General features: G+C 43.3%; 1 protein-coding gene and 1 pseudogene across 1 annotated transcript; both read right to left on the reverse strand.

Annotated features, from left to right (window-relative positions):
• Window positions 1–4,096: 4,096 nt before the first annotated feature.
• LOC124594461 lies at window positions 4,097–148,019 on the reverse strand. The gene is made up of 4 exons (XM_047132837.1): window positions 147,957–148,019; window positions 39,188–39,399; window positions 24,707–24,938; window positions 4,097–4,425 (listed from the first exon to the last, which is right to left on the reverse strand). Exons 2-4 carry the CDS (start codon window positions 39,302–39,304, stop codon window positions 4,097–4,099), a joined length of 678 nt encoding a protein of 225 aa, XP_046988793.1. The 5' UTR covers window positions 39,305–39,399; window positions 147,957–148,019.
• Window positions 82,753–82,870, reverse strand: LOC124597707 (annotated as a pseudogene).
• Window positions 148,020–288,358: the final 140,339 nt, after the last annotated feature.

A 288,358-nucleotide genomic window follows, 5' to 3' on the forward strand; every position in this document is an offset into this window, starting at 1 on the left:
TTCAATTTGTGACATGACAGTTATGTTTGTTACTGCCACAGACTTCCACTTTAATGCTTCTTCATTAATATGCTTCATACTGTACTCGATATGCGCACGTGTATATCTCGCTAGGTGGAAGTATAAAATCGTGTTCTCGTATCGCTTGTCAAACTTAGTTCGTTAGATGTTTAACGCAGATAGCGGTAACTTTATTGAATGTCATACCATCTACAAGTTAACTACACCTTTTAAGTGTCGATACTTCCATCCCTTCCCCATTTCACGCAAGAAAGACGATGTACACTGTTGCACTAGATCCAATTTACATATGCTCTTTATTCCAGAGAGTTTTTATAACACTCACGAAGGAAATTTTCTCTGGCAAGATGAGCAGAACACAAGCAGCAACTGAACCATACGATATGCGAAGTGAAGAGTCATTAAAATGTTGATGAGTCACAAAAATACTGCTGCTTTAAAGCGCAGGTCTGAAACTCGAACAAGATTCTGTCTATGAGTAAGAACGCAATATGTAGCTCTAAGCATGGAACACTTGCTATGTTTCAATTTGTTGAGTTGTATTGCAGCTAACATTGGCAAAAACGCTATGCCCTTAGGAGGGTGCAGGTTTTTTTTTTTTTTTTTTTTTTTTTTCTTGTAAAGTTCTCACGAGTTTGGCTCTCAAAAGATTAAGGATTCAAATACGTAAAGTGCTTCAAGCGGCATCTGGAACGCTGTAACATGATCGGTTGGGTAAATGAGAAGAGGAAATGCCTGATCAAGGGAGCTACGTTGATGTAGGGGTCAGTAAGTAGGTTACAGGAGGAAGCGCTTGGAGAGGTAGTTGGCGCAGGATTTTCGGGAGGGGAGAACTTTACGTCTCTCTCTCCTCTCTCTCTCTCTCTCTCTCTCTCTCTCTCTCTCTCTCTCTCTGTGTGTGTGTGTGTGTGTGTGTGTGGAGGGAAAGGATTACAGTGTGTGTCCTCACTGGCACCTGACGCTGAGTTGTAGCGGGAGGGGGGTGGGACAGCTACATAGATAGACAGGAGACAGAAAAAAAGAGAGAACCTAACAGAAACAACCCTTCTCGCCTTCGCAGAAGACGACTGTTGTCCTTGTTCTATATGACTGTGCCCTTTGTGAGCACCAATGAAACTACGTCTGTGCGATATAGCGAGTCAGGGGACTTGTAACGTACTTGGTGTTTGTCCTTTGACATCCGCGCGGTCTCCTGCAACCACGACGGACTATTACGAAACTGTTTTGTAAATAAATAACACGAAAAACAAAGACTATCGATATCGTGTCCTAACCTAAGCAGAATCGAAACTTACAGACTATACAAGAAGCAAGCTCCATGTACGACCCTACAACAAACCACACGTAAGTACAGACACAAATAACAGCGAATATTACTGACTGCCGGAAAAAAAATTAACACCGCAAATAGAAAGTGTATATATTTCGTATAGACAGCTAGAAGAACAGTGAGCGAAAATGCGAGTTAGTTTTTGCAATATATGACCCTAATATTTGACTCTCTAGACCTAAAACTTAAGTTAGTTCTCAGTAATAAATAGTAGACCAGAAGTTCTGATATGTATTAACTTTAAGAAATAGCGAATTTTATGACATGATTCACACATAAATATACAAATGAGCTAAATGACAAGGAGAATGTTACATATTTACATATTTAAAACATTTTTTTAATTGATGTACTCGTGTCTATTTTTCGCCATACACAAAAATACGCTATAGACATTGGTAAGCTCCTTCATTTGTAGAGTTCTAAGACGCGGGATGTACAAAATAATGCGCACGACCTCGAAATTCGTTAAGGCACCTTAATCCGGCTGCCCTCGTCCAGTTATTTCGCTCTTAAGCTTCAGCATCCATCGGTAGCGAATGAGGCAATTGTCTTTGTTATGCAAGTGCTATATTCCTAGAAAGAGGTTGCGGATGGTAAAATATAGACCTAAATCGTGTGAAACATACGAGGCGCCCAAGCTGACGAATAGTGTCTTTGTCATTGGGAACTTCGTTGCGGAAGAGATATCAATCGCCTGGACCGATGAGCTCGTTGCAAATATCGAACGGTTCAAATTTAGTATTCCCCTGTTTTTAAGTAGGCCTTCATAGTCATGCCCTTCCGTCGACGTACGAGCGCAATAACCATTCACTTAAGTCACACATAAAACAATCTACGTATATGTATAGATGTACGATAAGAATGTAAACTTTTCACGTCGGCAGTACTATTTCCAGATAAGTATAATACTGAACGTCACTCTTCCACTGTTCCTAAGTTATTTCAATGCTCGACATTGTCTCTGAGATTATATGACAATCATACAGGAAATTTAAGTCATATGAAAGCCGATAACTAAAGGAGGGATTAGTTCAGTTACGTTCATTTAATGATATGGCATCTATTTCATCTGGGAATTTAAAAAAAAAATCGCTGGTACAATCAGGACCAGTGTCAACATTAACTACTGAGACGGAAAACGCCTGAACATGTTTACAGAGTACTGTTGCGAATTGTTTGTTTTGTTCTCGGAATGGGTGACTTGGTTACCTACTGGTACACAGTAATATATGGTATGTCAGTGCTTTGCGTGAAATTGCTGCAGGGGGGAAATGACCAGCGAAGCGAAGTGTGCACCTAAAAGAACAGCACTGCTGTCCGAAATCACATGAGGTACAATATGTCCAGCACGTCTGACGTCTGTTTTTAGTATTCTATGCAGTATCTTATCCAGAATCGGAAAAGTAAGTAAAAAGGAAAAAAAGCTTAGGTGACTGTTCTATGCCGACCAGCTGCACAACTGCTGCTTCATTCTCTACCCTAGAGCTACACTGGGCGTCGCAATCGATAGTATGTGGGTAGCAAATTGCTTTGTTTACACTTAAGGGTGGCTTTATAAATCGAAGAAGATATTTATTTTACGAGTAGCCTATTATTCTTCCTAAAGAGGCAACGTGATATCTGTATCGTTACCCGTGGAAAAATATTTGGTGGTACAGCGAAATCGAATCCGATTGTATATCTGGAAGTCCTTCGGGTTCATCGCTCAGCAGGAATTTCGTGTAGAGGATAATAATACGGGATGTTAAGGATTGCACTTTCATTTCTTTATTTTACAGGAGCGAAATAGTTGCTCCCATTAACCTACGAAATGCAAGACGGAACAGTAGAATCCAAGCTGCAGAAATGAAATTTCTAAGAGGAATTAAGGGCTGTGCAAGATAAGCTAGACTAAGAAACGTAAAAGCAGATAGCTTGGTACATGTGCTAGAAATGAGAAGAGCAAGTCTAATCGACAAAGCTGGCTAGAACATCTGCAAAGAGTGCCAGATTCAAGAGTACCAAAACAAGCCTTAAATTTCAGGCCATTAGGTACAAGATCCGTAGGGAAACCAAGAAAAAGATGGGTGTATACTTAGAAGACGGAAAGGCCATTGGCCTAGACTATGATGAAAAACAGTACAAGAGGGATGCAGCAGTGTTTTAGGTATCATTTTCGTCTTTTTGATCTTTACGTAGACAGCTGTTTGGTGTATTTTGTAGGTTCTAGATGCTTTGTCTTCTATTTTAGTTTGTTAACAGTGTGAAGACGACCAGTGAAGACGACCACTGACTGATCGAAAAAGTAAATAAAAGAGCACTGTGAAATGCATTGGTTACCGTAACGTAAAAAAATAAGAATATATACGTGTAGGAGACGGTACAGTGCTGCCTTCGTTGTCAGGCACACACTCTACCTAGTCAAGGGTTATTACCTGAACATTGGAAAAATATTCGAAATGTAGCGTCTTTGGAAACGAGCTATTTACAGAAGGCACAAAACTACGTCATCATACGTTGTCTCCAGGTACTCGATGGAATAAACGTTTTGACGTTCCTGGAAGGATGACGTGTTTTTCTTAAGGACCAGGAGCTCGACAGTTTCACATTTCGGTGAAATTAACAGCACTCGTTCGTTTCCGCTTCGCCGCTCAGAGCAGTTCCTGAAGTACACGTAATGCCACACGTTCGGGTAGCATCTGCGGTGGCGGCCATTGAGACGTCGCCGCTAGCAGACCCGCGCCGTCAGAGTTGGTCGGCGTCCTAGGACGGACCCCCACGGCCGAGCAACAGGCGAACGACGGCGGCGAGCGCCCCGACGGCTATCAGCGCGGGCGAGTGGGTGACGGCGGCGGCGGCGCCCGGGCAGGTGCTCTTCACCAGACCCATGTACAGCTCGCGGAAGCGTATCATGTTGTTGATGCTGTCGATGTCGTCGCCGGGCATGCGCTGCGCCCGCGACAGCACCAGCGTGTAGGGCGAGCGCTCCGGGTTGCGGTCGCAGAACGTCAGCACCATGTGGTCCTCCACGGCCTTCAGCACCAGCACCACACCGTCGAAGTGCTGGTAGTTCTCCCGCCGCGTCATCGACCCTGCCGAATGGAAACCATCAGGCATTATTACTAGACCGAATTTCCACTCTGGAGCGGATTTGAAGCTTCTTACAGGTTAAAACAATGTGCCGGTCTAGGACTCGAACCTGGGGCCTTTGCCTATCGCTGTCAACTGCTCTAGCGATTGAGCTACCCAGGAAGTTGTGTGACAAATTGGCGGAGGGAAAGCTGTCTGGATCGGTCGCGAGTTGTGCTTGCATAGCTCAGTCGGTAGAGTACTTGCTCGCGAAAGGCAAACATCTCAATTTCGAGTCCGGTCCGACAAACAGTTTTAATCTGCCAGGAAGTTTCGATCAAGATTACTGTCTTCCACAAAGTACTGACGAGGCTAAGAAACTCTGTTGATCCATCGTTGATACGGGCATGCGGCCAGTCAGGCATTATCAAAGAAAAATCACCAAATAGCCGTATGTTTTCAGAAGTTGCTGTTTTACATTGAAGCGCCAAAGAAACTGGTATAGGTATGCGCATTCAAATAGAGAGATGTATTATATAAACAGGCATAATACGTCGCTACTGTCGCCAACGAGTATATAAGACAACAAGTGTCTGGCTCAGTTATCAGATCGGTTACTGCTGCTACAATGGCAGGTTATCAAGATTTAAGTGAGTTTGGACGTGATGTTATAGTAGCACACGAGCGACGGGACACAGCATCTCCGAGGTAGCGATGAAGTGGGGATTTTCCCGTACGACCATTTCACTAGTGACACGTGAATATCGGTAATCCGGCAAAACATAAAATCTTCGACGTCGCTGCAGCCGGGAAAAGATTCTGCAAGGACGGGACAAACGACGACTGAAGAGAATCGTTCAGCGTGACAGAAGTGCAACCCTCACGCAAATTGCTGCAGATTTCAGTGTTGGGTCATCAACTAGGGTCAGCGTGCGAACCATTCGACGAAACACCATCGATATGAGTTTTCGAAGCCGAACGCCCACTCGCGTAGCCGTGACGTCTGCACGACACAAAGCTTTACGCCTCGCCTGGGCCCGTCGAATCGACATTGTACTGTTAATGGCTGGAAACATGTTGCCTGGTCGGACGAGTCTCGTTTCGAATTGTATCGAGCAGATAGATATGTTCGCGTATGGAGACAACCTCACGAATCCATGGACCCTGCATGTCAGCAGCGGACTGTTCAAGCTGGTGGAGGCCCTATAATGGTGTGGGGCATATGCAGTTGGAATGATATGGGACCCCTGATACGTCAAGATACGACTCTGACATGTGACGCGTACGTAAGCATCCTGTCTGATCACCTGCAGGCATTCATGTCCATTGTGCATTCCGACGGACTTGGGAAATTCCAGCAGGACAATGCGACACCTCACACGTTCAGAATTACTACAGAGTGGCTCCAGGAACACTCTTCTGACTTTAAACACTTCCACTGGCCACAAAACTCTCCAGAAATGAACATTATTGAACATTTCTGGGGTGCTTTGCAACGTACTGTTCGGAAGAGATCTTCACCCCTCGTACTCTTACGGATTTATGGATAGCCTTGCAGGATTCATGGATCAATTCCCTCCACCACTACTTCAGACATTACCCGGGTCCATGCCACGCCGTGTTGCTGCACCTGTGTGCTCACGGAGGCCCTATACCGTATTAGGCAGGTGCACCAGTTTCTTTGGCTCGTCAGTTTATTTAAACGACCAATTACGGCATCTCATTGATGCCATCTTCAGGCCCTTAAGCACTTCATGTACACAGAATCCGATTGACCTATGCATGCATAACCGGGGCCATAAATACATGGATTCTCTGAGTTTTTGTGGAGTGTATACTTTGAAGATTTGAAATGTTGTCAAGTCTTTGAAGTACAAACTTCACAAAAACTCATGGAATCCAGATATTGATGGCTCCGTTTATGCATACATCGATGTAGCCGATTCTCAATACGTGAAGTGCATGGGAGCCTGAAGATGGCATTAACGATATGCTGAAACTGGCAGTGTAAATAAAATAACAACTTCTGAAAACATACGGCTCTCTGGTCATATTTCTTTGGTAAATGCTAAGAAACTGTCAACTAAAGCCTAGGTACCACAAGGTATCTCCGCGTACATTTGACTGGCTCGAGAAATATTTGATTAATAGAACGCATGACTCTGTATTGGAGGACGTATGTTCCACAAAAACGAAAGTAACACTGGGCGTGCCCAAATAAATTCTAATATTAATATCTTTATTTATATGCTGACATCGAATTTTGACCTGCTGCATTTTTATCTGATGGCGCATGTACGAGGGCTGTTAGAAAAGTAAGGACCGATTGCGTGCGAAATGGAAACCTTAGTGAAAATTCGATGAAGCTTCGAACAGATGTATTGGGCATTGTCTCTAGTAAGCCCGTCGATCGCATCACGTCGCTCTTTTCAGTTCTGAGCACACAGTGAGCACGTAAAGATGCTTAGAACAACAGTGTCTTCCGCCATGTAAAAGCGCTCGGGGCAGCACTCCGCAGGGACAACGAAGATGCTCGTGCAGCGTTTTTGATGAGAAGTGTTTGATTACCCACCATAAAGCCCGTAATTGGCTCCCCCTGAGTTTCATCTTTGCTCACACGAACCGCTGGCTGTGAAGACAACATTTTGTCACAGCAACGAGCTGTAGAGCAGCGTAGATTGGTGGAAACCACAAGCGGCTGCTAAGTATGACGAGGATATTGGAAAGTTGGTACAACGCTACGACAAACGTCTAAATCGGAGCGGTACTACTTACGGAAGTACCTGGGAGGTGTAGCTAACTGTTGCAAATCAAAATTTTTTTTTACTTTCAAAGTGATTTCCATTTCGCCACTGATCGGACCTTACTTGTTCCCTCTACAAGATAAGAACAACAATCGAACCATGTTATGTTGCTGTCCTAGTAAATTAAAATTTCGTTTGTTATGGTAATATATCATTGTGTTAGTATGTTATAAGTAGTGCTGCGCTCTATCAAAACTACAGTGCAGTAGTTTTAGTACAGTACGTAAATGACGTAGTGAATGGTAGGATTACCTGCAGTATTGGAAGCATTGGAAAGGAAGAATCATAAATGAATGTGTGAGAGAGGAACTTCTAGTCGACGTCTTTTACTTATCTATTTATTTATTTACTTGGTACGTAATTACAACAGCCATCTTTCAACGTTTGTCTATTATGCATTTTATTTCCTTGCAGAATATAAACTGCTTTAAAAAGTAATAAAAATTAGTTGATTACATAACTTCAGCGCTTTAATGTAACAAAAGCAATTAATTTTGGTGCAACCAGAGTATACATGCACAAACGTAAAAAAATCTATATAACTTGTAAGTAGGTTGTTTAGGTTTTTATGTTGGTAATGCCACGTAGCGCTCCGTATGAAAATCACTGACTGTGCTGTGTGCAGTCTGTGGCTGGTTTGCATTGTCGGAATTTTTGCTATTGTTGTGTTGGGCAGTTGGCTGTTAACAGCGTGTAGCGTTGCACAGTTGGAGGTGAGCTGCCAGCAGTGGTGGATGTGGGGAGAGAGATGGCAGAATTTTGAGAGCGGACGATCTGGACGTGTGTCCATCAGAGAGAGTAAATTTGTAAGACTGGATGTCATGAACTGAGATATATATATATATATATATATATATATATATATATATATATATATATATATATCAGTTCATGGCATCCAGTCTTACAAATATATATATATATTGTGGTGTCACCGCCAGACACCACACTTGCTAGGTGGTAGCCTTTAAATCGGCCGCGGTCCGGTAGTATATGTCGGAACCGTAATGTCGCCACTGTCAGTGATTGCAGACCGAGCGCCACCACACGGCAGGTCTAGTGAGACGTCCTAGCACTCGCCCCAGTTGTACAGTCGACGTTGCTAGGAATGGTTCACTGACAATTACGCTCTCATTTGCCGAGACGATAATTAGCATAGCCTTCAGCTACGTCATTTGCTATGACCTAGCAAGGCGCCATTACCAGTTAATATTGAGATTGTAAAACATGTACCGTCAAGAGCGATGTACACCAATTATGGATTAAAGTTAAGTATTCCAGCAGCAACGTACCTTATTGGCTATATTAATTACATTGTCCTGTTCCAGTCCTCACGCCAGTTTGCATGAGCTTAAACGCGTGCATTTCGGCCTCCTCTAGCTACACGGTGTTGGCTCTTCCGCCAACACATCACATGGCGCCGAGGATTCTGCGTTCCTAACTATATTACCGTAATTTACTTGTGTCATGGCTTCGCCACAATCTCCAGATGTACTGTCCCAATTTTATCGCTTGCAGAATCAGCAGACGCAGGCCGTATTGGATGCCCCTGGACAGCTCGTTCAGGGTCAACGTGCAATGCAAAACGATGCGGCGGCCGCCGCTTCACCGCTCTCGCAGCCACAACACGCTGTTGCACCACCTTTTCGTCCTTTTGATGCGGCACTGGAAAGCTGGACGGAGTGGTCACGCCAAGCTATTTGCTTTTTCTGTAATAAAAAAGGCAATGTTCAAAGTGTTTGCCAGAAAAAGCTCAGAACGGACACTCGCAACCATTCCAGGCCCTTTGCTTCGCGCTGGAATCGGAATCGAACCAAGAATACTCAGGCTCGTGAACCTTCGCCCATGGACATTCATGTAGTTAATTCCACTCCGCCCAGCGCCACTCTCTCTAACGGTGACTGTGTTCGTCCCACAAATAGTGTGCGTCGACATCGACGGAAATCCCGTCAAGTCGCAAGTGCTTCTGTACCAGTGTCTGTTCACGTTGCACGAGACAGTCGCTCTTGTCGTCAGCAGGACAATAAACTTTTTGTAGACTTGGACATTAATGGCAACGTGAACCCCTTCCAGCTCGATACCGGAGCTGCAGTTTCCTTGATCTATACAGACACGTACAAACAACTGGACACACCTCCGTTGCGAATGTTAAGTTAAATAATTATTCGGGACAAGCTATCCCAGGGTTAGGACAGTGCAGCCTTCTTGCAGCATACAAGGGACAAACAAAACTTGTGTCATTTTACGTTCTTCGTTCTTCTTATGCTGTGAACTTGTTTGGTTTAGATTTATTTCAGTTGTTTAACTTGTCTATAGTCAATCAGGTCCTATCAGTGAACCAGACTGTGCCTTCAGTCAGTGTTTCTCGTCTATGTGAAGAATTTGCAGACATTTTCGCACCGGGCCTTGGTTGCGCTAAGAACTATAAAGCACATTTGGAACTGAAAGTAAACACGCAACCGCAATTTTTCAGAGCGCGCAATGTTCCCCACGCATTGCGTGATAAGGTCGCAAAAACGTCACACGATTTGGAATCACAAGGTGTAATTGGACGTGTGCAGGCTTCTCTCTGGGCATCACCCTTAGTAATTTTGCCAAAACCTTCCGGAAAATTGAGACTTTGTGAGGACTTCAAGGCAACGGTGAATCCACAATTAGTGATTGCAACTTATCCTTTACCCCGCCTGGATGATCTTTTTGATAAACTGTGCCCGGGTAAATATTTTTCGAAATTGGACCTAGCAGATGCGTACTTGCAAATACCGGTGGACGAAGAATCCCAGCGCGTATTGGTGGTTAACACGCATCTTGGTTCGTACCGATTCAAACGACTGCCATTCGGGTGTGCATCCACCCCTGCATTGTTTCAGCAATATCTGCAAACTGTTTGTGCCTCGGTCCTTACTGCAGCAAACTATCTGTACGATATTGTGGTCTCCGGAAAGACGGAAGAAGAACATTTAGCCCATCTCAGAACATTATTTCAGGTCTTGCGACGTTTGTCTTCGCTTGCGGAAGGACAAATGTGTGTTTTTTGCTCGGGATTTACCCTACCTGGGCCATGTACTCAATGCCCAAGGCATACATCCGAGTCCAGAGCACCTCCGTGCCATACAGGACTTGCCTTCGCCACAGAATTTGAAGCAGCTACGGAGTGTCCTGGAAAAATCACTTACTACCATAAATATGTGCGCCACGCCTCTTCCATTTCAGCTCCGCTTCATCGCATACGTCGTAAGGGTGTTCCGTTCGTCTGGACGACGGAATGCGGACACGCCTTTCGCCAGTTGAAATCGGCGTTGCTTTGCAATACTTGCCTTACGCCATTCGATCCCCAGAAACCCCTTTTGTTGATGGTGGATGCCTAAGATTTCGGGATCGGTGCTGTGCTTGCGCACAAAGATGGATCGCATGATCGCCCTATTGCCTTTGCGTCCAAATTGCTCTCGTCTGCGCAAAGAAATTATTCACAGATAGAGAAAGAAGCTTTGGCTCTCGTATTTGGTGTTACTAAGTTTCATGATTTCTTGTATGGTCGTCACTTTACCATCATCACAGACCACAAACCTTTGACATCGCTTTTTCATCCGAACAAGCCTGTACCTCCACGTACAGCGCAGAAATTCATTCGCTGGTCTATTTTCCTCTCGCAGTACCGCTACGATATCTTGTATCGGTCCACTGCTAAGCACGGAAACGCCGATGCGTTGTCCCGTTTGCCTGTTGCTGAGGATAGAGCATTCGACTCTTCCGAACTTGCTTGCATGTTCATTGATGCGGAAACCGATGACGTGGTCGAATCGTTTCCGATTGATTTTCGTCGTGTGGCTACAGCCACAGCTGCCGACCCTGTCCTTGCTACCGTTCTGCGTTTTGTTGCTACGCAATGGCCCTTGTAAGTCACGGATCGAGGATCCGTTGGTTCGCCGATTTTTTGCTCACAAGGAGAGACTTTTTGTTCGACGTGGTGTTTTGCTGTTGCGTTCTGATAATGATCAGTCCCGGGTCGTGGTCTCACGTTCGTTACAGTCCTCTGTCTTACGGCTTCTCCACCAAGGACATTAGGGTATAGTGCGAACGAAACAACTTGCTCGTCAGCACTGTACTTGGTTCGGAATCGATGCTGCGATTACGAATATGTGCTCTTCTTGCATGGCGTGTGCCGAACAACAATCCGCACCGCCGCGGAAAGTCTTTGCATGGCCAAAAGCCACTTCCCCTTGGCAACGCTTACACATCGATTTTGCTGGTCCATTCTGGAATGCTCGATGGTTGGTTGTGGTAGATTCATTCAGTAATTTTCCTTTTGTTGTCAGGATGTCTTCCACGACGTCATCTGCCACCATTCAAGCGTTATCCGCTATCTTTTGTATTGAAGGTCTTCCACAGACTATTGTTTCCGACAATGGCCCACAATTCATGTCCGCAGAATTTCAGTCATTCTGCAAGGCCAATGGTATTCAACATCTGACATCCGCACCGTTTTCGCCTCAGTCAAACGGTGCCGCTGTACGATTGGTCCGGACTTTCAAGTCACAGATGTTGAAGTTGAAAGAGTCGCATTCTCGGGAGGACGCGTTATTGCTCTTCTTGTCCTCGTATCGCTCTCAGCCCCGAGATGGTCACTCGCCGGCTGAGTTGCTCCACGGTCGTCCTCATCGAACCTTGATGTCTTTGCTGCGTCCGCCGCATCAGGTTCCTGTGCAGCGGCAGACGCCTGCTTTTGTTCCAGGCGACGTTGTATACTATCGCAACTATCGAGGTTCACGGCGTTGGCTCGCAGGGCGCATTCTTCGCTGCCTCGGCCGCGCTATGTATCTGGTTTTGGGGGCCTCTGGTGAGATGCGTCGGCGTCTCAATCAGCTATGCCTCTGTCGTCGCACGGGTGCTGCCGCTCCCCGTCTGCTTCAGCGACGGTGCCGTCCGGTCAGCGCCCTGGGGACCCATCTACTGGCTCGCCTCATCCCCAGGTGTTACCGACGCTGCCTTCCATTTTGCCCCATGACGACGCGCCGCCGCCGCCGCCGCCTCCTGTTCTCCCGCCGGCGACGCCCGAAGTGGACGCTCCGCTGCAGCCGCCAAGCGCCTCCCTGGGTCCCGCGCCGCCGATCGCTTCCCGTGACCAGCTGTCCTCCGACATGGAACTCTTGCCCGCCCCGGACCAGATGTCGTCTTCTCCCGTCGGGTGCCCCGTTCTGATGGAGGTCGACCCTTCGGCCCCTCCTGTCTCTCTCCGGGCGCATACATCGCATGTTGGCGTGCACCCTGGACTAGGTTTTCAGGCGTTTCCTATCTCCCTTCGGGCCGAATGGCAGGGTGCGGGTGGCACAGCCTCGCCTGTTGTTAGGCTCCCCACCTCGTCGCATACGTCAACATGGGGTCCTCCCCACGGCGGGCGGAAGCCTTATAACACAACCGTACGCCGATTTGCGGGGGAGGAATGTGGTGTCACCGCCAGACACCACACTTGCTAGGTGGTAGCCTTTAAATCGGCCGCGGTCCGGTAGTATACGTCGGACCCGTGTGTCACCACTGTCAGTGATTGCAGACCGAGCGCCACCACACGGCAGGTCTATTGAGACGTCCTAGCACTCGCCCCAATTGTACAGCCGAAGTTGCTGGGAATGGTTCACTGGCAATTACGCTCTCATTTGCCGAGACGATAGTTAGCATAGCCTTCAGCTACGTCATTTGCTACGACCTAGCAAGGCGCCATTACCAGTTAATATTGAGATTGTAAAACATGTACCGTCAAGAGCGATGTACACCAATTATGGATTAAAGTTAAGTATTCCAGCAGCAACGTACCTTATTGGCTATATTGATTACATTGTCCTGTTCCAGACCTCACGCCAGGTTGCGTGAGCTTAAACGCGTGCATTTCGGCCTCCTCTAACTACACGATGTTGGCTCTTCTGCCAACACATCATATATATATATATATATATATATATATATATATATATATATATATATATATATATATAAAATGACTTTTGAACACTATTAAGGTAAATACATTGTTTGTTCTCTATCAAAATCTTTCATTTGCTAACTATGCCTATCAGTAGTTAGTGCCTTCAGTAGTTTGAATCTTTTATTTAGCTGGCATTAGTGGCGCTCGCTGTATTGTAGTAGTTCGAGTAACGAAGATTTTTGTGCGGTGAGTGATTCATGAAAGGTATAGGTTATTGTTAGTCAGGGCCATTCTTTTGTAGGGATTATTGAAAGTCAGATTGCGTTGCGCTAAAAATATTGTGTGTCAGTTTAGTGTTGATCAGAATAAGTAAAGATTGAAATGTCTGAGTACGTTCAATTCTGCTCAGCTGTTTGAACATCAAATAACGTCTACATCTACATCTACATCCATACTCCGCAAGCCACCTGACGGTGTGTGGCGGAGGGTACCCTGAGTACCTCTATCGGTTCTCCCATCTATTCCAGTCTCGTATTGTTCGTGGAAAAAAGGATTGTCGGTATGCTTCTGTGTGGGCTCTAATCTCTCTGATTTTATCCTCATGGTCTCTTCGCGAGATATACGTAGGAGGGAGCAATATACTGCTTGACTCTTCGGTGAAGGTATGTTCTCGAAACTTTAACAAAAGCCCGTACCGAGCTACTGAGCGTCTCTCCTACAGAGTCTTCCACTGGAATTTATCTATCATCTCCGTAACGCTTTCGCGATTACTAAATGATTCTGTAACGAAGCGCGCTGCTCTCCGTTGGATCTTCTCTGTCTCTTCTATTAACCCTATCTGGTACGGATTCCACACTGCTGAGCAGTATTCTAGCAGTGTGCGAACAAGCGTACTGTAACCTACTTCCTTTGTTTTCGGATTGCATTTCCTTAGGATTCTTCCAATGAATCTCAGTCTGGCATCTGCTTTACCGACGATTAACTTTATATGATCATTCCATTTTAAATCACTCCTAATGCGTAATCCCAGATAATTTATGGAATTAACTGCTTCCAGTTTGTGACCTGCTATTTTGTAGCGAAATGATAAGGGAATTATCTTTCTATGTATTCGCAGCACATTAGACTTGTCTACATTGAGCTTCAATTGCCATTCCCCGCACCATGCGTCAATTCGCTGCAGATCCTCCTGCAATTCAGTACAATTTTCCATTGTTACAACATCTCGATACACCACAGCATCATCTGCTGCGGCACACCTGAAATCACTCTTACTTCGAAGACTTCTCTCCATTGAGGATGACATGCTGCGTTCTGTTATCTAGGAACTCCTCAATCCAATCACACAATTGGTCTGATAGTCCATATGCTCTTACTTTGTTCATTAAAAGACTGTGGGGAACTGTATCGAACGCCTTGCGGAAGTCAAGAAACACGGCATCTACCTGTGAACTCGTGTCTATGGCCGTCTGAGTCTCGTGAACGAATAGCGCGAGCTGGGTTTCACATGATCGTCTTTTTCGAAACCCATGCTGATTCCTACAGAGTAGATTTCTAGTCCCCAGAAAAGTCATTATACTCGAACATAATACGTGTTCCAAAATTCTACAACTGATCGACGTTAGAGATATATGTCTATAGTTCTGCACATCTGTTCGACGTCCCTTCTTGAAAACGGGGATGACCTGCGCCCTTTTCCAATCCTTTGGAACGCTACGCTCTTCTAGAGACCTACGGTACACCTCTGCAAGAAGGGGGGCAAGTTCCTTCGCGTACTCTGTGCAAAATCGAACTGGTATCCCATCAGGTCCAGCGGCCTTTCCTCTTTTGAGCGATTTTAATTGTTTCTCTATCCCTCTGTCGTCTATTTCGATATCTACCATTTTGTCATATGTGCGACAATCTAGAGAAGGAACTACAGTGCAGTCTTCCTCTGCGAAACAGCTTTGGAAAAAGACATTTAGTATTTCGGCCTTTAGTCTGTCATCCTCTGTTTCAGTACCATTTTGGTCACAGAGTGCCTGGACATTTCGTTTTGATCCACCTACCGCTTTTATATACGACCAAAATTTCTTAGGATTTTCTGCCAAGTCAGTACATAGAACCTTACTTTCGAATTCACAGAACGCCTCTCGCATAGCCCTCCTCACACTACATTTCGGCCGGCCAGTGTGGCCACGCGGTTAAAGGCGCTTCAGTCTGGAACCGCGCGACCGCTACGGTCGCAGGTTCGAATCCTGCCTCGGGCATGGATGTGTGTGATGTCCTTAGGTTAGTTAGGTTTAAGTAGTTCTAAGTTCTAGGGGACTCATGACCTCAGATGTTAAGTCCCATAGTGCTCAGATCCAGCCAACTACATTTCGCTTCGCGTAATTTTTGTTTGTCTGCAAGGCTCTGGCTATGTTTATGTTTGCTGTGAAGATCCCTTTGCTTCCGCAGCAGTTTTCTAACTCGGTTGTTGTACCACGGTGGCTCTTTTCCATCTCTTACGATCTTACTTGGCACATACTCATCTAACGCATATTGTACGATGGTTTTGAACTTTGTCCACTGATCCTCAACACTATCTGTACTTGAGACAAAACTTTTGTGTTGAGCCGTCAGGTAAGAGGTATATCAGCGCAGTAATTCATTAATTTTTCTAAGCGGATGTTTCAAACTAGTGTTGCTACTTTGCGCTCAATAGAATGTTCTTCATCATGATCGAAGGCAAGAATCTCCTGTTATTATTGATATGTGAGAAAGTTGTTTATGAATAAGAGTAGATAGATGTTTTGCAGAAGGTCGAAGATGTATTGAAACAATGTTTGTAAAAATTTTGCTTTGCAGTTTTTTTAAATTCTGCCTTATTTTTATGAGGAAATCGCATAACTTTGTATTTTCCTATTTTTACTACAACATCCCTCCGTTTCACTTTACAAGTCAATAGTTTTCGAATAAAACCTGAACTAAGCATTGACATTCCGAAGACTCCCGACACGTTGACGCTAATAGTAATAGGACTCCTCCTCCAGGTCACGCCATACTCGCCGGCGATGGTCATCCAGGGTAGTGCAGTGCCACGGTTCAGCGCTGAATACAACGCGACGCCGTGCATCAGCAGTCCATGCGTCCAGGACACGGCACCACGGCCATTAGTATTGTGGTGTTAGCGGGAACCTAGGCATGGGGCTGTAGTTGCCCAGTCAGGCGGCAACGATGCAGGGTGACATATGATCAACAGACATCGCACACAAGGTTTCTTGCCTGTTCCGACTCGCTTAGTGACCTACAAGCACTTCACCAAATGTACTCATCCGTGACTCCTTACAGCGGCTCCAACCCCATGGCAAGGAGGTGATCTTTTGCTGGGTACCTGGCCATATCGCGATACAAGGAAATGACATGGCCGACAAAGCAGCCAAGAAAGCTTGTCGGCATGGCGTTTGTTCCATCCCGTTGCATGCCATCATCTCATTTTCCGACAGACGCATCATGCGTCACTGGGAGACTGAATGGTTGCAGGTGACAGAAAAAATTTGCGGTCCCTCAAATCGACGACACAGGCAAGATGGACTTCACTTCAGCCTCACCGCTGGAAGGAGGTTCTGCTTAACAGTCTCTGCTTACCGGACATAGTCCTTTGACACGTGGCATCCTCCTCCGGCCGGAGGATCCACCACTCTGTGAGGTTTGTGGCGTGCCAGTTTCAGTTCCGCATTTTGTGTCAACGTGTGTCCTATATACCGATGTTAGGGCAGTTCTAAGTCTCGATGGAGATCTGCCCACCAACCTCGCCAATACTGATTCCAGTGCTACAAGAGTGGTGAAATTTTAAAAATTGTCAGACCTCATCCATAAACTGATGGGGAAGGCGGGAAGACTTTAATGCATTATCAACTGCTCCGCATGTGGGGACAGCCTTCGTCCCCACCCATGAGATTGGCATGCTGACTTTTCATCTGGGTGCTCGTGAACATGATGTCGAGCGCCCTCCATCTCAAATCATGATCATCGTCATGATGACACTGACTGTTGCAGGGAATCCATTCTTGTTCTCAGACGGCAGGCGCAGACGTGAAATGGTTACGACGTGTTTGGTACACAACACGGCCATGTGTGAGTCGTCCAGCACCTTGACGACGGGCATGCCTGTCATTCCCATGCAGTCTAACATCGGACATCCGAATGCTCCACAAATCTGGATACTGAACGATTTGATCAGTCAGACAAATGGACACCCATAATAAGAATGGACACCCATAATAAGACTCCCTTCAAACTATGCCAAGCGCTGATAACCCTGTTTCACACTAGTATATGGCGTCTCCGTGTCTTTCACAATGACAACTCAAACGTCTAACGCTCTTCAGGTCCCTTATATGTCCTACCAGCCCTGGTAGCAACACTAAACACAAACACCACTAATGTACTCTGGTGGCCGTTCTGCTCCGATGGTGCTTGCATGTACGACGTTGGGTCAACAGCGGAACTATCTTCCGGGTGCTTCACTTTTTTGTCAAGCAGTGTAAACATAGTTAAATTGTCTAGGCTCATTTATGTATGTTTATAACAAAAAATGGTTCAAATGGCTCTGAGCATTATGGGACTTAACATCTGAGGTCATCAGTCCCCTAGAACTTAAAACTACTAAAACCGAACTAACATAAGGACATCACACACATCCATGCCCGAGGCAGGATTCGAACCTGCGACCATAGCGGTTTCGCAGTACCGGACTGAAGTGCCTATAATATTAGATAAATTCTTTAGCATCTATTTTCTAGCATTATTAGACAACATTTCTACGTTTCTGTGGCAACGTCTTCCTCAAGCGAGAGGCGTGAGAAGGTATGCAGATGTTTCTACTTCTCTCACTCAGTTCCAGTCCCTATCCTGGCGACATTCTCTTAGTCTCTCATAGAATCGGAATACGTTGTACTGTTGCACTGGACTGTGTTAGGACGTCTGATGAGGATGGTTACTGTACATTTGCTACAGAGCCAGGAATCTCCATCCACAACCTCTCATCTCGCAGCGTAACGCTTCATTACCAGTTCGCCCTTCATTACCAGTTCGCCCCAAGCTACAACCTATCCAGCCATGGCCTTCTGCTTCGCGACCACAATCCCCGAACATCACTGTCGCCACCATCACGAGTCCCTTTATGTTTTATACCTACGTTTAAGAGATCTGCATAGTCACTATCGTCGTTGGCTGTGTCGCATCCTTAGGTTAGCAAGTATTTTAATTTCTTGCACCGTCGGACGTCTCTGTACACGAAGTATCATTTTGCTCGCGTTGCCATAATGTGTGCGTGCAGTTCCTTTTGCGAGTTAATACCTCCAAGATGCGTCAAAGATTCACACACCTCTCTAGATCATTGCTTCGTACGTCGACACTGGTCGGACAACACACATGCAGCGTTCAGTATCATGATGTGTGCTCCTGAAATGAAGAGTGACGTGCTCCAGAGTTCCAAACTCGCCATACAAAGAGCTGTCATCTTCGTCACACCTAAACCTGTATAAATGTGTGGGGTAGGGGCCATGCTTAGATGAGGTGAATGAGGAATCTGTGGGAATTGTTTCACTCTACTCCGTTTTGGCGGAGATGAATGGACCGTTTTGCCAATAATTGTATTTGTCCAGATACGATCTTATTCTTTGTTTCCTATTCCTGTTATTGTATCTCTCCATTATTGCTCACACGTTGTTCACGTTTCCCCATCGTAGCCAGTAAATGGCTCCATTCTTTCGAAGCTGCAAATCTATGGGGTATATCCCCAAAGTTACTGTTATGGATTCTATTGGCACTATGAGTCGTGAAATTATTCCCCTCTGCATTCTGCTAGTGATTTTCACTAGTCCTCCCTGCCTCAATTTAAGCGCCTAAACGCTGGCTCCGAATGAAACTTCAGCTCTCTAGACAGCTTCATAATACCTTCTCACTGAGTCTGTTGGTATTCTGTACTGAATTACGACGATATCAACAGTCTTGTGCGTAGTTTTTGGTGTTCGTTCTGCTACTGCTTTCACGTGGTCTCTAAAAGTCAATCTTTCGTCTAGATGAAGACAGAGATAACGACAAACCTACTATATTTGGAGTGACATGTCGTTTTGTTCGTCGGATTTTGTCCAAACAACCTACCCCTCAGGCGTATGTACCTTGTTTTATTTACTCCCAAATGTAGTATCTTTCGCGCGCACCAGGTCCGAAGCAGGACTAAACCGTCATTACATTCCTTTTCCATCTGTATTCTAATATGCCCTGAAACAATAAGCAGCTGGCCGTCTGCGTATGCCACAACTGCAGTAACTTCTTGACTTGCTTCCAAAAGATTGGCGCACAGTTGGGTCCCTGTGGTCATCCCTTAGCCATATCTCTTCATACTACTGGCTGGGTCGACCATTCCACCACTCGATTTTTGCACTATTCTAACATGCCCAAATAGGGAAATCTCGGTACTCTCAATTTCGTGAGCCCGGCGAAAAGGGAGGGCCACCGCAAATGATCGAAAGCACCCTGAACATCTATCGTCAGCATAATCGCGAGCCGTTCCAATGCTCTATTTATTCTATCATTGACAGATCTTCCCTTCCTAAAGCTATATTGATTCTATTAGGAACACTGAGTTCTCACTGGGTAAGCAGCCGCTCACGGAGAGTCTTTCTCTGACTTTTCCCAAAGTATTCATATAACATATCGGACGACAAAATTTCACCGAATTGGGTTTCGGTCTTCGCATTTTTTTTTTGAGTATTACTGTATCACCGGTCTTCCATCTGTCAGGCGCGCATTCCTGGATCAGACACTCACTTAAAAATGCTATCATGTATAGGACTAAGCTAATAGCATTCCTAATACTTTCCATATACATCATTTACAAGTTCAGCAGCACTATAAGAATAATAGTGTGTTTCCGGATCTTCAACCGAGCTGTTGTTTCCATTCTGTGCAGAATATTACGACAAACGATTCATCTTCCTCAGGAGCTGCGAGTTGTGCTATTCGGGTACTCGCTGTCACTGGGCATTTCTCAGAATACAATCATGAGATGAAATACGATAAGAGTAGTATCGTGGTGTAAGCGCTAACTTTAAAGGCGGTATGATTAAGGAGTCTATCTATAGTGAGGTGACAGTAGTCATAAGATAGCGATACGCACATATACAGATGGCGGTAGTATCGCATATACAAAGTGTAAAAGAGCAGTGCATTGGCGAGACTGTCATTTGTACTCAGGTGAGTCACGTGAGAAGATTTTAGACTTGATTATGGTCGCACGACGAGAATTAACAGACTTTGACAGCGACGTGGTAATTGGAGCTAGATGCACTGCGTATTCCATTTCGGAAATCGTTAGAGATTTCGATATTCCGCGGTCCACAATGTCAAGAGTGTGCCGAGAATGCCAAATTTCAGACATTACCTTATACCATGGCCAATGCAGTGGCCGACGGCCTTCATTTAACAACCGAGAGCAGCGATGTTTGTGTTAGAGTTATCAGTGCTAACAGACAAGTAACACTGCGTGAAATAACTGCAGAAATCAGTGTGGGACGTACGACGAACGTATCCGTTAGGACAGCGCGGCTCAATTTGGCGTTAGTGGGCTATGGCAACAGACGACCGACGCGAGATGCTTTGCTAACTGCATGACATCGCCTCCAGTGCCTCTCTGGGGGCTCGTAACCATATCAGTTTGACCCTAGACGCGAATGGAAAATCATGGCCTGGTCAGGTGATTCCAGATTTCAGTTGTTAAGAGGTGATGCCAGGGTTCGAGTATGGTGAAGACCCCACGACGCCATGTGCACTGTGCAAGCTGGTGATGGCTCCATAATGGTGTGGGCTGTGTTTCTATGGAACTGAGTGGCTCCTCTGGGCAAACTGAACCGATCATAGACTAAAAATGGTTATGTTCGGCGACTTGGAGACCATTTGCAGCCATTAATGGGAGTTCGTGTTGTGGATGATAATTCGCCATGTCACTGGGCCACAACTGTTGCAATTGGTTTGAAGGACAATGTGGACAGTTCGAGCGAATGATTTGGCCACCCGGATCGCCCGACATGAATCCCATTGAACATCTATGGGACATAATCGAGAGATGAGTTCGTGCACAAAATCCTGCACCGGTGACACTTTCGCAGGCAGCATGGCTCAACATTTCTCCCAGGAACCTCCAACGACTGGACTTGCCGAGACCATGCCACGTCGCGTTGTTGCACTAGGCCGAGCAAAAGGAGGTCCGACAAGATATTAGGAGGTATTCCAAGACTTTTGAAGCTTCAGTGTAAGAAAAGAATTAGGAAAATTTAACGAACTGGGACGGGGGTTTCAATTTAAACAATGCTTGGGGTCAAGCACTCAGTTTATTAACATATCGCCGGCCCTCACATCCACGAGAGCTGGGAAAATTTGAGACAATATGCGTTTTACATTGTTCCTCTGAAAAACGAAGAATATCAAAGGGCGCAGTGGGGTACACGCCGGAGCACAACTTGCGGCATCTGAAGAAGAATGTGTGGAAAGTCGAAATTCTGTGCATAAAGCAGAAATAACGAATCGACTGAACACGCAGAAGCACAACACTAATAAACGATGCCGAGAAAATTTGAGGGATAACAGCACTATACGACTGTTCACTGTCTATGCTGTTGTGTACAGGAAAATATCATCGCTGAACGATCGTAACGAATTGCCGAAAGACTTGGAAAAAATGGCAGCTCTCTTTCAAAGTGCATAAATGTAAGATAAAGTCTACAAGGAGGAGAAAGAACCCGATAGTATGCTGTTATAAGATTAGTCGTTAACGTGTAGAGCACTTGAAATCCTGTAAATTGGAAACCGTTTATTAGAAAGCGTCTGCAGTATCGTTATCTTTACGTGAGCTATAGTTCGCCGAATTTTCCTCTGTAAAGGGGCATTTAAAAACGCGTGGAAATTTAAAGCAAGTGAAAGGAGATGAGTAACTCCAAAAGAAATACTACGGCATGTTTTCAGAAATCATACTTTCATTCTACATCTTTGATATTCACAGGGGTCATAGAAGCATCATTCTCGCTCGTAATGAAATTTAATTCGACCGATTTCCGCGAGTCGCTCTGTCGTAGCACTTCATCAAGATGGCTGGAGGAATTGATGTCCATCTGGAGCAACGTGCCGTAATAGAGTTCTTGGGCTGTGAGGACGAGACAGTGACAAAGATTGCAAGCGACTGAAAAGGGTGTATGGGGGTGGCGTTGTTGATCGCAGTACAGTTAGTCGTTGAACAAGTTGATTATCTGGTTGAAGTGAGCACGCCAATACTAGGGACCTCCTACGCAGTGGCAAAACGAGCACTGCACAGACTCCCAGGAATGTACAGCGTACTGAGAATATTATTTTGGTTGACAAACTTATATCCGTGAACTACTGCCAATCCGAGTAATAGAAGAAAGAGTGTGTAGGATGCTGAGATGTGAAAAAGTTCACTCCAGTTGGGTCCCAAGTGCTGAAGGATGCCCACAGAGAAACACTAAGTCAGTGTGTAGTGAAATTTTGGTAAAGTACGAGAATTAAGAAGATGACTTCCTCGCAAGAATTATGACAAGAGGTGAAATACGTTGCATCACTTTGAACTGCAGATGAAAGGGCAATCGGCGTAATGGCTTAATGCAATCTTTACGAAAAAGAAGAAGAAGAAGAAATTCAAAAGCGCACTTTCTGCAGGAGAAGTGATGGCCGCTGTGTTTTTTGATTCAGGACGATTTTGTGGACATCATGCCAAACGGAACCACCATCAGTTCTGACACGTATGTGGCAACTCATAAAAAACTTCATACTCGAACATGTCACGTGCGGCAACGACGGCAAAAAAAAAAAAAAAAAAAAAAAAAAAAAAAAAATATATATATATATATATATATATATATATATATATATATATATATATATATATATAAATAAAAATAAAAATAAAAAAACGATGTTCTGCTGGTGCACCATAACACTTGGCCACATATCAGTGAGAAAACTACCCTCGGGATCATAAAGCCTTGGAGGACAACCAGAAACACCCAGCCTACGGTCCTACAGGTCTTAGTTCCACGGTGGCGCGAGGCAGTTGAAAGCGTCGGAGATTATGGGGAAAAACGACATTTTGCCTTTCAAGAATGTATGAACGTATTGTAATATCAAATATACGGGAAATAAACTGGAAGTTCAAAACGAGATTGTACATTTACTATACGAATGGAAAAACTGGTAGAAGCCGACCTCGGGGAAGATCAGTTTGGATTCCGTAGAAATGTTGGGACACGTGAGGCAATACTGACCCTACGACTTATCTTAGAAGAAAGATTAAGGAAAGGCAAACCTACGTTTCTAGCATTTGTAGACTTAGATAAACCTTTTGACAATGTTGACTGGAATGCTCTCTTTCAAATTCTGAATGTGGCAGGGGTAAAATACAGGGAGCGAAAGGCTATTTACAATTTGTTCAGAAACCAGATGGTAGTTATAAGAGTCGAGGGACATGAAAGGGAAGCAGTGGTTGGGAAGGGAGTGAGACAGGGTTGTAGCCTCTCCCCGATGCTATTCAATCTGTATATTGAGCAAGCAGTAAAGGAAACAAAAGAAAAATTCGGAGTAGGTATTAAAATCCATGGAGATGAAATGAAAACTTTGAGGTTCGCCGATGACATTGTAATTCTGTCAGAGACAGCAAAGGACTTGGAAGAGTAGATGAACGAAATTGACAGCGTCTTGAAAGGAGGATATAAGATGAACATCAACAAAAGCAAAACGAGGATAATGGAATGTAGCCGAATTAAGTGGGGTGATGCTGAGGGAATTAGATTAGGAAATGAGACAGTTAAAGTAGTAAAGGAGTTTTGCTATTTGGGGAGCAGAATAACTGATGATGGTCGAAGAAGAGAGGATATAAAATGTAGACTGGCAATGGCAAGGAAAGCACTACTGAAGAAGAGAAATTTGTTAACATCGAGTATAGGTTTAAGTGTCAGGAAGTCGTTTCTGAAAGTATTCGTATGGAGTGTAGCCATGTATGGAAGTGAAAAATGGACAATAAATAGTTTGGAGAAGAAGAGAATAGAAGCTTTCGAAATGTGGTGCTACAGAAGAATGCTGAAGATTAGATGGGTAGATCACATAACTAATGAGGAGGTATTGAATAGAATTGGGGAGAAGAGGAGTTTGTGGCACAACTTGACTAGAAGAAGGGATCGGTTGGTAGGACATGTTCTGAGGCATCAAGGGATCAGCAATTTAGTACTGGAGGGCAGCGTGGAGGGTAAAAATAGTAGAGGGAGACCAAGAGATGAATACACTAAGCAGATTCAGAAGGATGTAGGCTGCAGTAGGTACTGGGAGACGAAGAAGCTTACACAGGATAGAGTAGAATGTAGAGCTGCATCAGACCAGTCTCTGGACTGAAGACCACAACAACAACAACAACAACAACATTTATTATCGAGTGAAACTCGTAATATTATTGTAGGTCTGCAGTTGTGTGTTAGGTTCGGTTGTGTATTGGACAAAAAATGTGTGGGTAAAACCGAGACAAGTGAAGTGAGGGGTCGCGTGCCGCATGCTCACCCTCCTGTTTGCCGACGGACTGCCAGCGGCCGAGAGCCCTGCGCATGTCGGTGACGTTGAGGTTGTAGACGACAACATCCCTGCCCTCGGTCCACTTGAGCGTGAGCCAGCTGCCGGTGGAGTTCTGGCGGTGCAGGACCACGATGGGGCACTTGCGCTGCTCGATCATCGACATCTCCAGCACCTTAGGGTCGTGCTCCACGATCTCCACCACATACCACTGACCAGTCACCTGCGAGGCAGAAACCAGCAAACAGATTGTTAAGGCACGCAGCTCTTTGCCATTACTCAGTTCGAGTATAGTTATGTAAACAGACGGATGGCGTTCGATACAGTTACGCACGAGCTACTGAATATATCAGGAAGTCTTAGGAAACGGGTAGCGTGAGTTGTAACCAAGGATCCTGAAGAAGGACTGTTGCTCTTGCGTACGGGAATATCAGACTAGCTTTGTGTTCGAAATGAGGTGTTCCTAGAAAGCAAAACGAAGTGTGTCATTCTTTACAGAGAAAAAATCTTCAGAGGAAAAAGTATCTTTAGGCGCACGCCAATGGAATATCATAAGAGCATTGCTTTTCAGTGTACACACAGGTCTCCAAACCTATGGACAAAAGCAACCTTCGCTTAATGTGTCACTGCCAAATAACATAACTTGGACCATACATAGAAAGAACTGCTGAAGCAGAGCACAGAAAGTAACAAACAGAAATGACACTTGTAGACACATACCCGAACGGAGTGTTATAGGACCATTACATTTCACAGTACGTTAAAATGATCTAGTAGATAAAGTCGGAAGCTCGATGAGGTTGTTTGCGGATGATACTGTTCTACACAGATAAGTCGCAACGCCACAAAACTGCAGCGAAATGCAGGAAAACCTATAGACGGCAGACTCTTAGTGCACTAATTGGCAACTGACTCTCGACATCTTTTAAGTATAAAAATTCAGATTGCGTATATTTGTACCCGCAAAATTCAAAAAACAGTCCGTCGATTGCTTTGAAATTTTGACATAACGCCGCATGGGAATCAGCTCGCTTTTAATTTATCTACTTTTCAAATTTAACTAACATAAGTAACACACAAAGAAATTTGTAGTGTTCAAAGGGGTAAAAGCTCGTGACCGATTTGCTTTACAATTTAAACGAAACTCTATTAAACGATGAAGTGGATGTAGACTATACACTTTTAAACAATAATATACAGGTTGAAAGGTCTCTGTTGGATTCCTTTCATGTTTGATTTCTTAAATCTGTTGTCAGTTATGGAATAAATTCCTCTTCTAAATTTACTGTGGCGTTTCTGACTATCTGGGAGGAGACTGAGTAGTGGAACGTGTTACTTTTACACATAAACAAGAACGATCTGTCACACTACTACACTTTAAAACACATTTTATATGTAATTCATGTCACACAGTCTCATACGGAACCTACATCCGCTTATACGATCCATACTGGCCTGCGGAACTAATTAGGATATGCATCACCAAATTGCCGATGCACTTGCGGCACGTCATTCTTGCGGGACGATGCAAAGAGGACGTGGAAATGTTTAAAACACTTCTCCAAGAGTTGGAATATAATACAGCAGAATGCCCGCCTAATCAGGCACAAAGTTATTACGGGGCACAGCAGCGCGACCGCAGTCGTGGCCGTATTACTAATCAACGGCGTGACTGGTCGTCGCGACGCGAACGGAACAATAATCGGGACCGGCCGTATAGAAACTGGGGTAACAGTCGCGAACACAGGTGGAACAACGGAAATGATCGAGGACGTGGACAATATCGTGAACGCTACAGGTACGGCAACCAGAATCGATACTACGATGAATACGGTGGGAATAGGACTGTAGGGGGAGCACCTCATGATGTTGAAATTCGGCCGGCCAATCCTAGACATAATCCAACAAATGGAAATGAACAAAACCGGCAATGACAAATGATCAGCGCAGAAGGCGCCCAATCATAACAAATGAGCGACATGGCAAATGAGTAGAAAGGACAGTGAGAAGTAGAGAGGACGGTGAGGAGAAAGAATTGATTAGTATAAATTTGTGACGTATGCATTTTGAATAATATGTTGGTAAAAATAATGATAAAGATGTTTCTATGTGATTGATTGAAGTGATGTTTTAATTTTTTTTCTTTCCTTGTGCAATTAGGATTTAGTTTGATTCAAACGTGAAGATAAAAGGTTTCTTTGTGAACGAGTGAAATGCTGTTTTTTTGTGTGTGTAAACTGAAAAGAGCCGCTCCTGAGAGAAGCAAGATCTGTGTTGAATTAATGCAAAACTCACGGGAATATCCGATCTGTGGGTATTATGGGTCTGGCAAACCCAGGTCCCCGGCTGTTAGTAGCCTTGTTTCCGATTTTCTGCTTTCAGTGCTACTATCTATCTATTACTATTCTACAGGGTCCGGCATAAAAAACTCCCCGATTACAAAGTAACGTGCAGCGGACAGTAGAAGGAGCAGAGTGGTGGGGGCCGCGTCGTTAAGTAGCTGCCTACGTGCCGTTTTCAGTGTACGCCATGGCGTGGTCTGGTGAACATCGTGCCTTCGTAGTGGAAGATTTTATTCAAAATGGCGAATCGCCTATTAATACTCAACGTGCTTTTCGCGTTCGCTTTGCGCTCGGACGACGGGACCCTGTTCCCGATAAGAAAACAATTTATTCTTGGGTTACTAACTTTCGTGAGACAGGTTCCGCATTAAAAAGGAAACTACCTGGACGACCACGGACTGCAACAGGCCCCGGAAATGTTGATGCAGTTAGAGCTTCAGTTCAACAATCTCCTCGACGATCCGCTAAAAAGCATGCGGCAGCATTACGGATATCTGATCGAAGTGTGAGAAGAATCTTGCATCGAGATCTTAAAATGCATCCTTACAAACTTGTAACTACGCAGGAACTGAGTGAACGAGACTGTGGTGTCCGTGTAAGTTTGTGCCAAGACCTTCTTCGGAACATTCGTCCCAACGATATTGTGATTTTTTCTGATGAAGCACACTTTCACCTTGCCGGAACAGTGAACAGCCAAAATTGCAGGTACTGGTGTGAACACAATCCCCAAGAACTTCATCAACGACCACTTCATAGCCCTAAAGTAACAGTATGGTGTGCTGTTTACAATTCCGGAGTGATCGGTCCTTACTTTTTCGAAGAAAATGACAGGAATTTAACCGTCAACAGTGAACGCTATTGTGCCATGCTCCGCGACTTTCTCCAACCGCAACTAAAGGAGCTTTTTGGTGAAATAGAGAACGTGTGGTTCCAGCAAGATGGTGCTACAGCCCACACAGCGCGGCAGTCACTGGCATTGGTGAAGGAAATGTTTTCTGGACATGTGATCTCGTTGCGTGGAGACATTGGCTGGCCCCCACGATCGCCGGACTTAACGCCCTGTGATTTCTTTCTTTGGGGCTATTTAAAAGCAAAAGTTTGTGAACAACGTCCACAATCTTTATGAGCCCTGAAAGAAGCAATTACACAAGAGGTTGAAGCTATTCCACCTGAAATGACTCAAAGAGTAATGAATAACTTCAGGGAAAGACTCAATCAGTGTGTCGACAGTGCAGGAAGCCATTTAAGGGATGTTTTATTTAAAAAGTAAGACCATAAGAGTATTTTCTAAAATGGCATAATATGTACTTTTATTTAGTATAAATAAAATTGTTCTACCTTATTTGGTTTTGTTTTTATTAGCTTTCCTTAAAGGGGAGGTTTTTCTGCCAGACCTTGTATATCTGTCAGTATAAATGAGGATCTCTTACTATAGTATGCGTGCTGTATGAATATTTTAAGACAGGAGAACTCTGAGAAAGGAATGAGTAAATCTGGAATCTTGAAAACAGGACGCGATAATACGATTGTTTAACCATTGGCTTTCCAATATGCGATGATATGTTAATATTGATGATATATGTCTTTTTTGTTCTTTATAGCTGAGTACGGAAAGTGCTGTCTGTGGATTTCGTAAGTAGATTGATTCCCTTCAAGGTGAAAGAAGAATTGTGGTTTGTGTAATTTACGTCACCCTGAAATATTATTGTGGCAGTCAAATACGAGCAGTTTTCCAGCAAATGGAGAATGGAACGGAAATGTGGATCCTTTTTGTAGTCTTCACTGATGTTGAGCCAGAGCCTAAAAAATTATTCTGTGTTAATACTTGTCCTAGAAAAGCGACGTTTATGTATTTTTGCTGATGCTGTGAGCATTACAGCTTACCGTTTTCGCTGGTGCGGGATGCACTGCAGCCTATATGATTTGTACTGAGGAAATTTCCCTCTTGAAGGTAGAGGATGATTAAATAATTTTGATTATGGGAACGAAGGAAAGCTTGGTTTAAGGTAATAAGGACGAAGCAAAACATTTGTCATTTAAACTGCAGGAGGATTCGGATCTTTTGTGTCTGTTGTAAGTTCAATATGTTAAGATGATACTGTTTTACAGAATAGAGGTGACCACAATTTTGCCATTCATGAGAAATGAATCCAGAATAACCACCACAGGCGAAATGACTGATTTGGAAGCGAGAGGTAACTTAAAGAAGGAACGAAATCGCAGCAAAATGGGTAAGAAAATGTAGTATAACCTGTATAGTGCAGACATTTTTACCGTTCTCAGAGCCATCTGTGTGATTAATTCTTGTGATAACGTAATTTTAGATGAAATTTTCTTACTGTTTTATGTGTGAATATATGAGTATGATAAATGTATAATTGCGAGTCTCTTTTCAGGTGTGCGAACTGGTATAAATGTTTTGGTGTGTTAATAACCATTGTTCTTTTTACTGTGTATGTTTAAGGAAAGTTTCTCCATATTTATCATGTGACAAGACGTATGCCGCGAGCGTCAAGAAGAGGACGAATTAGAACAATGTTGTAGTGGTATATACACGATGTTGAAATAGCATTGAAGTAGCTTATTGGCTTAACTAGTAGTGGATAGAAGTAGAATATTGAGTAATGCATGTTTATGGGTAGTTAGTTTGTAGAATAGACAACAGGTGTGCATGTATGTGTGTGTAAATAACATGTGAACCCTATGCTGTCCTGACCTATACTTGCACAAGGCATAATCCTATTCATTTTAGTGAATTAATAAGTAGCATTGCTTTATTAAAACGTAAGTGAACCACATTAGTGATGTGGATTTAAATATTATATTGTCAGTTCATTTAATTCTTATTTTTTTTACATTGTAAAGTCATTTCATTTTTATTCTTCTACATTGTCAAGTCATTTAAATTTTATTTTATATTGTCGATTCATCTAATTAAAAAAAAAAATTAAGTCTCACGTTTGTTCTTAAAAATTGTGAAAGACAATACTAAGTGGTATTATGTATGACATTGTGTAATCACATAACTACGATAAAAAAAATTTTCTGTGAATGCAGTTGAGAACGTGAAAGCGAACCGGCTAAACTCTTACGAGACAGCCGGAGCAGCCGGACTAGTTGTAAACTGGCGGGTTTCCCAGCGGGGGACGCTGTCAACCGGGCCACTTCGGGAGCGCGGTCGACCACAAAAGAAGGGCATGCGGCAAACACTTTCCCTTGCACCTGGAGCTAATGGGCGGCCGCCCCGGGCGACCCTTCCTCGAGGCGATGACCTGAGATGGGCGAGCGGTCCACCGCGCGGAAATCCATCTGCTGGCAACGCACCACACGCACGCGACCGTGACGAGACGGCCGCGGAGAAACAACACAAGGGGCGTGGAGCCTTTTGACAGGTACTGTCCAGAGAAACTTGCAGACGTCAACGACGCCTATCGACATTTCCTGACGGATGCCCACTGTCAAGCGACAGTAAATCATGGTTCGATGTTCTCTGGTCGCTAAGGGTGGCACAAAAGAAGAGCCATTAAGTGTCATCCTTGCCCAGGAATATCAAACCGGCGAGTCAATTGAGGATAACTCAAGAATGTAACAACACAAAGGGCGTGGAGCCTTTTGACACATACTGTCCAGAGAAACTTGCAGACGTCAACGACGCCTATCGACATTTCCTGACGGATGCCTACTGTCAAGCGACAGTAAATCATGGTTCGATGTTCTCTGGTCGCTAAGGGTGGCACAAAAGAAGAGCCATTAAGTGTCATCCTTGCCCAGGAATATCAAACCGGCGAGTCAATTGAGGATAACTCAAGAATGTAACAACACAAAGGGCGTGGAGCCTTTTGACACATACTGTCCAGAGAAACTGGCAGACTTCAACGACGCCTATCAACATCTACTGACGGATGCCCACTGTCAAGCGACAGTAAATCGTGGTTCGATGTTCTCTGGTCGCTAAGGGTGGCACAAAAGAAGAGCCATTAAGTGTCATCCTTGCCCAGGAATATCAACCTGGCGTGTCAATCGAGGATACCGCACGAATTTGACAACACAAACATGGAACCAAATCGAGATGTACGTGACACAGACCACCAAGAGAAACTTCATGAGAGGGCAGAGACGGCGGGATTGCACGCAACAGATGGACAAAAAATCCCTACTGACAGCTGCGGCGACGAACCCCCTCCCCCACCTCTTATACTGTGCCTCGGAACAGTGGAACTAGTGAGTGTATCAGTGAACAGTGATTATACGGTTCTTAGTTCAATGCATATACGTGTGTTTCTGTCACAGAAACTTTGACTCGTGTGTTTTGCAGGGATTCGATTTATTGGTGTTTATTAGACTGACTCTTGTATTTTGCAGGTGTTCTATTTTTGTTTTTTTTAGACTTTGACTCTTGTATTTTGCAGGTGTTCTATTTATTATTTTTTTTAGACTTTGACTCTCGTATTTTGCAGGTGTTCTATTCATTGTTCTTTTTAGACTTTGACTCTTGTATTTTGCAAGGTGTTTTATTTATTGGTGTTTTTTTTTAGATGTTGACTAGTGTATTGTTTTATTGATCAATGTTTGTTCTTGTGTGATGTATTAGATTTGTGTTATTTTGTTTCGTAAATTCATTCATGTGGCATTGCATAGTTTATCAGTGAGATTGCTATTCATTCTCATTGGACTGTGATCGATTAGCCTTTGCATGGGGCATATTTATAGTGAGGAACCCCTTAAGGGTAACAATCACATAATTAATTGTATTTTCAGTATAATGACACAGTGCTCATTGTTTGCTAACTAACTGAAATATAGTAGAGTGATTAAATTAATGCCACATAGTTATGTTAATTCTACAAATTATTAGTTTTATAAGATATAGAATTTTTTTTGCGATAACCACTTTGCAAAACATGTTTTTTTTCTTATCAATTTTTGCTTTTGCGGATTGTGCATTGTAATGTTCTGCTTTATAATACTGATGTTATTTCATGTTCTTTTTTAATTGCTGTGGCACCTTTGCTATTTTCATAAATTTTGCTTGTTAATAAACAGTCATAAATTTGCCTGTGATCAGTTGGCTCTTGCAATGAGCAAATACTGGTGAACTCCATAAGGGTAACAACCAGAAATTGTTTTCATATTAATGACACAGGAACCATTGTTTTTACTTGCTGACCGAATTAGGTCTACACTATCTTTTAAATAGGTGTCACAGATTGTGTTTTTTTTCTGTTTGAAATTAGTAGCTTTTAAAGATTTGTTGAAATTATTGTGTTTTAGCAAGTAGCTGGTGACCTTTTGCCTTTTCTTTACACTTTTGGTTTAAGTAGGGTGTGAGAAGCCTGCTTGGGAATGTCCTAGCATGGCCAGAAAATTCCCTGCACAGTCTTTTCCCGGAGCGTTGGGGTTATGAAAGGTCTCTGTTGGATTCCTTTCATGTTTGATTTCTTAAATCTGTTGTCAGCTATGGAATAAATTCCTCTTCTAAATTTACTGTGGCGTTTCTGACTATCTGGGAGGAGACTGAGTAGTGGAACGTGTTACTTTTACACATAAACAAGAACGATCTGTCACACTACTACACTTTAAAACACAGTTTATATGTAATTCATGTCACACAGTTTCATACGGAACCTACATCCGCTTTCTTTTATATACTGTATATGATAAGATACTGTCATTCCCCTTCCCTTCTGTGTGAGAGTATGAATGAGCAAATGTATTTGTAGTTGCATGCTTGAGGGTAGCAGACAAGCCTGTCTGCTAGAGAACAGTAGGACCAACGTCGGAACAGGTAGCTACGCTTCCTAAAAGCAAAGAGGTTTCTATCCTTAGTATGGTTCTGTCCGTCCGTTGTCATGTTGGTATAGGAAGCTGCCCCTCTGGCCACTTCCGTTTGTCTTTGTGAGCCACCCTCAGGAAGCACGCTCGGTAGTGAGGCAGTTGCAGTCTGGCGGTGGCGAGCGTCTGAAGTGGTAAGATCTCCGGCTAAGCGCGTGTCTGCTAAGTCCGTAGGACAATGGATTTCTTAAGTTCAGCCTAACTGAAAACTTAATACCTTGATTTCAGATTTAGCTCTAAAATATCTAATGCTATCTTAAATTGCAGCGGAGTGTAATTCTCGTGTGAAGTTCAGATTATTTTGCGGTAGTTGCTTTGTCATTACTTTGTGAGTAAAGTGGAACCACGTGTTGATCAGTAACTCTAACTAAGTTCATCAATCTTAAATGTGAATGCTTGTGTGATTATAACGTCTCGTCTTGACAATATTTTACAATATAGCAACTTTTCTTTATGCTTTTCTTTATGTTCAACCCACGTGGAGTGTACTTTGCGAGACCAGTACCACGTGCTTATATAACTGTTTGACCCATCAGGTTAATAGTAAGACGTTAGTAACCAGTTCAAGGTTTTTTTTTTTTCAATTGCTTTTCGATCGAATTTATTTTAATTATCAAAATTACTGTGGAGTTATACGCTTTCTGTAAACCAAGTTGACCACGTGGAGCATGTGGTGTAATCATCAAAGTAGCCTTCAGCTATTCTTTTTGGGAAGGTTTCACAAAGAGTTAATATGAATTTAGTATACCAGTGTGTGGTAATTACATGACGGACAGGATTGTGTTACGAACGTAATTTCTTTGGGTGAAAACTGAATCTGTTGGTTGTGGTTAATTTCTTCTAGCTTATGTTTCAACGTTCTTTGGGTGTTGTTTTGTGAATGCAGGGTTGTATGCAGTCTCCCAATCTTGGCTCCATATTTGATGTGTTCCGTAAGATTAAAATCTCACATTTTTACAATCCTTAAACAAGGCACCAGCTCAGTTATAACTCGCGTATAATATGCTGAAATTTCAATGAACAATCTTAAAATAAATTTCCAAATATAAACTGATTTCTTTCTTTTTATTTATATTCTCCTTTTTATATATAGATGTATTACCGGTTGTTGTATGACTGTAAAAGATTATAATCAATGTTAGTCTGATTGGTAATGTGGTAAACCTAGACTAGTTACCTGGTGAAACAGTTGCGCAGTAATGCACTGTTAACTTCTCCCCAGACAGCTCACAGCTTTTAACCCGCTTTTATCCTACTATTAGCACCCGATTTCAGCATAGCAAATTCTTGTAGCAATATTACAAGGTTTTCTAATAATATATATATAGGGTGTTACAAAAATGTACGGCCAAACTTTCAGGAAACATTCCTCACACACAAATAAAGAAAAGATGTTATGTGGACATGTGTCCGGAAACGCTTAATTTCCATGTTAGAGCTCATTTTAGTTTCGTTCTTCCACCTACGCTCAATGGAGCACGTAATCATGATTTCATACGGGATACTCTACCTGTGCTGCTAGAACATGTGCCTTTACAAGTACGACACAACATGTGGTTCATGCACGATGGAGCTTCTGTACATTTCAGTCGAAGTGTTTGTACGCTTGTCAACAACAGATTCGGTGACCGATGGATTGGAAGAGGCGGACCAATTCCATGGCCTCCTCGCTCTCCTGACCTCAACCCTCTTGACTTTCATTTATGGGGGCATTTGAAAGCTCTTGTCTACGCAACCCCGGTACTAAATGGAACCACGTTTGTAGCATTGTAAAATGTTAATTACATCCGGAGATATTGCAACCTAAAGTTGACGCTTGAAACCTCCGACGTTCAGTTGCGTGTTGTAACAAACACGGGCCACGGTCGGCGAGCACCATCTGCAGGGACATGTTTACGACGACGACCGTGTTTACGAGTGTGGCTGTAGTGCACTGTTGTGGTTTGGTCTAGCTGTCGCAGTGTCCGCATGTAGCGCTTGCTGCTATTGTAATTCTGCATTCGTCTCCGCACGCAGACCAACTGTAGTACACCGTGTTACCAGACGCCTGTGATACTGTAGTGTTGTAGGAACTGTGACCACGGTGTATTCGAACTCTATGGCGAGTGTCGACGAAATGCAGCTGAAGCCGGCAGGGTGTATGCAGAACGGTACCCGGACAGAGAGCATCCAACGTGCCGCACATTGCAAAACATCTATCGCCAACTGTATGCAACAGGTATGGTCGTAGCACGCAAACGGGTCCTCCCGTCACAGGAGAAGCGGGTGCAGTTGGTGTGTTAGATGCTGTTGCCATGAACCCACACATGAGTACACGGGACACTGCGAGAGCCGGTGGACTGAGTCAAAGTAGTGTCATGCGCATACTGCATCGTCACCGCTTTCACCCGTTTCATGTGTCGCTACATCAGCAATTACGTGGTGATGACTTTAATCATAGAGTGCAATTCTGTCAATGGGCATTAACAGAGAATGCGTTGCAGTTCTATCTGTTTACCGATGAAGCGGGTTTCACAAACCACGGGGCAGTGAATCTACGGAACATGCATTACTGGTCCGTGGACAATCCTCGCTGGCTCAGACAGGTAGAGCGACAGCGACCGTGGACTGTAAATGTATGGTGCGGAATCATTGGCGACCACCTCGTTGACCCTCACTTAATTGCAGGGGCCCAAACAGCTGCAACATACATCGCGTTTCTACAGAATGATCTGCCAACGTTGCTCGAAAATGTCCCACTGGAAACGCGTCGACGTATGTGGTATCAGCATGATGGTGCACCTGCACATGCCGCAATTAACACTAGGCTGACCCTTGACAGGATGTTCGACGGACGTTTCATAGGACGTGGAGGACGCATAAATTGGCTAGCCCGTTCTCCTGATCTTACACCTCTGGACTTCTTTCTGTGGGTACGTTAAAGGAGAATGTGTGCCGTGATGTGCCTACAAACCCAGAGGATATGAAACAACGTATTGTGGCAGCCTGCGGCGACATTACACCAGATGTACTGCGGCGTGTACGACATTCATTATGCCAGAGATTGCAATTGTGTGCAGCAAATGATGGCCACCACATTGAACATCTATGTGCTGTTCCAGTCTCTTCTGTACCTAAGGTCCATCACCGTTCCCTTTGGATCCCTACGTAATTAGGTGCTCTCCGATACACACGATCGAACAGCGGAGGAGTGGTACTCAAGCGTCAACTTTAGGTTACAATATCTCCGGATGTAATTAACACTTTACAATGCAACAAACGGCACTGATTACGTATTTGTTTATATGTTCAGATGCGCTAACAAAACTAACGGGGTTCCATTTAAAAAAAACGTAGGTTTGTGTTAAAAAGCGTACCTCCGTGCATTTTTGTGTGGTTTGTATTAACCAATTACACTAGCCCCTCTCCTCACGTTCGGTCTGTGGAATCGATTCGTCAGTATTTGATGTGGTGTACGAAATATATCCAGCGGTAATGTTAGGTGACTCACACTGTATATATATATATATATATATATATATATATATATATATATATATATATATATATATATACGCTAACGGAGTATCACAAGAGCATTGATTTTCAATGTACACACAGGTCTCCAAACTTAGGGACGAAAGCAACCTTCGCTTAATGTGTCACTGCCGAATAACGTAACTTGGACCATACATAGAAAGAACTGCTGAAGCAGAGCACAGAAAGTAACAAACAGAAATGACACTTGTAGACACATACCCGAACGGAGCGTTATAGGACCATTACATTTCACAGTACGTTAAAATGATCTAGTAGATGAAGTCGGAAGCTCGGTGTTTCAAAGAGAATATACGTATTTTTATTAAACTTTAAGATATACGAATATGAAACTTTACACACATATTTACAAACCTCTCAAGCTCAGATTACAGATGTTCAATATGTCCTCTATCAGCGACACGAACGCTATCACAATGACACGCAAATTCCTCCCATACTCGGGCAAGCACGTCCTTCGTCACTGATGTTATGGTAGTAGTACGGATCCGGTTCTTCAACTATTACAGGTTCTTTGGGACTAGTAGTACGTAAACCTTGTCTTTAACGAAACCCCACAGCAAGAAGTCAGAAGCTGTCAAATCCGGTGACCGTGGAGCCCAGCTGAGGCATGCTAAGTCGCCAGCCCCCTGAGGACCAATCCAACGATTCGGTAGGGTTTCATTCAGATATTCACGCACTAGGTGACTCCAGTGAGGGGTGCCCCGTCTTGTTGAAAAATGAAGTTGTCTTCGTGCAGCCTCGGAAACAACCAGTTTTGTAATCTAGCGAGATACTGCTGACTATTAACCGTGTTTCCATCAAACAATAATGGGCCGTAAAACAGATGATCGGGATATCCCACAAAAGACACCAACTTAGGGCGAATCTCGTACATGTTCAATGGCTGCATGTGGGGTCTGTAGGCCACAAATTTGAACATTGTGTTTGTTTACCTGACCAGTAACATGGAAAGTCGCTTCATCACTGAACACGATGCGTTGTGCGAAAGTGTCATCATTGTCAATAGCATCAAGAATCTCGTCACAAAACGCCACACGTTTGCGTTTGTCATCAGGACGCACAGCTTGTAACAGCTGTAACTTGCACGGCTTCATGACCAACCGACGTCTCAAAACACGCCAAATTGTTGTTGTAGGCAGTTGCTGCCAGTGCCACCATGCGACGACCGCAGTTCAAAAGCACCGCATGGTCATACCCCGAGGTGATTTAAACCTGCAAACCACCCACCAGAACGTTGTTTCACCATGTACCAACATTATCCTTAATTTATGAGCACTAGTGTTCAAATAGTTCAAATGGCTCTGAGCACTATGGGACTTAATATCTGAGGTCATCAGTCCCCTAGAACCTAACTAACCTAAGGACATCACACACATTCATGCCCGAGGCAGGATTCGAACCTGTGACCGTAGGGGTCGCGCGAGTCCAGACTGTAGTGCCTAGAACGGCTCGGCCACCCCGGCCGGCTAGTTTTGTGTAGTGCCACGTTGTGTGGAACCACATTCTGCAATTATCCTTAATTTATGAGCATGAGTGTAGTTCGACGCAACTCCAAAAAGTTCTCGAGGAAACCGACTTTGAAATTTTCCGACCGTCTTTAATATGCTGCAGTGAGGTCGATTTTTCCCCATAGGCTGTGGTCCTGTGTGGTAGAATGCTCGTCTGCCACTTAGGGGTTTTAGGTTTGACTCTCGGCTGATGCAAATTTTTAAAAAGAGGTGCTTGCCCTACTAGCATTTCTGTGAATTTTAAAAGTCGTAAAGGCGGAAAAAAACGCTCGATACTGGTAATTGCTGGTTCGAATGTCGTTTCGGTCGTTTTTTCGTTTTTTTTTTTAAGTTCCGTATCTCAATCGGTAAAAATGGAACCGTTATAGGATCACTGTTAAGACTCCTTTTCCTCAAGAACTGTTAGATGTATCTAATTGAAACTTATATCACACACTAAGATCGACGGCGTCTTGGCGGTATAAAAATTTTAAGCTCTAAGACACTGCAATAAGACCTTACCTCTTGTGTGACAGTCTTGTGGCGTCATTTTTCAACAGGACGTTACTCATCCACGCATTTCAGTTGTCTTTATCAACTGCATGCACGATGTTGACCTCCCTCGTGTTCAGCGAGGTTCCCAGATTTGACAACAATAAAATGTGTGGTGCCAGATAGGATGTCAACTCCGTACCAGTGCCAGTACGAGGTTATAAAGGACCAGTTACAACAACTTGCCTCAGGAGAGGAGACAACGAATTTATGACACCCTACCCATCTGAGGCACTGTATACTTCCAGGCTAGAGAGAGTGGAACGTCATCTGACAAGTGGGTTCATTCTGCCAAATTCTTTGTAAATTTGACTCGAAATTGTAATCACCGAAATAACATCACATAGCCTCTCAAGTTTCGTTTCGTTTCGTCCTCCCCTTCTTGGTGTTTTACAATGTGTGGCAGAATATGGTGCCAGGTAGGTTTGAGAACTACGTCTTGTCCCCCGACTGCTTAATACCGACCTATCTCCGCGAGTTGGGGGGCAGCATTTCAGTGACTATGAATCTGGATGGCTCCCCAACGTATTCAGTGTCTCTTGGAGTCCATGCTACTGACCTCCTCCACTACTGTCTGAGCAGAACGTGCAACTAAGCAGATGCTCGTAATTCAGGTGGTACTGAGTAGATTGCAAACAACTTTAAGCTGGAAAGGTGTGGCAGAGATGAGCTAGTGAGAGAGACAGAAAGAGCAAGCACCAGGTGCGCCTTGTGTTCACCTTGTTGAGGTCGAGCTGACTCTGGGCGTGCGTGTCCTGGCACCTGCGCGCCGCGTAGACGCCGCAACCGGCGGTGAGCAGCACCAGCAGCAGGGGCAGCAGCGGGGGCCTCGCCATGGCCTTCGGGGAAGGCGGCGCCTCTGACTGTGGGCTCTGGGGGTCTCTCTGGATACCAACTGGGTGTACCAGCTGCTGGAGTCCTCTGTACACAACTGCAACAGCACGTGCACACATGGTTTTCAGACGTTTTTACATCTGTCAGACACTATGAGGGCAGTCAACGGAATCTGTTCAAAGAATTATTGGGCTATGCCTCTGTCTATAGGTAGAATTCTTCAATGTATTACAACTACAAACATAATTAATAATGAAACTTCCTGGTAGATTAAAACTGTCTGCCGGACCGAGACTCGAACTCGGGACTTTCGCCTTTTTCGTGCAAATGTTCTACCGTCTGGGCTACTCAAGCACGGCTCACGACCCGTCCTCGCAGCTTTAACTCCGCCAGTACCTCGTCTCCTACCTTCCAAACTTCACAGAAGCTCTCCTGAAGACCTTGCAGAACTAGCACTCCTGGAAGAAAGGATATTGCGGAGACATGGCTTAGCCACAGCGTGGGGGATACCTCCTGGTAAGCCTTTCAGGATGTGATGTCGTGGCCCAAGAAACTTTTCTGTTCCTGACTGCGATGGACATCCTCAGAGGCGTTTCTCCACCGACTCTTGCTGACAAACCGGTAGGACGTCCGACAGTGACATAAATACTGTAGGAAATGGGGTGTGGTCAAAGTAACACATGATGAGCATAGATAATCCTTGTCAGAGATAAAACTTAACTATCGATTGTCGTCTTGTTAAAGATAAAACTCTGCAGAGTTACTGTCCATATGTTGCTAAGTTTCATTGCCTCCTCTTTCCTATTAAAATTATGGTTCAAATGGCTCTGAGGACTATGGGACTTAACATCTGAGGTCATCAGTCCCCTAGAACACAGAACTACTTAAGCCTAACCCACCTAAGGACATCACACACACCTATGCCCGAGGCAGGATTCGAACCTGCGATCATAGCGGTCGCTCGGTTCCAGACTGTAGCGCCTAGAACCGCTCGGCCACCCCGGCTGGCTATTAAAATTATGCTGATGCTTAAAAATTTCAATGGCTTCTCTACATAGTCGTGGATAACGTCAAATTATTATATGTAGTGACATACGGACAGTAGCTCTGCAGAGTCGCTAGACAATTTTATCTTTGACAAAACGACAATCGATAGTTAAATTTTATCTCTGACAGGGATTATCTCTGCTCGTCATGTGTTACTTTGACCACACCTACTTTCCTACAGTATATATGTCACTGTCGGATGTCTGACTGGTTAGTCGGCAAGACTCAGCAGAGGAACGCCTCTGAGGATGTCCAGCGCAGTCCTGGACGAAACGTCGGGAACAGAAGAGTCTCTTGGATCACGACCTCACATGCCAAAAGGCTTACCATCAGCTATGTCAGCCGGTCTATGATCAGTCTGGGAGATGTTTCCAGAATGAGATTTTCACTCTGCAACGGAGTGTACGCTGGTATGAAACTTCCTGGCGGATTAAACCTGTGCGCTGGACCGAGATTCGAACTCAGGCCCTCAATTAAGAGAGTACGGAGAATAAAGGGCTTCTCGATTGTCAAGCTTCAGGAGACAAGTCAGGGGCTCCACACTGACGGTCGATGTGGGCATACAAATAATGAACCTAACAGTCACGGAGTCAGTGTTAAAAGGGGAATGAGAGTTTGTGAGGAAGTCACTTTAGTTGCAACTATAAAAGAGGCGGTGTCTCTCTGCAGAGAAGTTTTCTACGGTTATGCCATGTTAGACTTCCTACGCACTGTTGCCTATGTGAGTGTCCCTCGCATATAGGACATACAGTCGTGGACGTTTAAGTAATGCACTGTCGCAGTCATTTATTTTTCGAGCAGTTTATTTGTGTTGCATTCTCAGTTCTCTGGAAATGGAAAGACATTTACGCCCCATCAAGAGTAATAGACTGCTGGACAGACGCACTTCGTTTAACGATTGGTTACTCCTTTTGGCGAGTAATTATTTTGGGAACTGTGTAAGACGTCGTGGTCTTCTGACCTTCGTTGCTTACATATTCCGCCCTCACAATCATATTCCACACATCACGTCGCTTCATTCGAACCCCTACTCAATAAGATAAAGTCAATGTTGTATGAATTCATATAAACAATATGCAAATAACAAGTAAGGGCACTGTGGTTGAAATACTCGAGGCTGGCGTACACACACACATTCAAGACACGACGGTCGCAGGGGCCAGTCCCTTCAGAGGACGATTCAGCTTATCTACGTCGGCCGGTGACCGCCCCTACAGCAGACAGTGGGATTGCCCGAGTGAAAAGAGGAACGACCCTGTGTTCGACTTAAAAGCAAATTCCACTACATTGTGTGGGAGCGGCCAGCCTACGCATTCTTTACACATAGCACGCAGTTTCAGAGATTTTCACAGGGAGACAGCAAACGCCAAACGCCGATGCTACAGATTTCCAGATTGGTCGCCTTAAACGAAACGTCATCCTCCCGTTTTAGAAGAGCAATGCTGATTGGCAGACGATATTTCTGACGCCTTGAGCTGAAGGAGTAATGGAAGAGACCGAAAGATACACGCCTTTTCTTCTGGCGTGGAGAGGCGCCGTTCTTGGAGCGAGGAACAAGTCCCCCCTCAGTACTTCACTAGGAGAGCACCTCTGTCGAGAGCGAATCGAAGTGCGACTCTATATTGAGTCATTGCGATTAAGCGTTGTTCACTGTGCTGGCCGACACACTTATTGTGCAGTGTGAATGGACAGTTATAGTTAAATGCCTGCAGGCGAATTTTTGAGTGGCATCGATGTGGACTGCTTATCTGACTGGTGTACCACGCCAGTAGTTAGACTAGGTGCGAATAGGAGTCCTTGACTTCATCAAGGCGTAGGGAGAGTTTGATTGGCGAAGGTCAATCCAGATATAAAGAGAGTTATCTTATTTGTCAGCAGCGAGCGGCGCAGACAGCAGTCATCATAGCTTATGGTATTGTGTGCTACAGCTATTGGGAGCCCCATATTTCCTCCACAACAGTACCCTTCACTGCATTTCACACGCGACAACCTCGACCGTACCTAGCAACATTCTAACGGATAATTATTCAAGTTGAGTAGGCACGGCTCTCAGCCATTCTGCCAAGTCAATAACAGTCTCAAACTTTGTATAGAAATTTCATTAGCGAATCCTATCCTTGAAAGGTAACTTCACATTCCGAAAAGAACCAGGATATAACTTGTTCAATTCATAACTAAAAGTGCCATTGTGATTTCTCAGAATTTTTGCAAAATAAATAATAATTTTCGTTAGTTTCATGTTTTTCTTACACTAACTAGCACTACTCCAGTACCCAAGTATCCCACTAGTTACGTAAGAAATTTTGTGAATTTTTGTGTCATTCCCTTACAGCCTACAACTCCAGAAGATATTTATTGCTGAAAGTTTTTCAGACATTTCTCTTTAGAACGTTAGGAGCGTCTGTCTGACTTCTGTAGTAGTGTGGGGGTGGAAATTGCATCTTGCAGGAGCCACAGGGTAAAGGGTACATCTCAGATTAATCCGTTGCGCAGAATAACAGAACATCTCAGATCTATCCCACGCTCACAACTGTGAGAAGTTTTATGTCAGTTGTTATAGTAATTACTATGCAGTACAACTGTGTGATACACCTATTGTCTATTCGTTAAAGACACTGTTAAAGAACTTTGTGTTCAGCTCTTGAACTTCACAACGGAATAATAACCAAAATAATACTATACTTGGGCGATAAACAGTTCAGACAAGAAGAGAAAAGAAAAATTTTAAAGCCGGCCGGTGTGGCCGTGCGGTTAAAGGCGCTTCAGTCTGGAACCGCATGACCGCTACGGTCGCAGGTTCGACTCCTGCCTCGGGCATGGATGTGTGTGATGTCCTTAGGTTAGTTAGGTTTAAGTGGTTCTAAGTTCTAGGGGACTGATGACCACAGCAGTTAAGTCCCATAGTGCTCAGAGCCATTTTGAAAAATTTTAAATGTGGTGCGACACAGGAATGTTGAAGATTAGACGGGTAGATCATATAATCAATATGGAGGTATTGAATAGCATGGAGGTACCGGATAGAACTGGAGAGAAAAGAAATTTGTGGAGTCACTTGACTAAAATAAAGGGTCGTCGATAGAGTAACATGGAGACCAGTATCAAATTAATCTTAGGACTGAAGACTGCAAAAAAATAACTGCAACAACAACACTATTTGCCAACATTTATAATTTCACAGATATAAGCCAAATAACCATAATCTATTCGTACAGGTGGAGGTCTAGCCACGCTACGATTTTTCGCAGGAAGCAGCTGGTGAATATCAGGGTATCAGGTAGGTGCAGAGCAGTAGCTCTGTCCAACTTTTTCCGACAAATTGGGTAAACGGTGCAGCCTAATGGGGAGATGGGGAGAATATTCGGTGACGCAGCTCCCCCCTCCCCCCTCCTCCCGCTCCCCCCCCCCCCCCCCCCACACACACACACACAAACACACACACATGCCAACCGCTCCTCTCCCACGCCTTCTCGTTAAGTGCGCGCAGAGATGCAGAGATTTTCGTCTCTCGGGGACTCAGTGTTTGTGTAGTCCTAATCAGTTCATCTTATCATCACAAAGACACGCAAGTCGGGGAAGTGTCATCAAACACCGGAGCGGCGCGGGAAGTTCCTTATTTGAAAGGCGCGCTGCACAGCCACAGTTACTCATTGTTGTGTGGGGTTGAGCGCATTCGAAAGGGTGGGACCTAACTTTTTTTAAAGAGGTTAGTTTAGCAGCGATCATGCAGTAGACGAGAGACGAGCGCGCGTTCGCCGTGGAGATTACTTTTCCAATGGCTGTGTTCTGATCGAAAATCGATTGTTATGTAAGTGGACATGTTTATGGATGGTGTGTAGGAAAAGAAACCAGGAGCTTCAAGAGCTACCAGAACACCACACAACGTCGAGAAAGTAAAGCTGACGATTTTGAATTCTCCCAAGCGATCTGCACGTAAACCTGTAACTGCTCTTGCAATTTCTAATCGCACAGTGAGACGAATTCTTCATGAAAACCTGAAATTTCAAACGTATAAACTGGCACTGGTGCACACAATCCACGCAATTTTGTTTAACGAAAAAATGCATTTGAAACTTTATTCGAAAAGTTGTCTCATGAAGCCCTCGTGTTCTTCAGCGACGAGTCACATTTTCATTTGGATGAATGTGTGAATAAGCAAAACAAGCTATATATCGAAATAACCAGCAGCCAGTTGCATAAAAAGAATTTAATTTCTTAATCGGTTTCGGTCACTTAGTGCTCTTCTTCAGAAGGTTGTAACTATCGCATATTTGCGAATGTTAGTAATAAGATGCTTGCAGCATATTGCTGTGGTCATGTTGTTCATAGTGCCTTTACAAAAATAGACCGTGAACCACGTGCATCTTATTACTGACATTCGAAAATAATGCAATGGTTACAACCTTCTGAAGAAGAGCACTAGGTGCCTGAAATCGGTTAAGAAATTAAATTTCCTTTACGTAGCTGGTTCCTCTGCGTCGATATGTACAATTGTAGTTGCTGAAGGGGATAAAATACTAAAACAGAACTAAAACAGAAAATGTGATTATTTGGTATTATCCTAAACTGGCGTTACTGGCCCATGGTTTTTCGAAGAGAACGACAGGGCAGTCAACGTCACTTCTGAGCGTTATGTCCAGATGATGAGGGAGTTCTTTCTTCTCGAATTTGAAGAAATGAATGTGTGGGATGTCTGGTTCTAAGAAGACGGCGCTACGGCTCGCACGGCATAAATGTCAAAGACTCTCCTGGGCGAACACTTCCAAGACCGTCTCAACTTTCTCAGCAGCGATCTTCTGCAGCCAGCACGCTCGCCTGTCTCTGCGACTTTTTCTTGTGGGTTTTATCTTAAAATCTTGGTGCATACTACTTGCCTACAGACCCTGGATGAGCTACGGAACAATATTTGCCCTGCTGTTGCCAAATAGAGACATGCTGGACAAAGTGGACCGAAACTTCTGATTTCGACTCTCCACATGCATTGAGTAGAACGGAACGACCTTCAAGGTATCATTTTCAAAACCTCATGAACTTTTTTTTTGAATCATCAGTCACCGGTCTTCTGACTAGTTTGACGCAGTCCGCCACGAATTCCTTTGTCTTATCTACCTTTTCATCTCAGAGAAGCACCTGCAACCTACGTCCTCAATTATTTGCTGGATTTATCCCAACCTCTGTCTTCCTCTACAGATTCTACGCTCTACAGATCCTTCTAGCACCACGGAAGTTATTCGCTGATATCTTAACAGGTGTCCAACCATCCTGTCCCTTCTTCTTCTCAGTGTTTTCCATATGTTTCTTTCCTCGCCGATTCCTCGTAAAGCTTTCTCATTCCTTACCTTATCAGTCCACCTAATTTTCAAAGTTCTTCTGTAGCATCACATCTCAAAACCTTCGATTCTCTTCTGTTGCGGTTTTCCTACATTTCATGTCTCACTGCCACACAGTACTGTGCTCCAAAGGTACATTCTCAGAAATTTGTTCCTCATATTAAGACCCATGTTTGATAGTAGTAGACTTTTCTTGGCCAGGAATGCCCTTTATGCCAGTGCTAGTCTACTTTTTGTATCCTCCTTGCTCCGTCCGTCATGCTTTATTTTGCTGCCCAGGTTGCAGAATGCCTTAACTTCATGTACATCGTGATCACCAATTATGATGTGAAGTGTCTCGCTGTTATCATTTCTGCTGCTTATCATTACTTTCGTCTTTCTTCGATTTACTCTCAATCCATATTCTACACTTATCAGACTGTTCATTCCATTCGACAGATATCTTAATTTTACTTCACTTTCGCAGAGAATATCAATGTCATCAGCGAATCATAAAACTGATAGCCCTTCACCTTGAATATTAATCCCACTCTTGAACCTTTCATTTCTTTCTGTTATTGCTCCTTCGACGTACAGATTGAACAGCTGGGGCGAAAGACTACATCCCTGTCTAACACCATTTTTAATCCGTGTACTTCGTTCTTGGTCTTCCACCCTAATTGTTCCCTATAGGTTCTTGTACATATTGCACAAGAACTTAGAGTCTTTCCCTATATCTCGCACCATTTTACATTGTCGAACTTGGTTGCATGAGCTGTTGAGCTGATTAAACGTTAGTTCTCTCACTTTTCGTCTCTTGTAATCTTGGGAATCGTGTGGATGGTGTTTTCCGAAAATCTGATGGTATATCACCAGTCTCATACATTCTACACACTAACGCGAGTAATCATTTTATCGCCACTTGCCTCAGTGATTTTAGAAATTCCGACGGAATGTTATTTATCCTTCTATCTTATTCGATCTTAAGTCTCCCGAAGCTGTTCTAAATTGTGATTCTAATACCGGATCCCCCATATCGTCTAAATAGACTTTTTTTTCTTCTATCACGTCATCAGGTAAGCTCTCCCCTTCATAGAGGCCCTCAATATACTCTTTCCACCTGTCCGCTCTCTCCTCTGCATTCAACAGTGAAATTCCCGTTGCACCCTTAACGTTAAAGCCATTGTTTTGACTTTTCTCTTCCAACAATCATTTCTTTTTTCGCTTTCTTCACTTTTTTCATTTATCCATTTTGCCTTATCTTCTCTGCAATTCCTGTTTGTTTCATTCCTAGGAGATTTGTATTTCTGTATTCCTGAATTTCCCTGCCGCAGGGGAGTGTCGCAGGACCGTTGCTATTCACAATATACATAAATGACCTGGTGGATGACATCCGAAGTTCACTGAGGCTTTTTGCGGATGATGCTGTGGTATATCGAGAGGTTGTAACAATGGAAAATTGTACTGAAATGCAGGAGGATCTGCAGCGAATTGACGCATGGTGCAGGGAATGGCAATTAAATCTCAATGTAGACAAGTCTAATGTGCTGCGAATACATAGAAAGAAAGATCCCTTATCATTTAGCTACAATATAGCAGGTCAGCAACTGGAGACAGTTAATTCCATAAATTATCTGGGAGTAGGCATTAGGAGTGATTTAAAATGGAATGATCATATGAAGTTGATCGTCGGTAAAGCAGATGCCAGACTAAGATTCAATGGAAGAATCCTAAGGAAATGCAATCCGAAAACAAAGGAAGTAGGTTACAGTACGCTTGCTCGCCCACTGCTTGAATACTGCTCAGCAGTGTGGGATCCGTACCAGATAGGGTTGATAGAAGAAATAGAGACGATCCAACGGAGAGCAGCGCGCTTCGCTACAGGATCATTTAGTAATCGCGAAAGCGTTACGGAGATGATAGATAAACTCCAGTGGAAGACTCTGCAGGAGAGACGCTCAGTAGCTCGGTTTGGCTTTTGTTGAAGTTTCGAGAACATACCTTCACCGAGGAGTCAAGCAGTATATTGCTCCCTCCTACGTATATCTCGCGAAGAGACCGTGAGGATAAAATCAGGGAGATTAGAACCGGCACAGAGGCATACCGACAATCCTTCTTTCCACGAACAATCCGAGACTGGAATAGAAGGGAGAACCGATAGAGGTACTCAAGGTACCCTCCGCCACACACCGTCAGGTGGCTTGCGGAGTATGGATGTAGATGTAGATGTAGAACTTTAAACGTACCTGTGTGTAAAGAAAAGATAATTAAATTGATATCTCAATGATTTTCTGGTTTATGATCTCTTTAAATAGTGAAGTTCCCGCTCCGCATACTGTGGAAAGACTTCGCCAGGTGGCCAAACAACTGCAGGTGGAGTGTCCATGTCAGTAATGCCTACGACCGTGTCACCGAAGGGGGACTAGGAGGAGTGCAGACTATGAGCCCCACTGCCACCAGCCACGGAGTGGAGCGCCGCCTCTGTCGGCGTACGGACCTGGCGGCGGCGCCTGCCGGCAGCGGGAGGGCGCGGGGGCGCCGTCGACGTCTGCGTCGGCGCGCGCCCGCTGCGCTCCGCTTGTTGCTCCGCTAACTGCCTGCAAGTGGAAGAAATTGCCAAATTGCGCGAGACGCTGGCCTGGTCTGGGGGCTAATTGTGGCCGCCCGTCCCACGCGACTCATCAGACGCGCGCGCGCCGCTCCGCTGCCTGCCGTTGCTCCACATTACCAGCTCCGTCCACTGCCCATGCGGAGCTCTCCTCATCGCAACGCACACTTTTTCCCTTCCTGCGAGACTCATTCCGAAACTAATGCCCCTCTTTCTAATTTCATCGAAATTAAATTTCTAAAATATGTGTTGGAAGAAATGTTCTGTACGAGAAGGATGGAACACACTTAAAGAATAATTTCTATAAATGAAAAAGGCAGTAGGAAAGACACAGGAAATTGTAGAGGAACATGTTTACTAAATGTAGGATAAAAAAACATGTGGGAAATTTTTTAATCAAAGTCCAAAGAAACTGATATAGGCACAATACGGCGCTGCTGTCAGCATCGCCTATTTACGACAACAAGTGTTCAGCGTAGTTGTTAGGTCGCTTACTGCTGCTACAATGGCAGGTTATCAAGATTTATGTGAGTTTGAACGGGGTGTTATAGTCGGCGCACGAGCGATGAGACACAGCATCTCCGACGAAGCGATGGACGGTATTTCCCCGCACTACCATACCACAAATTTACCGTGAATGTCAGGAATTCGATGTTGTTGTTGTTGTGGTCTTCAGTCCTGAAACTGGTTTGATGCAGCTCTCCATGCTACCCTATCCTGTGCAAGCTTCTTCATCTCCCAGTACCTACTACAACCTATATCCTTCTGAATCTGCTTACTGTATTCATCTCTTGATCTCCCTCTATGGTTTTTACCCTCCACACTGCCCTCCAATGCTAAATTGGTGATCCCTTGATGCCTCAGAACATGTCCTACCAACCGATCCCTTCTTCTTGTCAAGTTGTGCCACAAACTCCTCCCCAATTCTATTCAATACCTGTCTATACTCGATGTTAACAAATTTCTCTTCTTCAGAAACGCTTTCCTTGCCATTGCCGGTCTACATTTTATATCATCTCTACTTCGACCATTATCAGTTATTTTGCTCCCCAAATAGCAAAACTCCTTTACTGCTGTAAGTGTATTATTTCCTAATCTAATTCCCTCAACATCACCCGAGTTAACTCGACTACATTCCATTATCGTCGTTTTGCTTTTGTTGATGTTCATCTTATATCCTCCTTTCAAGACTCTGTCCATTCCGTTCAACTGCTCTTCCAAGTCCTTTGCTGTCTCTGACAGAATTACAATGTCATAGGCGAACCTCAAAGTTTTTATTTCTTCTCTATGGATTTTAATTCCAACACCGAATTTTTCTTTTGTTTCCTTCACTGCTTGCTCAATATACAGATTGAATAACATCGGGGATAGGCTTCTACCAGTTTTTCCATTCGTCTGTAAAGAATTCATCGAAATTAAAATTCTAAAATATTTGTTGGAAGAACTGTTCTATACCAGAAGGATGGAACACAGCTAAAGAATAATTTCTATATATGAGAAAGGCAGTAGGAAAGACACAGGAAATTGTAGAGGAACATGTTTACTAAATGTAGGATAAAAAAAACATGTGGGAAATTTTTTAATCAAAGGCCAAAGAAACTGATATAGGCACAATACGGCGCTGCTGTCAGCATCGCCTATTTACGACGACAAGTGCTCAGCGTAGTTGTTAGGTCGCTTACTGCTGCTACAATGGCAGGTTATCAAGATTTAAGTGGAGCTTACGGGCAGATTAGAACCGTGTGCCAGACCGAGACTCTAACTCGGGACCTTTGCCTTTCGCAGGCAAGTGCTCTATCAACTGAGCTAATCAACCACAACTCACGACCCGTCCTCACAATTTTACGTCTGCCAGTACCTCGTCTCCTACCTTCCAAACTTCACAGAAGTTCTCCTGTGAAACTTGCAGGACTAGCACTACTGGAAGAAAGGATATTGCGGAGACATGGCTTAGCCACAGCCCGGGGGATGTTTTCAGAATGAAATTTTCACTCTGCAGAGGAGTGTGCGCTGATTTTGAAACTTTAAGAACCTACAACATCGCAGCGCGTCAGCAATCGTTAGTTAGTATATTAAAAAACTAGAAACCCGCCTCGATTGCAAAAAAGCACCTAGTGTTAACCTAGGTTTCGGCGTAGATAACTACACCTTCTTCAGAACAATAAAACCCACAAGTGCCTAAGAAGACCTTTGTCAATGATTAAAAGAACGCTATAGCTATATATTTATAAACGAAAAAAAGGAAAACACAAAAAGTACATATGTCCAAAGTCTAAACTGTTACTTAGCTTAATGGTGTAACCTCCACCTCACACTGGCCTATGTTCGATGGGCCATGACCCGCCATAAACTGCAGCTGCACAAGTTCTTAGGCACTTGTGGGTTTTATTGTTCTGAAGAAGGTGTAGTTATCTACGCGGAAACCTAGGTTAACACTAGGTACTTTTTTGCAATCGAGGCGGGTTTCTAGTGTTTTAATTTTGAAACTTCCTGGCAGATTAAAACTGCGTGCTGGACCGAGACTCGAACTCGGAACCTTTGCCTTTCGCAGGCAAGTGCTCAATGTTTCATTCTGGAAACATTCCCCAGGCTGTGGCTAAGCCATGTCCCCACAATATCCTTTCTTCTAGTACTGCTAGTATTGCAAGTTTTGCAGGAGAACTTCTGTGAAGTTTAGAAGGTAGGAGACGAGGTACTGGCAGACGTAAAACTGTGAGGACGAGTCGTGAGTCGTGCTTGAGTAGCTCAATTGGTAGAGCATTTGCTCGCGAAAGGCAAAGGTCCCGAGTTCGAGTCTCGGTCCGGCACGTAGTTTTAATCTGCCAGGAAGTTTCAAAATCAGCGCACACTCCCCTGCAGAGCGAATATTTAATTCAAGATTTAAGTGAGTTTGTACGTGGTGTTATAGTAGGCGCACGAGCGATGGAACACAGCATCTCCGAGGAAGTGATGAACTGGGGATTTCCCCGTACGACCATTTCACGAGTTTACTGTGAATATCAGGAATACGGTAAAACAACAGATCTCCGACATCGCTGCGGCCGGCAAATGATCCTGCAAGAATGGAACCAACGATGACTGAAGAGAATCGTTCAACGTTACACAAAATCAACTCTTCCGCAAATTGCTGCAGATTTCATTGCTGGGCCATCATCAAGTATCAATGTGCGAACCATTCAACGAAACATCATCGATATGGACTTTCAGAACAGAAGGCCCACTCGTGTACCCTTGATCACTGCACGACACAAGGCTTCAAGCCTAGCCTGGGCCCGTCAACACTGTCATTGGGCTGTTGATGACTGGAAACAAGTTGCCTGATTGGACGAGTCCCGTTTTAGATTGTATCGAGCGGATGGACGTGTACGGGTATGGACATAACCTCATGAATCCATGGACCCTGCATGTCAGCGGGGGACTGTTCGAGCTGGTGGAGGTTCTGTAATTGTGTGGGTCGTGTGCAGTTGAAGTGACAGGGTGACACGTACGTAAGCATTCTGTGTGATCACCTGCGTCCATTCATGTCCATTGTGCATTCCGACGGACTTGGGAAATTCCAACAGGACACCCCACACGTCCAGAATTACTACAGAATGGCTCCACGAAGACTCTACTGAGTTTAAACACTTGCGCCGGCCACAAAAGTCTCCAGACATGAACATTATTGAACATATCTGGGATGCTTTGCAACGTGCTGGTCAGAAGAGATCTCCACCCCTCGTACTCTTACGGATTTACGCACAACCCTGCGAGAGTCATGGTGTCAGTTCCTTCCAGCACTACTTCAGACATCAGTCGAGTCCATGCCATGTCGTGTTGCAGCACTTCTGCGTTCTCGCGGGGGCCCTACACGATATTAGCCAGGTGTACCAGTTTCTTTGACTCTTCAGTGTATGTTTATAATAAGAAAGATTATTAAAAACCGTCGGGAATTTAGTTTAGAAACTCATTTAGCATTCATTGATTTTAAAAAAGCCTCTAATGAGGTGGAAATAAGAGATTTTCCAAAACATCTTTTTAATACTATAAACAGTCCATATGTAAATACAAAAATGATTATGTATTCAGGTATGAAAAGTCAGGTGAAGTTTTTTTTTTTTTTTTTTAAAAAAAAGCAAGTCGTTGGAAAAGGTTGTGTTCTCTCACCCATTATATATTACTCATATATTGACTAGCTAGTAATGAAGTGGAAAAATGGAATATACTTCGGAATTAAAAAACAATCTAGAATATCATTAAATACGCTGTTATATACTGATGACCAGATAATTACGCAGGAAACAGAAGATAATTTACAAAGTGTGTGGACCGAGCCAAGAGGCAGTATATTACAACTTACTACGCAAATAAGACAAAGATAAAGGCTTTCAAAGGAGAGAATCTAATAATAATAAATGAGAAAATACTATTTATGGAATACCCGTCGGTTATTGGAGAAACATACACATATTAATAACTTGAATAAGACCTATTAACGTTCCACAATAATTTTTGCGGAACATTAATTCGTTGCATTCCAGTTATTGATTAAAATGAGATAATTTAGAACAACGATTCCACTTCAATTATCTAGGATGTGATTTAGTTTTAACTATGACAAAGACACTGAGAAGAAGCTTAATAAATATCAAGCTGTCTGCTCAACAATTGGATGAACTTTGGGAAGGAAAACAAAGAAAGAGAAGCAAACGAAATTCTGTACCTACAGTTGTATATGGTTCCGAATAATGGACAATAATAAAAAATCACGTATACAAGCAGCAGACATGATGCTCACGAGGTATGTAAGAGATCGTAATAAAATGGAAAAAATGAGGAACGAAACAATAAAATCAGATTTTTAAATCTTTTCAATTAATGACAAGATAGAGAAGAATAAAATGAAATGGAAGGATCATGTTGACAGAATAACAGGAACCCGATTGTCAAGAAAGATAATGAATTATCGGCTGACTGGAAAGAGAGAAGTACGTAGACCTTGTAAGAGAGGGATGGATGGATGGATGACAGAGACCGGAACAGGTGATTACAACACCTAATCCTTGGAAGATGATGATGATGATGATGACCGAAATTAGGACTGCAAGGAAAAGAAGACAAGTTGCAATATGTTCCGCAGCATTTGAATCACTTTTGCAAACAATGCGTTGTTGAGATTCTAACGCTAGGATTGAAGACTAAAGTTCTTTCAGAGCAAAGACCAGGTTAGAGAAAAAAATCGGTACGGATAATATGACTGTTGAACAAGTGTCATCCTTCATTTATTTGGGTTGTCAAATTGGTCTAGACTGTTATAAAGCTCTGCTGTAAAACTGACGAGATTTTGAAATGTTTGTGGCACCATTTATAATGTATTTAAAAATAAGACCAGACAAGAAACGAGATTAAATTTTTATAATGCTATGGCTCTTCCAATATTTATTCACTGGAACAAATGTCGGGTACCTACAAACAGGACATGTACGTCTACATCTACACCCATATTCCGCAAGCCACCTTACGGTGTGTGGCGGAGGTTGCTTTGTGTACTAGCTTCATCCATCTTCACGTTCCAGTCACGTACGATTACGGTAAGCCTCCGTATGGGCTCAAATCTCTCTAATTTTATGTCGACGGTTTTTTCGAGAGACATTCGTAGGCGGAAGCAATAATGTATTGGTTGATTGTTCTTGGCACGTACAGTATACCGTGATGCAGAACGCCTCTGTTGCAGTATTTGCCACTGGAGTTAGCTTAACATCTCCGTGATGCCCTCTCGCTTACAAAATGAACCTGTAACGAAACGTTCTGCTCTTCTTATCTACCTGGACGAACGAGTGTTTTGTAAGCTCCTTCCTCTGTGATGGACTAAATTTCCTGAGCATTCTTCCAATGAATCTCAGCCCGGCATCTGCTTACTCCTCATTAATTTTATGTGATCGTTCCGATGCAAATCACTCCGTACGCAAACTCCTAGACACGTTGCGGAAGTACGAGTAACTCCTTCCAGCGATTGTCGTGTAATTGGGTTCTCATACAATAAAGGATCTTCCAGTCCATGTATTCGGAATACGTTACATTTGTTTATGTTGAGGGTCACTTGCAAATCCGTGCGAGCGTCGATCCTCTGCATGTCTTCCTGCATTTCGCTACAATTTCCTAGCGTCGTCACTTTTCTGTACACAACAGCATCATCTGTGAAAGACCTCAAGGGATTTCCGACGTTATCTATTAGGTCGTTCATACATATTGTGAAAAGTAATGGTCCTGTAACACTCCACTGGAGCACGTCCGAAGTTACTTTGGCGTGTGAAGACTTCACTCGGTTCAGGATGACATGCTGTGTTACATAAGATAAAAAATGCTCACATGAAATTTCTGAGATGGAGGCTAGTCAAGAACAAATATAGAAAACGACAAAGTGTGACAAGAAGTAAAAATGTAGCCAACTGAAAGCAGAATAACCAAATGCTTCGACACTTTGTTCGGTCGCAGGTTCGAATCCTGCCTCGGGCATGGATGTGTGTGATGTCCTTAGGTTAGTTAGGTTTAATTAGTTCTAAGTTCTAGGCGACTGGTGACCTCAGAAGTTAAGTCGCATAGTGCTCAGGGCCATTTGAACTTGGTTCGAACACGATTGGGCTGTAAACGACTTCCCAAATTAGCCTTAGCTTACAAACAGGCAGGAAGAATAAACGTCGGAAGACCTAAAATGAGCAAACCGGAAGGAAGAATAAATGTCGGAAGACCTAAAACAAGCAAACCGGAAGGAAGAATAAATGTCGGACGACCTAAAAAGAGATAGACGGACAATTTGCGAAGACGGGACACGTGCAATGCCTAATCCATGAAGTATAGAAGAAGTCTATAGTAGGTACAGCAAGAACAATAACGGAGTTAAATAGAACTGTTATTTCTCAAAATACCCGTACTCACGGCCATTCATTACGCGATTTTTCTAACGATGAAGTAGAGTCTGCAAGCCGCGCTCCTAATAATCTGAACCAAAACTGAGCGTAGTGGACAGAGTCTGAATCTCAAAGATGTTCACGACGTATTCCACCGTTACATAACCCAAAAGAAATTGAAGTCTGAAAGTGCTGCAAAATCACAACTGTGCAGCAGATATGGTAGGGTAGCCCAGTCCAGGCAATTTTAGGAAATGAGTTTCAAAGTCGCAAAACTGTTATTGGTTCTGGCGTTATGGTGTTGCATGCAGAAGTCAGTCTTCTACTCCGGCCTCACGTTGGGTATTCGGGCTTTCAGTCTAGTTATTGTCGTCTTGCAGCGTTCTGTATGAACTGAGAATTGATTTAGGCACCAAGACATCCAAAACTAGCGCTTCCTGCCTATCCCAGAAAGCTGAGTACATCACTTTGCAAAAATGTTTCCGCTGTCGCAGTCCAACTCAGACGACTTCTTTAACGACATAATACCCATGGACAAGTGCTGGGTGTATCACTGTCGCCCCTAGACAAAATCACACGGTGAAGACACCACTGCCGGAAAATGCGAAGAGACTTCCATCACGGGGCCAAGTAACCCTGAGGTTTTTGAAACTGACATGATATGGTTATAATGCATTATGTACTCCGTTCAGAGTATGCTGATACAATACCTCCATACTTAGTAATCATTTACAAACCCTCGCTCGCAAAAAAAGTTCCGTAACTAAAGACTGGAAAGTTGCTCAGGTCACTCCAATACTCAACGGAGGAAATAGGACTAATCCACTGAATTACAGACCGTATCACTAACGTCCATATGCAGTAGAATTTTTAAACATAAACTATGTTCGAATACTGTGAGCCGGCCCGGGTGGCCGAGCGGTTCTAGGCGCTAGTCTGGAACCGCGCGACCGCTACGGTTGCAGCTTCGAATCCTGCCTCGGACATGGGTGTGTGTGATGTCCTTAGGTTAGTTAGGTTTAAGTAGTTCCAAGTTCTAGGGGACTGATGACCTCAGAAGTTAAGTCCCATAGTGCTCAGAGCCAATACTGTGGATTGCTTCAAAGAAAACGATTCATTGACGAACAGCCAGAATATACCTTTCTTCTGAACCACAATTAGCTCTTTATTCTCACGAAGAAATGAGTAAAACAGAAGCTATATCTGGCGTTCCCCAAGGAAGTGTTACAAGGCCTCTGCTGTTATTGATCTATAAGCGATTTAGGTGACAACCCGAGCAGCCTTCTTAGATTTTTTGCAGATGGTGGTGTTGTTTACCATCTTGTAAAGTCATCATATGATCAAAACCAATTGCAACATGATTTAAATAAGATATCTCTATGTTGTGCAAAGTGGCAATTGATTCTGAATACCGAAAACTGCGAAGTCATCCACATGAGTACTAAAAGGAATCCGATAAATTTGCACTACACGATAAATCACACATCTAAAGGCTGTGAATTCGGTTAAATACTTAAGTATTGCAATTACGAATAACTTTAATTGGAGCAATCATATAGATAATTCTGTGGGGAAAGCGAAAAAAAGACTGCGATTTATCGGTTGAAATAAATGCAACATGTCTGCTAAAGTGACTGCTTACATTACACTTGTCCGTCATCGTCTAGAGTACTGCTGCGCGGTGCGGGATTCGCGTCAGATAGGGTTGACGCAAGACACTGAAGAAGTTCAGAGGAGGTCAGCTCGTTTTGTATCATAGGGAAATAGGGGAGAGATTGTCAAGGATATGATACGCGAATTGGAGTGGGAATCATGAAAACGAAAGTCTTTTTCGTTGCTACAGGACCTTCTCATGAAATTTCAACCACCAACTTTCATCTCCGGATATGAAAATATTTTGTTGGCGACCACCTACAGACGGAGAAATGATCATAATAATAAAATAAGAGACATCAGAGCTCACATGGAGAGATTTAAGTGTTCGTTTTTTCCACGTGCCGTTCGAGAGTGGAACGGTAGAGAAATAACTTGAAGGTGGTTCGATGAAACCTCTGGCAGGGACTTAATTGTGAATTGCAGAAAAATCATGTAGATGTAGCTAGATGTAGATGTAAGGGAGGAACACACCGACCTCACGCCAGGGTGTGACAGTTTTTTTGGGGGGGGGGGGAGGGGGGGATGACTTTTGTTCCATGGCAGCGCCCTAGTTTGGTTACTCACTGGACACAGCCCCACATGCTGCTTCTTTGGGTTGCCAAATTTTGCCAAATCACCCGTATTCTCTGACAGGGCACCCAGTATTTCTTCTTCTTTCCTGGCATAAAGAAACCACTTCGAAGTGGAAGTCAACATGCAGCGATAATTAAAGCTTTTTACCTAACCATCATGATCAGCCAGTTGACATCTAGCGCTCGATAAACACTTCCCCTAAACCTTTGAGGGGACCATACACGAGCGACGGAACACAGCGATTCATCGTAAGTGATATCACTGTAATCGGTCGCTCACTTCGCTCCCGCCACAAATAAGCGATTTGCAGAGCAATTTCAACTTTTATTATGAATGTCCCTGTGTCAAAAAGTTATGCTATAGAAAATGAACTGCTATAATTAGCACCAGCGGTAGTTGATCTCCGTATCCCCTCGAATATTCGGAAAAATAAATTAACGAAACGGGAATTGTAATTTAGTAAACTTGTTTCTAAACACTTTTCTTGGGGTTTTAGGTTGGTTTACAGGTGATATTACATTTTTCACTTACCCCAAGTGGGTTGCACTCTTTCATTTATTTGTCCTCATTTCCTTTTTCACGCAGGTATTTACACAATTTGTTCTGCAAACGCTCTGTATCTACACAAATTTTGTCGTTATTAGCACCTCAGATTATCATAACTCTTGTTATAAATTGTTTGAGAACAATTAGATTCAGTGGAATGACAAGGTACTTCAGTACAACAAAATTTCTCTAAAAATTAGTATTAAGATGTCCACTTAATATTACGGTACGTTGTTCTGTTTTGAAGTTAAAAGTTTTAACGACATTTTTAACTGTTTCATAAATAACTCAAAATCATCAGGTGGAGCCAAGTGTATCGCGACTATTACTATGAACTTTCTATGAAGTCTACCGCTACAGCAGAAGCTTTAAAATGCTAATCAATACAAAGTCGGAGGGGATCGATTTTCTTTCTTTTATATTTGTATTCCTTCTAAATATATGTGGCAACTCCGACCTCGTTTCGACTTGTCAGAGTGGTACCTGATTCCTGAGTACCTATAAATTATTATTCAGGGTCTGGAAAAATTGTGTCACGAAACTTTAACCATGGACAGCTGATGCCAGTAGGAACCAAAATTACTAATGTTGTGAAGGTCGACCACGCACCATTTTTAAACTACGGAAACTTGGCACCACGCGCTCCATTTGGCGGGATTGCCCTGTTGCCAGATGCTCTGGAAAACGCATGACCTCGATTGCTTTGCCTGCCGGAGATCGCGATGTGTCCAACGCGGCCCGCACGCTCGGTGATGGCGCGCCGGCCTTCCACTCTGGGGGCCTGGGGGCGAATCCGCTGCTGTCCCGACACATCCATTGTAGTTTCATGATAAGACGTACCTGGAAAAAACCCGTCAACAGCCGCTATTTCGCGTACCGAAAGTCTTCTACAAATTGTGTCGGCCCTGACAAGGGCCTTTTTTCGTAGCTACGACGTTGTTTACTTAAAGCAGGTGCTCGAAGAGGCGACCTTCTCACGCGACACAAGCTTTATAACATAGAACGGTGTTTTGCCGAACTCTTTCAAAGATTCCTGGCATTGCCATGATGTGTCGGTGACATGTTGAATGCGATCCATTAATTCCTCTTCGTTACTAGGTGGTTTTGCGTCCGGGTGGGTGAACCAGGACCTTGAAGGATCCCCACAGGAAAAAAATCCCGTGGCGTGAAATCTGGTGATCGAGGGGGCCATGTCCTACGAGCACCTCTGCCAATTACCCGACCGTCGAAGATTTCATTTAAATATCCGTGCATAGCACGACTGTTATGTGCGGGCGCCCCATCATGCTGCAACCACATGCGTAGCTGCATGTCCACGGGAACATCTTCCAGCAGGCTGGGTAGAGTTTCTTGCAAAAAGGAGATGGTAATTTGCCCCGGTAAGTCGAGGAGGTAGACGGACCGACCCAGTCAGATGGTCACATGCAAAACCTGCCCAAATGTTGACCGAAAATCACTCCTGGTGTTCGTGGACGAACGTCACGTGAGGATTTCCCCTTGTCCAGTAATGAACGTTCCGAGTGTTGGAAAGGTCATCCCGATGGAAGGTGCACTCGTCGGTAAACAACACAATGGCGGGGAAGTCGGGATCTCGTGCAACACGTCGCAGAAACCACCGGTGGAAACCTAGCCTGTGTTCATGGTCTGCCACAGGATTATGGTCTTGGACAGAGTGAAAACTAAATAGATGCTTTTTTTTATTTATTTATTTATTGTTCCGTAGGACCAAATTAAGGAGAAGTCTCCATGGTCATGGAACGAGCCAATACACGGAATTATAACACGATAGTAGAAACAGATAAAATGAAATAAAAAAAACATATTTAGGCGATAAGTCTTAAGTCTAAATAAAGAAAATCAACAACGTAACACTGGAATTTGTTTAATTTTTTAGCTCTTCCAGGAGCTCCTCGACAGAATAGAAGGAGTGAGCCATGAGGAAACTCTTCAGTTTAGACTTAAAAGAGTTTGGGCTACTGCTAAGATTTTTGAGTTCTTGTGGTAGCTTATTGGAAATGGATGCGGCAGAATACTGCACTCCTTTCTGCACAAGAGTCAAGGAAGTGCATTCCACATGCAGATTTGATTTCTGCCTAGTATTAACTGAGTGAAAACTGCTAACTCTTGGGAATAGGCTGATATTGCAACAACAAACGACATTAAAGAAAATATATACTGTGAGGGCAATGTCAGAATTCCCAGACTACTGAATAGAGGTCGACAAGAGGTTCTCGAACTTACACCACATATAGCTTGAACAGCCAGTTTTTGAGTCAAAAATACCCTTTTTGAATCAGAAGTACCCCAAAAAATAATACCATACGACATAAGTGTATGAAAATATCCGAAGTAGACTTCTTTTCGTGTTGAACTGTCACTTATTTCAGATACTATTCTAATGGTAAATAAAGCAGCATTTAGTTTCTGAACAAGATCCTGGACGTTGGCTTTCCACCATAGCTTACTATCTATCCGAACGCCTAGGAACTTGAACTGTTCTGTCTCGCTTATAATATGCCCATTCTGTCTGATCAAAATATCGGTTCTTGTTGAATTGTGAGTTAGAAACTGTAAAAACTGAGTCTTACTGTGATTTAGCATCAAATTATTTTCCACAAGCCACGAACTTATTTCGTGAACTACATTATTTGATACTGTTTCAATATTACACACAAGATCCTTCACAGCAGTGGCCCCAGCCCCGACCCTTGGGGAACGCCCCACTTAACAGTGCCCCATTGGGACTGAACATCACTTCCACTCTCAATATTGCGGAGAATTACCTTCTGCTTTCTGTTCTTAAAGTAAGAGACGAACCAATTGTAAGCTACTCCCCTTACTCCATAATGGTCCAACTTCTGCAGTAATATTTTGTGGCCAACACAGTCAAAAGCTTTAGCTAAATCAAAGAAAACACCTAGCGTTCGCAGCCTTTTATTTAATCCGTCCAAAACCTCACAGAGAAAAGAGAATATAACATTTTCAGTTGTTAAACCATTTCTAAAACCAAACTGTACATTTGACAGCAAATTATGTGAATTTAAATGCTCCAGTAACCTTGTATATACAACCTTCTCGATAACTTTAGCAAACACCGATGGCATAGAAATAGGTCTAAAATTGTCAACATTATCCCTGTCTCCCTTTTTATAAAGTGGCTTCACTAACGAGTACTTTAATCGGTCAGGAAACCGACCACTCCTAAAGGAAAAGTTACACGTATGACTAAGTACTGGGCTTGCCGTCATCCCTCAAAACCTCCCAGACTAACCAATGAGTGACACCCACATCGTGTCCAACCGCTAGAGTACTTGTCGTAGGTGCTTCCTCGAAGCATCTTCCAGCATCATCAGCATCATGATATCCCACTAACCAGCCTGTTTCGCCAAGTCGTCAGTGAATAGCTGTAAACGTATGCAGGTGTGGGTGATGTCATGCTGTGTACCATTCCTAGTGCGACCGTGGAGCTTCATGCGCATTACCGGCGGCTACTCTATAACAAAAGCTATATCTCGTTGTTCTTCATGTTGTTCGCCATGCTCATTGTGTGACTAAATCGCAGGTGACGTGTGTGTGGTCCGAAGGGAAGCTTACGTGTGAATGTCTCTGACGTGAGGTTGAGATAAACAGCAAGACCTATTCGACACGAGTGCGTATCACCTTGGGGCAGTGACGGAGTGCGGGACGTTTGTACGTGTGAACCGACAACCACAGCGCTGCCCGTCAACCGACGAACGACAGCAGGGCAATCCCATGGCAAATCGGAACGCGTGGCGCCAAATTTCCATAGTTTCAAAATTGTGCGTTATCGACCTACACAACATTAGTAATTTTCGTTCCTACTGGCATCAGCTATCCAGGGTTAAAATTTCGTGACACAATTTTTCTCCACCCTGTACACACAAAAAGAGCACGTGTTACTTGCCACTGAAGATGCATCATAAATTAACAGACGTGAAATGCGTATTAACAGAACGAACAGACTTTCATCTTGTTGTATAGAAGGACCACATTTCTAAGAATAAATTTTTGGGTAAAGTTTTTTTTCAACATGGAAAAAGTGAAACGAAACGTAACTTTACAATCATGGTTAATAACTAGACAAACAAGGCGCGGTCAGACAGCCGTGTTGACACACATTGCATGCGATTCATCAGACTGCATGAGATTTACAAGCAATACCCCTCCCCCCCCTCCCCCCACACACACACGTGCTACTTAACATATCGCACGACCTGGCGACGAATCGCTGCCATCCGTTGCTCGTGGTGTTGTGCTCGTGATGTGGGGGCCCTTTACATACATTCCAGTCTGCAGCTACACACACCTCTGCTGCCCTTGCATGTTTCCTAGTGTCATCAACTCACTCTCCATGGGTCTCCGTCTCGGTCTTTTCTTAATCACTTGGAGCCAACTACGTATCTTCTTCAGTTCGTCTGGCAACAAGTCCTGCCTACATGCAATCGCTCCCATTACGCTCGTAATTACATGCTTCTATCCAGTCTGTTTCTTGGTCCGTTTCTTTGTTTCTTGTATGTCCTAGAAAACAATGGTTATATGAAAAACAGAACTCGCGCTTATCCCACATGTCACCCTGAAGAACATGGATCAATGCAATCAGGCTGATGCGGTATTTCTTGACTTCCGAGAAGCATGTGACTCAGTACTACACCAGTGTGTATCAACGAAAGTTGGTATGGAACATAAATGAAATTTTTGACTGGGATGAGGTTACTCTTTGGTATATAAGCTGAATAACGTTATCATGGATCGAGAGTCATCGAAAGATGTAGAATTAGCTTAAGACCTGCTCCAAGGAAGTGTGCTGAGAACCTCGCTTTTCGTGCTGTATATTAATGATCTGGCAGAAAATATTGGTGGTAATTTGGCTATCTGCAGACGATACACTTATACACAGTGTTCCAGGAGGAATGGTCAATATCTAGGGATTTGACAGAAATGATCATTCGAAGCAAAAACGTCTAGTAAACATTGACTCTAAAATGCGTACCTAAGGAACTATGAGCATTTCTTCATCCTCAATACTGTGAAAAAACCTCTTCTTGCAAGCTCTGAGCTTTCTATGTCCTGTGATGTTGTAGTATGGGCCAAAACAAGCAAAAAATGTCCGATAAACAGGGCAATTAAATTCCATACGTTAAGAGCTGTGAACACTTGTTCATCTTGGTTACTGTGAAACACATCTTTTCTACCGAAGAAGTGCTCATAGCTTTTGAGCTATGCAATTTCGAACCCATGTTTAACGAACATTTTTTCCTTGTTTTGGCCCATACTATCTTCATCCAAAATACAAAAAAAATAGAGCTCGCAGTAGAAGAGATTTGTTCACGGAATCGGAGATGAAGACGCGCTCATAGCTGTCAAGGTATGCATCTTACAGCCCGTGTTTACTACACGTTTTTGTTTCGAATTATTGTACCTGTCGTATCCCTGGATATTGATCGTTCCTCCTGGGACACAATGCACATAACGAAGAACTGTTTGAAAGAAACTGCACAGATATTTAGTCAGATCTTGATAAGATTTCAAAGTGGTGTAAAGATAGGTAACATGTTTAAAATTATGGGAAGTATAAAATTTTGAACCTAATAAAATGCAAAACCGTAGTATCGAATCACAAAAGTATCGATGAGTTCCAAGTGGAATCTGTCAACTCATCCAAATATCTCAGTGTAAAAATTTGGAGGGATGCGAAATGATCAAATAGGCTCAGCCGCAAGTTAAGTGGGAATAAAATTCAGGTCGAAAGAATATCAGTAATCTCTGTTGAAAGTGATAATGGTGACGATGAATTATCAGGCTTATTGAACGGAATGAACAGCCCAAAAAGGTGAAAGCATTAAGAAACAGCGTAAATGAGATTAACAACAAACGTATCATCAAAACTGGGGAACATATAGCAGACGAAATGAAGGAATTTTGTTTCTTTGGAAGCAAAATAACGTATCGCAGACGAAGCTAGCATAGCGTAGTGAGTAGGGCATTCCTTGCCAAATCTACTGTGTCACTGGCCTTAATCTGAGGATGAAATTTCTGAGAATGTATGTCGGTATGTCTGGAACAAATCGTTGTTTTGAAATGACTCATGGATTGTGGGAGAACAAGAAAAGAAGAGAATCGAAGCGTTAGAGACGCGGTGTAATACGAGGTGTGTTTTTTAATTAAGTGCCGTTTTGAAATTAAAAAAAGACGTGCTAAGATATCTCAATAATTTTATTTTTACATGAAAGCCTGTACCTTAGTCTACGAACTGACGCCATTACAGTCTGATTCATCCTTGTTTACGTCGTGTACTGAGTGTTTAAGATGCCTCCGATAATCGTGAGTCCCGCCGACTGTGAAGTACGGGCTGTTATAAAATTTCTTTGTGCTAAAGGCGTAAAAGCGATCGATATTCATCGTGAGTCCTGTGCAGTTTACGGAGAAAACATTATGAGTGATGGAATGGTTAGAAAGTGGGTGAGAGCATTTAAAGATGGCCGCACAAATGTGCGTGATGAACAACGGAGTGGGCGTCCTTCGGTCGTTAATGAAAGTGTGGTGCAGGAAGTGGACAATAAGGTGAGAGAAAACAGTCGCTTTACGGTTTCCTCCTTGCCGGGTGACTTTCCTAATGTTTCTCGTAGTGTTTTGTATGTCATTGTGAACGAGCACTTGAATTACCGAAAACTGTGCGCACGTTGGGTACCGAAAATGTTGACGGGTGTGCACAAAACCAAACGCTTAGACAGTGCACTGACTTTCCTCGAGCGGTACCACAACGACGGTGATAATTTCTTAAGCCAAATTGTTACGGACGATGAAACATAGGTGGCCTGCGTCACACCAGAATCAAAGCAACAGTCCATGGAAGTTGAGCAAGGGCATCATTTTGCTGCATGACAATGCCCGTCCGCATGTGGCGAATCAGACCAAAGATCTCATCACATCTTTTGAGATGGGAAACTGTAGATCATCCTCCGTACAGCCCCCGATCTTGCGCTCAGTGACTACCATCTGTTCCTGCACTTGAAGAAACACCTGGGCGGTCAGCGTCTTCAAGAGGATGACGAAGTCAAAACAGTGGTGTTGCAGTGGTTAACAAATCAGGCGGCAGACTTCTATGATGAGGGTATTCAAAAACTGGTACAATGTTATTATAAGTGCCTCAGTATTGACGACAATTATGTAGAAAAGTAGATTAAGGTACAGGCTTTCACGTAAAAACAAAATTATTGATTATCTTAGCACATCTTTTTTAATTTCAAAACGGTACTTAGTTAAAAAACACGCTTCGTAGAAGGATGCTGTAAATTTAAGAGAATGATAATACATGGGGTTATCCGCATAATCAGTGTGGAAAAGAATGCGTGGAAGGTATTCAGCAGAAGAAGGAACAGGATGACAGAACTTTTGTTTAGACATCAGGGAATGACTTTCATGGTATCAACCTTAGACACGTATTTTTGGGGAAAATGCTGCATACACTAACCAGTAACATTAAGGTGACCACCTTTCGAAAAACTGGTTCACAACCTTTGGCAGCGCGGACTGCTGCAAGACGTGGAGGAAGAGAGACGATGAGGTTTTGGAAGGTACCGATATGGATATGGAGGTATGTTGTGACTAGCAGCGCTAAGTTTCTCGATTACGAATCAATGGTGCCAATAGCCCGATCAAGGTAGTACCACAGACTCTCGACTGAGCTGAAACCCGGGGAGTTTGATGGCCAGGGAAGTACCGTAACTCATGCTGGTGCTCCTCGATCCATGCACGTACACTGCGAACTGTGTGACGCGTTGTCATTGTTGAATGTCTGTTGGTTATTGTTCAGTGCTGTATTGAGTGGGACGTTGTGTCGCACATTTTGCGAATTTCGAGATGGCAGAGTTAAAGGAGAAACGCGTCTGCATTAAATTTTGCATGAAACTCAAGAAAACCTTTACAGAGACACACCACATGATGCAGGAAGCCTGCAGTGATCAGTGCTTAACCCGTACTCGTATTAAGAATGGTTCACACGGTTTAAAAATGGCCGGACGAAGTTAAAGGTGACCCTCGTTCAGGACGCCCTTCGACGTCCACCGACGGCGCTCATGTCTGGAATGTCGACGAAACTGTGCGTGCCAATCGATGACTGAATGTTCGAGAGATTTGCAGCATCTTGGAATGCATCGTGCTGCCGCCAAGTTCGTCCCGTGGCTCGTGAGTCAAGACCAGAGCTTTTGGGTCGCGCAAATCAGAACGAGACGTTCCTTAAGAGAACCATAACGGGTAATGAGACATTGGTCTACAGTTATAATGTTGGGACCAAGGTTCAGTCTTCACAATGGATCGGGAAAGGTTCTCCAACACCAAAAAAAGCTTGTCAGGTCAGGTTAAATATCGAAGCCATGCTGATAGTTTTCTTTGACTCTGAAGGATTAGTTCATAATGAATTCCTGCCACAGGGACAAACTATTAATCGTTGGTACTATCGGGATGTGTTGCGACGCCTGCGAGAAAATGTGAGGTGTCGACTGCCTGAAATGTGGCGAGACAATTCATGGGTCTTACATCACGATAACACACCCGCATATTCATCCCTGTTGGTGCGTGACTATCGCACAAAAAACGAAATCACTGTGCTGCCTTTTCCTCCGGACTCTCCAAAGTTGAAAAGCCGTTGAAAGGACGAAGATTAGTAACGATAGACGAGATAAAAGAAAATTCGCAGACGGAGCTTCGCGAGGTCTAGCGGGAGGAACACTGCTTCCGGAAACGGAGAGCGGTATATCAATTGTGGAGGGGAGTATTTCGAGGGAGACCATGAACAATAAGTAAAGAGCTAATCTTAGACAAAGTTCGCGGACAAAGTTCGGGAATTTATTGAAGAGACCTCGTATGGATACGCTGATTGGAACAATAGGGACAAACGATCATTTAAAGGGTCAGGAACAAGATATGAAGAAGATCAGGGACTCGTAGTTTACGTACAAGATATCACGTTAGTGAAACCACCCAGCTGGAGTCGTGCATTTTCGAACATTTATTCTTCAGACCTGATTATTAACATCTTCTCTCTAAAGTCGCCTCCTGCAGTTTATCCTCATTGTTCAAGATCGTCCTGTACAACATGTCGTAGCTAAGAGCAGTATCTCAACTTTGCCTTTTTGCCTTTACTGAAAGAGGAAACTGTAGGTCAATATTATATGCACACAATTTTTACTTTTTGTGAGTTAATTCCCGATACAGTGGCAAGGCGATGAGATAAAATCTTTAAGATGAGGGCATAATACGATAGCATGCTCCTTCAGGAAAATTTATTTCGCTCTTTCTGATAAACATTTTAAAGGACAAAAACTGTCACTAGTCACTATACTCTATAATTCGCACGGTCTTCACTGTAATTATCAATCATGACGTAGCACTGGTGCAGCAACCTACAAAAAGTCAAGGTAACGTTATTTATTTGAAATTCTTTTTGACTACTCCCTAGAGTCCTGCTGGGATGAGTTTTAAGAACTGAAACAAATTATAACAAATTAAATCTATCGGTTTCGGTCTTAGTTGATACAGAACTGCCGGCCGCTGTGGCCGAGCGGTTGTAGGCGCTTCAGTCCGGAACCGCGCTGCTGCTACGGTCGCAGGTTCGAATCCTGCCTCGGGCATGGATGTGTGTGATGTCCTTAGATTAGTTAGGCTTAAATAGTTCTAAGTCTAGGGGACTGATGACCTCAGTTGTTAAGTCCCATAGTGCTTCGAGCCATTTGAACCATTTTGATACAGAACTGAAAATATTGATTCGAAATTTAGAGCACTGAAACTCGTACGTTTCTGTCCTAGATACTGCAAGAATAACTTTCCATTTTCTTTTGCTGCACAAAATTTTGGTGAATGAGGAAACACAATGATGCACAAAAGTTCATGGTTCACTGTAGCTCCTCACTGATATACTGAAGGTTGAACCCTCGCTTTCTCCTGAGAAGAGAGTCAAACAACTGGTCAATAGGCGAGTTTCCTTCCAGACTTGTAAACGGTTTTCCTTCTTGTTGTTTTACGAGGCCAAGTCTTCTGCTAAATACACCCTTTATGAGGAATTGGATTACTTTTGGAGGAAACATCACTTCTGCAGATCCCGAAAGTTCCAGAGAAGCAAGATAATAAGGTAGATTGCTTTGAAATATGTCTACAGTGGCAAGCCCAGATGGCAGTGAAATATGCATATCATCAGCCAAGAAACGCCGCAAATGTGCTCAACGGTTACCAGTGCACCTGTAGAAGAGACTACTATGGTCGCTAGTACAGACAGAAAATTAGAGACAAGAGGCATCCGGAATTCGCAATTCCAAACTAAAAGCAGTTGTAGTATATCTGTTTTTCTCTTCTGCATCCAAAGTAGCAAAATCTATACCGATATATAAATATTAAATAGACATACCACCTGCGATAATAGGGCAAAGATTTGCAACCCTCTCTGCATATTCTGTTGTTTCCCTATTCCATAGACGGATACAATGCATCACTGAGTACAAGAAGACGCTTGTTGTCATCAGCTTCGCCATTATCTAATATCTGCCAAAAAATGTGGCATAATTAATTTAAAGAAATTTTGCATTCTTGCCAACAAGATACCTACAGGAATGTAACAAACTGCATATTTGCAACATTACTGTGCTCAGAGAATAATAAATGTGAGAAAAAGTAATTTAAAAGTCGCTACTGTGCCTTCTGTACGCTATTAAAGGATAAAGTTCATGTTCTCAGAATCCTATTCACAGAGGACCAAAGCATTAATAATGTATTTGTAGTACTCCTTGTCCCAAATAGAAGGCTGCATCATACATGATTATCTAACATTAAATGGGACAAAAACAAGTATAAAAAGACGAAAGAAATCAGCAAAGAATTTATTTAATAATATATTTCATATGTTTTAAAGGTACACGGCACACTCTGCAACAACTTAAGAGCTCCAAATGTTTCTGAATATGTCAAAGTGTGTTCTGTAGTATCCATCATTATTTATCGTAGTAGACTCGTGCAACTTTAGTTTACTTAATTAATCTCTCTTTGATAAAGACGTTCCAGGTAACACAAAATCTCCGTGTGAGTCTGTCGCTTAGCGCTTGTTTTGTACAATGCATAATTTGCTATCTTTCAGGTCTTGATGTGTAAACACCAGAATCCGAACTTAATTCCCTGAATAGCTCACGTTTTAAAGAATTATTACATTTCTACTGAGCTGGACTACCGACCTTGGCGTCTTGTGTTTCATTTGTTGAGATGCAATATCAGAAGATAAATAAAAATAAGGTAAAGATGTTCTTAGTTACTTATTAGCAGCAACCTCGTATCACCCTTGTTTCTAAAATAATTCTTATATTGAACCTTTCATGTTAATAGAATGAGTTTTTGTGGCATCCTATGTCATATACACAGAAGCGCCAAAGAAACTGTATAGGAATCAGGCAGAATACGGCGCTGCGGTCGGTAACTCCTATATAAGACAACAAGTGCCTGGCGCAGATGTTACATCGATTACTGCTGATACAATGGAATTATTAAGATTTAAGTAAGCTTGACGGGATGTTATAGTCAGCGCACGAGCAATGGGACAAAGCGTCTCCAAGGTAGCGATGGAGATTTTTCCGTAGATCATTTGACGAGTGTGCCGTGAATAGCAGGAATCCGGTAAAACATCATATCTCCGACATCGATGCGGCCGGAAAAAGATCCTGCAGGTACGGGACCAACGACGATTGAAGGGAAACGTTCAACGTGACAGAAGTGCAACCCTTATACAAACTGCTGGAGATTCCAATGCTGGGCCATTAACAAGTGTCAGCGTGCGAACCATTCAACGAAACATCATCGATATGGGCCTTCGGAGCCGGAGGTCAACTGGTGTACCCTTGATGACTGCACGACACAAAGCTTTACATCTCGCCTGGGGGCGTCAACACTGACGTTGGACTGTTGATGAGAGGAAACGTGTTGCCTGGTCGGACGAATCTCGTTTCAAATTGTATCGAGTAGATGGACGTGTATGGATATGGAAACAACCTCATGAATTCATGGACCCTACATGTCAGCAGGGTACTGTCCAAGCAGGTGGAGGCTCTGCAGTGACGTGGGGGCTGTGCAATTGGAGCGATGTGGGACCCCTAGTACGTCTAGATACGACTCTGACAGGTGACACGGACGTAAGCGTCCTGTCTGATCACGTGCATCCATTCATGTCCATTGTGCATTCCGACGGACTTGGGCAATTCCAGGAGGATAATGCGACACCCCCCACGAGCAGAATCACTACAGAGTGGCTACAGAAACACTCTTCTGAGTTTAAACATTTCCGCTGGCCACCAAACTCCCCAGATGCGAACATTATTGAGAATATTGAGCATATCCGGGATGCCTTGCAACGTGCTGGTCAGAAGAGATCTCCACCCCTTCGTACTATTACGGATTTATGGACAGCCCTGCTGGATTCATGGTGTCAGTTCCCTCCAGCACGACTTGAGACAGTAGTCGAGTCTGTACCACGCCGTGTTGCGGCATTTCTGCGTGCTCGCGGGAGCCCTACACGTTGTTAGACAGAAGTACCAGTTTCCTTGGCTCTTCAGTGTATATCTGAGAATGATAAGAGAGGTATTAATGGTATAAAAGTCTTCACCAGTCAACTAGATTACTGTAAATAAAGTCCTACAGCTGGGTCTAAGTGCAAGTAAGAAGTTCGCTTAAGATAATATCTTGACAAAAGTTTTAATTCCTATCTGAGAGCCGGCAGCTGTGACCGAGCGGTTCAGGCGCTTCAGTCTGGAACAGCGAGACCGCTACGGTCGCAGGTTGTAATCCTACCTCGGGCATGGATATGTGTGCTGTCCTTAGGTTAGTTAGGTTTAAGTAGTTCTAAGTTCTAGGGGACTGGTGACCTCAGATGTCAAGCCCCATGGTGCTCAGAGCCTATCTGAGAATGTATTGCGCAGCACAATTAAACAAATACTTTTCGAAGCCCCGTAATTGATTCCCATTGTGACGCAGAAATTTGAAATTTGCCTTGAAGATGCCTACAACCTTCCTCTGTAACGAAGCAAAACCATGACACCATGCGACATCACTCTCGGGCTTGTGAAAAAAAGGCTAGAGCTCAGGAGCTCATGTGAGGTGTAAGGTGGATTAACGTCGTCTCATTGGCACCAAATTCCAGTACAATTCTGCCCAGCGCCACCGTGAACGTGTCATACGATGGGGAGGTGTCGTATTACGCCTTACATTTCCCCCGTTATTTTCATGCCTCCGCGATGGAGGTTACAATCGCGACACCAAACATTATAATTACATAGTTTGCTTATGGGTGGTTGAGGAAAACATTTCAGACACACTACCGCTCAGCGTTTCACGGTGTGATAGGAAGGGCGTCAATAAAACCACCTTTTCCCTTGAGGCGTTGATTCCTACATATTTAGCAATCGTAAACGACAATTCGCACCGCGGTGAGCAACAGGACAACGTTCTTGACTATCTTTGACACTGCTGACACCCCACGAACGCTTCAGCCTTCTCTGAGGACCAGCAACTCCCAAAGAACGTGACCGCACCCCTTTGGATTGCACTGCGACCGCAATCTTTGCTCTGGTATGGAACCATTAGCTGCCATTTGAAACTGTTCAACAAAATTTGATTGTACGAGGGTTATTCGGAAGGTAAGGAACGATTGGTCGCGAAATGGAAACCAAAGTGAAAATCTGATGAAGTTTTACACAGGTGTGTTGGGCAGTGTTTCTAGTATCTCGTCGGTCTCGTTACGTGATTCTACTTAGTTCTGAGCACACAGGGAGCACATAAAGATACCTAGAACAGTAGTGTCTCCTGCCAGGTACGAGGGCCTGGCGAGAAATTTCGTCTGAAGCTATGCAGCCGACATTACGTAACTGTCGTGCGTTTTCTTCTTCAATACAATTCTCAGCCGCATTCTGGAGGGGCAATGAAGATGCTCCTGCATTGTTTTCAATTGGAAATGTTTGTTTACCCACAATACAGCCCGTAATTTTCTCCCTCTGAGTTTCATCTCTGCTCACATGAACCACTGGCTATGAAGACAGACAACGAGCTGTAGGACAGCGTAGAGAATTGGCGGAAAGCACTGGCGGCTGACTTCTACAACGAGAGTATTGGAAAGGTGGTACAACGCTACGACAAACGTCTAAATCGGACCGGCGATTATGCAGATAAGTAGCTGGAAGTTGTAGCTAACTGTTGCAAATAAAACAGATTTTCACTGTGGTTTCCATTTCGCGACCTATCATTCCTTACTTTCCGAATAGCCCTCGTAATCCGAGGCAGTAAAGGGTGCTTATGCTTTTGCATCCCTCCTGTTTCACTGTGGTTTCCATTTCGCGACCTATCATTCCTTACTTTCCGAATAGCCCTCGTAATCCGAGGCAGTAAAGGGTGCTTATGCTTTTGCATCCCTCCTGTTTCACACCATCTTGTGGTATGACCGCGGAGGGGTGCGGCAATGGCACATGCATGAGTGGGGTGGCAAAGCGGCGGTGTAAAGCCGCCAGTTCACCCAAGGATCTCAGTGCCACCCGCCCTCGTTTTCCCCCTCACCCTCCCCCCACTACATTTTTTGAGCACTTTATTAACGTACCTTTACAGAGAAAACCTGTGAGAGAGTCCTGACTGCCTGCTAGCAGGCATGTAAAATCGAAGGGGTGTGAAGGGGTTGCCTGCTTGCAGGCGCCTATGACTCCGGTCACAGGTTTTCTCCGTACCGATATATTCTTAGAGCCCAAGAAACGTAGACGGGTGGCAATGAGGTTGTTGCTGAACCAGGGAATCTTAGAGGGACACACAGGTGTCAATGTGGCACCTCTCTGTGATCACACCATAGGGAGGGTGAGAAACAGGAGGGCTGAAACATCATAAGCGCTCTTTCCTGCTCCATGTCGCTTTCAGACTTTGTCTAATGGTTTTGAACGGCCTCTACCGGCTTTACACAGTACAACAGAGGAAAAATTGTAGTCGCACTGCTCTCCAAAAGGGTGCGATTATGTTCGATCTGGTTGCTGGCCCACGATGTCCTTAGAGAACAGTTGTCATCTGAACGCTGTCAGCAGTGTCAGAGATTGTCAAGAACGTCATCCTGTAGCTCATCGCATTACGAACTAACGTTTTCGACCTCGAAATGTGTGGGAATCAACGCCTCAAGGGAAGGGGTGGCTTCATTGAAGCCTTTAATCCACCACCATTCCAGCACCAGAACCTTTTCCTGTCGATTCTGGTATGTCTGAAATATTTTGCTCAGCCATCCATAAGCAAATTAAGTCGTTTCAACGCCGGGAAACGCTGTTCTATCCACCATCGCAGAGGCGTGAGATGAAGGTGTGAAATGCTGGTAAGTGCCGACTGAATGATCCTGTGGCGAAACGTACAGCCCGTCGCTGGATCTCGTCTCTATTTTGTTTATCCCAACTGGGAAAGGTTCCCAGACTGACGATAGGTACTCAAGAATGGGTCTTACAGTTGTTTTGTAAGCCACTGCTTCCGTTGATGAATTAAATCTCCATATCATCCTTGCAATGAATCTCGTCCTGTAATCCGCAATTCCTACAGTTTTTTGTATCTCATCTTTCTGCTTTAGGTCGCTCCAGATGGATGAGCGTCTTCGCAGTATATATGTTTTTCTTTATAACTGATTATAATTAAGAGACAGAGACTGGTTCAAAAATGGTTCAAATGGCTCTGAGCACTATGCGACTTAACTTCTCAGGTCATCAGTCGCCTAGAACTTAGAACTAATTAAACCTAACTAACCTAAGGACATCACACACATCCACGTCCGAAGCAGGATTCAAACCTCCGACCGTAGCGGTCGCTCGGTTCCAGACTGTAGCGCCTAGAACAGCACCGCCACTCCGGCCGGCAGACAGAGACTGATTCGCATTCACAACATAGTTTTAGACACTAGCGAGACGCTTACATTTCGTGTATGCGGCTACAGAAATTGCAGCCACCCAGGTATATGACGTCTCAGACAAGAAGCAAATGTGCTCTTATGTTTTTGACGTAACAGATACTCCCCAATGAAGATGAAGACATAAATCTCTTCAAACGCGTTCGGAAGTTATTATTGACGCGACTGTTAAGCGCCTTTATAGTAAAGTAGAACACAATGGAACGTTGCTTTTTGTTGTAACAAAATGTTTCCGTAAACAGTACCTTGAGGCATCAGGCGTAACACTTTACCTTCCATTTAAGTCGTCGCCTTTCCGTTTAATAGCGTACGGAAGAGTGTCAGTGCTGGGGCGTTGGCGTCGTCTGCCGGCTTTGGCGGTCGCTTCGGCGTCCGCTTCCTGCGTACCACCTGCGCGGTATATTGGTGTTGCGTCAGCGCGCGGGACTACCGTGGTCAGCCGTGAGCTGACTCGCGCGCAGGATGCACCTAACTGTCCTGCCCCACGCGCTCATGCCACAGGAGAAGCCTGACCTACTCCTAGTTAAGAGCTCACCTTATCGTATCAGCGAGCAGGTCAATGCTTATGTTATCATGATACCAATTTCCGTGAGCATTAACGATACACGATATGAATGTTCGGTGTTCACGAGAAAATTGATGAGCAAACGGATGCACATATGGCGACTCCCTTATTTTGCTTAGAGTATGCAGTACCTATACACCCCATTTTTTTTATCTTTCTCCTTGCATGCTTATGTCGCACGATGGTGGAAAGATCATAGTTCATCACACTTGCCAGTCCTCCAGTACACTGACAATCATTTGTGGATAAATGCGTTTGAACGATCTATAGCTCATGTTTCTGGCTGCCTCCGCTTCTGTTACTCCTACTGAACTCAAACAGAAGAATATGTACGAAATGCCTATTTGTCCATATGGCACTCCATTATCTAACTCCACAGCTCCACTACGTCCAAAGACGAAACAATAGAATGAAAACTCAAGCGGTGAACCCAGATAAAAATGGATCTATCAACCCCTAGCAACTTTAATACCAACATACAAAACAAAAACGCTATTAGCTTGTGCATCAACCTAATATAACCGTAAGATTGAACCAAACAAAGCTGACTGGAACGCTTTCCTTGATAAATACTGGGACTGGATTCCTCCGTCTGCTGGTATCTGCAACACTTGTGTACGAGCAGTTATCACACCGCCGAACGAGCCTGAGACTACAGGAAAAGATCTACCAAGCCATCCTTCACCGCCTTGGAAATCATTGTATCGACGATGACATTACTCCCAGATGAGATTAATAACATTTTCACACGCCAACAATGGTAACAACATTGCCACACGGGACCACTTTGTCACATTTCGAAACTCATTGTATTTGGCACCCTGCTAAGTACCTGAAGTAACTAATAGAGGCGCTTCTCTGTGCGTCACATACGGAAGATATTTAACAACGGGTATTTTCTCCATTTTTAGCTTTCTCATATGTTTACTGGTCTCTATCAACTTCTTTTGTTTCGTCTGGGATGAGACGATTTTATTTCCTAATTGTTAAAGTATCACGCCCTACTCATTCATTTGCATCAGAGCAAAACGAATTTTCTTTTGCTTCATAGAGCATGTAATTATCTAATCACTTGTAGACATAAATAATACAGGGTGTGTATTAGTGCAGATATTTTTACATTTGTTAACGTAATGTGTGCTGTGTCGTCCGAACAAGACACAGCCAGGGCAGAAGCACCACAGGCGCTAGACCGCGAGCTGGTGCAAGTGTCTAAGAGACTCGTACTTGCCTACTGGCCATTAACATTGCTACACCACGAAGATGACTTGCTACAGACGCGAAATTTAACCGCCAGGAAGAAGATGCTGTGATACGCAAATGATTAGCTTTTCAGAGCATTCACACAAGGTTGGCGCCGGTGGCGACATCTACAATGTGCTGACCTGAGGAAATTTTCCAACCGATTTCTCATACACAAACAGCAGTTGACGGGCGTTGCCTGGTGAAACGTTGTTGTGATGCCTCGTGTAAGGAGGAGAAATGCCTACCATCACGTTTCAGCCTTCGATAAAGGGCGGACTGTAGCCTATCGCGATTGCGGTTTATCGTATCGCGACACTGCTGCTCGCGTTGGTCGAGATCCAATGACAGTTTGCAGAATATGGAATCGGTGGATTCAGGAGGGTAATACGGAACGCCGGGCTGGATCCCAACGGCCTCGTATCACTAGCAGTCGAGATGGCAGGCATCTTATCCGTATGGCTGTAACGGATCGTGCAGCCACGCCTCGATCCCTGAGTCAACAGATGGGGACATTTGCAAGACAACAACCATCTGCACGAACAGATCGACGACGTTTGCGGCAGCATGGACTTTCACCTCGGAGACCATGGCTGCGATTACTCTTGACGCTGCATCACAGACAGGAGCGCCTGCGATAGTGTACTCAACCAAGAACCTGGGTGCACGAATGGCAAAACGTTTGTTTAGGATGAACCCAGGTTCTGTTTACAGCATCATGATGTTCACATCCTTGTTTGGCCACATCGCGATGAACGCACATTCGAAACGTGTATTCGTCATCGCCATACTGGCGTATCACCCGGCGTGACGGTATGGGGTGCCATTGGTTACACGTCTCGGTCACCTCTTGTTCGCATTGACGGCACTTTGAACAGTGGACGTTACATTTCAGATGTGTTACGACCCGTGGCTCTACCCTTCATTCGATCCCTGCGAAACCCTACATTTCAGCAGGATAATGCACGACCGCATGTTCCAGGTCCTGTACGGGCCTTTCTGGATACAGAAAATGTTCGACTGCTGCCCTGGCCAGCACCTTTTCCAGATCTCTCACCAATGGAAAACGTCTGGTCAATGGTGGTCGAGCAACTGGCTGGTCACAATACGCCAGTCACTAGTCTTGATGAACTGTGGTATCGTGTTGAAGCTGCATGGGCAGCTGTACCTGTACACGCCATCCAAGCTCTGTTTGACTCAATGCCCAGACGTATCAAGGCCGCTATTACGGCCAGAGGTGTTTGTTCTGGGTACTGATTTCTCAGGATCTATGCACGCAAACTGCGTGAAAAAGTAATCACATCTCAGTTCCAGTATAATATGTTTGTCCAATGAATACCCGTTTATCATCTGCATTTCTTCTTGGTGTAGCAATTTTAATGGCCAGTAGTGTATTATTTATACGTAGCCACTGAGGGAATTTTTTGGTTTTTATTACAAGCAGTATTGCAGACTTCATAATTCAACTAGTCACAAAGATAAGTAAATCTTTGAACAGTATTGTGTGACTTTGTTACTGATTTGTTGGAGTGTTGTAGAACCTTCATTCTCTTATCCTGTTACCTGACCCAAGACCTCACAAAATCGGCCTACACGTTTTCATATTTGTCAAGTTGTCACAAACTGTGAAACTTGAAATTAAGACTAACGCTTTACAATCGTTTTGAAGCAATTTCGTAGAAATCGGTTAATACAGCAGTTGAAAGATAGAAAAAATAGCGAAGTTGTCCACGGTGACGACAAAAATGGGAACTCGGCCTCCACAGCAGTAGCGATGATACCTTTACAAAACTGGCGACGAGGATCTGCAAAAATATGTACACCCATCAGAGTGTTGGTTCTTCTTTCTCTGTGTAGAATAGTCTTTCCACAAAAAAGTCGCAACTGTACGACTTGATGTTTTATGTACAGTTGTACTAAGCCTGTCTGTATAGACTAATCTTTTTGCGTTCACACGTCCACAATTCAATACGTGACCTGCCGCACAGGGGAAAAGGGCTTGCTGTTGCCACATGTACTTGGAGGTATTAATGGAAATAAAAAAAATACGACCTGTAATGGCTATAAATATTGATCTGTAAATGACGTAAATACTTATGTCATGTTATTCAGTACACCGTCCTCAGTCACCAACAGAAATATGTGCACTTATACCCGTAACACTCCGTATGTTGGATTTGGTGTTTACCTACACAGTTTTTAAGTGTAGCACGAGGAATACTGCAAAGGTACAATTTCGAGACTTTCTCAATCTTTTTCGTACTTGTTTTCGTATCGCATGTTTTTCATTTTGTGTTACCTGTCGTTAAAATGTGAAAATGTATTAAGGGGTTAATAAGGAAATGAGTAGTGAAAGAGCAGATGAATGGTACAATATCCCGCTCAGAACCAACGAAAATAAAATAAAGTGCCTCCATTTAAAGACAAAAAAGAGCCGTAGTGTATTGAGCAATGATGAGGAAGAAGAAAGCCCCAAAAATTTCTTGTTGGTTCTATGGAAACGGAAATATCGACCACAGTGAAAAGTATTTACTTCTCAAACATGCTTGATGACCCTGTCGTCAGTGTCACGATCTTATTTATATGATTGATCACCTCTACGAGGACATTTGGGGAAATGTTCGTTTTCTGATGAAAATTCAGAATTTCCTCTGAAATCTGATGTCTGGTAATTTAAAGTTGCCTGCTTTCGTCCTCTGAATATTTATACATTAATGTCTTTCCAATAATGTCTGTCCTTAGTTTAAATTATCTTTCCTCTCGTATTTTTCGACAACTTCCGCTTGTTTCAACACAGTTGTCAACGTTCATCCGTTTCTGAGATAAAATACGCCATCGCTGCCTGCAATTACTTTTACGTATATACGTTTTTTTTGTTTGTCAGTTGCCACAAAATGTGAAACTTGAGATTAACACTAATGGTTTACAACGGTTTTAAAGCAGTTTCGTAAAAATCGGTTTATGCAGCAGTTGAAAGCTAGAACAAAGTGGCAAAGTTGTCCGTGGTGATGACATATTAAATGTTGATGAGATCGAGAAGCTAACAAAAGAAAGAACCGCTAAACTATAAAGACCAAACAATTCGTTTCCAACAAGTACCATAAAAAAAGTCATTCACGGTAGCCAAAACTAAATTACATCACAGTTTCAAAAAAAAGTACGGTATCCATCTGAAACTACGATAATTGGTTACAGAACTCAAATCGTGAACATCGAAAAACATGGCAGAAATGTTGTAAGGAAAATCCTGCCACCGAAATTCGAAAACAGAATTTGGATGAAGAATAAAGCAAGGAAATCTATCACGTTATAGAAATAATCATGAAACGACAATTACCATTTTATGATCACTCACAAAGAAATCCTCAGAAACAAAATTTTAATCTGGGCTTTATTGACGAAGAATCAAAACAGATGGCAAACATAATTTCATGATCTACAGAAAAAAAGCTTGCATGAAGAAATCTTTGAAGATTGAAAACATTCACTCAACTATGATTATCAATCATAAATTTGTTTAGGGACCCACTCGACAAACTACAGGATGGACAGAAGAACGGAAAGAGAAACACAGCTAACGGATGAAGAGATAATGGAAGGAGAAAGTAGTACTACAAAAGTCGAAACACGTTCTGGAGCTGGAAACAACGAATAAAACTACATGTTACTACACTTAGCGTACAAGTACACCCAAATAAGGATATCTAAAAGAATCGTCAGTGTACAACAAGTAGTTCGGTTACACAAGCTGCTCATTCACAAATCTTAGGTATTCCTCTTTAGGAAGTCATTACTGCATTCGTATTTTAACAGCGCGCGTGTTTATAGCTTTTGGGCTCTGATGTAAATCTGCTCATCGCAATTGGTATCTCATAAAGGTGGCTCGTCTGCAATTATGTTGAAACTCCCACAACGCAGGGACATTGCAGAATAGTTTGGGATTATAAAATCTTCCCTTGAGTGGTGATTGGAACTTGATCTCCAAACAGTATAGCTTCTTACCTCGGTGGCTATGCCTTTCTCTCCTGCCAAATCCCAAAGCTGTACGTTTTCCTAGGCAAAAATAGTTGAATTTTAGCTGAATAACCGACGTATAAAGACACTCTTTGTTGAGGACGGAGGTATTTTACGAGCTTCCAACGTATTTCCTCACAATTATTTCCTCTAGTTAAAGCTGATATTTCTCGCTCTTTATTCAAACATGTGTATTCTGTCTTCCAATAATGCGAATAGTTCGGAATGTGGAATCTGAACTTGACCAAAGCCAATTTCAGCGGAACCATAAAGGGTGAATGATATACTTGTTGACAAGACCTAAAAACATCTCCACTTTAAAATCTGAAACATGAAACAAGACGGTAAATTTGGCAACTGTACTACAATTAACTTGGAGAGGTTGAAAAAAAAAAAACAGCCAACCAGTTGCAAATAAACGTTTATTGGAACCCAGGACTTATGTTTCGACAATTTTAAAATTGTCTTCTTCAGAAGGTGTAATGAACCTTGTTATATCACACCCTGATAAAGGACACTGAATAAAGCCAAACGGCTTTTGTCGTATGAGATATCATCTTGAGAACGCAGATAATGACAGGCCATGAATTAATGCTGCAGCAACATAGTACACTCCTGGAAATTGAAATAAGAACACCGTGAATTCATTGTCCCAGGAAGGGGAAACTTTATTGACACATTCCTGGGGTCAGATACATCACATGATCACACTGACAGAACCACAGGCACATAGACACAGGCAACAGAGCATGCACAATGTCGGCACTAGTACAGTGTATATCCACCTTTCGCAGCAATGCAGGCTGATATTCTCCCATGGAGACGATCGTAGAGATGCTGGATGTAGTCCTGTGGAACGGCTTGCCATGCCATTTCCACCTGGCGCCTCAGTTGGACCAGCGTTCGTGCTGGACGTGCAGACCGCGTGAGACAACGCTTCATCCAGTCCCAAACATGCTCAATGGGGGACAGATCCGGAGATCTTGCTGGCCAGGGTAGTTGACTTACACCTTCTAGAGCACGTTGGGTGGCACGGGATACATGCGGACGTGCATTGTCCTGTTGGAACAGCAAGTTCCCTTGCCGGTCTAGGAATGGCAGAACGATGGGTTCGATGACGGTTTGGATGTACCGTGCACTATTCAGTGTCCCCTCGACGATCACCAGTGGTGTACGGCCAGTGTAGGAGATCGCTCCCCACACCATGATGCCGGGTGTTGGCCCTGTGTGCCTCGGTCGTATGCAGTCCTGATTGTGGCGCTCACCTGCACGGCGCCAAACACGCATACGACCATCATTGGCACCAAGGCAGAAGCGACTCTCATCGCTGAAGACGACACGTCTCCATTCGTCCCTCCATTCACGCCTGTCGCGGCACCACTGGAGGCGGGCTGCACGATGTTGGGGCATGAGCGGAAGACGGCCTAACGGTGTGCGGGACCGTAGCCCAGCTTCATGGAGACGGTTGAGAATGGTCCTCGCCGATACCCCAGGAGCAACAGTGTCCCTAATTTGCTGGGAAGTGGCGGTGCGGTCCCCTACGGCACTGCGTAGGATCCTACGGTCTTGGCGTGCATCCGTGCGTCGCTGCGGTCCGGTCCCAGGTCGACGGGCACGTGCACCTTCCGCCGACCACTGGCGACAACATCGATGTACTGTGGAGACCTCACGCCCCACGTGTTGAGCAATTCGGCGGTACGTCCACCCGGCCTCCCGCATGCCAACTATACGCCCTCGCTCAAAGTCCGTCAACTGCACATACGGTTCACGTCCATGCTGTCGTGGCATGCTACCAGTGTTAAAGACTGTGATGGAGCTCCGTATGCCACGGCAAACTGGCTGACACTGACGGCGGCGGTGCACAAATGCTGCGCAGCTAGCGCCATTCGACGGCCAACACCGCGGTTCCTGGTGTGTCCGCTGTGCCGTGCGTGTGATCATTGCTTGTACACCCCTCTCGCAGTGTCCGGAGCAAGTATGGTGGGTCTGACACACCGGTGTCAATGTGTTCATTTTTCCATTTCCAGGAGTGTATTTTAGGTGTGAAGATTAAAGGCGAAGTGTAGTGGTCCACGAGTATAAGGCTCTTGTAGACGTCAATATCGACGAAGATGAACTCTAACCTACCATACACAGTACACAGTGCTGTAAAACATGATTTATATGGCTCCTCAGTCAGCGTTTTCTGAAGCGCAATCAGCGGACCACACCCTAACCATGAAAAACACCCCCGCACCGTAACACGACCTCCTGTGTACTTCACTGTTGGCACTACACTTCATGGCAGGTAAAGTTCTCGACACATTCACCAAACTCAGACACTTCCATCGAATTTCCATAGGGTATAGAGTGATTCATAATTCCAAAGCACTCGTTTCCAGTACCCACTGTCCAGTAGCGTCCCTGTTTACGCCACTCCAAGCATCGGTCAGCACTGGCAACAGAAATGTGTGGTTTATAAGGAGCTGCTCTACAATAATACCCCATTCTTTTCCACTCCCCACGCACGTGTGCAAAGCTAGACTGCTGGTAATATTTAGGAACTCACGAGTGACTGTTTCGCTAATTTCATATGATTTTTTACAATAGCCCTCCGCAACGCCCACAGTCCCTATCCGTCATTAATTGAATTGTGCCTGGTCTTGCTTTGGGTGTGACTGTTCCTTCGCGTTTCCACTTTACAATCACATCACCAAGAGTCGACGTAGGCAGCTTTAGAATGGTTAAAATATCCCTGATGGATTTGTTACTGAGGTGACATCCAGCGATGTTCGAAGACACTGAAATCTCCTGACCTATCCATTCCACTCTTAACCTCTTCTCTAAAACTAAACTAAACTCTTCCCGAACAGGCCACGAAGGTCCAACGGTACCGACCGGCCGCCGTGTCATACTCAACCACAGGCGTCACTGGATGCGGATATGGAAGAGCATGTGGTCAGCTCACCGCTCTCCCGGCCGTATGTCAGTTTCTGAGACCGGAGCGGCTACTTCTCAATCAAGTAGCTCCTCAGTTTTCCTCACAAGGGCTGAGTTCACCCTGCTTACCAACAGCGCTAGGCAGACCGGATGGTCACCCATCCAAGTGCTAGCCCAGCCCGACAGCGCTTAACTTCGGTGATCTGGCGGGAGCCGGTGTTTCCACTGCGGCAAGGCCGTTGGCAACCTCCTCTACTGACAACATATTACTAGTACTCCCCACCTACTTTTATACTGCTGAGTCCATATGTTGTGACACCTAGTAGTCAGTTCCGCATTACTTAAGGGTGTCCGGATACTTTTCATAAGACAGCGCATTTTAATCAAAAAGAGGTGTAACAATAAGACATTTTGCTGCTGTTTCTCTTGGTAAACATATAATTTCGAGGACACCAAGCCGCGCGGGATTAGCCGAGCGGTCTTAGGCGCTGAAGCCATGGACTGTGCGGCTGGTCCTGGCAGAGGTTCGAGTCCTCCCTCGGGCATGGGTGTTTGTGTTCGTCCTTAGGATAATTTAGGTTAAGTAGCGTGTAAGCTTAGGGACTGATGACCTTAGCAGTTAAGTCCCATAAGATTTTTTTTAGGACACCAAGTTATATCTTCCAGGACAGTACATTCTGTCTCATCTAAAACCGCTTATTTAGGAATTTATTTTGATATATTTTACACTAACCAGTCTCGGTTAATAGAATCTTCTTATAAATATAGGAAATCGTTCTATAATAACGTGAGTTTTTGTCGATGACCGTGTTGCAACTTACTTGGTTGACAATGACAATTGATGCCCATGCATTATGTATCAGCGCTTTTTAACATTACGTTGTTGAGTAAAAAGACATGACGATCTAGGAATAAACTGAGTAGCGTCATACGACGATATCTGCATGTTCAATAGCTCAATAACAAGAAAAGCCATGAAACTGGACTCCAGCGTTACAAGTTCTCTTCAGCGAGTCTTTCCTTTAAATGTTTTGTGAAGCGGAATATGAACAACCAGACTTTGGTATTTGATTGTTATGTACCAATAAACTCAAATATCGTGTAGGATAACAGACTTTTTAACCTTGCACTGTCTGAAATAGCAGAGAGATCAATTGAGACGCTGACGTCACAACCACTGGAAGTGATGTCAATTGACAGACTATGTAGCAGATCGGAGACCTTGATACAGAAGCACACATTGACGACAGGCTATGGAAAGAGATATTCTTGTGGAAGTTTCTTTGCACTGAACATTACTAACAGTACCACGCCGGGCCTCAAATTAAGTTCATGTTATACAGATAAACTGATACGTTATAGGAAACTTGGCCACAAAAGCGCGTTTCTCCCTTGTAGTGTGAGTTGTCGCTGACAGTGACGCCTCTTACGTGTAACAGATCTACAGAAAAATGATTCGATACGATGAAATGCTGTTGACCGCTCTGTATCCAAATTCGGATAATATCAGTATTAACTGCAAACATGTCTGCTACAGACAGCGAAACTAGGAAGAACTGAAATTTGTTTATGACTTATTTAGTCAATCACAGTAATTAAGCCGGCCGAAGTGGCCGTGCGGTTAAAGGCGCTGCAGTCTGGAACCGCAAGACCGCTACGGTCGCAGGTTCGAATCCTGCCTCGGGCATGGATGTTTGTGATGTTCTTAGGTTAGTTAGGTTTAACTAGTTCTAAGTTCTAGGGGACTAATGACCTCAGCAGTTGAGTCCCATAGTGCTCAGAGCCATTTTTGAACAGTAATTAAGAAAAACTTAATTAGTGATTTGAGGGAACATTGAAATACTTCACGAGCAGCTGCTGTTAGCTATGTAAAAGAAGTGTCAAAAAGTTCATCTCTTCAAGTCCTAGCTATTTCATATATAAAAAGTTACATTAGTGTTATATTTAACCGTCGAAAAGGCTTCCTTCGAGTAAAGCACCAAAGTTAGGATATTTTGAAAAGACGCCAATAAGAACATGCTTTCTGAACAAAACTTGAAAATAAAATAAATTAAGTGAAAATCGATCAAATATTTTGTGAAATGATTTGTGCAGAAGTACGAAACAAAACGGATTAGAGGAACATTTGATGCTCATTTCAATGATGCCCGAAACCATGTACAGCAAATGAGGTGCGTCAAATGTTTCTCTAATCTTTTTTGTTTCTTACTTCTAGACAAATCATTTCACAAATTATTTGAGCGGTTATTTTTTTCCTTAGAACTTTTATTTTTACTTTTCTTTCTCTGTAACGCAAATTCTTTTCAGTTTTTTTTGTCATACTGATCTTTCTACCAGCACTAGCTCTCTGTTTAAGAGGTGTTGCTTTTGCTGTTCGCTAGTTATCATCGCTATTCTGATATTCGATTGGCTTCTTAGTTACTGTTGCCAAAGGCTTAGAATGTCCAGAAATATTGTAACAGTGAGCAGTAAGAAATAAACAGTGAAGAGCTTTAGAAAATGAAACGTTTGTGTAAATAATCTTCTGATAGCTTCAGTTCAAAAATGTTCATGCATGGTCACTCACAAGGGAAACTACCCATCGCATTTAGTGGTAAAATGTTCAGTGGATACCCCGTCAAAAAGTGAACATAAATCAAGCATGAAAACAGGAACAAGGTGTACCACTGTGAAAAAAGGAGGAAAATAGATACAGCGAACGTTCCAAACGTAACATATGCAACATCGAGCAAATGACATCCCCACAGCGTCGTCGTTGTGTAATCAAAGTACTGGACTACAAATTGGGAGATCCATGCTCAAGTCTTCCTCCTGTCCCATTTTTTTTCCTTCACAAAATTATGAACTTTCCGTCCGCTCATTGACGTGTCCGTTCTCCTTCTGTAGTCTTTGCAATTGACATACTATACATTGCTTATAGAGACGAGATACTGGCAGAAGTAAAGCTGTGGGTACCGGGCGTGAGTCGTGCTTCGGTAGCTCAGATGGTAGAGCACTTGCCCGCGAAAGGCAAAGTTCCCGAGTTCGAGTCGGGCACACAGTTTTAATCTGCCAGGAAGTTTCATCTCCGAGACTGTTCACAATATGGCCATCTTGAGCTTGGACCGTACACTGTTTGTATTTTGCTTCTTTTTTCACAGTTCATTACTTCTTCCTGTTTTCATGCTTGATCTGTGTTCACTTTTTCACGAACTGTCCACTGGGGCCATCTTACTGCTAAATCTGAGGGGATCCGATAGGGAGTTTCCCTCGTCAGGTGCATTAGCACATTTAAACTGTTTTACAAAGTGTAGACACAACTGTCGCCTGCAGCTAGCACCTAAAGCATACCGTCACCTCCGTTCAAATGACTCAATTACTACAGTGTGCAGCGGAACAATACAATCCCTGCAGTGGCAAGAGCTCCTTGTACTCACCTTCACATACGTCCAGCGTACGACTTCCTCCTACACTGAATACTGATGAGCTACTACTACGTCATTAGCTGATTTGAAATTCAACGCATACATTGAACTGCCATTACCAAGTTCGCTGATTAGCATCAGAGGTTCTCACTCAATCGGCTGCACTGTCTGTAACCACAGTAGATATTTATTCAGCTATACGTACGTCTTTGTCGCTCTTTTGGGTAAAAAGTCATTACTGTCGTTGACTTGTTACAAAATGATATTTCTTCTTCTTCCTCAGCCATAAGGCTAGTAGGTAGCACGATTCGCACTCACACGCTCCTATTCCATTATTAGCCTCTTAATGGGACGATGTGAGTCGTCCACGAACGGCAGACTTATAGACCATTTTCCAATTACTGTGTATGTTTCGGACCATTAAATAAAAGCATAATAAGGAATGGTTTTAATAAATGATCTACCATACAATTATTCGTTTGCCTGCTTTTCTAGCACGGGTGTTTCGTTCGCTGGAGATTTTTAAGGCCACACATCTTCAATACATTTCAAAGGATCTATTTTGTCTCTTCATTCTATCTTAGTGAAAGTTTGCCTTCCATAGCTTTCGAACTTTGACACACCTGTAACAGAGGCGACGTCTGTGTGGGCAGTAATGGTCTTAGATATTATTAGACTTTCCTCTACTCAGGAACTCTTAATTAGACAATTAAACCTAAAAAGGGTACTCTTCCTGTCGATCTATCAACGTAGTTTCTTTAGCTACTTTCCAGAGAGTTACAACAATATGTTATAACTTTTTAAATAGAACATTTTTTCTCTTATGTAGCTGATGCATTTAAACCAACTCTTACAAAAATATTTAAATCAAATTTCTACTAGTAGTTGGGGATGTAGAAACTTTCGAAATGGGGCATCTGCAACATGCTGCATATATACTAGGTGATCAAAAGTACCCGGACATCTGGGTGAAAACGTCTTACAAGTTCGTGGCGCCCTCCATCGGTAATGCTGGAATTCAGTATGGTGTTGGCCCAACCTTAGTCTTGATGAAAGCTTCCACTCTCGCAGGTTTACGTTCAATCAGGTGCTAGAAGGTTTCTTGGGGAATGGCAGCCCATTCTTCACGGAGTGCTGCACTGAGGAGAGGTATCGATGTCGGTCGGTGAGGCCTGGCACGAAGTCGGAGTTCCAAAACATCCCAAAGGTGTTCTGTAGGATTCAGGTCGGGACTCTGTGCAGGTCAGTCCGTTACAGGGATGTTATTGTGGTGTAACTACTCCGCCACAGACCATGCATTATGAACAGGTGCTCGGTCGTGTTGAAAGATGCAGTCGCCATCACTGAATTGCTCTTCAACAGTGGGGAGCAAGAAGGTGCTTAAAACACCAATGTAGGCCTGAGCTGTGATACTGCCGCGCAAAACAACAAGGGCTGCAAGCCCCCTCCATGAAAAACACGACCACACCATAACACCACCGTCTCCGCATTTTATTGTTGCCACTACACACGCTGGCAAATGACATTCACTGGCCACGCATTCACCTTACTCACACCCTGCCATCGGATGGCAACATTGTCTACCGTGATTCGTCACTCCACGCATTTTACGACTGTTCAATGTTTACACTCCTTACACAAAGCGAGGCGTTGTTTGGCATTTACTGGCATGATTTGTGGCTTATGAGCAGCTCCTCGACCATGACATCAAAGTTTTCTCACCTCCCGCCTAACTATCATAGTACTTGGAGTGGATCCTGCTACATTTTGGAATTCCTGTATGGTGCTTATTACACATTAAGACCCTCTTCAAGTGTCTGTGTCAGTCAACAGACGAGGTCGGCCGGTACGCTTTTGTGCTGTACATGACCCTTCACGTTTCCACTTCACTATCACATCGGAAACAGTGGACCTAGGTAATTTTGGAGTGTGAAAATCTCGCGTACAGATATATGACACAAGTGCCACCCAATCACATGACCACGTTCGAAGTCAGTGAGTTCCGAGCGCCCCATTCTGCTCTCTCACGATGTCTAATGACTACTGAGGTCGCTGATATGGAGTACCTGGCAGTAGGCGCAGCACAATGCACCTAATATGAAAAACGTATGTCTTTTGGGGGTGTCCGGATACTTTTGATCAAAGTTATCCTTGCCTCATCCTCATCAGTTTCATCTTTCTTTGGTTTACTCGCAAATCATATTCTGTACTCATTAGATTGTTTCTTCCATTCAACAAGTCCTGTAACTTTTCTGCACTTTCACTGAGGATAGGAATGTCATCAGCGAATCTTTTCACTGATGTCCTGTCACCGAGAATTTCAATCCCATTCTTCGACCTTTTTTTATTTTATTATTGTTTCTTTGATGTTGACTGTACAAGGGGGCGAAAGGCTACATACCTGTCTTACGCCGCTTTTTAATCTGAGAACTTCGTTCTTGGTCTTCCAGTTTTATTGTTCCTTCTTCGTTCTTGTACACATTGTGCATTATCCGTCTTTCATTATCGTTTACTCCTATTTTTCTTAGAATTTCGAACACCTTGAAACGTCCCCTTAGAACAATTATACACGACTGTCCTTAAACTGACACACAATATTTCTTGCGCAACGCAATCTGACTTTCAAAAATCCCTACAAAAGAATGGCCCTGACTAACATTAACCTATACGTTTCACAAATCACTTACCTCACAAAAATCTTGGTTACTCGAGCTACTGCAATAAAGCGAGCGCCACTACTGCCAGCTAAATAAAAGATTCAAACTACAGAAGGCACTAACTACTGATAGGCACAGTTAGCAAATGAAAGAATTTAATACAGAACAAACACTGTATTTACCTTAATAGCGTTGAAAAATCATAATATACATAGGAGTTCATGACATCCAGTCTTAAAAATTTCCAAACTCCGCCATTTCTCTCCCCACATCCACCACTGCTGGCGGCTCACCTCCAACTGCGCAACGCTACGCGCTGTTAACAGCCCAGCTGCCCAACACTACAATGGCAGACAACAATGCAAACTAGCCACAGACTGCACACAGCACAGCCAGTGATTCTCACACAGAGCGCTACGTGGCGTTACCAATAAGGAAACATAAACAGCCTACCTACAACCTTACACAGTTTTTTTACCTCCATTAGTAACGAAAATCTTAAAAATATTCTTCATTGCTCAGGATCACAAGTACATATATGCCTTTTTGGTCAGGACCATAAGTACCGGGTGGCTATAATTATAGTACAGCTACTCAAATAGGTGCAGTGTGAGCTGTAATTATCCTATGGCAGGGAAACTTGGTAGATATTCTAATGCGTTAGTGAGAAACCAATTTACACTGAAAAAAAAATTAGTTCCAATTTTGGCTATCTGGTGCAAATCAGGCGCTATGAGTGAGAGAAAGGTGTATAGAAATATTTCCATATGTAAAGTATTAGGAACTGGGCATGGGCAGAAAAGATCAAACAAGTGAGAAAGCATAATGTTGATGTTACACCGCTGCTTACATAATTTGTTCAATATGAGCACCGGAAACGCCGAAGAGATGCTGTACAGCACTAGATTTGCACCTGGTGGCAAAAATTGAAACAAAGTTGTTTCCAGCGTAAATTGGTTCCCCATTAGCGAATCAGAAATCTTCCAAGGTTCACTGCCCTACGGTGATTACAGCCCACACTGGTCCTCTGTGAGTAGCTGCACTGTAATTGCAAGCTCCCGGTACAAATGACTTTAGTGTGATAAATATGTAGTGTAACAAATATTTGTTGAAACAGTGAGTGATCACGGTGTTTCGTTAATTACAATGTTGTTTTCTGTAAATCCGTAAAATCGGTAAATGTTCCTGAGTTTCTCGCGTGGCGAGGGAAGCAAAGTTTTTGCACACTTTTCGTGACGGCGGCGGAAGAGTGACGTCAACTTCATCATCTCCGGGAGCCGCTAAGCGAGTCAATTGGATTAATTATTTGAGGCGCCCGCCTGGCCTAAGGCAACCGTCCAATAAAGTGGCTGCCCGAGGAGGCAAGCCGGCGGGCTCGCGCTGGTCGCCGCCCGCGGCTGCTTAAAGACGATGCGCCGGAACGCCAGAGGTGCGACAGCGCTCGCAATAGGCGTAGCGGAGCGGTGAAGTGAACTTGGCTGGAAGGTGCAATTGTCTGGCTTACGCAGGCATCCGTAGAAGTTTATACAAGAGGAGACATTGTTAATTTAGTTGATTTGGTGAGTTTTAGAATATGTAGCGCCCCAAGAACTAAATTTAACAGGAATTATGCTAAACTTAATGTGCATCACTCTTCTGATACTGAAAGTGAAATGCCAATAGCGTATAACAAGTATATATCTTTATGTTACTTAGGAGACAGTGTATGTCACCATTTTACAATCTGAAAATATGAAAGGCAGTCAAATGAAAATTCAACCACTCACCACAGCGAGATCATGGAATGATTCCATTCAAAAGTAATCACCATACACACTACTAGCCATTAAAATTGATACACCACGAAGATGACGTGCTACAGACGCGAAATTTAACCGCCAGGAAGAAGATGCTGTGATATGCAAATGATTAGCTTTTCAGAGGATTCACACAAGGTTGGCGCCGGTGGCGACACCTGCAACGTGCTGACATGAGGAAAGTTTCCAACCGATTTCTCATACACAAACAGCAGTTGACCGGCGTTGCCTGGTGAAACGTTGTTGTGATGCCTCGTGTAAGGTGGAGAAATGCTTACCATCACTTTTCCGACATTGATAAAGGTCGAATTGTAGCCTATCGCGATTGCGGTTTATCCTATCGCGACAGTGCTGCTCGCGTTGGTCGAGATCCGATGACTGTTAGCACAATATGGAATCGGTGGGTTCAGGAGGGTAATACGGAAAGTCGTGCTGGATCCCAACGGCCTCGTATCACTAGCAGTCGAGATGACAGGCATCTTATCCGCATGGCTGTAACGGATCGTGCAGCCACGTCTCGATCTCTGAGTCAACAGAAGGGGACGTTTGCAAGACAACGAACGGTTCTACGACGTTTGCAGCAGCATGGACTATAACCTCGGAGACCATGGCTGCGGTTACTCTTGACGCTGCATCACAGACAGGGACGCGTGCGATGGTGTACTCAATGACGAACCTGGGTGCACGAATAGCAGAACGTCATTTTTTCGGATAAATCCAAGTTCTGTTTACAGCATCATGATGTTCGCATCCGTGTTTGGAGACATCGCGGTGAACACACGTTAGAAGCGTGTATTCGTCATCACCATACTGGCGTATCACCCCGCTTGATGGGATGGGGTGCCATTGGTTACACGTGTCGGTCACCTCATGTTCGCATTGAGGGCACTTTGAACAGTGGAAGTTACATTTCAGGTGTGTTACGACCCGTGGCTCTACCCTTCATTCGATCCCTACGAAACCCTACCTTTCAGGAGGATAATGCGCGACCGCATGTTGCAGGTCCTGTACAGGCCTTTCTGGATACAGAAAATGTTCGACTGCTGCCCTGGCCAGCACATTCTCCAGATCTCTCACCAATTGAAAACGTCTCGTCAATGGTGGCCGAGCAACTGGCTCGTCACAATACGCCAGTCACTACTCCTGATGAACTGTGGTATCGTGTTGAAGCTGCATGGGCAGCTGTACCTGTACACGCCATCCAAGCTCTGTTTGACTCAATGCGTGAGCGTATCAAGGCCGTTATTACGGCCAGAGGTGGTGGTTCCGGGTACTGATTTCTCAGGATCTATGCACCCAAATTGCGTGAAAATGTAATCACATGTCAGTGTAGTATATTATATTTGTCCAATGAATACCTGTTTATCATCTGCATTTCTTCTTGGTGTAGCAATTTTAACGGCCAGTAGTGTACTTTAAGACATTTACACCACTGGGAGACGAAATGATAAATTGCTGTTTCTTGGAACGCGGTCGGCCGCTGACGGATCCAAACCGCACCCACTCTTGCACTTCCTTGTCCGACTGAAATCGATGTCCACCAATGTGTTTCTTCAGGTAGCCAAATATGTGAGAATCACACGGTGAAAGGTCCGCGATGTACGAAAATGTTGTAGTGTTTCCCAAACAAATCGTTGAAGCGTAGACTTCGTCGGATTGGCATTGTGTTGGCGGGGTTATCGTGCAACGGGATGATTCTGCCTGACGGCATTCCGACAGCCTGAGGGCAAACGGCAAAGCCAACAGTAGAAACATCCTGCATCTCCCCCAGCAAAGAGACCCAAAGCTGTTCACACTAGACCTGCTGATGTCGCGGTGACCTTCTTCGACTGCAGGAGACCTCTGTTCGTCGAGTACGTCGAGCGTGGAACCACAGTTAATGCGTAGTGCAAAAACTGCGATACATCATAAAGTCGAAGTGCACACACGCTGCCAACCGGACGAAGGCTGCACTCCAGCGATTTGGTCGGGAAACACTGCAACTTCCTCCGTACAGCTTGGAGCTTTCACCGTGTGATTTTCACATCTTTGGCGTCCTGTAGAAAGACAGGCGTGGTCGTCGATTTCAGCCGGATGAGGAAGTGCAAGGGTCGGTGTGATTGTGGATCTGTGAGCGGCCGTCCGTGTTCTGAGAAATAGGAAGTGATTTCTCGTCTCCCTTTGGAATAAATGTCTTAAAGCGTGTGGAGATTACTTTGGATGGAACCATTCCATGGTCCCGTTGTGGTGGGTGTTCGATTTTCATTTGACTGCCCCTTACACATCATTCTAACCATCAGATTCGGGGTATTCAACGAGTTATTCACAATAAATGTTTTTATACTTGTAGCATTGATCTTAAGGAGTGTGTCCACCAGTAAGCAAACTTCCACAACTCGCTTGCAGAAGCTTCCTCTGCAAGTTATTTGATGTGGAAACACTCCCAGCAAGCCAACTTCAGCAAGTTTCCCCAACATCCACAATTAGCTTCCACAAGTTAGTGGAATCTTACCTCTTGCTATTAGTACTTGCCGAAAAGTTTTTCTCTAACTTGCGGAAATTTTGTGTGCTCAATATTGGTACGAAAATGATAGTGTAGAAAAATATAATGACGCAAATATAGATGGGATGTAACAAACGTACGAATCAAATCCTTAACACATATAATTGGCCACCGTCATTCAAGGAAGTGCGAAATCGATTTACTGATTACTTTGTTTCGCCAGTGGGTAAGTAGATTGGCAGTAAAGACTGCTTTAAATATTTGCTGATTTTAAATTGCTAGAGAAATCATAAAAGCATTACGTTAGTAATAAATACTATTTGCAGAAACTGAAGAGTAATTAAAAGACGATCCGTTGGTGATATAGCTTACCACATTTTTATATCCTGTTTTCGATTATATGATTGAATAATGAGTCTCAAAACTTGCACACGACACTCTCAGATAGTTTTTACTGTGAGCGAAGTTCTCTGATTTTAGTTCATCAACAGTATTTGTTGATAATTTAAACATGTAAGCCTTTATATCCATGTCACCAGTACTTACAGCAAGCTCCTGAAATTAGGTGGTATAGAAGAAAGCCTGTGCAAGTTTTTGTTCTAATGTAAATACCTCAGCAAGTACTTGCTAGTTACTAGTGGACGCACGTGTTTAGGTTGTTGGTAAAACATTAAGAAATCAGAATGAGAAGAAAAATCAGCGCTACCACGAAACTCCTGTTGGTCAGTAAAAGAAGTAATCAAGAAAATATAGCAAATTAATATTCCTCAAAGTGGGAACAAAAAAAAAATAAACAAAAAACAACATATTTCCCATCTCGGTCGGCAGTGCTAAATCTGCGATTTAGTGGTATCACAGACAATGACTGGTAGAACTGCGCGATAACTTAGAAATAAATCAAGGAGGCAGCAAGTACTTTCCTTTTAACCGCCCCTCCGCCCGGTTGCGGATTCATGTGTCCACCTATCATCTCCGTTGAACTGGTCGAGGAAGATAATGAGGATACCAGAAAATAAACTAGTAAAAAAATAACTTGGCCTATCTCAAGATTAGTGTTTCATGGTCAGACATTTCAGCACCTACGACGTTACATGTAAATTTATTTATTTTCCCAGGTTGAGAATCGGTTCTGCCGCACCAACGCAACAGTGTCTATGGCAGGCACTTTTTGATTGTCAATGAAGTCGGACTTGACGCGGCTGGAAGGCGCACTCTCATTTTCAGGTACACATACGTGTACCTCACATACCGCTAGATATAGAGAGGCACACATTCTGTTTTTAATTGAAATGTGCTTACAAACTGTGTCACCGAGTGATGTAGAGCAGTGGTTAGCACACTGGATTTGCATTCGGGAGGAAGATCGTTCAATCCTGCGTCTGGCCATCCTGATTTATGTTTTCCGTAAACAGCTTCAGGCAAATGCCGGGATGGTTCCTTTGAAACGGCACGGCTGACTTCCTTCCCCATCCTTCCCTCATCCGATGGGACGGATGACCTCGCTGTTTGGGCCTCTCCCTCATATCAACCAACCGACTAACAAACGGTGGCAAACTGTTTTCGCACAAGCTCTTACATGGCGCTGTTGGAATTTCTCTACTGAGGGCGATCTGATTATAAAACGTTAATTAATTTGGTTTTTGCTTGAATTTACGCTGACATCTAATTATACTATAACTAATAGCAATGTGTCGTATCCGTATGTTCTCTACTGTTATTCTTCACTGCATTCTGACAGAGAGTGGCTCGCTATCCATATGGCTGAGTTAATTATTATAATTTAGCAGTTTCCAGCTTTTATTCCAACAGTGTTCTCAATTCCCGTCCACACGAGGATCTGATTAATACAATCATGTCGAATGATTGTATTAATTGGCAAGTATCGTTCTGAAGTTCACTTTAATTTTACAGCTGACTGTTCAATTGTGTGCTGCGTCTATTTATCTATCCGCCACTCACACAAAGCAGATCTCGTCACATAAATGTGGTAAGCTGTATCACCAACGGATCGTCTTTTAATTACTCTTCAATTTCTGCAAATAGTATTTATTACTAACGTAATGCTATGATTACTCTAACATTTTAAAAATCAGCTAAAATTTAAAGAAGTATTTACTGCTATTCTGCTTCCCCTCTGGCGAAACAAAGTAATCAGTAAATTGATTTCGCACTTCCTTGAACGACGGTGGCCGATTATATATGTTAAGAGTTTGATTGGTACGTTTGTTTCGTCCCACCTGTCTTTTCGCTATTCTACATTTCTACACTACCATTTTCGTACCAATATTGAGCACACAAAATTTCCGCAAGTTTGAGAAAAACTTTTCGGCAAGTACTAACAACAAGAGGTAAGACATTGATTCCACTAACTTGCGGAAGCTAATTCTGGATGTTGAGGAAGCTAGCTGAGGTTGGCTTGCTAGGAGTGTTTCCACATCAAATAACTTGCAGAGGAAGCTTCTTCAAGCGAGCTACGGAAGTTTGCTTACTGGCGGACACACTCCTTAAGATCAGTGATATACGAATAAAAACATTTCTTATGAATAACTCGTTGAATACCCCGAATCTAATCATTAGAAGAATGTATGATGGACAGTCAAATGAAAATCCTTCCGAATTGTGACATACATCGATTATAAAACTTTTTTCACCCTCAGAGTTGAATGTGCTTGAAAAGCAGGGTGTCTCTTATAAACTTTACAAAATAAACTTCCATATACCCTCAGAATCCTTAGCTCAGTAAACAGTAGCAACATTGCGCTCTACCGCAAACCAGGAGTACAATGAGTGGCTTGTACAGCTGTCTCATCATTGATACCATTCATCCGGCCCAGCAGCTTCAACATATTGCGACTATTTTTTAGTTTTTATTTGCACGTAATGGATTTACACGGAAATTTTCATAGCAGTGAAACTCTACGTCCACAACTATGTTCCTACACAGTAGTTACCCACGTAGTCTCTCTGGATGACCTGAGGTATTGTAACGAGTATTTAGAAACTTGCATATAAATCGTGTCGTCGATCTTCATAATCTAAACCCATTCGAAAAAAGCCAATGTTGTTGTTCTGTATGACTGGCCAGCAGACAGCTAGCGTGGCTAACCTGCTTCCTTTTTTACAATAATTTTCTGATTCTGTCTCTGCGACAAAGGTGTATCTCCACGTGCCTTTGATATATACGGTGACCTGAAACGCTACGTAACGGTCTTTGCTGCTTCTGACAGTAAATTTAGATTTCGTTAGTTTCATTTATTGCTGGGGTCAATTGCGACAAGAGCGCCAGTAGTCAAAGGTCAGAGAGTAGGCGGATGATCACTTGAGTGGTACATGGCACATCCGCCGAGGAAACAACTATTGAGAACACCTCACAAGGAAAGTGTATGCGTTTGAACGAACACATCTGTATGAAATTTTGCTTACAGGACCATTACGTAGCTCTCAGTTTGCTTGTGAGTGCCGTTTCCCTGCAAGACTGTGCAAACGTGCTCCAAATGTCACTGCATATGCCATGGTAGAAGCCAAACGCAATGTAAATATCTTAACTATAAATGCAAGTGTGGACTTCCAATAAAATACTCAGACAAATATGAATGACTACGAAACGCACAGTGAAGAAAAGCAAGTGGATCACATGTCATAACAGTACATCCTATTGGGTTGGTGCGTAAGTTCGTAGCGTTTTTCCTTCAGTATAATAAACAGAGTAGTTACACGTAACAGAGACTGTAGTCGCGAATAACATTCTCCTTCACTATTTATAACAGCATGCCAACGTCGGGTAACTTTTCGATTCCGCGACTGTAGAAATCCTGTTCGGAGTGCACTTTCATCCGGAGATGAAGTTCCTTGGGGGTTGTTCGACAGAGAGCGGGTAAGGTGAAAATATGAGGGCCAAGATCAGGTGAATCCAATCCAACTCCGGCATTGTGTTTTTTTGTCAATCTAGCAGAATGCGAGCGGGCGTTATAGGAAAATAGGACCACTTCACGCAGTCTTCCTGGTTGTTGTTCTTGGGCCGGCGGTAGTGGCCAAGCGGTTCTAGGCGCTTCAGTCTGGAACCGCGCGACCGCTACGGCCTCAGGTTCGAATCCTGCCTCGGGCATGGATGTGTGTGATGTCCTTAGGTTAGTTAGGTTTAAGTAGTTCTAAGTTCTAGAGGATTGATGACCTCAGAAGTTAAGTCCCATAGTGCTCAGAGCCATTTGAAGCTTTTTTTTTTTTTTTTTTTTTTTTTTTTGGACTGCGTCTGCAAGACGTCTCAGTTGTTGACAGAATACGTCAGCAGTGATGGCTGCACCTCGGGAAAACAGTTCGTTGTACACCACACCGTCGCTGTTTCACCAGATCCATGACATTATCTTTTACCGATGGGCGCAGGTCTTTTGCGGAGAGCTGTTACTTTGTTTGAGCTCAAATATTCATTTCTTTTCTTTATGTTATACTAAAGACATCAATTCTCGTCACCAGTAACGATACAGGATAAGAATAACCGATACTGTTCACGAGCCAATTGATGACGAGCAAGCAGAGATCCACAAACGGCTGATTTTTGTGATTATGGCTTTATCTTCGATTTCTGAACCTTCCATATTGCATGCTCTTTTCAGGAGCTTATCATAGGTGTTGAAACTTCTGCTATGATAACTGTCGCATATGTTTTCTACTGTCTTGTCATCAAACAGTGATTGCACTTCCGACATTAAATTTAGTATCAGGAGAAGGTTAGAAACTACTTTCACTGGTCCCATTGGCTCTTCTCAAATTTGCTGTATCAAAACCGCTTGCAGTGAGGCGTTCGTCATTACCATCACTAGCAACATAATTATTTGTTAGTGTTAATATTTTTGCAACAAAATAGATACCAGAAATCATACGAATGTTTCATCTTCTACATCAATAGCATTTTCACGAAGAAGTGTTCGTCGTAACTTCATCTCAACCAATCACAGTACATAAGCACGGTTGATTACCAACCGTGGACCCATCTGACGCTTAACTACACAAATAACTTCACATACACACTGCACCGCCAATACTGGTCTTGGCTGGCAGGCAGAAGTCAGTTCGGCATGGCACACTCACCAGCCTCTAATGGACGATTGCAGAGATTTGCAGACAAACGAATATCACTAATATCAACGGACCTTTAAATGACCTCTCGTGAGATTGTTGAGTAAATGTGTTTGTTCGAACCGAAATAAATTAATTGTCAGATTTTGAAACATATCCTCAGTTAAGCCAAAAATTACCTGCAAGCGGTTAAAGTTTACAAATTTATGACAACAGGCCGCTGGCTAGGTGTTGGGTCAGCGACGGCTCAAATACCTGCTTGTTACAAGAATTTTGAATTTTTATTACCAACGAGCAATGGATACATGCATGTTGCGAATTACTAAAAGAAACCAGAAGGTAAATAAATGGATCACGGTACTGTTTGGCGGCAAAGAGATCACGACGGTAAGGAACATGAGGTGATTCCTTCGTGGATTCAGAAGAATGGATAGTAGATTGAATAAGGATGTTGTTGACTGATTTGTCTCTTTTATTATCACTATTAATTTTAATGCTTATTTGCTTTTGCAAGGTAAGATGCAGTCATCTACAAGCATAACTTACCTCCGTGCCATCTGCCATGCAACTAATCATACTCTTGATCTTTGACTTAGTTAGCTTCAACTATGATTATACGCCAGTCACGTTAATTACACCCATCAATCGGATTGTGGAAGAAGTCAGAAGTTCGAAAATGACTGTGAGTCACTAGTGCGCTCAACTCTTCTGTTTCAATAACGAGAAGTCCCTGTTTCCTGATAAACATCGTTAACCCTATTCCAAGAAGGGACACTTTAATTACGAAGTCTGTACGCCTGGCTTTTATTTGCCATCATAATTACAGGGCTATTACAAATGATTGAAGCGATTTCATAAATTCACTGTAGCTCCATTCATTGACATATGGTCACGACACACTACAGATACGTAGAAAAACTCATAAAGTTTTGTTCGGCTGAAGCCGCACTTCAGGTTTCTGCCGCCAGAGCGCTCGAGAGAGCAGTGAGACAAAATGGCGACAGGAGCCGAGAAAGCGTATGTCGTGCTTGAAATGCACTCACATCAGTCAGTCATAACAGTGCAACAACACTTCAGGACGAAGTTCTACAAAGATCCACCAACTGCTAACTCCATTCGGCGATGGTATGCGCAGTTTAAAGCTTCTGGATGCCTCTGTAAGGGGAAATCAACGGGTCGGCCTGCAGTGAGCGAAGAAACGGTTGAACACGTGCGGGCAAGTTTCACGCGTAGCCCGCGGAAGTCGACGAATAAATTGGCTCATGCCACCACTGGAGACCGACAGCGCCGACTTCATCTTTCAACAGGATGGTGCTCCACCGCACTTCCATCATGATGTTCGGCATTTCTTAAACAGAAGATTGGAAAACCGATGGATCGGTCGTGGTGGAGATCAGCAATTCATGTCATGGCCTCCACGCTCTCCCAACTTAACCCCATGCGATTTCTTTCTGTGGGGTTATGTGAAAGATTCAGTGTTTAAACCTCCTCTACCAAGAAACGCGCCAGAACTGCGAGCTCGCATCAACGATGCTTTCGAACTCATTGATGGGGACATGCTGCGCCGAGTGTGGGAGGAACTTGATTATCGGCTTGATGTCTGCCGAATCACTAAACGGGCACATATCGAACATTTGTGAATGCCTAAAAAAACTTTTTGAGTTTTTGTATGTGTGTGCAAAGCATTGTGAAAATATCTCAAATAATAAAGTTATTGTAGAGCTGTGAAATCGCTTCAATCATTTGTAATAACCCTGTGCAAAATGTTTTATACGGTATAAGGAAAAGGCTAAAAACTTATTGTCTATAGCTACCTTAAGCCACTTGGCTTTTATATTGTAGCCAGACAATGTGGCCGTGCGGTTCTAGGCGCTTCAGTCTGGAACCACGAGACCGCTACGGTCGCAGGTTCGAATCCTGCCTCGGGCATGGATGTGTGTGATGTCCTTAGGTTAGTTAGGTTTAAGTAGTTCTAAGTTCTAGGGGACTGATGACCACAGATGTTAAGTCCCATAGTGCTCAGAGCCATTTGAACCATTTTTATATTGGAAAAGTATGGGTAACGGCGTGTGTAAGATTCTGTGCCTGGGAAAGCAGTAAATAAAATTAATTTGAAATGTTCAAACAAGTTAAAACAGTATTCCAGCCACGGACTCAGAACCGAATTCTTGTTTTTGCAGGGTCCAGCCGTGAGCTTCAGTCAGCTAATACCTACCTAAAACTTCTAAAAATTCCACAAATACTCTTCTGCATAATTCGGATAAGGTGAAAAATGTCGTTCATCAACAAACGAGCTGAAGTTTTTCCATGGAACTGATGAAGAGCATTCTGAATGTAGAGATATGGACGCACCGTACTGCATAAAATGTGGACCGCATGCAACGAAGTAAACAAGAAACTTGATGCACCTGACCTGTCTTGCGACAGAAGGAGCCTAAAATTTAATTGGGTAGATAAAGCGTGACATGTAGAAGAATAGGCGAGCAAAGATACGGATGGTTTAGACTCCGTTACCCACGAGTAATTAATTTGGTACTGTTAGAACAATCAGAGGCAGTGGGGGAAGAGGGAAGGATTGTACTACAAAAAGGTTTACAGATTTGATTGACTGCTGAAGATTCTATCTGGTGGGGATGAAAACAGATCTTACCAAAAAAAAATGAAGACTAAAGGATTACCTCAAACAAATCGAGAGGCCAAGCTTGAAAAAATACATATGACGGTTAAACTGGCATTCATGGAAAATAGCACCGCCTGATCATCTTTCGTTTGTAACAAGCAGTAATGTCACCTGAGGTTTGCTTTTGTTAGAGATATACTATGACGCAGTGGCTTGGCGTGACTCAAGATTTCCACGATTCTGATTACAGCTGATGGCTGCTAGTTGCCTTAGTTCTGTTTTTTGCCGTTAGAGAAGATTCTGACGACTAGACCAGGCTCAAGGTGTTTCATGTGCGCGCTCCTTGACCAGGCCCCAGTGAACCTAAATTTAATCAGACAGAGCATTTTTAGCGAAGCGCTGTCTGTTCGGAATAGTTAGTTTGTAGCAAGCATCTTTTTCAGAGCGAAACTTGGCATTCACCCAAGTATTCAAGTCTTTGAAGGCGTAAGGTTTCCGGAATCTTATTCGCGCTAGCATTCAGAAAGGAAAGACAGTGTTAGCATTAAATGTAGGCGATACACTACACTCCAGAGGTGTTTATAAAACATTTACCCCCGACACATGTGTTTCTGGTGTTTATAGAACTTTTCCACTAAAATATTCCCGACACGTAGGTGTTTTTCCAGGACGGCAATGGTCGTATCCCAGACTGGCCTAAGAGTGTTTCAGAAAGCTATCAACTCCAGAGTAAAGAATTGTACTGTATCCTATTAATGGCGATCATCAAAGTGAATGCTGCTTCTATCTGAGTTTCTTTGCTTATCGATCAGGTATTTGTAGAATTACCTGTATGCTATTCGAGTTATTGGCCTCACATTTAATTGCTGGCCTTACGTTTAACACTAACATTGTCTACTTTGACATCAGATAGTGCCAAGTCGAAGTTTCAGTTTTTGTATAAGGCATACGAAAACATACAAATACGCTTGGCCTGAACTACAGTTCACGACTGCATACGTATTGGTACTCATGCTCACCCTAAATAGCGCAATAATATACATGAAAGCATTTGTGCTTTGTTTCTGGTGCAATCATTAGCGTAAAAGTTTCATGACGCCTGCATTTGACAACTTGCACAACTAACCGGTATCCTGATTTAGCCGGCCATTTCTGCAGGCTATGTTTCATTTAAGCGATATTTTTCGATCTTCTGACTCGTATGGTACAGTTTTCTGATGAAAATGTTCAATTGTGAGTGAAATCTTATGGGACTTAACTGCTAAGGTCATCAGTCCCTAAGTTTACACACTACTTAACCTAAATTATCCTAAGGACAAACGTACACACCCATGCCCGAGGGAGGACTCGAACCTCCGCCGGGACCAGCCGCACAGTCCAAACTGCAGCGCTCCAGACCGCTCGGCTAATCCCGTGCGGCAGTTTTCTAATGATCTTTTCGCTATTTACATAACGTTCTCATGAAATTCAGAAAACATTTTTCGGGATAGTCTCATTTGGCCACTTTGTATCTGTCATCGTCAATAATCGATGTACAATTATCCATAATTTGCGATCGTCTACAAATTTCCCTTCTGCTGCCCTCATCGACCCCATTTTTGATACTTAAGTTATGAGTGCTTTAGCATTTATGTTTCCGTTCATCCTTCTTCCGATAGATCTTGAGGCGACAGATGTTACTATAACTTTATGAAGTAGGAATGACAAATTCAGCTGCATTTATAGGTCTTATTTTATTTATAATTGATTTAGCTGTTAAATTACTCCGCCTTCAGGTCCCTCTATGATACCAAGTGCACATGTGCATACCAGGTAGTCACCAGTAGACATCTCACAGTGTCCACTATCTAGACTATAAGCAAGGTTCCGCACAGCGGGCATCGTTTTTAGTACCCTCTACGGGATGCATAATTAAGATCACCCGCTCCCCACATGATCACGTGGTATCATAGGGGGGTTGCAAGTTAAATGAGATCTATAAAGAGAGCTGAAACAGTCGTCTCTACTAAGAAAAGACTTAGCAGATGTGCCGCCAATGTCCATTACCTAGATAGCCTGACTTAGAACTGAGGTGATAAAAATCATGGGATACCTCCTAGTATTGTGTCGGACCTCTGCTTTTGCCCGGCATAGTGCATCAGCTCAACGTAGCATGGACTCGACTAGTCGCTGGAAGTAGCTTGCAGAAATATTGAGCCATGCTGCCTCTATAAACGTCCAACATTGCTGGTGCGGGATTTTGTGCATGAAGTGACCTCTCGATCATCTCCCATAAATATACAATGGGATTCATGTTGGGCCATCTGTGTGACCAAGTCATTCCCTTGAATTATCCAAAATGTTCTTCAGTCAAACCCCGAAAAATTGTGGCCCAATGACATGACATAGTTGTTTGGGAATATGAAGTCCATAAATTGATGTAAATTATCTTCAGGTAGCCGTCCATAACAATTTCCAGCCAATGATCGGTTCAGTTGGACCAGAGCACCCAGTCCATTCCATGCAAAACACAGCCCACACTATTGCGGAGCCACCACCAGCTTGCACAGTATCTTGCTGACAACTTGGATCCATGGCTTCGTGGGGTCCGAGACACACTCGAACCTTACCGTCAGCTCTTACGAACTGAAATCGAGACTCGACTGAGCATGTAGTTGTTTCCCAGTTGTCTAGGGTGCAACCGATGCGACCACGAGCACAGGATAGGCGCTGCAGGCGATGTTGTGCTGTTAGCAAAGATATTCATGTCGGTCGTCTGCTACCATATCCCATTAACGCCAAGTTTCGCCGCTCTGTCCTAGCGCATACGTTTGTCGTACGTCCTACATTGATTTCAGCAGTTCTTTCACGTAGTGTTGCTTGTCTGTTAGCACTGACGACTCTACGAAAACGCTGCGTTGTCTTTGGTGAGAGAGAATGCCAGAAATTTCGTATTTTCGGCATACTTTTGACGCTGTGGGTCCCGGAAAATTAAATTCGTTAACAGTTCCCGAAATAGAATGTCCCATGCGTCTAGCTCCAACTGCCATTCCGCTTTCAAAGTCTGTTAATTCCTGTCGTGAGGCCATAATCCCGTCGGAAACTTTTTCACATGAGTCACTTGAATACAAATGACAGCTCCGCCAACGCACTGCCCTTTTATAACTCTTGTACGCGATACTACCGCCCTCTGTGTATGTGCATATCGCTGCCCCATGACTTTTGTCACTTCAGTGTATTTGATCTTAAGCACTGATAACAGTGCAAACGAAGCTGTCGTTTATGGGAGCGACCGTAAAGGCTTTACAACTTAGTTTGAGCAAGTTATATCTCCGGATGTGCTTTTTCGTGGTTCCTCCCCCTTTACACTTCAAATTCATAAACTTATTCCACTAAAGTCCAATTCCAGAAACTTACTCTACAGTAACCAAATAATGTTTGATCGCTGCCGAACTCTGTCGCTGAAGAAACGTTTCTTTACCTTCGGCAGAGTGCTTCCTATATCGTTGTTTCGACCATCTTGTGTGATTTAGCTTCCTGGTCAATGAAATTCTGTCACTTCATCTTAAATATGCCTTCCTCAGTTTCAATGATTGGCTAGTATTGTCGACACTATTACTCGTCAACACTCTTGAAAATCGTTCTGTGTTTTTTATTGTTTTCTGTAAGAAAGGTTATGTTTATGACATAGTAAACATTATCACATTTGTTGTTTCACTGAAACTTTTTTCTGCCAACTTAATTTTCACAAACGGTACAAATACAAGCTCAGCAGTGAGAAGATAATTTCAGCCCTTTCTTTCCTCCTTGCTACTTCGGCTTTTCCTTTACTTTATACTTTTAACCACATTTTTGTTCTTTTTTTGGCGTATATTGTAAATACAATGATACATTATTTATGTAGAGAAAGAGCTCGCTTATCTTCAATGCAGTTTGGACCCTAATAATCTTTCTGTTAAGCGTAAAAAAAAAGATAGATCACCAATCCGATGCAGTAAACCTACCGTTGAAGAAGTCCATTAGGAGATATTTTTCGATTATTTTTTCTCTACCCATGTTGACAGGGGATTCGGTTCATTGGAGAACTTGGTTCCTTACAGCTCGATACCAATGAGCTGCCAGTGGAAGAGTCCCTATTTAAAATGATATTTCCGGTCTTAATTACCCTACAGTCAAAAGAAAACATGTTGGTAATAGTAGGGGCTGGAGGTAGTAGTTAGAATTAATTTAATTCTGGAACAATATCGTCGCAGTGAAAACTCGCTCAGGCACAACAACATCCAGTCTTTTTTGTTAACCTACTGAAAGTAGTTGTGGCTGAGCAATAGTGCTGTTCACATACTGATGACACATGGTTTCATTTTTCGATGATTTCTATTGGCTTAAGTCGATACTATGGCGTGAAGTATCTTTTTCTGATGTTTGGACGTCAGCTATGGCCTCTTTCCGGATTAAATAGCATGTATGACATTTTCCACCTGTTGTGAATAAATATATTGTAAGACAGTACAGTATTTACCTTCCATTTCTCAAAGTATATAGATGCTCTTATCAGTCGCCTGAAACATTATGCCGGCTGCTGTGACCGATCAGTTCTAGGCGCATCAGTCGTGAACCGCGCTGCTGCTACGGTCGCAGGTTCGAATCTTGCCTCGGGCATGGATGTGCCTGATGTCCTTAGGTTAGTTAGGTTTAAGTAGTTCTAAGTCCCATAGTGCTTATAGCCATTGGAACCATTTGAAATTTTTTTTCTTTTTGACGAGACTCGGAATGACACACAGCACAACCAAGCAGAGGACACGGTTGTCATAGACGGCACGTACTGCCCCCAACGATAGAAACATGGACTGTTTCAGCTTTAATTACAATACAAACAAACCAGTGTACTGTCATCGTAACGTATTTATGGGTCACAATGTTCAATGTAAAAGTAGCGGAAATATGCGACATTTATTTTATCACTTACTGAGAGCAAGTAGCACCGTTACTGGTTTCAAGCCGACAGGTTCATCGTCATGCGACTGTTCAAGTATAAAAAAATGCTCAACATAATCCGTCTCTTAGCTGAGTACTTAGCGCAGATGAGTGTCCTGCAGAGGACTCGGATTCAGTTCCAGGTACTACCAAGGATTTTCGCTTGGTGGGAGCCTCACAATGCTAAGGAACTACTGGAATGAGAAGTAGCTGTTCCAAGGTCTGCAAAGCCGTCAACGGCCAGGAGAGCAGTGTGCTGACCCCAGTCTTTCCACACTTTCTGAATGACTCCATTGGCGGAGGGCGACACGGCGCTCCGTCGGTCCAGAATGGTCCGTCTCTGACGAGAACGGTGGAGCTTTTATAAACTCATATCTAACTGAATTTTCTCATTATGAGCGTACTGAAGAGCGATCTAAATTAATTGTTAAAAACCTTTCTTAAGCCAAGATCGCTCAAAATATTTTTTTATTCAAGACAACCGCTTTCAACAGACTTAGCTGTCATCTTCATGCCTTAAAAAGTTTTTTGTAGAAAAAATATGTTAATTTTATGCTGAAACTCATGCGCAAGATGTCAAGTTGGTAAAACTCATCACATTATAGAAGTTTATTATAGCTAAAATATTTAAAAACACACAGCAGCTTGTCCAAAATACCATGCCCTTATACATATTGCTCACAGATGCTTGTTTCATGATACAAATACGGCACACAATAGCACATCTGTTTACATATGCTGAACACATACTAAGCAGAGCGAATCCACTGGAGCAATATGTATATGGGCATGGCCTATGGACAAGGTGGTGTGTTTTTTTCAATATTTTAGCAATGACAAACGTTTATAACATGCTGAGTTTAATCTACCTGACATATTGTGAGTGACGTTAAGCGTGACCTGAACAATTTTTTCTACGAAAAATGTTTAAGACCTGAAGATGACAGCAAATGTAGAAACCGGTTGTCTTGAATAAAAAATATTTTGTACGATCTTGGCTTTTGAATGGTTTAAACTGATGTCTAAGGCTGCCCCTGACACCATTTCCTTCTTTGTGCTGTACATGAGATACTGGCTGACTTTCACTGTGCCGAAAGTTTCTTGGGGTGGTGGTGCCCCAGAGCAATATACAATATAAAAAAGGACTACTTTACTGTAATTTGACCTAACAATGAGTTAAACAATTTCGTAAGATAAGAGCTCAGGTAGTTTTATGTTGATTGTATCGAAAATACCGCGTATTTTTATAGCACTGCCGACTACTTTTGAAGAACCTCATATTTCGCCGAATAGCAAGCAAAACTCAAGATGCATTGTAGCGCAAGGGTAGTCAACCTTTTTTAACTTTCGCCCACTTTTGTATCTCTGTTAGTAGTAAAATTTTCTAAGTGCCCGCCGATTCCACAGTAATGGTGATTTATAAAGCAAGGAAGTAACCTTGCCTTATCAAAATAATAAATGACATTTACAAGTTAAAGCATATAATAATAATTACTTACCAAATACTTTGTCAACATTTTATGGAAACTCAACGAAAATGTTTTTAAAATCCCTACCATCCACCATCCATCGTGATATCTGGAACATCCACCGAAATATTTCGATCATTCTCCCTTTCATTACGGCAAAAATAAGGCAACAGCGCCTGTACAGGATAAGGTATATCTAATTTTACATATGAACAGCTGTTTTGATACCGAATCTTCCGGTTCGAAACCCGTAAAGGCGTTATTAATTGTTAACTGATCATTTAAAAAAGGCTGGTTTTTGGTTTTTCTCCTTTATTGAAAAAATCAGCCTTTAATTGTACACCGCCACGGCCTCAGTTTTCGATAAAACAGCATGACAGGTGAACATCTGGGCTAAATTTGGCAGGTTGCAGCAGCCACGGGGTCTCTTCGCATAGTGCAGGGCCTAGCCGCCCCGTGGGCTCGCGTAGTAAGGTGCCGCTGCGGCGTGGCCGAGCCTCATTGCGTGTCAGTGCGTGCACTCACGCGGCGCACGCATCGCCGGCCGCCTTCCTGCACGCGCGGCGGTCACGCGTTCACAACCCGGCGGCCGCGCTCTGGCTTTGAAGTCGCTGCGGCCAGCCTTCCTTTCGACGTACGCAACCCAGTCTTCAGTTACACATCTAGCCATTAAAATCGCAACACCACGAAGGAGAGCAACGTGCGTATATCAGAAAGAACACATGGTTAAACAGTACGTTATTTGGGAGTATACATGGTGTAGAACAGACAGCTGCCACCTTTGGCAACAATATGTCTCCAAAACAGGTTGGTATCGAGGCGAACTGACCTTGCATGGCCGAGCGGTTCTAAGCGCTACAGTCTGCAGCCGCGCGACCGCTACGGTCGCAGGTTCCAATCCTGCCTCGGGCATGGATGTGTGTGATGTCCTTAGGTTAGTTAGGTTTAAGTAGTTCTAAGTTCTAGGGGACTGATGACCTCAGCAGTTAAGTCCCATAGTGCTCAGAGCCATTTGACCTTGCATGACAGGTACGGGTACGTCATTCCAGCTTGCTTCAGTTTTATTCCAGTTGTAGTGGCTGACGAGTACGGGCAAGACAGTCTCTTGACAATCTACTACAAGATATTCCGTGAAATTTAGGGATTGCAGCCGGATGACGTCGACTTTTTGCCACGTTTTTCGGCTGGCAACCATGCAGCCATCTACAGGGGAGTATTCAGCACTGGAGATTGCTAGTTTACGTAGCTAGCTTAATACCAATAATTGGTGTGAAGACCCATACGCAAAGGCAGCCGCTACATGAGCGACCTCCGTCGAGATTCATGCCCTCTTCGATTATTGCTCCATCAATAGAGCACAGGCGCAAGGTTAATGGTGATACTGCATGTGTGCTCTCCATCGGAATGTGAGCTCGCAGAGAAAAAATCTAGACATAACATGTATTCGGAGTTGCGAATATGGATAACCATCAGTTGTATGATGGAAATCTCGACAAGGATTTCCCGCTTACCCCGAGTGGTCGTCTGACCATTTTATTATCTCATTTTGTTCGTTATTCTTATTTGCATTTTTTCGGGACGGATGTCCCCTGCCAGCAGTTCAAGTTCATCACTGATCCATTCACTCAGTTCTTTGTATTACGTAGGGCAGCTAACCCTCTGACCTAACACGCATACCACTAGGCTATCCCAACACAACTCACGGCCAGACCGAAACTTCCATAATATGTCGTCAACCACGTGTCTAGAACCTGTACTCGTACATCCAATATGCATATTCCTGTGCGCGGGAGACATTTTAATTGAAAGTCGCTTGCGCGGTGTCGGTGGAGAAAGGCGACCTTGCAGTGCCTGTATTGTTCAGAAGTACGATGCAATGTTGCTTCAGGCATGCGTGCAAAAAAGAAAAAGGGGTCAAATGGCTCTAAGGACTATGGGACTTAGAACTACGTAAACCTAACTAACCTAAGGACATCACACCCATCCATGCCCTAGGCAGGATTCGAACCTGCGACCGTAGCAGCCGCGTGGTTCCGGACTGAAGCGCCTAGAACTGCTCGGCCACAGCAGCCGGCACGTGTGTGGATTCTGAACATCACAAACATTACTGCAACAGACACTCGGCAAGCAACTTTCAATAAAAATGTCTCCCCTGTACGGAAATATACAAAATGGATGTACGAGTACATATTCTAGACACATGGTTAACGACCTGCGGTAGTTTGGCTGTGGCCGTAAGTCGTGTTTCGATAGCCCAATAGTAAGGCGAAGGCTTGCGATAAACGGGAAATCCGGGTTCGAGACACAGTCCCATAAAAATGTTCATAGTCGTCATACCGTAATACAACTGATGGCTGTCCACATTCGCAACTACGAGTACATTTCATGTATTTCACAACGGCTATAGTCGCCATAGTGCCCACTCCTTCGAACGTGCATGCATGTCCTAAGGAACATTGCACCGTACTTCTGAGCACAGGCACTGCAATATCGCACTAAAATCCATATGCAAAATTAGTAAAATTAACTGTTGTTAGACGTGCCGTTAATCATATAATGTTTTCTTTCTGAAGATACACTACTGGCCATTAAAATTGCTACACCAAGAAGAAATGCAAATGATAAACGGGTATTCATTGGACAAATATATTATACTAGAACTGACATGTGATTACATTGTCACGCAATTTGGGTGCATAGATCCTGAGAAATCAGTACCCAGAACAAACACCTCTGGCTGTAATAACGGCCTTGATACGCCTGGGCATTGAGTCAAACGGAGCTTGGATGACGTCTACAGCTACAGCTGCCCATGCAGGTACAACACGATACCACAGTTCATCAAGAGTAGTGACTGCCCTATTGTGACGAACCAGTTGCTCGCCACCATTGACCAGACGTTTTTAACTGGTGAGAGACTGTGCTGGCCAGGGCAGCAGTCGAAGATTTTCTGTATTCAGAAAGGCCCGTACAGGACCTGCAACATGCGGTCGTGCATTATCCTGCTGAAATAAAGGGTTTCGCAGGGATCGAATGAAGGGTAGAGCCACGGGTCGTAACACATCTGAAATGTAACGTCCACTGTTCAAAGTGCCGTCAATGCGAACAAGAGGTGACCGAGACGTGTAACCAATCGCACCCCATACCATCACGCCGGGTGATATGCCAGTATGGCGCTGACGAATATACGCTTCCAATGTGCGTTCACCGCGATGTCGCCAAACACGGATACGACCATCATGATGCTGTAAACGGAAACTGGATTCATCCGAAAAAAGGACGTTTTGCTATTCGTGCACCCAGGTTCGTCGTTGAGTACACTATCGCAGGCGCTCCTGTCTGTGATGCAGCGTCAGGGGTAACCGCAGCCATGGTCTCCGAGCTGATAGTCCATGCTGCTGCAGACATCGTCGAACTGTTCGTGCAGATGGTTGTTGTCTTGCAAACGTCCCCATCTGTTGACTCAGGGATCGAAACGTGGGTGCACGATCCGTTACAGCCATGCGGATAAGATGCCTGTCATCTCGACTGCTAGTGATACGAGGCCGTGGGGATAAAGCACGGCGTTCCGTATCACCCTCCTGAACCCACCGATTCCATATTCTGCTAACAGTCATTGGATCTCGACCAACGCGAACAGCAATGTCGCAATACGATAAACCGCAATCGCGATAGGCTACAATCCGACCTTTACCAATGTCGGAAACGTGATGGTACGTATTTCTCCTCCTTACACGAGGCATCACAACAACGTTTCACCGGGCTACGCCGGTCAACTGCTGTTTGTGCATGAGAAATCGATTGGAAACTTTCTTCATGTCAGCACGTTGTAGGTGTCACCACCGGCGTCAACCTTATGTGAATGCTCTGAAAAGCTAATCATTTGCATATCACAGCATCTCCTTCCTGTCGGTTAAATTTCACGTCTGTAGCACGTCATCTTCGTGGTGTAGCAATTTTAATGGCCAGTAGTGTAGAATGCCAAAACAGATCTTAGGCGAAGTGTGGTCGAACTTAGAGGGACAACGTTTCAGCTAGAGAATACTGTTGCCAGACAAGTATAATCGAATCACCTTTTCCAGTAGAAAGCCGTCATCCTGATGAATTAGATCTTCCGCTAAACGTATTTCCACCGACACCTTAAATATTGAATCCCAGAAGTATCTCGTCGAGGCCAAGATTTCCGTGGGCGGATAATGCATGCGATGTCCTATGCAGGCACATTTTAGCTTCGTAACCCGATTTGTTTAATACCTTCAGAAATAAAACATTTTATAACTAATGACAAATCTAATGAAGTTAATTAGACATCTGGATTTTAGCTCCGCGAGTCCGCATTTCGATAGAGAGCACGCATATAGTGTCACCATTATGCATGCGCCTGCGCGCCATAGATGGAGCAATATTCGAATAGGGTGCGAAATTCGATAAATGTCGCACACGTAGCGGCTGCTTTTGCGCGTGCGTGTCGGCGAATTGAACGAGCGGTCTCCAGTGCTTAACACTCACCTGAAGATTGCTCAATGGTTGAAGCCGAAATATCGAGGCAAAAAGACGTCGTCATCCGGCTGCAGTCCAGAAACTTCATGAAACATCTTACTCTGACCGCTGCGAAATTTTCAAGAATCACAACCCATGGTAAGATGTTATCAGAGGGTGAGAGAGCTGGAGAACGTGCTGGCCAAGGCCACAGTCGAACATTCTTTGTATCGAGGTAGATCAGGACAGGACGCTCAACATGCGCTCTAGCATTATTTTGTTGAAAAGATAACGCACGGATACCTGGAAGATAAGCCATATCCACTGACCTAAAAATGTCAGGAATGCAGCGCCCAGGAATGCAGCCCCTTTTGTCTATACGACAGGCTACGTGAAACAGATGTGATCCAGTTCTGTATCTTATGGTACCCAGTAGCAATATCAGAAGCGCTCATATAACGAACACAAATGCGTTGTTCTCGGAGCTTCCATCGAAAAATACACGAAGTGATCAAAAGTTTCCGGACAACCCCAAAAACATACGTTTTTCATATTAGGTGCATTGTGCTGCCATCTACTGCCAGGTACACCGGACTTCGAACGTGGTCAGGTGATACGGCGCCTTTTCTGTCATACGTCTGTACGCTAGATGGTTCAAATGGTTCTGAGCACTATGGGACTTAACATCTGTGGTCATCAGACCCCTAGAACTTAGAACTACTTAAAACTAACTAACCTAAGGACATCACACACATCCATGCCCGAGGCAGGATTCGAACCTGCGATCGTAGCAGTCGCGCGGTTCCGGACTGCGCGCCTAGAACCGCTAGACCACCGCGGCCGGCTGTACGCTAGATTTCAGATGTGATAGTGAAGTGTAAACGTGAAGGGACACCTACAATACAAAAGCGTACAGGATGACCTCGTCTGTTGACTGACAGATACCGCCGACAGTTGAAGAGGGTCGTAATGTGTAGTAGGCGGACATCTATCCAGACCATCACACAGGAATTCCAAATTGCGTCAGGATCCACTGCAAGTACTATGAGAGTTAGGCGGGAGGTGAGGAAACTTGGATGTCATGGTCGAGCGGCTGTTCATAAGCCACACATCACGCCGGTAAATGCCAAACGACGCCTCGCTTTGCGTAAGGAGTGTAAACATTGGAGGATTGTACAGTGATAAAATGTTTGTGGAGTGACGAATCACGGTATACAATGTGGCGATCCAATGTCAGGGTGTGGGTATGGCGAATGCCCGTTGAATGTCATCTGCCAGCATGTGTAGTGCCAACAATAAAATTCGGAGACGGTGGTGTTATGGTGCGGTAGTGTTTTTTACTTGGAGGGGGCTCGCACCCCTTGTTGTTTTGCGTGGCACTATCACAGCACAGGCGTACATTGATGTTTTAAGCACCTTCTTGCTTCCCACTGTTGAAGAGCAATTCGAGGATAGCGATTGCATCTTTCAACACGATCGAGCCTGTGGTGGAGTGGTTACACGACAATAACATCCCTGTCGTGGACTGGCCTGCACAGAGTCCTGACCTGAATCCTATAGAACGCTTTTGGGATGTTTTGGAACGCCAACTTTGTGCCAGTCCTCAACGACCGACATCGATACCTCTCCTCAGTGCAGCAATCCGTGAAGAATGGGCTGCCATTCCCCAAGAAACCTTCCAGCATCTGATTGAACGTATGCCTGTGAGAGTGGAAGCTGTCGTCAAGCCTAAAGGTGGGCCAACACCATTTTGAATACCAGAATTTCCGATGGAGGGCGCCACGAACTTGTAAGTCTTTCTCAGCCAGCTGTCCAGATACGTCTGATCACATAATGTACGTCCATCGCGATGCTGCACTCAGAACCGGGTGCACCTGAAGAGACGACGTGGTGCTACTCCTGTGTCCAGTGCTGCCACTGGACACACCACTCTTGGCGCTCCTGCCTGGTCTGGCACGTCAAGGGAAACCAGAACAATGATCACCGTGCTGAAAATCCGTGATGCTTCAGACGTCGACGCACTGTCCTTGCGGACATTTTTTGTCTTGCCGTAAGCAAGCCCATATCCTGATTCGAAGTACGTGACGTGGCTTTACGATCCTGCAGAACTGAACGAGCATATCCCTGTCCATTATGGCGCTAATCACTTGGGGGCCGTTATCGTGCACGACGTTAATACGGATCTGCTGAACGTACCGATTCCATATGCGCATAACAATCGTGGGGTCTCTAACAACGCGGGCAGCAACAAATTCAAGTCTCGATGAGCCGCTTTCCAACCACTGTAGAATTCCGATGTTCCAGCAGAAGTTTCTTTCATGAGGGATAACACGATTTTCTCACAAGTAAACAACGTTGAAATGTTTTTATTTTTTTAAACTCAGAAATCCTCTGCATAATCTGTCATACACAGAATCTATACGGCTTTACATCTACCTTCTTCGTGCGGTCACGCTGAAATGTTAATAATTGGCATATACAAGCGTGTAGTACACTCTCACCTTGCTCTTCCAATTTCAGTGGCCAGAAGTGCAAGTGGGACCAACACATCCCCCCCACAGATAGCCAGATGGCACACCCATTAAACCAATGGGCTCATGATTCTGGAAAAATGGCATTTTAAACCCCAACCTAGCTTCTTCGTGATTTTCCCAGGTCATTTCACTCGATTTATGGAATTGTAAACCCAAAAAAGGCGTTGGTCGATTCCTCTTGGCATTTGACTACAACTGAGCATGATCATACGAGGGCTGTTCGGGAAGGAAGGTTCGATACGGAGCGTGGTCGTGTCTTTCATGGAGGAGGCTTGCACCCCTTGTTGTTTTGCATGGCACTATCACAGCACAGGCCTACATTGATGTTTTAAACTCCTTCTTGCTTCTCACTATTGAAGAGCAGTACGGGGATGGCGATTGCATCTTTCAACACGTTCGAACATCTGTTCATAATGCACGGCCTGTGGCGGAGTGGTTACACGACAGTAACATCCCTGTCGTGGACTGGCCTGCACAGACTCCTGACCTGAATCCTATAGAACACTTTTGGGATGTTTTGGAACGCCTACTTTGTGCCAGTCCTCAACGACCGACATCGATACCTCTCCTCAGTGCAGCAATCCGTGAAGAATGGGCTGCCATTCCCCAAGAAACCTTCGAGCATCTGATTGAAAGTGTGCCTGCGAGAATGGAAGCTGTCATCAAGGCTAAGGGTGGGCCAATACCGTATTGAATTCCAGTACTATCGATGGAGGGCGCCACGAAATTGTAGTCATTTTCAGCCAGGTGTCCGGATACTTTTGACCACGTAGTGTATATGGAGGACTCGGACGTATAAAGATGTGTTGTATCTGATGTGTGTTGGATATATACTTACTCGCTACGGGCGGTAATGCTTTTTTTTATTTGCAAGATACTATGATGTTCACTAACTATAAAAGGAATCTCAACAGAAGTTGGAAATGATAAAGGTGAAGAAAGTTGTTTTGTTACTAATGCAATACGCGTAATTATAAGTGATGATTGAGACAATGTATAGCACGCAGAATGAGTTTGTAAAGCTAAATGTTAATGTATAAACAGTTTATTGAGTGTGTTAATTGTGAACATTAATAATTTTTTAAGAGACAAAGTACAAGTTTTAAAGTTAGTGTCATTTTCTTACTTACCCCAAGTCAATTCTTGTTCCCAGATCCATGTCATTTTTGATTAATTATTTTTCTCAAGAAGTTATTGTTTGAGTCATATTCGATTTAATTAAAATGTGTGCTAAGCAGCCTTGCATAATAACTGTTTGCTAACTGTACAAATTGAAGTACTAACAGAGTGCAGTGCGAAGAGCGTTACCATTGCGCAGATACAGGTAAGAAATTTTATTGTTTCAGGGATAGCTGTCATTAAGCACAGGGACCATTATTTTCAAATTGATCAAGTTTTGTTTTATTACCACGGCCAATTTAAAATCAATAGTGTTGCATCAGATTCAGTTTTTGTGTTACGTAAATTTGTGCAGTTTTGGTTTGTTTTAAAGTTGTTGACAGTTTACATTCTCGCAGCTAAATTAAATTTCCATTCTCGCAGTCAGAGAAGTTCAGTACAGGGCAAAGCGCATAAGCGACGTGATAAAATACACGTTCACATGCCATTCCCATTCTAATAGTCGGTGTTTCAGACTACTGTCACCTACGTAATTTCAATCATATTTCAAACGTACATGTTTCAATCTCTGCTCACATGAACCGCTGGCACGGAGACAACATTCTGGCATAGACAACGAACTGCAGATTAGTCTAGAGAAGTGGCGAAAAGCACAGGCGGCTGCCTTGCATGACGAGGGTATTGCAAAGTTGGTACAACGCTACGATAAATGCGTAAGTCGGAGGGGCGACTATGTAGAGAAGTTGTTACAAGGGAACAGTTGCAAACAAAGCCTTTTTGACTTTCATATGATATCCATTTTGCGACCGATTGGACCTTATTTTCCGAATAGCCCTTGTATTACAGGTAAGAAAGAAAAAAAAGAGAGAGAGAAGCTATGATACTGCCCTGGGTCATTGGTCGAAGGAATTCTCGAATAAATTTTGCATCTGCAGCGGAGAGTAATTTATTTTGAAATATCCTAGTACATTAAACATGTGTGTCGAGTAATGTCTAAGAGTCAGGAGCGTTGCTTCTGCAGACAATGCGTTTATCAACTGGGCCATGCAGGCCCAACTCAAGATCGGCCTTCGCAGCTTTAATTCTGTCACTTCCTCTCTCCTGCTTTACAAACTTTCGTCTCTCCTGCTTTAGAAACTTTGCGGAAGCTCTTCTGCGTAACTTGCTGGACTGCCGCTTTCGGATGAAAGGGGACCACACCCTGGTGGTTGTTTGCAGTAGGAATCATCCTTCTGCGTTGCTCTGAAAAGGCAAGGTTCCGACTTCGATTTCCGGGCCGCTCAAAGTTTTAATGTGCCAAGAAGTTTTATTTAAAGATTGTTTTTACCATATCTAATTGAACTTCTGTAGACATTCTATGCTCTGATTCCTTTCTGCTCGAACTCCATGTATTTATGGTAAATCCTTCTTCCTTATCCTCCCTTAATGCTACATTTCAATGTTGCTCAACTATCGCATTTTCAGACATTTTTATGTGTGTTACTATTCCATAAATTTTATCCCAAAACTACTCTGCCTTAAAAGCATTCGACTACGAAACAGATTTTAAATCTGTACATTTGTGAGAACAATAACTTTACAGAAAGGCAGGAGACGATAGTGGCCTTCAATATGCATTATAAATTACACTCTCCCACTGGGTTTTTCTGTCTGTTTGTTATGGCTTATCTCAACACTAGCCATCAAATTGTCTGGCTGTAGGTGCTTAGCGCTACCCGTGCAAAGGCAAGGCTGGTCGCTAATGTTTTATAAAAATGTAGACTAATTGGTCTAGACCAGGTTTTTTATTTAACCACTATAACCGGTTCGGACCTAAAAAGTCTATTGGTATGGTACGTTGATTTGTTATCCACTTTTCTATTCGTAACCTTCAGCTGAGATCCTGACAATCATCCTTAGTCAGCTGAGGAGTAGCGGCTTTTCTCTTCCGCTTCATTTCAGTTATTCATAGTAATGTGTGTTCTGGAGAAGCTAACCAATCAAAAAATTTACGAAAAGGCACATTTAAAATATACACTCTAAAGGATGATTTCTTTTATCAAATATCTAAGAAATACGCCTGATCAAAAGTATCCGGACAGCTGTACGTAACGTGTAATTGCCCACAAGATGTCACGAGAGGTGGAGCCGCCAGTATAAAATGAGGTGGAGAGTGTTGCCTGTAGAGAAACTGTTACGGCGTAAAGTCAAGCGCAGGCACGCCAACCGGGGACGACAGGGAAGAGAAGGCTGTGAGGAGAGATCAGCCAATCGCACGCTGAACGGACCTCTCTCCAGGACGACAACGCGACAGCAGCCGCCCCAATGTGAAGAGGACTCAAGCGCCGCGATCGACTAGTGACGGCCCAGTTCAATAGCAGCTTCAGTATTACCAACTTGGTTAGCAGCGTCAACGTTAGGCACTTCGATAGCAGTTCAGGAAAGACTTTTGTCAGTTAGAGATCAGCAGTCACTACAAAGACTGATTATTTCGTATGTCGCCCTTTGCTTGCGACACTACTGTGTAAATTTCTTATTGTAATAAAACTCATTAATACGACTTGTTTGATTGTTTGTCTAGCGAACCGAGTATGCAGGCTTCCTAGATACTACAGAAACAATAACCGCAGAATGGGTCGGTTAGGACAGCTTACTGACTTCGAACGTGGACTAGCGCGTCACCAGAGTAACAAATCCATCAGGGACATTTCAGTCCTTCTAAAGCAGCCCAAGCCGACTGTTACTGTTGTGATTTTGAAGTATAACCATCGTTAAATCAAGACCGGGCAGACCTGACGTACTGACGAATAGAGACTGTCGAACATTGAGGAGTTGTGGTTGTAGAAAATTGTATGAAATCAGCGAAAGCAATCAGTCGCGAGTTCAAAAGTGCTGCCAGTAGTCCATCCAGCGCTATGACTGTGTGTAGGAAGTTAAAAAGGATGGGGTAAATGGTCGAGCAGCTCGTCAGAAGCCACACATTTCTGTAACCAATCCTGATTTGAAATGGTGTAAAGATTGGACTATTTGAAACGAGAGATTGAAAGTAATGAATCACGTTATAGCCTGTGATAACGGAACACCTTTGGCGTGGCTTAGAACATCAACTTCTCTACAGATCCCAGCCACCAAAAGCACTACGTCCTCTGGTTTCGTCTCTTGGGGAATAATCGGAGGCCATCCCTCCAAAGATATATAAACACATCACCGAAAGTGTTCCCACCAAAGTTGTCAGGAAGGTGAATGCTTGACACATCTCGTATTGATTTCCAGTAATAGTTGTCCGGATACTTTTGATCAGATTATATATATTGACAGACAAGTTGTATTATATTATTTATATGTATGGAGCTGAGTTGACTCAGGAATTTGTGTTGTGATGTAGTACATTTCATGGCTGTGTGGTCTACGCCTCATGAGAAGTACAGTTTTTATGTCTACATACTGTCTAACAGTCAGTCCACACTGTTTACAGCCAGAAATGATGAGTCCTGCGTCTCCATATATTAAATAATAAAAATGCAAGTAGCCACTTTTGTGATTTCCAGACATGTTTGTAGCCTCTCGGAAGTAAACATAGGTCGTTTCATAAGCTTCCAGTAAACGGAACTTTGAAACTAAAGAAGTTCGCACAAAAGGAGATCTCGAACAGACTGAAGTATAATACTACAAGATCCCAACTGAATATGAGCATGTTATTCTTCCAACGCATCTGAAAATAAGTAATAAAAGTGACTGCTAGAGTGTTAGTTCTAAAACCACACGTATTGGAATGTTTAGTCTCAGCAGTAACTAGTTGATCTCAACATCCCTCTTGAGGGACGTAAGGCAGTCAGAAGCTAGCTTTTACGTCTGTAACGTCCCCGTACTTTTCTGCTGTTTCTGCTTTTTGCTGTTTCGACGGATCAGGTAGCTCTAATGAGTTTTATTTGTACAGCTGGTATCAGAGATCGTATTTTCTATAGAAAACAAAACTAGAGAGACAAGAAACGACTGCGTGCACGCTAAGGAATGGAGAGCGTGCTATTTCTGTTTAGATTAAATTACCGCCAGTATTTAGGAGGAATTGCAGTTGCCACCGGTTTCTGGAAAACATCCCGCCCCTATTATGTGACGATAAACCGTTTTTATATTGGTTTTGAGTGGCGTGCTGTAATGCTCAGCTGGGATGGAAGAAGAAACCATGGGACAAGACAATGACACCAATGTGCTACGTCCCTACAGTGACGATGCAGGGAAGTAGTCCGCCAAGCCTCTGGCTGGTGAGCGCAACGGCTAGCGCGAGGCGCACAATGCGGCCGCAGTTGGGGCAGGTGCCGGCGCTTCCGCTGCACCCAGTACAGTAAGCTGTACGCAGCCGCAGACGACAGCACCCGCGTCCCCAGGCTGAACCCACACTCGCGGACGTGAGTGGACGTGCTCCCAACAGCCGCATAGTGCTGACTTTGTCCGTCTGCTTTGGTGAGTGGTAAGCCGACAAAGTAGCTCAACGTATTCGGTCAGAGGGTTAGCTACCCTCTGTAATAAAAAAAAAATAAAAAAAAAACTGAGTGAACGGTTCAACGAACAACCTAAACGGGTGTCACCGGACGTCCGCCCCGAAAAAAATTCAACGAACAATGTAAAACAAAATGAGATTAAAAAAAAGTGGTAACGTGTTTGCCTCCCATGCATCGGGCTCGGGTTCGATTCCCGGCCAGGAACACTCGTGGACTGAATATGTGTTGTCCTCATCATCATTTCATCCTCATTACCGGCACGCAAGACGCCCAATGTGGTGTCGACTGAAATAAGACTTGCACTCGGCGGCCGAACTTCCCGGATGGATCCTCCCGGTCAACAATGCCATACGATCATTTCATGTTTACCTTGGTATGACAAATGTCATGGCATAGCGATAAGCACATATAAGGTGGCGGTGGTATCGTGTACACAAGGTATAAAAGGGCAGTGCATTGACGGAGCTGTCATTTGTACACAGGTGACTGACTTGAAAAGGTTTCCAACGTGATTATAGCCACACGACGGGAATTACCAGACATTGAACGCAGAATGGTTAAAGCTAGACGCAGAAGACGTAACATTTCGAAAACCGTAAGGGAATTCAATATTCCGAGTGCCAGAATGTTATGACTGTGCCGAGAACACCAAATTTCAGGCATTATCCCTCACCACGGCAACGCTGTCGCCGACTGCCTTCACTTAACGACAGCGGCGTTTGCGTAGAGTTGTCAGCGCTAACAGACAAGCAACACTGCCTAAATAACAGCAGAAATCGATGTGGGACGTACGACGAACGTATCCGTTAGGACAAAGCGGCGAAATTTGGCGTTTATGGGCTATGGCAGCAGACAATGACGCGAGTGCATTTGCTAACAGCACGGCATTGCCTGCAGTGCCTGCAGTGCCTTTTCTGGGCGGTTGGACGCTGACCGCGGGCTGGTCAGATAAGTTCCGATTTCAGTTGGTAAGAGCTGATGGTAGGGTTCGAGTGCAGCGCAGACCCCACGAAGCCATGGACCCAAGTTGTCAACAAGACACTGTGCAAGCTGGCAGTGGCTCCATCATGTTCTGGACTGTGTTTCTTTGCAACTGACTGGGTCCTCTGGTCCAACTGAACCCTTTCGTAGGCTGAAAATTGTTATGTTCGGCTACCTGGAGACCATTTGCAGCCTTTCATGGACTTCACTTTTACGGATGACAATGCCCCTTGCCACCGGCCACAACTGTTCATGATTGAGTGAAGAATATTCTGGACGATTCGAGCGAATGATATGGCCACCCAGATCGCCCGGCATGCGACAGAATCGAGAGATGAGTTCGTGCATAAAATCCTGCACCGGCAACACTTTCGCAGGTTGAATGGCTCAATATTTCTACAGGGGACTTCAAACGTTTCGACTTGTTGAGTGCATGCCACGCCAGGAAAAAGAGGTCTGGCACGATTGTGGGAAGTGTCCGATGACTTTTGTCACCTGGATCTATGTTTGTAAATGTTTCTGATATCGGGGATCACACTGTGTGGTGTGCGTACTGTTAGACCTTCGGTACACAGACCATCAGATTATTTGACTTGTCGCTCTAACGAAGTAGGCGAGTGTCAGCAATATGTCTCGTGGTCTTATCGTGGCGTGTTTATCTTCTGCCATTAGGCCAGACAATAGAAATGCCACTTGCACGCTTAGAGTAGCACATTGACGGTGACCAACTTTAAATAGAACTTGATTAATTTTCACACAAATTTATTAAAATAATAAAAATCATAAACCTTACTTAACTTGATTCTGGATGCTATTTACAATTGACAATCTGAAGTTCCTTTGGTCTTGGTACGTTAATCTTATTCTCACATATCTCTGATACTTGGCAGCCGGCCGCGGTGGTCTAGCGGTTCTGGCGCTGCAGTCCGGAACCGCGGGACTGCTACGGTCGCAGGTTCGAATCCTGCCTCGGGCATGGGTGTGTGTGATGTCCTTAGGTTAGTTAGGTTTAAGTAGTTCTAAGTTCTAGGGGACTTATGACCTAAGATGTTGAGTCCCATAGTGCTCAGAGCCATTTGAACCATTTTGAACTTGACAAAGTGTCTATTCATTTATGTTCATGGCTATGTACAGGAATATGATAATCTTATTAGGCGCAGACTGAAACTTGACTATAGACAAATGCAGACTAATGCAGACTGACTAATCGGAGGTCTGTACACTCGTTATAATACCTCGCGCATTCAGGTAGCACTGCGCGAGTGTGATCCGCGAGGAGAAAAGGTTCTACGTTAGCAGCAATCTCATTGGCTGCGTTACATATTAATACGTGGATCGGCGGAAGCAGAATTTGGTCCGTCTCTTAGGTAGCGCCATCTCGTAGCGCGGAGAAGGACGAGAGCTGCGCCTGCGCTGTTGTGCTTAGCAGGGCGCGCTCTATTGGGAAAGTTGTGTACGCGCTGACTACGCGGAACTATGTACACAACACACTGAAAGGCAAATTTTATGTCAATAATATTCCTTTTCAAACTGGAAGTGATTTTCAGAAGTGATTACTGTGAGGGTTTTGGTTATTTCCCTGATAATATCTGTTGTTTGTTGTATGTAAGTTGGTTCTCCAATACCATAACAAAACTAATTGAAATAGATGGTCTTCCAATGGGATCTCAAATATCAGGATCATTGGCAAACACATTCATCAGTCATATAGGAAACGGAATCTTTGCTACAATAATCAAAGAAAGCATACAAAATTGATTATTGGTACAGACTTCTGAATGATATAATCTGCACACTCAACGAACCAACAGAGAAAATAAACACATATCATGAAGACAAACAGTATACATGAAAATAGCAAATTCACCATGGAAAAACAAACCAAAACAAATACACTTTTCGGATACAACAACAAAACGATACAGGAGTAAGCGCATATTTCACATTTGCAGAAAGCAAACAGCAACAGACACAATTATACATACCACATCAAAGCACCCCACAGAACCGCAAAATAAGAGCTCTCCAATAAATGAAACGCTGAAAATCCGGCATCTGGTGTACGTAGGCCAACTAAGTAGATTTCCGGGAGGGCACAAATGGAATAAGATTATCTCAGAATCGTAAGTAGACCCAAATAGTAATTTAACCTGACGAAACTTGCGCTCCAAAATGTGGTTACTTACTTAAAACTGGAGAACAGCAAAAAGTGTAATATAGTAACATATCTGTAATCATTATATAATGCACTTGTTATACAGGGCATTCCAGAAATATTGTAACTAATTTCTAGGAGAGGTGGGGCAAATCATAAGGATTGAAAATTGCATAGCAACCTGTGACCGCAAACGTCGTCGTACACGGCTGGGTGGTGCTCTACATGACAGTACTAGAGGAGGCTGTGAGGATTTTCTGATACGAGCTCTAGTCAGCATACTGTATGTGAACGGCGAGCTTGCAGACATGCACTTAATGTATGGAATAGCTGCGTGCAGTGGACGAGCCACTGCACGCATTTATTGTGAACGCTTCCCAGACAGACATCAGCCGCACCACAATTCGTTTGCACGTCTGTATAGAAATTTGTGCGAGAATGGGTCATTAAGAAGTGGCAGGGTTAGTGAGGGCAGGCCACGATTGGCCTGTTCGGTCATTAGGAAACAAAGTGTGTTGGATGCCGTAGTGACAATTCAAGCACCAACATACGTACCGTTGCTTCGGATTTAAGAATGTCTCGTAGTAGTATGCAGCGAGTTTTGAACACCAAGTCCTTGCACGCCTTTTATCTCCAAAGGCTGCAGTTATTGCATCCCAGTGACCACCCTGCACGTCTGCATTTTGCACAGTGGTTTCTGTAACAAAGTGTCCGAGTCATGCAGTCCCCAACTTACGTGTTGTTCTCTGACGAGGCTAGATTCGCTAAGGATGGCGTATTCAATCACCACAGTGAGCATTTGTGGGCAGCAGAAAATCCCCACGGTGTGTGTGGCTACGTGGCACAACATAGCTTCAAAATGTGTGAGCGGGTTTGGTCAGCGCCTGCTTAGTCTGGCCGTACCTTTTACCATCCCGCTTGGTAGCCGCGGATTATCAGACCTTTCTGGAACAGCTTCTTTCCGGCTCACTTGAAGACATTCCAGCAAACGTTTGGCGCAGTCTGTGTTTCCAAGATTATGGGGCGCCTGCTTATTTTGGGTTGGCTGTTCGCAGGCATTTGAACAGGTCATTCCTGCGTCGATGGATTGGGTGTGGTGGACCAGTTCCCTGTCCCCCACCCTCGCCGTATTTAGCGATCCCTGCTTTCTTTCTGTGGGTAACCACGAAATATCTCATGTACCGCGATCCTGTTGAGTCTGAAATGGACCTCGTCTCAAGAATCGTTTGCACAGCTGCCACAATCTAAGAAACGCCCGGTGTTTTCGAGCGTGTCCAACAGTCAATGCTCCGTCTGTGTCAGGCATGCGTGGCGTCAGATGGTGCATACTTTGAGCATCTGTCATAGCATAAGAGCTGTATTTCTGTCGTACACAATGTGCGCTCATTATGTGCAATAAATTTTTCAGTGAATCACTCTCTTGTTTCCTTTCCGATTCGACCTCTGCTAGCGTTTACCCCTGAAATTTGCAGCCATAGGTCGCTATGCAATGCTCAGTCCTTGTGATGTGTCTCACCTCCCCTAGAAGTTTGTCGCAGTATTTCTCGGACATCCATTACACATAAAACAAACATGTATTACAGATCACTAAAGGTGCCGCATACATACAAAGAAGCAAAAAGATGGACCATATCTTAAAACATATAGAAGCATCTTAGGAACGACGCAAAACATTAAAAAATAACCATACTATACGCTTTTCCAATATCTCAGCTACTTGCTTCGCACGTATTGTTATAAATAACATACTGTGTAACAAATGGAAGCTCCTCTTGACGAAATTACTGTTTCACAGCCCACCTGCAAAACTCCAAAAATAAACCGACAACGGTACGCACTTTTTTTAGTGAAGCCAGTAGATCTAAGGAGACTTATCTCAGCGCCCATCGTAGCTACACTGACGGAAAAAAAATCACACCACCAAGAAGGAGTTGTAGGACATAAAAGAAAGTTGGTAGGCACGTTTCTACTTCTGAAAGATGATGTCTACCAGTCCCTTAAGAGTGGCACTAGTACCGCCAGTATGAGGATGCAAATCAGGTTTGGTTTAAATGCTGTAATGGTGGTGAGCGTTACATACCTTTGAGATTGAACGTGTGAGTTGATGTTGATCAAGAAGGCCTTTAAGGCGACAAAAACACCTTCATCAGCACCTTACTGAGCTTGAACGAGGTCTTGTATCAGGGCTACGGAAATCTGAATGTTCCTTCTGCGATAATGCAGGAAGACTTGGCAGCAATGTAACCACTGTACATGACTGCTAGCAGCGGTGGTCACAGGAATGTGTATTCGCAAGGGGACCGTCCTCCGGCCGACCACGTGTCACTACCGAGAGGGAACACCATGGTGTTCGGCGTATGGCTCTGGTGCATGGAGGGCAGGGTGGAGGTCTGTTGCTCTTCTCTAATAAAAGCTAATTCTGCCTCGGTGCCAGTGACAGCCTTTTGTGGACTACAAGCAGACCAGTTAAGTACCTGCAACCAACCTACCTGCGTGCTACACACACTGGACCTACACCTGGAATTATGGTCTGGGGTGCGATTTCGTATGACTGCAGTGGCACTCACGTGGTTATCCACGCGCCCTGAGTGTAAATTCGTACGTTAATCTGGTGCTTCGACCGGTATTGCTGCCATTCATGAACAACATTCCAGTGGGTATTTTCCACATGATAACGCTCGTATATATATATATATGCTGTACAGAGTGTCGACTTGTTGCCTGGGTCTGCTCGATCACCAAATCTGTCTCCAATTGAGCACATATGGGACATCATCGGACGATAACTCCAGCGTCAACCACAAACAGCATTAACTGTCCCTGTATTGACCGACCAAGAGGCATGGAACTCTGTCCCACAGACTGACATCCGGCACCTTAAAACACAATTCATGCACGTTTGCATGCGTGGATCCATCGTTCTGGCGGTTACACTGGTTATTAACGTACCAGCATTTCACATTTGCAATGACATATCTCGCACTGACATTAAACTGTAATCTTGCAATGTTAATCACTTAAATATGTTACCTATACAAATGTATTCCCGAATCCAAACATGCAAACGTGCATGCATTAGGTTGTACAGGCGCCGGACGTCTGTTTGAGGGATGGAGTTCCGTGTCTGTTGCATTTGGTCGGCAGTACAGAGACGTTTAATGCTGGTTGCAGATGAAGCTGGAGTTCTCATCCATTGTGTCCCTTAAGTTCAAATGGCTCTGAGCACTACGGGACTTAACTTCTGAAGTCATCAGTCCCCTAGAACTCAGAACTACTTAAACCTATCTAACCTAAGGACAACACACACATCCATTCGAACCTGCGACCGTAGCAGTCGCGCGGTTCCAGACTGCAGCGCCTAGAACCGCTCGGCCACCACGGCCGGCGTCCCTTAAGTGCTCGACTGGAGACAGATCTGGTGATCTAGCAGGCGAAGGCAACACTTCAGCACTCTGTAGAGCATGTTATGCTCCAAAACCGGTATGTGGACGAGAGTTATTCTGCTGGAAAACACCGCCTGGGATTCTGTTCATAATTAACAGCACAACAGGTCGAATCAGCAGATTTATGTACAAATTTGCAGTCAGGGTACGTGAGATAACCACAAGAGTGTTCCTGCTGTCATACGAAATCGCACTCTAGACCATCACTCAGCTGTAGGTACAGCGTGTCTAGCATGCAGACAGGTTGGTTGCAGGCCCTCAACAGGTGTCCATATAACCAACACACGACCATCATTAGCACCGAGGCAGAACCAGCTTTCGTCAGAAAGCGCAACAGACCTTCACCCTGCGCTCCAATGGTCGCTCGATTGACACCACTATTGCTTTGCGGTCCGTGGGAAGTATGCTACAGGGCACCTGGTTCGGAACTGTCCTTTAAGTAAACTATTTGTAACAGTTCGTTGCGTCACTGTAGTGCCAACTGCTGCTCAGATTGCTGCTGCGATGTACCACAGCCATATCCACCACAGCCATATGCCTTACTCGATGGTGTTCCCTCTCGGTGGTGCCACGTGACCGCCCGAAGTCTAATCTCCTCGCGACCGTACTTTCTCGTGACCACCGCTGCCAGTACTCAAGTACAGTAGTTACTTTCCCGCCAAGTCCTTCTGCAGTGTCGCAAAAGGAACATCCAGCTTCTCGTAGCCCTCTTACACAACGACGCTCAAACTCAGTGAGGTGCTGGTACTGGCGTCTTTGTCGCCTTAAAAGCATACTTGACGAACATCAGCTCACCGTGTCCAATCTCGAAGACGTCACAACCGTTACAGCGTGTAATTAAAGGAAAACTGATTTGCATCCTCATAATGGCGTCACTAGCGTCACTCTTATGCGACTGGCGCGAAATTTGAACAGACATCATCTTTCAACTGAAGAAACACTTTTGTTTACGACGTAGAGCTCCTTTATAGAATTGTGATTTTTTTTCTGTCAGTGTACCTTGCAGCAGACCTAAAAGACAGATTATGTGTTAGCAGAGAGAAATTGTGATTAGGTACATGCAAATCCGGGGGTACTCGAAAGGGTAAAAATAGAATTTTTTGCTATTATGTTGTTCTCAACAATGATTAGGTAAGCACTCAGAAGTAAATCCACGTACACATCTTTGAACAGAGTTGACGATGTAGGATATAGGAACCGATTTTTACTTCGTTTAGAGCAGTGAAGAATATCAGTGAATGTATGTAGCAGCTTTTAACATGTGAAGTTCCCTAATTAGGTGGAGGATTCGTGGAGTCAACATGTCCTTTCCTGGTTTGCAAGACAGAAGGCATTGCATAGAATCAGACCAGTGGATCAAAATCATTGACATAAAATATTTGCTGCGGGCGTACTCGGAAGAGCTGTCTGGCCAGAGAGATTCAAACTTGTCATTATTAATTTAAATCACTAGTTGGAATGGATATACTCGTTCTCCCAATATCATTTAGAGAACGAGGATACCCCAAGATTCCATTGAATGTTACGAGGATAAGAAAGTTGAAATTTATGTGCAGAAATGTAAACAGAACTTTTAAAAAATTGTGAGGAATGTATTCAAAATTAAATTTTATAAAACTGTGCCAGTTCCTTTACTACTCGATGGTATTGAGACCTGGACCCCTAGCGAATAAAATAAAATATAGCCGTTTGAAATGTAGTTCCCACGAGCCGTAAGGAATATGGAAAATTAAACAATGTAGAGATATTACACGGCCTAGGCATATTAATGTAACCACCAATCAAAAGCCTGGATGACCACCTGCTGTAGCACAAATGTGCAGTGAGGTTCTGGAAGATACCAACACCGATGTGAAGCCATGGTCAGTAGAGTGGCCCACTGCTCTAGGTTTCTAGGCTGAGGATCCATGGCGCAGACAGCCCAGTCGAGATGGTCTCAGATTCTCGATTTGGTTTAAATCCGTAGTACAGGGTTATTACAACTGATTGAAGCGATTTCACAGCTCTACAATAACTTTATTATTTGAGATATTTTCACAATGCTTTGCACACACATACAAAAACTCAAAAAGTTTTTTTAGGTGTTCACAAATGTTCGATATGTGCCCCTTTAGTGATTCGGCAGACATCAAGCCGATAATCAAGTTCCTCCCACACTCGGCGCAGCATGTCCCCATCAATGAGTTCGAAAGCATCGTTGATGCGAGCTCGCAGTTCTGGCACGTTTCTTGGTAGAGGAGGTTTAAACACTGAATCTTTCACATAACCCAACAGAAAGAAATCGCATGGGGTTAAGTCGGGAGAGCGTGGAGGCCATGACATGAATTGCTGATTATGATCTCCACCACGACCGATCCATCGGTTTTCCAATCTCCTGTTTAAGAAATGCCGAACATCATGATGGAAGTGCGGTGGAGCACCATCCTGTTGAAAGATGAAGTCGGCGCTGTCGGTCTCCAGTTGTGGCATTAGCCAATTTTCCAGCATGTCCAGATACACGTGTCCTGTAACGTTTTTTTCGCAGAAGAAAAAGGGGCCGTAAACTTTAAACCGTGAGATTGCACAAAACACGTTAACTTTTGGTGAATTGCGAATTTGCTGCACGAATGCGTGAGGATTCTCTACCGCCCAGATTCGCACATTGTGTCTGTTCACTTCACCATTAAGAAAAAATGTTGCTTCATCACTGAAAACAAGTTTCGCACTGAACGCATCCTCTTTCATGAGCTCTTGCAACCGCGCCGAAAATTCAAAGCGTTTGACTTTATCATCTGGTGTCAGGGCTTGTAGCAATTGTAAACGGTAAGGCTTCTGCTTTAGCCTTTTCCGTAAGATTTTCCAAACCGTCGGCTGTGGTGCGTTTAGCTCCCTGCTTGCTTTATTCGTCGACTTCCGCGGGCTACGCGTGAAACTTGCCCGCACGCGTTCAACTGTTTCTTCGCTCACTGCAGGCTGACCCGTTGATTTCCCCTTACAGAGGCATCCAGAAGCTTTAAACTGCGCATACCATCGCCGAATGGAGTTAGCAGTTGGTGGATCTTTGTTGAACTTCGTCCTGAAGTGTCGTTGCACTGTTATGACTGACTGATGTGAGTGCATTTCAAGCACGACATACGCTTTCTCGGCTGCTGTCGCCATTTTGTCTCACTGCGCTCTCGAGCGCTCTGGCGGCAGAAACCTGAAGTGCGGCTTCAGCCGAACAAAACTTTATGACTTTTTCTACGTATCTGTAGTGTGTCGTGACCATATGTCAATGAATGGAGCTACAGTGAATTTATGAAATCGCTTCAATCATTTGTAATAGCCCTGTATTTGGTGGGAAGGGGAATACGACAGTGCTCTTCGTATCGTGCATTTACACTGCGAAGTGTGTGACATGTTGCATTGTCCTGATGATATATGTTATCATGATGAGGGAAAACAAACGGCATGTAGGGATGTACATGAGCCCCATACTTGTGTTGATCCACTGTGCCTTTGAGGATGATGAGATCACCCAGGGAATGCCAAGAAAACTTTGATCCTACCGACGACTGTTTCAGGTCTGTACACGCCAAAGGCCATCTGTCCGATAGAGCGTACGAGCGCCGCATATGTCGCCTCTCAGTGGACGTCTAGCTACGGTACCGGCGTGCAGATCCCAGCATTCATCACCGATGAATAGCAGTCAGCGTGGGCGCAAGAACAAGGCACCTGCTGCTGAGGCCCTTACGCGGCAGCGTCCGCCGAATGATCATTGAGGAGACACTGTTGGTAGCCCGTTGGGTCATCTGGGTGGTCATTGCTCCACAGTTGCATGTCTATTCGCCCACACTTTAACCATACTTAACCATACTTTAACCATGGTGGCATGCGAACTATTTACAAACTTAGCTGTTCAGAAATGCTTCCAACCTCGGCCTGAAAGTCAATGTTCATGCCCTTTCGGACGACAGGTAAATCACTCCGTTTCCTCATTACGACAACGCCTGCACTGTTTCCACGTTCCCCCGACGCGCTTTATATACCCTCCGTCTGGAACCGCGCGACCGCAACGGTCGCAGGTTCGAATCCTGCCTCGGGCATGGATGTGTGTGATGTCCTTACATTAGTTAGGTTTAAGTGGTTCTAAGTTCTAGGGGACTGATGACCTCAGAAGTTAAGTCCCATAGTGCTCAGAGCCATTATATACCCTCCACTGCTAGTGCTACTACGTGCCGTCTGTGAGCGGTTATTGCACGTTGACGTCGCACAGGGCGGTGGCCACATTAATGTGACTGGACATTGTAGAAAACGGTTAAAAGTTAAGCCAATAAGCCATACATTAGATGAATGTGGAGATAAAAAGACCGCACAGAAGGAATATTAGAGCGACGAATTCCACTATAAGCGATTTGCTATAGGAAAAAAAGACGTCATGGAAGACCAAGAAGAGGTGGAACGAATGAGGCTGACCCACGAGGACGAAATAGGCTTCAGGCCTACTCCCTGAAAGTGAAGATGATAATTATGGTTCAAATCGGTTGTTACTTGCATAATACACATGTTGTAGTCATGAAAGAAGGTTGTCTACGTGGAAAAGGTCTGGAGACACTTAAAGGTTTCAGGTAGATTACATAATGATAAGACAGAGATTCAGGAACCAGGTTTCAAATTGTAAGACATTTCCAGGGGCAGATGTGGACTCTGACCACAATCTACTGGTTATCAACTGTAGATTGAAACTGAAGGAACTGCGAAAATATGGGAAATAAGGAGATGGGATCTGGATAAACTGAAAGAACCAGAGGAAGTAGAGTGTTTCAGAGAGAGCATTAGGGAACGATTGACAAGAATGGGGGAAAGACAGTACAAGAAAGGATAGCTTTGAGGGATGAAGTAGTGAAGGCAGCAGAGGATCAAGTAGGTAAAAAGACGTGGGCTAGTAGAAATCCTTGGGTAACAGAAGAGATACTGAATGTAATTGATGAAAGGAGAAAATATAAAAATGCAGTAAATGAAGTAGGCAAAGAGGAATACAAACGTCTCAAAAATGAGATCGACAGGAAGTGTAAAATGGCTAAGCAGGGATGGCTAGAGGACAAATGTAAGGATGCAGCGGCATGTATCACTAGGCGTGAGATACATACTGCCTACAGGAAAATTAAAGAGACTTTTGCAGAAAAGAGAACCACTTGCATGAATATCAAGAGCCCAGACGGAAAACCAGTTCTAATCATGAACGGAAGGCAGAAAGTGGAAGGAGTATATAGAGGGTCTCTACAAGAGTGACGTACTTGAGAGCGATATTATGGAAATGGAAGAGATACGATACTGCGTGAAGAATTTGACAGAGCACTGAAAGGCCTAAGTCGAAATAAGGCCCAGGGAGCATACAACATTCCACTATAACTACTAATAGCCTTGGGGGAGCCAGCCTTGACAAAACTCTACCATCTGGTAAGATGTATGAGACAGACGGAGTACCCTCAGACTTAAAGAAGAATGTAATAATTCCAATCCCTAAGAAAGTAAATGTTGACAGGTGTGAAAATTATCAGTTTAATAAGTCACGGCCGCAAAGTACTAACACGAATTCTTTACAGACGAATAGAAAAACTGGTAGAAGCAGACCTTGGGGAGAATCAGTTTGGATTCCGTAGAAATGTTGGAACACATGAGGCAAAACTGACCCTACGGCTTATCTTAGAAGATAGATTAAGGAGAAGCAAACCTATCTTTCTACCATTTGTAGACTTAGAGAAGGTTTTTGACAATATTGACTGGAATACTCTCTTTCAAATTCTGAAGGTCAAATACAGAGAGCGAAAGGCTATTTACAATTTGTACAGAAACCAGATGGCAGTTATAAGAGTCGAGGGGTATGGACGATAAATAGTTTAGACAAGAAAAGAATAGAAGCTTTCGAAACATGGTGCTGCAGAAGAATGCTGAAGATTTGGTGGGTAGACCACGTAACTAATGGGGAGGTACTGAATATAACTGGGGAGAAGAGAAATTTGTGGCACAACTTGACTAGAAGAACGGATCTGTTGGTAGGACATGTTCTGAGGCATCAAGGGATCACATATTTAGCATTGGAGGGCAGCGTGGAGGGTAAAATCGTATAGGGAAACCAAGAGATGAATACCCTAAGCAGATTCAGAAGGATGTACGTTTCAGTAGTTTCTTGGAGATGAAGAAGCTTGTGCAGGATAGAGTAGCATAGAGAGCTGCATCAAACCAGTCTCTGGACTGAAGACCACAACAACAACAACAACCATGTTGTCTTGTTCTTTTCAAAGTAGGACGTTTAACTGACTTTTATTGACTTTAGTAAAAATTCCTGTCTACAACCTTCACGCCGTTAAACACGAAGAAGTCTGTCGCGAATGTACAGTTGCTTTTAACAATCCGTTCACTCTTAACCTGCGTGTAGATGTTGCCACTATTGGACTCGTTCTGGTTACTGAAGCTATCAGACCCTTGACGGAAGTATTTGGAAGTTCCATAAGGAAGGAACAGTCCTAACTTATCGTTCCCGATAGGAGAGAGGACGGAGAACTGGGGGAGACAGTCGTCCCGCAGATAGAGCCAGTGCCCCGCTTATCTCGAGGGCCCCGGGAATGGGGAGGAATGTGGCGTCGCGCGGCTCGTGGGCCGTGTCGCTGCAACAGCAACGTGTCCGTCTGTCAGTCTGCAGCCTTTGTTGTTGCTGTTCAGTCCCTGCCCGTTTTCGATCAGTGTTTACAATTGTAGGCAGCAGTCCACAAAAATTAAAACAGCAGCCTCTACGTAATGCGGAATTGTCCACCAGATGTCGCCAGAGGCGGACCCGTCGGTATGGAAGGGGCAGTTGAATATTGAGTTGTCAAAATAGAATCAGTAATGGCAGAACAGGTAAGTCAGGAGAGCTTACTGACTTCGAACGTGGACTAGCAACTGGATGACGTGTGAGTAACAAATCCGTCAGATACATTTCAGCCTTTCTAGATCTGCTCAAATCGTCTGTTGGCGTTGTGATTGTGAAGTGACAACGTGAAGGAACAAACGGCAGCTAAACTAAATAGGGGAGGGTCTGACCTGCGGGTCACCGATTTTGGTCAAGTTTGTAAGGACATTCTATACTGAAAATAAAGAAATACTCCCTAGGTTTTGAAAAAGTCGAGGCCAAAGTTGACGACGGCAAATCGTATTTTCAGTGCTACACGTTGAAAAATGGTCTAAAAACAAACATTTTTTAAATATAATACGGAGTGTAAAGTTAATAATTTTATAGTTGTAAACTTTTTGTGTTTTCATGCTATATCTAAGGTACCCGTCACACTGTGCGTCTAGTAGAGCGAGATTGGTGATTGAGCGATCGAGGCATTACATTACGAAAGTGGTGGTCCGTTTTCGATTCTTGGCCGTGGCTTTTTTCTTCATTCGATATTTTTGTCGATGAATATGATAATATTCTCACAACGGGAAAAACCTATATTTGCGTTTTTAAAGGTAAAACATCGTGATGTGTGATTAACAATCAAATAAGTATACGTAATGTATTGACAGTTGTTCCCATCGTGACACATGACGTGTTCCGATAGGAGTTTTCTAGATGATAATGCTCAACCGACCTGCACCGTAAAAGTGATACCACCTAAATGAAGCTCTCTTTGTCAACCGTGTGACGTTTACTTTTTCCGACAGATAAAGAAATTCATGGCAACGACATAAAAATCATGAGAAATCACAGCAGAGCAGAGAATTACAAAATATGGAGGATGCTATTGAAATTCATGCGCTGGTCCGTAACCAGTAGGCTTGGTTCAAATGGCTCTGAGCACTATGGGACTCAACTGCTGAGGCCATTAGTCCCCTAGAACTTAGAACTAGTTAAACCTAACTAACCTAAGGACATCACAAACATCCATGCCCGAGACAGGATTCGAACCTGCGACCGTAGCGGTCTTGCGGTTCCAGACTGCAGCGCCTAGAACCGCACGGCCACTTCGGCCCGTAACCAGTAGTCCGTGCCTGTCTTTGAAGATATACTTTTGTACGATTGGTACGCATTTAAATTGATATCTGACAGATCTGCTTCTAGTAACGTGACTCAGATATGGTTTCACGAATGGTGAACCGGAAAACCTGTCAATGCGCCGTGTTTTCGTTTGTGTGTTGTGCCTGGTGCGAGAAATATTTATATTTTGCCTGTTTCCGTGATAAGTCTCACCCCACTGCTTGCGATAACGCTCACGAATGGACGATGTTAGTATTACGGAATAATATACTTTACGTCTATATTTGAACAATATATCACGATTAAAATAACTGTCAGTAGGTTATATATACTTATTCGAATATTAATCTCGCCTCCCGGGCGTTTTACTTTAAAAAAGGAAAAGATAGGTATTTCCATTATCAGAATATAATCAGATATACCGAAAAATATCGAATGAATGAAAGGCCACGACGAAGATCGAACACGGACCAACAATTCGTTAATCGAACACCTCGATCGCTCGACCATGCAATACTTTGACTTAAACAAGCGTCTCGTATATCGATTCACCGTTTGCAACGCAGTAGCCTACGACGCTGTCCACTATGACACAAAGGCACAGCTATATGACTATAAATTGCATCCCTCTTTCGGTCAAAATTCTGGCGGTGAAGATTCTTACTGTCGTCTGATAATCAAGCTAGCGTCTTGGCTGGGTGCCATTATGTGAACTCAACTTTGCGATTTGGTTGATTTGGGGAAAATGACCGAACAGCGATGTCATCGGGCCTATCGGATTAGGGAAGGATGGGGAAGGAAGTCGGCCGCGCCCTTTCAAATGAACCATCCCGGCATTTGCGTGAAGCGATTTAGGGAAATCACAGAAAACCTAAATCAAGATGGCCGGACGCGGGTTTGAATCGTAGTCCTACCGAGTGCGAGTCCAGTGTGTTAATCACCCCACCACCTTGCTCGGTTTGGCGACTTGGTTACGAAAGTAGGCTGCATTTGACATAATAATAGTAACTGACTAACTAAAAGTATTTATTAAAGGAATCGCCTCCCGCCGGAGGTTCGAATCCTCCCTCGGGCATGAGTGTGTGTGTTATTCTTAGTATAAGTTAGCTTAAGTTAGTTTAAGTAATGTGTAAGTCCAGGGACCGACGAGCTTGGTAGTTTGATCCCTTAGGAATTCGCACACATTTGAGCCATTTTAGTAAAGGAATTAACATCTGTAACTGTCATTATCGAAAATAATACAAGACTTAGCAACGTCGCGGCTTTCTTTCTCCACGGCAGGTAACAAGTGTTTGAAGCTATTGAATTCAGCAATTAAGACATTTGGTCAATGAACTTATTTCATCATTAAAAAGAAAATTCAGTTTACAGCTTTATCCTGCCAAATAGATCAGAAAACAAAGAAACCACATGAGCATAAATCTGAGCACGATGCGCTTTGATATCAGGAATATTTTCTCGGAACTACTGACTTTAAACGGGGTGATGCAGTTTCTGGGGCAAGAGTTTGAGCGTGAAGGATACAGATAAAATGCATTCATAATTTCTGGAGCAGCATTTTGGTCTAAAATTTCATTCTGCAGGGAGTGATTCTGATGGCCGCTACAGCTTTGATTATTTGAAGTTCATCGTTTCTACAGAGTGTTATTTGGCCTGTTGCAGCTCTTGCTCTTTGGAAAATATTTGGACTTTTGTCGTCAGCCTGACTAAGAACGCGAATTTCTCTCAAAGAGAGAAAATGATCAGGAACTTCGAGTGCTAGTCAGCGATGGCTGGTTTCTAAACTCGTGTCATTGACAGTGGTATTTCCAAGCGGTGTTCTCCAGCACCTATGTTAAGTATGGTGGTAGCAGTTCATGCGTTTGTGTGTGTCGGCCAAAGATATTGTGTACTTTGTTTCTCACCTAACTACAAAAAGACAGCCAAAAACTGCCAACAGAAAGCAAAATAAAATACATTCCTATTCTGTGCACATATGAGCTTGTTAGATCGGATGTTCCAGGTATCTGGAGAACAACACTAAGTACTTCAAAACTACAGCAAAAAGTGGTGACAGTTATTTTACATCATTTCAGATTCTTGTGAGAATCTTCTTTATTTCATTTATAATTTACTCATACATTTTTTTGTCATCAGAACTAACCTCATGGGTTGCAGCAGAAATCGATAAATTAGGTACTACTACAGACCCAGCTCAGCTTCGCGCGGGTAGCACTGAGTGTCTAGCATAGCATTTTTGTCGTATAACGGTAATAAACTGTCTACTCCGACATACTTCGTGAATCAGTCTACCTAATCTATTAGTGGAAACTGAATAAAAATCTCTACAATAGTTCCTAAGATTAGTCTTCGCATACGAACAGAGAAACGCGGCAGAGGACGTTAATTCACCGCATTTCAGCCAATTTGCACGAAATATTTATATATTATCTACAAAATCCTTCATAGGGAATCAGTCTTTATTTTTGAATACTTTATCAAACCCCCTACAGTAGATCCTGCATTTAACCTCCAGATACAGACAGAAAAACGGAGCAGGGGGCTTAATTTGTAATATGTATAGACTCATCCGAGTCATTCGCATTCTACTCTGATCAGTTGCTGATAGGTAACATGATAATGGAGAAATGTTTAAATGCAAGTATTTATTAATAAAAAGTATTACATTCTGAATAGCAACAACAAATGTTAGCCTCATTGTAAAGAAATCGGTATCATTATATACAATATGGTTAACTGTAAATCAAATAAGAAATAGGTATTTCTGACTAATTTTATTTTTAAACTGATTTATTTCACAAAATTTATTTGAAATCAGTGTTAGCAGTTATAATGTGATCATCGTTTAATTTTTGGTTGTATATGTCATTTGCACAAACGTTAATATCACTGAATGTGCGAACTCGTGAAAAAGCAAAGTATAACCATTCAGGGGAAAAGAAACAGGTTCTGGTAAATACGGTTTTGTCCTCTGAAGTGTCTGAACAACTGCTTTATTAATGGTCTTAGTGAGGGCTGCTTTTATTGCGAACTGTTTTATTATCATTTGGATAGGAATGGTGCATCAGAAGCTATGACGTTAATGCAGGGTATGAGCACAGTTTTTTCAGAATTTAGTAGTGATGATGTACTCATCTAAGCGAGTTATCACTAATCTTCCACCATTAATTAATCCCTGATTGGTGTTACGATTTCTAACTAACATAATTATAGCGTCTGTGCTAAAAGCAATTGATGAAGTGGTAAACCAGCCGGATTAAAAAAGTTCAAAAATTCTACTGCGTACAATTGAACGTTGTTTATTTCAGTTTTGACATAATGAGTACTGAGATAAACTTCTGCCTCTCCAGGTAACAAATTGGAAATGACATGTTTCATTAATTGTAGTGCAATCATTTTTGGACATGAATCGCCGTTGAGTCTTATTTTCTACGGAATGTTAGACTTCCTCAGTTATTGTCTTTCGTTCTTCGTTTACCTTTTCGTATGCCGTCTTGCCGTTCGTGTGTTCTTCTTGTACGTCGTAGGCTACTGTAGCGCGTTGTGCGACGGTCACAACAGGGGTCGGCACGTCGGACTGTTGGCAAGATTTGCCAAGATGTTTAAAAATATGTTGCAGTCCTAGCAGTGAGGGCGAGAGTGTAGGTTTCAGGTGGTGTGTACTGCCTCTGAACATCTTCTGGAAGTGCATCCTCAAATGTTGTCCACAGCTCAGATTTATTGGCAGGAGAGCAGAATATGCAGATGATGGCGAAAAGCCGTATCGGTTGGTGTCTGGCAGCCTCCATCAAGCATTCTTTTCATTCGGTGTCATTAACGACTAAACGTAATTCTTCCGCAGATTCGAGGAACGAGTTCCACAGTATTCTATCAACTGTGCGTAGATCGTCAAACGACTACAGTACTTTGGCGCGTAGAAGTAGTATTCGAAGGTAATATATTTCGATGTCGGCTGGCTTGACAGTGTAGACGCATTTTCTTGCAAATAATCCATTGTCCTTTTGACCACAATTTCATAGTGAAGGTACTTGCGGGCGGTAATATTATCATTGCACAATTTAAAAAATGCCATGAGCCTGGAGTCCTATGAAGGTTAGCAGCAACTTCGTATTCCGCCTAAAAGTACAGCTTGTGTTCTTCCTGTAAGTGGACAGGCAGTCTCTCGATCGTATGAGTTCGGTGGAGAAGTCGGCGTTCGTGTAGTCGCCATTTATCCCCTGATGGACTCACATAACGACAGCTCAAATAAATGTCCACCTTGTCAGCGATGAGTTATTGTTGACCTTCAGACTAAATGCGATAGTAAGGCCGCACGGTTATGCTTTATACACACGCATTTACACAAATATTTAACAAATTTGATTGAAGGACAATGCTCGAGATTGCTATGACAGCGGTATTTTCTACTGTGAAATCTCCAGTATGGTACAGTCTACCTCTTATCAGTGGTAAATAAACGAAATGTCATTGTAACGACGTCTATAAATAGTGTAGCCATGGCCATGTAAATCAGTTTCATGCTGAAAATCTTTTCATAAATTCTGGTATATCGTTGTTTTTTCATGCATGAACTGTTTGGACTGACAGTACCGCAGTTCACTCGAGCATTGGGGTGGCTGTAATTGAAACAAAGTAGTTTTTTGTAGCGGCAGGATCTTCTTATGAAATGTCAATAACCGACTTTCCCCTCCGAATGCGAAAATATTTTGTTGGCGCCCATCTACAGCGGTAGAAATGATCATCATAATAAAATAAATCAGAACTCGCCCGGAAAGATTTAAGTGTTTCGTGTTTCCCGAGGTTCGAGAGTGGAACGGAGAGAACAACCTTAAAGGTGGTTCGTTGAACTCACTGCGAGGCAGTTAATTGTGAATTGCAGAGTTATCATGTAGATGGAGTTGTAGTCCATAACTCTTGGTTGAAGAAAGTAAACAACTCCAGTCGCTGTTGTGGATAACAGTAAAATTAGATTGTCAACAGATACCACCTACATTGTTTTTATAAAAATGTTTCCAAAATGAAGTTTCTAAAGAAAATAATAACTTAAAACCATTTGTGTATTTTTCGTCATTAGTGGTGAACGAAGTCTTGAAAATGATGCCTCAATCTTTAATTTTGATTAAGTAATACTGGAGATGTGGCGTACCGACAAAAAACTCCGTCGAGAAATAATATATGTCAGTATGATTTGATGGTTTTTATCCAAACTGTTCAGTACGTATAATCTGTAAAATCGCGTGTCGTAAGAAAGGCAGACTTCTCTTGAATAGCGCCGGCCGAAGTGGCCGTGCGGTTAAAGGCGCTGCAGTCTGGAACCGCAGGACCGCTACGGTCGCAGGTTCGAATTCTGCCTCGGGCATGGATGTTTGTGATGTCCTTAGGTTAGTTAGGTTTAACTAGTTCTAAGTTCTAGGGGACTAATGACCTCAGCAGTTGAGTCCCATAGTGCTCAGAGCCATTTGAACCATTTTTTTCTCTTGAATAAAATTAGCGTTGTTTGCTCAGATACGATCAAACATTTTGTGAAATCGTTTGTCTAAAAGTAAGAAATAAAACAGTTACAAATCTTGTTGCTAGTGGCGCTGGTAGAATGGAGGAAGACGGATCTTCAACAAGAAAACATTTACTAAGAATAATTTATCGTCAGGAAGCATGGTCAAAAGTGAGGCTCACGCACTTTCCATTTACAGGTATATCATTTTGGTAAAGCTTACTTCGACCTTTCTAAGGAGCTCCTGTAACAGATTACAGGGTGACCAGAAAGCCACTTTACACTTGTAGTCACTTCATTGAAACTTTAGTAGCACAGTTATTTGTCTAAAATGTCACTATATCTGCACAGTATGATACTCCTCCATGTTCTCCTGCACATTCGCTTTAAGAGCTGAGTTCATTTTCATACGGAGTTGGTTTGTGCTCCTTTTATCGAGTCCTGCAACATACTTTCTATTCGACTTGCAGCGTGAACGCGTCACTGATGCACTAGCTTCAGCACATGGTTCTCTTGATGGACGACCATAGCGAGGACAGCCAAAACACTTCCCAAGAGGAAAGCTTTCTCCTGTCATCTGACAACTTGTTGGTTCCTTACCGAAACGTTCACAAAACCTGTTCATCATTTGTGCCATGTTTTCATTGTTTTTTGCGTTCATGGGCGCACTTGCCTCCCACTAAGCGTTCCTCCAAAGTGAAGTTGCTGGTGCCTGTCATTGTTCTTCATTAAACACGGAAAGGCGAATAATGAACTAGTCAACGCACATGCTGTCACGTGACAGTAATGTGAGCATCACTGTGGCCGTGACAGTCATCAGGCGGGGAGGTTAAGGTCTTAAATACCTTACCATCTCACTCCGTTAACACGCGTTCAGTAGAGGTGTAAAGGGACATTCTAGCCACACAGTACATTGTGGTGGTATTTAGCCACTGTTTGGTTCCTGTCACGAGCCTGCGTCTTCATTCGGTGAGCTGCTTGCTGGCGGTAACCACGACGTTCGGAGAGCCCACCGATGTCAACACGAGCGGGTGTCTTCGAGTACACCGCCTGCCTACTCCACTGCACATTCTACGGCTACTGCATGCCAATGGGCTGCTCGCGCTGCGAGACTATTGCTGACGTCACGTCGGACAGCCAATTCTCATTCAGCCTACCAGTAAACTCCCGATGCTTCCAGGAATCGAACTACCATGTAAAGAACAGCTTCAAACGTCTGATTACTTCACAAATGAGTTAAAGCGTTACGTATTTTACATTAAGAATGTCTTGCGTATGTACTCTTACGTGTTTAAAAAAAATGTCTTTTACATATGCCCACGGCAGGAGGAGAACTTTATGCTAACGAAATGACTCAAGAACCCTTAATTTTCTCAGACCTATGCACCAAGACAAATCAAACATTAAGCTTTGTCCAGCCTGTCGATATTCCGTTGGCTTTTTTAACTATTTTTGTTTCAGCCATCACTCCTAAGGCTGGCTTTGGGCAGCTGTCTTGCGCCATCCATCCTCTTCATTTCAGCATTTGTTTTCATCTGAGATATGTTGCAGCATGCTAAATGACGTCAAAACCCTACAATAGCGCAGTCTGCCTAAATTAGCGCGTAAACATCAAGCCGGAACCAGGGATTTTCCGGCTGCTTTCACCATATTTAGTACACTTTTTGTCTTTTTCAGACTGCGCCAATACATTTATTGTTGTCAAAAGCTCTCTGAATAGATTTTCAGAACTAAGTGGTTCTATTTACAAATACCTGAGTCGTAAAGCAATCTTACGGCAGTCTCTGTCAACTGCTCAAGGCACTCAATTTTCCGTGGAGGTACAAACTTCGGATGTAGAGGACACCGAACCAACCAGTGACACTATATGTATGTGAACCGGAAGTATTCAGAGGAAGGAAGGCTCTCATAACCATCTTGTTTTTTAAGAGGAAAAATCCTCCGTCCAGTACAGCCTGAGGTCACTGGAAAATGATGGGTCCTGGTGGAAGGTGGTCACTGGAAGGGGGAAAACAAACTGTAGTGTTGGACACAGTGAGGGCTTTCCGGAGGACGGCGAGCGTCTGACGGTGGCAACGAGGAAACAGCTCCCTCTGGAGAAAGAGCCTTTCATCTCCGAGCTGGTGAACTGTCCTCTCGATTCTTCATGATGTGATGATGACATAGTTCCATTTGAGAAACCACGATTACTTTAATCACTCAGTAGGTAAAAATGTGGCATCTAGGAAGCACACAGCAAAATAGATCCTATTCTACATCAACACTTATTCTGAATCTTTGAGCATCCAGAAATCTACGAGGGTTGGAACTTAAAATAGTGGTAACTATTTATTCGCAACCGATACAAAAGAGTTACATGTTTGCACCTGTCACTGTCCTTCAAAATAATCACCAGCGTTGTGTACAACCCGTTGCCAGACATGTGCAAGGCGTAGTATACCGTCAGCAGAGCCTGTTCTGTTGATGGTGCGAATGGAGCGGTCTAAAGTTATGATGATTCTCGTGTACGTTTGTGATGGTGCTATCAAAAAATGGTTCAAATGGCTCTGAGCACCAGGGAACTTAACTGCTGAGGTCATCAGTCCCCTAGAACTTAAAACTACTTAAACCTAACTAATCTAAGGACATCACACACATCCATGCCCACGGCAGGATTCGAACCTGCGACCGTAGTGGTCACGCGGTTCCAGACTGTAGCGCCTAGAACCGCTCGGCCACTCCGGCCGGCGATGGTGTTATCCTAACACATTACGTTCCTCCACGGCACACCGTCAATGCACAGTATTACTGTTCGTTTTTGGAGAATCATCCGCGACCAGCTTTGTGAAAGAAGCGGCGACACTTTCTGCGCAACCCACCCATCATTTTGCACGACAACGCGCGGGTGCATACAACGCAAGCTGTGGCTGTTCTGTTCGGTCGATGGGACTGGGAAGTACTGTACCATCCACCATACTCCCCGGACTGAAGTCCTTGTGACTTTGATTTGATTCCGAAGATGGAGGAACCACTTCGTGGCATTCGCTTCAGAACTGTTCCAGAGATTCGACAGGCAGTAGACCGCTCCATTCGCACCATCAACAGAACAGGCTCCGCTATCGGTATATTACGTCTTCTACATCGCTGGCAACGGGTTCTACACAACGCTGGTGACTACTTTGAAGGACAGTAACAGGTGCAAACATGTATCTCTTTTGTATCGGTTGTGAATAAATAGTTGTCACTATTTAAGTTCCAACCCTTGTATATTTTAATATCACCAGGATTTGGTATTATTTCACACGTTATATGTCAAGAAGCATAAAAATTGAATAGTTCACATTTTACCATGTATTAATCACGTCGTCTTGTTTTGAACAGTGGGGCGGAAGTTTCTAGCGACATCCCGATATCCCAGGATAAAATATACTCCGTCTTCTTACTGTGACGGCGGAGGTTCGAGTCCTCCCTCGGGCATGGGTGTTTGTGTTTGTCTTTAGGATAGTTTAGGTTAAGTAGTGTGTAAGCTTAGGGACTGATGACCTTAGCAGTTAAGTCCCATAAGATTTCACACACATTTGAACATTCTTGCTGTGTACTCGAGATTTCTTACAAATGTCATGAATAAATTATTTAAATGAGTCTTCAGTCATCAGTCATTGAGGATTTTTCATAATAAATCCACCCGGATCGCTTAATATCTTCAGAAACAGCCCAGGCATGCTGGAGATATACAGTAATATATTTTCATTTAATACCACATTTCGGCTACTGTTACCGCGATATCAAAACTTATATAACTGGTAACACAGAGTTGTAATTGCTGGATGGGTCAATACTCCACAGACAACGCTTTTGATGTTGTTCGAGGATGTTATCTGAATATTTTGGTATACGGGACGCATGACCTCCGATGGTTCATTACAGACTGAAAATCTAATTATGATTTATTCAGTTTGTTACCATAATTAAGTTTCTTTCCGTGAAAATTTACTCACAACAGTGAAAAAGCTTGTAATATTAATCACTAAAATATAAACACTAAAGACAGGGCGACTCAACAACAGTGAAAAAGCTTGTAATATCAATCACTAAAACGTAAACGCTAAAGACAGGGTGATTCAACAGCCCTCAGACGTTATACGCTCTCTTTGTCCCGGTGTGTTCAGTCTTATCTGTCAGTGTACAGCATTGTACATAACCAAATTAGAACTGAAACTTCCTGGCAGATTAAAACTGTGTACCGGACCGAGACTCGAACTAGGGACCTTTGCCTTTCGCAGGCTTTGGCAAAGCTATGTCTCCGCAATATCCTTTCTTCCAGACCTGCTAGTTCTGTAAGTTTCGCAGGAGAGCGTCTGTGAAGCTTGGAAGGTAGGAGACGAGGAACTGGTGGCATAACAACTCTGAGGACGCGGCCTGAGTCGTACATGGGTAGCTCAGTGGAATCAGGTGGAGAAGAGACTGAGAGATTGCACATGATTAAGACATCAAACAGTAATTATAGGATGTTTCACCCTTAATGAACGAGAAGATGACCAGGACATCCCGCCGTCTGGCTGTCTGGGTGCTGTGGGCACCTCCCCCCCCCCCCCTCCCCCGAGAAAAAAAAGAGAACAAAAATTGGACAAAAAAAAGAATTACAAATAAATACATAAGAACAAAATGAACAACAAATAAAATATAATAAAGTATTGTACCCTTTCCTTTATCCTTTACTTTTTTTAATAAAATGTTCAGAGGTATATTTAATTTTTGTTCGTGGGCGGAACCTGAGGTGCTGGCGCACGACCGTCCTAGTTAGCTTTAGGGTGAAAGTGGCGGTGGCACTAGCTTTCTTTTTGTTTTTAGGTTAGATAGGTTTTTGGGGTAGAATAGGTGATAGGGGCCAACGCCTGAAGTGGAGGAGGTAATTTTCTTTCTTTATTTATATGTATATAAAAAAATAAAGCGCAAAAAAAGGTACCGTCTTTATTAAAAAAAAGAAATTGGTAGAGAAAAAAAAGTGGTGGAGCACTTGCCCGCGAAAGGCGAAGGTCCCGATTTCGAGTCTCGGTCCGGCACGCAGTTTTAATCTGCCAGGAAGTTTAATATCAGCGCACACTCCACTGCAGAGTGAAAATTTCATTCTGAAAATTAGAACCGTTTTCTTACAGGTATTTTTCAGATTGTCGATCACTACGACAAGCAGATAGTACAATAATGCCTTATCGACTGTCTTACACCCTCCAGAACAGGAGTTCGGTGCACAAACCGAACAAATCGTAATGACATTTCCACTCTGTGACGAGCCACCCGAGACGACGGATCCATTGTATCAAAATACTCACAAAAAAAAAAATCCCTGCAGAACCCCCGAGCTCGGGATCACCCAAGAAGCTCTTATTCCAACAGACACTGTGTTTTACCGGTGGTAAGATTTGAACTGATGGCAGTAGCCGGAATGTCGTTATCAATGAAAACACAGAGCGTTTTAATATTGTAGCTAAAACTAAAGTGGTGAGTAGGGGCAATGAAGCAAGGAAATAATCCTAATAAACTTAATCAGGGAAACCAATATTTTTCCCAGTACGAAGTGTTTACTGCCGAGTGCACGGACATCTTGTAATAGAGTTACCGAGATCCAAACAGCAGTTATGCACTCGACGACAAGTGTTTCACACGGCCACCGTTCAGGTGAAGACAGATTTCAGAACGTCCCTTTCATCATCGGTGCCCGTACACGTTCAAAAATCCCAGGCGGATTGCGAATGCATTGACAACATTCCAAGAGTTCATTCACACTGTCAATGCGCCTGGAACACACAACGCTTTTAAAAATATCATAAAAACAATTCAACGGGTAAAAGTCTGCGAACCTGGACGACACCGGCAGTTGGCGAGACACGACCGATACACTTGTTCGTGTCACGTATTCCCGGACACCCGCATGAAAGTGCGCCTTTGCAACATCACACATGCACCACACAAGCATCCATTTTCGACAAAGAACATCATCCACCAGTGTTGTAACACTGGCACGACCGTGCTTGTGCAAACATCGTATCGGGGAAACCACTGGTTTTCGGACGTATGTTTACTAGGATTACCTGCTTGTTTCGTTGTCCTCCACTCACTCCTTTCGTTTGTATTTATAACAGTCAAACAGCCTGTACCGTCTGTTCACTTTCTAAAGAGCCACGCCGCGGCGGCTGTCGACAGTAGCTGTTTCTACATAACTCGAAAGACTGTGTATGTCTTCGAAACGATGTTCACTTGCTTCCGGTAGCTACCAATCTTAGTTCTGATATACTCACAGCAACATTGTTTCCAGCTTAATTTCACATTGTTGTGATTCGGTGTTTGCCATACAATTTATTACTTCGAAATGAGTGATTCTGATGCTGTTGCTTCATCGTTCCTGCTCGCGGAAAGAGAACAGTGATTGGCAGGCAAGTACAGGGATTTGAAATCCGTATTTGCAACTGCTAAGAAATGCACAGGCTACGACATCGCCAGATGTAAGCGGAATCAGAAAAAAATGCTACCGTTTTCGCTGTTTGAGTGTAACGGGACGTGGAAGGTAGAAATAATCATAAACGTAAGCTTCCGCGGCCATTGTCACATTCAATAAATTTTTCTAGGTTTGTGACCGCATTGTCAGTCACTTGCAACAGGGACCGAAACGTCGGTAGTTTACATATTGACAATGCGGTCACAATCACAGGAAAAATTTATCCAATGTAACAATATCCTTTATTGTATGATTATATGATAGCGGAACAAACGCTGGTAGCAGTTACTTCTGTAAAATATCTGGGAGTATGCGTGCGGAACGATTTGAAGTGGAATGAGCATATAAAACTAATTGTTGGTAAGGCGGGTACCAGGTTGAGATTCATTGGGAGAGTCCTTAGAAAATGTAGTCCATCAACAAAGGAGGTGGCTTACAAAACACTCGTTCGACCTATACTTGAGTATTGCTCATCAGTGTGGGATCCGTACCAGATCGGGTTGACAGAGGAGGTAGAGAAGATCCAAAGAGAGCGGCGCGTTTCGTCACAGGGTTATTTGGTAAGCGTGATAGCGTTACGGAGATGTTTAGCAAACTCAAGTGGCAGACTCTGCAAGAGACGCGCTCTGAATCGCGGTGTAGTTTGCTGTCCAGGTTTCGAGAGGGTGCGTTTCTGGATGAGGTATCGAATATATTGCTTCCCCTTACTTATACCTCCCGAGGAGATCACGAATGTAAAATTAGAGAGATTCGAGCGCGCACGGAGGTTTTCCGGCAGTCGTTCTTCCCGCGAACCATACGCGACTGGAACAGGAAAGGGAGGTAATGACAGTGGCACGTAAAGTGCCCTCCGCCACACACCGTTGGGTGGATTGCGGAATATAAATGTAGATGTAGAATACATGATTTCGTACTAGCAAATTGCTTTTAAGTACTTTTAATAACAAATTTCATCTGTGCAGTAAGTGCTACGAATTTTTTAGCAAAGAGTATCTTCAGCGAGCTTATAAAATTGAACCAAGTTCAACGGCATATTTTGTGAAAACACCATATGTTAAAATACATCTGCTGTTGTTTATGATACGACACACTGTCGCCTGTTACATTAAGTGAGCTAGGCAGCTTCAGTTTTAAAAAATGGAGCTTTCGACGACTTCTTCAGTAACCGTCAAGAGGAATTGGCAGCCGAGGCTCGTAATGAACGCCCTGAATAATGTCATGTATTTAACGATGTAGTAAATCCGTTGAATGGCGCGTGGCGAGGGCCTCCCGTCGGGTAGACCGCTCGCCTGGTGCACGTCTTTCGATTTGACGCCACTTCGGCGATTTGCGCGTCGATGGGGATGAAATGATGATGATTAGGACAACACAACACCGAGTCCCTGAGCGGACAAAATCTCCGACCCAGCCGGGAATCGAATCCTGGCCCTTAGGATTGACAGTCCGTTGCGGTGACCAGTCAGCTGCCGGGGGCGGACTAGTAAATCCGTTTCCGTATGTTAAAGGTGAATAAATAAAAAGAGAGGAACACCTAGTCAAGTGAAGAGGTAAATATTTTACTATTTACAGCCAGTTTATTTGTTTTTCTGACGTGTACGTTATGAACCGTATGTGGCTCCAGAAAGTGCAACAGGTGGAAGTGAAGCGGAAGGCAGACACTTGTTGCACGCTCAATGCCGATGGGAGGGCTGTAATGAGCAACGGGAGGTTTTGCAAACTGCTGGATCCGGCGGTGCTGAGAGGGCAGGCATTTTCACGCACCTGTGGAACGGCCGAGCTGTCGAGGGCTGTGCGGAGCGAGGCGGCGTGGCGGGGCAGTGCGTGGCCCACGAGCGACTGAAGCCGCCGAGGCCCGCTGCCGCCGCCGCCAGTGGCTGCCGTGACGTCACCGCGGGGGCGGGACTCTACAATTGTCGCAGCTCAGCGCCGCGTCGGGGGCTCGTCACCGCTTCAGTCGTGCGCCGCTGTACCTACCAGGAGTCACGCCGATTCCACCAACGTTGCTGTCTATTCCTTTCTAAAAACTAAGCCATAGCGCGTCTTACAACGAGAAGGTAAAAATTATCTGCACAGCATCTACATCTACATGACTACAATGTAATTCATACTTCAGTGCCTCGCAGAGGTTTCATAGAACGACTTGAACAGCACCTGCTCCGTCAAGGCCGGCTCTATGGTGGTGCTGGTGTTGGGGAGGTGGGAGGGGGGGGGGGAGGGGGGAGGCGGCGAAACGTGCCACTGCCCAGGGCAGTAGATTTCTGGGCGCGACAAAATCCTAAATTGTAACATGGTTCCAAAAGGACGAATTCAAAATGGTTCAAATGGCTCTGAGCACTATGGGACTTAACATCTGAGGTCATCAGTCCCCTAGACTTCCGGAGTGAAGCGCCTAGAACCGCTTGGCCACAGCGGCCAGCTAAAAGGACGAATTAAACAAGACAATGAAACTTTTCTCTAAATGAAGAAGTTGTAGATACAAATCATTCGTATACGCTTCTGACAAATTTGGAAATTTGTGGTAAGTTGCTATGGGACCAAACTGCGGAGGTCATCGGTCCCTATGCTTACACACTACTTAATCTAACTTAAATTAACTTACGCTAAGGACAATACACACACCGATGCCCGAGAGAGGACTTGAACATCCGATGGGGGAAGCCGCGCGAACCGTGGCAAGGCGTCCAAGACCACGCGGCTTGCCCGCGCGGCACTTCTGATAACTTCAGCGTTGGGGCGATCTGTAATATTATATTCATCTGCATCGGTACTGTGCAAATCACATTTAAGTGCCTGGCAGAGGGTTCATCGAACCACCTTCACAATTCTCTATTATTCCAGCTCGTATAGCGCGCGGAAAGAACGGACACCTGAGTCTTTCCGTACGAGCTCTGATTTCCCTTATTTTATCGTGATGGTCGTTTCTTCGTATGTAGGTCGGTGTCAATAAAATATTTTCGCATTCGGAGGAGAACGTTGGTGATTGGAATTTCGTGAGAAGATTCCGTCGCAACGAAAAACGCCTTTCTTTTAACGATGTCCAGACCAGATCCTGTATCACTCCCGTGATACTCTCACTCCTGTTTCGCGATAATTCAAAACGTCCTGCCCTTCTTTGAACTTTTTCGATGTACTCCGTTAGTCCCACCTGGTAAGGATCCCGCACCGCGCCGCAGTACTCTAAAAGAGGACGGACAAGCGTAATGTAGGCAGTCTCCTTAGTAGGATGTCTCCTTGGTAAATCTGTTACATTTTCTAAGTGTCCTAGCAATAGCACACAGTCTTTGGTTAGCCTTTCCCGCAACATTTTCTATGTGTTCCTTCCAATTTAAGTTGTTCGTAATTGTAACACGCAGATAATTGGAAGGTAGGAGACAAGGTACTGGCGGAATAACAGTTGTGAGGACGCGCCTTGAGTCGTACTTGGGTAGCTCAGTTGGTAGAGCAACTGGCCGCGAAAGGCAATGGTCCCGAGTTCGAGTCTCGGTCCGTCACACAGTATTACTGTGACAAGAAGTTTCATATCAGCGCACACTTCGCTGCAGAGTGAAAATTTGATTCTGGGAACAAACAGAACATCTATACTTAAGTCACCTACTGTCCTGTGACCTTCCACTTTGTACAGCAGAAGCGACGATGATACCGTAGACAACGCAGTACGTAGCTTTGTTGGTTGCCACAGGCCTCGCACGTCAACTCTCCTCTGCTCAGGGAAAGAGAAAAACTGAACAGATACCACTCGTACACTCTGCGAGTGAAATAACTTAATGTTGGTTTCGTATTTAACTTTGGAGTTGTAGCTCAAAATATTTTAGATTGAATTGACACTTTTCGTACCATACAGGTATCTTATGTCAATCATTTTGCAGTTGGGTTTGATCATCTAATAATTTTACTGATGGTAAACGACAGCACCATTTGGAATCTGACACTAAGGAGTTTCTCTGATTGTCCCCCAAATCGTTTATACAGATTAGGTACAGCAAAGAGTCTGTAACACTTCCTTATGGAGTCTTAGGCATCACTACTGTCTTACTTCATCACTTAGAGTCAGTTACTGCGAACTATAACCTATCTGGCAGGAAATCGGAAATACAGTCGCACAACTGCAACGACGCTCCATAGGCACACAATTTCATTCAGAGCTGGTTCTGAGGCACGATGTCAAAAGCCTTTTGGAAATTTATAAATATGGACTCAAGTCGTGATTTCCTGTCGATAGTATTAATTACTTCGTGCAGATAAACAGCCAACTCTGTTACACAAGACTGAAATTTTCTGAAACCGCTGAATATGAGTCAATGGATCGGTTTCTTCGAGGTATTTCGTATTTTTCGAAAACAGTATAAGCTCTGGAATACTACTGCAAATCGACGTCTGTGGCGTGGAACGGTGATTCGGTGACTTGCCCCTATTTCCTTTCTTGTGTGTTGGTGCAACTTATGTAACTTTCCAGTCCTTAGGTACGGATCTCTCAACACTATAGAACTGCGTTTTTTGAGCGACAAATGTCGTTTGTGATTTTTGTTGAAAATAAATGAACAAACTTGTGGGCCTCCACTAGCTTCGTATGAGCCGCTGTCGGAAACAAGGAATATTATAGCACCTTTTTCCAGTTTATGTATTTTAAAGAAGCGCGTACAACATGACTGTGTTGCTTGCTCTTATTTCGGTCTTCAATTCTAATGTTCTTTCAGTAGATTTCTATTCCCCTACCGATTACTACCAAATCTTTTTCATTTCACCACGCCTAACTTACACTAAATTATCATCTCTCTTACTAACTCATACACTCCTGGAAATGGAAAAAAGAACACATTGACACCGGTGTGTCAGACCCACCATACTTGCTCCGGACACTGCGAGAGGGCTGTACAAGCAATGATCACACGCACGGCACAGCGGACACACCAGGAACCGCGGTGTTGGCCGTCGAATGGCGCTAGCTGCGCAGCATTTGTGCACCGCCGCCGTCAGTGTCAGCCAGTTTGCCGTGGCATACGGAGCTCCATCGCAGTCTTTAACACTGGTAGCATGCCACGACAGCGTGGACGTGAACCGTATGTGCAGTTGACGGACTTTGAGCGAGGGCGTATAGTGGGCATGCGGGAGGCCGGGTGGACGTACCGCCGAATTGCTCAACACGTGGGGCGTGAGGTCTCCACAGTACATCGATGTTGTCGCCAGTGGTCGGCGGAAGGTGCACGTGCCCGTCGACCTGGGACCGGACCGTAGCGACGCACGGATGCACGCCAAGACCGTAGGATCCTACGCAGTGCCGTAGGGGACCGCACCGCCACTTCCCAGCAAATTAGTGACACTGTTGCTCCTGGGGTATCGGCGAGGACCATTCGCAACCGTCTCCATGAAGCTGGGCTACGGTCCCGCACACCGTTAGGCCGTCTTCCGCTCACGCCCCAACATCGTGCAGCCCGCCTCCAGTGGTGTCGCGACAGGCGTGAATGGAGGGACGAATGGAGACGTGTCGTCTTCAGCGATGAGAGTCGCTTCTGCCTTGGTGCCAATGATGGTCGTATGCGTGTTTGGCGCCGTGCAGGTGAGCGCCACAATCAGGACTGCATACGACCGAGGCACACAGGGCCAACACCCGGCATCATGGTGTGGGGAGCGATCTCCTACACTGGCCGTACACCACTGGTGATCGTCGAGGGGACACTGAATAGTGCATGGTACATCCAAACCGTCATCGAACCCATCGTTCTACCATTCCTAGACCGGCAAGGGAACTTGCACGTCCGCATGTATCCCGTGCCACCCAACGTGCTCTAGAAGGTGTAAGTCAACTACCCTGGCCAGCAAGATCTCCGGATCTGTCCCCCATCTAGCATGTTTGGGACTGGATGAAGCGTCGTCTCACGCGGTCTGCACGTCCAGCACGAACGCTGGTCCAACTGAGGCGCCAGGTGGAAATGGCATGGCAAGCCGTTCCACAGGACTACATCCAGCATCTCTACGATCGTCTCCATGGGAGAATAGCAGCCTGCATTGCTACGAAAGGTGGATATACACTGTACTAGTGCCGACATTGTGCATGGTCTGTTGCCTGTGTCTATGTGCCTGTGGTTCTGTCAGTGTGATCATGTGATGTATCTGACCCCAGGAATGTGTCAATAAAGTTTCCCCTTCCTGGGACAATGAATTCACAGTGTTCTTATTTCAATTTCCAGGAGTGTATTTCCACCTCAGTAGATGAGTAGTCAGAGTAGCTGCCGCCATGAGGAGGCACCGGGTCCAATTCCAGGAAATGTCAGGGATTTTTCCCTGGTTGCGGCACTGGAATGAGGCCCACTCAGCCCCGTGACATCAGCTGAGGAGCTACTTGAATGGTAAACAGAGGCTCCTAAGTCTGCAACGCCACAACGTACATAATCGAGCGGTGTCTGTTCAGTCTCCTTTTGCCCGGCGTGCTGCAAGAACTCGACTTGGCATGGACTCAACAAGTCGTTGGAAGTCCTCTGCAGAAATACTCAGCCATGCTGCCTCTGCAACCCGTCCATAACTGCGAAAGTGTTGCCGATGCAGCATTTTGTGCACGTATTGACCTCTCGAATATGTCTCATAAATATTCTATGGGACTGATTCGGCGATCTGGGTGGTAAAATCGTTCGTTCGAACTGTCCACATCGTTCTTCAAACCAATCGCGAACAATTATGGCCCGGTGAGATTGCGCATTGTCATCCATAAATATTTCATCGTCGCTTGCGAACAAGAAGTCTTTGAATGGCTGCTAATGGTCTCCAGTATCCGAACAGAACAATTTCCAATCAATGAATCGATTCAGTTGGACCAAATGACCCAGTCCATTGCGTCTAAAAACAGCCCATACCATTATGGAGCGACCAGCAGCTTGCACAGCGTCTTGTTGAAAACTTGGTTCCACGGCTCCGTAGGGTCTGTGCCACATTCGAACACTACTATCATTTCTTACCAGGCGAAATAGGGACTCATCTGACAAGGACACAATTTTCCAGTCGTCTAGGGTCCAGCTGATATGGTCACGAGGACAGGAGAGGCGCTGCAGGTGATGCCGTACTGTTAGCAAAGGCACTCTCGTCGGTCGTCTGCTGCCATAGCCCATTAACAACAGATTTCGCCGCACTGTCCTAACGGATACGTTCGTCGTTCGTCCGACATGGATTTCTGTGGCTATTTCATGCAGTGTTGCATGTCTATTAGTACCGACAACTCTACGCAAAAGTCGCTGCTCTCGATCGTTAAGTGAAGGCCGTCGGCTGCTGCGTTGTCCATGGTGAGAGATAACGCCTGAAATTTGGTGTTCTCGGCACACTCTTGACTCCGTGGACCTCAGAGTATTGAATTACCCAACGATTTCCAAAATAGAATGTCCCATGCGTATAGATCCAACTACCATTCCGCGTGAAAGTCTGTTAATTCCCGTCGTGCGCCCATAATCACGTCGGAAACCCTTTCGCGCGAATCACCTGAGTATCAATGACAGCTCTGCCAATGCACTGTCCTTTTATACCTTGTGTACGCAGTTCTACCGCCATCTGTATATGTGCATATCGCTGTCCCACGACTCTTGTCAGATAGTATACATTTCTGTAACAGTGCGACGGCTCCATGAAGTCTGTTTCAGTGCGGATGCGCTAATATCGTCAGAACGCCTACAAGAAATAAATAATTCACGAGTGGGGGATTAACAGATGAGGGACCCTGCATTGTAGCGTGCTATAAGTTGGGTATTTGAGTCGGTTGGACAACCGCTCATGAGAAGCCGTAAATTCCGATTCGAATCCCGGTGGCGCACTTATTTTCAACTTTCTACACTGAATTACCACAGTGCCTGTGCGGCTAGAACTCACGAATTCCCACACGTCCCCTCCTTTCTTTCCCCATTCTGTAGTTCATACAAAAACCGACAACGGCCGGGAGAGCGATGTGCTGTGCCCACGCCCCTTCATACCGCATGCGACTGACACCTTTGGCTGAAGATGACTCGGTGATCAATGGGCCCCGACTGGCCCGCCTGAGACAAGAGCGGTAGAACTTTTATCTTTAAACTCATATCTAAGGCTACCCCTGCGACACTTCCCTTCCAGCTAATGGGATATCTTGCCGCATACACCGTACAAGAACGAACTGCAGTCTTCCTACACTCTCCATACACAATGAGCGAGTCGGCTTTTTCTGCGTTGGTAAATACCATAGTCCACTCATGACCTATTGCTTGGACTGTCACACACTAACTGACTAGCTAGTTGCGGTGCATTCAAGGAATACACAACCACACTGTTCACAAACATAACAACGTAGTACTAGCAACCACGCAGCTTGAATGGCGCAAGTAAATATCGGTGTGGAAACTTTTCAAAATACGATATCTCGTAAACAGCTCGCACTAGTATCCTACAACAAACAACATTGACATTCTGATGTACCGTACTTTTAGTTTCTTAATGTCAAAAGGCACTGTTCCATTTAAAAAAGTGTATTTGCACAAAAAATACACTTTCTAACTATTATTACGATCTGTTGATAGGCTAACAATACGAATCACTGACAACCAATCCATTCTGCGAAAACCATTCTATTTCCGCAATATCTGCGTTGCAAGTTTTCAAGTTTGAGGTGATGCACCATGTATATGTCATACGGTTGGTTGTGTTAAGCCGCTCGGAGTGGCCGCGCGGTTAGAGGTACCATGTCACGGATTGCGTGGCCCCTTCCGCCGGAGGTTCGAGTCCTCTCTCCGGCATGTGTGTGTGTGTGTGTGTGTGTGTGTGTGTGTGTGTGCGTGTGTTGTTCTTAGCATAAGTTAGTTTAAGTATTGTGTAAGTCTAGGGAGCGATGACCTCAGCAGTTTGGTCCCTTAGGAATTCACACACATTTGAACATTTTTGATTGTGTTAGACGCAGTTATGTTGAAATGGATAGCTGACAAGCAACAGAAATGAAAAATTGCCTCAAATTAACCTTAGAGTCATGACCGAAACATGAGGCTCACGGACACACTACATATATATTTCATTCTCTCGTAGATATAGAAATATTAAAGTAGAGGACAAAGTTATAACGGCCGCAAGTTTTCCGTTTGTAGAGACCATTCTCAGCGCCAAATGACGTAAACAAATGGGGAAACCAGACACAAACCAGGAAACCATGTTATCAAACGAGGAACCATGTTATCAAACGAGGCTATGAGCGCGTATTAACGTTTATGTCGTAAATCCAGACAAGGAAAGTAACTGGACACCGAGTGACACTTCATGAAATAATTGCCTTAAAATAATTCCCACGCAGCTGCAGCGATAGCAGCTAGTTCTGAGGAAAGTGGTACCCGAAGCATACCCACTTTCACTTCTCTTGCTCTTGTTAGCGAGGCGTAGCAGCCAGAAATAACCAGATTTCCGCCGTCGTCTACCTAGTCTATTTCAGTTCTGTTTCAATTCTGATGCTGGCATGCGGCCAAGTGCAGTAATGTTCGCCTTTTACCTTCGTTGGTTATCTGGTAATCGGACGTAACAGAAAAACTTCTTGTTTCAACTTTTTGAAATTCTTCATTTTCGTCCTGAAGTTTCCAGTTTACGAAAACTATTCTTGCTGAGGCTTTGCTCAGCCTGGATCTGACACTTCTTTTGAGGCCAGAGATCCTTCCTGACGTCGCAGCTTCTCTTCAGTGACAAGTCAGGAACGTCATACACTCATCAACATACGGAACGTGGATACTCTGTTCGCTGTGTTTCTCATTTTGCTGTTTGTAGGTTATGTTACTCTAACGGAGAAGTGGAACCAATCGGGCACTTCTCTGAAAATTTGTAGTTAGTCGCCTAAGAACCACAATTCCAACGACCAATATTCCAACAAAAAGTGACGTTAATCCAGCTAGCAGATTCGATCGTTATCTGGCTCGCTTCCTTGTTTTACGCTCTGTGAGACTGACAACACAATTTTTTAAATAAGGGAACACTAGCTTGTAAATGAGCGACGTAAGTATCAATAAAACAAGACAATATAACGTGTCACATATCAACCGCAGAGGAAATCTAAAGTCAAATGGAATAGCTACAATCAGCAGTTGTCGGTAGCTACACCACATGTCAGTAAAATTAAAATCCAAGCATTCTACGATCATTACCACAGTCTTCATCGTCGAACTATAAAATATTACTGCCAGTTACCGCCCTGTAGATCTGATTATATTCACAGAAGTCACTGCTATCAGCCGTTGTTAAACATCGCTGAACTGCCACTGTTCAAACCCCTTGTGTACATCTTTACACTAGCTGCTATACAATAACTCCTAAGTATAAATATACAGGTGTGCAAAACTTAAGGACGAAAGTAACTCTGGCATGATGTGTCACTCGAACACAGCTCTATGAAACATGGACCATACATGGAAAGAACTAGTACAGTATAGTACAGATGATAACTTGAAGAATTACGCAATCGTACGAAGAGAAATGACACTTTTTATCAAAGATGATAATTACACTGAAGTCGTCTCGAATTACGATGCTCTCCTGGACATTACAAAAGGCAAAGCACGGATCTTAAGGGGGGTAGAACGTCAAACACCCCGACTTGGAGCAGGAGAGGCACCACAGGACATTTTAACTTCGGCTATCTATACTTTTAAAAACAAATTCATAAAACTATGTTAGCCTGACCGAGAAGGATTCACGATTCACACTCATAGCAGTGGAAGTTCAAAAACATAACAAAATAAATTTTTTTACATGTGAAATTTCATCATTTTTTTCACTTACTATTGGCTGCATTTGTTGCTATAGATACATTTTTATTCATAAGTAAGAGAGATTCTTCGATGAATTTTGCACAGCATAGAAACCATACTTACAAGTGTGTGAAACTCTAGAATTTATTGAATTATTAAAAAACTAAATGAGCTGTTACAGTTTAAACTTCTTGTTTAGAAAAAACTCAAATTTAATAGTTAATTATCTCAATTTTTGCAACAGTTTTAATAGATTTGGAAAATTCTAGAGTTTTGCATTAAGGAGTTTGTGTTTGATAATCATACCCAGTTTGAAAGTAATAGGATATTTATTTTGGATATTACACGTAGCTAAGTACAGAAGTTTGTGTTTTGCGGAAAATGGCCGTTTCAGTTTCTGCTTGTATTTGGCATTCTTTTAGTACTGTCCAGCACCATAAGCAAGTTCTTTTTCCATTTCTAAATCGGTTTTCTTCCTTTTCACATTCCTATGATGCACTCTTCTTGATTTTATCACCTCCAAAAATGATTTATCTGCTTTCACTACACGCTCTTTGTCCATCGCATAGAAGGCTTTGATACAGTTCACTCCGGGCTTAATTCCCATTTTCTCTAAAACACATTTCCTGCTTTGCGCATGTAACTACATCATAAACACCAATAGCAAGTGCATTTCTTCCGACAACGTTTTTTTTTTTTTTTTTTTGCAATGTTTCCCATACACATCGGTTAAAACGTTCATTTGGGTTTTGGGTATCGCCATGAAGACCTTTCTTCAATATGTTTTCATTTGCAAGGTGCCTGAATATAGGTTTGATGGCTTCCACTACAGCAGTTGTTAGAGAATTCCTGTGATAATATTCTTCACTTACGTATCACAGGAGAATGCTGAGGGAAGGGGTTTGGTGCTGCATCTTGGTACACTTAAGACCAAATAACGTGCCTTATAATCAGTCAAATACATATGTTTTATACATCAAACTATTCAGGAAGACGTGCGCTACAAAACAGGCATATTTTTGAAAAATTGAATTCTTTCAAACTTTTGACGTCCTACCCCCCCCCCCCCCCCCCCCCCTTAATACGGAATGTGACCTCCACGGACGGCAGAGACTGCTCAGCAACGTGCTCCTATGCTGGCCACACGGTTGATAAGGAGTTCTTGTGACAGAGCGTACCATTCTTCCACCAGCAGAATGGTCTTCCGTTCGTGTGGACGAGCCGCAATACCTCTTCGTAACCCATCCCACATGTGCTCGATGTGATTTAAGTCGGGGAAATCGGCAGACCGATCCATTCGCCGTTAATCCGTTCGTTCCAACAGCCCCTCCACCTGCGGAGTTCGATGTGGTCGCTCACCGTCTTCCATGAAAAAAGAAGTCAGGGCGGAATGCATCCCTGAAAAGACACACTAGAGGAAAGAGTGCAGTATCACAATAACGTTGACAAGTGAGTGTGCCGTGTTCAAAGATTTGGAGGTCAGTACACTCAAGCATCATTACGCCCCCCCCCCCTCCCCCCCGCAACATGACACCTGGACCACCAAAACGATCATGTTCGACAATGTTCCTGGGTTCATTATGTAACACGCTACGCACCCTGGAACGTTATCAAACATTTGGGGAGGCATAATGCTGCATAGGCGTATTGACCTTCAAATCTTTGAACATGGTAAACTGTCAACGTTAGTGTGGCACACGTGCTTTCTTGCAGAGGTACATTCGGCCCTGACCTCATTCTTGTGGATGACAGTGCGCGATGCCATCGAGCAGCACACGTGGAGAAGATTTTGGAATGAGAGGTTACTCGAGGAATCAACTGATCTGCCCGTTCACACGACTTAAATCTCATCTAGTACATGTGGGCTGCGTTGGGGAGGCGTATTGCAGCACGTCCACATGCACGAACGACCATAGAGCAGTTGTCAACTTCGGCTTACCACAAGAAGTCCTTGCCAGTCTTGTGGACAGCATGGGAGCACGTTGTAGAGTGTGCATTGCTGTCCGTAGTCATCACACGCTCTATTAAGAATGATGTCCTGCTTTTGTAATGTCCAGGGGACGCTCATAATCGCGGTGACTTCAATGTAATTATTGTCATTCAATAAAAGTGTCATATATTCTCGTCTCATTGCGTATTTCTTTCAGCTACCTTCTCTATTATACTGTCTCAGTTCCAAGTTTCGTCGAGCTATGTTATTTTGCGGTGACACATCATGCTCTAGTTAATTTCGTCCTTCAGTTTTTCACACCAGTGCCGGCCGAAGTGGCCGTGCGGTTAAAGGCGCTGCAGTCTGGAACCGCAAGACCGCTACGGTCGCAGGTTCGAATCCTGCCTCGGGCATGGATGTTTGTGATGTCCTTAGGTTAGTTAGGTTTAACTAGTTCTAAGTTCTAGGGGACTAATGACCTCAGTAGTTGAGTCCCATAGTGCTCAGAGCCATTTTTTTTTTTCACACCAGTCTACAATCAGGGCTACAAGGTACAAATTAGCAGTCCTGCATTATTTCTTTACGTTTAAAACAGAGGTAATAATCAGCAAAATATCGAGTTGTAACAGTTAATTGAGGTAACAATAATTTGATATTGTGGGTAAACGTCGCGAAAAAAATTCCGTATTCACAAATTTGGGCTGATGTGGATGCTTCGAATTATTATTTCTCAAGCTGTAGAGAAGCTAGGCCGTCGTTTCTAGTGACACTCAAAAGATCTCCTCATGATATAAAGAGTGTAAATGCAAAAATTGGAATGCGTTTCAGTGCAGAACGTGTAGACAACGTAAATCTTATCTTAGTGATAAGTACAGAACATACTCTGAGATGTAGAACCAGGCTAAGGTTTCTGAAAGTATCACAAATCTAAACTATTCACCAATCGGATAGCTGTATCCGGCAACACTACTGTTACCACATTCATTTTCCTTATATCTCCCTCTAGTCTCCGCATACACATGAATACCGATCAAATTATATTATACTGCCCAAGAGAAGACGGTTAAAAGGCAATATTCTGTTTTAAATTTTATTATAAAAAGCTCATCTCTGCCATTGTGTCACGTTTCCACCCACACCTACATTAGCATGATGATTCCATACTGAACAATGTTTTAGTGCGTTTATCACACCATAGTCAGTTTTCTTCCAAATGAAGATCTGCAGATGATATCGAAATTTTATCGACAGTCTTCGTAATTAATTCTCACGAATTGGGAGAAATGTGCCGATGTGGTGACTCAGAAATGTCTAATTGCCAAACAGAACGTCCAAAGGTACAATATGTAACATGACGACTACAGGGAATCTCTTGGCTTACAGCCTGCCACAAGCGCAATCAGCAGTAGCTGCACGAACATAACGGGAACACAACATTAACAAAAATTCTATTCTGTACCACTAACAGTGCAATAGTGGAACAAGAGTTGAATTGCCTTTCATACTTAAAAATGCATTCACCTTTATTTTACGCAGCAGTGTCCCACAGTTCGTAACTACTAGTATTTAAAAAACGTCATGTACACAAAGACAACCTGCTAATACAAAAAATTATTATGAGTTTATATTGCAAAAATAATCTCCAGGCATCGTAAAATTTCAGTCTATAATAATTAACAGAGGTAATGCTAAGTCTTAAGTTTTTAAATATAGCCCGCATCATTTTATTCATAAGCGACACCACAGCTGCAATTTTTCGAAGGACAGTGTAGAAGTTCCACCTCAGTTGTTGCATAAACTGATCATGATTTCGTTTCTCACGATTGTGCAGTTTCGGCCTTACAGTTATTGAGTGCTGTGGGTGCCAGATGCCAACATGTATATATCCGCTGCTAAATAGTCGTGTATGTTAAGACATGTAACCTCCCCACCATGTTTCCGTATGAAATTTAGCCGAAATTTACCTTCCACTCTACAAAAAAAATCTACTTATTACCGAAACTATGTTCCCACAAACTGTTATCCAACTTAAACTTGTGTACTAACCTTTGACTGAACAGGACCTAATTTGAACTGAACTATAATTGGTATCAATACAACTTGTCTTTATATTAAACACGCACCTGAAATAATACAATTATCTGGCCCTAATGGAAAATACACGTACCTCGCGTCTTGACAACAATTTTATAGATTTCTCGAAAGCTTAACAGCAATCAGCAAGCAGGCAGTGGCTTAGCTATTCTGTTTTGAAATAAAATTCAAACCGTTGCATACAACATAGTGCAATGTGGTAATGCGTAATGATATACCTTCTTTAAAGAGTGGGGTTAGGAGAGTACTTATTGCCATGAAATGATATTCCGAGACAACGAGTTTAGAATGGAGTACGTATACAGGAAGACAGAGTAAAATTTTGCTTGATCTTCACACATAACATTGGTTTGAACAATACTACGCTTAACAAAGTTAACAGTGATTTGAAAAGGGGAACCATGTTAACAGAAAAATCCTATAAAAGTCAAACAGCTTAATCAGTTGGTATCTTAATGCATGATTCAGGAACGTGGGGTGCTCTCTCTCGCTCTCTCTCTCTCTCTCTCTCTCTCTCTCTCTCTCTCTCTCTCTCTCTCTGTCTCTCTCTCTCTCAGCTTTGAGCCAGTTAACTAGCTGACAATAATTATCCTACAAATTAGCTGCGCAATGCTGAAGTCTTAGCTCAAATTTCTTCTCTTAAAAAAAAAACATTAATCAAAACTTATATTCTTTTCGCTTTCTAATATATACATCTTATTCATCCTTTCTGTACTTTACAATAAATCTTTCTTCGTCTAACAAATGTAATCACAAGTCAACACAGCAGTACTGAATATGTCCATCACCTACCACATTTCAACTAACATTGTATCAGACTGCGCAGAGGCAAAAACTGTGCCGTAAAGAGACCAAAGACTGTTTAACAGTAAGATAACGTGCACATCGATAACTTACAAAAATCAGAATGACATGCCCACCTTGCAGTTGGCAACTACAGCATTTAAGAAATGCCTGTAAGGCCGAAACTGCCCAATGGTGCGAAACGAACTAAAGTTCATACATGTTTAAGCAACAGCATTCAACATACAGGGTGAGTTAGCTGCCCCTAACGGTCGGTTTTATGCAAACCGCAACGCCTTAAAAAACCATGAGAGATATTTCCTCACTCTCTCATTTGCTACATGCAAACTATTAGTCCTACATAAAAAATGAGCAAGACCTTTTTGTTGGAAATTTAATGTAGTTAAAATTTGTGCTGGAATACGTTTTCAGTGGGGGATGTAGTTTTCGAGTTATTCAAGAAAATCGCGTTTGAAAGTAACTTTTGCATATTTTTCTAGAATAATTCGAAAACTACGGCCTGTAACGAAATCCTGGTACAAATTTTCATTACATTAAATTTCCTACAAAAAGGTTCTGATCATATTTTCTATAAGACTAATAGTTTGAGCATAACGAGCAAAAGGATATTAAAATCTTGCATGTTATATTCTAAGGCACTGAGTGTTGCATAAAACCCAGTAGTAGGTGCATCTGACTCACCCTGTATAATCTGCATGATTCTATTATGAGTACAGAGTGTAAGAGAAAGGTATGGTCATACTTGTGGGAAACATTCCTCACATCTAAAGGAATAAAATGTGTTATATGGACATGGGTCCAGAAAAGCTTTATTTCCACGTTGGAGCTGATTTTCCACTTCTCTTCACAAACACCTTAATCATGGGAAACACACAGAAACAGAACGTACCAATATTACATAAAACGTTTTCTTACATGATATGTTCGAAATATCCTCTTGGTTACGTTTGTTTAGCATATAGGCTCGAAGGAGTTGTAATTCTTAGGTTCCCTGACAGTGTTTCTTGTTCCAATTGAACGAATGTAATGTTAGCATGTGACTCACTTCATTGCTTGTGCTGACATCTGACTTACTTCATTGCTCTACTAGCATCAATCACTTAACGTCAGCTACTTAGTGTTCATAACGCTCTTTGTTTCCGGTGCAGCACAATGAAAGTGTACTCAAATGCGGAGCTGGCAGATGCCCATTTGCTGTACGGATTACCAGATTGTTCCTCTCAACATTTGTATCGGAAGAGAATTCCAGAACGACGGTACCCCGACAGAAGTATCTTTGAAGCAGTTTGTCGTCATCTTAGGGAGCACAGGACGTTTAAGCCTACTACTCGCGGCTGCGAAAGGACTAGAAAGACGAGGATTGCGCAACAAGAGGAGGAACTTCTTCTGCAATTGACGACAACTCTAGTGGGCGCTTAAGACCATTAGCTGCAACAAGTAGTGTTGACCACAAAGCTGTCTGTAGAGTGCTCTATGAGAAACTGCTGTATTCTCACCATGTGTATAATCTGAGTTCTAACCTGGAAACAAAGCGTTTCTGGACCTATGTCCATCTAACATATATTCTTCCCCCATGTGTGAGGAACGTGTCCTGAAAGTTTGAACATATCTTTTGTTACACTCTGTATAACCATAACCATTGATTCACGAACATACTGCATCACAATTGCGATAGCTGTACGACGCTGGTGATAAATCACGAACAGTGGGACTCATCACAAACCATGACCTTTAATGCTGTGAAAGATCAAATTTCGATCGTGTATCATATACAAACATGTCACATGTACAAGAACATCACTGAATATGAGTCCTCTGCGTACTGACAAGATCAAAAGTTGATTTCTGTTTACTTCGTTAATACAAATACAAACACTGTGTGCAAAAGGCTTATACAGCATTACAGGGCTATTACAAATGATTGAAGCGATTTCATAAATTCACTGTAGCTCCATTCATTGACATATGGTCACGACACACTACAGATACGTAGAAAAACTCATAAAGTTTTGTTCGGCTGAAGCCGCACTTCAGGTTTCTGCCGCCAGAGCGCTCGAGAGCGCAGTGAGACGAAATGGCGACAGGAGACGAGAAAGCGTATGTCGTGCGTGAAATGCACTCACATCAGTCAGTCATAACAGTGCAACGACACTTCAGGACGAAGTTAAACAAAGATCCACCAACTGCTAACTCCATTCGGCGATGGTATGCGCAGTTTAAAGCTTCTGGATGCCTCTGTAAGGGGAAATCAACGAGTCGGCCTGCAGTGAGCGAAGAAACGGTTGAACGCGTGCGGGCAAGTTTCACGCGTAGCCCGCAGAAAATTGGCTCATTCCACAACTGGAGACCGACAGCGCCGACTTCATCTTTCAACAGGATGGTGCTCCACCGCACTTCCATCATGATGTTCGGCATTTCTTAAACAGGAGATTGGAAAACCGATGGATCGGTCGTGGTGGAGATCATGATCAGCAATTCATGTCATGGCCTCTACGCTCTCCCGACTTAACCCCATGCGATTTCTTTCTGTGGGGTTATGTGAAAGATTCAGTGTTTAAACCTCCTCTACCAAGAAACATGCCAGAACTGCGAGCTCGCATCAACGATGCTTTCGAACTCATTGATGGGGACATGCTGCGCCGAGTGTGGGAGGAACTTGATTATCGGATTGATGTCTGCCGAATCACTAAAGGGGCACATATCGAACATTTGTGAATGCCTAAAAAAACTTTTTGAGTTTTTGTATGTGTATGCAAAGCATTTTGAAAATATCTCAAATAATAAAGTTATTGTAGAGCTGTGAAATCGCTTCAATCATTTGTAATAACCCTGTATATGTGTACATGGCCTGAGTACGGGGTAACGGACCCACATAATCAATGAAAACAAAGGCCTTAATTTCTGGAAGAAATTTCTGTACATGGTAATGGATCATAGACAGTGGGAAAACCGGAACGGAAGAGAATCGAAGCGTTTGAGTTGTGATGCTACAGAAGAATGTTGAAAATCAGCTGAACTGATAAGGTAAGGAGTGGGGAGATTCTCTTCAGCCTCGGCAAAGAAAGGAACATACGGACAACACTGACAAGAAGAAGGGACGGGATCATAGGACATGGGTTAAGGCATAAGGGGTTGTTACTAGAGGGAGCCGTGTAGTGTAAAAACTGTAGAAAAAGACAGAGATTGGAATACATCCAGCAAATACGAGGACTGTTCCGAAAGTAAGGTCTGATAGGTCCTGAAATGGAAAACACTGTGAGAATAAAAATTTTTTCATTTGCTACAGTTACCTACACCTTCCAATTATTTCTGTACATAGTCGCCACTCTGACTTACACATGTGTCCTAGCGTTGTACCACCTTTCCAGTACCCTCGTCATAGAAGGCAGCTGGCTGTGCTTTCCACCAATTCTCTACGCCTGTCTACAGCTCGTTGATTGTGTCAAAAAGTTGGCTTCAAAGCCAGTGGTTCATGTCAGGGCTTCAAAGCCAGTGGTTCATGTCAGAAAAGATGAAACTCAGGGTCATAGGGGCATCCAACTACGGGCTGTATTGTGGGTGATCAGTAGGGCTCGGATTTTAATGACAAGGCATATTTTTTTCTGAACTATAGGGTGAATTTTAGAACATTTTATAGACAAATCTAGGCATTTTAGTGTCGAAAAAATGTATATTGATTGTGCATATAAGGTCATATTTCAACAAATTGTAGTAATAGGTCATATTGCGGCTAGCTTTTAATATAATAGGTCATATTGCCGTCAACTTTTGCCAAAAATGCATATACCGTTTTTCTCGTATCTTACGGGACACACGAATAAGAAAATGAATATGTTGCTCACGAGACAATATTTAACGTGCTATTATCAAAGATAAACACATAAATTAGTAAACAGTTTTATTTCTCAGGACTGTAGCAGAAAATCGGTGTACCACAACGGTCGTTTCGCGAACATAAAACTTTGTTGCGCAGAGTCGACAATACGCTCTCAGAGCCAACAAAGGCGGCTTCTGCCGTAATAATCATCGCAGTCGCACAGGTGTTCCCAGTAACCAGTTTGAATACAGCCTTTGCCTTGTTCAACATGCCTAAATCAAAGTGCTCCGACAGCGTGAATTTGCGAGAATAAGTTCGAGAATATGGAGAGAAGTTCTTTAGTACTGATGGGAAAATATTATTTAGTAAACTGTATGAAGTTGAAGTTAGTGCAGAAAAGCGCTTTAATGTGCAACAACATTGTAATACCGCTAAATACAGCAGCTGTGTGAAACGATGTGCAGAACATAACAGCAGGCAAACGCTGTTATTTGAACAGAAAGGTCAATCGTCAACCGTGCAATCATTCTGCAAGTATTTGTATGAGATGATGGTGTCCTGCAACATCCCTTTGGAAAAGCTGAAGAATCCACGCATCAGACAGTTCTTGGAGAAGTTTACAACACATCCAGTTCCAGATGAATCTACACTGAGAAAGAATTGTTTATCCTTATGCTACAATCATGTGCCCAACAAAATACGAATTACTATTGCTGAGCAAAAGATCTGGCTGTCGATAGATGAAACTACGGATATTAGTGGGCGATATATTGCAAATGTTGTTGGTGTTCTAAAAATTGATGGCCCTGGAGATATGTCCCTACCAACGCGTGAAGCTCTCGATAGAGTAAACAATTCGACGATTGCTATTTTGTTTGACAACTCTCTGAAGCTACTGTGGCCGGATGGTGTGAAAAGAGACAACGTTTTGCTGCTTGTAACAGATGGCGCTTCATATACGGCTAAAGAAGCCAAAGGGCTTCAGATTCTCTCCCCCAGTATGGTGTACGCCACTTGCCTTGCACATGCGTTGGACAGAGTTGCCAAAGAGGTGCGATCAAATTACCCTGACGTGAACAAATTAATTTCCTGTGGCAAAAAAATCTATGTGAAGGCTCCGATACGGGTGCAGGAATTCAAGGAACAAACACCTTAACGTCCCTCCCACCTAAACCTATTCTTACACGATGAGGTTCTTGGCTTAATGCTGATGAGTATTACTGCACCAACTACATCCAAATAATGACAATCTTCTGTGAGCTTGATAGCGATTACTCAAGGGCTATCAAAATTGTGAAAGAAGTTTTTATAGATACATTGTCTGAGTATTGTGCAACATGTGCAGAGTGAGTTGGGTCGAGCTCGTGGTCATGTGGCTGACTAAGTGAAAACCAAATTGCAATGTGTTCTCCAACGGAATCCTGGATATTTTACAGTCTACACCGTGCAAAATTAGTGACAGACTTTCAGGGAATGGCGCAACATTTGAAGATACTGAAACAAAGCTGAACTCCAGTGACCTGGCTGCCTTCAAATACGCTCCAGTGACGTCTTGTGAAGTGGGGAGGAGCTTTTCCAGGTACAAAACTATCCTCAGCTACAACCGTAGATCTTTGACAATGGAAAGCCTGAAAATGCACCTTGTGATCCAGTGAGCTTTGCAGATACTGAAGATTGACATACGGTATTAAATAATGTGAAAAGCTTTAAATACTATGTAGAAATAAATACATTGTTTTACTGTTTCGATAGATAATTTTTTTTCACTGTATTTTGTGTTTAGAAAATAAAACATTCAGACATTCAAAAAATAGGTGCAAATTAGCCACAGATCCTACAGAAAGAAAGAACTATACTTACAATATTTTGAGAAGTGAATTTTGTATTACTTTATGGTGAATAAAAAATTAAGTAAACAAACAAGAATGCTTTAAATAAACTTCTATTAAGTCATTTTTTATTTTTAAGGTCATATTTATGTAAGTTTTAGGTCATAAATGCTTGCATATTTCACTATTTTTAGGTAATTAAAATACGGGCCCTAGTGATCAGAGACTTCCCATCGTAAACGCTGTATCTTCATTGCCCCTGCAGAGAGCGGCCGAGAATTGTCATGACGAAGAAACCGCATGACACTTGTATTATGTGGGCTGTATGACATCAGGCGAAATCTCTCACTTGGTCCTCATACTTTGCGTGAGACACTGTTTAGGTAGGCATCTTTATGTGCTCAGTGTCGGCTCAGAACTGTAAAGAGCGACGTGACGTGATCGACGGCCGTACTAGAGACTCTCTCCAACACAACTGTGCAAAGCTTTATTGGATTTTCACTGTGGTTTCCATTTCGCGCCCGACCGGAACTTACTTTCCGAGTAGCCCTCGTAACTGAGGATGTAGGGTGCAAGTGGTCCTCTGAGATGAAGCCGTTGACCCCTAGAGGATTCGTGGCGGAATGCATAAAAATCAAACCAATAAAAGGACTGCTACCACTAGAGAGCAAAGCTCTGTATGGCAATAACTCCAGATGTAAACAAATGCCACGATACTAAAATTATCAGGAAACACGTTATTAGAGATTAGACAGTCCTTATCGTTTGTAAACTCAAATTATTACATTTCTAAAATGTTCTCTCTTTAGTATCTGAGACAACTAATGCCCATAACTCTACCTCATAAATCATTTTGTAATCCTTCCTCAAAACTAGATTCACTTGCGAACAAGGGGTTTTTCAAAAATTCTGTGATAATTAGAAGTATTCTTGTTCTCTAAAATATTTTCCAAACAGTATATTTAACAATCATTCGCTTGGCGAGTAGTTTCGTATAAGCCATTAATGAACTAACCAGTTAGAATAACCGTGATTAAGAGCATCAAGCGTTCTGTCATCACCATCATCACTAGTAATTTCACTGTATTTATGATGGAACGTGGATCTATGTCCAGATAGAAAGTTGCCATCCATGTTATCTAACACAAAGTAACATTAAAAAATCTAAATTATTCATGAGCAACACTAGCGAATGTGTTTTAACTTTAAAGGACATGACGAACTGTTTCGTTCTGGCTCTAAAATCGGACGCAGCATCTATAGACAATGCAACTAATAAAAAGCTATTACACTTCACCGAGACTCGAATATAGGATTGATTTTTCATTGCTGTCTAGGCATGAAGAGACGGGATGTACTTCATTTTTACCTAGTATCAGTTAGTAAATGCCGAAAATCTTTGTACAGGACTAGGTCCTACCCAGCAACTATTCTTACCGTTAACAAACCACGAAAGATGTTAAATACGATTTCATACACAAGTAACGTACAGTGACGTAAAGTTTTATGCTGGACGGGGAATCTAACCCAGTCCATATTCCTACCCAGCAAATATTGTTCCCCTAAACAAACCACGAAAGATGTTAAATGCGATTTCATTCACAAGTAACGTAAAGTGACGCAAAGTTTTGTACTGGACGGGGAATCGAACCCAGTTCCTATTCGGATTATTAACGATGCACAATCAACTGTCAGATACCGATTTTTCTCAGCAGTAGCGAGATGTTTGAAACTGAAATAACAAGACAAATGAATAATTTCTGACTTCCAGGGATTCGAGTCCACGAATTGACCTTGAATATAGGTTTTATTTCAGCAGTAGCAAGATGTGAGCATGTTTCAACTAGAAATAACGTGAGGAAGAGTTCAGTGCTGACTGGGAATCGAGCGCCTCAAGGTCATCTATGACTACAGGCGAAGATACTCATACGTCAGATACTGAATTCTTTTTCATTATTCGCAAGGAGAGGTATGTCTGAACTTCAAATGATGTGACGAAGAATTCTGTGTCTCACTGGGAGTCGAAACTGTCACATAGCTTTATTGTTGTCAACGAATGAAGAGACGTTCAAAAACAAAGTAATTTTCCACCAGCAGTTAGGTGTGCTAATGCTAGGGCTTGTAAACATACGATGAAAACTTTTGTGCCGGACCAGGATTCGAACCCAGACATGCATCTTACGTGGAGGTCGTCAGGAGGTTGAAATCTTGAGCAAACAACGAACTGATGGTATTCATCAGAAAGGGATCCCGTGAATGCGGAGATCCGAGTTTGAATCGCACTCGAGAACCAGTATATTCGACACCTCAAGCTGAAATAAAAGATGAAACGCGCCTTGTGATGTTACACGGCGTTTGGTTCATTACTAAAGCAAAACTATTACTCTAGCATAGGTTACATGCCGCCGCATCCGCCTTTGTTGTGGCCCAACCTAACCTTTTGTCGATAGCGACAAGACATGAGGATTAATGTGAATTTGAAACCATGGCGCAATCGTACGTTTTTCACTTGGCGCAACCAGAGGAGAATAGGATTTGTTGGTGCCTATTAAAAACCATTGCTTGATGTGGGAATCAAGCCCAGACCTTGTAGTACGTCACTCTGGCATGAATCCACCAGACCACCGCATTTCTAATGTAACAGGATCACGATTTTGTCGTCATTCAGGTGCGCCACACTGCATGAGAATTCTGACTCCCTGGTGTAGATTACAGCTTGTTCAGTACATTCATCTCCTTGCTAAATCGAATCGCCATTAACCAGCTCCTTTGGCTACTCAAAGCATACACCCGACTTGATTTTGTAAACACTGAAATAAAATCACATAACGGCCACCTGCACAAACTGACAACGCTGTAGGATGTGTAAGTAAGTTCCTACAGTAAGTGTTTCTGCCATTGAGACACTGCTGGGTAACCTGTTCGTGGTAAACATTGCGCAGAGCAAAAGAAAATCTGATTAACTGAACCCGACTTTTCCGTAATTTAATAAATTACACCTCGCCTGTCTGCTAACAGCATCAATCTGTTAGGAGCTCAGAGATAATTTACTTAATTTTCTAACCTGCCAGTAATAGCAAAACCTTGGAAAAACATTTCCGCGAAAGAGCACGCAGATGCCTGTCCTAATCAGAAAAATTTCTGCTCGACCGGTATATGGCTTTTTGACGCTATCCAGCGTCAGCCCAGGTGATAACGACGTATTGCGCCTTGGACGCCTACTACAGACGTTTTTGCCCTCACAGTGTCAAGCATAAGATTGTTTAATATTGTAGTTTAGTTTTCTATGTGAAATGTTTTTAATAAACCGAGTATATGCCATGCAGTAACAAGAATTTTGTAACCAGCGCTCATGCAGCATATGACGTGGGAAGTACTAAATATGTAATTTACCATTGTAGACAAAATTTACCAGAAAGATGAAAGTTGTTGAACAAATTCGTGGCAATTTTCTGTGTCATTTGGTAAGCGGGTTGCTGTAAGTGTTATTATCAATTGTCATTTTTTATTGGAGATTCTAGCATTGAACTTGCGATGGCAGGGTTGAACAATGCACATCTGAAGATGAGAAAAAGGAGCATTAAAGGGAAAAGAAGTTCAACATTTGTGACACTTTGTTCTCTTTGAATTTAATAGAGGGACGCAGAAAGTAGAGGAACTTCATATTTGTGCCGTGTATGGGGTAATTGCTATCGAAGAAATAACGTCAGAAAACGGTTTTCTCGCTTGATATAGGATCATTTCCACATGAATTATTCACCACATCTAGAAACCCAACGGCTGTAGCTCTCTCATGTAAGAGGAAAAACGCTGGTACCCCACGAGATTGGAATGCAAAACCAACGCAGCCATGGCTTCACAGTACGACGACATTTCCACAGACTTAGTGAGCACCTGTGGCATGCGGTGTTCCCTCATTATCCTAGTGATAGCTATGAGAGATGATTTGCAACTAAAATACGAAATTAGTTGTAGTTTCTGCATGAAATGACCTTCCTTGACTAAAAACGTGTATTTGATAGATGACACACCATAAACAAAAACTGTTACAATGTTTATTTGGAACACCGAGAAAATATCGAGTGAATTTAGCAGGATAATTCTGTGGCACTCCAGGAAGTAACCCAATTATCACAGGGTTGCCAAAGATATTGTACAATCTTGCCAAGTCCCAATCATCTTCGCAGCAGGAAGGAATACGTTCCCATGGCTGATGTGATTTTTGAGCGGGTTAGCAATACAGGAGTAAAGCTTGCGCTTCAAAGACACAAATGTGCACAAGCCAACCGAAACACCATAAATTAAGAGCACATGAAATTATTTAGACTACCCTCCTCGTCTTAGTTGTCACCATTTTAGTTTTAATTTTTTGGTTATCAGCATCTTCATATGAGATTTGTCGAAGAGTAGTAGTTAGAATAAACTGCTTCACTAAAAGTAAGTTAGAAAATAACATAGGACTGATTATAATGAAAGCCTCAATGTCAGTATGTCCTTAAATAAAAATAACTTTTGAAATGTATCCCGTACTGACGTTTACGCACAGCGATCTGTAGCAACATCTGGGGATAGGAACACGAGGGTATAGATGGGCAGACAATGCTGGAACGTGTGAAAAACATCCAGATGCTGCTGCTGATCGTTAACTCAAATTACCATGATGCTTTGAGATGTTGCAAAATGTCTGAAGTATTTGCTAATTGTTTTCAATTGACGACTAACACTCAAAGAAAACTGACAAAGATGTTCAATGCAAAAAGCTGCGCTTTTGGAATGATTTTTTTGCTCTGTCAATACCAAAGCTGATATGTCATGTTTCTGTCAGTATGTCACAATGAGTTTTCCAGTTCAAGGTCTTTTTTGTCAAGTTTTCGGTTGTTCAAAAATATTTGTAAGTTAATATTAAGGCAAATACAAATAAAATAATCTACTCATTAAGCATGCCATTTGATTCTTACAGGCGAGTGCGAGCAAAATTCATACTCCTCCAAGGGATCAAGGTTCTATCGCTTGACTCCTCTGTCTAGAATGCTGCATTTATCTTTCATGTCACTTAGTGTAAGTGTCGCGCTGTGCATGTGGTTAGCTATTGTTGATTCGTCGAAATGAATCAGATGAATGGAACATATTTTAGGTATGTCTCTTTTTTTTATTTTCCTTTTATCTTATTTAATGGTATCGATCAAGTAGTTGTTCACGTAGAAAAAATATTGAACTCAAATTTCCAGGAAAAATTCACATTTTCTTAGAGTGTTTTAGCTTACGTATATTAACATATGTCTTGGACTTTATTTGCTTGTTTTGCTAGATTTGAGAATCTTCTGAATGTTTGTGCTTGGTGTATCAGTCAGTTTGATTGAATAACTATTTTTGCATTGAATTTGATGAAGTAACATATTTTTAATGTTTTAGTTTTGAATATTACGAACCACATTCAGCGGTTGTGGAAAAACTACTAGAGCAAATAGCGCTTGATCAGGGCACCTTAAACGATGTTTCCTTGGTCAGAGCCCGGTGCTTTCTCAAGAAGAGAGATGCCTACCTATGTAAACTTCATTACAAGATTTAATGAATCTGATATAAAACAGTTTACTGTTGTTTTCGGGCTGGACTACAAGGATTATACGGTTTTTACCTCTGGGGATCCATCCCGCTTGCCCAGTAACTACCCTAGTACTATGAGTGACTTTACTTCATTTTATCTGTTTCCTTTTTAGTTCAGTGGGCGGTGTAAAGCTGATAGTACATGAAGAGGTTTAACAGTTTATCTGGTATAAATAAATATGTAGCTCTTTCCCCGGAACTAGAAGAAAGCCACTGCTTATGAAATCACTTGATCACTGAAACTTGTATGATAATAAAATACAGAAAAACGATGTCTTACCAGAACTCCTAGCTCCATTTAGCTGTCGGAAAGAAAATATAGTAATCTTCTATAATATAGTACGTTATCAAGAGTCTCCCAAACTATGGATTGAAATCACGGTTTCACTCAATAGTCTTTCTAAATTCGACGAAGATCCTTATCGATAGATCGAAGGCCACAGACGGAAACAAAGTAGGATGCGCAAAATACAATCCTGCAGGAAATTATCGAACCCTATATTCTCTACCTAAGGAGGCAACAATTTGCTACGCGGAAATCATCGCAATTATGGAAGCAGTAAAGTACATCAGATCATGCACACGAAGCAGTAGGGTGAAACTAACCGATTCGCAAGTGCACTATAAAGATCCGCAAAACGCAAAATGAAACTAAAGTGTGTCGCCTATATTTGTAAACATTACTGAGGCAGTAGCTAGAAATAAGCTAGCAAGATTAGTAACAAATTCCTTATGAATCGCAGGGCACAGTGGCATCCTTCATAACAAAATAGTAGACAGATCATGAAGCGAGCAAAATGGTAGACTTTCTTATCAAGAGATACTGAGCTTACCCAATAAAAAGCGAAAAACGACTGGCAGACGTAATGGAATTCGACCAAGATTTCAAAAGGAGGACATTATGGGCAGCTGCGACCTATATTACCAAAGCAGACGATTCATAACAACATGTGTTTAAATCATGGCAAATTTACAACCCATATGTCCCGAATAGAACTGATAGAATCTCCATTATGTGACTTAAGCTATGAATAAGGAGACGTGAACTACCTACTATTCTCGAGTACTATTTACAAGAGAACAAAAATTTTTTATCCTGCCATTGGTTTACGCAAATGTTAGCCTTCCAACATGGGCTGTAATGTTGTTGCCGACACAAAAGGATGAACTATTATTAAATGTTATGTTCGCCCACTTAAATATGTGTTATTTTTACCCTCTAGATACACTATGGACATCATGCGTGGATACTTTGTATGATGCTATGTCCTTATTTCATTATTATGACACAATTACTTCATGAATAGTTTCTAGCGATGTCATATACAATCAATTGTTCAGAGCCTAATTCTTTTGTAAACATCAATTAACAAAATACATAGTAGATTGATCATTAAGAATGATACTATGTAAATGTGATGGATGCCTGTATGTTGACGCCCAGATGAGAATAAAGAAAAAAGTTATAAATTCTTTTAAAGTAAGTTTTTACACTTTCATATTTCCATTTTTTTCCTCTGGACACAATGTTCCAGATTTCTGAAGAACACTATTATTACTGTGGTCATTTTGTTGAATATTCTTGACGCGAATTTTAAGCTGTCCATCCGAAGTTTCCACCGAATATTGCTCTCTTTTTTTCGTAGCTGCTGTGATGCTCTCTGTTTGCGGCACTGTTCTTTGTTTTATCTAATTCTATACTGATCTCTTTCCTAATGGAAAAACTATTTTACTGTACGAAGCAATATTTATTTGGACCATGGCAAGTCGAATAATCCGGTTATCTTTAAGACAGGCTACTAGTCCCTCATCTGCAGTTCTGCTGGGCGTCAGTTTAACGCTGTAGTACACACAAACTTTTCAGAGAAACGCTGTGATAGGTTCCATCGTCAGATGAAGACTGCTTGCCAGAGGCCAAACGAGGTGACGAAATTAGCCAAGAGGCGATCACCGCGCAATTACGTGCAGTGGCGCTGAAGTGGAAACGCCTTGAGGAAATTGGTCGCGTAACGAAGAAAATAAGATTGAATATGATCCTGACAGCAATTACAGGGACTTGCTTGGGGCAGTATAGGCCACAGATACATCCCCCCTTCCTCCTCTCTGGTTCTTCGCAAGTGTCGATCTTGAGGTATGACTTATAAAAATGAGAGCATCAGTTTTCATGGTTCTGAAAATTGCAATGATAGCAATCGAAAATTAATTCATCATCTCCTCATTAATGGTTTGGTATAATCCTGATTTAGGTGGGATACTATACCTTTTTCCTAAACTACATAAACATTTATTTATTTCTCTTTTAATTTCAATATACTTCTCTGGTAGATTTAGTATCTCCTTAGGCATTTTTAATTTCTTCTTAGCAAATCTGAAGCAATCTTTAACAGTATTTTACTTACGTGGAAGACTACATTTCTTGTTTGGCTCATGTCAGCCATCTAGATTCACTTTTCCTTCCTATGAGAAGACAAAGGCGTGCTATACCAAATCGTCTAAGTTTGTCACTAAAGCACTTCTGCACTCTCTTGCTAATAATATCATATATCTTCATTCCCATTGTTTGTGGTTGCCTTATCTTGAGTGCTTTGTGTACTGTCCTCTGCTGTATGCCCATTACCGCTGTGTAGTGTTTTTTGTTTCCGTTGCACCACTGACACATGAGAACAAAATAATTCACAGAACAGGAAACATTACGAAAAAACAAGAAATACAAGTAGCATGTGCAACAAACAATACACTACAGAAAACATTACAAAAACACAACAGAACAGGCAAGTTCAACAAATAGTAGTAACAGTCTGAAAAGCTTTAAGGTTGTTGTAGAGCAGGCTTTGCTGACAAATAGATGTTAACAAAAAAAATTCAATATGCTGAACCGTTTCCGAGATACTTAGCAGTGAAGTTAGTCGATCAGGCCGTTGCACAGGCAAGTTCAAGGGGTCCGCCAGATACAATTAGTGTCAGTTACTCTCAATGCGTAGACGATAGCCCGCAAGACTTAAGACTTCCGCTCGGATTCCACCCTTACTACCGTCCCATCTCCAATATTAGTATCACTTTCTTGCTTTAGGAAACCAAGCGAAGAACACTTTTGGCGACACTGTCTCTGCCGAGCCGCTTGAATTTACGCGCGCAAAGGCTTGATTAACTTGGAAACGGCTTCGATTTATTAACACTAGAAGGAAACTTCACCTACTAAATAACTACGGTTTATTAAAACTAGAAGGAAACTTCACCTACTAAATAACTACGATTTATTAACACTAGAAGGAAACTTCACCTACTAAATAGTTACACACACATGCACACTGTGACGTACCCACTACAAATATGTTACGTACCTACAAGAATGTATAGCCTGTGTTCGTCTGTGAAAATGGACTCGATAAGCAACCTATCAGTAATCGGAATCCAACCTGCAAAACACCGTGTGCATTTTGTGTGAGTGCTAGTTTCACTGTCATTTAAGTCTTCGACAGATCGTTACATGAAAAACTTAAAACTAACATTTCGATAAGCTATCTGATTGCGTATTTGAATATGAATAACTACAGGATCAAATGCACCTGTTACAATGGATACCTAAGCTATCTGACTGCGTATTTGAATAAGAATTTACAAGTGATACAGAATCTGGCTTGTGCAACGCAATTTACTGGACTACAGTACATGACGTGTTGTGGTGTGTCAGTGTGTCTGTTTTGGCACTAAGTTTTGCACTCACCTCTTTAGACGACTGGCTGTTTTCCAAGTGGCTGACAGCAGTTCGCAGCAGCATACAGCAGCAGCGGCAAAAGCTTATTGTTCCCAAGACTGAATTTAATAAAAAGGAGTTTGCTTGGGTCCTGTTAACTACTGAATAACATGTAAGAAGGGATTTCGTAAATTTAAGTCTATTTAAAGACTTCAGATATCTTCATGACCAATAACAGTTTGACAAGTATTAATAATAGCGAAATGCCCGGCAATGAAATTGTACATATCAATAATGGCTGAGTGCCACATTAACAAATTATTTCAATTGCAAAGTTACATTAACATTTAATAACCACAGCATGTTTATGAGTTAGATGTGAAGGGTAATTATTATTATTATTTGGAGGATAAGGAGACTTTTTTAACTGACAAGCAAAACATGGGATTTAAACTCGGAGTAACAATCACGGGCCTAACCCTGCAATTGCGCTTTACGCTGTGCTTGCGGATTTTACCTTGAATTCCATCTTCAAGCGTAGTTGAGCCATCTAAATCTCTCCTGGGTATATAAATGACGTCATGCCTTGCGTGTGGTAAGATCTGCCATCACCGACGTGAGGGCGGAGTAACACGTCTTCTGTCTCCGAGCTCTCGATCGACACTACTGACTCGTCTCACAACAATGCTTAGAATCGCGCTCTCATGTTTCGCCCTCAGATTGTTACTATCGATATCTGAGTGCTTATTTATTTCCAATCTTACATAATGCAAAGAATAGCCTTAATTCGGCTATATTGTTTTCGATACTCATGGTGTAATTTAGTCAATGTAATGGAGAGTTCTGACACACTCCTTGCATAGCCTTCCTGTCGCTTCTTTAAGAAGGCGAACGAGAAAAAAATAGGGCCAAAACAGAGACACTGACACACCACAATATGTCATGTACTCTAGTCCAGTAAATTTCGTTGCACAAGCCAGATTCTGTATCACTTGTAAATTCTTATTCAAATATGCTTTCGGGTAGCTTAGGGATTCATTGTTACAGGTTCATTTGTTTCTGTAGTTTTTCATATTCAAATACGCAGTCAGATAGCTTATCCAAATGTTAGTTTTAAGTTTTTCATGTAACGATCTGTTGAGAGCTTAAATGACAGTGAAAGTGACACTCATACAACACGCACACGTGTTATACAGGTTAGATTCCGATTACTGATAGCTCAGCTATATTTGTTGTAGGTACGTTACATATCTGTTGTAGGTACGTTACAACACACACAAAAGCTGAGCTGAAAATACAAGTGAACAATTTCAAAGCAGTGAAATAGCGTCTTCTTTATATCAATATGCATTGAAATAACAATCAGATTCCACCAATGGGTACAAGAAAACGTAAGAGTAAATGCCGTTCTAATCCCACAGCATAGTTTGTAAAGAACATCATGCGAGCTAATGAAATTTTACTGACGTCCAAAGGCAGCTTTAAACAAAAAAGTACTAACGGCAACTCATTTAGCACCCAGATACTAATCAAGTATCTACACTCCGCAAGCCACCTTACGGTGCGTGGCAGAGGGTACTTTCAGAACCACAGTCATTCTCCCCGACTCCTGTTGCAGTCGCAAATGATTCGCGTTCTCTATGTAGAGTCGTATTCGTATCCTATCATGTTCAGTGCCCTTTGTGAACGATCTCAGTTGTTTTCTAGCTCATGGTCACTTATTTTTTACATCTTTTTGACGCACGTGCGACGGTTTTAGGAAGGAACTACAGTGCTATGTTCCTCAGCGAAATAGTATTGAAAAAGACATTTAGTATTTCGGTCTTTGAAATTGCAACATAAAGTCGCGTAGGAGTCCTGCAGCCACTATGTAAGTCGAGATCACTTCTTATATCACTGCTGAATGGGTTGCCTGAAATGAATAGATCACTTATTGTTCAACAAATTATATCTGAAACTTAACGGGCGTAATCCGTCTTCAGAAAGTCTGCCAACGAAATACAAAGTCATGAGAGCACAATCATACTGTACAATAATCATTAAGAGTAAAGATATTAAAAGTGTAACAGAAACTTTCAAAATGAAAAATACACGCCATACAAAATGTATTCATACAAAGTGGTTCTAATGGTTCTGAGCACTATGGGACTTAACTTCTGAGGTCATCAGTCCCCTAGAACTTAGAACTACATAAACCTAACTAACCTAAGAACATCACACATATCCATGCCCGAGGCAGGATTCGAACCTGCGACCGTTGCGGTCGCGCGGTTCCAGACTGTAGCGCCTAGAACCGCTCGGCCACCCCGGCCGGCATTTATACAAAGTGTAGCGTCGCAAATGTACATCCTCACCATGAGTGCTCAACTGACAGTGAGTCGCCGTTACAAAACGTAAATACTGAAACATACCATCAGGTGGAGTGGCTGTATGACAGTTGTGGCGTTAATAGCTTTCACAAAGGTAAATGAATACAATGAAACAAAAATGGAATTTGAAAATTATAAAGAAAGTAGGGACGAAGACTTAGATGTAAAACAATATGCAATTATTCAATTTGCATACGCAAAACACAAATCAAATTGAAATAATTCATTTGAAGTGCGGTGGGGCAGAGGATGAAAGAACAGGATGGAGAATGTGAGGGAGGGGAGCAGTCAGCATATTGTGGTGGTAATGAACCAGTCATGATTCATGCAGATAAGGATCAATAATGTAAAGCTCAAAAGAGTTATATACGAAACATACACCCGAGTGGATATAGGGAGAAGAGGAGACTTGAGGGACGGGAGAAGCATCTTCATTGGTGCCACTGCGCTAACAACATATTCAGTAAAACTATGAAATATCTGCGAATTTAGGTCCATGGAATTACAAGTGTCATTAAATATAGTTGCACCATTGAAGCAAAATACAGTATACAAACTTAAACATATTTACAAATGTGTTTAATAATTATGAAGCAGTAACGAAAACACAAAGTATCAGAAAGCCTCATGCTAAAGAGTAGATTAATGCAGAGACGACGACTTTATATATTCGTGTAATTTTAAAAAAGCATAGTAATACTGGAAGCTGTAACAAGTTAAGCTGTTATATGTGAACAAGAATATGACAACGTAACAGAATAACTAGGATGATCAAGTGAAGCTAACAAAGTTAAGAACTTCATATAAACTTAAAGCATTTACACACTCGTTTACAAGAAGCTAACCTTTAGGGGAGAGCCGCACAGTATCGGCCGGCTTACTGTACCGACCACTGACTTCCCTTTCCGCCTCCAAACAGCAGAAATGTACAGCAAGCACAGTAAGCGTTGGAGTCGGGTATCTGCTTCCTCTCTTCAGTGCTTTGTCTGTTCCGAGCGCTTTATGATGCTGCTGTAGCTCTTAGCGCACAGAAAATATTTTGTGGCATGTCGTGCCCGTTTTTAGGAAAGCGATTAATTTCTTTGCTGGTTTTCGATTATCTGTGTTATGTAAGGAATGACATCTAACAAGCGCTTCATAATAATTTCTACAAACAACTTGCAATATGACTACATCCTACTGCGTGTTTATCGTACAGCACCGACCACCCGATTGTCTTTCAGTATCGGCTAAAAGTAATTTCAGTTTTTAAATTATTTCCTCTTCTTACTTCTTATCAGATTCAAATGGAGCAAAATGAGAAAAAGTGAGAGGAAAATAGAATGAAGATTGCATGAAAATGGCTGTGACCACGGTTATGTCTAATGAAATGACCGCAACGGAGGCAGCTGAAGCGTTTCCAACAATTAGGAAAAAAAAGAAATATCGCCACTAAAGAGAAGAAATTAAAAGTGAAAAAAATAAAAGCTGACAGAGAGTTGAAGAAAGACTGTGAACTTAAACTGAATGTTCCAAAATAAAATAAACTCGCAAAGGGTGGCCATCCAAAGCCAATTACAAAGCTGCGAAGAAAACTGGAATTTACTGGAAATAATGGGCCAGTAGAAGAGACTGAGAAGCACATTAATTGTTTAGAGTCATTTGGAGAAGACTGGGTGCTGTGTACCGAGTGTAGAGACTGGGCGCATGTTGGTTGTGTCTATCAGGAAAATATTTTGTATTTTGTTCGCCATTTACGTAAACCGTAAGCTAAACGTTGGTGAGCAGTGCAGTGTATCATTAACACCTGATATTATCACAGAAAAGACAATGGTCGATACTGCAAGACACTTTCTACAAGCCTTGTAATTGTGGCTCTTTTACTTTCGATGTAGTTAAGTAGTATAAATAACAAATAAAATCATTACACTCCACTGTTCATAGAATATGTCTTCAAGTAAGGGAACAGTGTATTAATATTCCGATTAACCACCACAGTTATACAGTAAAGACGAAAAAAATTAAGCCTGCCGATACTGCACGACTCTCGCCTAATGGAAAGGATTATGTATACCCAGCCTTATGCTGTGAAATAACTACAGAAAGAAAATTCATAAGCGTTGAAGAAGTTTAACATCATGCTTAAATTAAAAACAACCCAGGTCCTACTGAGTGCAACAACCGCATTTAACGAGTAAAGGCTGAGAGACGATAAATGCTTTAATGTCAATATATTCATTTTCATCTGTGAACATTATCAACGCCACTGTTCTCATACAACCACGCCACCTGGTGACACATTTCGGTAGTTGTTTTCTGTAACGGAGAATCACCATTAGTTGAAATCTGATAGCAAGGATGTACTTATGTGACTCGGTATTTTGTAAAAATAATTTTGTATGGTATGTGTATTTTCTATTGAAAGTTTTTGTAACACTTTTATCTTGACTCTTAATGGTTATTGTACGGTATGCTTGTGGTCTCATGACTTTGAATTTCGCTTCACAGATACTCTGAAAATGTGCTACGCCCGAAACGCGTCAAATGTTGAATAACAAGTGATCTGTTCCTTGCAAGCGGCTTAGCAACTGAAGGCATGGAGATATGAAGCTGTATGCATTGTCTTTTGGTATGCAATGTGGGCAAGCGAGACGTCGAGAAAAGGAAGTTTGCAATCTTTCTCCATTTCCATGGTAAGCTGGAGGTTTTCATGGACGCCACCATGCCTCGGCAGATGCCATTATCCCTAGCAGAAGAGCAGTGGACTCAGTACTCTAATAACTGGACGTACTCCATTTCAGACGAACAAAGTCTGACAGCAGAGCTGCGGCAGCTGGAATCCGCCTTCCACGAGAATGGATGCAGCAACCGACAGATTCGGACGGCTCTGAGACGCAAGAGCACCAAGAACTACAAGAATGCCGAAAATATGGAAGAAGACGATAAGCAGACCGCTTTCATACCGTTTTCAGACAATGTTTCCTAAAAATTGTCAGGCTACTGCGAAAACACAACGCCAGTTTTCGGCCCACCAACCAAAATACGAGGTTTATTAGGGACACTGAAAGACGATTTAGGTCTCAAAAAGTGTATATCAAATTCCGCGTGAATGCGGGAAAACTTATACTGGACAAACGATCCACACAATCGTGACATACGTAACGTGAGTGTCACACCCGTTTGGGTTGGGTTGTTTGGGGGAAGAGACCAAACAGCGAGGTCATCGGTCTCACCGGATTAGGGAAGGACGGGGAAGGTAGTCGGCCGTACCCTTTCAAAGGAACCATCCCGGCATTTGCCTGGAGCGATTTAGGGAAATTACGGAAAACCTAAATCTGGATGGCCGGACGCGGGATTGGACCGTCGTCCTCCCAAAGGCGAGTCCAGTGGGCTAACCACTGCGCCACCTCGCTCGGTTCACACCCGTTTACTGCGACACAACAGGTCTGCACTAGCAGAACACATTGAGAAGGAGCGTAAAATGAATTACCGCCAAACGAAAGCCCTGGCTTCAACCGATAAATTTTGGGACTCCATTTTCAAAGAAGCAACTGAAATCCGTGGGACTGATAATCTGATCAACAGGGATACGGGCTTCCAACTGGGCAAGGCACAGGAGCCAATACTAAGCTCCATCAAAGCAGAACACGACTTCTGGACACGAATGCGACAGGAACGGCGGGCATGTCACCACCACGGCAGCCGCACTCCCCCACCCCACCCCACCCCCCTACTGCCGCTGCCCCCCCCCCCTTCACCCCCGCCACCCAGCATCGTAAGGGCCGGCGAGGCTCGAATTCTGGACCAGCAGGCATAAATACCGCCAGCACATAGCAGACACATCATTCCATCAGCACTGCCTGATGATGACGGAACTGTTACTCATACAAAGATCACGGACCTTCGCCTATTGGATCCGGCAATACATCCGACAGTCTTGGAAGCACTACTAAATTATGTAAATTGTAGATGGTTGGGGGGGGGGGGGGGGGGTTCTGGTCGAGGACGGGTGGTAAACGAGAGTCAGAAGTTCGACGGCTGTAGAATCCCTTTATTACTACAGTAGTTCGGATGACTAGCTGAAGTTCACATCAGACGGTGCTAGAAGGTAGGCCTCGACCCACGGCACCGGGGCCGAAGTACTGTAGTAGATCACCAGTAGCTTCTATGCTCAGCACAGCCAGAGCGTGATGCAATCTTGGTTAGTCAACATTTCCGTCCGGTGGCCGAACTGCGCCTCGGCTGATGTTACAGGCTGACAGGCCTGCCAAGTACGAGATCGCTTGCTGGCAGCGACCAACACTGGCAAGCGCCTCAGGGATTCGGTGGCTACAAGGGACCTAGTTCGCCTCCTGGACCATCAGGCGGCATCTTGGACCACCTCACACCGCCTTGTGAAGACGATGGTGAAGCAGGGTGACCTCATGGGGGAATCCGACGCTGTGTCGGACACTGACTCATGGCTCGACGATCCCGTGACCTGCCTGGCCGAATGGGTGATATTTATATGCGTCAGAGTGTCCCTGGTTTCGGCAATTATCCTGGTACGGGTGATGGACAGCAGCGCCCAGCAAGTGCCGTGGTGCAATGCTGTGTCAGCTTACTGTTGTAAGTGGCCCTCTCACAAAGGCCTTTCTTCATCTTCTTCTTTCTTCTTTATCGTCGCCTTGTCCCACGTCACTTAGGGTCGGCGTTGCTCTTCTGGATCCTTCCTCTCCATAGTACTCTATCCATTGCCTCTTCCTTCTTCCATCCTTTCTCCCTTAGGTCCCCAAATATCTTATCCTTCCACCTCATCTTCAATCTTCCACTCCTTCTCGCTCCTTCAATCTTTATATCTTCAACTCTGTTTCCGATATACTCTTCCCTTTTTCTCTGCAAGTGTCCGTACCACCTTAGTCTGCTCTCTTGTATCTTTTTCCTCATGGGTCCCACTTTCACAGCTGCTCTAACAAATTCATTTCTAAACCTGTCCTTTCTTGTTACCCCACACATCCACCTCAGCATCCTCATTGCCGCCACTTCCATCTTCCTTTCCCGGGATCCTGTGATTGGCCATGTCTCTGCCCTCTTGTCTAGGCCTTTGCCACTATAAAATTAATAAAACTGTTTTTTTGCACTAAAGACTGAGTTCATGCCCTTTGCTACCTAAACTCAGCAGCAAAATTCGCAGGGAAGGATTGACCATTTTAAAGATGTGACACGTGTGTTGGCCGAATGTTCAGTTAGATGCGACGTATGTGGGGAGTCGACATAATATACCTGAGCACTCTGCTACTGGCATGTGTGTAATGAACATGGAAGCATGACATAAGTTTACCAACATCGAACGTGGGGTGATGATCAGTGCAACACGCAACGACCATTCGTGTCAGAGATTACACAATAACGCGATTTTGACAGGTCTTTAGTATCTCAGAGACAATTTTTTGACACTCGTAAACCACCGCACGGGAAAAGCACAAGTGTTTCGCAGAGCCTAAGGTATGGTCGGCGGCGTACTGTATCAGATCGCCGGCGGTTGGAATGTAGGGCGTCAGGAATCCATTTAAGCGAGCATTGTATGGTTGTACATGAATCGCATTTCATCAGCAGACGACCCACACTATAACCATTGCTTTCCCATGACTTTCATCAACTCATTGTAGTATGCAATTGTAATAAGAAACCAAGCGATACCAGCTCATCAGTCTGTAATGTAATAAATGCGAAAAATTTATTGTAGGAGTGGACAATAGATTGGAGGATTTCGTCCTCACGCTGTACAGTCGTGCTCAAAACTATCCGAACGACCTGAATTGCATTTCGCCTGATTCGCATGCAACCCACATAACGCAGCTGTCTAGCAGGTCCTCTAATCGCTCCTCGGTACAGTCGTTTGACTAGTGAAAATGGCTCCAACAAGTCACCCCTAGAAAACTCGGCTCTGTATCGCAATAACTCAAACTGTAAAGTCATACCACGATACTACAAATATCAGGGACACCTCATCACAGATAACACTGTCGTTAAGTCTTTTAAGCTCTCATTTATTGCAATAAATGACATACCTGAAATGTTACCACTCTCATTATTACGTCAGATAGGTAATGCACCTAGTAAGTTCGTCATATTCACGACTTCCTCTTCAAAGTAACATACAGTACTTGTTATTTAACACAAAATGACATTAAAAATTTAAGTTATTCGCGAGCAGCTAGTTGAGAATATATATGAACGTCAAATGACACAACTAACCGTCTCGTTCTGCATATGGATTCAAACCCAGGTCATGCAGACTAAGATTTCGTGACTGACGGAAACTAAAAGTCATTCCTGACTAGTCATACAGAGAGTGATATACCTCGATTTTAGACAGTATCAGTTAGCGAATATCAACTTTAAATTACATAACGTAAACATTTTTAACGGACGCGAATTCCTACCGAGCATCTATAGCCCCTGTTAACGAACTACGAGAGATGTTAAATATGTCTTCTTCACAGGTAACTTACTTGAAATGCCATGAGGTACAGCTTTGTGTTGGACAGGGATTCGAACCCAGAACCTAATCGGATTGATATCGAAGCACAATCAACTGATAAATATCGGATTTTCTCGGCAGTAGCTAGATGTTTTAACTGAAATGACGAGACGAAACTAATTTTTTGCTTCCCAGGACTACAACCTGGAACATATCGCTGTCATATTCTAGAGAAAACGAACATTAAAAATATGTTTGTTAAATCAGCAGTGACATGTGAGCGTGTTTGAACTAGAAATAATATGACGAAGAGTTCAGTGCTGACTGGGAATCGATCCCCACATATACCGTTGTTGACTACACACAAAGAGACGATTGCTACCGGATTTTTCTCCACCAGCAGCCCGGAATAACATCCTTGAACTTACAGTGATCTCTCAAATAGTCCTGTGTCTCACTGTGAGTCAAATCTGTCAGATATCGTTACCGTTAACAACGCATGAAAATTCATTAAAATCAAAATTATTATCCACCAGCAGACAGGTAATCTCATGCTAGAGCCTGATAATACATAATGAAAACTTTAGTCCCAGGCCAGCATTCGAACCCATTCACACGCAATATGTGGAGATGTTGAGGAATCTGCAGTTTTGAACAAACAACAAATTGTAGTCGAGCTGTGTTGTCACGAAGGGATCAAATTCCGCCTTAAGGGCGATCCGAGTTGCATTCCAAGTTCAGAACCAATTTTCAAAAAATGGTTCAAATGGCTCTGAGCACTATGGGACTTAACATCGGTCGTCGTCAGTCCCCTAGAACTACAGAAACCTAACTAACCTAAGGACATCACACACATCCGTGCCTGAGGCAGGATTCGAACCTGCGACCGTAGCGGTTACGCGGTTCCATACTGAAGCCCCTAGAACCGCACGGCCACACCGTCCGGCAGAACCAATTTTATCGATATACACAAGCTCAAATGAAAGATGGAATAAGGGTCCTGTGACCCTACATAGCGTTAGTTTCGTCACTAGAAATAAATAACTAGTATAAGAAAGGTTACTGGTGATAGAGTTCCCACATTTCGCCACTCCTGACTTTATTGTGCTTCAACCTTACGTCTACTTGGGAGAGAAGGAATATCATGTTTAATGTGAATTTCAGACCACAATGCCACTATACCTTCTTCACTTGGCGTAGCCAGAAGAGATTAGAATCTGTCTCTTCCTATTAAAAATCATTGGCAGAAGCTGGAATCTAACCCAGACCAGCATCATAGGAACCTATCACCAATCCAGCAGCCCACCAACGCCTCTTCTGTGTGACTCATTTTCTATCATAACACCGTTGCGGCACACTCGATAAGAATTCTGACACACAGGTTCCCTGTAGTGGTTTGCAGCATGTTCAGTACATTCATTTACTTGGTTGACCGAATCGCCACGAACTAGCTGCCTTGGCTACCCAGTGCATACATTCAACTCTATTTTGTAATCACCGAAATAAAATCACGTAACTGCCACCTACACAGAACTTCCAACAGTGTAGGATTGAGAAATTTATATAGGAAGTGTTCCTTTCTAGTTGAGCTACTCTATTGCCTTATCTGTTTGTTGAAAACGTCCTGCAGTGCAAAAGAAAAGCTGTAACTGTCTGTCTCTCAGAAGTCTAGATCAGGCCATATGGATTGTCTCACAGCACTGTGGAATTGGAAAGTTCTGGAGGAACTGTTCTAGACTTCTGGGGGCGCTCTAGCTAGATGACAGCTAGTAGCGTCTCGGTAAGTGTCGCGCACCATAGATAAGACGTCGCGAGTTCTATTGCATTCGCTGCTACATTTTTTACAACACAATTCTGCTGTCTGCTGAAGTTACCAATTTAATGGAACTTTGAACAAAATTCCCTTCACTTCTCAACCCAAAATAGCCGCATGTGGAAAAGGGCTAACTTCTGCGACATTTTGTTCTTTTCAGGTTTAATAGACGGCCAGGCACCAGATGCATCTCGATGATTTTGTATTACGTATGGGGAGAACGCATCATGCCAAAATAGTCAGAGAAGTATTTTCTACATTAGCTGTCTTCTGGAAGTGGCATTTTATTCTTCTACAAACCTTGTTTGACAACTTTAACTCAGAACTAGTTTTCTACATGCATGTAATCAATAAACTGCATGTGCATTGTCAGACTGTCATAGATAACATCAGGGATTCGCATATATCGTTGATGATTAATTTCTCACTCATGTTTGGTATTGTTTTATCAACACTAAAAGAAACCTTACGAAACTGCAAATGTGGCATTTCATAAATAAAGTTACATATTCCTAGAGACCCAAAATTTGCTTGTCAGCAGCGGAACGAGGCGTTAACTGTTGTGCAGCATTGTAAGTTTTTCACCATTGCACTATGAGCTGAAAGTATTTTCTTGCGATTTTCTTATCGATGTTTGATCTGACTGCTTGTAGCTCTTTCACAGAAGGAATAAAAACGTTACATACAGCGAGACTGGAATCACAAACCATAACCGACGCTTTTTCAGAGGTCAGCACGTCACCACAGAGCTAGTGAAGAGGTATGTGTTTTGCAATCCTCTTACGAGGCCAATAGTGGCTACAAGTCATAAACGGCTATTTAAAGGACGAGTTTAGTTGCGATTTCCACATGCAACGACTTTCCTGGGCTCAAAACCGTAAATTTACAATCTTTTGTTACACCTCAAGCGATAATAACTCAGATTATTCAATGGAAATGACAGGAAAAATCAAGTGAACTTTGAGGCTTAATTCCGTGCACACCAGGAAGTAACTCGTCGATCACACAGTTGCCAAATATACCTTGCCTTGTTGCCAAATCTCAGTTACAGTACTAGCAGGAAGAAGACGAACCGATGTGATCCAACAGCGGGCTGGGAAGTGACCATAGCTAGCCTCTGAAAGACGCGGCTGCTACGGCCTGGAATACGTAATGCGTCTGATTCGCATTTCTGTAACCAGGTTTAGGGACTGGACCGTAGTTACAAATAATACTCAAAACTGACTGCAAACTAAGCATCATAAATCAGTAACTCACATAGTTGTTTTTATATTTCTTTCGTAACTGTACTCAAAACTAAGAAACTCATTCACGGATGTTTTCGTGCATCGCCGATAGTCGAGCACACGAAACAAATAAAAATAAAAAAGTTTGTGTGTGTGTGTGTGTGTGTGTGTGTGTGTGTTTGTGTGTGTGTGTGTGTGTGTGTGTGTGTGTGTGAGAGAGAGAGAGAGAGAGAGAGAGACAGACAGACAGACAGAGAGAAATAAAGATAAAAAAGAATGAGATAGAAAATTTTTGTAAAGAAATCTTTCATTAAAATAACACATACCACAATCTAATCATGTCATATTGCTGACTAGCCCTCAAGAGTCATGAATTACCGAAATTTTCGCCAATATCAGTAACCAAATCTAAACTTGAAAATAAAAGACGACAGTTTTTCTAATAAACCGGGACTCCTATCAAGACCCTTTCATCCCTGTTAACTAACCACGAAAGATGTCTGATATACCTTCATTCAGAAGTAACAAAGTGTATATGCATGTAAAGATGAAGTGCATGATGTGAAGTTCTGTGACGGAGGTACGAACCCAACACATAATCGGATTATTAACTAAGTAAAATCAAATGTTACTTATCGGTTTTTCTTGCCAGCTGCTAGCTATTTGAATCTAAAATGAGGATACAAATTTTTGTGCCTGAGCGAAAATCGAACCACACTCCTATTGTTCTTCTTTGTCGTCCCCGAATATAGCTTAAGTATCAGTTGCTTACTCACCCGCAGTAAAAGGTGTGCGTGTTTGACCAGAAATTGTTGGCAAATCATGAACAGACATTAAAAATAACGTTAATTTTCACTAGCAGGCCGGCGTGCACGTGATAAGGCTTGAAATGAACTTATGAATATTTTTGTACTGGATTAGGAATCGGACGCACATACTTACCTTTGGAGGAGACCTAGAGAAGATTGTAGCCTTGGAAAAAGGAACGAAATGATTGAACTATACTGTTCCGACAGATTCAGATCCTCGAAAGAGGACATACGAATTCGAATCATAGTCCAGCACCAAATTTTTCAACGTCTCTAGTTCAATCAAGTACAAGTAAAATAAGAGCCCTGTTTCTTTAAATGGCTATCGGTTCATCAAATTGAATAAAATTTTGTAATGTAAGTAAGTTTACTGGCGGCAGTATTTCTGTTTACAATGACTTCCGCCTATGTCATTTCTCAATGCAAACCGGCCCTGTCCAGTTGGGAATGAAGGAATGCGGATTCCGGATTATAACGTCTTTGTCTTGAGGTTACCAGAGGTAAAGTAAATCTGTTTGTGCCTCTTAAAAGTAAATGCCTGAACCCACGCATTACACTTGGGGTAGTTCGTTCCACCAGACCATTGTGGCCACATTTCCCAGCCCCAGGAGTGTGCTGTAACGGATGATGTTCATAGCTTACAAAATTAGTCACGGCGGGAAAAAAGGGCGGCCTGTTAAATGGTTAAGTATAGGCAAGCTTCTGACACGGAGATTATGCTATTCTCACGTCAGCAGAATGTAAAGACCCTTCTAGGCATCATAGCCTCGATGTGAACCCATTTTGAAATTTTCACTAATTCAGGAAATTTCTTAGCTCGAGAAATCCACTGTGAAGAGTAAAGTTACCGGATAAATCGATTATTACCGTCATTATTACTATCATTTTATTCACACCGCTGCTGGAACACACGTGCTTGAAGACCATTTAAGGCCTTTTGGTCATTGTAGAGGTAGTTGCCCAAGAACAGGTTCTTTCCCTGTCTACTGAATCCTTTTCATGTTAATATGAAACATCAGCAATTACTCGTAGATTACATTAAAACTAAAGTAATTGATGAAGACGTTACTTGATAACAAAAACGCGCTGACTTTCTCCATTTACTTGCGCCTATGTCTGTCGAATACTGCCAAACCAAAAGCCAAGGGATCTTACTGCCTTCCGATATACGTCGCTGTCAGTTCTACCATATGATTTGGTCGACGTGACCTGTTTCAAGGTGTGTATGACAGAGAATGTTTTAGAAAATCAATTGTTTTCTTTGCAGTAAACAGAGCACTTGCCCGCGAAAGGCAAAGGTCCCGAGTTCGAGTTTCGGTCGGGCACACAGTTTTAATCTGCCAGGAAGTTTCAGAAAGATTTTCATTCTAAGCTATCCAAGTTAAAAATTTTCGCAATATTAGTTCAAATTTAATATTCGCTTCTATAATGTAGGAAAGTATTTCACAGTTCCAAAACCCGCATCCGACTCATTGTCCTTACACTTAGTTCAAAATGGTTCAAATGGCTCTGAGCACTATGGGACTTAACTGCTGATGTCATCAGTCCCCTAGAACTTAGAACTACTTAAACCTAACTAACCTAAGGATATCATACACATCCATACCCGAGACAGGATTCGAACCTGCGACCGTAGCGGTCGCGCGGTTCCAGATTGTAGCGCCTAGAACCGCACGGCCACTCCCGCCGGCTTACACTTAGTCGCTGACCATAAATTCTAGCTCAGAGTGACACCAGTTTAAGTAACCTAATGTAGCGAAGACTGTTTCCCAGTGCTCTTTCACACCGGTAAATCTGCAGTTCACACTTTGGGCTTCATAAGTACACTGTAACAGTGATTTCTGTGTGTATGCAATGCGTACGGATTGTAGAATTTAGTGGTGCTCTCTCTTCCACTTCTGTATACAATATGCCTGAGTTAAAGAGACCCTTCATCATTACAAGCCCTGGGCGTTGCAACATCATACTTACAACAATAATGTGCTTGTACCGACAACCTCACTGTTCGTTTGACCTGGTTTTGTAATCATTTAAATAAAACAACATGACCTTCCAGTGGGAGACATTTCGTCCCCCTTTTCCTCGTGTGAAATTTGTCAGTAAGCTTTTTGCCTTCCAACCAGCGAAATTCGGCAGAGTACGGCCGGTAAACGATTCACAAACCACGATTTAGTGCCGTTAAGACGATTTCTTTAAATATTGGCGTAGCTAAAGGAATTTAGTTTCTTCTTAAATCGCCTTATGCAGCAACGTTCACAGATATCTCAAATAGGGAAAGCTCTTTATCCAGGTACGAAGGTTGTAAAACAAACTTCCCACAGTTTGTGTCAGGTTGACCTTTTCGTCTCATAGCACTGCGTAAGTATTTTGTCTAAGAGGTACCACAAGTAGTGCTCCTGTAGCTGTGGGAATCATTGGTTGAAAACGAGTTTAACACCAGTGGGTACAGCACTGCTAAATATTCAAAATGATTATCAACCTAAGTCTGAGTTCATCCACAAAGTGAGGCGTATTTATAATTGTTGTGGCGTAACAAGACAGCTACGCCACACTGAAGTAGCCGAAAGGCACGCGTTAATCTAGAGAGAGGTCTGAAACAGGATACGTAATGAATGGTAGCAAGAAAAGTACGTAGCTGCTATTCTACTTAACTTTTAATCCTTGTTGTATACATCGTTCTTGATGAGACATTTCTTGATAATACAAGTGAGACTATCTTAAAATGGTTAATGGCGCCTTGCTAGGTCGTAGCCATGAACTTAGCTGCAGGCTATTCTAACTGTCTCTCGGCAAATGAGAGAAAGGCTTCGTCAGTGTAGTCGCTAGCAAAGTCGTAGTACAACTGGGGCGAGTGCTATTCCGTATCTCGAGACCTGCCGTGTGGTGGCGCTCGGTCTGCGATCACACAGTGGCGACACGCGGGTCCGACATGTACTAAGGGACCGCGGCCGATTTAAAGCTACCACCTAGCAAGTGTGGTGTCTGGCGGTGACACCACATTCCTCCCCCGCAAATCGGCGAACGGTCGTGTGATAAGGCTTCCGCCCGCCGTGGGGAGGACCCCACGTTGACGTATGCGATGAGGTGGGGAGCCTAACAACAGGCGAGGCTGTGCCACCCGCACCCGGCCATTCGGTCCGAGGGGAGCTAGGAAACGCCTGAAAACCTAGTCCAGGGCGCACGTCAACATGCGGTGTATGCGCCCGTAAAGAGACAGGAGGGGCCGAAGGGTCGACCTCCATTGCGTCGGGGTATCCGACGCGCGAAGACGCCATGTGGTCCGGAGCGGGGAAGAGTTCCATGGCGGAGGACGGCTGGTCACGGGAAGCGATCGGCGGCGCGTGACCCAGGGAGGCGCTTGGCGGCTGCAGCGAAGCGTCCACTGCGGGCGGCGCCGGCTGGAGGACAGGCGGCGGCGGCGGAGGCGGAGGCGGCAGCGGCGCGTCGCCATGGGGCAAAATAGAAGGCATCGTCGGTAACACCTGCGGATGAGGCGAGCCTGTAGATGGGTCCCCAGGGCGCTGACCGGACGGCACCGTCGCTGAAAGCAGACGGGGAGCGGCAGAACCCGTGCGACGACAGAGGCGCAGCTGATTGAGATGCCGACGCACCTCACCAGAGGTCCCCAAAACCAAATACATCGCGCGGCCGAGGCAGCGAAGAATGCGCCCTGCGAGCCAACGCCGTGAACCTCGATAGTTGCGATAGAATACAACGTCGCCTGGAGCAAAACCAGAAGTCTGCCGCTGCACAGGAACCTGATGCGGCGGATGCAGCAAAGACATCAAGGTTCGATGAGGACGACCGTGGAGCAACTCAGCCGGCGAGCGACCATCTCGGGGCTGAGAGCGATACGATGACAAAAAGAGCAACAACGCGTCCTCCCGAGAATGCGACTCTTTCAACTTCAACATCTGTGACTTGAAAGTCCGGACCAATCGTTCAGCGGCACCGTTTGACTGAGGCGAAAACGGCGCGGATGTCAGATGTTGAATACCATTGGCCTTGCAGAATGACTGAAATTCTGCGGACATGAATTGTTGTCCATTATCAGAAACAATAGTCTGCGGAAGACCTGCAATGCAAAAGATAGCAGACAACGCTTGGATGGTGGCAGAGGACGTCGTGGAAGACATCCGGACAACAAAAGGAAAATTACTGAAGGCATCTACCAGAACCAACCATCGAGCATTGCAGAATGGACCAGCAAAATCGATGTGCAAGCGTTGCCAAGGGGAAGTGGCTTTTGGCCATGCAAAGACTTTCCGCGGCGGTGCGGCTTGTTGTTCGGCACACGCCATGCAAGAAGAACACATATTCGTAATCGCAGCATCGATTCCGAACCAAGTACAGTGCTGACGAGCAAGTTGTTTCGTTCGCACTATACCCCAATGTCCTTGGTGAAGAAGCCGTAAGACAGAGGACTGTAACGAACGTGGGACCACGACTCTGGACTGATCATTATCAGAACGCAACAACAAAACACCACGTCGTACAAAAAGTCTCTCCTTGTGAGCAAAAAATCGGCGAACCAACGGATCCTCGATCCGAGACTTTGACAAAGGCCATTGCGTAGCAACAAAACGCAAAACGGTAGCAAGGACAGTGTCAGCAGCTGAGGCTGTAGCTACACGACGAAAATCAATCGGAAACGATTCGACCACTTCATCGGTTTCCGCATCAATGAACATGCAAGCAAGTTCGGAAGAATCGAACGCTCGATCCTCAGCAACAGGCAAACGGGACAACGCATCGGCGTTGCTGTGCTTAGCAGTGGACCGATACAAGATATCGTAGCGGTACTGCGAGAGGAAAAGAGACCAGCGAATGAATTTCTGCGCTGTACGCGGAGGTACAGGCTTGTTCGGATGAAAAAGCGACGTCAAAAGTTTGTGGTCTGTGATGATGGTAAAGCGACGACCATACAAGAAATCATGGAACTTAGTAACACCAAACACGAGAGCCAAAGCTTCTTTCTCTATCTGTGAATAATTTTTTTGCGCAGATGAGAGCAATTTGGACGCAAAGGCAATAGGGCGATCATGCGATCCATCTTTGTGCGCAAGCACAGCACCGATCCCGAAATCCGATGCATCTACCATCAACAAAAGGGGTTTCTGGGGATCGAATGGCGTAAGGCAAGTATTAGAAAGCAACGCCGATTTCAACTGGCGAAAGGCGCGTTCGCATTCTGTCGTCCAGACGAACGGTACACCTGTACGGCGTAAGCGATGAAGCGGAGCTGAAATGGAAGAGGCATTGCGCACATTCACTCACACCTTGGTTCAAATGGCTCTGAGCACTATGGGACTCAACTTCTGAGGTCATTAGTCCCCTAGAACTTAGAACTAGTTAAACCTAACTAACCTAAGGACATCACAAACATCCATGCCCGAGGCAGGATTCGAACCTGCGACCGTAGCGGCCTTGCGGTTCTAGACTGCAGCGCCTTTAACCGCACGGCCACTTCGGCCGGCACTCACACCTTGTGAGTCTAAATCGTGTAATGTTCTTGCGACCTCATCACGCAATGCGTGAGGAACATTGCGCGCTCTGAAAAATTTCGGTTGCGCGTTGACTGTCAGTTCCAAATGTGCTTCATAGTTCTTAGCGCAACCAAGGCCCGGTGCAAAAATGTCTGCAAATTCTTCACACAGACGAGAAACACTGTCTGAAGGCACAGTCTGATTCACTGATAGGACGTGATTTACGATAGACATGTTAAACAATTGAAATAAATCTAAACCAAACAAGTTCACTGCAGAAGAAGAACGAAGAATGTAAAATGACACAAGTTTTGTTTGTCCCTTGTATGTTGCAAAAAGAGTGCACTGTCCTAACACAGGGATCTGCTGTCCTGAATATGTTTGTAACTGAACATTTGCGGCACGCAACGGAGGTTTGCCCAGTTGTTTGTACGTGTCGTGATTGAGCAATGAAACTGCAGCTCCAGTATCGAGCTGGAATGGTATGACCGTTCCATTAAAGTCCAAATCTACAAAAAGTTTCTTGTCCTGCTGACGACAAGAGCGACTGTCTCGTGCAATTTGAACTGATACAGGTACAGCATCACTTGCTAATTGACGTGATTTCCGGCGAAGTCGACGCACACTGTTTGTGGGATGAACACGGTCACTGTTAGAGAAAGTGGCACCGGACGAAGTGGAATTAACTACATGAATGTCCGTGGGCAAAGGTTCACGAGCCTGGGTATTCTTGGTTTGATTCCGACGCGAAGCAAAGGGCCTGGAATGATTAAGAGTGTCTGATCTGAGCTTTTTCTGGCAAACACTTTGAACATGTCCTTTCTTATGACAGAAAAAGCAAATAGCTTGGCGTGACGGGCAATTGTCACGCAAATGCCTAGTTGCACACCGCGGGCATGATTTCACTGCATTTGTGTGCTGGCGCGGCACACCTGGTTTAGAGCGTGGCGGCAGCTGCGTGGACGTGCGCGAGGGCAGTTTACCGGGCCGCGCAGCGCGCCCGGCGGGCCGGTTAATGTTACACACGCCTGGCGAAGTTGCAAATGAGTCCTGTGCAAAGTCAAGCGTGTCCTGTCTATCCAATATGTCAATCACTTGCTGAAGGGAGGGATTAACTAGTTTCAAAATCTGTTCCCGTATGCGAACATCAGAAATGTTCTGTGCTATTGCATCACGTACCATTGTATCTGAATAAGGGAGTCCACATTCACACTCAAAAGCACAATCCCTTGTAAGGCCTTGCAATGTTGCAACCCACTCCCTATTAGTCTGACCGGCCGTACGTTTTGTACGAAAGAATGTATACCTTTTTGCGACTACATTTACTGTTTCTTTGAAATAGGCGTCCAATGCCGACAAAATTTCATCGTAGGACAGAGTCGCTACGTCGCGTCGGGGAAACAATTTCACTATCACACGGTACGTTTGCACCCCTACACACGACAATAAATGAAGCTGCCGCTCGTTACCTTGAATTCTGTAGGCGGCGAGATGAAATCCAAACTGGCGTGACCACTCGGTCCATGTTTTTTTGCGCCGCGTCAAAACTGCGAAACGGCGGTGCAACTGCATGTTGTGGCTGCGGTAGCGGTGGAGTGGCGGCTGCCGCATCGTGTTGCAGTGCACGTTGACCCTGGACGAGCTGTCCAAGGGCATCCAATAACGCCTGCGTCTGCTGATTCTGCAAGCGATAAAATTCGGACAGTACATCTGGTGAAGCCATGACACAAGTAAATGTAAGCAATTAGAAAGAACAAGACCCTTACCGTTGACGCGTCGCCAACTGTTGTGGCGTAACAAGACAGCTACGCCACACTGAAGTAGCCGAAAGGCACGCGTTAATCTAGAGAGAGGTCTGAAACAGGACACGTAATGAATGGTAGCAAGAAAAGTACGTAGCTGCTATTCTACTTAACTTTTAATCCTTGTTGTATACATCGTTCTTGATGAGACATTTCTTGATGATACAAGTGAGACTCTATCTTAAAATGGTTAATGGCGCCTTGCTAGGTCGTAGCCATGAACTTAGCTGAAGGCTATTCTAACTGTCTCTCGGCAAATGAGAGAAAGGCTTCGTCAGTGTAGTCGCTAGCAAAGTCGTAGTACAACTGGGGCGAGTGCTATTCCGTATCTCGAGACCTGCCGTGTGGTGGCGCTCGGTCTGCGATCACACAGTGGCGACACGCGGGTCCGACATGTACTAAGGGACCGCGACCGATTTAAAGCTACCACCTAGCAAGTGTGGTGTCTGGCGGTGACACCACAATAATATTGAAGCTAGACTGTGTATCCTTGTCTTCCTTGAGTGGGTATCGGAAGGCGTTTACACACGCTTATGTGAGGGTAATCCCAAAAGTAAGGTCTCCTAATCGACACGCATGTGCCAACGCAGGCACAAATGAGAGATCCTTAATTTTAATGCTAAGCAGAGACCATAGTAGTAGCTGCATAGTGGCAAAGTGATAAAGAGCGAGAGAACGAGTAGAGGTCGAATGTATGCACTGGGTAGGCGAGGCAGCTAGTTCACGGCGATTCGGTCAACCAAGTAAATGAATGTACTGAACATGCTGCAAACCACTACAGGGAACCTGTGTGTCAGAATTCTTATCGAGTGTGCCGCAACGGTATTATGATAGAAAATGAGTCACACAGAAGAGGCGTTGGGGGTCTGTTGGATTGGTGATAGGTTCCTATGATGCTGGTCTGGGTTAGATTCCAGCTTCTGCCAATGATTTTTAGTAGGAAGAGACAGATTCTAATCTCTTCTGGCTACGCCAAGTGAAGAAGGTATAATGCCATTGTGGTCTGAAATTCACATTAAACATGATATTCCTTCTCTCCCAAGTAGACGTAAGGTTGAAGCACAATAAAGTCAGGAGTGGCGAAATGTGGGAACTCTATCACCAATAACCTTTCTTATACTAGTTATTTATTTCTAGTGACGAAACTAACGCTATGTAGGGTCACAGGACCCTTATTCCATCTTTCATTTGAGCTTGTGTATGTCGATAAAATTGGTTCTGCCGGACGGTGTGGCCGTGCGGTTCTAGGGGCTTCAGTATGGAACTGCGTAACCGCTACGGTCGCAGGTTCGAATCCGGCCTCAGGCACGGATGTGTGTGATGTCCTTAGGTTAGTTAGGTTTTTGTAGTTCTAGGGGACTGACGACGACCGATGTTAAGTCCCATAGTGCTCAGAGCCATTTGAACCATTTTTTGAAAATTGGTTCTGAACTTGGAATGCAACTCGGATCGCCCTTAAGGCGGAATTTGATCCCTTCGTGACAACACAGCTCGACTACAATTTGTTGTTTGTTCAAAACTGCAGATTCCTCAACACCTCCACATATTGCGTGTGAATGGGTTCGAATGCTGGCCTGGGACTAAAGTTTTCATTATGTATTATCAGGCTCTAGCATGAGATTACCTGTCTGCTGGTGGATAATAATTTTGATTTTAATGAATTTTCATGCGTTGTTAACGGTAACGATATCTGACAGATTTGACTCACAGTGAGACACAGGACTATTTGAGAGATCACTGTAAGTTCAAGGATGTTATTCCGAGCTGCTGGTGGAGAAAAATCCGGTAGCTATCGTCTCTTTGTGTGTAGTCAACAACGGTATACGTGGGGTTCGATTACCAATCAGCACTGAACTCTTCGTCATATTATTTCTAGTTCAAACACGCTCACATGTCACTGCTGATGTAACAAACCCATATTTAACGTTCGTTTTCTCTAGAATATAACAGCGATACGTTCCAGGTTGGAGTCCTGGGAAGCAAAAAATTAATGTTTTGTCTCGTCATTTCAGTTAAAACATCTAGCTACTGCCGAGAAAATCCGATATTTATCAGTTGATTGTGCTTCGATAACAATCCGATTAGGTTCTGGGTTCGAATCCCTGTCCAACACAAAGCTGTACCTCACGGCATTTCAAGTAAATTACCTGTGAAGAAGCAATATTTAACATCTCTCGTAGTTCGTTAACAGGGGCAATAAATGCTCGGTAGGAATTCGCGTCCGTTAAAAATGTTTACGTTATGTAATTTAAAGTTGATATTTGCTAACTGATACTGTCTAAAATCGAGGTATATCACTCTCTGTATGACTAGTCAGGAATGACTTTTAGTTTCCGTCAGTCACGAAATCTTAGTCTGCATGACCTGGGTTTGAATCCATATGCAGAACGAGACGGTTAGTTGTGTCATTTGACGTTCATATATATTCTCAACTAGCTGCTCGCGAATAACTTAAATTTTTAATGTCATTTTGTGTTAAATAACAAGTACTGTATGTTACTTAGAAGAGGAAGTCGTGAATATGACGAACTTACTTGGTGCATTACCTATCTGACGTAATAATGAGAGTGGTAACATTTCAGGTATGTCATTTATTGCAATAAATGTGAGCTTACAAGCCTTGAGGACAGTCATGTCTGTGATAAGGTGTTCCCTGATATTTGTAGTATCGTGGTATGACTTTACAGTTTGAGTTATTGCGATACAGAGCCGAGTTTTCTAGGGGTGACTTGTTGGAGCCATTTTCAATAGTCAAACGACTGTACCAAGGAGCGATTAGAGGACCTGCTAGACAGCTGCGTTATGCTGGTTCCATGCGAATCAGGCGAAATGCAATTCAGGTCGTTCGGATACTTTTGTGCACGACTGTAGATAGTTCGAGTTACTCTCGAAAGCGATGAAAGTTTTTGTAATTTAAAGATGATGGCATTCTCTTATAGTCCTCTTATAGTCCACTCAATAGGAAGTCTCCGTCGGGGAAAAGAATCTACCTTTCTACAGGAAGGGGAACTGAATGTTAGGTAGGGGAAATGGGTAGCTTTAATTTAGATATAGTGGAATAAGTGAAAAACGGGAACAGGAAGAACATGGTTTGTGGCATGTAGGGACAGAGATATCAACACAAATTCAGAGGTCTAACAATGCATAAGAAAATAGGAATGCGAGTTAATTACCACGAACAGCATAGTCAATGTATTATTGTAGCCACGATAGACACAAATCCGAGATCTACTTCAGCAGTACAAGTAGGTATTAATGAATATTCAAAATGGATGATGCGATTAAAGAAATGCTTTATTTTGTTAAGGAAGACAAAAATATTAATTGTGATGGACGCTGGGAATTCTGCAGTAGTAGCCGGCCGAAGTGGCCGTGCGGTTAAAGGCGCTGCAGTCTGGAACCGCAAGACCGCTACGGTCGCAGGTTCGAATCCTGCCTCGGGCATGGATGTTTGTGATGTCCTTAGGTTAGTTAGGTTTAACTAGTTCTAAGTTCTAGGGGACTAATGACCTCAGCAGTTGAGTCCCATAGTGCTCAGAGCCATTTGAACCATCTGCAGTAGTAAAAGGGAAGACTAGGAAAAAATAATAGGAGGACGTGGAATGGCGCAAACGAATGCAAGGATGAGCCGTTTGATGTAATTTTGTAGAGAGCACAATTTAACCACAGTAAATACTTGGTTTAAGGATCATAAACAAGGGAAGAATCATAAACAAGGACTGCTTAGGTTTTTATGTTGGTAACGCCACGTAGCGCTCTATACGAAAATCACTGATTGTGCTGTGTGCAGTCTGTGGCTGGTTGGACTCATTGTTGGAATATTCGCTTGTATAGTGTTGGGCAGTTGGATGTGAACAGCGCGTAGCGTTGTGCAGTTGGAGGTGAGCCGCTAGCAGTGGTGGATGTGGAGAGAGAGAGATGCCAGAGTTTTGAGAGCGGACGATCTGGACGTGTGTCCGCCAGAATGAGTAAATTTTGTTATACTGGATATCATGAACTGATATATATATATGATGACTTTCGAACATTATTAAGGTAAATACATTGTTCTCTATCAAAATCTTTTATTTGCCAACTATTCCTATCAGTAGTTAGTGCCTTCAGTAGATAGAATCTTTTATTTAGCTGGCAGTATTGGCGCTCGCTGTATTGCAGTAGTTCGAGTAACGAAGATTTTTGTGAGGTAAGTGATTCATGAAAGGTACAGGTTATTGTTAGTCAGGGCCATTCTTTTGTAGTGATGGTCAGAATTAGTAAAGAGAAAACTGTTTGAGTGCGTTGAGTTTTACTCAGCTGTCTATGTACCAAATAACGTAGAAGTTTACCACCACAGTAATTCATAATTTTTCTAAGGGGACGTTTCAGCCTGATGGCCGAACGCGGGTTTGAATCGCCATCGTCCCGAACGCGAGTACAGTGTGCTAGCAGAGACTCAATAACGCTGAGATCTGGTGATTGCGGGGGTTTGGGGAGATGCGACTAGTCACCCTCATGCTCATAGAACCAGTCCCAGACGATGCGAGCTGTGGGAACGAGAAAGCTGTCCTCTTGGAACACAGCATCATAAGCGGGTAACAAATATTGTACTATGGGATGGACCTGATCAGCCAAAATGTTCACCTAATCCTCGGCAGTAATGCGATCTTGAAGAGTAACTATGTGGCCCATGGAGTACCACGATACGGCTACCCAAATCATTACGTGTTTCACTTTTGGCAGCAAGCTGTTTGCGCTGTACACTTTGCAAGGCATACACCACATGTAAACTCGGCCAGAAACTGGAAACAATGCTCAGTAACACGTGTTTTAAGGCTTCGGCACTACGTTTTCCTGTTGCGGGTACTTGCATCACTGGTGTGTGGTTTTGAAATTTCAGCTCGCCCTGCGATTACCAGCTTATAGCTCTCCTTCGTGTTATTTTGGTGTTGGCAGGATTCACGAGTGAGGCTTTCAGTTCTGCACTGATTTTGTAGCTGTTATCGTCTTATTTGTCGTCGCAATCCTCTTCAAAAACCGTCTGTCGTGATCACTCAAGACACATTTATGTCCGCGTTGTGATTTAGCGGATGGTAGTTCCCCGCTTGCTCTGTATGTAGTGTAAATCTTCGATATGGTGCCTCTTGAAACACCCAACACTTCGGCTCTTTTGGTTACGGAAGTACCCATCACACGAGCACCAACGTTTTGTCACGTTCGAATTCATTTAACTCCGACATAATTCACTCACAATTATACAGAAACTATTCTGACCACGAATGACACTTGCCACGTATTGAGGGAATTGCACAAGTGGTCAAATACGACAGCGTCACTGCAGGCATGTCAAGCATCTGCATTTACGTTCAAGCATCCATTTCTTGCGGTATTTCCTTATTTCTGCCCAGTAGTAGCATACATTTTGTTTACAACATTTGCCATATGTGGATCTGTACTACATTCCAACAGTGTAGCGTTGAGTGGGTGGTATAAATTCAAAAAATATACTACACTGAAGAGCGAAAGAAACTGGTACGTCAGCATAATATCGTGTAGGCCCCCCGTGCTCACACAGAAGTGCCGCAACGGGACGTGGCATGGGTTCGACTGATGTCTGAAGTAGTGCTGGAGATAGCTGACACCATGAATCCTACAGGGCTGTCCATAAATCCGTAAGAGTACGAAGGAGTGGAGATCTCTTCTGAATAGCATGTTGTAAACCATCCCACATATATTCAATAATGTTCATGTCTGGAGAGTTTGGTGGCCAGCGGAAGTGTTTAAACTCAGAAGAGAGTTCCTGGAGCCACTCTGTAACAATTCTGGACTCGGCGTGTGGGGTGTCGCATTGTTCTGCTGGAATTGTCCGAGTCCGTAGGAATGCACAATGGACATGAACGGATCTAGGTGATCAGACAGGATGCTTACGTATGTGTCACCTGTCAGAGTCGTATCAGGCGTCCCATATCACTCCAATTGCACACGCCTACCATTACAGAGCTTCCACCAGTTTCAACAGTCCGTTGCTGACATGCAGGGTCCATGGATCCATGACCATGTCTCCATACCCGTACACGTCCATCCGCTCGGTACAAATTGAAACGAGACTCGTCCGACTAGGCAACATGTTTCCAGTCATGAGTAGTCCAGTATCGGTGTTGAGGGGTCCAGACGAGACGTAAAGCTTTGTGTCGAGCAGCTATCAAGGGTATGCGAGTGGGCCTTCGGCTCCGAAAGCCCATGTAGATGATATTTCGTTGAATGGTTCGCACGATAACACTTGTTGATGAAATCTGCAGCAATTTGTGGAAGGGTTGCACTTTTGTCGCGTTGAACGATTCTTTTTAGTCCTCGTTGGTCCCGGATCTTTTTCCGTCCACAGCGATGTCGGATATTTGATGTTTTACGGGATTCACTGTACACTCGTGAAATGGTCATACGGAAAATCTCCACTTCATCGCTATCTCGGAGATGCTGTGTCCCGTCGCTCGTACGCTGACCATAACACCACTTTCAAACTCACTTAAAATTGATGACCTGCCATCGTAGCAGCAACAACTGATCTAACAACAGCGCCGGACACTTGTTGTCGTGTATAGGCATTGTCGAACGCAGCACCTTATTCTGTTGTTTACATATCTCTGTATTTCTGTATTTGAAAATGCATGCCTTACCGGTTTCTTTGGAGCTTCAGTGTAGCACACAGCAGTAGCATAACTGCTTTGTAGGTATCGCATTGACAGTATGCCATATGTGCTCTCCAAAATAGTTGTAGGCTCTATTAAACGAAACTCGTCTATGAGGAGGCGGTCACATCAAGGTTCAAATTATAGCAACAGTGGCCTTTCCACTGCAGAAAATTACCGTGGATGGAAACTTCAGCAACGCCATTCATCAGACCATTTGTGGCTAACGAGTGACGTTGGCAGGGGCGAGAAGCTGACCAAAGATGAAACAGCCGATGATGGAAGCGTCATATTTTTTAATTGGCTCTGGCCGCGAAGTTGCAGCTACAAATACGGACGCCTTCACGAGCCTGCAACTTCCTAATGAGTACATCCGCCGATCTCAAGCAAGCTTACGAAAGATCTCACATACTTCACCACCCCTCTCCCCCCCCCCCCCTCCCTCACTCTATCTATCTCTCCCCTTCCCTCTCTCTCTCTCTCTCTCTCTCTCTCTCTCTCTCTCTCTCCCTCTCCCTCTCCCTTGCTCTTACCTTTCCTTTCATTGCGCCCAGCTTGATGATGTGTGGTAGTTCATAATCAGTTTACTCTCTTTCCATGATTCAACAGTCTTCTACAGACATGTCACGATGTAACGGTTACGTTACTATGCTACAGGTAATATTTCTTAGAATTTAGTCGGGGGACCGGAGACGCACGCCTCAGTTGTTTTTGTGTCGTGAACCGAAGCAGGAAGGGGCGAACATCCTCTGCAACAAACGAGAGGGGTGGAGAGGGAACGAGGCGAATTCAGCGAACACTTCTCTGTAAAGTTAAATTTAAGACCGAAAAAAAGGGAAATTGTAGATACTTACCACAGACTGTAAATGCTAACTATACGCAATTTTCTGAACCATGCAAGGGATACATACATTAATATAACAAGGAGGACGAAAACCGACCAAAGGGAGCGGCACTTGGTGGGGGAAGGCATAGAGGATGAGATGTTACTGTGCATCGCTAACGAGGAGATATATTCGGAAGGTTTCCTGAGACGGTAGCACGATACAAGATGAACGATCTGGAACGGCAAAGACATGATCGAGAGCCACAACCTCTCTCATCAGCATCCGACAACGTGGTCGAACACGCCAGCTCCAATTGACATTATCGGGGAGACAGCTGCCATTTTGTGGGAGTCTGGCTAAGATTATGAGGTAAGGCTGCTTGTAAGATCTGGGAATTTAGTACGAGGATGCAACTGTATTGGGGAACAGACTATGAATATTTGAATGATATTACCATCAAAAATGGTTCAAATGGCTCTGAGCATTATGGGACAACTTCTGAGGTCATCAGTCCTCTAGAACTTAGAACTACTTAAACCTAACTAACCTAAGAATATCACACACATCCATGCCCGAGGCAGGATTCGAACCTGCCACCGTAGCGGTCCCGCGGTTCCAGACTGTAGCTCCTAGAACCGCTCGGCCAGATATTACCATCATTTGACGGTACAAACTACTATATTTTAAAATAGTGACATGATTTGGGCCTTAAACCATTATCAAGTACAGCCGCGAGGGGTAGCCGTGCTGTCTAAGGGGGCCTTGCCACGGTTCGCGCGGCTTCCCCCGTCGGAGAATCGAGTCCTCCCTCGGGCATGGGTGTGTGTGTGTGTTGGTGTTAGTTTAAGTTAGATTAAGTAGTGTGTAAGCCTGTGGACCGATGACCTCAGCAGTTTGGTTCCATAGAATTAACCATAACTTTTCAGCTTACCAGGCACAACAATGTTGGGTATAGCTAGACTTTATTAAGTGAAGTCACTGTCTGCTGAACTGGGTGCCCCAGAGTGTACATCAGTACAAAATTGCCGCAATGTGTAGAAGACAGGTAGCAAAGATGTTTTCCAGCCATAGTACAATTGAGCCACAGTATCAACATCAATACGGTCGTATAGTGAAGATGGCCTGAAAATGCATAGGCTTGCAGGTCACGATCTAGTAGCGGTCGTTAACTGTGTAACGCTGGTTCAGAACTGTTTCTGATGATTCACTTGGATATAACGTTGATAACTGTTTTCTGAACTACTAACTTTTCTTTCCTCAATGTCTTAAATATTACAAACCACAAGCGTCACCACCTGTCTTATCAAACTCTTTGAAACGCGCAAGATGAGAGCAAGTAGGACACGGCTTCATATCATCACCTCGAGAGCAGTAACGTTAAAACGTCAAGTAAGTGAAAAATATCAGTACCTATAATTATAGTCATCGTCATTCACTTGAACTGTTGTGCTTCTGGTCTGGCTAGTCGCTGGAGCCACCATTACTCTTTTAGTGATAAAGTAAGTAAAGGCTGAGGGCTAGACATCTTGGAGGAAGTCGAAAATTGTCTTTCGGTATTGCTGCTCCGTAAGTTTAAAGCGGTCTAAGGCGATGCAGTCATGGACTGTGCGGCTGGTCCCGGCGGAGGTTCGAGTCCTCACTCGGGCATGGGTGTATGTGTTTCTTCTTAGGATAATTTGGGTTAAGTAGTGTGTAAGCTTAGGGACTGATGACTTTAGCAGTTAAGTCCCATAAGATTTCACACACATTTGAACATTTTTTCAGTTTCACGCAGAGCTTGAGTTGAATGGGAGAAGTGGAAGCAGTGTACAGAAAATGTTATGTACACTATGTTATGCTATAGCGAATGGCTAGCCCTGATCGACGAAACTGCGTGGTACAGCTACGAAAAATGGAAATTTCGGCCCCCTGCCTGACTTTTGGCTTATAGGGAAGTCGTTCTTTTTGTATACTTGTAAGAGCCTCAGGTCCAATTCACACAGAAATGGCGTGGAGCGGACATCTGGCGCGAACGTGGCGCTGTTTGGGATCAGCTCTATGTTAACAAATGGAGAAATTCACAGAGAGAGATAGCGTGGCGGGGACGCGTCGCTTAGTCGTCCGCCCCAAGTCCGTTTGTCGTCAGGAGTGTCACACCGAAGGGACGCATGGTGGAGACGTCCAAGTGGCGCGCTGCAGTTTTCATTAATTTGAAGTCATCCGATGTGCCTAAAATAATGTTTTGTAGATGAAGCAAAGCCTCATCCGTCCCTGTAGATAGTTTCTCAGTATAATTTCACTTTCCACGTAAAAAATTAGGAAACAACTGTTTTCGAATTCCAATACGTTCTCTGCTATGCACTTTTTTTTCATTTGATTTTGATGAAACTCTTTGGCAAAAAAAAAAAAAAAGTTTTCACAGCTAGATAGTGAACTGGTTTCATTTTCATTGTTGTCCATATTTATTGTGATACTTCCCGAATAAGTAAACCACCAGGCATATTTTGATAAGTTTGCAGCGAAGAATGTAGTCGCTGTTTACCTTTGGTGGGTTTAAGGACGTAGGTTACAGCGTACGAATTATACCTAACATATCCAATTTGTTTTCAACGGTAGAAGGAGAACGATACCTCTTTTTGGTCCCAAGTAAATGAGTGGTATATTATGACGTTTGGCAGTGACGGGCTGCGACGCGCAACAATCGATGTCATGACCGTGCCCTAAGCGATTTGTGGCTCTTGTTTCTCTATCGTACCTGCTTTATGATGACTTTAATTACAATCACATTTTTAATTAATATTGCATTGTGAGTGATTTTCATTTTAAAACTAGAGGCAGACAATCGCACATCCAGCGGCAAAGTTAGATATACTGTATAGCGTATACGTAAATTTTTCGTGTCTACACTAGCAAATTCATTCACGAAATATTCAACAACTGTTTTCGTTCACGTATTGTCGAACAAATGGCTTGTGTTCCAGCGAGCAATGAATGAGGAATGAGATTTCGCTATTGACATAACTAAAGTATTCTATGTTCTCGATGTTTTATGCTTACCTATTTGCTTGATTGCATAATTATTTATGTCGTCTTTGAAAAAAATAGCACTATCTTTTTTATTTTCCGGCGGCAACGGCCTTGCCACAGTGGATACAACGGTTCCCGCGAGATCACAGAATTTAAACGCTGTCAGGCGTGGCCGGCACTTGGATGGGTGACCATCCGGGCCACCATGCGTTGTTGCCATTTTTCGGGGTGCACTCAGCCTCGTGATGCCAATTGAGGAGCTACTCGACCGAATAGTAGCGGCTCCGGTCAAAGAAAACCATCAAAACGACCGGGAGAACGGTGTGCTGACCACACGCCTCTCCTATCCGCATCCTCAACTGAGGATGACACGGCGGCCGGATGGTCCCGGTGGGCCACTTGTGGCCTGAAGACGGAGTGCTTTCTTTTTTATTTTCCAACATCGTTGAATCTGTGTAGTTACAACATTGTGCTGCTAAAACCGTCTGATTTTCCTGTGTTACTGCAGAAATAAAAACCATATTTTGAGAAAGTACAACAGAGGTCAAACACATAATATTTACTGCAGTACAAATCTGTGGAAGCAACAGCAGAAGATACGAAAAAATTTAACACCGTTCCTGTTGTAATTACTCTGGACATGAACAGACAGTATTACATTTTCTGTCCTCAATCAATGGGTTTTGCTAGGGCTGGGCTATGCTTTCACGTGTCAAATAAGCCTTTCTTCTTGGCACTTATTACTGGCAGAATTTTATCAAATAAGATAGAAAAACTGTAACGTTATCTAGCTGCAGATTTCGTTTCCCAGCTCCGCTCGGTTTCTTTGCAATGCTCTGACAAATCCACAGTTGCTGTACTTTTTCTTCCCCTTACTGTAGTAAAGCTGTCAGGTGAGACGTGCAGCTAGGCGTAGTTATCTTGAATAATTCTCTGTGCAACTTATGATCTAATGCTGTAAGATTCCTGGCAGAGAAGGAATCCGTTGTTCTTGGCGTTGGCAATGACAGAACTCCAGTTTTCTGGGTAAAGGATATTTTGTTTCTGTCTACAAGGGCAAAATCTGTATCACGAGGAATTTCTGGTATACAGCAATGGAATGTCCACGGATGATAAGATTTTGGAAATTACCGTAATATTTTTAACATGTCCCAGAAAATCAGCAATGTTTAGGCTTACGTTCAAATGAAAAAACATATGAAAAATAAAAAAATAATGATCAAAACATTCCAATTTCGTTGCTTTTGTATGAATGCTGTCCTTCACTTCACCTAATGCAATACAGAATCACTTTTGAGCCATTCTATTAAAATGCTGTAGCGTTAGGGATACATATTTAGTTCTTTAATTACGTCGAATGTACCCTGTTTCTTCCCTTTTCTCCGCCGTAACGAATGTACGCAATATCTTCTTCGTTGTTCAACATTTATGAACTACAAAGAAAAAAAATGGTTCTGAGCACTATGGGACTTAACATCTGTGGTCATCAGTCCCCTAGAACTTAAAACTACCTAAACCTAACTAACCTACGGACATCACACACATCCATGCCCGAGGCAGGATTCGAACCTGCGACCGTAGCAGTCGCGCGGTTCCGGACTGCGCGCCTAGAACCGCTAGACCACCGCGGCCGGCTTGAGCTACAAAGGATCCAGTGCATCAATATCTTCGTCGGATGAAGAGAGGTATTCTGATCCATTCGTAGCACGACCGTCCCGCTTCTCTCTAATAGTGCCACTTCGGTGTGAATTGCTCGCGCCCGGGATAGCGTTCCAGAGCGCCTTGTCACGGCCCGTGCGGCTTCCCCCGTTGTAGGTTCGAGTCCTCCCTCGGGCATGGGTGTATGTGTTGTCCTTAGTGTAAGTTAGATTAAGTAGTGTGTAAGCTTAGGGACCGATGACCTCAGTAGATTCGTCCCATAAGACCTTACCACAAATTTCCGTCCGCGCCAAAGTGTATCTGCTAGTAATCGCAACATTTTACAGGAAGTACTGTATTCTACGTATCATAATCTTTGCCAGTGGCAGGAACTAATGCAGCACTTCATGGTTTTACTATTATTGCAGCCAATAGGAAACGAGTGTAGGCATGTTGTGGCTGGACGTTATGTATTTTCCTTCCCCTTAGTGTAGTACGTCTACCGTATGAAACGTGTTGCTAGACACCTCAGTTGTTTTGAAAGATACGGGCGCGTTAAAAAGGTCAAGTGACAGAGAGCGTCTCCAGTAGAGAATGAGAACAGGTCTTTAATTGTGTTAAAACATTTCAAGTAAAGATTCAAATCGGTGGGGAAACTGATAGAGTTCTTGGTGATATGCCACCAAGATTTGATCATCAGCCAAGATGAAATGCAAAGTTTCATTGGATATACTGATGGAATCTTGGCTTAAATAACCGTAAATACACAACCAATTAAGTCTGAAGTCTGATAGCAGAAATCTGGGGCAGATATGGCAAGTGGCAACTTGCATGACAGGACGGTTTAATACTTAGACTGCTTAACTGTATCATCAAATTTTTTGGATTAAAATTGTATAAGGTCAAAATGAGGAACGAGTGGTAACTTGTCAACCAAGGGAAGTGTAAGCGAAGTAGAAGAGACTGAAGGTACAGGAGAAAACAAAGATGAACGGGATTGTCTAGATGAAAATCTGACTGAAGTGATTCGATATTCCCAGACCAGAAGTTTTAACTGAAGATCAAGCTGGCTGTGAAAGTCTATATTGTATGATAAGGTATAAGAAGTGTTGCAAAGCTATACATATCTTTTAAAAATCACTATTGCAGCTTTAGGTCCGTTGGAAGCCAGGATGACAACAGAAATACAATTGAACTCAAAATCTCTGAGGTTCATAGGAAACAAAAATAACAGAAACGCAAGAAAATTCAGGATTTCTGAGGCCAAAAATAGGTTAATTGGAATCAAAAACGACAACATAAATGCTAGCAAATGCAGAATCTCTGATATATCTAGATGCGTTGGAATCGAAAATGGCAACACAAACACAACTTGTTTCACAATCTCTGAGAACAGAAAAGAAAGCAGACAACGAGGCCTTGAGATCAGAAACGGCGAAATCTGTGAACACAGACTTAGAGTTGTTGAAGAAGTAATTGTCTGTTATGAAAACGGATTTTGAAGTAAAAATCAAAGTAGTTGGTAAGGTTTGAATCAGTAATAAAGAAGTGTAATGAATGGAGGCGACTGAAATTAGTGAGTACAGGTAGGCGATGTAGATAAGTAAATAACCATAGAAATCAAGAACCTTAGGAAAAAATGAAAGAAAATCTTGAAAAACAGATGTCAGAAACTCGTTCTGAAATGATTGGGAAGTGGATGAAATGAAAGAAGAGGCTAATATTCTGGAGGGAACTATAAAGCAGGTGGACAGAAGTTTCGCGAACTGGTAGAACAACTGTAGATAGATACTCCCGGGTTCTGGGAAAAAGTAGCCACCAGAGAAAAAACTAACAATAAGGGGTAGAGCCTTCCCCTATCACTAGCATGTCATAAGGCTGTTAATTATGATATCCTAAAGATAATGTACACACAGTGGTACTCATAAATAAATGGAATGATTGTACGCAATGAGCACTGAGTAACTGTATGGAAGCGGAAAAAATTCACTTTGTGCACCGTGTCTTGTAGGAAACGCCTGAGGACGGGCAATTAAAGCACTGGAATGAGATGACACTTTCGAAGAATTAATTAAGTAGTTCAAAGCTAATTATTGGTCGGATGATATGAAAAGGGACAACGAATACGGTTCCATGAATTCCCAGATTATCGACGAAATTTTAACAATTCCATGAAGGACTGTACTGTGAAAGGTTGTCTAGAATTTACCCATGAATATATGAGTAAGATTTAATCTAGTCCATACATCGGAGATTACCGAGAGAACTGCAAACGAACATTGATTTTGATCAGCTCTTGGATCAAGTCAACCAGGTGAATACATGTGGATAAGAGTGCCCATGTAATAGTGAAGACCCAGAGACAGGAGGGTAATGGTTGTGGAATGAGATCGGTTCAGATGAATAGATAACGTGGAACAGGAAAGAATGGAGGAAGAGACAGGATATTACAGAGGTCGATATATCAGAGCGATCTTTAATACAAAATGAAAACGATTCTCCATCAAAGTAAGGGGATAAACTGGGACGGAAAATGCACAGTGGCCCAATAACGTTCACAAACAATTGTGAGGAAGCAAGCACTTACAGGTATGTCTAATGTGTCGAGCGAGATAGTGATTTTTCTCCGACGTTCGGCCAAGGTCAAAACGGCAGCGCTTAAATTATGCCCCGAACATAGCGGACAAAGAGATTACACAATAATCTTATGCGAAATTAAAAGTTCGAATATATTTTAAAAAACTTGACCGTATTGTGCAGAACTGAGCCAATAATGTCAAAGGTTTCGAGTCTCAGCATGATCTGATTATTAGTTTACACAATTTCAAGTTTTACGAAATTTTAAAAGCACATATTATTGAAGTTAGGGAGTTATACCTTTGGATTTATTCCAAATAAATTAATAAAATGTAGTGATGATGCCCCATGGTACTCAAAAAAGATAAGAACACTGTTGCAGAAGTAACGACAAAATTATGCCAAATTCAAAACACAAATTTCAAATATTGGCGATGTTTTACTGAAGCTCGAAACTTTGTGCGGACTTCAGTGTAAGATGCTTTTAACAGTTTCCACTATGAAACTCCGTCTCGGAATCTGACAGAAAACCCAAAGAGATTCTGGTCGTATGTAAAGTACACCAGTGGAAGACTCAATCAATATCTTCATTGTGCGGTTCCAATGGTAATATAACCGAGACAGCGGCACTAACGCAGAGTTATTTAACACAGTTTTCCGATATTACTTCACAGAAGAAGTCGAAGTAAATATTCCAGAATCCGAATCGAGAACAACTGCCAAAATGAGTAACTTAAAAATAGATACCCTCGGTGTAACGAGGCAGCTTAAAGCACTTAATAAACGTACGTCCTCATACCCAGGTTATAAACCAATACAGTTCCTTTCAAAGTATGCTGATACAATAGCCCCGTCCTTAGCAATCATATAAAACCGCTCGCTTGACGATAAGATCCGTACCTAAAGGCTGGGAAATTGCACAGGTCACACCAGCACTCAAAGAAAGGAAATAGGGGAACACGCTAACTTATTGGCCCATATCACTAATGTTGATTTGCACTAGGATTTTCGAACATACTCGTTGTTTTGACATTCTGAATTACGTGAAGGTAACGGTCTATTGAAATACAGCACAGATTCAGAGAACATCGTTCTCGCGATTCGCAGTTAGCTCTTTATTCGCATGAAGCAATGAGTGCTATTGACAGGGGACATCAAATTGATTCCATATTCCTAGGTTTCCGGAAGACCTTTGACACCGTTCAGGAAAAGAATCTAATGAAATTGAGCGCATACGATGTATCGCTTCATTTGTGCGACTGGATCCGAGGTTTCCTCTCAGAAGGGTCACAGCACGTAGTAATCGATGGAAAATCCTCGAGTGAAACAGAAGTGACATCCGGCGTTCCCCAAGGAAGTGTTACAGGCCCTCTGCTGTTCCCAATCTGCGTAAACGGTTTAGTAGGTAATCTGAGTAGCCTTCTTAGATTGTTTGCAGATGATGCTGTCATTTACCGTCTAGTAAAGTCTTCAAAAAATCAAAACCAATTGCAAAATAACTTATACGCGATATTAGAAAGGTGCGAAAATTGGCAGTTGTCTCTAAGGAAAAATAGGTCATCCAAATAGGTACAAAAAGAAATCAGTTAAATTCAGAGTACACGAGGTGTCTCACAGATTCAGAGACATTCATTCGACTAAATTCCTAGGAATTACGAACACACAGGTAATGTTGTGGGGAAAGGAAACCAAAGGCTGCGTTTTATTGGCAGAACACTTAGAAGATAAAACAGGTCTACTAAGGAAACTGCCCATACTACGGTTTTCCGTCCTCTGCTAGAGTAATGCTGTGCTGTATGGAATCGTTATCAGGTAGCGTTAACGGAGGACATCGAAAAAGTTCAAAGAAGGGCAGCTAGTTCTATACTATCGCGAAATAGGGGAGAGAGTGCCACGGATATCTAAGAGAGCTGTGGTGCCAATTATTAAAACAAAGGCGTTTTCCGTCGCGAGGAGATTTTTTCATAAAACTTCAATCGCCCGCTTTCTCCTCTGAATGTGAAAATATTTTACTGTCCCCAACCTATATAGGGAGAAAACATCATCATAATAAAATAAGAGAAATCAGAGCTCGTACAACAGGATTTAAGTGTTCATTTTTTCCACGCGCTGTTAGAGAGTGGAACGGTAGAAAAATAGTCTGGGTAGTTCGAAGACCTTTCTATGAAGCACTTATGTTTGAATTACAGAGTAGTCATGTAGATTTAGATATAGTAGAAGGAATTAGATTTGATTTATCGTAAAACAAGACGCGGTAGAACTTTTTGGGAAGTTAGCTCCTTTACTTTTTGCATTGTTAAGTAAAAGCCAGTTTTCGTGCCACAAACTATAAAAACGAGTTCGATTAACTTGCCTTAGTAATTAAGAAACAACGGTCATGAGACTGTACCAACTTTCATGATGACGTTGTATTTCAATAAAGGCACAGAAACTAGAAAGAGACAGCTCAGCGGGCACTATCTACCATCTGCATTGTTTGAAAAATTCTGAAGGTTAAAGTTTAAAAGTTATTGAGCTGAGAATTTTATCCAGTATAAACAGAGTAAAGATTGACCTAGAGAAAATTTGGGATCCTTATCGGTCTTTTAATAAGAACAATCTAAATAATTTTGTACTCAAAAAGGGTGCTGGACGAGCGCGGCTGCCGATGCTGGAAGCAATTTTGGAGCGAGTGTTTTATTTGCTGTAGGCACTGCGAGTATATAAGGACCGCCGGGTCTGAACTAGGCATGTTTTTCGATCGGCGTCTGTCATACGGAATCTGTTACGCTCCGCTACAGAACGTGTTATCCGTGTTCGCTAGCCTGTGATTGGGTTAATGACAACTGACATGATTGTTTTATCGATCGAAAGGGATGTTGCATTTATGTAAAAGTGAAATTGGATTAATAATTTAACTGAAAAGCCCCTGTTTCGGATTTCGACGTTCTGTTCCGTGTGCCGCCTGCTATATTATAGGAAATCGCATGCCAAGTGACTTTCATGGCGAGTAATTCGCTTCACGTCATTAGGAACAAAGAGTAGGAATCGTCGCTGAACCGTACGTAATGCTCAGTACGATAGGGCGGACAAGCTTTAATGATTTTCAAAAGTAATTCTTGTGCTTGTGAACTTTTGCCAGAATATACTACTGAATTAAACGACAGTAGACTTTTATTTATTGTGTAGTTCCTGAATTCTCTGCATTACTCTTAGAGGGTCAGAACATTTTGTTTCAGTTTCAGTGGTCTGAATTGAGGACCTGTGTACTGAAGATTATTGACCGGCACTTTCTCCATCGCTTTCTGGCTACGTGCACAAATAGTTATTAGGCCCTTATGTAAGGTTGTGGCATTCAAAAATCGCTCAAGACAACCAAACCCATAAATAATTCTTACCCGCGGCCCCACATATGGTGCGAATCAGTCCGAGAAACTGAACAGTGAATGTGACCGGTAGAAAAAGTGAATTCGGTGGACACACATTGGACACAGAAACGGAACGTACGGAGACAGGATCCAGTGGAACGAACAGTGAGAACAATGTTATTCACGAGTATAAAGCCGGAATAGTGAATGCTATCTACGTCGAGTGTGAACGTGACGGGAGGAAGAAAAAACCGCACGGCTCTGCGGCCACCATCGGCGCTGAGGACAGGAGGCGGGCGGCGCGTCATCGCGGAGCTGCGTGGCTCTACGAGTTGCAACCCCCCCCCCCCCCCCCCCCCCAGCAGCGCCCCAAGCGGCCAGTAATTTAAACTGTGAGTTCGACGCGATCGTGAAAGCGAATAGTGGTTGCTTATTTTTATTTCTACAATGGTTTTTACAAGCGGGAGCGTTTGTAGCGCAATAAATTGCAGTAACAACAGGACGAAGACACCAAAAATGTCTTTTTTTAGGTTTCCTAAGGATCCTGAGAGGTATAAACCATCATGTTACTAAACTGTATCGTCAAGATTTACTTGCAAACTACATGTGTTTTAATGATTAATGTTTCGTTTTAGGAGCAGGAAATGGCTAGTTAACAGCAGTCGAGAAGACCTTATGAAAAAAGACCCAGTTTACCTGTATAATAATATTAGGTTTTGTTCGCTGCATTTCTAACAAAACCAGAACTCGCGTGGAATGCAGTACCCACACTGTTTACATCCCGAATAACCCACCTCAACTGACGATGAAGAGGAAACTGCCACAGAGATTCGACACTCCATCTAAAGCTGTAAAACAGTCCAATGACAGAGAAGCAGCCAATTCAGCTCTCCATGCATCAGTGCCAGAATCGTGTGAATCGTCAACACAGACCTGCTTCGACGATGAAGTGGTTAGATTAAGTGCAGTTATTCGTGTCTTACAAAAGAGTAATGTTTGGTATGTATTTCATTCACTTCTGTTGTTAGTCACTTAATTTTCCTTCCTTCCTTCGTGTGATGACATTATTTTGTTAGCACCTTGTTCACTGACATATTGTTTGAAAATTATTCAAATATTTGCTTTAGCGTGAAATGTAATGTAATCAGCTCCTTATAATGTTTTCAACATATTTCACCCACAGGCAGTTTCTTGTCCCACTTAGAATAATATAAAGATGAAGGTCGTACTTGTGGCAACAGGCGACAATGACAAACACAGTAGGCCTACAGAACGATAAATGAGCTGTCGATCGCTTTTGCATGTAGAGGCACATGCCTGTGCTTCTTGTGAATCTGTATGTTTACAGTCTTTTGATATCAACGAGGTAAGGTGCAAATCTACCCAACGTCACAAATGTTTCTTCACGAATGTGTTGTAGCTTGCCACTCAATTAATGGTTTTTGTCCATACTTGCGCTTATTTTACAATCATTTTTAGAAACATATATGCCTTCTGATACTACACAAACCCTTGGAGGCAAGAAAATAGCACAAATATTTCGTAAATTACGTAGGAAATGGATGCAAAACAAACATTATGCTTACGACGCGTCTGACGTTCATCTTACTTGCCGCTTGGAGCGCTAATGTCGCTCCATCTGTCAAACGGTGACAAGTTTTACAGCAGTGAGTGTCGCGACTGTTATGTTAGACTGTGGCTACATGCTCAGTTTCGACCGTCAGGGACGTCAATCGACTTTCGAGACCGTTTCGAGTTCTGAGAAGTGGGAGAAGCCATATTGGATTTCGTCACTTAGTTGACTCTCGTATTTGATAAGCTTCAAATTATGGAGTATGTCCTACGAATATATGCTGCTTCAAATGTTTGGCCTCTCTCGAAAACGGATAGTTATTGATACGATTTGTTATAATGAAATGCATGGTAAAAACATATCAGCGGTTAAAAAACAATAACAGAGACACAGTTTCCAAGAGTCCACAATGGCATAGTGGGTAGAGATACTGAGTTGAGACGTAGAATGCATATTGTGCGGTGGTTCGAATCTTGCTCCAGCTAAAAGGATTTTCGCTTTTCGAAAAGACTTTGAGGCCTTCTTATTATTTTAAGAAAAGTGTGTTCTGTAACATTCGATGTTATGTACATATAAAAGCGCTCTTCCCCAAGAGTTACTTGTCAATGTCAATAATTTACAAATTAAGCATGAAACATTCAAATGCCAATAAATATTAGAAACACGATGATCATCTGGTAAAACAAGCTAGATACCACTCAGAATAAAAAGCGTAGAAACGACTGATACATTTGCAAAATAACTGAAAAGTAACTTAGTCTTCAACCTCTATAACGCACAAAAGAAAATTTACAAGCTGCTTACTTTTGGAGGCTTTTTTTTCCAAGCAAGAACATCTTCAATTGAAATACATATACAGACGAAGTGTATTCTGGTACCAGTAATTGTATAGTATTGTTCCTGCTGCGGTTTCTTCCCGCTGTTACAGTTACTTTAAAGTCTAAAGGAAGAAGTTCATTTTTGTCGCATTGAATTGCAATTTTTATCACAAATTAGAACATACTTCACACAGCCAGCACACTTTTACCATTGGGGGAGCTTATTGCTGAGTATTTTTCGTGATACATACGAAAATAACGAGTATGGTTCAATCGGTTCAAATGGCTCTGAGCACTATACGACTTAACTTCTGAGGTCATTAGTCGCCTAGAACTTACAACTAATTAAACCTAACTAACCTAAGGAGATCACACACATCCATGCCCGAGACAGGATTCGAACCTGCGACCGTAGCGGTCTTGCGGTTCCAGACTGCAGCGCCTTTAACCGCACGGCCACTTCGGCCGGCAGTAAAGAGATCAACTCCAACGGAGTCAACAAACAGGTCATATCGAATAAAATGAGGTACAATGTGATTTATCCACTTGTGTACAATCTAATTAAATTCGTTTTCATTTATTACATAGAATGGTGGTTCGTTTGCAGACAGTATTTCTGAAATAAACGTATCCAAAGCACTTTGATGCTTGAACGTAATTAAGTATTGGAAGTAGCAAGCAGACACATTATTCTAAGAATCATTAAGTCACTGCAGCAAGTATACCACCGATACTCGACACGCTCACAGAAATCGATAGCCATCCCCGAAGGTCGAACTGGGCATCTTCACTGCATAGTGACGTCACAGGGAGGTGTTACCATGGTGAATCTACTCCCCTCCAGGCGCTAATGCAATAGGCGATACCAGCTGCCATCACAGCCGGCATGGCCGGCCGAAGTGGCCGAGCGGTTCTAGGCGCTACAGTCTGGAACCGCGCGACCGCTACGGTCGCAGGTTAGAATCCTGCCTCGGGCATGGATGTGTGTGATGTCCTTAGGTTAGTTAGGTTAAAGTAGTTCTAAGTTCTAGAGGACTGATGACCTCAGAAGTTAAGTCCCATAGCGCTCAGAGCCATTTGATTTGAACAGCCGGCATGGCTGTCGTCACTGCCTGTATTACGTCACAATGTATCGCAACGCAGTTGCTGGTACATGACGCCACCGGAGTTCGTAGAGTTCAAGTAATTCAGTCAAGAGTACTTAAAATACTTATTAATCACCTCCAACAAATTGTCAAAGAAGCGGACTACTGAAAATGGAGATATGACAATTAATACAGAATCACCTTCATGATGTTGGGACAGAATTAGGAAGTAACTCAAAGTTAGAGTCTAATGTAGAGGATAGTATTAAGGTAAAATTAGAATTGCTTTCGGCTGATGAGTTATTGGAAGAAGAGTGCCAGATTAAGTAAAGAAACAACCAGCTTCTGACGATGGTATAATAGAAGCTGAAGTTAAGAAAGAAAAAGTAAAATGTGTGAGACAGCGAAACTGATTTTGACATATCTGAAACACAGCCTAATCAGGTAATGCAAGAGACTAACTTCAAACCAGCTGTAATGCAAAGTGGAATGGTAGAGATGCCAGATTTGTTCAACTGCTATTTGCTAAGACGGAATTCGCTAATAATGCATTGCAAAATAAATTGGGGTGTAATCCTGATGACTTGCAAAATAAAATGGTTTTCACTTTCAAGCGTGAGATAGAATCCGGCAGTAGTGAATCGAAAAATAGAATTGAATCCAATTACAGTGCATTGAGGGATAGCGTGAAATCTGACATACATAGTATGAATTTTAATTATGATTCTAATCATAATGATTTGAAAATTAACAAACTTGAGTAATATTTTTGAAACGTGGGACTTAGGGAAAGCAGGAAAAGGTGTGGACGGGGCCTAATCAGTTACCGTTGGTTGCACAGTAAACACATACACTTTATTTAAGGAAATAATTTTAAAAAAATCGTTTTTAAAAGAAAATTGACTGTAACACAAGCTACACTGATAGCTGAAGGCCTTATTAATAGAGAATTCAAAATTATTTGTCAGCTGAAGGCCACAAGCAGTACTTCAGAAGAATTAACGGCTGAGGGCCTGAATTACAAATGCTATTCCTATTACACGATGCCAAGCCACCAAAAGCACCAACGCGCGCAGCACACTGCTCAATTTTCAAAACACACATCGGCGAAGTTCGCAATGAATTCAGAAAAGAGAATAAACAGTTGGAAAAGAAGTTAACAATAAGAATATGCAATGAATCTTAAGTTTGCTCTAGTCAGATTGAAGAAATTAATAATATAGTGAACATGTGTCAAACAAAAGTAAAAGAGGTAAAAAATAATTGTAAAAAGCACCTGAAAAATTTCAAGCAGCATCTATTCACAGGCTTTAAATTCCAGCACTTCTAACGTAGAAAGTAGAGTAACGTCTGTTAATTTGTGTTAACACTACTCTACAATACGTTGTTTCTATTGACGGCAGCTTTTATCGGATGTCAACAATTTCTGCGTTTTGATTCTGACATGCAAATACACCCATTACAGTTCTGGAAAGATTCTGAACATGTGTTGAAATGAATGGTGTGAACGCGGTAAAATCATTTTTATTGGGAGTCATTTGTCGGGACATGCTTTGCACTGCTCAGCTAAAGTCATGACACGGTCTAAAACACTGCCTCAATTCAAATTTACTTTCCTGAGTCAGTATTGGTCACACAATAGACAAAATGATATATTACGGGAATGCAGGAGTGATAAAACGTACATTCCTGGTCGAGAATCTATTAAAGAATTTTCTAGAAAGTGGAATTCGCAAGTGTCACATCCGACAGAAAACATGAAAATGGAAATGATAATTATGGGTTTAGGATGTAAACTGCCTTGGTGTTCATAGAAAAAAATAATTTCCACACCTACAGATTATGTAGATAGGTTCAGTGAATACCTTAAAAGGGTATCGAGAGGTGCAGCTAATGAGGAACGTGTACAAACTAATAAGAGGGTCCCTAACCGGAGTGTAAACAACCCAAATGATCAGGATGTAAACGTGAATGTCGAAGTTCGAAATACAAACTCTAGTTATGCGGTAGATGTAAAGGAAGAGGAGGGCGACAGCCACCACATTTTCAAAGATATGACGAAAACAGATACGTAGAAAATCTACCTTTGAGATATAACGGGGAGCAAAATGCATTCCGCTTTGAAAATGTAATTAATGAGTGCAGCAGGCCGCGTGAGGTAAACTAATTCCGGTCTATGAGGAAACTAACACGCACAAACTGATGAGAGGGATAATGTTTCAATAGCAACTAGCAATACCGATAATTTGCTCAAGTATGCTGATTAACTAATACAAAGAGTTTTGGACGCACTAGAAAAATGGGATCTGGGGACAGGCGGGAAAAATCGCTCAATTGGTCCTGAGGTGTTGGTGTGGAAAGACATAGGGTAGTTTATTTTTCTTTATTTTGAGTGTTAACTTACTGGGAATTTTTGCGAAAAGCTCATATTTCTCTGCTGTTTATTTACCTTTGGAAGTAGCAAGTGTTAACTACCTGTCAAAAAAGTAATTAAATACTCAAACAGATCGCTTTTTTCATTTCACACATGCGATACAGCCACGAAACTGGCGTCAACATCGACATAAACACTGTGTAATTACACTGTGTAATTACACTGCTGCAGATCGCAATCGTAGCACTAAATATAGTGAATCCAGACACATCTGAAAACAGAGGAGGTCTTTTTGGCGGTAGATTATACATATCGCGAAAAAACAGGTAGTTGAAAACATCGTCACAGATAGATATAATCACGAAAAACCACGGGAAACTAACTTGACGCCACTTTACACCAATCACAAACGTAGAAATTGGTGGGAAATCATATATATCACGAGAAAACGGTAGTTAAAAACGTAATCACATGTAAAAATAATCACCAAAAATTGCGGGAAACTGAACTGACACAGCCTTACACAGATCTTGCGCGTAGAAATTGATGATAAATTATATATATCGCAAAAAAGCGGTAGTTAAAAACGTCGCAACACACAGTCCTAAAGATCGCAGAAGAAAAAACGTAATTATAATTTTGGAACACTTCCATCTTCCTTGGGAAGAGAGTGCTCCCTGTGTGCTGTAAAACACACAGGCGCGGAAGCGCCGAACGCTGCACGCTGCAACTCTACGTCTGCACATGTCAGAGTCAAGCGGGCTAATGAGGTAGGTGCTGCGCACTGCGCACCTGCATATCGTTATGTACCTTTCCCAGAACAAGACGTTCACTCAGTCGGCGACAGTTTCAATGTTCTTCCTGGAAAGACGATATCGGTCTGTTTGCAGGGGCAGTGACCAGTCTTTGAGGACTATTTTCTTTTTTTCCCCTACTCAGACAGCCAATAGAAGAAGCAGCTCGCCTTTGTCGGCGTATTGTGGCCGTTGTATCGGTCTCACTTTGACGCAGTCTGTTGGCTTGTAACAGTTGCATCAAAGACATTTCCCGGAGGGAGTGCTCACTTAACAATGTAGTTGCTGCATTATGTCTGAAGGACGCTCATCCCTTGTGTTACTCACCCCATCCCATAGCATATTTGAACCAGCAAAACTTTAGCAGTAGCTTCGAAGATGTTCCTAGTCAGACCGACAAAGAACGGTGCGTTTCCTGTCCTCACGCACAAGCACCTGCTTCAGAGGCATCTGGAAAAAGTTGTATGGCAAACACCAGGATCCTGTCCTTGGCTCGGAACCCGGGTACTGGGTGTTTGTATTGTCCTCATCATTTCATCATCAATCGTGAAAGTTGCGAGATTGGACCGAGTAACGATTGAGAATTTGTACAGGCGCTGATAACTGCGCAGTTGAGGGCCCCAGAAACCAAACATCATCATCATCATCATTGGCTTTGAAGTAGCTAACAACAGGTTTTCTGGTGTGGACTGGTGAACGCCGACAAAGACATTCCTGGAACGTTGACCTTGTGAGCAATATCCTTCCCCGAGGATTTCACACTAGTTTTGATGTAGCTGACAACAGGTTTTTTTTCTGGGTAGACTGATGGGCACTGATAAAGATATTCCTGAAGGAAGAGGAAATGGTTGCTGTTGCCCCTGGAGGAAGAAGAACTGGTTGCTGTTGCACCTGCGTCTTGTGGGACAACACCTTTAGTGTCTGAATCTGCTGACCAAGGTATTCGATCTGTGTAAGCATTCCGATTGGTTCAAATTAGTGGGTGAAGCTCGAGCCTATATAAACCCTCCCCCATCCACAGTCATCGTAATTCTGCTCTAGTCTGTGACTATGTTCGGTTGTCGTTGTCATTACTGCATCCGTCTGCCTCTTTTGTTAAGCTGTCGATAGTGCGTCTGACACCATGAAGCGATCATCACTTTCAAGCAGCATTATCAATGCCAGTGGCAATGGGAACGTACGAGGTAGTACGTGGAGGAATTGCGATGTAAGTATATATTTTCGTAGCAAGCATTCATCAAATTACCATGTGTTCAGATTGCTAAGTATTTTTTCTCTATTTCATAGCATGAGTTTATCAATTCAGTAGTATATTTACGCTAGAAAAAAGTTTCCTTGTTGTTACAACATTCACTTCTGAAATGTTGGCTGACCTCGATCGGCAGCTAGAGGCCGTGAGGATGCAGGCTGATGAGCCTGTACAACCGCTGGAGCAGCCTCCAGCGGTGATTCCGCCATGTAAATACATATTATCGTTAATTTTTTTTCATAGTGCTGTAATTTGTGCATGTGTATACGTTTCTTAATAAATATGTTCTTGCTGTTGTAGTTGATTTCGAGGAGGTCGAGGGTAGTGTTACACTGTCCCTGATAAACGTATCACAGGTGTAGTGTAAGTACATATTCTTTCCATTAAATTACTTTTTTGTAGTGTTGTAATTTTTTTTATAATTATGTAGTTGTTGCTGTACGTGATATCAGTGAGCTGAACTGTTAGCTCCATGCCAGTCCAGATGAGAAGATGCCACAGTAGATAGAAGAAATGGGGCAGGAGCTTCGGCTCTGTGAATTCCAGCCGCTAGCATGACTGGCTGGAGGCGGTCCACAATGACGATGTCTGGGATGTGGTGTCATTGTGGAGGCAGCATGACATTGCCACTGCTTCAGGTAATTTCTGTACCCATCCTTATTTTTTGTAGCACATAGTGTTCTCCCTTTCTTTCAGTAGCAGCAGGCGAGTTTATAACATGTGTACATATTTTTCGGGATGCAATCCACTACATCATCCCCACAGCATGCTGTGGCACGGGTGCCATGGCAAGTGCAGACGGCATCTCCAAATAGCGGTCCTGTGTGGCACGCCTCGCCCTCCAGGCCGAGGCTCACGCGTGCACGAACCACAGCTGCCTCAGTCGTCACCGTCTCCGTCGCTGTCCGCCCACAGCCTCCACCACGGCCTCTGCCGCCATGGCACCACTCTGACTGCCATGAGCTTCCACCCTCCGACCGCCAGGGCACTGCCACTGCAGGCAACTGGGTTGCAAGTTGCGGGCAGCTCAGGGAAGCCATCCCCGCAGCTCGGGTGCTCCTCCTGGCCCGAATCAGCATCTACTCTTCGTTGTCCAAACTGGAATTTTTGTAACACTGTGGCACGATGCTACGTACCTCACCACCTCATAGCCGGCTTCTCTCACTGGAAAGCTACAGTCCTCGGCTTCTAGTCATAGTGGTAGTAATAGTGATCCTGTGGCTAGTCGCAGTTCCCTCTCCCACCCTGTTGTAGACGGACATCAGGTTAGTAATGTGATACCACAGCTAAACTTCTAGGTGACTGAGAATGCAACTGAGGAGTAGATCTCAGTTTTTATGTAGAGAACCCGACAGAAGGGCAAAGAGACCCGATCGATGTTCTGAATACTTGTCTTCCTGTTGTAGAGGCAGAACTCCTCAGAATCATTAATGATCTGCAGTACCCCACCATTAAATGCAGCAGTGGGCTGTGTTGTGAACTCACGCATTCCCCAAAACAGGACTCAGGTGTTGTGGAGACAGTACTGTATATATTTGAGGGGGTGGGAGGTGGTAAGGGGTAATGGGGTGGTATTGCGGAGCACCTCAAGTGGTTTCATAATCCCACCCTGAGTGCTACACATGCCAAGTTTTCCGAGATGTAAGATAGAGTTTCAGATAAAGCATTCAGTTGAGTACTACTCTTTGACATCCATACACATGTCTTTGATCCGATAAATGGGGGTTCAAGATATATCGAGCTTCCTAAAGATATGGTGGTCAAGCAGGCATGTATTAACGCCAAAATAAAAAAGATAACTATTGTTTCGCATGGTCATCCTGGCTTGTGTACATCTCTATACGGCAGAGATACTTATGTTCATGGGTTTTATAACTTTCAAGGTATCAAGTTCCCATTAATATCCAGAAAATCCTAAATTTGAGGCACAGAATACCAGTATATTGGTACACGTTTATAGCCAGATAAAGATGATAAAGTTACCAAACAAATTTGACAGAACGCTTAATTTCTTTGAATTTACTCGTCAGCATAAGCTGCATGTAAATATGCTGCTATTTGCCAATGGAGACGTGTATGGGTCAAAGATGTTTCCCGACTCCTTGCAGCCCAGTTGAGTCAATACAGGCATAAACGGCATATTTACTTAAGGTGCCTCAGTGGCTTTTCCACAAGTGACTTACTAGCAAAGAATTTTGTGGATTGCTCTATCAGAAAACTGGCACATGTTATCATTCCCACTTAGGAAAACAAAATATCAAAGTTCAAGAATGCCCACCTTCAGGAGAGTTGTCCTTTTGTAGTGTATGCTTACTTTGAGTGCATCCTCACTCCTGTGACACACTGTGGAGGTGACCCTACATGCTCACATACTATCTTCAGAGAAAAACACGTACCATATGCAGCAGCATACCAGGCTGTATGTTCGTATAATTCGAGTCTTAGCTGTCACAAATCACGTCAGGAATAATCCTGCGATTTGCTTGCTCACTGAGCTGGAAAAACTTCCATGGGAGGTTGATAAACTTCCGAGCACCAATATTCCCATGAAAAGTTAAAGGAGAATGATAATCTGTACAAGAAGGTGATTGATTGTCATAACTGTGGGCAGCAATTAGATTGGAAAACGGACACTCCTCTTAGGGACAACTGTCACCCAATGGGGAAGTTCTGCAGCGCCTCCCCTAAAATATGCAACCTGAAGTACAAATTGCCACGCCACATACCTGTCTTTTTCCGCATTTGGAGCGAGTATAATGCTGACCTTATCACTGAGCACTTGGCTGATTTCGGTATGGAGAATGATCAGGTCAGTGTCCAGGCTGACAGCGTTGAGAAATATATTTCATTTTCCAAATGAATGACGCCGAGAATTTGCTCCGCTCTCTGGACTCTTACATTTCATGGAGCCACCACTTCAGAAACATGTTAAAACTCTTGCTCAGGAGGATATGCACGTTACTTGAGGTGTGTATTCTGATGACACTAAGTTTCAACTTGTGACAAAGAAGGGGGTTTTCCCATGTGAGTATCTGGACAGTGTGGGAAAACTCAACGAAATCAGACTATCCGACAACTGTATTCACCGTTAAACTTACAGGCAATGCCATATTGGATGCAGATAATGAGTATGCGGTGAATGTCTGGCAGGAGTTCAACATCCTAAATTTAGGGGAGTATGCGGAATTTTATATGGACACATACGTGCTTTTGCTGGCGGATGTTTTTGAGAAATTCTGTAGTATACGCATGACTAAGTATGCTCTATATCCTGCCTTTTATTACACAGCACCTGGGTAGTATTGGGACATTATGCTCAAGAAAACGAAAGTCGACAAGGAACTATTGACCGATGTTGACATGCTTCTTTTCTTTGAGCACAGCATCTCTGGGGGACTTTGATAATGTGTCCATATGGAAACTGAGGCAAATAACCCACAGATGGTTGAGATGTTCAGTGCATCCCTTGATTCAAGCTGCATTATGTACCTGGATTGAATAACTTATACAGGTACGCCATGCAACAGTCGCGACTGATTGGTGATTTTCGATGACGTTTCAGAAACTAATTCAGGGAATTAGGTGGAAATATTCATAGAGTGGCAGCTGATTCTGGTGTAGGGTATATTGTGGAGGTATGCCTCAAATACCCTATTAGTTTGCAAGATGTGCATAGCTATTTGCTGCTATGTCCAGAGCAACTAGTTCCATGAGAAGGCTCCATGTTCCAATTGATGACACTAATGGGGAGCAAGCAGAGATATGTCATGCATTACAGTAACCTCCAGCAGTATCTCAGACTAGGGGTGGAACTGTTTTGCTCACCCATGCTATCTCCTTCGAGTAGTAACCCTGGCTGAAGGATTACATTGATTTAAATTCCGAGAATAAGGCTTCTACGAAGAATAATTTTTTAAATTAATGAATAACGCAGTTTTCGGCAAGACATCGGAAAATTTGAGAAAACACTGCAAAATTCTTATTAGAACACAACAGAATGGGCGTTGGGGCGTAAGGAAATGTAACGCCAGACCAAATTTTAAACAGGTCACTGTCTTCAATAAAAAGTTAGTTGCTGTGGAAATGGCGAAGACTGTAGTATATGAAACCTGTCTATGTCTGGATGTGAATGTTAGACCTGTTCAAACACAACATAAACCGATTCCTGCGAAAATTAATTTCGCTGATACAAAGTTACTTTACATGGATACAGATAACGACATCTATTGGGTGAAGAGCTGCAATTCATATGAAGTAATGAAGTGCCACGCCAATGCAATCGACATGTCTTCCTATACAGCCGATGCAGCTGGGATGCTTTTGTACATCTCCTGCCCAATCAGTGCAATATTCCATTCTCCAACACTTTAATCAGTTGGTGGGAAGTCATTTGCACGTGATACTGACGATCGTTCTTTTAAAGTAAGAGCATATGATATTGCACCTAAGCTTAAATGGTGAGTGGATGCTTAATGCACCTTCTTATTAGATGCATATATGACCACGCAGGTAAGTATTGAAGAACTGGTAGCGTTGAAAATTGTAGAACCCTTGTCTTCTGCTATTGAAACAATTGTAATTCTTCCAGAGGTTGCAGTGCACCAGATGACTCGAAACAGTAGACGTTATTTATATTTTTCTAACTTACACCATCCAGTGCGTTCCAGGTCCTCCAGCAATATCTAAATTTATAATTCCACGTTCTCTGGATTTCCACATAGTCTTCCCAAATAGACACACCGCGGAATCTTGGAATGTTAATTTTTTTCGAACAACCTTAAGTAGACCTGCATTTGTTAGCGTCCTGTCCGGCAGAAAGACCAAGGGGCATTTTCTTATTTATAAAGAGACCTAGCCCCTTCTTGTATGGTTTCAGGTATAATATTTTCCTTATGACTTCTTCTTCAGTCATGCGGCTATGTCGTTTTGCTTCCTCTAGTTGCTTATGACTTCTTCTTCAGTCATGCGGCTATGTCTTTTTGCTTCGTCTAGTTGCTCATGGCAGAACTCTGCGTTCTTGACCGTTGTGGTAATAGCTGCACTACTACCAGCCAGAGAACCCACTGCTGAGAGTCCTAAGAGGCCCAGAATGAGGACATGTTCAATTCTCCTGACGTCTTGGGTACTGGCAGAACCTTTGGTGCTTTAACCACTCCTTTATGCTTCAGAGAGCGTTTAGCTTCATCCACCGCTGCCAGGATACTGTTTTTTTAAACACCCTGGCTCTTTCGTCTTCTTCATCGTCATCTTCATCATCATCATCATCTTCTTCTTCTTCTTCAGTGCAAAACATGCTGCATTCATAACTTTCTCGAAATTCATTCCCATACCCTACCTAATTTTACGAAGCATGGTTTTTTCAATTGCAAATGCCGCAGGGCAATGACCTACGACAGTATCGCTTCTTGCACGTATTGCCTTGGCTTTATAGGCTAAAATTTGATCTGTAGCATGATTTATTCACTGCGTATTCAGTGTCATGTTCCACACACCCTCATTAGGCAGATTAATCCCCTTATCACGGTGTGCCGACCGTTTTTGAAACTTTGTTCCAGGTCCACAGTAGTTATATCCAGGAATGTGTAATTCGATTGGCAGTTTTATCGAGAATACCACGACTTCCTCAAATGTGTCTATTATCACGTATGTTTTACTACTGTGATGGTTGTAGGCTCTGCAGCATATTGTCCATATTATATAGCAAATCGTCAGCAATCCAACTGTTCTGTGTTGCAGCAAAACCAAGCCATTGAACTAGTACTCTATTCCCTCCACGTCTTAGTCTCTATGAGAAACACATCAGGTTCTTAGCTTTTCTGCATTTCCTGTGTGTAAAAGAATCCTGCAATTTCAGTCTTAATGCCATCCTTTAAGATAAAAATTCTAGGATTCGTCCTTTGCGCCTTGGAAACTGTAAACATCTCAGTTGACCAGTTTGGTGAGTATGACTTTTCAAACGCTCTCTAGTGTTTTGAAATACTTACTAAATCACCCATATTAAAGGTTTGTCTGCGTGGAACCAGCAATTTAATGCGATTGTATACCGTATCTAGGTGACCATTCTCACGAACATCGATTGGTCTCATTTTTATTGTGTTGCGTTTGGTTCGACTGTATGGTGCATTTATTTCTGGGGTGATATCTATCGATCTATATGAACCACGAACATTAAAATGCATCCATATTTCATCTAAAAAGATCTATCCAGATGTTGTATTATACTCTCTTTCAGGAAGGTGACTGTTGAGTAGGGGTTATTCCATACTGCCCCATCATAATCTTGAAATACCTATTGTAAAACTCACCACCATGATCTTTTGAAGGTTGTCCCGACATCAGTTCGTTCCTGACTGCAACAAATGCTCAGACAGCTCTGAAACATCTCTCCCCACTTTTTGTTTTCATAGACAATTACCAGGAAGATTTAGAGTATGTATCAAGGACCATTAAAATATACTAGAAACCATTATTCATACATGAATATTATCTCACCTCTACAAGATCAGCCTTACATAGGTCATGCAAACCTTAAACCGTACCGTGTTTACGAGGGTATGTTTTTCATGCTGTTCTGTGCAGTTCTCGAACTATTGTCTCCATACTTATTTGATTTCTCTCTCTAAGCTCTGAAATTATTGATACAACCTTATTTGAATGAGCTGTATTACTAGCGGCAGCTGGTCTATTAGCTCACTGGGATCGTCATAATATATATACTGTGGGAATCTATTGTACACTCATTTATGCTGAATGTCAATACCATCACCGCTGCTACTATCTAACATAGGTTTTATAATTATTTTGGCTTTCATGGTGCTTTGGCTTTCTAGTACTGCATTTGTTTCCTTATGCAGATAAGTCAAATGCAATTTTTCACCACGTACTTCTATATCTTTACCTGAATAATTTAGGGTTTTCGAAGATCCTATCACCAATCGGTATTGCATTATCACTTAAACTTATAAGCTTTATGCCCAGCTTGTCTTGTTTTACCCCGCTGATGCCATACATTCTGTCTATGCTAGCATCGCTGTTAGAGTTAATGAAATCAGCAATATCATCATCATCGTCATCATCTCATAATTTTACCGAGAGCTCCCCAAGAGATTCAGTAACTGGCTTAAAGAGTCCTCTTAGTCTCTGATTTCACTCCAAATGTCCTAACCTCGGCAGCCACAATTTCTCTCAAATAGCCTTCTGTGCCTCGAAGACTTTATGCTTAGTCAACATCTTGTTAGATACGAGGGCTATTCGATAGTAAGGAACGATAGGTCGCGAAATCAAAACTGTTTTATTTGCAACGGTTAGCTACACCTTCCAGTTACTTCTCTACACAGTCGCCGCTCAGACTTAGACATCTGTCGTGGCGTTGTACAAACTTTTCAGTTCCCTCATTATGGAAGACAGCCGTCAGTGCTTTTCGACAATTTTCTTCTCTGGACTGCAGCTCATTGTCTGTGTCAAAATATTATCTTCATAGCCAGCGATTCATTTGAGCAGAGATGAACCTCAGTTGTAGCCAATTAAGGGTTGTATTGTGGATGATCAAACACTTCCCATCGAAAACTCTGCAGGAGCATCTTCATTGCCCCTGCAGAGTGCGGCCGGGAATTGTCGTGTAGAACGAACCGTATAACAGTTACGTTATGTGGATTGCATAGCTTCAGGTGAAATCTTTCTCCAGGCCCTGATACTTGGCGGGAGACGCTAATTTCTAGCCATCTTTAGGTTCTCACTGTGAGCTTAGAACTGAAAAAAGCGACATGATGCGATCGACGGGCGCACTAGACACAGTGCTCAACGCATCTGTGCAAAGCTTCATCAGATTTTCACTGCATTTTCTATTTTGCGACCGATCGTTCCTTACTTTCCGAATAACCCTCATACTAGGCAGTGATCTGCATGGGGTACTTCTTACATACATCCTTTTTTACTGCGTCAACCTTTACTGTTAAGTCATTTACTTTTGTTTCAATAACATTAACCGTATCATTTAATGTCGTGCTGGACCTCATAAGAGTCTGACAATGCATCACTAGAGCCTGAATTTTTCCACCTATGTACAAGCAACTGTTCTCTTTGGGTATACCAATCCTCTCAGGTTGAGTAGTCGGCATGCATACAGACGTGTCCATGGGGCGATGTATACTGATGCAGTCACCAGCTTTTCAAAGCTATACAGCCGGCCGCGGTGGTCTAGCGGTTCAGGCGCTCAGTCCGGAACCGCGGGACTGCTACGGTCGCAGGTTCGAATCCTGCCTCGGGCATGGATGTGTGTAATGTCCTTAGGTTAGTTAGGTTTAAATAGTTCTAAGTTCTAGGGGACTGATGACCACAGATGTTAAGTCCCATAGTGCTCAGAGCCATTTGAACCATTTGAAAGCGATACACATATGTATAAAAGCTCATGAAAGTTTCGTCTAGACCTACCATAATTCACTTTTCTTGTTTTACCAATAACAAGAAACCGATACTGTGTGTGATTCCAGCAATCTCCTGCCGGCCGTTGTGACCGAGAGATTCTAGGCGCTTCAGTCTGGAACCGCGCGACCGCTACGGTCGCAGGTTCGAATCCTGCCTCGGGAATGGATGTGTGTGATGTCCTTAGGTTAGTTAGGTTTAAGTAGTTCTAAGTTCTAGGGGACTGATGACCTCCGATGTTAAGTCTCATATGCTCACATCCATTTGTACCGTTTGAAGGAGCAATCTCCGTACATCTTAACAAATTCATTAAATGACATCTTAGTTCCTACATGTGCTTGGTAAATGTGCTTTAAATTCGAATTGCTTGTTTGAATGTTGTAATAAGTTTTCATTATCCCTCACCAACTGTTTTGGGATTCTGTAACATGTCTGACTGAAATAAAATATGTCAACACCAATACGACGCCAGAACAGAAATATCTTCCAATCTGATCCTGGTTTTCTACGGCAACATCATCGAATATGAACACAGTATCTGGCTTTACTTTTCTGGTGGGGGGATATCACTGCTTTCAGTGAATGTTCTGTATGTCACACCATCGACACCTTGTCTCCTGTAATAGCTAGTGTATGGGCTGAATCAGTGTTTTTGAGAATACACATACATGCTCAAAGCGGACTCCATCTGGGTGTGTTAGCAGTGACATGAGAACATTTGTCGTCCGACAATTGGGTGGACCTACAATTATAGCTCATATATAATCAGGAAAGAGTATTCCATTCTTCTTCTTCTTCTTCTGGTCTTCTGTCATAGGACCAATTGCTTACAACAAAGTCCCTGTGATGAGGATGCTTCACCTACCCTGCGATGATACCAACTACATCAGATATTACATATGTTTTTGGAATGGGTCCGCCTTTAGCCAAACGCAATTTTGTTTTTATCCTAAGCATTTTTCACTGCAGTTGCAGTATCATCAGTGGTTTTTTTTATTTTATGACTGTTAAACATGAAGAATGTTCTCTACTGTTTATATACATGTAAATATTAGTTTTTAAATCGTAATTACAGATGTTTAAAGACCACAAAAAATTATGTGTTCATACCTTTTTACCACATGGTGTGCTTTTCCTGCTGTATTAATACGTATTAATTGTAATTACGATTTAAAAACTAATATTTACATGTATATTAACAGTAAAGAACTTTCTTTATGTTTAACAGCCATAAAATAAAAAACTCACTGACGATGCTGCAACTGCAGTGAAAGATGTTTGGAATAAAAAACCAAAAATTATGTTTTGTTAAAGGTGGACCCCATCCAAAAGCAAAGACAAAAGAGCTTCAACCTCAAGATGATTACATCAGATATTGGCGTGCGGTGGACTTTTACAGAAAAAAGCACTTGTAATAATAATAGTAATAATAATAATAATAGTATATGTAGCTACTATAGCACAATCTCGTTACCGATTGAGCTACAAAAGCTACTGTGGTGTCACCGCCAGACACCACACTTGCTAGGTGGTAGCTTAAATCGGCCGCGGTCCATTTAGTACATGTCGGACCCGCGTGTCGCCACTGTGTGATCGCAGACCGAGCGCCACCACAAGGCAGGTCTCGAGATACGGAATAGGACTCGCCCCAGTTGTAAGGCGACATTGCTAGCGACTACACTGACTAAGCATCGCTCATTAGCCGAGCAGACAGAATAGCCTTCAGCTAAGTCAATGGCTACGACCTAGCAAGGCGCCATTAACCATTTTAAGATAGAGTCTCACTTGTATCATCAAGGAATGCTGTATTCACATGAAGGATTAAAAGTTAAATATTAAAGCAGCTACGTACTTTTCTTGCTATCATTCATTACGTATCCTGTTTCAGACCTCTATCTAGCCTACGTGAGATTACGCGTGCCTTTCGGCTACTTCAGTGTGGCGTAGCTGTCTTGTTACGCCACAACAGCTACATTATAATAAGAGTATTAGGAAGTAAGAAGTGACATACAATTTGCTATAACACAAACATATTTTATTTACACTTCAGCAATGATACGTAGGAGGCATTACATCAATTATAAAATCCACTGGTTCGCTTGTCGTAGTATTTGCATTCTTGTGTGCACTAAATGCTGCACCTATTTCCCTCCAACTGATGAGAAATCACAAAATTCTGGTATTTCATCTACAAATTTAGTGTGGATGGACTCCATAGCTACTGGTGTTGTCTTTGACACTGCACTAATATATGAACTAAAGCACTGTTGTAAGTCTTCTATGTATACACTACACATATGGAGATAGTTCAAATGGTTCAAATGGCTCTGAGCACTATGCGACTTAACTTCTGAGGTCATCAGTCGCCTAGAACTTAGAACTAATTAAACCTAACTAACCTAAGGACATCACACACATCCATGCCCGAGGCAGGATTCGAACCTGCGACCGTAGCAGTCCCGCGGTTCCGGACTGCTGGAGATAGTTCTCAATGTCATTGCACACAACTTGAATACACAGTAGCCACATTTCCACTCTCCCCAATACAAGAGATATCACCATCCTTAATCCAAATAAGTTCGCTACAGTGGGGTGTTGTAAATAAATTAATCAGTCCTCAGGTTTAACCCTGAGCACTGCATCATCGTACATTGATGTGATAGGTAGTGTCAGGTCAGCACAGTAAATGTCTGGGGAGACAGAAATGAGTATACTCTGTAGTCATCTGAGCATGAATGTAGGTATTGCACGACATAGTTCTTCCCATTTAAGCTCAGTAAACTGTACTTTAACACTCTTGGTTGCATTTTCGCTCTCCATCACCATAAGCCATTCACTGTCTGTTGCTTCTATGCCTATATTCAAACACTTCGATCCATTAGCGGTTCCATTATATGTGGAAGTGAATAGTAGTAGTGCACAGGGAGAAACTGGCGTCTTCTCATCCTTCACATTCACACTCTGACAGGAATGTTACACAGTTCAATAGACAGTGCATATGTTGGAGCCCAGTACTGATCTGCATCATGCTATCTGAAAGCCCCAGTGCACTTCTGAGAGTCAGGGGCAGGCTGAGTGTATTCACTGATGAGTAGTCTAGACAACAGCAGCTCCTTATTCTGCTCCAACATACCAACCAGGTGATGCTCGCCTTATATCCCTGATGCCACACAAATGTGATTTGATGCGGCATTGCCATTGGTTCCTACCAGGTTTTTCACCCAAGATGTTACAGTTTTAAGTGCACTCTGGTGGGAGTATTGTGAGCTAGATCAGTCGGTCTGGGGATGTAGAAGAGGCCACACTTGCCTCTTAGGTATATTTACTGGGCATTTTAAAAAGGTAATAATTCCAGCACAAGCAGCTATGAGTATGAGTAGGGAAATTCATCTTCAAACCCTCCTGCTGCATCACCATTATTTCCTGAAAAATATTCTTCTTCATACAGTCCTCCATTATATTTCCTTCCCAACCCTCATGTAGGGCGCTATGAATATACGCTTACAGGTACTACATTTATTAAAGCCTTTTCTGTCAGATACCAACATCTCGTCAATTGAACAGACTGTGAGCATTTCCCGCCAATTTACAGCAGGATAACAGCCAATATAAAGAAAATAAACTACCCTATGTCCTTCCACACTAACAACTCAGGACAGATTGATTTCATCGCCATTTTACCAAGTAGGGGAGTGGAGGAGAAGGAGAAGACAGTTGTGGATGGGACAGGAGAGGGAGGGGGAGGGGGGAAAACCCGTGATGTCATCAGTGTGATGTCGCCACATCTACACCATGGGCAGGGAGTAGGAGTGGGGTGGAGAGGGTCCACAATCGTGAATAAATTTGGCAAAGATTCAGACTGCACCCTTTTCTTTTTTGCGTCATCAGCCTGCTGACTGCTTTGATGCTGACACCACGAATTCCTCTCCCGTGCCAATCCCTTCATCTCAGAGTAGCACTTGCAGCCTACATCCTCAATTTTTTTCTGAATGTATTCCAATCTCTGTCTTCATCTACAGTTTTTTCCCTTTATAGTTCCCTCTGGTACCATGGAAGTCATTTACTGATTTCTTAACAGATGTCCTATCATCCTGTCCCTTCTCCTTGTCAGTGTTTTCCACGTATTCCTTTGCTCTCCAGTTCTGCACAGAACCTCCTCATTCATTACCTTACCAGTTCACCTAATTTTCAACATTCGTCTGTAACACCACATCCCAAATGCTTTGATTCTCTTCTGTTCCGATTTTCCTACAATCCATGTTTCACTACCATACAATGCTGTGCTCCAGAAGGACATTCTCAGAAATTCCTTCCTCAAATTAAGGCCTATGTTTGATACCGGCAGGCTTCTCTTGGCCAGGAATGCCCTTTTTGCCAAGGCTAGTCTGCTTTTGATGTCCTCCTTGCTCTGTCCGTTAATGGTTATTTTGCTGACTAGGTTGCAGAATTCCTCAACTTCACCTACTTCGTGACCATTAGTCCTGATGTTAAACTTAATGGTCACTAAGTAGATGAAGTTGAGGAATTCTGCAACCGCCGGCCGGAGTGGTCGTGCGGTTTTAGGCGCTACAGTCTGGAGCCGAGCGACAGCTACGGTCGCAGGTTCGAATCCTGCCTCGGGCATGGATGTATGTGATGTCCTTAGGTTAGTCAGGTTTAATTAGTTCTAAGTTCTAGGCGACTGATAACCTCAGAAGTTAAGTCGCATAGTGCTCAGAGCCAGCCAATTCTGCAACCTAGCTGTTCTCATTTCTGCTACTTCTCATTACTTTCGTCTTTGTTCGATTTACTCTCAATCCATATTCTGCACTCGTTAGACTGTTCACTCCATTCAGTACATCAAGTAATTTTCTTCACTTTCACTCAGGATAGCAATATCACCAGCAAATCGTATCACTGATATCCTTTCACTTTTAATTTTAACCCCACTCCTGAATCATTCTTTCATTTCCGTCATTGCTTTTTCGAAGTACACGTTGAACAGTAGGGGCGAAAGACTACATCCCTGTCTTACACCCTTTTTAATCCAAGCACTTCGTTCTTGGTCGTCCACTCTCATTATTGTCTCTCGGCTGTTGTACATGTTATACATTACCCGCCGCTACCTATAGCTTACCCCTAATTTTCTCGGAATTTCGAACATCTTGCACCATTTTACATTATCGAACGCTTTTTCCAGGTCGACAAATCCTGTGAACGTGTTTTGATTTTTCTTCAGTCTTGCTTCCATTATCAACCGCAACGTCAGAATTGCCTCAATGGCGCCTTTACCTTTCCTAAAGCCAAACTGATCGTCATCTAATACATCCTCAGTTTTCTTTCCCATTCTTCTGTATATTACTCTTGTAACTCGGCTGCATGAGCCGTTAAACTGGTTGTGGGACGATTTTCGCATTTGTCAGCTCTTGCAGTCTTCGTGGATGATATTTTCCCGAAAGTCAGATGGTATGTAGAAAGCCTCACACATCCTACATAGCAGCGTGAATAGTCGTTTTGTAGCCACTTCCCCCATTGATTTTAGAAATTCTCCTGAAATATTATCTATCCCTTCCGCCTTATTTGATCTTAAGTCCTCCAAAGCTCTCTTGAATTCTGATTCTAATATTGGATCCCCTATCTATTCTAAATCGACTCTGTTTCTGCTTCTATCACATGAGACATATCTTCCCCCTCATAGAGGCCTTTACTCTTTTCACCTATCCGCTCTCTCCTCTGATTTAGCAGCGGAATTCCCGTTGCACTCTTAATGTTACCACCCTTGCTTTTAATTTCACCGAAGACTGTTTTGACTTCCTAAATGCTGAGTCAGTCCTTCAGATCGTCTTTTCTTTTTCGCTTTCTTCACATTTTTCATACAACTATTTCGTATTAGCTTCCCTGCACCTCCTGTTTATTTCATTCCTTAGCGACTTGTATTTCTGTATTCCTGAATTTCCTTGAACATCTTTGTACCTCCTTCTTTCATCGATCAACTGAAGTATCTCTTCTGTTAGCCATGGTTTCTTCTGCAGTCATCTTTTTGCACCAATGTTTTTCTGTCCAACTTCTGTAATTGCTATTTTTAGACATGTTCATTCCTCTTCATCTGTACTGCCTACTGATCTATTACTTATTGCTGTATCTACAGCCTTAGAGAACTTCAAGCGTATCTCGACATTTCGTAGTGCTTCCGTATCCCACTTTTTTGCGTGTTGTTTCTTCCTGGCTAATCTCAAACTTCAGCCTTCTCTTCATCATTACTACATTGTGATCTGAGTCTATATGTGCTCCTCGGTATGCCTTACAATCCAGTACCTGATTTCGGAATCTCTATCTCACCTTGATGTAATCTAACTGAAATCTTCCCGGGCTCCTCTTTCATACCTTGTCCCACTGCCAGATTCTTCTGTAACCTTTTCTTCTACTCCTTCCCCTACAAATGCATTACAGTCCCCTATGACTATTAGATTTCATCTTCCGTCACGTACTGTATTACCCTTTCAATATCCTCATATACTTTCTCTGTCTCTTTATCTTCAGCTTGCGACGTCGGCATTTATATGAGAACATTCGTTGTCGATGCTGGTTTGCTGTCGATTCTGATAGAAACAACCCTATCACTGAACTGTTCACAGTAACACACTCTCTGCCCTACCTTCCTATTCATAACTAATCCCAGTCCCATTATACCATTTGCTGCTGATGATGATATTACCCTGTACTCATCTGACGAGGAATCATAGTCTTCTTTTCATTTTACTTCACTGACCCCTATTAGATCTAGCTTGAGCCTTTACATTATCGTTTTAAAATTTTCTAGCTTCCCTACCACGTTCAAGCTCTTGACATCACGCCCCGTCTCGTAGAATGTTATCCTTTCGTCGGTTATTCATGCTTTTTCTCATTCTCACCTCTCCCTTGGCAGTCCCCTCCCGTAGTTCCAAAGGGGGAATATTCCAGAATCTTTTTCCAATGGAGAGATCATCGTGACACTTTTTCAGTTACAGACCACATGTCCTGTGGATACACGTTATGTGCCTTTAATGCAGTGGTTTCCAATGCCTTCTGCATCCTCATGTCATTGATTATTGCTGATTCTTCCACCTTTAGGGGCAGTTTCCCGCCCCCAAGGACAAGAGAATGCCCTGAGGCTCCGTCCGCCCCTTCGCCCTCTTTGACAAGGCCGTTGGAAGAAAGAGGGTGACATCTTATGCTGGAAGTCTTCGGCCGCCAATGCTGATTATTTATCAAAATTTAAGCGGTGGCTCCCATATCACCTTTATTCCCCTACTACCTGTGTCCCTCATAAATTGGTTATGCACCACAATACACTTCATTAAGTGTACTTAGATGTTTTGGGTATCATCCTCATAGAGTTACCAGTCAACGACATGCAATATCTTCCAGATCAGGATGGCAAAGGGGATGTTCCGCCTTGTTTTTGGAGGCAGTCTTACCTCTTTTCATGGGGTAGCAAGATGCATTGTTGCTTGATGGTGATCTTAATTCCACTTTTCACCCCAAAGATCAGCTGCAGCGTCATTCGCCTTGCACAGAGCTTGCCACAATCGTCGTCCATCTGCAACTTATTGACACAAGGGAATACGTTCATGGCGACTGCCCTGGTTTTACGCTCTACTTCACACATTCTTCGTTGACTTGATCGCTTTTATATCTCATGCTCGAAGGTGGGGCAAACGCGACTGGCTGAGATCTGGCCTGTCACTTCTCCCGACAATGCGACGTATGTCTGTACTGGCACCCTCGACTGCCAGAGGGTCAGGCATAGAGGGGGTGTTTGGCAGCCGAATGTGGCCCTGCTGATTACTTCCAAGTGTCAGCAGTGACTTGGGACTGATGTCGCCGCCGTCAGTCAGGCAGTAGTAGCCGACCGAGACAAACGCAGCAACAGGAAAGTAACCGCTTTTGTGACATTTACGAGTTCCTAATCAGGGGCGAATTTTGTTATATCATCTGTGTGCTTTAATAGTTTAGTTTCTTGAGTTTATGCGTGTAAATTTAATATCTAATAGCCACAGTTCTCGCGTCTCCGTTTGCGTCGGAAAGTAACCGATTTTGTGACATATTACAAGTTCCTAATCAGGGGCAAATTATTTAGTTTCACCTCAGTGCTTCGGTAGTTAGGTTTTTGAATATCTGCGTATTACTAGACACAGTTCGTGCGTTTTCGTCAGGATCTACAATAGAGTTGCGCAGCACGTGCCGATATTCCGTTTATCTGCATAGTTTAGTTTTCTACGGCCTTTAGTATGGACAGGGACCGCGATTGTTGTGTGCGGATACGAGCCGAGATGGTGACACTTCTCTCTCAGCTTCAGGCTGTGATGACTTCTGTTACACTGCTTGAGGTTGCAGTGGATCGGCACCACTGTTGTGGGCCGGCCGTGGGGACCCAACGGACGCCCAGCACGTCAGAGTCCTCCGATCGGTCCTCACCGGTGGCCAACCCAGTTACTGTTCGCACTGAGGCCGGCCCCTCACCTGTGGTCCAGTGGGAGGTCGCCCCGGGGCGAAGCAGGTGGCGAAAGACTTCCCAGGCGGCCGCACATAAGGCCTCCTCGGTTTGTCTGACAAACAGGTTCCAGGTGCTGTCTGTGGCTGACACTGTCGCTGAGCCAGATGCTGTCGCCTGTCCTGTTTCAGAGGAAACCATTCAGCCTGCAAGATCCGGGCAATCACAGAGGGTGGGATTACTGGTAGTTGGGAGCTCCAACGTAAGGCGCGTTATGGGGCCCCTTAGGGACTTGGCTGACAAGAAGGGTAAGAAAACTAGTGTGCACTCCATGTGCATACCGGATGGAGTCATTCCAGATATGGAATGCCATGGAGAGCACAGGTTGCAACCACCTACAGGTGGTTGCTCACGTCGGTACCAATGATGTGTGTCACTTTGGATCAGAAGAGATTCTCTCTGGTTTCGAGCGGCTAACAGAAGCGGTAAAGGCTCCACTCTTGCTTGCAAGATGAAAGCAGAGCTGACCATTTGCAGCATAGTCGACAGGACCGATTTCGGACCTCTGGTACAGAACCGAGTGGAGTGTCTGAATCAGAGGCTCAGATGTTCCGCGACCGTGTAGGCTACAGATTCCTCGACTTGCGCCAAAGAGTGGTAGGGTTGCGGGTGCCGCTGAATAGTTCAGGTGTCCACTATACGCAGGAGGCGGGTACACTGGTAGCAGGGGATGTGTGGCGTGAACTAGGCGTTTCTTTAGGTTAGAGGGTCTCGTGAAAACACAAGAAGGTTGCTGTCACAAAGGGTGCAGGCTGAACACAGGAAGAACGTAGATACAGGAACCATTGGTATAACAGTTGTAAATTGTCGTAGCTGTTTTGGGAAAGTACCAGAGCTCCAAGCGCTAATAGAAAGCACTGATGCTCAAATCGTTATAGGCACTGAAAGCTGGTTAAAGCCGGATAGAAGCTCAGCCGACATTTTTGCGAAGTACCTAACGGTGTTCCGAAAAGATAGGCTAAACACGGTTGACGGTGGCGTGTTTGTTGCTGTCAGAAGTAGTTTAACTTGTTGCGAAATTGAAGTAGATGCTTTCTCTGAGTTAGTACGGGCAGAGGTCATTGTTGGCAACCGAAATTAAATAATAATTCGACCCTTTTACCGACCTCCCAATTCAGATGATACAGTTGCTGAAAGGTTCGAAGAAAACTTGAGTTTGATTTCAAATACCTACCCGACTCATACGATAATAGTTGGTGGTGACTTTAATTTACCCTCGATATGTTGGCGAAAATACATGTTTAATTCCGGAGGTACGCATAAAATATCATCCGAAATTGTGCTAAACACAATCTCTGAAAATTATTTCGAGCAGGTAGTTCATGAGTCCATGCGAATAGTAAACGGTTGTGAAAACACACTTGACCTCTTAGCAACAAACAAACAATCCTGAGTTAATAATGAGCATCAAAACCGATTCAGGGATTAGTGAACACAGGATTGTCGTAGGAGATTGAATATTGTAATCCCCAAATCCTCGAAAAATAAGCGAAAAATATACCTATTCAAAAAAGCAGATAAAAATTCACTTGATGCCTTCCTGAGAGACAATCTCCACTCATTCCAAATTAATAATATAAGTGTAGACCAGATGTGGCTTAAATTCAGAGAAATGGTATCGGCAGCAACTGAGATATTTATACCAAATAAATTAACAAACGATGGAGCTGATCCTCCTTCGTACACAAAACGGGTTAGGACACTGTTGCAGAAACAACGAAACAAACATGCCAAATTTAAACAGACGCAAAATCCCCAAGATAGGCGACCTTTTACAGAAGCTCGAAATTTAGCGCGAACTTCAATGCGAGATGCTTATAACAGTTTCCAGAACGAAACTTTGTCTCGAAACCTGGCAGAAAATCCAAGGAGATTCTGGTCGTATGTGAAGTATGTTAGCGGCAAGAAACCATGAATGCCTTCTCTGCGCGATAGAAATGGAGATACTATCGAAGACAGTGCTGCCAAAGCAGAGTTACTAAACAAAGCCTTCCGAAATTCCTTCACAAAAGAAGACGAAGTAAATAATCCAGAAATCGAATCGAGAACTGCTGCCAACACGAGTAACATAGAAGTAAATATCCGCGGAGTAGTGAAGCAACTTAAATCACTTAATAAAAGCAAGTCTTCTGGTCCAGACTGTATACCAATTAGGTTCCTTTCGGAGTATGCTGATGCATTAGATCCATACTTAACAATCATATACAATCGTTCGCTCAACGAAAGATCCGTACCCAAAGACTGGAAAGTTGCACAGGTCACACCAATATTCAAGAAAGGCAGTAGGAGTAATCCACTAAATTACAGGCCCATATCGGTAACGTCGATATGCAGCAGGATTTTAGAACATATATTGTGTTCGAACATTATGAATTACCTCGAAGGAAACGGTCAAATGGTTCAAATGGCTCTGAGCACTATGGGACTTAATTACTGTAGTCATCAGTCCCCTAGAACTAAGAACTACTTAAACCTAACTAACCTAAGGACATCACACACATCCATGCCCGAGGCAGGATTCGAACCTGCGACCGTAGCAGTCGCGCGGTTCCGGACTGCGCGCCTCGAACCGCTAGACCACCGCGGCCGGCAGAAAACGGTCCATTGACACAAAGTCAACATGGGTTTAGAAAACATCGTATCTGTGAAACACAACTAGCTCTTTATTCACATCAAGCTTTGAGTGCTATTGACAAGGAATTTGAGATCGATTCCGTATTTCTGGATTTCCGGAAGGCTTTTAACACTGTACCACACAAGCGGCTCGTAGTGGAATTGCGTGCTTATGGATTATCGTCTCAGTTACGTGACTGGATTTGTGATTTCCTGTCAGAGAGGTCACAGTTCGTAGTAACTGACGGAAAGTCATCGAGTAAAACAGAAGTGATTTCTGGCTTTCCCCAAGGTAGTGTTATTGGCCCTTTGCTGTTCCTTATCTATATAAACGATTTGGGAGACAATCTGAGCAGCCGTCTTAGGTTGTTCCTAGATAACGACGTCGTTTATCGACTAATAAAGTCATCAGAAGATCAAAACAAACTGCAAAACGATTTAGAAAAGATATCTGAATGGTGCGAAAAGTGGTAGTTGACCCTAAATAACGAAAAGTGTGAGTTCATGCACATGAGTGCTAAAAGGAACTCGTTAAACTTCGGTTACACGATAAATAAGTCTAGTCTAGAAGCCATAAATTCAACGGAATACATAGGTATTACAATTACGAACAACTTAAATTGGAAAGAACACATAGAAAATATTGCGGGGAAGGCTAACCAAGGACTGCTTTTTATTAGCAGGTCACTTAGAAAATGTAACAGACCTACTAAGGAGACTGCTTGCACTACGCTTGTCCGCCCTCTTTTAGAATACTGTTGCGCGGTATGGGATCCTTACCAGGTAGGACTGACGGAGCACATCGAAAAAGTTCAAAGAAAGGCAGTACGTTTTGTATTATCGAGAAATATGGGAGAGAGTGTCACAGAAAGGACACAGGATTTGGGCTGGACATCATTAAAAGAAAGGCGTTTTTCGTTGCGACGGAATCTTCTCACGAAATTCCAATCACCAGCTTTCTCCTCCGAATGCTAAAATATTTTGTTGACACCGACCTACATAGGGAGGAACGGTCACCAAGATAAAATAAGGGAAATCAGGGCTCGTACGGAAAGATATAGGTGTTCATTCTTTCCGCGCGGTATACGAGATTGGAATAATAGAGAATTGTGAGTGTGGTTCGATGAACCCTCTGCTAGGCACTTAAATGTGATTTGCAGAGTATCCATGTAGATGTAGATGTCGTGGCACTTACCCGTCTACATTGTCGTGGTGGCTGTCTGCACAAAACCTGCGCTCCACTGCGCCATGATGGCATACTGCAGAGACTCTGGGGCTTGGAGGAGGCAGTCATTGAACTTTACTACCAAACGTTGAGGCACTGCTCTATGATGCCTTTTTCGCCAGAACCATGTACAACAGTGAACCACGCAAAGGCACAGATAACAGCCCTCACACATCGCCATCTTGAAGGGATGGTGGTGCGAGCCTGTGCTTGTGGCCATATGGTTTCCGTTGATGTACCACGTTCAGGCAGACAGCCGACGACGGCACCGGTCCCTGATTCAAACCATCGCTGCTGACCATGCCAGGTAACATGACACCCAATGTGGCATTGGACACTCCGTGCACTTCTGCATTCAAAGTTCTGCCATTCCATGTCCCGACTCGTAGAACGTTGTGCTATCATTGACTATTCAATCTTTTCGCATGGTCACCTCCGAATGGGGATCTAGTCTGGAATCTTTTGCCAATGCAGAGATCATCATGACACTTTTTCAGTTACAAGCCACGTGTCCTGGGGATACACATTATGTGTCTTTACTGCAGTGGTGTCCATTGCGTTCTGAATCCTCATGCCGTTGATCATTGCTGATTCTTTCACCTTTTAGGAGCAATTTCTCAGCCCAGGAGGCAAGAGAGTACCCTGAAAATATGTCCGCTCTTCCACCCTCTTTGACAAGGCCACTAGCAGCACGAGGGTGTCTTCTTATGCCGGAAGTCTTCGGCTGCCATTGTTCATGACTTTTATTCAATATTTAAGTAGTATCGAGGCTCTAATCCAGGACCTAGGGCGTTTTGATTATTAGTCAAAGACGTTACTCCCCTTTCTTTAACGCTACCTTTTTTGAAGGTCCCAACAGTCTACTTTTATTTACTTTTTTGTATTTTTTTTACTTACTACTTTTTCCTGTTTTTTCTCCCTCGCTTTCCTAATTATAAATTTATTTATTGCCACCGTAGCTTAGATCTAAAAAAATCCAGACCACTTCAGTTGTTCTCCTCTAACTAGACCGATCCCAACAGTACCTGAACTAAGAAAGGAGGAATGGAAAGCGAGAGAGGGTATCAAATGTATGTAACAGAGACGAAGTTATTTTTTTCCCTCGTACTTAATGAAGTCCACGAAAGCCGCCTGTAGCCGTGAAAAAATCCACGCACGTCTTCTTGAAATAAAGGGATATACCGTTGAGGACCATTGTATCAAAAATAGTGCATGAGATAAACTGCTCATTGCAGGGACATTCTGAAACGACCCCTTAGAAAAATTATACATGACTGTGCTTAGACTGACACACAATATTTTTAGCGCAACGCAATCTGACTTTCAATAATCCCTACAAAAGAATGGCCCTGACTAACATTAACCTATACCTTTCACGAATCACTTACCTCACAAAAATCTTCGTTACTCGAACTACTGCAATTCAGCGAGCGCCACTACTGCCAGCTAAATAAAAGATTCAAACTACTAAAGGCACTAACTACTGATAGGCATAGTTAGCAAATGAAAGATTTTGATAGACAACAAACAATGTATTTACCTTAATAGTGTTCAAAAGTCATAATGTCATAATATATGATATCCAGTATTACAAATTTACTCTTTCTGATGGACACACACGTCCAGATCGTCTGCTCTCAAAATTCTGCCATGTCTCTTCCCACATCCACCACTGCTGGCGGCTCACCTCCAACTGCGCAACCCTACGCACTGTTAACAGCCAGCTGCACAACACTACAATAGCGAATATTACAACAATGCCACTCAGCCACAGACTGCACACAGCACAGCCAGTGATTTTCATACAGAGCGCTACGAGGCGTTGCCAATATAAGAACCTAAACAGCCTACTTACAATTCCAACTATGCAGTTGGTCGTAGAAAGCACTCCAAAGGTAGTATACGTCATCTGAGGACAACATCTTGTGTGTTTTTATTCACTCATGAGTGACAAGTGTGAAGAAGGCCAGAAATCGTTGATCCAAGCTCCAGCTACTGCCAGGCCACAGATGATATCATCTGTGTCTCGAACGCCACACGTGACACAAAGTGGGGAGTCAGCGAGGTGAACTTGGTGGAGACGAGGAAGACTTGGTTCTTTCTCGTTGTTGGTGACGTACCACACAGAGTGTGCAGCAATGTCAAGAAAGGGGGGGAGGAGGGGGGGGGGCCTCACTGCCTGCCATATATTGTGCCACCTGTACTGCGGGTGCTTCTGTTCTGTCACAATACGGACATCGACCTTTGTCGATAAGAGGTGCACAGACAGCAAAGCGGCAGAAAGATAACTGTGCTACAGAAAAGTGCGTCCGTTGTGATAGAAGGGGATGTCTGACAACGACATCGGAGGGCGAACGATGCCGGGGCACGTCTAACAAGCACTAAGATAGTAAGACACGTCAGTGGGGCGCCGCCGCATCATCGACTGAGATCTGCGCTAGGTTATACACTAACCACCCTCATTCACCATCTGTCCCTGAAAAAGTCTCTCGGCTCACATTCAGCATGATACCAGAGGACACTGCGTCATCAATAGCAGAAGACGAAGTGCTCGATGCTATCTGAATATGGGCTGCTAACACGTCATCTGGCCCTGACAGCATTCCCCTATAATTTTGCCTACTTTAGGACATCTCTTAGTGCCCACGTGGACAGTTATAATTGGTGTATTGATATCCCCCGTGTTGAGGGACCCCAATGCCTCTCTAGAGGGCCTCGTTGTCCCTAATCACAAACCCTACAGGGATGCGCAGTGACTATTGCCTCTTGACCTTGATAAACAGCAACATGAGCATCTTTACAAATCTTTTGGCAACTCAACTTAAGTATCATGTCCAGAGATCAAACGTTGTTAGGTAGATCATATAACATTCGGACAGTGTTCTGCCATTACAGGGATCTGATTGCCCTCGCTCGAGCTCAGCGTTTTCCCATCCTCAGATTTCAGCCAATCATTTGATCAGGTCCATCATTCTTCTGTCCTCCATCATATTGTATACTCAGAAACTAGGTGGTCATAGATATCCTGCACAGCAATACATCCCAGGTGCTATATAATGGTAGGCTGACGCACTCGAACCTGATCATTCACTTGGTGCAACAGGGGTGCTCTCTGTCAGCGCTGCTGTATGTCTTCGCCCTAGAAAAATTCTTATGTGGCCTACAGCAACGACTGATGGGGATGACATTAAGTAGATATCGATTTGTCTGCACCACTTATGCAGATGATTTGGTCCTCTGCCTTGAGAGGACAGGCAGATGGGCTTGCATTGGTGCTGATCTACAGTGAAGCGTCGGGGAGCTTCTCAATGTATGTAAATCACGAGATGTGTATATCGGTACAGGCCTGCCTGTGCAGAGTGCTGACCCGCTCAACGTGACCACTATCTTAGGCTGCCTTGGAATCCATTTTACGGCTGACCTGTGGCACTCTGCAACTCTCAACTGCAGATGGCTACTACAACGGATCAGGTTTGTACTCGCTGAATATTGCTTTACTCCCTTGACCTCCTGCAACGTACATGCTACATTAACACCCACAAAGCATCTCGAATCCCTGGTGCGAACTCTTCCGGTCCCGCACATCCTGGCTGGCCATTGTTAGCTGCGATGGATTCCTTTGCTAGCCAGAGGATGATCTTTAAAGTCCGCTATGAGTCCCTCACCCTTCCCCAGGCTCTGTGGGGTGTAGGTCTCGAACATGTTCCAGACAGAGCTCCGGTCGTTTATGTCAGCTCACAGTCGACGATGTGGCGTCATCCCCCCCGCGATGTGCCATACTATCTTACTTACCGGCCTCGTTCGCCCTCCGCTGGACGTTATCGGACATCCCATTCTATCACAATGGACTCTCTATTATGGAGCACAATTATCTTTCTGCTTCTTTGCTGCCTGTGCATCTGTTGTCAACAAAGGCGGTCTACAGTGAGATGCAGCTGTGTCAGAACAGAAGCAAACGCACTACAGTGGCGCAATATATGGCAGGCAGTGAGCCCCCCCCCCTTTTCTTGACACTGCTGCACACTCTGTGTGGTGCATCACCGACAATGAGAAACAACCAAGTCTTTCTCGTCTCCACCAGTATCACCTCGCCGACTCCCCACTTCTTGTCAGGTGTGGGATGGGGGACACAGATGATCATCACTCCCTTTGTGGCCTGGCAGTAGACATCTGGCCTTCTTCACACGTGCCACTCATGATCGAATAACAACACACACGATGTTGTCCCCAGATGATGTATACTACTTGCAGAAGAAGACTCACTCTGTGAACTAGTTCCTGCAGAAGAAGACTCACTCTGTGAACTAGTTCTGCGGCCTTGCAGTTCGATTTGTTTTGCCACTGGCGAGAAGAGTATCCCCGATTTCTGGGCTTAAGCGAATGAACGACAATGCGCCATTGCCCGTAATCCGAAATGCTGGTAGTACTTTCCCAACTTCCTTTGGAGTGCTTTCTAGGACCCGCTGCATAGTTGGAATGCAATGAGCAGATGATCTAGTGCACAATTTTTGATACAATGATCCGCAACGGTACATCCCTTTATTTCGAGAAGACGTGCGTGGGTTTTTCCACGGCTACAGGCGCCTTTCATTGATTTCACTCCATAGGTCCCAGGAAAAAATAAATTCGTCTCTGTTACATACATTTGATACCCTCCGCCGCTTTCCATTCCTCCTTTCTTAGCTTAGCTAGAACTGTTAGGATAGGCCTAGTTAGAAGAGTACGCCTGAAGTGGTCTACATTTTTTAGGTCTAAGTGACGGTAGCAAATAAATAAATTTATAATCAGGAAAGCGAGGGTTAAAAAATAGGAGTAAATAACAAAACAAAAAAAGAAAATAAGACTGCTAGGACTTTCAAATAAGGTAGCATTAAAAAAAGGGGAGTAAAGTCTTTAACTGTTAATCAAAACGTCCTAGGTCTGGGTTCGAACCTCGATACTGCTTAAATATTGAATAAAAGCCATGAGCAATGGCAGCCGAAGGCTGTCGGTATAAGAAGTCACCCTCGTTCTGCTAGTGGCCTTGTCAAAGAGGGTGGAAGAACTGACATATTTCAAGGGTACCCTTTTGCCGCTTGGGCTGGGAAATTCCCCTTTAAAAGGTGGAAGAATATCAATGATCAACGGCAAAAGTATTCAGAAGGCAATGGAAACCACTGCATTAAGGACACATAATGTGTATCCCCAGGACACGTGGCCTGTAATTGAAAAAGTGTCATGATGATCTCTGCATTGGCAAAAGATTCAAGTTTAGTTCCCCATTCAGATCTCTGGGAGGGAACCATCAAGAGGAAGGTGTCCATGTGAAAAGATTGAATAAAGAATGAAAGGACAACGTTCTACAAGCCGGGGCGAAGAATGTAAGAAGTTTGGACGTGGTAGGGAAATCCTTTCACGTTAAATTTTAATCTCAATCGTGAAGCTTTCTTTTATTTCCTTCTTTGCTTCTTCGACGTATAGATTTAACTGTAGGGGAGAACGACTACATTACGATCTTACACCCTTCTTAACTTCGTTCTTCGTCTTCCAGTCTTAATTGTTCCCTCTTGTTTATGTAAATTTTGTATACTATCCTTATTTTTCTATAAATTACTCCTATTTTTCTCAGAATTTCGAACAGCTTGCACCATTTTGTATTGTCAAAAGCTTTCCCACGCTCGACACATCCGATGAACTTGTTGATTTTACTTCAATCTTGCTTCCATTATCAACCGAAAGGTCAGAACTGCCCCTCTTGTGCCTTTAACTTTCCTAATGATAAACTGATCGTCATCCAACATATCCTCAATTCTTCTCAGTTTTCTTTTTTGCGTTATTTTGTATATTATTCTTGTCAGCAACTTGACTGCATGAACTGTTAAACAAACTGTGCTATAATTCTCGTACTTGTCGGCTCTTGCAAACTTGGAAATTGTGTAGATGATGTTTGTGCTAAAGCCTGATGGTTTATAGCCGGTCTCATACATCCTTCAGAAATTCTAATGGAATGTCATCGACCCCTTTGTGACAAATTTGATCTTAAATCGTCCAAAACTCTTTTCAATTCTGACTCTAATAATGGGTTCTCTATCTCTTCCCTTTCGACTCCTGTTTCTTCTCCTATCACATCATCAGACAAGTCTTCCCCTTCATAGAGGCCTTCAGTGTACTCTTTCCACCTATCCACTCTCTCCTCTACATTTTGCAGTGCAACTTCAATATTAATGTTACCATCCTTGCTTTCAATTTCACCGAATGTGGTTTCGACTTTTCTATATGCTGAGTCAGTCTTTCCAGCAATAGTTTCTTTTTCGATTTCTTCACATTTTTCATGCAACCATTTCGTCTTAGCTTCACTTCACCTCCTATTTATTTCATTTATTAGTAACCTGTATTTCCGTACTTATGAATTTCTTTGCACATTTTTGTATTTCCTTATTTTGTCGATCAGTTAAAGTTACCCATCGTATCTTCGCAGTTACCTTCCTTGCGCCTATATTTTTCTTTCCAACTTCGTGATTACCCTTTTTAGAGATGTGAATTCCTCCTGAACTGCGGAGTGTGTAACCTCAGAGAGCGTATCTCTTCGGTCATTAGTACTTACATATTCCACATCTTTGCGCATAGATTCTTCCTGAATAGGCTCTTAAACTTCAGCCTACTCTTTATCATTACTAAATTTTGAACTGAGTCTATATCTACTCCTGGGTACGTCTTACAATCCAGTATCAGGTTTCTGAATCGCTGCTTCAACATCACATAGTCTAACTAAAATCTTCCCGTATTTCCCGGTCTTTTCCAAGTATACCTCCTCCTCTTGTGATTCTTGGACAGAGTATTCGCTATTACTATCTGATATTTATTGCAGAACACAATTAGTCTTTATCCGCTCTCATGCCTAACGTCAAGCCCAGTTTTCTCCCGTAACCCTTTCTTCTATTCCTCCCCCTAAAGCCGCTTTCCAGTCCCCTCTGACTATTAAATTTCCATTTCTCTTTACGCATTGAATTACCCATTCATATACCTTCTCTACCTTTTCATCTTTAGCTTGCGATGTCGGCATGTGTACCTAAACTATCATTGTAGGTATAGGTCTGCTGTTGATTCTGATGAGAACAACCTTATCACTGAATTGTTCACAGTAATACACTTTCTGTCCTACTTTCTTCTTCATAACAAATCCAATCCCATTATACCATTTGCTGCTGCCGTTGATATTACCCTAGGCTCATCCGACCAGAAATCCTCTTTTCTTTCCATTTCACTTCACTGACCCCCCACTATATCTAGACTGAGCCTTTGCATTATCCTTTTCAGTCCCCTAGAACTTAGATTACTTAAATCTAACTAACCTAAGGATATCACACACATCCATGCCCGAGGCAGGATTCGAACCTCCGACCGTAGCGGTCGCGCGGTTCCAGACTGAAGCGCTTAGAGCCGCACGGTCACAGCGGCCGGCATTACTTCGCAATTGCTAAATATGTATGGTAGTTGGATATTATACATCCTAATCTTGGGTATTCCTAGACTCAAATTTTGGCTCCTCTTTGCAATTTTGCCTATTTTGAAGTTGTGGAACTCTAAATTATAATAAATCATAGAGAATATGAATGAAAGAGGATCCTTTGTTTTCGTGTATAGTTTTTAATCTTTTTAAGATATTTAAATTTTCTATACACAATACAATTACAAAACTTCAGAACATACAATATTTTTCTTTCTTTGGATACCACGTTGTGAGAGTATGAAACAGTTTCCTGAGCTACCAATTTGTGAAATGGCAACATAAATTGGGTATGCCAGAAATCTAATTGTTTAAATGCTCAGCATTTAAACCAGCTGCGAGGAAAAAACGAGGCTGCTAATTTTTACATCACATATATTGTTGGGTATACAGTTGTTCTTTAAAAAGTATATAGGCTATGTCCCGTAGTTTCTGTGATACTGTGTGGTAAGAGTTACTGAAAAGACTAATATCATCAAGCCAGCACCTCGTCGGGACACTCTGAGATGGGGTTTAGAAACGAAGTAAAAAATTTGTTTACTACAATTGCTTTTTATTGTGAACACCATTACATGGAACTTGTTGTGGCAGAAGTAGTTGGTACACCATACTTTTTCGGAAGATTTCACCTTTTTCAGCAAGTCTTTTTTCCCTATTATGTATTAATAAAGCACCATGCAAGTCAGTTTGTAGTTAAACTGGCACTGTAAAATTGATTCCACAGTCCCTGGCAGCAGTCGATTTCTTTCATCTATCCACTTGGCCGACATCAGCGGAAACATTCTTTCCACAGTGGCGCTGTGTGCGGGAATAGGAAACAAATACGCGTATAATTTTAGCAGTTGGCATTTGCGTCCAGGAGTTTCTTTTTCCTTAAGAAAGTAAACCCACCTTTCCTTCCACGGAGTCTTCAAACTTCCAGTCTTCCGAGTCACGCTTAGTTTCTGAAAAGCTCTTCGGATACATACATTCGTAAAAACAGTTGACACCTGGAATCTTCACACCAGGCCACCATCCAGTCAAATACTTGATGTTTATTAAAAGAAATAGCCCATTTCTCTCAGTAATCACTTGCTATGGAATAGAATGCCATTGTCCCTTCCTCAAATTTCAAAATCAAATAAATTATTTCTTGGTTAGGGTTCACATTCTTTAATTTGTTCAAATTCATCTTGGTTTGAATGCTCATCCTTTCATTCAGACATCTTTCATGTGAATTAATATATTTCTTATTTTTCAACTATCGAGACCTTATTCTTCTCCACTATTTACAAACAGAGCCAAGTTTGACTGCAGAAACATGAAGTAAATTTCAGTGATCGGACTACCGAAAAAGTCTGAAATTATTTTAGATGGCCTGTCTCCAGCGTCAAAAAATTGTTTTAATGGAATCCAAAGCATAAGAATTCTCTCAACTGCTGGCATTAACGACAGCCGTCTTGTTTTTGAGTGAGATAGAAGATTCTGATGACTGACATCAGTATGTAAGCAGAACTCTTTCAGCACCTCTGTCCTTACCTTGTACATTGAAAAATAATAAAATATTTTCATGATGATTATTTCAATGTCAGCAGTTAAGCCTCCAGCAACTTTTGACAGAGTATTGTAGAGAATATGGCGAGGCATCCAATTCCTTAAACCTTTTTTCCCAGTTCTTCTTTAATTTGGTGAAACACATTCCGCTGGCCGCGTCGATGAAGCCCTTCGAAGTTGGTATTGTCTCCACAAAAATGCTATTAATTTATCTAATGGAATTTGCAGTTGTCTTAAAGTGTCTAGACAAAACTTGGCAATTGTCTCCGATGTTTCGTTACTCAGAAAATCAAACTTCATTAGATTCTGTTGGCTTCTGTCAGTTTCAGTAAAGTATTGAACCACTAAGAGAAACATCTTTTGAGCCTTGAGGTTCGATGCATCTGTGCCTATGCCATAAAATGAAACTTATTGCAAATGTTTTATGTATTCGGACACGGAGTGTAGTGCGAGAATTTTTTTTAATAATAGCTGCAGCTTTGGTCCTGGCTGTAGACCGCTTTGCGGCGTCTTCGAAGTCAGGATACATTGCGGCATTCGGCTTTACGGTACAGTCAAGAGAACTGAATGATTGATGATGCTTGACTTCATTAGCTGTTGTTAGTTCTGCAGCAGCAAAAACTCTTCCTGTGTATTTTCTTTAATCATGAATAAAGAAATAGGCTTGATGTCGATGCTGCCGCGAACCTATTTGCATGATTATTCGTAAAAACCTGATGCCTCACATCTGCCTTACCTCAGTGAGTTACTGAGAGGAAACAGCTACAAATCCCGCACAACGCTTCCTGATCCGTACGTCCTTTCTTGACAAAATATCACCCTTTTGTGTAATCATCCGTAAAGTGACACTTTTTCTTTCCATCCTCAGGCATTTTTCTAAGCTATGATACGTTTATTACACGGTAAACAGTCGACAATAACACTTTAGTCATCGCAGTACAGGTCACTATACACTTCACGCCTTATATATCCTCAGCAAACACTTCAAACATTACTACCTTATATTCGTCTATCTTATTGCGTTTAGAAATAATCGTCTTATCAGATCGCTACTCAAATTGGAACTGCCTGATTCTTCCTTGCTGCGCTGCTCAAATAGTTATAGCTTTGTGCTACCGGTACTGGAGAAATCTGGTATTTTCTCGAATTATAGCACTAGATCTAGAAGGATCTTGCATCGTCGATACAGGATACGCAACATGCAATTCCATCTGTGAGACGACCTTGTCAACATAAACTTATTGACATGAATAAGGCATTTACGTGTTGCACTAACAGATGGCGTTACTTCAGTATTTGAGCCAACTCGTAATAGTATTTTGCAAAATCGGTACAAAAATGGATCTTGTCGGTATTTCGGGACAAGGATGTCCATAACGGTGACAGTCCCGATATATCGGGACGGTTGGTAACCCTACATACAACTGACCATAGTAAAAAACCTCTGATTGTAAAGCGATTCCAACGTATTTAAATGCTGGAGCCTGAGCCTTCTTTATTGTTACTGTAAACGAAAACTTGATTCGCTTACATTGAACGTGTAAACCGGTCGAGATCATTGGAATAGGGGCTATGAGAGAGACGTACCAACATCTGAATCTGTGAGGATCATAGCTTCAATGACATTTGCTTCGCATCGTTTTGATCTGTGAATGGGCAGCATTACAAAGTTTCGGACCGTTCAGACTGTGTAGTAGCATTCTAATCATAATCCGATAAACCATACATACAACTGTCCTAGTACACAGGTTTTTTGTTAAAGCTGACTGCGAGGAATAAAACAGCTAATTCCTATGCTTCAATTTTTGCTTAAAATTATATGTGCAGAGAAGCGATATACATGGTAAAAACCATTTGTCTAATGGTTATAAGCCTTGCTATCGCAATTAAAACTGACTGCACTTATTCGTAGCAGAGCATTGTATTTACCGAGCGAAGTGGCGCAGTGGTTAGCACACTGGCTTCGCATTCAGGAGGACGACGGGTCAAACCTGCGCCCTGTCATCCTTATTTATGCTTTCCGTGATTTCCCTAAATCACATTAGGCAAATGCCGGGATCGTTCCTTTGAAAGGGCACGGCGATTTCCTTCCCCATCCTTCCCTAACCCAATGGGACCGATGACCTCGCTGTTTGGACCCCTCCCCCAAATCAATCAACCAACCACTGTATTTTCTATCTCGTAGTCTGTTTTAACAGAAAACCTGTACATTATTGTTTACAAAAATGTATAGCTTATGCAGATGCGAATGTTTATTCGAGTATTGTGTAAAAATTTAAAGTACGGTAAATCGGTCAAGAACTTTTTGAGATTTTTCCTAACAAAGTTTCTCCTTTACATTTATATATTAATACATTATATTGATCAAAATATATAGCGTATATATTTCCAAGAGTTTATTATAGTGCTGTGTAAAAATCTGTACTAATCGGCCGATAAGTTTTAGAGATTTTTCGAAACATATACCCTATTACAATAGATTATCTTGTAGATATTATCGGAAGCTCCTTGGGGATATTTGCAGACTATTCTGTTATCTATAGGAATGTTTTAACAACAGAAGACGGCTGCTGAATACAATCGGAGGTCACACGGGAGTTTATCGACAGTCACTCTGCCCACCGCCGTTTGCGAATTTAACGGAATCGATGGCCGGCGCAGAGATTGGCGGTTGACCTGCATTCAGCGAATAATCTCTGTGGCTTTAGGTCCTCCGTAACAGGCGAAATCAATCACTCTCCTCATTTCTTCCTTTGTGTTTGACAACAACGAGGCACCGACATCAACATTCTCTGAAATCGCTATGAACAGAGCTCTACACTGAACCAATAGAGCTAACGCACAAGAACAGCACTGAGGTTAACGCGCGTCAGTGTTGAACCAGTGTTGTGTAACTGTGACACAAGTAAAAAACTGCCTTTACTTACTGACTTGTCATCAGGCGATTTTATTCATCACTGCGCAGCAGCTGCGACAGCAAATGGGCTACTCGTTTCGCATAATTCCGAGAGTATCAAGATGCAACGTAAATAATAGACATAAGCAGATTAGGCAAGAAATTTCGGTTATCCAAAACCGAGTACTGTACCCTAGAGTTCATAAATGAGTTTAAAGGTTAAAATGCGATAGCAGAAATCCACCGTGGAACCAGCTAGTGCTTAGAAATGGATCACTTGAGAATTTTCTGACTCGTTAGCGTAAAAAATTAGGAAATAACAGAAAGAACCCAGATCCATTATGCGAAGGTTATTTTTTTAAAAAAAAAGAAAAGTAAGAAATTTTTGATAGGTCACAAAACTAAAACCCCAGCGACAATCCGCTGAAACTCTGAGCAAATGAGTTGGCCCGCATCTCAAGTACTCCCGTCTATCGCTTTACGTTACACTTTTCAGTTCCGAGTGCAATGCAAGGAGGTAAACATGTCTAGAACAATAGCATGTTCCGCCAAGTGTGAAGAGTGAGCTGAAGGATATCGCCTGATTTCATGCAACCCACATAGCGTAACCGTCATATGGTTTCTTCTTCATGACCATTGTGGGCCACACTCTGCAGCTGCAACGAAGACGCTCCTGTAGCATTTTCAATGAGAAGTGTGTGATCATCCACCATATGCTACGATGATGGTTTTGAGTAAGGGACTGAATTAAAATAATATTATAAATACCTTTCTTCTTTGGAAGCCACAATTTTACGCACTGTTTCACTGTTCAGCCCTATGACTGTAGTAGCACTTGTTCATCAGGTACTGACTGAAACGTACTCAACCGATACAACGCTACTCCTTATATACCCGATTCACATCTTATTGTTGTTGTTGTTGTGGTCTTCAGTCCTGAGACTGGTTTGATGCAGCTCTCCATGCTACTCTATCCTGTGCAAGCTTCTTCATCTCCCAGTACTTACTGCAACCTACATCCATCTGAATCTGCTTAGTGTATTGATCTCTTGGTCTCCCTCTACGATTTTTACCCTTCACGCTGCCCTCCAATGCTAAATTGGTGATCCCTTGATGCTTCAGAACATGTCCTACCAACCGATCCCTTCTTCTAGTCAAGTTGTGCCACAAACTTCTCTTCTCCCCAATCCTATTCAATACCTCCTCATTAGTTACGTGATCTACCCACCTTATCTTCAGCATTCTTCTGTAGCACCACATTTCGAAAGCTTCTTATTAGCATTGCAAAACAATTCAAGGTTAGCCGTTTTCCCACCAACTGATTACTTGCCGCTGCCAAAGGCACAAAGTAGCACTATGTGGCGCCCGTGACGTCACGGCCGAGGGTCGGCGGGTGGCTGGGGGTCGTTGGCAAGTAATCAGTTGGTGGGAAAGCGGCTAACCTTGAATTATTTTGCAATGCTAATAAGATGTGAATCGGGTATATAAGGAGTAGCGTTGTATCGTTTGAGTACGTTTCAGTCAGTACCTGATGAACAAGTGCTACTACAGTCATAGGTCTGAACAGTGAAACGGTGCGTAAAATTTAGGCTTTCAAAGAAGAAAGGTATTTATAATATTATTTTAATTAATTTGCGTTAACTCGGAGCGATACAATGAGTTCGTCCGACTCCAACGAGAGTTCTTCCAACAGTGTCTCTTTATTGAGTAACGAATCGTTTCCTCCGAGACGCAATATTAATAGTAGTACGATTCGACGCTTAGTTTTTGAAAGTGACAGTGAAGGTGAGAATGAAGAATCACTCATTCGAAGCCGAGAATCTGATGATCAATTTGTCCAACGTTGTGCAGATTGGGCAGCATGTATCGATGAGAAGGTACCTGTGTCAACTAAAGACTTACTCTATGGAGGACAGACAATAGTTCTCAAAGGTTTGGGTTGGCCAAGCTGTTTATATGATAACGCAGTAATGAAAGCAGTGCAGTACTCGTAATGAAGAATTTGAGAGACATTTTAATTGGAGTATTGTAGCGTTTAGGAGATATGATCACTTTATGCGTATTTGTTCTCTAAAAGATAGAGATTTGATAACATGGACAAGATTTGATACGATGCGTAAGTTACGATATAGGATTAAGATTGTCACTGTTAATTATAAATTATTATCACTTAACCAATCACATAATTATTGTCTCAGACACTATGAACATATGAGAAAGCCAGTTTTATATAATGTTTTATGTACAGATTGTTATTTGAATGTTATTGTTAATACTCACGACGAAAGTAAATTACGTATACTAACCAATAATCATTTTGTAAATAGACCATCTAATGTATTATATCTGACTGAACAACCGACACAGGACCATTACGGATTTACAACACAAGAAATACTATGTACATCCAAGACTCATTACTTTGAAACTTTATTACAGATGAGCGATATTTTATTTTGTAGAATATGTTTGAAAGTTCTGCCATTGCCTTCGTTTATCAGCGCCATTGAAGAAGCTCTTCGACCACTTCCCTCTGATTCAGCAGAGGAAATAAGACGTGAAACATGCCGTGCAATTATGAAGGCTCGCCCACAAAGGAGCAATATGTCTGTGGCAGAGGGGGCTGCTCCACGCAAGCTTCGCCTGGACACTCAGACGGTGGTACTCCTAGCAGATAAAGGTAATGCTACTGTTTTATGTACAATGTACATGATAAAATGTACAATTTATTGAGTGATAGCATGCACCGGAAGATCAGCAGGGATCCCACTAATCGAGTGGCGAAGAAAACTGTTTCGCTTCTGAATGATTCTCCCTTTCTACCAGAAGTTGTTCGGAGATTGAAACCAAGTGGTCCGGTGCCTCCTAGACTTTATGAACTACCAAAGGTCCACAAGAAAAATGTTCCTCTACGCCCCATAGTGAGTAACATAGGCTCTCCGACCTATGACGTTGCCAAACATCTGGCATCATTGTTGAGGCCTCTTGTGGGAGAATGTACACACCACATAAGAAACTCGGCTGACTTCATTAGTAAACTGAAATCATTGAAAATAAACCCGTCTGATATATTAGTTAGTTTTGATGTGGTGGCTTTATTTACAAAGGTTCCCCTTCCAGAATCTCTACAACTCATTGAAAGAAGTTTTGACAAAGAGATTTCAGCTTTATTTAAACATGTTCTGACCTCCACATATTTCTTATTTAACAACGAATTTTTTGAACAGACGGACGGGGTCGCCATGGGTAGTCCCTTATCCCCTCTGGTGGCCAATTTATTTATGGAGGACTTCGAGGAGAGGCACTTGAATCTGCTGACTTGAAACCCACGGTATTCTGGAGGTATGTTGATGACACCTTTGTAGTTTGGCCCCATGGTGAAGACAACTTGCAAGACTTCTTAAGACATCTGAACTCCCTCCACGATCAAATAAAGTTCACAATGGAAATTGAAAAGTAGGGATGCCTTCCATTCTGGGATGTTTTGGTTCGGCGCAGAGGATGGCACTTTGGGACATGAAGTGTATAGGAAGGCGACGCACACCGATCTGTATTTACGTGCAAATAGCTGCCACCATCCTGCCCAGACAATGAGTGTTCTCCGAACTTTGACTCGCAGAGCGCATATTATTTCTGACGAAAGCAGTCTGTAAGATGAACTTTCCCACTTACAAAGAGTGTTTGAAGACAATGGGTACTCTCCACAACAAATACAGAGGACACTGAAAATGAAACCGTAAGAGGCCACAAAGAAAGCAGAAAAAGATGAAGAAACCTTTAAATCGATGGCCTTCCTGCCATATGTGGGTAGCCTCTCATCAAAAAATAGGACGCATTCTCGGCAGACACAAGGTAAAAGTGAGTTTTCGTCCTCCACCCAAGACAGCTGCACTCGTGGGCTCCGTCAAAGATGATTTGCTGCTCCGAAAATCTGGAGTTTACAAAATTCTATGTGAATGTGGCCTTCCTTACATCGGACAAACAACTCGTACTGACCAAGAAAGATGTACAGAACACCGGAGGTACACACGACTTTTATAACCTAACAAGTCGGCAGTGCAAGAGCACTGTATTGATAATGGTCACAGTATGTTGTATGACAACGTCGAAATTTTGGCAACTACATCATCCTTTTGGGACTCGATAGTGAAGGAGGCAATTGAAATTCGCTTGACGACGAATTTTATTAATAGAGATAGTGGTTTCAATCTTGATAAATCATGGAATCCGCCACTTGCTGTAATAAACTCGCAAAGACGTCGTCACAGTGCAGCTCACAATGATATATCGATATGCCAACACAGATCAACTGCGGAGTCATAGATACAACTCGCGCGTTATGCACGTCTCTGCCGCCGACCACCGTCTCTGGCGCATTTGCATCTGTGGCCGCATGCGCAGTTGCGCGGTACAACAGTATAAAGGGACGAAGCGAGCACTGGAGCGGCAGTCTTGCGGCTCACTCTTAAGATGGCTGAACGTTATACAGCCGAGATATTAGAAGAAGGAGATTTCTTGCGGCTGCACACCCGAAACTTAATGGAACATCCACCATATAGCCTGGACTTGACTCCCTATGATTTTCATCTGTTTGCTCACATGAACTACTGACGATGAGGACAGCATTTTGGTACAAACAACGAGCCTCAGACCACCTTTGGGTATAGGCTGAAAGCACAGCAGCTGCTTTCTATGATGAGAGTTTTGGAAAGAGAAATACGAGGGTTGTCCAGAAAGTAAGTTCCGATCGGTCACTAAATGGAAACCACAGTGAAAATCAAACATTTTATTTGCAAGAGTTAGCTACACTTTCCAGATACTTTCCTACATAGTCGCCACTCCAACTTAGATATTTGTCAGAGTGTTACACCAAATTTCCAACACCATCGTCATAGAAGGCAGCCACTTGTGCTTTCCAGTAATTCTCTTTGCTGATCTGTACCACGTAGCCTGAGCCCAAGTGTTGTCTTCGTATCCAGCGTTTCATATGAACAGAGGTGATACTCAAGACGAGCCAATTAGGGCTGAGTTGTGGGTGATCGAACACTTCCCATCGAAAAGGCTGCAGGAGCGGCTTCACTGCCCCTGCAGAGTGCGGGTGAGGATTGCCATGAAGAAGGAAGTGCGTGGCAGTTGTGTTAGGTGGGCTGCATTCATTAAGGCGAAGCCTCTCAGCGGGCCCTCCTACTTGGCGGGAGACATCGTTGTTCTAGGCACCTTTACTCGCGCACAGTGCGCTCACAACTGAAAAGAGCGTCTTGATGCGATCGACGGTCAAACTAGAGACATTAACGAACACATCTGTGCAAAGCTTCATCGGGTTTACACTGTGGTGTCCATTTTGCGACCGATCGGAACTTACTTTCAGGACAACCCTCGTATCTAAGTCGCAGAGGCGACTACGTACAGAAGTGGCTGGAAGGTGTAGCTGATTGTTACAAATAAAACATTATTGATTTTCTCTGTGGTTTCCATTTCACGATCGCTTTGAGGCTGAAAGAAAACAACATTCGTAGTATTATAGACACATTAGAATAATACAGCTATGAGGTTCAGGGTATGTCAAGAAAATGGAAGAAGATGAGCACTTTCATGGCAACTTCCTTGAAGGAGAATAAGTGCAAAACCACAAAGCGGGTGGCTGAGGGGTATCGAGGATGTGATGGAGAGGAGAAGAATAGGAGAGGATGAGAAAGAATGGCAAGATCGAAGCATCTGACGAAAGGAACGCGGGATGTGGTGACAGCTGCAGGGCTTTTAAAAAATGAAGACAGTTCACTGCAAGGAATGCTTGGATACACAGTTTCCTCGTACTCACTTTGTTGCGCTGTGATAAGAAGGCAGCTACTATGATCCTGTCACGAGAACTATTCTGTCAGTGTGGATAGTGGCACGTAAGTGCAGAGTGCATCGTTATGTGCGCTTGTGCAGTAATAGTAGCGACGTCCTAAGTGCATATCGGCTGGCTCATTATTACTGAGGTGTGGATCCAATGGGGAGACGAAGGGGACTGAGGCAGGAGGAGTTTGGGATCATAACCTGCGCATGAACTACAGTTTGTAGAGGCTTTGTTCTTTTACGAGGGTTGGAACTTAAATAGTGACAACTATTTATTTGCAGCTCATACAAAATAGATATGTGTTTCGAAGTTTTACTGACCTTCAAAGAAGCTGGTCGTAGGTTGTGTTCCAAAAATGAACAGCATAGAGACAGAAGTGATGACACTTTCTGCAGGACCTGACCACCATTTTGAAGGACAATACTCAAGCGCGTACAGTGCAAGCCGTTGCTGATTTGTTTGACTGATGGGGCTGCTAAGTGCTATACCACCTACAGTACTCCCATGACTTAAGCACTCGTATATTCAAAATGGTTGAAATGGCTCTGAACACTATGGGACTTAACATCTGAGGTCATCAGTCCCCCAGAACTTAGAACGACTGAAACCTAACTGACCTAAGGACATCACATACATCCATGCCCGAGGCAGGATTCGAACCTGCGACCGTAGCGGTCTCGCGATTTCAGACTGAAGGGCCTAGAACCGTTCAACCACACCGGCCGGCTCGTAAGTTCAACTCGATTTATAAACTGAAGGAAATACTTCACGGCATTCGCTTCAGAACTGCTACAAATTCGTCGGGCAATAGACCTCGCCGTTCGAACTGTCAACACAACTGGCATCGCTAAGAATATCCTACGACTTCCACAACGCTGGCAACGGGTTATACACAATATTGGTGACTTCTTTGAAGGTGAGTAGAACTTTGAAACACGTATCTATTTTGTACGAGCTGTAAATAAATAGTTGCCACTATTGAAGTTCCAACGCTAGTATATACATCAATTTTCAAATGTTTTCAGCCAGTTTGCAGAGTGCTTAGTAGCAACAAAACTGTGAGTCTTGAAAACAGCAATATTGAAAAAATATTCTGTGCAACAGAATTAAAGGATTACTTTTTCGAAACCCTGTAATTCCCATCCATTGCGACGCTTAAGTTTCAAATTTGGCTCAAAGGCGTGTACAGCTCTCCTCTGTAGGGGTGCAAAAGCGTGGTTGCTTGTGGCGTCACCCTCGGGCTGGACAACGCTTCAAACATCAAGGTGTCAACACTTACGAAAAGAAGGTCATGGCTCAGAAGTTTATGTGAATTGTGAGTTAATGATGTCACATTGGCACCAGATTTCACCATAATTTTGTCCAGTGCCACCGTGGATGTCACACAATCGGAGGGGTCATCACCCCCTCTCTCACCTACATTTCGCCTCTTCTTTTGACGCCTCTGCGATAGAGGTCAGAACCGAGACGCCTAGCATTGAAGTCACGTGGTTTTCTTACGGGTGGTCGAGGAAAACATTCGAGACAAATTGTTCAAATGGCTCTGAGCACTATGGGACTTAACTTCTGAGGTCATCAGTCGCCTAGAACTTAGAACTAATTAAACCTAACAAACCTAAGGACATCACACACATCCATGCCCGAGGCAAGATTCGAAACTGCAACCGTAGCCGTCGCTCGGTTCCAGACTGTAGCGCCTAGAACCGCTCGGCCACTCCGGCCGGCAAATAGAGACACATCGCCGCCCAGAATCGGCTCGAAAAGGCCACATGAGGTTGCATAAAGGGGTCAATGAAACCACCCCTTACTCTGGGCCGTTGATTCCGACAATTTCGCGATCGAAAACGATAGTTTGCAGCGCGTTGAGCAACAGGAATACGTCCTTTACAACCTTTGACATTGATGACACCCTCAGGCCTTTTATCCCTTCTCTAAGGACAATGCGACGCTGCATCCCCATCGCACGTGATCGCACCCACTTGGAGCTCAGCGCGACAGGAGCAACCTGAGTTTGTAGCCTGGTTCATAGAGACGTCATCCGATAAAACGAAACTTTCGGGCACAGTACGGAAGGGAATTACCGTCGTAACCGACTTGGCCTGCTTCATTTATGGAAACAGGCAGTGGTCTCTATCTCTTCTTTCTACTGTTTCAGACATCAACGTGGTCAAGATATAGCAGGCATTTGCAAGGAGTCCGACAAAATCAGTGCGTATGGTGGCCGCATGGTTGGAGACGCCACAATCAACAGTGCAGAAAGTCTTGCATAAGAGGTTACGGCATTATGCCTACACCGTGGTGAGGATCAGAGTGTCCTCATGTTACGTGTGAAATGGAAAGAGACAGTTCCAATCTTAACTTGTGGCGCGAACTTACGCACTATTGCGTCAATGGTTCAAATGGCTCTGAGCACTATGGGACTCAACATCTTAGGTCATAAGTCCCCTAGAACTTAGAACTACTTAAACCTAACTAACCTAAGGACATCACACACACCCATGCCCGAGGCAGGATTCGAACCTGCGACCGCAGCAGTCCCGCGGTTCCGGACTGCAGCGCCAGAACCGCTAGACCACCGCGGCCGGCTATTGCGTCAATGGTCCACTCATTTGTAACGAGTCTGCCGTCGAGTGATGTCTCTCTGGGCATGTCACAAGAGTTAGTTGTGCCACAATGTGAATACCTGCAACCTGTCGTCATATGCCAGGAGTATGAGGCACCACCTCACTAGCCTTTAACTGTCGGTCAATTTGAATTTGTGGATGGGAAGTTACAGTGGGGTTGGGGGGGGGGGGGGTGGATTGGACAAGGTGGTTCCATGCGGTGGCTACCCCAATCGCATGACCTCACACCACTAGAATCCTTGCTGTGGAGTGTTGTAAAAGATCAGATGTACCGAACCAAGGCTCCAGACCTACGTGGCTTAAAGATGCGTGTTCACAATCGATTTGAACATGTCGCCGTGGGGTCCCTGGAGCGTAAATTGGAGAGAAACTGCCGCGCGGGACTAGCCTAGCGGTCTTTGGCGCTGCAGTCATGGACTGTGCGGCTGGTCCCGGCGGAGTTCGAGTCCTTCCTCGGGCATGGGTGTGTGTGTTTGTCCTTAGGATAATTTAGGTTAAGTAGTGTGTAAGATTAGGGACTGATGACCTTAGCAGTTAGGTCCCGTAAGATTTCACACACATTTGAACATTTTTTTGGAGAGAAACTGAATAGCGACCAAACTTTGTCCGTACCACTGCACTGAGGTATATGAACGAGGTGACAAAACTTTATGAGTTATCTTATCTTGAAAATCTATTTTTATTATCTGGTATGCAGTACTTTTCAAGTTATTCAAGCCTAAGGTTTATGGACTTCCAGTAGATATCTGACTTTTAATTTCTTGGATTTACACTACAGCCATTTACTAGGCACTGATGTAATCAAATTATTCTTCTTTCTTCGTTATGCCCAGTTAAAGAGGACGTTTGAACTTATTAGCTTGGTCTGACAGCTCCATTTTCTTCTTCTCCGTCCAAACTGTCTTTATAAATTCGCTGTGTTGTTTCTCGCGTTCCTCCACCCACTGCTTTCCAGTGATCTTTCTACTTTCTGTGCCAATGTGTGATTTGCAGCTAGGGTTCCTGAGGTTTTGTGTTCTCTAATAGTACCTACTGTGGTGTCCATTTCTCGCAAGTCCTGCTTAATTTCTTCTAACCAAGCGAGTTTTATCCTTTTTGAATTTATTACATTAAGAATTTTTAGCTAATATAGTGTTGTCTGTTCTGCAGATGTGACCATAGAACTTCAAGCGTCTTCTACGTATGGAATCAGTGAACTTTTCTGTCGCTGTGTATATATCTGTGATTTTATTTTAATACATACGTCATATTTTTCTGAGAATTTTTCGCTCTTCCTTTCTACTTTCATCAATTTCTGAGTGGTCGAGATGTGGTTCCTGAGGCATATGGTGCTTCAGGCAAACAAATGGCTTTTAAATTCGAAGTTACCCGCTACGAGACACCACCAGTTTATTGCAGTAAAAAGTAAAGTCGTATAGCACTGTTTGGTGGAACACGTCGAAGGACAAATTCAGCCACCTAATTGGAAACGTTTTTGTGTCCTTCACGTACGTGGCATCTTTCCTTCGTGTAGTGTGAGAGTTGTATGTTCCAGAGGTGGGCTGTTAGATTTGTTGCCGATAGGTTCGAACAACACGCAAGTGAAGTACAAACGACGATAAAATATCGCGAACTAGCACAGGCCTGGGCTACATTCGTTTCGAGAAACACTACTGAGAAAATTTAGAGAACCGGCATTTGAAGCTGATTGCTGATCGTTCTACTGTCTCCAACATACAATGCGCGTAAGGACCACGAAGATAAGATATGAGAAATTAGAGCTCATGCAGGGGCATATAGACAATAGTTTTTGCCTCGCTCTATTTTCGAGTGGAACAGGAAAGGAAACTACCAGAACTGGTACATGCGCAGTACGGTGGACTGCGGAGTATCTACATCGGTATAGATGTAGATATAGAAGTGTATCCGATAAGTGACTGTAATGGGTGCGTGCGTGTGTGTGTGTGGGGGGGGGGGGGGGGGAGGGAGTGTGTATATGTGTGTGAGGCGTCATGTTTATGTTGGATGATGATGGGAGAAGGAAGAGGGTGAAACCCGATGCCAGCCTACTCTTCTCTGATAGCACCAAGGATGGTGCCGAGCTCACGTCCCCACCCGGGGGACGGATGACCATCAACAGTCACATGCCCTCAGTTCACGAGACGTTCCGCCCCATTAGCTGAACGGTCAGCTCGTTGGATTGCCACGCACGGGGGCCCGGGCTCGATTCCCGGCAGAGAGATTTTCTCCCCTCAGGGACTGGGTGTTGCGCTGTCCTCATCATCATTTCAATCCCATTGTCGACGCGCAAGTCGCCCAATGTGGCGTCGCACTCAATAAGACTTTCACTTGGCGGCCGAACTTCCCATCTGGGAACTCCCGGCCACTGACGCCCTGGCCGGCCGGTGTGGCCGAGCGGTTCTAGATGCTTCAGTCCGGAACCGCGCGACTGCTACGGTCGCTGGTTCGAATCCTGCCTCGGACATGGATGTGTGCGATGTCCTTAGGTTAGTTAGGTTTAAGTAGTTCTAAGTTCTAGGGGACTGATGACCTCAGATGTTAAGTCCCATAGTGCTCAGAGCCATTTCAACCATTTTCAAACGGACGCCATACGATCATTTCCACTTCCAGTTCACGAGACACTGCGGGGAGGTTTGAAATTTAATTCAGAATACTGGCGTAAGGCGTAGTTATCAGGAACTTCAAGCAACCACCTCCCCTCCTCTTTGCCGCACGAGACGTGGCGTACCCCGGCAATTACCCATCCCGACGTAGCTTAACTCGGTCATCTGAAGAGAATCACTGCATTCAAAGAGGCAAGGCCGTTGGCGTTTCTTGTGGCGATTCCATGATATTCTGTACCCCTTCTTGAATTTGGGGCTCTTTCTAAATTTACTATTTCAGATGATACTATAATATCTCCGAGACATTTAAAAGAAGACACGAAATTGTAATCGAATTATTACCATTTTATTATATTAAAATATATTACTATTGTGATCTTGGGCATTCGCCCCGATAGTGAAGTGCTCGGTGCGACGGAATGCCATGCAAAGAGGCCAGGGTTCGATTCCCGGCTGGTTCGGCGATTTTCTCCGCTCAGGGACTCGGTGTTGTCCTCATCATCATCATCATCTGCTCCCCATCGACACGCAAGTCGCCGAGGGGGCGTCAAGTAAAAAGACTTGCACCAGGCGACCGGTCTACCCGACGGAAGGCCCTAGCCACACGACATTTCATTTTTTCATCTTGGACATTTGTGACTCGTTTAAAATGGTGGTGATAGCAAATTATGTTTGAGAGAGGGGGTAGGGGACAATAAGAATCTGTGACCCTGCCCCCCAGAATCGAACCCTGGATGCGAGTCTGTAGTGTGGTCAATGATCCAATTTTCGAAGTTAGGAGCCAGGTGACATGTCTGCAAACGGCTGAAACTTCTGCATATCGAATCAGATTAAGTTATGACCACTTCGTTGTTCCAGATTATCCCACTCGTCCCAGGCCACCAAGTGCACAAAGGAGGTGGCATTGAAGGAGACACACGGGAGCGGCGAATAGTTCCCGCGCTTTGCTCGGAGTTCACCGACTGCGCGGTCTGCCCACAGGCTAACTAGCGTGGACAGCGCAGGGCTCGTCCCTGCCGTGCCCGCCGCCCTTCGGCTGACGCCCTTCCGCTGCGCAGGGCCCGCCCACCTCCTGCCACGGCGGAAGCCGCCAATCGCCACGTGGGCCACACGTGAGACTGCTGCTGCACGGCCCCCACGCATACACGGCAGGTGAATCTGCGGGAGCCCGACTGGACAGCGGCTCGTCTGAGGCGACGCTGGTGGTCCTGCGGTGTGGCCTACAGCGACGAGACTGTAGAGAACAGGACGTGCAAGCAATATTTAAATTGGCGGAGACAACGCAGGCAGCCAGAGGCCTATTGTCAGCCTCAGTAGCACGGCTGACAGCCGCGAAATGAACCGTGTTCTATGCTGTTACTGTTTCCTTGCTGTGGGGATCAGAAAGTGTACCACTCAGCTTGCTTCGAGACAGCTGAGGAAATTGGTGATTCTGGCTTTCAAATCATTAACGGCCGGATATGTGCTAGCCTAACCATGTTCCCCTTCTGTTGGTCTAGACGTTTTGACGGCCGTGACCTTTTCGAAGGAACCATCCCAGCTATAGGGTGAGTGGAAGACAGGTAGATGGGTTAGAGGTTTGCATACTCTTGTAACCGGTTCACAGAAGTTCGTGTTGGCACTTGTGGACTCACTTTAATTGCTCTTATCTGTGCTGTGCAAGCTGTACCATCTGTCATTGCTACGTATACAATACGACGGGCGTCTGTGCAGAGTGGAAGTCCAGAACCTGGTCTATGGGCGTGAGAATGCCCTGTGTCCTCTGTTGCTACCATCACTGAACACCTGACGTGGCACGTCCTCCTTATGTAGCAATTCTTCGAAACGACTATCCCGTGACTCGAAAGGCGACAGTTTTACCCCAATGGCTGCAGGAAGTGTGAGTGCGTCTCAGTGACACGGTGCCTGCTTGCTCTATGCGTCAGCACCCCACCGAGCCTGGCGGCTGCGCGCATTCTCTTTTTAAAGGACAAACACAGATGGCGCTTTGGTAGCTACGCCACTAAACCATCTGTTGGTGGATGACGCTCAAAGCATTATCAGCACATTTACCATCATCCAGGTGGCGTATCCCCTCACTGTATCAAAACTGATATAGTTTTTCAAGGTGTTCTAATTTTTTTTTGCCCAGCAGTGTCTATATAGTTTAAAAAAAGGTTACAAGACGGTCGCTGTATTTTCGTGAGGCAGCATGCCGTCTCTATCTAGAAAAGTTTGACAGCCTAAAAGAGCTAAAGTATGATTTCCAAAATAATTTTCTCCGCAGTTTTCGCTTGAATCAGTCGTTTACGCTAAAAAGCTATGAATTTAGTATTTTTTTAGAGATCTCGACATCATACTGCTTACAAATACTTACTCAAATCATCAGTTAGATGTTCAAAAATAATCTCCTTTTCCTTACAATCTTAAAGCGTCCTTTGCTTAAATTATAACTTGCTTTTTATTTATAGTTTTTGTAAACTTACTTTCGGTTTTCCATACTTTCATTGATATAAGCAGCAAAGGAACTAAATGACACCGCACTTATAGCACTGCTTTATTTATCCATCTACGTCATACCTGCGTTTCAAACGCTTGGGTAGCTCAGTTGGGCAGCGATCCGAGCTTCCTTGTCACCCTGTACGAGACGAGAGCCGGCACGGTAGCTCAGCGTGTTCAATCAGAGAGCTGGTTGGCCTCTGTAATAAAAAAAACTGAGTGGAAGGATCAGCAAACGAACTTGAACGGATAGCATGCGACGTTCGCAACGACCAAACAAAACGATCAACAACGAACAAAAAATCCGGCAAGGTAGCTCAGAGCTGCCCTCTGTAATTTAAAAAAAAAAAAAAAAAAAAAAAAAAAAAAAAACTGAGTCAACGGCTCGACACTGAACTTGAACGGGTGTCATGGGACATCCGCAACGAACAAAATCAGAACAATTAAAAAAAAATTGGTATAGCACTTGCCCGCGAAATGCAAAGGTCCCGAGTTCGAGTCTCGGTCCGGCACACAGTTTCAATCTGTCAGGAAGGTTCGCCTTTAAACTTTTTCAAGTTACCGGAATTCCATTATTTTCATTGTTGCTGAAAGATTGTTTATGTTGACATTATCAAACAATTTTTTTGGTCTACAAATGCTATTTGTGTTTCTAATCTAATTTCTCATATGTTCCCTATGGCCTGTAGACGAGTTTGTAGCTGATTTTTTTTCCTACGTCCAGTCTGTATTTCATCAATTAGTATTTCTGAAGTCGTTCGAAGTTTGCTCTGTATTATTCTGGTGTATACAGGTTGAGTCACTAATTTATGCCACCTAGAATAACTCCTGAAGTATGATAGTAGCTGAAAAGTTTCTGGGACAAATGCTGCAAGGGACAACGGGGGCAATAATATGACGTTGGTTTTTTGTTGCTAGGTGGGGTCGCGTCAGAGATATGAAAGTCAACTTTGTTTTTTTAAATGGGATTCTATAGTTTGGTACTTATTTTCTGACAGCGGCTATCGAGACGAATCCAGTGACGTGTAACAGTAAGGTCTCTGAACGTCAACGAAGGTCATAAAGGTGGCATGAACGTACATTTACAGAAGGTGTTCGAATTGATGACCATTGGTATCAATGCAGTGATGCAATCTTCTTATTATGGACTGAGTGGTATTCCTTATCACGTCGGCACTTATCGAAGCACATGCTCTGACAATTATCTCTCGTATATGGTGCAAATAGTAAATGGTGCAAATGGCTCTGAGCACTATGGGACTCAACTGCTGAGGTCATTAGTCCCCTAGAACTTAGAACTAGTTAAACCTAACTAACCTAAGGACATCACAAACATCCATGCCCGAGGCAGGATTCGAACCTGCGACCGTAGCGGTCTTGCGGTTCCAGACTGCAGCGCCTTTAACCGCACGGCCACTTCGGCCGGCAAATAGTAAATATTCGTCGAATACGACGTATCCATCTAACGTGTCGTTGACATGTAAACACCATTCGACGGTTTCGCAATACAACACTAATAGGAACGGTAAGACTAGTATCGTCGAACCAAGCGAATATGAATGATGTATTCCTTCGAAGAACAAGTCGATATACTTCTCATTTACGGAGAATGCCAACGAAACTCAGTGAGAGCTAGAGACTTATACCCTGAAAGATATCCTTAAGCTACTCACCCTATACGTCGTACATTTAACTATGTGTATGATAAATTGAGAATAACTGGATCTTTAACGCATCGAAAACATATCCGGCAAAGGAAAGTTACTAACGAGAGAACGGAAATTGGGACTCTTGCCACTGTGGTTCGAGATCCTCTGGTATGATTTTTAGTAATTTAATTGAAAGCTTTGTTGCTTTGGTAAAAATAAAATTGGTTCTTTTTGTCGTGACAGAATAAATCACTATTAATCACACCAGATTTGTCGGAGAACAGCAGCAACATGTGTAATTGATCCAGCTTTAAGAAATTCTATTACCTTTTAGCGGAAAATTCGTGCGGTACTCTCCGACGTTAGAAAAGTCGTGGTGTTCCGTTCGGAGCAGGAGGCGGCTGTCTTTTCTCATTCGCGATATCGAAAATTACTAAAAAATGAACAGAAATTTTTTTTTTCGGAGGAAGATCGCGCGGAGAAAACAGACAGAAGTTACATGAAAGAAGCCTAAGGGACCAACTAATTGGATTTGTACGAACATATAAACGGAACTGTAAGAACTTGGAATAAATACTATAACGATGTCGTCACGACAGCCTCCTGTTCCGACAGAACACACGCTGGATCATAAGCTGCATAAATCTTTTAAACAGAAAAGATTATCACAAGTATAATTAATGAAAATAAGGTTGAGAGATTTTCTTTGAAATTAAATAAACTTCAAGGCTTCAAGTATTATATTATGAAACGGAAACTTACATTAACATGGCCACCCATTGTGGCGGTGGAGCGAATTTTCATGATACACATTCTCGCTTGTTTGTGGCTACATATATTTTTAATCACTTAAACTCTTAAATTTACAATAAAATGATTATATCAGTATGGAACACAATACTTTAGGGTCCGACTCGCAACACATTCACGGAAGAACAGCTAGTGAGCGGCGCGGCTCCCTCCAGAAGTAAAAATTGGCAATTGTTATTTTTAAACATAAGTGCATCGTTTTTTTTTACTGATCGATAGCAGCGTATAACAGTTTATAGCTATCGTGATATTCTGCGCTTTTCAGGAGCGCGGCAAAGATATCTGGTTACAACACTCATTGGTATATGTTAAAAGATCGCACATACTGACGCGAATACAGAAAAAAAAAACTTTTACATGTTAAAAATCGCAGTGATAAAGGCTGTAATGTCACAATCCTTGTGTTGGTTCGCGTCAAATCGCAAGGGAATCTGGCATAAGCCAAAGTAGTGTCGTTCGTGTTCTGCATCGCCATAAATATCATCCTTACCATATCAGTGTCCACCAAGAATTGACTGGTACAAATTGTATGCGTCGCATTGAATTCTGCCGATGGGCTCAACTTCAGATTCAGAGGAACGACACATTTATTAATTTGATTTTATTTACTGCGAGGCTACATTCACGAACCACGGAAATGGTAATTTGCATAACATGCATTATTGGGCAACTGAAAATCCATGTTGGTTGCGGCACGTTGCACACCAAAAGCCGTGGTCGGTGAACGTATGGTGTGGAATTCTGGAGGACAGAATTATAGGCCCCTATTTCATCGAAGGAAATCTTAATGGTAGGAAGTACACCACATTCCTTCAAGAAACATTAGGTCTGTTATTGGAAGAAATACCTTCAGGAACAAAAAACAGAATGTAGTGTCGTCCGGCACGTTTTTTGCTGATGGCTAGAAATGAGTTGCAGAGACAATTCCCAAATCGTTGGATTGGACGCGGAGAAGATGTGTCGTGGCTGGCTAGTTCGCCAGACTTTACGCCTCTGGATTTTTACTTGTGGGGATTCGTAAAAGACATTGTTTATAAAGATATACCAACTACACCTGAAGGTATACGACAGAGAATTGTCAGAGCATGTGCTTCGATAAGTGCCGATGTGATAAGGAATACCACTCAATCCATAAGAAGAAGATTGCAGCACTGCATTCATACCAATGGTCATCACTTCGAACACCTTCTGTAAATGGACGCTCATGCCACCTTTGTGACCTTCGGTGACCTTCAAAGACCGTACTGTTGTAGATCACTGGATTCGTCTCGATAGCCGCTATCAGTACCAAACTATTGCAACACATTTAAAAAAACAAAAAAAAGTTGACCATATCTCTGAAGCGATCCCACCTAGCAAAAAAAAACAACGTCATATTATTGCCCCCGTTGTCCCACGCAAATTTTCTCCCACAAATTTTTCAACTCCTATCATACTTTCGAAGTTATTCTTGGTGACAAAAGTTAGTGACTCACCCTGTATAAGTCATGTGTCTATAATTTTGTTTAATTTTTGCAGTGACTTTCATGAACAAATATATATTGCATCTGCTGTTTCCCCTACATAAAATATTTTGCTTATTTCCCTGCTTTGCATTGCCTGTAAACTTTAATAATTCTTTGTTTATTTTGCATGATCCTGTTGATTTTCCGTTTATAACTTTCGCGGATTTTTTTAAGTCCTTCAATTTAAAGGGAACAAATTCATCAAGTTCGTGAATCTGTTCTTGTGACAGGTTTCTCTATTCTCTTTGCTAGCACCTAAGATCTTTGTAGAATTTTAGCTCTCACTTCTGTTCTTCTTGTATCCTTCTCTCCCTACTGCATATGTTCGAAAATTTTTTATGCGTAATTTTTTCCTCATTGAAGACTATTGTCTATTTGCCTCATTAAATTGTCCAAAGGTGCTACTTGTGCTGCTCTTATTATTTTCTCGCAGTTTCTTCTTTCTTTCTTTATTTATTTGTTTAGTATACTCCAACTTTGTTGTGGATGATTTAAGTGAATAACGCGTTCATTTTTGGTACATTCTTCAGCTTCATCGTTTCATACCCTCGGATCTGTCATACGTTTTAATTTCTTGGTTTGTCACGTGCTTCAGTCGCAGAACAGCGAACATTCTACCACTTTATCTCCAAATCTTTTCTTTTAGTCTTTTTTGAAATATTTTATAATTTTATATTATAATTAGAGCATTCTGTAAACTTCATCTAAATTGCAGTACTTTTGGATGTTATAATTTTTCCATTGGTCATACTTTCCTGTCAGAGCCAATTTTATACGGAATCATTAAAGATTTTGGCCTTGCTAATTCGAATTAAAAGGACAGAGAAAATCGACTGTAGCCTCAAATTAGGACCGATCCCTTGCATTCTCTTATGGTAATTAACCTAAAGACTTGAAAAATCTATTTACGGTACGTTGAGCGGAGCTTGAAGTCCTTCCCGACCAATTACAATTATAGTTCGCTCTCCATCATCTGACAAAAACGATGTTCCGTTTCATGTACATAATAGGAAAATCCGAAGAGAAGTAAGCGATATTTGAACATCTGTCAAAGAGGCCTAATGCACAGCAACTCCGTCCACATAAGTTTCAAAAACACTTGTTCGTTGCACAAGGAGGTTGTTCGTCTTCCATGTATTTCTTAGGCTCGTAATTATTAATTTAGACCATTTTCCGATAACCGTAAATCTCCACCATCTAATGACTTCTATGTCACATGTCACTAAAAACCTTTATTTTTCCTCCCTCCCCCCCCCCCCCCCCCCCCCCTCAAACGTGATGTTTCGAAATGTTTCTGATGAGCTACATTAAGATTCAAATGGCTCTGAGCACTATGCGACTTAACTTCTGAGGTCATCAGTCGCCTAGAACTTAGAACTAATTAAACCTAACTAACCTAAGGACATCACACACATCCATGCCCGAGGCAGGATTCGAACCTGCGTCCGTAGCGGTCGCTCGGCTCCAGACTGTAGTGCCTAGAACCGTACGGCCACTCCGGCCGGCTTACCGGCATCGTTTTCATTTGGCAAAGGGAAGAGTTAAATAAACAGCATGTACGTTTTTTGAGAACCAGATGTGTACTGATCGATCCAAAATTAATCGAAGAAGTAAAAAAGTCTGGGATGGTACGAGTAAATGGCCATAGCGAGATATGTTAGTATATACCATAGCCATATTTTGGAGCTTTTAGACTTTCTTTCTGTAGAACCCAGATTTCATTAGCATTAAGTTATTGACGAGGCAAGTAGCTAGCAGTAGACTTCTAGATGACGCATGAGCGTATTTTGTGTATTGTTTGGTTTCTTATTTTATTTCGAGTACAGGATGTTTCGAAAAGATTCATCCAATTTCACAAGTGTATATTTTCTGCGTGAAGCGAAATAGAAACTTGGAGTAAACTTAACGTACTCAACGAAGGTAAAAGTTTACTGTGTCGTGAACTGTAACTCGTCAGTTCCTGTGGTTGCCAACAGGGGTCTCGCTCGTGCAGTTAGCTCGGCCGCCCGCTAGATTTACACATGTGTGTCGAATCGAGTGGCAATAACACAGCAAAAAAAAGGCGGTTTGCTTTCTTCGTTTCAGCAGCGGAAAATGGGTACCAAATGTGCGGTATGATTTCTGTTGATAGTACTGTACTGTCCATCATGTAGTTCAAAGCACTCGCAGATGGTACTATTAGTTTCAAGACAATGGTTGTTTAAGTAAGATGACGTAAACATGTTACCATAACGTGATTGTGGAGTTCCCAGACAGAAAATCAAAATTTTTGACATTTTACAAATAAATCCTACAATGTACTTCACTTTTTCCTGCACAAAGTGGTTTATAACTTATCTTTGTTTGACGTTTAGATGTATTTTATTTTTAATCTTACTTGCGTATCTCCGAAACTGCTACCTTTGGGACTTAATTTACAAATATGAGTGAGTTTTTATCATTTCAACTATAAACGCGATTTTCTCAATTTTTTTTTTTTTTGTATTTCATATACCTATATAACAAATTGCGGTACAGATAGCAGTACCGTGGGTGCGCCTACAACGGAGGTGATCTGTTGAAGGCCAGACAAACGTGTGGTTCCTGAAGAGGGGCAGCAGCCTTTTCAGTAGTTGCAGGGGCAACAGCCTGGATGATTGACTGATCTGGCCTTGTAGCATCGGCCAAACGGCCTTGCTGTAGGGGTACTGGGAACGGCTGAAAGCAAGGGGAAACTACAGCCGTAATCTTTCCCGAGGGCATGCAGCTGTAGTGTGTGGTTAAATGATGATGGCATCCTCTTGGGTAAAATATTCCAGAGGTAAAATATTCCTCCGGGAGGATGTCGTTATCAGGAGAAACAAAACTGATGTTCCACGGATCGGAGCGTGAAATGAGACGAAGAGGTTTACACAGGATAGAATAGCATGGAGAGCTGCATCAAACCAGTCTTCGGACTGAAGACTACAACAACAACAACAACAACACATCAAAAACTACTTGTGTTAGCTATATGAAACTTTGTGATCGGTTTCATTATAATATACTGTACCTCCTGAAGCATAATCATGGTAATGATTTGAATAGGTATCAATCTAGGAATTAACATGTACAAATATCCTCAACAAAAATTGCATATTTTTTTTAAAAATTTGTGTCTGATTTTTTGTGTCCTATTTTTGAATCCCGCTTCAGTAGACATGAATAACATGGATAAGTTACCTATAAAATTTGTAGATTGTTATCAACACTCCTGGAAATTGAAATAAGAACACCGTGAATTCATTGTCCCAGGAAGGGGAAACTTTATTGACACATTCCTGGGGTCAGATACATCACATGATCACACTGACAGAACCACAGGCACATAGACACAGGCAACAGAGTATGCACAATGTCGGCACTAGTACAGTGTATATCCACCTTTCGCAGCAATGCAGGCTGCTATTCTCCCATGGAGACGATCGTAGAGATGCTGGATGTAGTCCTGTGGAACGGCTTGCCGTGCCATTTCCACCTAGCGCCTCAGGTGGACCAGCGTTCGTGCTGGACGTGCAGACCGCGTGAGACGACGCTTCATCCAGTCCCAAACATGCTCAATGGGGGACAGATCCGGAGATCTTGCTGGCCAGGGTAGTTGACTTACACCTTCTAGAGCACGTTGGGTGGCACGGGATACATGCGGACGTTCATTGTCCTGTTGGAACAGCAAGTTCCCTTGCCGGTCTAGGAATGGTAGAACGATGGGTTCGATGACGGTTTGGATGTACCGTGCACTATTCAGTGTCCTCTCGACGATCACCAGTGGTGTACGGCCAGTGTAGGAGATCGCTCCCCACACCATGATGCCGGGTGTTGGCCCTGTGTGCCTCGGTCGTATGCAGTCCTGATTGTGGCGCTCACCTGCACGGCGTCAAACACGCATACGACCATCATTGGCACCAAGGCAGAAGCGACTCTCATCGCTGAAGACGACACGTCTCCATTCGTCCCTCCATTCACGCCTGTCGCGACACCACTGGAGGCGGGCTGCACGATGTTGGGGCGTGAGCGGAAGACGGCCTAACGGTGTGCGGGACCGTAGCCCAGCTTCATGGAGACGGTTGCGAATGGTCCTCGCCGATACCCCAGGAGCAACAGTGTCCCTAATTTGCTGGGAAGTGGCGGTGCGGTCCCCTACGGCACTGCGTAGGATCCTACGGTCTTGGCGTGCATCCGTGCGTCGCTGCGGTCCGGTCCCAGGTCGACGGGCACGTGCACCTTCCGCCGACCACTGGCGACAACATCGATGTACTGTGGAGACCTCACGCCCCACGTGTTGAGCAATTCGGCGGTACGTCCACCCGGCCTCCCGCATGGCCACTATACGCACTCGCTCAAAGTCCGTCAACTGCACATACGGTTCACGTCCACGCTGTCGCGGCATGCTACCAGTGTTAAAGACTGCGATGGAGCTCCGTATGCCACGGCAAACTGGCTGAGACTTACGGCGGCGGTGCACAAATGCTGCGCAGCTAGCGCCATTCGACGGCCAACACCGCGGTTCCTGGTGTGTCCGCTGTGCCGTGCGTGTGATCATTGCTTGTACAGCCCTCTCGCAGTGTCCGGAGCAAGTATGGTGGGTCTGACACACCGGTGTCAATGTGTTCTTTTTTCCATTTCCAGGAGTGTATATACGGTATATTGACTTGGTTTATTTAACAAGAACAGCATAGGCCTTGCAAACTCGCCTTAAGACTTAGAACGCCTGCAAAAGTGTTTTCCACTTAGTCTGCAGACGTTTACCCCTTCTACCAGCCGAGAGTTGACCATACCTCACTTGTCTATCTGCCCTGTTTTGCGACAACCTTCGTATTTGAAACCACACTATACTCAAGATGCCACAAGCCATTTATGACGACGAACAACAACAACGGGTTGAGTTCTGTGAATTTATTCTGGCCGTGAAGCTGGAACATAACAAGCTTCTTTCATGTTGAGTGATGAGGCTTTGAAGTTCCATTTAAATGGAAAAGTGAACCTACACAACGTAATATAGGGAACACATATCGTGATCGAACACAGAGACAGGTTCTTCAAAGCTTTATGTGTTTTGCGCTGTTACCTGAGAATTATAGCCCTTTGCTCTTTTGTGGAAAAGATTACTGCAGGAATCTCGTATATGCTGGATTTGCTGCAAATCTAGCTTTTTGGTCAACTGCCACAATACTCCGAAAATTTCATTTTTGAACAGCGTGGAGGACCATCGCACGGGCATCAGCATGTATGAACATTACATGTCAGTGAGCTGCTTCAATGAATCGCCCGTAAGAGCTGTCCAGATCTTACCTTGCACCATTGGTCACCACAGTCAGCAGATCTCACGGTATGAGATTTTTTGTGGGGGACTGTGGAAGAACACGTCCGTGTGCCTCTCTTTCAAGCAAATGTGTCTGACCCTGTTGCGTCGCATAGTTAACAGCAGCGAATGCACTTACTCAAGACATACTTGTAATAGTATGGGACCAGTTTGACTATCGCCTGGATGTTTTTCGTGTGGCCGAGAAGAGCATATAATTGTGTACGGTAAATAAAAACGATGATCCTAAACGAAATTCGGGCAACGGCCTTGCCGCAGTGGATGCACCGGTCCCAGTGAAATCACCGAAGTTAAGCGCTGTCTGGCGTGGCCGGCACTTGGATGGGTGACCATCCAGGCCGCCATGCGTTGTTGCCATTTTTCGGGGTGCACTCAGCCTCGTGATGCCAATTGAGGAGCCATTCGACCGAATACTAGCGGCCCCGGTCAAACAAAACCATCATCACGATCGGGAGAGCGTTGTGCTGACCACACACCCCTCCTATCCGCATCCTCAATGAGGATGGCACGGCGGTCTGAAGACGGCGTTAAAAAAAACGGCTCTGAGCACTATGGGACTTAACTTCTGAGGTCATCAGTTCCTTAGAACTTAGAACTACTTAAACCTAACTAACATAAGGACATCACACACATCCAGTCCGAAGCAGGATTCGAACCTGTGACCGTAGCGGTCGCGCGGTTCCAGATTGTAGCGCCCAGAACCGCACGGCCACCCCGGCCATCTGAAGACCGAGTGCTGCTTTTTTTTTTTTTTTAACGAAATTCTAAAAGGCATGTCAAGCATGCATGAGCATCCATGCAACAAATATACCTTTGTAAAATCGGTAGATTTTTCTGAAGATACATACTTTGTAATCATATGTGTAAGCTAAAATTAACCCGAAGATCCTGTCTTCATTTACATAAAAGATATAGTGTTGGAAAATCGGACGAATCTTTTTGAAGCACCCTGCGTTTCTCGATCGTGAGTTCTGTGTCCAACCTATCTGTGTCACTTGAATTGTCTCGACGATGCTTTCTAGCGTTGTCTCGATGTTGTTTGCTGGTTTTGTGAGAAATTAAGGTGAGTTTTTCCTTTACTTAATTCTTAGCCTCCTCACTCCGGAGCTTAGGTTTCGCAAATGTAAAATTTATTTTGGAGGTCAATGCATTGTCATGGGACAAAATAAGACTAAAATACCAAATTTACAAAGTGATGTGATGTGATTTACGAAAATTTAAGGACATGGTCAGGAAGAATGCTATTTATGTTAGAAAATAACTGAAATGTGTGCAATGTTCAGAAAACTCAATGTCAAGTAACGAAAAATTATGGAAAGAATAACACTGGAATGTGAAACTGAAGGTTCTTGTCGAATGTAGACCCAGTGCTGCATAAAAAATATGTCGCTGTATTGTAGTGAAATAAACACAAATTCAATAGATTAGATATATATTGCAGCTTATTCTAAACACATTTCAATCGAAAATTACTAGAAACAGATAGAAACTCAGTTTGTTTTTCGAAGACATACTGACCACACTATAAACAGCTTTCTTTAAGCAGATGCTGCCACCTACTTGGAACATGCAGAAACAAAAACAAATGAACCAAGAGGGTACATCGTACAAAGTAAATACTACAATCGGGCCCAGCGAGTTTAGTTTACTCCATGGGCTAGAAAGAAAGTAAATGATGCAGCATATGTGCTACATAACGTTTGAGGAGTTAGGGGTGGCTAACAAAATTAAAAACTGAATATAGTCCATAATTTTGAGGCATTGGGGGTAGCTGATTCCTGTGAAGACAGTCTCAAGGATCTACGCGCCGGTAAATCGTGCTTTATGATTGTGTTGCAACTTGAAATCACATGTGTACACACATCGAGCAACGCCATTTGTCAATCGTAGAAAGAAGCAAAAAACCTGACAATAATTTTTATCTGTAACTTTTGGATTCGTATGCGTGAACATTATCTACAATATATCTTGCGTTTACGCCAAATCTGGTAAATAGAGCAAATTTTTCATGTTATTTTTCAGGTATGCCAGTAGCTCTTCAAGTAGTGCGCCATGCTGCTCCTCTTCTGTTTGGTTAGGAAGACTTCCACACGCTTTGAGTTAGCTGCACGAGATAACCCGTTGCGTCTTTTTTTTTGGCAAGAGCCGAGTGTCAAGGTTAGGTGATAAACGGCTCATCCGCTGAAAAGGCTCGAGACGAGCAACTCAGGGAAAGGAATAGCTCCTGCTTGAGAATGAGGCAACAGCGTGAACCGACGTCTCGAGAACTACATAGCAACTGAACCGTCATTCATCAAAAATGTTCGGAATTGCCTTAGAAGTGTTTATATTTCGTGCTAAGAGACAACAATTCATAAAATAGTTTTAATGATTTGACAAATCCAAAAAGTGCACTTAGAACGTTTGTGGACTAACATTAATCCTCCGCTCTGCAAAGAGCTAGTGATGATTGTTCGGTAGCATTAAAATGTTTTGTAGATTGTATTCCTTTTCTCATTTGTAAACACAGAGTCGAAAACTCGGCGGTATTCAGCACTTTTTCGTTATATCCGAATATAAAGGGCGAATATTAAATTTTCCTGAAAGCAAAAGGAACAAAAATGATCATTTTGTCACATTTCCGGAAATAGACGGTGAGTCTGCGAGAATGTAATTACTTCTAATAAATTACTTGATATTAATTTATTATTGAATTATTGATGAACAACATTGATTTCAGTGTTGCAGGTTGATGTCTGCTACATCGAATCACAATAGTGAGCCATTCATTCCAGGAACAAGCCGAGATGTTTTGGCCTACGTTCAAATATTTGGAAACGGTCGAGAGGCAACACTAATATGTCGAGCCACTGAAATGAAATGATCATATGGCATACAGTCCAAGAGACGTAGTTGGCCGCATTCTGCAAGTCTTCCTATTTGACGCTCCGGCAAACGGTATTTCTTTGTGACGATAAGATGAAATCATTAGGACAGCACAAACACCCATTCCCTGAGGGAATAAAATCTTCGCACCTGCGGGGTATCGAATTCGGGACCTCGCGATATAGAGGTAACAACGCTGACAGCTCCCCCCCCCTCCCCCTTGTCTTCTCTCTCTCTCTCTCTCTCTCTCTCTCTCTCTCTCTCTCTCTCTCTCTCTCTCTCTCTTTTAAAAAAAGATCTGTTGGGAATCAGTGTGTGCACCCTTTTTTCTTGCAACGGCAGGAAAGAACGGACATACAGTAGCTTCAGGCTGGGTGGTGACAAGGTGGGCAGAGATCGATTGCAGAAGCCTAACCACGATGTCTCCCTCCCGCCTGTCACTGTGCTGGTCCCTCACAGGGTACTAGCCTTTTTTAATTTTTATTTTTATTTTCTTTATATTTTTATTTATTTAATTTTTCTTTGAAACCATACAGCGTGCTACTCAAAAAAAGATAGAAACAAAACCGGATTGAATCCCACATGGTTTCTGCCACTGGTGTCCGCCCCCCGGTAGCTGAGTGGTAGCCAGCACGGTAGCTCAGCGTGTTCGGTCAGAGAGCTGGTTGGCCTCTGTAATAAAAAACTGAATAGAAGGATCAACAAACGAAATTGAACAGATGTCATGTGACGTCCGCAACGACCAAACACAACGATCAACAACAACAACAAAAAAGTGGTCAGCGCGAGAGAATGTCAATCCTAAGAGCCCGGGTTCGATTACCGGCTGGGTCGGAGATTTTCTCTGCTCAGGGACTGGGTGTTGTGTGGTCCTAATCATCATCATTTCATCCCCATCGACGCGTAAGTCACCGAAGTGGCATCAAATCGAAAGACTTGCACCCGGCGAACGGTATACCCGACGGGAGGCCCTAGTCACACGACATTTTTTCCCGCCACTGGAAAAGAAAAAAATCATTTCCAGTCGTTACCTGCAAGCAAGACAAACAGGGCCACAAAAATGAAGTAACTGTGCAACAATACACCTGAAAAGGGAGCATGACTAAAATAGCTCGAAGACTAGTTAATTCTTTTTTTTTAATATATGTGACCAAAAGCAAGGCAAAAAGCGCACGATTGCGTGGCATCCTTTGCCACATCCAGTGGGCAATGAGCATATACTGGTAAAATGCACAAGGATCTCGGTCACACACGTTCCCGACCACGTAATGAATACAATGCCCGACAAGCCACATAACTTTATTGTTCTTCGTGTTGGAAAAGAAGGTTGAATCGTGAAGCAGGAGAATCTCGCCGGAGATCGCCTCTTCCGTCGTCCTGGCAAGAAAGGCCAATTGACGGTGGAGCCAATTTCAATGTCCGTCTGCACAGGCGACTAACTGATGACGTTATGTATCTGTTTCGTGGCATCGAGTGCATCGGTCTGTCTAACTAAAGCCAATGCAAAAAAGTCGAACGGTCGTGAAGACAAGATTACAAACGGCTTGGTACCATGAGGACGCCATTGCCATCAGAAAAATAGGTAGGCTGACATTCCACCGAACAACCTTCCAATCTGTCTCTGCCGACAGAACTCCCCAAAGGAAACGCCATTTGGAACGCCGCGCGGAGTGGCCGCGGGGTTTGCGGCGCCATGTCACGGATTGCGCGGCCACTCCCGCTAGAGGTTCGAGTCCTCCCTCGGGCATGGCTGTGTGTGTTGTTCTTAGCGTAAGTTAGTCTAAGTTAGTTTAACTAGTGAGACCGATGACCTCAGCAGTTTGGTCCCTTAGGTATTCACACGCACATTTGCAACGTCCAGCAACATACCAGCATTTTTACAGAGATATGCGACTGAGGAAGAATAGCAACCCCCAGATACCTGACATCAGTAAAAAATTCCCGAAATGCTTTAGTTTGCTATTTATCCTACAAACACCTACTGAATGTGTTAAGCTCGCAGGTCAGAGACAGGCATAAAGGCAAGCTGTAAGTCTGCTAGATTACGAGCTGCATACACTAGGCCAGTTACCGTAGTGGACAGCAACACACCACTCACACAAATTTGGCGTCACTGTTTCGAGGTTTGTGTGGAAGTGAGCCCTAATAGTGGTTGCGGGATATTCGCACACCAGCTGCGGAAAATAGGTGCTATACTTTACTGCGATCAACGCCATTACTAGCTCCAGGCACGTCGCCCACGAGCATGAAGTAAGCCGAAGTCACGTATCCCACATGAAAACGGACCTTGCAAGTTTCTGCCAGCCGAGCGCTGTTCTTTATTTCAAACTGACTAGTTTCGGGCAAGGTCGCCGCTCTTCGGACGGCATGTCGTAGTTTCACAGTAACCTGTGTTAACGTAACTATCAGTTTCAGTGTCACGCACTAAACTGTTCGTTCTCTCTAACTACGACTGACTACCTGAAGATGGGCAACATTACTCGAAATCGGTCATTTTAAAATAAATACAGCGATCGACAGACAGAAAATAAATATATTTTGTATCAATAATGATCGCGGATAGGTCCCTGTGACAAATCTGTCCAGTGTGCCGAACAGCGTGGCGCCTCCACTTCCTTGAGATGCTGCGTCGGCAGACGCGACATCTGAGGGGGACGCCGGGCGCCGCTAGTACGGGACGCAGGGGGCCCAGCAGTCGCCACTGCCCCGGCGCAGCCTCCTGCGCTCCTGGTGCAGTCAGTATCCGCGAGCGTCGCCTCCGCATCATTCAGAGCCTGCTCCTACTTCGACTGTGGTGACGCCAGGCGGCGTTGGTGGGCGGATGTTTCTTCCTAGTTGCGACTTCTCGGCCTCGTCGGGGTAACTGAACTTGCCTCAGGTCACGTTGCAAATGCTGACGCCTCCGTCGACGATGTCGCAGTCGCCTTCACCGGTGCCCACTGCTGACAATGGGCAGGCCGCAGACACGGCCAACCTATTCGGCTGGTATTTTGCAGGTCGCATGTGTACAACCTGAAATGAAATACTCTAAAATATTTAGGCTCAACCTCCACCACTCCTATTTTTTGAGAAAACAACCCCTAAAATTCAAGACTCACTATCGACTCAAAATTGTCGGGATCGATGTACAACTGAAAATTATCGTCATATATTATGTTCCAAGAAATCGAGGAAAGGAAATTTTTTGGCAGCCGCATATGTATCCTTAAGATGTTTCTTCCTAGTGCAACGAAAGCGCCTCTGGCATAGCTCAAATGGTTCAAATGAATCTAAGCACTATTGGACTTAACATCTGAGGTCATCAGTCCCCTCGACTTAGAACTACTTAAACCTAACTAACCTAAGGACATCACACACACCCATGCCCGAGGCAGGATTCGAACCTGCGAGCGTAGCAGCAGCGCCGTTCCGGACTGAAGTACCTAGAACCGCTCGGCCACAGCGGCCGGCACCTGGCATAGCTACCAAGGCATCTTGCTGGAGAGCAGAAACTGTGTGTTCGATCCTAAGTACAAACTTTTATTCTCCTTCATCTGTTCTACGTTTCAAAATTGATGGGAATGGGAGCGTTAACCCTATCAATACCAATGCATAACGCGCTGTACCAAATGGGGGTACTTTATGCTCACCTTCAAAAAATTGAGGAAAAATACATCTCTTCCATCGCGTTCAAAGTGATGTTGAATTAATACATCCTAATGCGTTTCACACTATGTTTCGAACTAACGAGTGTGTAGAATGATAACCGGTAGTTCAGAACTCCATTGTAACGCTGGGTCAAACTGTACATCGATGATAAGTATGAAGTCTGACGTATTTCTCTTATTCCCGGGTTTACACCTTGTGAGTGTCTCCCACAACGTTTTAGCTGATTCTAAACATCTACTACTGTTTATTTGTGCCATATGTGTATGATATCCAGTTTGTTATTAAAATAAATCTGCGTGATGGCTGTTTGAGTTTCTGACTCTGTCGTTAGGAGAACGACCATCTGTTAAAGGGAAAAATGGCTGGATCAGGGCAGGGGCAGGAAAAGGCGCAACGTGTTCTGTAACTGGCTGAAGCGAACTCTCCAATCAAGGGACAACTTACGGTAAACTGCCTCGAAATGCTAAGGTGGTTAAGGATTAGGTACTAACATTTTTAGATGCGAGCACTGTTGAAAAGTAGAACTGTCCAATAGATCTGGATAGTGTTTACACAATCATCATGCAAATCAGACAGACAATCACCACGTCATCTACATGTGCCGTAGACCACGGTAAACTGACTGTTATGCAATGGTCGCAACTGTTCGCTTACGAAATTGAGATTTTGCGAGAACTGCAATGACCGGTTTATGACAACGAGAGCAAATTCCATTTTTAAGAGAATGAATATTAATGGCGCGATTCTGAGTGTTCCGCCGAGTTGTTTCCATTTTATACAGAATAATTCGAGGACTAACCGAGCCATGTTTTTCAGGTGCTGCGAGTTTTGCTGTTCTGTAAAATCTCTGCCTGGTTCAAGTCCAGACAGCGACCAACGTAAAAACTTGCAGTACCTGAAGAAGATGGCTCGCTTAGTCTTCGTAGTATTGTGCATGAAATGGAAGCAACTACTCATAAGAACACCCGGAAGCACACTATTAACTAGTCACGTCGAGGAAACATCAAAGAATCAATAGTCGTTACAGCAAATAACTTTTTCAGATGAATCGACGTTTCATTTAAGTGGCGTTGTAAATAGACGTAATATACGTATTGGTGGTAATGAAAAGCCAAGGCTTGTGAGGGAGTCCCGAAGACAAATTCCTGGCGAGCACTAATGCAACACAAAGTCATCCGTGAACTCTTCTTCCATGGAAAATCTGTTACTTGTATTGTGTATTTCATTGTGCTTCTGAATTTTGGTGTACGCCAGTTCAAGGAGATGCAACCCCATGTAATGTTTTGAGCACCATCTGATTTTGCAACACGTGTCCCCGAGTCTTTGTTGAAAAAATTCCGTATCGGTGGACTGGAAGGCTTGGCCCACCAAGATAGTCGCACATTATCCCATTGCACTTCTCCGTTTGGAGCTATATAGAAACCAAAGTCCATGCCACACCTCTACTGGATATCTACACATTGCGTAATGCGTCGTTCAGACTGTTGAAAGTGTCATCTCTTAAATGCTATCGTTGAAAGTATCATCCCCAAAATGCTAATATTTGTGTAGCGTGAGTAATAGTACTGCTTGAAACAAGTACACTATGTGATCAAAAGTGTCTGGACACCTGGCTGAAAATGACTTCACAAGTTCGTGGCGCCCTCAGTGAGTAATGGTAGAATTCAATATGGTGTTGGCCCACCCTTACCCTTGATGACAGCTTCCACTCCGCCAGGCATACGTTCAACCAGGTTCTGGAAGGTTTCTTGGGGAATGGCAGCCCATTCTTCACGGAGTGCTGCACTGAGGAGAAGTATCTATGACAGTCGGTGAGGCCGAACACGAAGTCGGCGTTTGAAAACATCCGAAAGGTGGTGCATAGGATTCAGGTCAGGACTCTGTGTTGGCCAGTCCATTACAGGCATGTTATTGTCGTGTAACCACTCCGCCACAGGCCGTGAATTATCAACAGGTGCTCGATAGTGTTGAAAGATGTAATCGCCATCCCCGAATTGCTCTTTAACTGTGGGAAGCAAGAAGGTGCTTAAAACATCAATGTAGGCCTGTACTGTGATAGAGACACGAAAAACAACAAGGGGTGCAAGTCCCTTCCATGAAAAACAAGACCACACCATAACACCACCGCCTCCGAATTTTACTGTTGGCACTACACACGCAGGCAGATGAAGTTCACCGGGCATTCGCCATAACCACACCCTGCCATCGGATCGCCACATTAAGTACCGTGATTCGTCACTCCACACAACGTTTTTCCACTGTTCAATTGTCCAATGTTTACGCTCCTTACACCAATCGAGGCGTCGTTTGGCATTTATCTGCGTGATGTGAGGCTTATAAGCAGCCGCTAGACCATGAAATACAAGTTTTCTCACCTTCCACCTAACTGTCATAGTGCTTGCAGTGGATCCTGATGCAGTTTGGAATTCCTGTGTGATTACGACCCTCTTCAACTGTCGGCGGTCTCTGCCAGTCAGCAGACTGACACTTTTGTGCTCTATGTGTTCCTTCACGTTTCCATTTCACTATCACATCGGAAACAGTAGACCTAGGCATGTTTAGGAGTGCGGAAATCTCGCGTACAGACATATGACACAAGTGACACCCAATCACCTGACTATGGTCGAAGTCTGTGAGTTCCGCGGAGCACCCCACTCTGCTCTCTCACGATGTCTAATGACTACTGAGGTCGCTGATATGGAGTACCTGGCCGTAGGTGGCAGCACAATGCACCTAATATGAAAAACGTATGTGTTGGGGGTGTCCGGATACTTTTGATCACATAGTGTACAAAATGTTGGAAGCTACCTACTCTTTCGCGTGCAGAAATTCTGCGTGAATATGAATATTGTTATAAAGAGCACTTACTTCGCATCTTGCTGGTCAAGGAGTCGCCGGTGCTGATCGACATCTATTGTGATGCTTGTGTGGCCTTGATTTTGAGCGCGTCAGTTATTAACACACCTACATCTTTCATAACTCAATCTGGATTAAGCTCCTACGTGCGATAAAGACATAATACAGCATTTCGATCGGAGAAATAACTAGCATTCTGCAGATTTAAATGAAAGTTTTTTCTACTTTTTTTTGTTCTTATCAACGTAGCAATAGTAGCTGGGATCCATCTCAGATATCTTTAATAATGCTACCAGTAGTTTCAAACTAAGTTGGTAGTAAATGTCTGGTTCTATTAAATTAGGTTAAACATAAAATAAAGAAAATAAAAAATAATGCGGCTGGAACCAGAAAAATACAAATAACTACTCAACACAGTCATGATTCCTAAACTTACCCAGTGTGGCTACAATTAAAAACTAATTGTGGTGTCGTAAGCACAGCACGCATCACCAGGCAGCATCACAAGCGTCGATAGACCGACGATCCATTCAAGAGACGGCGTATAGCCTAGTGATTGTCGCAGCGGTAGCACCGCGAGAGAAGCAATTTGTACCAGAGCCACAGCAGTGCGGGCAGTTCCTTACCTGAAACTTCTCGACTACTTCGCGCCGCATTATCTGCTTCTAGCGAGTCCACACCAGCCCACCTTCAGTGAACGTTCTAGTGGGTCAAGAACTGTTTACTATCCAGCCTTAGCTTCTGGGAAAGTAGTTGAACTTCAGCGTCTGCTGTCTGAGCCGATTTGTACAAAGTTGAGTATTCGTCAAAAAATGTGTGTGTTCTTGTCACTAATCGTTATTAGTGTTTCAGTGGTCTCCTCGTTCTCCCCT

Source organism: Schistocerca americana, chromosome 2 (assembly GCF_021461395.2).
Source record: "Schistocerca americana isolate TAMUIC-IGC-003095 chromosome 2, iqSchAmer2.1, whole genome shotgun sequence".
NCBI lineage: Eukaryota > Metazoa > Arthropoda > Insecta > Orthoptera > Acrididae > Schistocerca > Schistocerca americana.

Bases quoted from the DNA above. Each gene is read 5' to 3' on its own strand.
- LOC124594461 (XM_047132837.1), bottom strand. From the start codon at position 39,304: ATGGCGAGGCCCCCGCTGCTGCCCCTGCTGCTGGTGCTGCTCACCGCC. The intron at 24,939-39,187 runs GTGAACACAAGG...TCTGCCTCGCAG, and splicing joins GTCAGCTCGACCTCAACAAG to GTGACTGGTCAGTGGTATGT. The intron at 4,426-24,706 runs GTGAGCATGCGG...TCCATTCGGCAG, and splicing joins GTCCGTCGGCAAACAGGAGG to GGTCGATGACGCGGCGGGAG.